We start from the raw sequence: 233,460 nt of genomic DNA, 5'->3' as shown, positions 1-233,460 counted from the left end.
CAAGGGAAGCGAGAAAAAATGAAATACCTCAAGTTGAGGCGCACGACATAACTGCATAACTGCAAAGTTTATATCAGCAAGACCAACACAAGGCGTTTGTATATGTAAAACAGGAATTGTTCACATCACATTGTATGCCCAGAAATATCTGCATATCTGAACAGAATTTCCCACCCGACAAATTATTGTTTGCACTGCACCTTGTTCACCGTTTCCGGGTATATACCTCCATTATATATTGGATTTGCGCTCCATTTCGTGTCATATTGTTTGTTTGAGAGCTAACAACCATGTATATAGAGTCGTGTGTATTATTTTATTAACAATAAATATTCTTTTTAAGGCATTTTTGGCATTATTTGAGCGGTACTAAATACGCGAACTTAGTTCTTTGCAGGTTTCTAATATTGGAAACCAAATTTCCCTTAACGCTCTCATATTATCCTGAGTTTTGACCATTGGTGCCTACTGTTCTGCCTTTCATTGCAAAATTAAATAAACTTGAAATAATCATGGTTCGCTCGAGCGGCCCGTTTCAACTGAGGCGCGCACTTCAACGAGGCGCGCACCAACCAGTAGACGATTAGGACAAGCGCCATGTAGCTCAAGGCACTAACAAAGTCACGCCAGACATAACTGCATACGGCACCCCATAATAGTCCCTTAACATGTTCAAGCGGCATTGGCAAACTGCAAACAACCGCCTACTGCGGAAGCTTTCTGTTTGGTGCAATTATGAGTTTCAGAAGTGTTGCACTGAGCGCGAAGCTAAAGCGCGGCGATAAAATGACCAAAATTTAGTGCATAGTACGGTAAGCCAGCTGCAGTGATAAAGTCGCCTAGCCTTTAAAATGATTTTCCGATGCGCGTATTGCGCCCTAAGAAGCCGCGGAGCGAGAAAGCACTTCACAGCGGAACCAAATAACCGCAGCGGACCTTAGCCAGCGTACGGGAGGCATCTCGGAGCCGACAGCAGCGCCGCCGCATCGTCCTGAAAAAATGCTGCCTCTCCGGCGCTCCGATGCTGACACCTCCCCCTCTAGCCACCATAGCAAAGCTTTTGGGGCCGCTATTTGGGCTCCCGCTAAATCGGCGAAATAGCGTTCCTAAAGCAAAACCCAAACGCAGCTTGCGTCTCGCGCATGCGCACTGGCTTCGACGCTATTTCTTTGCCAATATTTGAGAGATTTAGAATAGGGGCCCCAATAGTTCGGGGCCCCAAATATCTTTGCGGGTGTTATCGTTGGGGAACGCAGGAGTGAAGATTTTTAGAACAGGGTTTTACGTTTGCAGATAGCGTCTCGCGCTGACAACGCCACTACGGCGTCAAAGAAAAGCTATTAGAAATAATGAAATAAAATATACCATTTTATTATAGCAATAGTAATTTTCACTTGCGTGTATTCGCGTTTAATTACAATTTAGAGTTTATTCTGTAAGCAGCAAACAATTAGTTGCGCTTAGTTTTGAGCAAACCATCTTTACGTGCCTTCACCAGCCAAGCTTAGCCGTATTAGGCCTACGAGCCATAATATCCACATTCGAATTCGGAATCAGCGGCGTCTAATGAATCAATCTTCATAATTAACACACGCTAGTTGAGAGAAAGCGATAACCACAGTCACTTCTCCTAGCTTGCGAACTTCACGCGTTACCACGAATCGAACCCAGTTTAGCGCTAGGTTAGAGCCGTCGCTTCGATGGGTGCCGCCATGTCTCCTGACGCAAAGCTTTTGGGGACGCTATTTGGGCTCCCGCTAAATCGCTGAAATAGCGTTCCCAACGCAAAACCCAAACGCAGTTTGCGTCTCGCGCATGCGCAGTGGCTTCGACGCTATTTCTTTGGGGCCCCAAAACGTTTGGGGCCCCTATTCTAAAACTCTCTAATAGCGTCACAGGGCGCATATATACCCTCAGAACGAATACTCTGCTTGTGTTATTTTGTGATGTTTCTGGGCTTTCATTCTCAAAATTCCGAGTAACAACTTTGTCAAAAATGTAAGACAAAGTATGAGCAACTTTAGCGATAATATGGTGTGACAATATAACCCGTATATACCGCATGCCATACGTCAAAGCGTGGCATATACATAAATATATACGGAAATTTTCGCTCACGGAAAACTCCGCCGTCGCCGACACTGGATTTTCTGTCACACGGGGCCCTTAACGCTATAATGTTATTATTGGCCTCGAGCTCCACCACTGGAAAAGCTGGCGCCACCGTCGGCGTGACGTGCTAGGAGGGATCACGTGGACATAGCGGCCGCATCGGCTGCTTCGGGAGCGCCGAAGCGAGCTGAAAACGAGTTTGAATTCCCTCGTACGCTGCGGTCCTCATTTAGTGACGAAAATTTCCCGCTTCGAGTGTCTCCTTTACAACGCTTGAAAGCACTACAATAGGTAGTAGCTGCCTTTGAAGGCGCGCAACATGGTAGGCTACTGCTCGGTGCCGCAGGGCCGGACGCACGTAACGGAGGCCGGTGTCAGCCTTATTCACACGTAACCGCAGGACAAGAAGCTGCGTGAAGCTTGGCTCGCGAAACATAAAACCGGTAAACAGTCATCGGCTACAACTTGGGTATGCAGCAAGCACAGACGCGAGGAAGATTTCTGCTACGGCGCCCGGGCTGCGATGTTCTGAAAACGCGCAACGAGACGCTCGCCCGAGTCTGCTGCACGACTAATGTTATGACGGTTTGGTCCATCAACTTGTCGATGCTATAGGTACTGGCAAGTTCAGTGGAGTGGAAAGGCAGCGGTAAGAAGCACATTTAAAAAAAGCATGGCATATGGCCATGTTTGTGTTATGAATTAATGCACTGGATTACAAAAAAGGAGCAGCGGGAAATCGCGCGCTGAGAACACCGATAAACATACAGTGCGACGCAACTCGAAAAATAATATTGAAAAGTCAAATAATTTAGAAGAAAAAAAAGATTGAATCTTCGCGACGGCACATCATAGTCCCTGTAGGCGTCGAAGTCTCTACAATGAAGTTATTTTTGAACAGCTCTGATAGCTCCCACGCAACAATGGTTGCTTGTATACTGTCAAATGCTCATATTCTGCGGCCTAAAGCTCATGGCACGGTGCAAGAACGCGCGCGCGGAGAAAGCGAAACAGTGCGCCGACAAGCATGCAGACGCGCAGTCGGTCGCTGCGAATCTGCGCGATCGCTGCATTGAGGCTTCTTTCTATTACGCTCCATTTAGTCATACAAACACTATAAGAACATATTTCACATAGTTTGCTCTCAGCGTTTACCTACCTTTCACGGAAGAAGCCGGTTCGGGAGACTCCATCGCGGCGACCGCGCGCAGTGGCGTTCACTGTACGTATTCGGTAAAGAGATAGCGTCTGTAAACGATTGTGTACTTTCAGTTTGCCCAAGATTATTATTTAGACAGTAAACAACTTCTCTCGTTTCGAAAGTACTTACAGAAATGTCAGGGAGAGCTCGCGCGTGGTGTTTTCAGTGAGCGCGGACAGCAAAACCTATGACGAGCGCGCCGCGTGATCCCTCATACTACGCCAGCGAGGCGCTTTCGATAGATGGAGAACCCGTAACTCCTCGCCGCCAATAGGCACTGTGGGGAGCTGGATAGTTTAATGTGATTAGGATGCTTTGCCTACTGCCCTTACATAGCAAGGTCTCGAATCTGGCAGCACTGCTGTTTTCAGGTTAGCATGTGTGGGTTTATTAACCAGTTGCCTTCACCCAAAAAGATCACGTACACGTGACGCCTGCGAAAAAAAAAAGATGTTCCACTACGCCGTCAAGGCCACGAGGCGTGGCGCTGACTAACACTCACAGGTTCAGTTCTAGTAGATAAACATAAATACCCCAGAAAGTGCATGTGAAAACGGCACCGCGATAGCTCAGTTGGTAGAGCATCGCGCGCGTAATGCGAAGATATGCGCTCGTGCCCCACCTGCGGCCAGTTTTTCATCCACTTTCATTTCCGTTACTTTATCATTTAATTCAGTTAAAAAATAAATGTAATTTCCCCTATGCTGTCCTTGGTGTTTTTGTTTGTTGGCTTATGACATGACTAGATAGGCATTTAGAGCCTGCCTGCCTGCCTATCTATCTATCTATCTATCTATCTATCTATCTATCTATCTATCTATCTATCTATCTATCTATCTATCTATCTATCTATCTATCTATCTATCTATCTATCTATCTATCCTCTTAGGCTGAAACAGTGGCCAAAGTTGTCTACCAGCTTGGGCCACTAGGTATGTGCTCGTGGTCGTGTTGCCGTCATGCTCATTTCGTCATCGTCGTTCCAGCTTCATCATCTGACTATCGTCATGCCGTCGTCGTCACGCACTTCACGCCACCCCTGTGAACCAAGTTGTCTAATAGTTGGACCACTACGTAGGTGCTCGTAGTTGGGATGCCATCGTGGTCGTGAGTGAGTGAAATAACTTTATTGGAGGTCCAGCGAGGGCCCTGGAACTCGTAGCGCACTCGGCTAGTCCCACGTCGGGACCGGCACGTCCAGCCCACTGGCCCGGTCGCGGGCACGCCGGACAGCCAGGATTTGCTTGTCTAGAGCGGGGCTATACAGAAGAGAGTCCCACTCCTCCTTGTGAACTTGGGGTATCTCGACCCGCACTCCCAGAGCATGTGTGCTAGAGTGGAGGTCTGCCCGCAGGATGGGCAGGCGTCGTCGCGATATACGTCGAGTAAACTTCGTGTAGAACGGCCAAACAGGGATTTGTGGCGGTCTGTAAGAGTCTAAGAGAACTGACTTGCGCCCTATTCAACTTGGGGTGAGGGGTGGAAATACCCTTCTAGACATTTAGAAGAATTTAATAACCTCGTTGTGAGCAGAGGGAGCGTCCCTGAGGCCGTAGGGGGGAGGGGAGTCGGCGCTCCTTACAAAGGAAGCGCGGTCGGTGAGGTCGCGCGCATCCTGGTGACCAGACTCATTGAAGTTCGGGACTCACTGAAGCACCCTCGACCGTCCCTACGTGAGCGGGAAACCAGTGAATCCAACGATGCGTGAGAGCATACGCACTCGAGACGCTAAGAAGACGATCAGCTTGCTCGGCGATGCAACCCTCCTGAAAAGTTGCCGTTTTGGAATCGCTGTAGATCTCGGACCCAAGACCGCCTAGCAGGGCGAGGGCGATGGCAGCTTTCTCGGCGACTTCAGAGCCAATCGAGGCGCGCTGTTGGAAATCTTGCCGCTGGAGCCCACCACGACGACGGCAAAGGTCTTCCCATCGCTGTACTCCGCGGCGTCGACAAAGCTTGCTCTGATGGCTTGTTGCTTGATCTGTTTGAGGATCGCTGCTCCTCTGGCCTTGCGCGTCTGCCCTCGTTGTGGACGTGATCGATGTTTCGGGGCACGGGGGCCACTTCGAACTTGTCGCGAATGCACCTAGGGATCGGGGTACTGACCATCGGGAATCCCGCAGGGTGGTAACCAGTGGCGTGGCAACAGGGGGGGCCGGGGGGCCGTGGGCCCCGGGTGCAAGGGGCCAGTGAGGGGGTGGGGGGTGGTGTGTCATACATCTGAAGACACCTCTCTTTCCGCCGGCTACACCCGGGGAGTGGGGTGAGAGAAGGCCTATGGGCCCCGGGTGCCAGACGACCTAGCTACGCCACTGGTGGTAACCCAGCTCTTCGAGGATGCGTTTACCAATAGCGCTTTCAAACTTTAGAAAACCAATAGCGTTTTCAAACTTTGGAACGCGTTCTCTTTGTCATTATCCCAGTGTACGCTACTCGGTGCTCTCTTTCGGAGGGCGTCCGTTAATGGACTCGCCATTAGCGAGTAATTCGGAATGTACCGTTGATAGTACCCCACAAGTCCCAAAAATGAACGAAGGCCTGTTTTCGTGCGCGGCTGAGAAAATTGTCCAATCGTAGCTATTTTCAGCTCGGCCGGCCGTCTCGTGCCCTGGCCGACAACATGACCCAGATAAGTAACCTGCGAACACCCAAATGTACACTTTTCCGCTTTCATCGTTAAGCCGGCTTCCCTCAACCGTGAGAACACCTGTTTGAGGTACGATACGTGTTAGCTGTCCGAAAAAATTGCTACATCATGAAGATATGGCAAGGCGAACTCCTGCAAGTCTTTTAGGACAGTATCCATTAATTTAGAGAAGCTAAACGGCGCGTTCTTCAGCCCGAAGCTGAGTGCGAGAGGGCGAAAAGTGCCTACAGGTGAGATGAATGCGGCATAGCGGCTGGCACTTTCTCAAAGGGGAACTTGCCAGTACCCCCGCGCGAGATCTATAGTTGAAATGTATTTAGCAGCGCTAACTCTTTCAATTCGTTCCTCAATGTTGGGTATCGGGTACAGCTGATCCCTAGTGATGGCATTTAACTTCCTGTAGTCAACACACGGACGAGGGTCCTTGTTAGGGGTTTCTGCCAGTATTAGCGGTGACGTGTAGTCACTCTCAGCGGGCTCAATAACTCCCAACTCTAGCATGCGCTGTATCTCTGCCTCCATAATCTCTCTCCGTCTTGGAGACACCCTGTAAGGCTTTGATCTTATGGGTTCGGTTGATGTCAGCTCTATTTCATGCGTTATTAGTTCGGTTCTACCCGGCCGATCGCTGAATCTGTCGAGATATTCCCCTAACACCTCTTTTAGCTCATCTAGCTGCTCGGGTCTTAGAGCGTGCGAGCTTACCGAATGTTTTACTACTTCTTCTAGGCCGATTTCAGAATTGGAGGTCGCATTATACTCCTTAAACTTGGTACTACTGCCATCCTGCTCTTTGATGGCATAATTAACGACTCCGCTCCGCTCTACATACGGCTTCATCAAATTGCAGTGATATATCCTCACCTCCTTCCTGCGACCGGGCATTTTTAGAGCATAGTTAGCATATGAAAGTTTGTGCAACACCTTAACGGGCCCGTCCCAGTGAACTTCAAGCTTGTTCTTTCTTGAAGGTTTGAGGATCATTACCTGGTCTCCGGCGTTAAACGTACGAAGCCTCGCATTCTTGTAATAGAATTTGGCGCTCTTTTGCGCCACTCCCATGTTCTTTTCGACTAGTCCTTGGGTTGCGCTTAGCCGTTCCAGCAGATTTAGAACGTATTCAACCACTGTTGGACTCTCTACTCTTTCCTCTCACATCTCTCTTAACACTCTCAGTGGAGAACAGAGTGTCCTCCCATACACTAGTTCTGCTGGCGAGAACCCTGTAGCCTCATGTGGAACTGTTCGCAAAGCAAACAAAGTTGCCGGCAGACAGTTCTCCCAGTCCTCCTTGTGCTCGTAACAGAGCGCACGAAAAACTCGCTTAAGCACTGAATGCCACCTCTCTACACTGTTTGACTGAGGGTGATAGACGGAACTGTGTATCAACTTTACCCTGCACTTTTGCAAGAATGTGGAAGTCAGCGCGCTGGTGAATACTGACCCTTGATCCGCCTGAATTTCGGCTGAAAACCCAACTCGTGCGAACACTGTCAAAAGCGCGTATACTACTTCGGTGGAGCTGAGCTCTTTCAGAGGGATTGCTTCTGGAAACTTTGTAGCCGGACACAGCATGGTAAAGTACCTGTAACCCGATTTCGTTTTTGGTAGAGGCCCTACCGTGTCTATCACAAGTCGTCTGAAAGGTTCTGTTATTAAGGGCACTACCTTTAGTGGAGCTTGTCGTGTCTCTCCTGGTTTACCCGAGCGCTGGCAGGCGTCGCATGATCTTACTAAGTTTTCTACGTCTTTGAAACAGCCAGGTCAGTAGTATTCCATATACAATCTTTCCTTTGATTTGTTTATGCCTACGTAGCCGGACCACCCATTTCCATGACAGAGACTCAAAATTAAGGTCCTCCCTGTACTTAGCAGGTACGACTAACTGATCTAAAATCCTACCCTTTCGATCTCTCTAGTGCCGATACAACAATCCTCCTCTCATGTAACTTGCAGGTCGTGAAGATGTGGGCTTAAAAGTTCCATATTCTCGTCTTTTTCATCTACGCAGGAAAAAACTACGCTAAGCTTTCCGCAGTTCACAGCGATATGTCCCAGTTTGTGGCACTTATAGCAGCGGATCGGTCTAAAAGATTCGAATTTTCTTTTCTGCTCTTTTTGTACGGTTTCCCCGTTAGGTTTCTCCTCGCTCTTTTCTGCGGGCTTTTCCTCCACGTCTACAGGCTCCGATCGTCTAGTCTGAGAACCCCTTTTGAACAGAAATGGTTTCCGCGGTCCATTTCGACCGTCCCAGTTACCGTCCTCGGCGTTCAGCTTTCTACGCGTGGCGTATACTCTTCGGCTAATTCCGCCGCCCGTTCCACAGTGTTTACATCTCCTCTGTCTTGCACCCACAGCTTCACAGATGGTGGGCTGCTTTTGTAAAACTGCTCTAGACACATGCATTCAATGATCCTGTCTCTGCTCTCGTACGCCTCCACGCTTTTCAGCCACTCGACTAGGTTTGCCTTTAAGCTATATGCAAACTCCGGATACCCCTCGCTATCTTTCTTGCCCGTGCTTCTAAACCTTTGCCGAAAAGCTTCGGCTGAAAGGCGGTACTTCTTCAAAATACTAGCCTTGACCTTCGCATATTCATACGCCTTTACCGCACTGAGTCTGGCGATTACTTCTGCAGCCTCACACGGCAACATAGACAGCAACTGCTGTGGCCATGTACTCGGACCGAAGTTCATCTTCTCGCAAGTCCTTTCAACATTGCTTAGGAATAAGCCTATGTCGGTCCTGACCTCAAATGGCTTTAATAGCCTGTCCATGCGGTATGATTCTGCCTCACTTGATCGTTCCAGAGCCCCGGGCCTTCACTTCCTTGTGACAACTCCAAACGTTTGCTTTCAAGTTGAAGTTGCATTTTTCTTAACTCGCGATCTTTATCGAGTTCCTCTCTCTCTCTGTCCCGTTCTTCTCTCTCTCTATCTTTCCCGTTTCTCTCTTTGCGTTAGAAGTTCCAATCCCATTTCAATTTCTTCCTCACTGGCCTGTTCGGAAATTATCTCCAATAATTCCGATTTTAGCATTTCCTTGCGTACACCTAGGCCCAGTTCCTCACCAACAATCAACAATTCGTCTCTCAGCAGTCTCCTTAACTCCATGATTGCTGCTTTACTGCCTTGGTCCTGCTCGCTAAATCTACGTAGGAAAACACAACCTAGCTGACAATCAACAATCTAGCTTCCCTACAGTTCTAAACAGAACAACCACAAAATGAAGCCTAGAGAGTCAAAGCAAGAACCAAGCACTCACCGCAGACACAACACCACGTCGGAAAGTCCGTCTCACCGCTGTCAGCCAGTTGTGAGGATTGGGAGGTCAATCCCACCGTTCGTAACCAGTTGTCAAGATTGGAGTCGGGCATGAATTAGATGGTAGCTGGCCCATGCCGTCGTCCAACTTATCCACGCTGAGGACGTTGTTGAAGCGAAGGACTGCTTCTCATCGAGAACGAGGAATATGGGTTTATTTACAGTATCTACATAAGGACGTTGCAGTTCATCAGTCTAGCATGACTGCGAAAGAAAGTACATTGAGCAGCCGCACAACAGCGGTTTATAAACACTCGGTCCTCCCTCGATCCCTAGGTGAGGGAAACGTTCTACCAGTAGACTAGCCGCCTCTCTGCAGGAGGGATTACACACACACTTCCGCACAGGTTCACGGTCCCCACCGACGTCAGACGGTCTTCGCAGAGCTCCGAGCTTACGTCAGGAAAGGCGCATCTTATTACCCGCGCTACCCCCCGCAGCGCGGCCGCTGGTTCTCCATTGTCTTGCCTCTTGAAAGGCGCGTGGGAAGGGGCCTCCTACTACGTTCCCTCGGGCACTCCCTTGCGGGTCGGCGGTGGCGGTTTCCGTCACAAAGCCTGGTTTGTCAAACTCATCTCGGCAATTCCGCGACGCAGAGTGGCGGACGTGGCGCATTGTCCTGCGGACACAGTAGACTTAGTGACGCCGTTTGGCTAGAGGATGATGGTGGCTTTCCAGGAAAAGTTGACGCCGCTGTCGCAACTGGCTGGCAAAACTTGCACCTCAGCCGGCCGTTCTTAACAATAGGCTAGCCACAGTTCAGTTGTAATTACGCGCCGTGGTTGCTCAGTGGCAATGGTGTTGGGCTGCTGAGCACGAGGTCGCGGGATCAAATCCCGGCCACGGCGGCCGCATTTCGATGGGGGCGAAAGCCGTGTACTTAGATTTAGGTGCACGTTAAAGAACCCCAGGTGGTCGAAATTTCCGGAGTCCTCCACTACGGCGTGCTTCATAATCAGAAAGTGGTTTTGGCACGTAAAACCCCATAATTTAAAAAGTTCAGTTGTAACTTTTGGAAGCACCAGAAATCACTTTCGCGTGTGTCGTGACAATGGTATGGTTTTTGCAGCCATGATTTAGGCAAAATAAGGCTCTTAAAGCATTGGTTAGTGGAAAAATATATTCAAGAGAGTATTGTGAATGCGCCTTCGCTGCCTTTTAAAGGGAAGCTGTAACGGTTTTCAATTTCAATGAATTGCTGGGATTGGGAAGAACAGACCTAATAATTTACTGTTCCGAATTTTTTTTCTTCGTTTTGTTAAAATAATGGGCGGAAATCGCTTTCTAAATCATCCCCGCGGACACGCCCCCATCGCTTCCCGGAGCGCCGGGTGAGGTGGTTGCCAGAGGAGAGAACCGGCGAGAGTGACGTCATTCGCGGGGACCGAGCTGCCGGACCGGCGTGCTGGCATGCCTCTTTCCGTCCTGCGCTTTACTGAACGACGCTACGAGAGCTTTGCCGCCGCCGCCGCCGCTCACGTTTGTTTTCTTTTGCGATTTTCGTAAACTGTTCTTTCCTTCTGTGCTGCGTGAGTGCCCACAGCCAAGGGCGCCCAACATGCCCTCGTTCTGTGCAGCATTCGGCTGCGCGAACACAGGCAGGCGAGACGATGTGGTGTTTCACAGGTTCCCGAAGGACAAGAAGCTTGCAGCGCAGTGGATCCATGCGGTGAGGAGAGATAAGTTCGTGCCGACGAAATCAACTGTGCTGTGCTCGGACAATTTCCGCGATAGCCGGATAGCCTTACGACAAATGCGGAAACGCGTTATTGCTAGCGTTGCTACACTCCGTTTCATACATCAGGTGCAACGCTGTGGAAGCTTGAGATACTTCTTGCAGTGGCTGCGTTCGCACTTAAAAAAAGTTCGGTGTTTCTTGACCCGATTTTTTAGAAAATGTTCCATATATAAGCTCAGTTCTGAATGAAAAGAAAGAATTTACCCATAGAAACAATCAATGTACTTATACGGCTGCTAACACGCTCTTTTAAATCAATTTTCTCTTCGGCATTGTTTAATTGCAGCCCGTCGCGGCAGCTTCACGTGCATGCTCGCGCGAGCAAACGCCACTGGCACGCTGCGAAGCATAGACGGAAACGCGCGCAGTAATAAATTTTGGTGACCGGACTTCGTGCGTAGCTTCCACAGCGTTGCACCTGAGGTATGAAATGGAGTATAGGCTTGCCTAGTGACATTCGACGTACGGTTGCAGTTATCGTGTTTACCACACGGCGGTGCTAAAACTTCCCAATATCTTTATGTCAACACTAGCATGGAGCACACATACGGATTCTTGATCGAGCCACAATCGCAAAGTCGTCGAACCATAGTATGAATATTGCACATATAATACCTCTGGCCATCTCTGGATGTGTATGATAAGCAACTTCCATTACTGTACCTCGCAGCACTGCATGTGCGCGCTTTGAAACGCGGCACTGATGTTCGCGATCGTGTATCAACACTCAAAAAACCACGGGACTTTAGACAAGCAGCGGCAAGGTGCTTGACATCGCGGAATTGTACCCGTGTTTACAATCTAATAAGAAGTTAGTGCTTCGGCATCCTTCCAGCAGCAAGTTCCCAGTGACACTTAAGCGCATTTTTTCTCCCGTCATTGGAACGAGCAGCTACATGAAAAAAAAAACATACGTACCAGCTAAGATTTCCAACGCGCGAGAAGGTGCACACATCGCTCTCGCTGTTGGCATACGCAACATCGTCGTTGCCGCCGTTGCCGCCATCGTTTTCCGTATCGGCTGTCGGTTCGAACACGTACGGCGAAAATACAAGCTGTCCGAGACAACGAGAACGTTCCATAATGCTTACAACTCGCCTACGAAGCCAGAACAGAACAGCATGCTACACTGAAACGGCGGCGCCGACCGGCGACTGCCGCGAATGACGTCACAGCAGCCCCGACCAATCACGGGCAACAGCGGCGTTCGCGCGATGCCCTGAGGCGCTGGTGCGCGTTTTCTTAAAGAAACAGCCGCTTGCGTTTGTTTCCGCACTTTTTGAACCAGATATTCGTCTCCAGGGGACTCAAAACTGTAGAATGCCGCAGGGAACTCATTTTTTTCGAAAAGTGTTTCAGCTTCCCTTTAAGCTTACAATTCCGTCCAATTCTTAGCCTGTTTTTGTTTGTTTGCGTTATTTGAAAATGAAGTGTGCTACATTTATAAACGCCCTCAAAAAAGCTAATTGGCCCCTGCATGCATTTCATAATAATATTAATTACCACCTTAAGGAATTCTATTTTTTGTTGCATTGATAATTAAGATTTCTAAGTTCTCTGTGAAGAAGTTGCATTTACTAAGGACCCACTGTAATATATTCATGACAACCATACTGAATCACATTTGTATTTATGAAATAAACTCAATTTTTTACTGCTCCCTTAAGCATCTATGAGCCATTATGGAATGTTGTGTCCGTGTAGCGACATGAAACAGCCTTTCTGCATGTTTTTTGTCTTGCTTATTCTTGCTTAACATGCAATATCCGCACACTTGCACTCAGTTCTGCTGTCATTATAGTACTGTATGCAAACGTCGAGAGAGCAGTTTACTTGAGGCAATAGTGGTATTTATTGGCTGTATTCGGTCATGGAAATGGCATATGTGGCTTTTGTGTAAGTCAAGTGGCATATAAGATGCACATGCAGTGCAATCTACTCATGGCCTGAGGAACAAGGGAAATTGAACCATAAATTTGTTGCAATAGTTCAGACAGACATGCTTATTAAGTGTCGTGCTGCAGCCAGCATGCATGATATAGTATGCTAATACTGATACACTAGTATCACAAAACAATGGTCCTTTCAGACTCTGAATATGTAGGACAATTTAAAGGCATGGTGCTCGAACGTTGAGAACGGCTGAACAAAATGAATGAACTGCAATGCATTATCTGCGCTCAATGTGTGCTTAGGCTGAACTGCTACACTTGTTTAAGCTATATCTTAAGTTCTTAAAACTAAAGGGGCATGATGAAAAGTCACTTTTTCTGCCACATATGCATAGTGGCACATGTCATACTTTGTATGAAAACTTCCAATAATGTTTCATTACCAACTTTGGTACACATTAAAGTTAGTTAGTGCTGATGCCATTTGATCACTAGATATGATTATACATGCATGGAGCTTAGGCAAAAACTGTTGTCTTGCAGTTTAAAAGGAAGGTAGGGGAGAAAAATATTTACAGCACAAATACATTTCCTTGCGAAGGTTGGGATAACTTTTCTAGGTATACTTTGTGGCGCAAAATACATTTCTTGAAAAGGGACAGAAGAAAGGAAGACAGTGAAGCGCCAAACTACCAACTGTTTAATGATAGTTGGCTGTCATTAAACAATTGGCAGTTTGGCACTTCACTGTCTTCCTTTCCTCTGTCCCTTTCAAAAAATGTATTTTGCGCCACAAAGTATACCTACGAAATCTAAGCACCAACTTGCCAAAGAAGAAGTCCTTTTGGTTGGGATAACTATATCAGTGCTGGTGCTATGTATTTACAAAAAGTATTTTGTTGTACTGTATTTATTACTTCTTCAAATGATTATCAATTTGATATTTGTGCAATATTGCAGTGTCATGAAATCAAGGGCTTGAGGACAGTTTGTCTGGCTAGGAGTTAACTTGGCACAAGAGAGACACTGACCACAGTCAAAGTGAAAACTTTACTGTGGTTGTTGCCTTTCATGTGCTATTGTAGCGACATGGGAAATAAGAATTCAACCTTCTAGGATAATAAACATGGTAAGTAGAGCTAACTATAACACCTGCGAAGCTGAAACAAGGCTGGACATTGAACGTCTACACCGCAGCTACAGAATGCTTTCCAAGGTGGCTACTAGCCGTAAGTGGAGGAAGCGTTAGCTGAACAACCAGCTGGCTTGTAGAGGTCAAGTCTAGAGTACAGCTTACAAAAGATGGTTACTAGATGTGGCCTTAGCTAGATCAAGCTGGAAGCTAGACGTTTACTATACTCCGTTCCATACATAGCAGTCAATGCTGTGGAGGCTAGAGAGACTTCTTGCAGTGGCTTCATTTGCACTCGGGTATAGTTTGATGTATTTGACCGCAATTGTGCGCAAGTATTTTTTATATCTGATCAGTATTGAATGAAACAAGTTTTAATCCTTATAAACAAACACAATTTGGTATACGACTGCTAATGCGTTCTTTTAAATAATTTATTTTTTGTTGTTCTTTTCGAGTTTTTTATCTCCAACCCATCGCGAGGAGCATGACGTGCATGCTCAGATGAGCGAACGCTGTTGGCACGCAGCGAAGCACAGACGGAAGGCGCAGAGTGATAACTTTTCTTGACCGATTTTTGCATAGCTTGCACAGCATTGACTGCTATGTATGGAACAGAGTGTAGCTAGCTGCAGGCTCCCTGGGTTATGGGGCTGTACATAATTCAAATAATTATTATAATTGTATGTATACATTGTATACATACATTCACGGTCTGCACCACGTTTTGCTGCGTAGCGACGACACTCCTGTTCTGCGCGACGCTTCTTTCAGGCGTGGGTGTCCTTGACACTGAGCGCATGCTTTGGAGCCACTTTGCTGGTGCATGTATACATGCTCCTTCTAAAAGCATATGTGGCCAGCACATTGATGAGATGTCAGCTCCAAGTGCACTCTTCAGGCTATAGACATTTGTAATGTTTACACTATCACAGCCCAGCACCTGCATTTTTGTTGCATAGGAAAGCAAACACAGCATGTGCCATATTCAGAAACTATGAAACACTGCCGCGGCGGTGCCAGCAGGGATGCGCGGAGGCAAGCAACATCTGGTGGTGTTGCAAGAAATCCAGAGGCATGCACGAGCAAGTCCACATCACAGAGCGCCTGGAAAGTCGGGAGAAGAGGCAAAGAAAGCTTCGCTTTAATATAATGGTCAACTTCACCCCTAGCTTTTGCGTCGTAGTAGTTCTTTCAGCATACACCTGTCCTCATCACTCTTCCCTCGACAAACATCACCTTCATCCTTATGACATCACTGCGACGTCTCATTTGCATGAACTGCTGTTTGCATTTTGTGAATGTTGTATATAGTGCACAAACATAAACACTGCATAAGATTACACGTTGCATAGACAATAAAGAATTGTGCACATCACGAAAGCTTCGCTTCAGACAAGTCTCAACATGTGCATTGGTTCTGCATATACATATATCATTGTAGATAACATAACGCATTATCTGACTTCATTTTCAGCATTGTCGTTTATGGTGAAATGTCTTGAATTACTATTAAAGACCAATTGCAACGATATCATGAACCGCGTAAAAAGCCCTGTTTTAGATAATCTAGACATACAGTAGCCCCTGTTGAAAATTTAACGCTTGAAATGCGAGTGGGCGCTTCACAAAACGGTCCCCGAAATCGATGTTTTTCATACCAAAACTGAGAAAGATGCCGCCATTACCAGTCACCGGAAGTGACGTGCTATGGTGACTTGAGAACCAGCGCCTGGGTCGTCTGCTTCGTGTATCAGCAAACCGCATGTCTGCTAGCCACTGAGCTCATATACTTTGCTAGCTCCTTTGTGCGCTGAGCCAACTTCGTTGCGAGCCCACGATGTTCTTTTAATGCAAAGTATTCTAGTTCAGCCGCATTATGGTTGTCTACATTCAACAGCAGCGCCTCGATGCGTTCTGCTTCCGCTCGATGAGTGCATTGGGGTGACGAGATGTTCATTTGAGGGATAGCCAGCCGTTCGTGCGCAGGCTTGAGTAAGCGCGGGCATGAGAGAGAAAATCAGGGGCTTTTGCTCCTTAAATATGACTCTGCTTAGGCACTACTGGCACTACGGAGGAGGTTTCTTAGCACGGGTTGTATTCCTTTGTCCCCTAGACATGAGGGCATTGCGGAGTGCGGTCGAGTGTTTACGCTCCGCCGTTGGCTGCCCGCGCGGTGAGGCAGTGGGCACGGACGCCCCATTTGGTGATCGCTGTCTCTGAGGAAGCAAGTTTCTGACTTGTGTTGTACAAGTCGCGGGTCGCTTTTTTCGTCGCTACGATAGATTGGTTAAATGATATTGCGCAACAAGAAAACGACACGGAGGTGAGAGAAGACACACCAAGTAGTGTGGTGTGACGACACACCACTTGGTGTGCCGTCTTCTCTCTCACCTCCGTGTCGTTTTTTTTTTTTTGTCGCGCAATATCATTTAATGGATTACCAACTTGCCCGGAATGCTGCTCTCACAATAGATTGGATTTTTTAAAAGCACTGCTCCAGGAGGGCACATGTAACCGGCAAACGGAGGCCTCGAAAGCACCTGAGGTTATAATAAAGCAGGCGGCGCAGGATCACCAGGACACCCAAGGCGTCAAAGCTGGAAGCAGGGCGGCCTATTGGGATGGTGCCGCGGAGGCCGAAGCGTGTCAGGGGGTGTTCGCATAAAAAATGTGTCCGCTCTCGCGGACAGCCGATCTTATTTATACACTCCTGGCATGCGCAGGCCTCGGCGAGCCCCAACCCACGGATTAGTCCGGGTACTAGCTTTGGTGCCCTGTTGCCGGTTAGGCGCCGCCAATAATGTGAAATAATGATACGTTGTTACAATTAGTAAAAAAAAAAAACGATTGAATCAATATAATTACGTACAGCCGCCAACTTGTGACCCCAAGCTCAGCAATACCGCGGCCCGCGACTTCTGCAACACCAATCAGAACTTTGCCCTCCGTAGTGCCTAGGCAGTCATATATTCAAGGCCCCCAGATTTTCTCTCTCATGCCCGCTCTTACTCGCGCCTGCACACAGATGGCTGGCGATCGATTTCTCAAATGAACGTCTCGTCATTGAGGTGGACAAGCTAAAGGCAGCTGGAACATGGAGCATCGCACGCTAGCTTGGCTGACCAGCAGCGTGCTGGCTCATAAACAGTTCGGGTTGCCTTCGACAAACCAAGAAGCGCTCGCACGCCGCGCACTTGTGCGATTGCGCGGCTGCGAGTACGTAAACTTGAACATTAGCCACCAGCCGATGCACTTATCCCGAAGTGGTTCAGGTCACAGGTCCCTCGTAAAAAGTGTGACAACACTGCTGAACAACGGATTTAATTTTTGTCGTAATTTAAAGGTTTTTTTCTTGGCATACATGTGCTGACACATGACATCTCAAATGGTTTTCTAGCTCTGTCAAGTGGTGCCAGGCTTGTTCTCCTGCGCGACGCTTGAGCTTGGGGCAGCTTCCCGCGCCTTACGCATTTGTTCCAGTTGTTCGGCTTCCCTTTTTTTGAAGAAAGCTTCTTCTTTGGCAGCACCCTTTATGCCGAACGCGCCACCGGCCTCGCGAATGCTTCCACCCGCTCCTCCGCCTTTTCCAGCACCACAGCCCAGCTGTCCGCCTTGACTCATAGCAGTATGGTTACTTGTCGACTGCAGGGGACATAGACCTTAGTTTAGTTCAGAGCTCACGGGGCCACTCCGTAGCGAATGCGCGCCGATGAGAGCCGCCTTGGGGCTGCGTCGCTAGACTAAAGTTGCGTATACCTCTGGGGCGACCGGACCAAGTGCACGCTGGACGGTCGAACCACTGGAGACACAACACTTATATGCGCAGTAAGCCCATTATAACTGAATCTACGCCGAACCACAACGCAAAGATGACACGCTGCACCCGCAAGCACCGCAAGCCCGTAACATGCCCGCGGTGCATGCTCCGGATCCGGAAGCGGTGTGACACGTGACAGAAACTGTTTTGCTGCTGTTTTCCGTGTCCGCGTCGTCGCGTGCCTCATCGGGACCCTCAATTCGATAGCCGGGTATGTCGTGCGTATTGTTTTGATCGCTGATGTTCATTTGTGGGTGCGCCTGTCGCAATTATGCGTAGCCGTAACCATGACTAATGCTGTCATGACGCCACTGACACGCGATAACACGTCTTCTTTCGTTGCCATACCATAGGCCGTACTGTTTGTTTTGATCTTCCCGTTGCACTGCTGGGTACGCCCTGACGCATGCTGTTCTTGACGTTATCAAAGTGATTGCGCTTTGCGAACACATTAAGGATTGTACGGAAAAAAATATCTACAGAATGAGCGGTGTTACCGTAGCTACTGTCTGCTGTATATTTCTTTAGCTCGAGGCGTTGGGCATAGGCAGCGTATTTTCGAAAGTGACAAGTATTTGCTCCTCTACAGATGCTGACACTTGAGTTGAAGACTGGATAGAAATATGGCGAAACCTACAGAGGAGGACAAACTAGTCATCGGATGCTGGGCAGAAGGAAAAGTCCTGGACCGGGGCACCTTTGGGTGCATAACGCTATGGCATAACACGGCAAGTTCCAAGTTCTCCGCAACGCTTACCCAAATTTGTAGTGTAAAGTATCAGAAATAACTTTTGTCAGGTCGTGCTGTATACTCTATTTCCTTTTAACTTACAGTGCTATCATCCTGTTTTTGCGTGTCATTTAGATTATGTGGTAGTGAAATTGGTTCCAAAAATCTAAGGGACTATTATTGCTGCCCGCACATTTACTCCCTCTCTTTCGCTTTTGAAAACTAGCCGGAATGCTTCTAAAATGTTTGTCATCAAAATTGATGTGAGAGCATCAGGCCCAACCACACTGCCAAAAACAGTGTAAAATTCTGAATTATGCTGTTGTTCTGTACACTCAGAGATAAACGCACGCACGCACGCACACGCACACACACACACACACACACACACACACACACACACACACACACACACATATATATATATATATATATATATATATATATATATATATATATATATATATATATATATATATATATATATATATATATATATATAAAGGAAAGTAGTTTTTGTTTTAATGTTGCAGGGCTGAGGTTGACGTGATTCAGCCACAGCTTAAGCAAGAATAGCTTTGTGTGGTAATATATCAGTGCCCATTGGATGTCCGTGACTCCAATGAGCTGCCACCACACAAGTGAAAATGGATGCTTGTGTGTTATTATTTGGAGAGCCAGAACAAAAATTTTCAACAATCTGCTTCATTGCCACATTCACTGAAAAAAATGTTAATTGTGCTACCCAGTTTTTCAGCAACACTCAGAACTTTTGAAAGTGTCACAAATTAAATTAGGTTTAGGTTGATAAACTTGTTTTAATGCTCTACATTGTACATATTCAAATTCCTTTAACCTAACTGTAGCTATTCTAGAACAAACAATCTGTATGTATTGCCACCATACACTGTATTTGTCTATAGTCACGATAGTGTGAAGATTTGGGAGGTTTTTATGCACAAATATTATTTCATGGTGGAACAAGCCACTGAAAACAGTTATGAAGTGCTGTTTTGATGAAACTTTTCGAGCTTTTTTGTCATGGCTGGGCAGCTGCTCAATATGTCTCAACATGGTGATTTTCTTGTTCTCTCTCTGATCATTCTGTGTATCTGGTAGTGTTTGAATTGAATACTTGCTTGAATTCTTTTCACTAAATATGTCACATTCAACTTGGTGTTCAATGAGGGAAGCTGTCTTCTTATTCTTCTGTAGTAAATAACTTATGTCTCTCAGCTAAATGCTTCATTTGAGAAACTCATGGGCTTTATACAACCACTCGTGTTTGCAGTTTTTATGTTGACATTATTTTGCATGTAGGGGCTTTGTTATAACTACATTGTGAGTATAATTGCTCACTTCAGAAACACCAGGACATTGCATCAGTTTTGCCCCCCCCCCCTCCTTTCTTTTGCAATGAATTTCCTAGTCTATGTATTCTCAGTGCATCTGGGTGGGCTTCAAGGTGTGAGGCCATGTTGTACAAAATCCTGCTGCATCAGGAGTTAGTGTAAGCTTCGTGCAACAATATATGTCACATCTGCATACAAGCTATGCATAACCTCTGCATCATGCTTAGTGATTTGAAATGATTGCTACAGAGAGGCACATTTGGATAGCAAGCTGAAACTTTGCACAGGTATGGTGTGCACCATGTATCACTGATGGTGCTTTCAGAAATGCACTGCATTGGGATGGGCATGAATAATAATATAACAGTCATAGGCAATCGTCCTGAGGGAGGAATGTCATATATTCAAGAATACTGATGATCTGTACTAATCTTGCTACTTTCACAGAATCTAATGCCAGATGATTGACCAGGCAACTTGCATAGCAGCAGCAAAGGGCGTAGTGTAAAAGATGAAGATAAAGCGCAGCTTTAATGATCCTTGGGCTTGCGGATGCGAGCGATGACTTCTGGTATGGGAAATTTTAGGCAATAAATAAAAATGCTGTAGTGCTTTAATTATTAGAAGCGTAATTTATTAAACAAAACTGGATCACGTGCATTAGTGATGCCTCTGTTTCAATGTATGATTCTGAAGTGCGATACTATCATGGTACATTACTGTGTTGACATACATGTATGTGCTTAGCAGATGTCTGAAAGACAAAAAAATGAAAAGTAGACATGTTATGCCTTCACAATGGTTGCTGTATGTTAAGGATCTGCATTGTGAAAAAAGAAAAGCCATGGTTGTCAGTGTTTGCTCCGGGCTAAGCTTGACGTAAAAGCATCGGGTAACATCAGTATCCGAAGGCACCAGAAGCAACCATCGCTTGATTCTTTCCACCTCATTGTAATGTAACTTAAAAAAGTTGTATATCACATATTGTACATATACATTTTGTAACTGTCAGGATCATATATAATAAATTAAACTATAAATGCAACTAATTTTATTAACATTACCAGTTGCTTTCTATTGCTACAATCTGTTAGTCTCAGTTTCACAAAGATTCACTGCCAACATGAAAATATTCTGTAGCTTTTGAGTAGAATAAAATAGACGCATAGTTCTGTCTTCAACACATTTGTGAATGTCTATGGATGTAGAACTATTAAAAAAGAAAGGAACTAGAATTTCATGGCCTTATATCATGCCTGCCCATGTCATCACATAAAAGCCAAACTGTCAGACCATTTAAAGGGTGCTGCACATTCAGTGAACACGACCCAGGCTATTAAAATTTTTTTAAGACCTGTTTGCCACCTTTTGTTTTTGTGATTAGAAAACTCAAGAGACCATAGCACTCAAGAAGTGTCTGCGAGGTGTGGCTGAAATGACAGACAAGCTGCAGGAACGCTGGGTTCAAGAAGTCGAAATCCTCAAGAAGTTGGACCACCCCAATGTTGTCAAAGGACTTCCCGTGCCAGAACCACTGCTAGTGCTTGCTTCAAGCCTGCCATTTCTTGCAATGGAGTACTGCAGTGGCGGGAACCTTCGAAAGGTGAACATTCTGTTGGGTGTTAAATTATTATTGTGCTGCATACATAAAGGGAACAGCATGTATGTGTGCAATCAATGCTGTATGTTCTGCACTGTGTCATTTAGTACTGTACAGAGATAGACTGTTATGTAATTGTGCATGTTTTCTTGTGTGATTTGCATCTAATTTCACATTGCTCTGTCAAGGTGATGTGTCGGTTGGTTGGGTGCAAAAATATGGTGCTTGGGTCCAGTGGCTAAAGTTGGCTTTTAATTTTAATCATAGATGTTAGTGAGATTTTATCGTGGAGCTATGCTTGGGCTTTGGAGGGCGGTGTTATGGAAAGCTGTGGATTAATCTGAATGACCTGAATTTCTTCAGTATGCACCAAAATCTCAGTGCTGTGGCATAGTATTGGCATTTTGTCCCGTTGGAGGCTGCTAGGGGCTGCTATTGCTAGGGGCTGCTACTGGCTGCAACACTGTAGTCACCAGCACGCTACTATAGCCACTAAGCCACCACTAATTGTGCCCGCACTTTCAGTTCGAAAAGGACCACAATGGCAGAAATTGGGCCTAAACTGATAGAGCACAGTTGAACCCACTTATACTGTTCCTGCAACATTTGGTCAGGTAAAGACCAAATTTGAGTTACTGTACAAATTTGAGTTACGCTACACTAAGCCCAAATATAATGGAGCATCGATATTACAACCATTTTTCAAGGTGCTATCACATTCGTTATAACTAGGTTTGACTGTATATCAAGAGTGATAGAGATACTGCTGGCAACAGGGCTTTGGGAATTCAGCAATGTTTACTTCAAGTAACCCTCTTGGCCTATCATCCACACTCCTTTACTATGGTGGATAACGTGAATGCCTCAGAGCAGGGGAATTTGTTGAAGCTTGTAAATTGTAATCTATAAAGCTCTACACACTGGGCAACAAGGAGTCTTGTATGTTCTAGCATTTATGGAATTGATAATGCAAAAATATAACACAAAGCATGCGAGCAGTGGCATAGCCAGAAATTTCGTCCCAGAGAAGGGGAGGGCGGCTTATGTTGCAGCTCGGCCTTCTCCTTATAGAATTTGTCGAGGGATCAAATACATGAATAATAACTGCATTGCCATTGCCAAAGATGCTACAAATGATTTCTTGAATGCTATGCGCTATCAAGACAAATTAAATGTGTATTTTTTCAAAAAAGAATATATTCGTATGTCCCGAAAATTGTGGCAAAAATAACTTATATCAATGCTTCTATTTTTTTGTCTATCTAATAAGTAAAGATAATATCATACAAGCTTTAGAACTATATCAGTTCGAAACCAGCCAAGCAGTGCATGCTGCCGATATGAAAAATGTAAAGGCATGAAATGAACAAGTTGAGGACAAATATTTTAATGATACTGTGTCATTCTAGAACCTTGTTTACATTTTTGTACATATGCAGTGGCCAGGGAAAAATCTCAATGACACCGTCATTGATTCTAATCTATTGCGCAGGAGCAGCTGTCACCGGTCATGTATTTTGAGTAACTGCACTGAATTATAGTCGCAACAGAGAGCACATATAAAAAGTAGGACTTCTGCAAAATACACATCCGAAATGCAAAGATACAATGGAATATACAAATACAAAGGCATAACTTGATAAAGGGCAGAAAAGTGTCACTGGAAACAAAGTTTACTGCAAACCTCGCAGCAAGATATTTAAATATACATATAACTCTCCAATAAATCTACGTATCTAAGCAAAGGGCACTGTATATATAATGCATCAAACCAGGCAGATAAACATGTTACGCAATCACAGATCACAGAATCCTAAGGCCTGCCCCCCCCCCCCCCCTCACTGCATCGCACCCGAAGGAAGGCGATGCGCGTCCTCCCCGCTTTTCTCCCTGGCTAACACAAGACTGAGCCACCATCATCAGCTTACGCTGTCACTTGCACATACAGTATGCGGCGCACGGTGACGTTGTTGTCGCCCTTGGGCTTTATACGAAACATGACGCCGACGGCAGGAATGCGCCTGGACTGTCCATATAATTGCTTTTGCAATAATATAATAAGTATCCGGCAGCTGAAGAGTCCCGTGGCCCATTACTTTCCGCAAAGGAAGTAACAAAATCGAACTTTCATCATGCGACAATTCGCTGCGCCACAACTATGTCTTTTTATTTTTTTATTTTTTTTTTTGTGGGGCATCGAAATGAAGAAACACAAAGGAAAGCATGTTGGCCACAATCACCTAATGTGGCTGCCGAAGGAATATTGTAGAAAACGTGAGACACTTGGTTCACTGAGAACAATACGCAATACGGTATCCTACACCGTCGAAACAAAAAACTTTCCAAAGAGGTTGCGATAACATCGAAGTAAAAGTGATGCCCTCAAGCGAACGCATTGCAATCTGTCGAGTCCCCACAGTGATGGCAGCGAGCAACCATTGTTTATTTTTCTTGTCTGCTAGCCAGAAAGCGTCCAAAACTTTGCCGGGCCAAAATCCACTCGGCCAGAGAAAAATGAACATGCACCAAAGTGTGCCGCGCGGCGGTTGGGGAAACATGAGAAAAACATGTGCTCTGGCTGGCTCTAGCAGCCCGCGGGTAGCGAGAACAAGAAAATTGACGAGGCTGAATGTGCCCTCACGAATAAAAGTCAAGGTAGAAAAATAAATAAGAACATAGTTGCCTTTGCTGGCTTTAGTGTCTTGACATGGATGCTTTGGCACAGATGAAAAAAATTTTCATGTTCTTTTCTGTAACATGACGGCACAAATGAACCACCACAATGCTTCGTCTTATCAGACCTTGCTGTGGGCTGTGTCAACTTAATAGTGTGTTGATTTGGCTTGTCTCGTTGTATGGTCCAATGTACGACTTCAGAAAATTCAATGCACCTTTGGCATCAAATGTTTATAAGAACATTAAACCCGCAAAGTTCCTGAATTGAAAAATTAAAGCACGACATCAGAAATGTCATGCACCTTTTGCATCAAAAGTTCATGAAAACTTTATTCCCATAAAGCTTCAGAATTGAGATCCATGCGCTTCGTAGGTTCAGCAGCCTCCACGAGATGCCACGACGAGCCCGCTCACCGTCAAAACGCCCTTAAAGCTTTGTGCTCAGGTGGAGCCCCTTGCATTATGTGACTCCCGGTGCATGGGCGTTGCCACAAAATCCAGCCCGAGTTTGTAATGATCGCGCCCAAATGTCTTTCCGAGCATGAGAACGACATTCCGACAAAGTCCAGAATGATTTCCGGTGCCAAGGGTTGTTTTGGTCGGCAGTGAATGACAGCACGATGCAGCGATGGTGTAGAGGTAGAGCATCTGCCTCACGTGCAAAACGACCGTGGTTCAAATCCTAGTGCCACGCAATTTTCCACTAGATAAAAAAAAAAGAAAGAAAATCCGCCTGCTGATAAAATTGCATAAACAGACCTGGAGTGCTGCCTGATCCCGGTGACCGGAACCGGTAATGCACTCCCTCACCAGAGCAGGATTGGCCACCCTGGTGCAGTACTTGGCCACAACCTCCTATATGAATATAACAATCAAACCCCGGCCCTCAGTCCCCAGCAGCTGTGAAGCAACTGACCACGGTGGCAGTCAGACCTGTGATGCAGCAGAGGGTGCTACAAATCTCTGGATCCGGACAGGCTGCCATTGGAATCTAAACCTGGCAATGTTTAACGCTAGACCATTATCTAGTGAGGCGAGTCTAACAGTGCTATTGGAGGAATTAGCGGGCATTAAATGGGATATAATAGGGCTCAGTGAGGTTAGGAGGACCAATCAAGCATATACAGTGCTAAAAAGTGGGCACGTCCTGTGCTACCGGGGTTTAGCGGAGAGACAAGAACTAGGAGTTGGTTTCCCGATTAATATGGATATAGCTGGTAACATACAGGAATTCTATAGCATTAACGAGAGGGTGGCAGATCTTGTTGTGAAACTTAATAAGAGGTACAAATTGAAGGTCGTTCAGGCCTACACGCCTACATCCAGTCATGATGACCAGCAAGTCGAAAGCTTCTATGAAGACGTGGAATCGGCAATGGGTAAAGTCGAAACAAAATGCACTATATTGACGGGCGACTTCAATGCCAGGGCAGGCAAGAAGCAGCCTGGAGACAAGTCAGTGGGGGAATATGGCATAGGTTATAGGAATAGCAGGGGAGAGTTATTAGTAGAGTTTGCAGAATGGAATAATATGCGGATAATGAATACCTTCTTCCGTAAGTGGGATAATCGAAAGTGGACGAGGAGGAGCCTGAATGGTGAGACTAGAAATGAAATAGACCTCATACTCTGCGCTAACTAACCCTGGCATCATACAAGATGTGGACGTGCTCGGCAAGGTGCGCTGCAGTGACCATAGGATGGTAAGATCTCGAATTAGCCTTGTCTTGAGGAGGGAACGGAAGAAACTGGTACATAAGAAGCCGATCAACGAGTTAGCAGTAAGAGGGAAAATAGAGGAATTCCGGATCAAGCTACAGAACAGGTATTTGGCTTTACCTCAAGAAGAGTACTTTAGTGTCGATGCAATGAACAACAATTTTATGGGCATCCTTAAGGAGTGTGCAATAGAAGTCGGCGGTAACTTCGTTAGACAGGATACCGGCAAGCTATCGCAGGAGACGAAAGATCTGATTAAGAAACGCCAATGTACGAAAGTCCCTAACCCTACAGCTAGAATAGAACTGGCAGAACTTTCCAAGTTAATCAACAAGCGTAAGATAGCTGACATAAGGATGTATAATATGGATAGAATTGAGCATGCTCTCAGGAACGGAGGAAGCCTAAAAGCAGTGAAGAAGAAACTAGGAATAGGCAAGAATCAGATGTATACATTAAGAGACAAAGCCGGCAATATCATTACTAATATGGATAAGATAATTCAAGTGGCTGAGCACTTCTATAGAGATTTATACAGTGCCAGTGGCAGCCACAACGATAATAGAAGAGGGAATATTCTAGAGGAATTTGACATCCCATAAATAACGCCGGAAGAAGTAAAGAAAGCCTTGGGGAGCTGTGCAAAGGAGGAAGGCAGCTGGGGAGGATCAGGTAGCAGCAGATTTCTTGAAGGATGGTGGGCAGATTGTTCTAGAAAAACGGGCCACCCTGTACACCCAATGCCTCATGACCTCGAGCGTACTGGAATCTTGGAAGAACGATAACATAATCCTAATCCATAAGAGAGAGGACGCCAAAGACTTGAAAAATTATAGACCAATCAGCTTACTGTCAGTCGCCTACAAACTATTTACTAAGGTAATCGCAAATATAATGAGGAACACCTTAGACTTCTGTCAAGCAAAGGACCAGGCAGGATTCTGTAAAGGCTACTCAACAATAGACCATATTCACACTATCAATCAGGTGATAGAGAAATGTGCGGAATATAACCAACCCTTATATATAGCTTTCATTGATTACGAGAAAGAATTTGATTCTGTCGAAACCTCAGCAGTCATGGAGGCATTACGGAATCAGGGTGTAGACGAGCCGTATGTAAAAATACTGAAAGATATCTATAGCGGCTCCACAGCCACCGTAGTCCTCCATAAAGAAAGCAACAAAATCCCAATAAAGAAGGGCGTCGGGCAGCGAGATACAATCTCTCCAATGCTATTCACAGCGTGTTTAGAGGAGGTAGTCAGAGACCTGGATTGGGAAGAATTCAGGGTAAGAGTTAATGGAGAATACCTTAGTAACTTGCGATTCGCTGATGATATTGCCTTGCTTAATAACTCAGGGGACCAATCACAATGCATGATCACTGACCTGGACAGGCAAAGCAGAAGAGTGGGTCTAAAAATTAATCTGCAGAAACAGTCTCGGAAGAGAACAGTAGTTTACGATAGGTAGCGAGGCACTGGTAGTGGTAATGGAATACATCTATTTAGGGCAGGTAGTGACCGCACATCTGAATCATGAGAGTGAAATAATCAGAAGAATAAGAATGGGCTCGGGTGCATTTGGCAGGCATTCTCAGATCATGAACAGCAGGTTGCCATTATCCCTCAAGAGAAAAGTGCATAACAGCTGTGTCTTACCAGTACTCACCTACGGGGCAAAAACCTGGAGGCTTACGAAAAGGGTTCTACTTAAATTGAGGACGATGCAACGAGCTATGGAAAGGAGAATGATGGGTGTAACATTAAAGGGGATAGGAAGAGAGCAGATTGGGTGAGGGAACAAATGCGAGTTAATGACATCTGAGTTGAAATCAAGAAAAAGGAATGGGGGGGGGACAGGGCATGTAATGAGGAGGGAAGATAACCAATGGTCATTAAGGGTTACGGACTGAATTCCAAGAGAAGGGAAGCTTAGCAGGGGGTGGCAGAAAGTTAGTTAGTTGCCGAGAGATTCTCCATTCACCCTCACTCCTAATTTTCCCCAGTCTAATAGCTTGAATACTTCATCTAAGCATGCAGTCAATAACATTGGATAAATTGTGTCTCCTTGCCTGACCCCTTTCTTTATCGTCATTTTTCCGCTTTCCTTGTGGAGAATTAAGTTAGCCGTGGAGTCTTTATGAATATTTGCTAAGATATTCATGTATGCTTCCTGTACTCCTTGATTACACAATGACTCTATGACTACTGGTGTCTCTACTGAATCAAATGCCTTTTTGCATTCTGTGAAAGCCATGTAGAAAGGTTGGTTGTACTCCACGGATCTCTCGATTACCTGATTGATGACATGGATGGGGTCCATGGTAGAATAACCCTTCCTGAAGCCAGCCTGTTCTCTTGGTTGATTGAAGCAAAGTTTTGCTTTGATTCTGTTGGAAATTACCTTGGAGAATGTTTATGCAGTACCGAAAGCAAGCTAATGCCAGCTATAGTTCTTTAACGTCTCTCTTCTCATGGATCAGTATAATATTGTCATTCTTCCAACTCGCCAGTACACAAAGTCGAAAGGCATTGCATAAAAGGGCTGCAAGCTTTTCAAGTATGATATCTCCTCATCTTTCATCAAATTTGTTTAGAATTTTTCTTCAACTGCGAGGCTTTTCTTTCGATGAACCCATATGGGTTTCCTTTGTAGTGGTTGCTGCAATTGGGCAGTTGTCTCATCTTTCCTTTATTAATTACTTCTCTCCACCTTCCCCGCAGGGGCGTCTGCGTCAGCAGGCGTTTGGTGGGTTGCGACACCACGGACCCGAGCACATGAGGGTCGGACCCTCTCGCGTGTAGCCGTGCGCGGCTTAGCCGTGTCTGGGTAAAGGGGGATCGTGGGGGTTGAGCTGATGCTGGGTGTTTGGACCTTTAAGGCCCCCCGGCGGAGGCAACACACCCCTTTGGCCTCTGCTTCACATAGACGGCACCCCCGGACTGACCCACCCGGGGGAAATCGGTAGTTGCCTTTTCCTGTCTCTCTCTCCCTCCAGCCTTCGTCTTTCTCTGACTTTTCATCTTTCCTGTCTCCTTCTCATTTCTTTATTACTTCCGATCTTCCTGGCAGCAAGGGTTAACCTTGTGTGAGTAGCCAACCTGGGTTACGTCATATTTGGTTATAGTGGTAGCGTACAGCTGGCGTTTGTAGGCCCTGTTTTACAGGCCCTGCAGCGTCCCCTTGTTGGGCTCCATGGTGGGTGGCTGGCGCTACTACCGAAAAATACACTCCCACTTATGGCTAGTTCTTTCCCTCCACTATCTGATCGCTCCCTGAAAAGGGGGCGCACCGAAGAAATCTTCGAATTTTTTGGATGCCAAAAAGAAACTTTCCCGCGATTTCATGTAATCCATTCTGAAAAACAAGGGAAACAAGCACGAACAATCTCACCTTTTGTTGTTTCGTAAACCCTAACTCAGGCATTTGGACCAGGTTATAAAGCATCGAAGATGGCTAGCGGTGATCTCCTTTTGGAGCTCCACGACAAAAAACAACACGAGAAACTGCCTAACCTTCTATCATTTGGAGATGTCCCAGTCACAGTTACCCGACACCGCACGATGAACACCACCCGTGGTGTAGTTTCGGATGATGACCTGATGGAGCTTACGGACGTTGAACTATTAGAAGGCTGGAGCGATCAAAACGTAATCAATGTTAAGAGAATTCTGCTAAGGCGCGATGGAAAAGAGATCAAAACAAAACATCTAATTCTTACGTTTGGTTCAAGTGTGCTCCCTGAGAGTATTGAGACAGGATATGTGAAGCTCCGCGTCAGACCGTATGTCCCAAACCCTCTGAGATGTTTTAAATGCCAGCGATTTGGCCACAGCTCATCGAACTGCCGCGGCCGCCAAACCTGTGCAAAATGCAGTGCTCATGAGCACTCCGCTGAAACGTGTGAAAACACTCTCCACTGTGTGAACTGTGATGGGGAGCACGCCGCGTACTCATGGTCGTGCCCATCTTGGAAAAAAGAGAAAGAGATTGTAACGATCAAAGTAAAGGAAAATATAAGTTTTAAGGAAGCACGCAGGCGGGTGTCCTTCCTGCCAAAGAACACCTTTGCCGAAGTGGCGCGTCAGGGGACAGCGCCACAACGGTCTCCGGCGGCTGTCCGACCCACAGGCAGTGAGTCGGCAGTTACGCCATCTGCCCCCACGGTGGTTGCAGCTAGCGCTGCTCCGCCTACTCAGCAAATGGAGCCATCGACCCCGAAGGTGGGCGCAGCCGAGGCTGCCCCAACCTCCCCGGCCCCTTCCAGCGCTGGCAACAGCCGGCGCAGCCAAATCTCGTAGGGTGCCCCATCGACCTCCGGGCTGGTGGGCGCAGGGTCTTGCCCTCGAAAGTAGGACTCTCCCTTGTAACTTCTCGCTCGCAAGAACATGTGTCCGGCGCCTCACAAGAGGCAATGGACACTACACCTGTCCTCAAGGCGCACCAAACGCCTAAGGAGCGTCGAGGCTCCCTCGAACGCTCCAGAAAGGGCAGAACCTCCGTTACAGGGCCTCGAAAGAGCTCTGTAACCTAAGGCATCACTTCCCTTTCCATACACACAGCACTTATTTCCTTCCAATATGGCTACACAAATAATTCAATGGAATGTCAGAGGTCTTCTTAGGAACCTTGATGACGTACAAGAGCTTATCCAAAAACACAATCCAAAAGTGCTGTGTCTACAGGAAACACACTTAAAACCACAACACACAAACTTTCTCCGACCGTATGTCAAGTTCCGCAAAGATCGCGATGATGCTGTCGTATCATCAGGCGGTGTTGCCATTTTAATTCATAAAAGTATCTCCTGTCAGCGTTTACAGCTATGTACAAACGCCCCTCGAAGCAGTGGCGGTTCGAGCTGTTCTTCTAAATAAACTCATCACCATTTGCCCCCTTTACGTACCCCCAAACTACAAATTAACAAAACATGAATTCCAATCCTTTATAGATCAATTGGCAGAACCTGATGTTGTTCTTGGCGATTTCAATGCGCACAGCTCCCTCTGGGCCGACTCTCGTATAGATGCGCGAGGTTGTCTTGTTGAACAGTTCCTTTTTTCTTCTGGTGCGTGCCTTCTGAATAAGAAGAGACTCACATATTACTGTCTTGCAAACAATACCTTTTCTTCAATTGATCTGAGCATAGTTTCCCCGTCCATACTGCCTGAACTCTAATGGGAAGTTACGAACAATCCTTACGGAAGCGACCATTTCCCCATACTATTAAGAACACTTAAAGAAGACGAATATCCACCACAGGCTCCTAGGTAGAAGATTGAGACAGCAGACTGGGAGAAATTCCGAAACTTAACTAGTATATCATGGGATGACATGTCCTCGTTAGGAATTGATGCTGCTGTGGAATATTTTACAGCCTTCATAATAGATGCCGCAACTAAATGTATATCACAAGTAAATGGATTGGCATGCAAACGGCGTGTCCCGTAGTGGAACGACGATTGTAGGATCGCTCGTAAGAAACAAAACAAAGCGGGGGGGTTGCTACGCGCCTCCCCCACTGCGGAGAATCTTATCAATTTTAAACAAGTAAAATCCCAAGGCAGGCGAACCCGCCGACAGGCCAGAAGAGAGAGTTGGCAGAAGTTTTTATCTGGTATCAACTCCTATACAGATGAGGCCAAAGTCTGGAACAGGGTTAATAGGATAAAAGGGCGACAAACATATTCACTTCCTTTGGTGAACACACAAGGTGAAACACTGAAAGATCAGGCAGACTCACTTGGAGAACACTTTGAGAGCGTGTCAAGTTCAAACCATTATTCGCAATCCTTTTTGAAATACAAACAAATAGAAGAATGTAAGCCAATAATATGAAAATCCAGACAGAATGAACCTTATAACCGGCCGTTCAGTATTGCTGAGTTGAGAGCTGCCTTGACCACATGCAAAAGCTCTGCACCAGGACCTGATAGAGTCATGTACGAAATGATCAGAAACTTACACACTGACACCAAACTTACACTACTCGCGCTTTTCAACGCTATTTGGGCTACGGGATACCTCCCATCCACATGGAAAGAAGTGATTGTGGTCCCTGTTCTTAAGCAGGGTAAAGACCCTTCCTTGGCGGCAAGTTACCGTCCTATAGCTCTTACAAATTGTCTTTGTAAGCTTTTTGAAAAAATGGTTAACCGCAGACTTGTACATTTCCTTGAACTCAACAATATCCTCGATCCCTTTCAGTGTGGCTTCAGAAAAGGGCAATCCACAACCGATCACCTTGTGCGCATTGAGGGAAACATTCGCGACGCCTTTCTACATAAACAATATTTCCTATCCGTATTCCTCGATATGGAGAAGGCATACGACACTACGTGGCGCTATAGAATCTTGAGAGACTTGTCGGGAATTGGCATCCGTGGCAATATGCTCGTCCTAATAGAAAGCTATCTGTCCAACCGTACATTCCGCAGGAAAGTCGGCAATGTGTTGTCGCGACCTTTTATACAGGAAACTGGTGTACCTCAAGGAGGTGTACTCAGCTGCACGCTCTTCATCGTGAAAATGAACACCCTTCGTGCTTCATTACCGCCAGCCATTTTTTATTCTGTTTACGTAGACGACATACAGATAGGTTTCAAATCCTGCAACCTTACAGTATGTGAGAGGCAAGTTCAACAGGGCTTGAACAAAGTGTCCAAATGGGCAGAAGAAAACGGATTTAAAGTTAACCCCAACAAAAGTTCTTGTGTGCTTTTCACAAGAAAGAGAGGCCTCATTGCAGAACCCAGTATCGAAATGTATGGTCAACGAATTCCTGTGAACAAAGAACACAAGTTCTTAGGCATCATACTTGAATCGAAATTAACTTTTATTCCACACATGAAGTACCTCAAGGTCAAATGCTTAAAAACAATGAACTTACTTAAAGTGTTATCCCACACAACATGGGGCAGCGACAAGAAATGCTTAATGAATCTTTACAAGAGCCTCATCCGATCACGGTTGGACTACGGTGCCGTGATCTATCATTCTGCAGCCCCGAGCGCGCTAAAGATGCTAGGTCCGGTCCACCATCTAGGAATCTGACTGCCCACTGGAGCTTTCAGAACAAGTCCTATTGAAAGCTTATATGCAGAATCAAATGAGTGGTCACTTCATCTGCAGAGAACATACATCAGCCAAACATATTTTTTGAAAGTCCACTTTAATCCTCAACATCCGTGTTTTAATACCATTAACGATACGACATATGCTACACTCTTTCATAATCGTCCCTCCGTAAGACAGCCTTTCTCGCTGCGTGTGAGGGAGCTTAGTGATGAAATGCGTGTCCCAGTCCTCGAGCTTCGCCCAATGCATCCAGCCAAGCTGCTACCTCCTTGGGAGTGGCAGCTGATACAATGCGATATATCCTTCATGCAAGTTACAAAACACGCTCCAGAGATTGAAATCCAAATGCATTTCCGGGAACTCCAGTACAAATACTCCTGCACGGAGTTCTACACAGATGCATCGAAGTCACACGACGGGGTGTCCTACGCAGCCGTCGGTCCATCCTTCTCGGAATCCGATGTACTGCATCCGGAAACTAGTATCTTTACGGCTGAGGCTTACGCACTGCTGTCAGTCGTAAAGCATATAAATAAATCAAAACACCAGAAATCAGTTATATATACAGACTCCCTTAGTGTTGTGAAGGCCTTGATGACTTTCTGTAGCCACAAAAATCCGGTAATTAATGAACTCTACTCCGTACTGTGTAAAGCATATATATCTAACCAACATGTGATTATATGCTGGATGCCTGGACATAGGGGCATTGAGGGAAACATACTAGCGGACCAGATGGCCACATCCATTTCATTGCATGCAGTTAGTCCTACTGCTTCAGTCCCTGTCACAGACCTGAAGCCTTCCTTAAGAAGAAAACTGCGAAACTACTGGCAACACTTGTGGGACCTGGAAACAAATAATAAGCTGCATGTAATAAAACCACAATTAGGTTTCTGGCCTCCTGTAACAAAATTACGCCGGACAGATGTCCTATTCTGTCGTCTAAGAATAGGACACACATTTGGCACACATAACTTTTTACTCACAGGACACGAGCCTCCAACCTGTGGTAGATGCGGGGAGAGGCTGACCGTCCTCCACGTCCTACTGGAGTGTCGGGAAGCCGAAGCTGAAAGAAAGAAACATTTTCTCTTAGCATACCGGCAGCACATCCCCCTCCATCCTGTTATGTTACTTGGTCCAGAACCACTCTTTGACACCAACGCAGTACTAGGTTTTTTTAAAGATGTTGTGTTGCATGTTATTAGCCCCACATGTTCGTAGCGCCTCCTCTCTTCAGAGGATGCCGCTATGATAATTATTTTGAATAGCACATGCCTCTTGTGGTTCAAGGGCTCTGGCGAGGCAGTAGTGCTGTAAGCAATTTAACTTCTCGCATATTTTAAATAATGCATCATTCTTCAACGATGGATTTTAATGTTCATAGTATTCTTCATTTAGTCATCGCCATAATTTTATAGCACATAGATTTTACGCACTTTACAGCCACTATTTTTAGGCCCCTTTACAGCCAAGTCACATCTTCACAGAACTCATTATCATCACCGCGAAATCACTAACACTGTCTTGGCGCTCTTTGGCCATATCTGGCCCTTGCGCCACTAAACCACACACATTCAATTCAATTCTCTCCACCTTGTGGGTTTCCGCAGAACTATTATGTCAGACTCTTGCCTTCGCTTCAAGTTGTTGATAAGTTCGACTTCGCCCTGCCATCTGCTAGCCACCTGGCTAGCTGAGATGGTAGAGCAGCTGCCCCATAAAGGCCGTGGTCCCGGGTCTAAGTCCCGGACAAGGACGAATTTTCTTCAACTGCGAGGCTTTTCTTTCAAGGGACCTGTATGGGTTTTCTTTGTAGCAACTGCTACGATTGGGTGGACATGTCACTTTTCTTTTATTAATTATTTCTCTGCACCTTGCGGGTTTCTGCAGAACTATTATGTCACACTGTTGCCTTTGCTTCAGACTCTTGCCTTTGCGTCGGGTTGTTGGTTAGTTCAACGTCGCCCTGCCATCGGCTAGCTGCGTGGTTAGCTCAGATGTTAGAGCGGCTGCTTGGGAAAGGCAGTGGTCCCGGGTTTGAGTCCTGGACCAGGAAGAATATTTCTTCAACTGCGAGGCTTTTCTTTCGAGGAACCCGTATGAGGTTCCTTTGCAGCAGTTGCTACGATTGGGTGGATGTCTCATTTTTTTTCCTTTATTACTTCTCTCGCCTTGCAGGCTTCTGCAGAACTGTTACGTCAGACTCTCTTGCCTTTGCTTCAAGTTGTTCATAAGTTCTACTATTATATTGTATTGCTATTATATTGATAATTTGAAAATATGCGATATTTTCGAATATTATCGAATATTAATTAATATTCGCATTTGATTCGGAAGCTACTTATTTGAAATTTTTGAATATCCGGTCGGATACAAATACTGGAAACAGATCAACCGTATTGCTGGCTTTGTGGGATCAAACGCAGTTCTTAGCATTTTTTTTCTATCTAATCTAAGCATATGTGTCTGGTTTTGTGCCGAGTTTTGTGATAATTTAGCGACTGCTTGCAAAATTTTACCTTTAAAGCACGCTCAGCCATTGAACATATAAGCTGTGCCGAAAAGCCAGGTTCTCAGTAGCAAGGTGCACGGGTTTGCGGACAGCGCTGGTGTACTTAAGCGCGACGAAAGAAGATGGGGGCGGCTGCGCGAAAGAATCCAACTGCAATAAGAATGTTCTTTCCGAGAGTATAGGTCCAATGGGCCGTTCCTCAGCAGCAATGCCCGTCCACGCAGCCTCACTGTGCAAATATGCCATCTCCCCGCAGCATGCTCACGTTGCATATCCGTGCAGCGTATCGAATGCCTGTTACAACATTTTAGGATAGAACAATGGCCGATCCACTACCGCAGTATGCGCCCTAGCGAAACCCGGGACTTGTAGTACAGTTCTCGCAGATGATGGGCGTTCCGTGATGGGCTTTACCACAATGCCTAAACGCATTACGGCATGCTAAAAGCCGTTATTTTAAACGAGTGTGGATGCATTACACATGTTTACTTGGCGTTATAATCAAAACATTTGTTTCATGCAATCGAAGGTTCCTTCTTCCTGTAGTAGAAAGTAGCATACCTCGCATTATATTGGTGGTTGCATTATATTCTTGCAAATGCAGTACCGTGACAACAATGAGTGGGTCATATGTCTCACACTGAAGGAAAATAACAGAAGGGGCTTGCTACACAAGCTGTGCTGCAGAAGTCTTACTTGCATATGGCATTAAACAAAGGTGAAAGAAAAGACAATGTTCTTGCAGTTTATTTCTAAGCAGTGGTCATAGCAAACAGTGCAGCACCACTTTGTTTTTGTTCGGTCGAAGTGCAGCTTTTGCCTTGCTCATTTGTTACTTTTGCAGCGCCACCCCCAATCCTGAGCTTATTGCTTGACAGCAAATGCTATGAGTAATAAGGCACAAGTTGGCCAAAGCAGACAGCTAGTGGGAATTGCTCAATTTTCCAAATTAACGTGAGATAAATACATAGTCGTTTAGTATAACGGCTTACTAGTCTCATTTTTTACCATTAACAATGTAATTTCGATGTTCCATCATGGTAAAATAATGAAACTTGTTAATAAATGCAGGGGCGTATCATTATTTGATATTAGAAGCTGAGTATTCGTATTCAATTCGTATTCAGACATTTTGATATACACACACCCCTACTAGTTATACATGGACCTTCTGTATCCTGTTTGTAACTACTTCCAATGAAGGTGCCCTATAACGTAAAAGTATTCCAATATGTTTTTATTCCAATCTCCTCGCATCAAATTTGCATAACCGCTGACGCAAGCATCGGGCAGTGACTCGCAGCGTTGTTTGAACAGCCCAATCAAACGCTCTCCTCATTTAAAGGAGGTCACTTTTGTTCGCTTGAAAAATGAATAATATTGCCCACACTGAGCGGCTTGTCTTATCTAATTGGGTAACAAAAGGCGAGGAGCACATTCAAGTGGAGAGGGATTCGATGGGGCCGAGCCAGTGCACTGAAAATTGATAACCGGATGAAGAAGGTGGTGCTGGCATTGCAATTGGTTTGCTTTCCCTTAGCTTGCGGTGGCTGGTTGAAAATCGCGGCGCCATGCAACAGAAGCTTAAGAATGATGCTAAAACGGATCCTCAGCAAAGAAGAGTTGGCAGAACGAGGTCATAAACATGCCAAAAGTGCTCGAAAATGTTACATGGCCACGCAGAAAGTTTTATTATACGCAAATAAACGCTCTCTGGCAGGCGTGAGTAGCCAGTGCCTGAGAGATCAGCGGCAGCCATCTTTTATTCCTTTCGGAATGGTGCAGCCTGTGGCTATTCAGAAGAAAATTCAGTGACGCGTGCACGTCACTTTGACGCAGTGAGTTTTCACAGTTTTGTGACGTCGCGTGACATGCAGGTGAAGTGGGTGCAGCCTGAAAACTTTGGATCAATAGCCATGGGGTAGCGGCGAAAAGGTGTCGAATCAGAAATAACTATTTTTCTTTTGTTCGGTCAAATCATGCACAGTCAGTGCTACACGTCATACCAGATGGGGAGCTGTCGCGTTTTTCGTGATGTCGCGTGACAGACAGGCGAAGCTGGGGTGGTACAAAAAGTTTTTTGACCAATCGTGGAGAGCTGATTGCAGAATTGGAATAGAAAAGTTTGGAATAGCTTCACGTTGTAGCACCCAAGGTTGCCTGGATGCTCTGGGTACTGTACAGTTCAGTATATAAGTCCTCTACTGCCTTTACTATATTATTGAATTTTCTTTAATGAGCAGCTTAGTAATAAGTTCCCAGAAAGAGATGTGGTGCACCAGAAGAGCACAACATATTGGGTTAGCATAGAGATGAAATAATGAAATGAGCAATTCGTAATGAAAATGTCTTGCATTGTATGTTGACCATAAACCCTTCAGTCACAATTTAAAAATAGAGTGTAAAAGCTTTTGTGTCTCTTTTATGCACCAAGAACAGGGTTCGTACACCTCCTTAAGATCCCTAAAAACCCTTGAATTTGGAAAAAGAAATTTGAGGGCCCTTAAAACACCTTTAAGATAACTGTGAACCTTGAATCCCTTGAAAACTAAGGTTGGGGGTGACTTTTTAGCATTCAAAGTAACAAACTCAACATAAGGACTATGCCATGGATGCTGTCTATCAGGAAACAATCCCAGATATTTTCTTTTGAGAGTGTCGCTAAACAAGTAAAATGCGCCACATCCACAGCCACCAACAACAAGCTTGTTTAAATTTCCATTGCTGTCATGGAGCTAGACCAAACCAGATCAAGCGACCAAGTAATGCCACTATTTTGTTGTTTTGCTAATTGATTCACACATCATGGCTCCATTTTCGAACCTTAGGCCCTAGAAATGCCTAGTGGAAAGTAAGTTTCAGACATTGGCTTTAACACGAAGAGTATTTTTGGCTGAAGCTGGATGCTATTAACTATTGTGCCAGAAGGCGATTGACATCATTACAATGGGAGATCAACTTTGAAGAGCCATGTGAAGAGCTTGGGATGTGTGTCCAACTCGGCAGCTGCTTAGCTACAAGAAATTGCAGATAAAAAGAAAGGTATTTCACTATTTTACAGTGTGTGTGTAAGAATAAGGTTTGTTTCCCCCTCCTTGAATTTAGTCAAATGTTCTTTACAAACCCTGAAAAAAGCTTCAAAGATGTAGTTAATTGCTTAAAAAAGGCTTCTTTTTTTCTTTATATTGTGTTTTTAAGATGCATTTGGCATGCCATGATTGCTACTTCATTTACAGATGCTGCAACGACCTGAAAACTCTTGTGGTCTTCATGAGAAGGATGTACGCTGTGTTCTCAGTGATGTCACAGCAGGGCTACAGTACCTGCATAGTAACCACGTCATCCACAGGGACCTGAAGCCTGAAAATATAGTTCTCAAGAATGTTGAGGAAAAGGTAAGTTCTTGTTCACAGTAAAACCACTGTTAGACTGCACCACCCTGTGACATAAACCACATCTGTGACATGCATCAAGTTGTTGATCCAAAGGTTGCAGTAAACTCTGTCTCGGGGAGATATGGCTGTCCTCTTCAGCAAATTCAAGCCACCAGGCATTGCCAAGATTCCCTGAATTTAGTGAGGCATTGTCCTAATAACACACAGCACTGAGTGCCCAAAGTGGCACCTGCTTGCCACAAAGGTGTCAAATCAGACGGGCAGAGAGCCAGAGTTCTGCAAGGCATTCACAAAGATGCCCAAATTACTTGTCTCATTCTGCAAACAAAAACCAAGCCGGTGAGGCTTGGTCCTTGTTTGCAGAATGAGACAAGGTTCATCTTGACAGTTTTTCATAAAAATGCGCTAAAGACGAAGACAAATGAGCGCCATTCCTGTCGTCTGTGCTCCTTTCGTCTTCATCTTTAGCGCATTTTTATGAAAAACTGTGTTGTGTTGATGGGATGGGTATTATGTGGCACTACTTGGCTCCGAAGTAGGCCCTACTCATCCATTTGTAGCCTAAGGTGGGATTTAATTAGCGTTACTACCCTCTTTCTTTGCATCAATTTGTCTCATTCTTGCTGTTTTTTTTTTTTTAATCTAAAGTGGGGGCTGTTGTAGCTTGGTATCCTGAGCCTGTCCTCCAGAATGAGGTTGCAACTATTGTTCCTTTTCAAAGAATCCCCACCACACATGGTCTTCAAGGCAGCCATCGACAATTTGTGCTCAAAGCATGGAAATGGCCACATTGCTTTCCTCTGTTGCTTTTGATCATGGATACATAGGTTTTCTGTAGACCAGAGCTCCTGGTGGTGACTGTAGAGCTTTGCAGGACAGCTGACTTGCAGAACTATAAGCAAGGTCAATTGTTCATCACTTTTTAGCTTCCTTTTTTAGATGTGACTTTTGTTATAAATTTTCTATTTAAAGTAATGATTTGACTTTCTTTTCTCCTTAGACTGTCTACAAGATCATTGACCTTGGTTATGCAAAGGAGTTTGACCAGAGCAGCTTATGCAATTCATTTGTGGGAACATTGCAATATCTTGTGAGTACATCTTTGGTGTTATATTACACTTATCGTTGGCCTAAAATTTTGCAAATCCTGCATTATCGCTATGTTGTGTTTTTTTCATTTGAGCTGCAGCTAAGTTGAGCTAGCATCTGAAATAGCCATGAGAGCACAAAATAATACAACTGCCATATTTTGGCACATTTTGTTTAAAGCATGAGTAAACAAGGGATAGCCAACAAGGTTTAATGCATGAAATTACTGTTTATAGCATTTTAATTGGAATGCGTGTGTAAATTACTGCCCTATAGTTGCCACCAGTAAAAAGAAACTGCTACCATTTGTGCAAGTAAACATTAAAGTGCAGTTAAAGGAGCATCATCATGACATTTCTTATTTGTCATATTTTTCTTTAAATGAAGGTCCAAGTCCTCTAAGCCCTAGCAAAATTAATAGTGAGCTTTGGAGCACCCTAATTACTGCAATACTTGTTTCTATGAACTAGTTTCAGTTTCAGCACCCAGTAGGTGGGTGCGTCATGATGTCAGATACATTGGGTATCGCTCTGTTCCTGCAATCGCTGTAGCTGCTTCGCATGAGGGCAGCCAGAAGAAATGCGTGCAGTACTCATGTTAATTTTTTTATCAGCAACATCATCATACCTAGCCTTATTGCTACTTGTCAGAAAAATTTTGCTCTTAGTTACGATGTTGCGATAATGTCGAGGGCACCATGTATGACATTTCAAAACCAACTTTAGTATCAAATTAACATATCCTATTATTTATTTATTTATTCAATATACCTTTCAGGCCCGAAGAATGGGCATTAGGTAAGGGAAGCTTAAAAAATTTTGCATAGTATAAAGAGCATACAATTATACAGAACATAAAGCAAAGCTTTATTAATAATAATACAAGGAAGAATCAAGTTTACACAAACTCTAAAATCCTCAGATCAGAAAAAAAAAGCATACAAGAAGCAACGCAGACAAGAAGTTCTTTAAAGTAAGAAATGAATGTTTATGTTGTGACGGAATTTTTCTTTGTTAGCTTCAGTTACCAGGATATCGGAAAGGTCGTTCCACAAGCGGATGACACGTAGAAGCGCAGATGAGTTAAAAGCGTCTGTTTTACCATAGATGTGCGTGAAAGAAAGATGATTATGCAATCTTCGTGAGGTGAATGGAGAAACTTGCAGAGCTATTGGTGATGGCCTTGGTCTGTGAACCTACTTGTGAAACAGCACTAAAAGTGCTACATCATGACGAGTGTTCAAAGAAGGAATTGATAAATTGTTTTTAATTTGCATTATACTTTTGTTTCAGTTGTAATTTTGTGAGATGAGCCGAGCGGCTCTATTCTGAACTGATTCTAGCATAGTGGGGAAATAAATGTAATGAGGGGACTATATTGAAGCAACAAATTCAAATTTAGAGCGAGCAAATGTAAGATAAGCTAATTTGCACACATTAGTCGGCGTCTTACGGAGGTTCCAGCGTAAGTATCCAAAGGATCAGGAGGCATTTCCGCAGATGTTGTTATGTGTAGTCCAGGAAAGGTTTGATGCCAGGGTTACGCCTAGATATTTGAAATAAGTAACTACAGACACAGGATTGTTAGTAATATGGTATGAAAAGTTGGAAAGGAAATGTTTGTGAGTGAGACATCACTTTACGTTTATCTGGATTAAGCGACATTAGCCAGATGCTACACCAACTGATAATAAGGTGAAGATCAGTTTTACATGGTCATCAGTACTAGCAATTACTCGGTAAATTATACAATCGTCAACAAAAATCTGCACATGAGAAGATATGTTATTCAGTAAATCGTTAATATATGTCGGGAAAAGGAGTGACCGAGGACACTGCCCTGTGGCACACCAGAGGAAACGTAAGAGAGCGGGGAGGAAAAATTGTTAACCACGGTGAACAGCTGCCGATTGGTAAGAAACTTCCGAATCAAAGATAGTGTTAGTGAATCCAAAGACAAAGAAGACAGCTTAAAAATTAGTCGGCAGTAAACTATGCAATCAAAGGCTTTTGAAAAATCTAAAAACATGCAGTCAGTGTGCAGGTTTTTGACCAGATTAAAATCTAATTCAGTCGGGAACTAAAATAGTTGCGTGTCACACGATAAACTCTTCCTAAATCCATGTTGGTTCACGAAGAAAAAGTTGTTATTCTCTAAATGATTGTAAATATGGGAGGTGCTTATATGCTCTAGCATCTTACAGCAGATGGAAGTAAATGATGTGGGTCTGTAGTTCAGTGGTGAATTTCTATTGCCACATTTAAAGATGGGAATGACCTTCACGATTTTCCAGTCTTGGGGAAGCTTTCCTGTCAATAGCGATTGCTGGAATATATGAGATAATATTTTGCTCGAGGCTGATGTGTTTTTTAGTATCATTAAGTTTATGTCGTCAACGCCTGCTGATGTGGACACTTTCAGATTATTTACAATGGATGCGATGCCGTTGACAGTAATGTCGATGGGCTGTAAAAAAGGGTAGTCAAGGTCAGCTATCTCAGGCATGTTTGAATCGTCTTCTATGGTGTATACTGATGAAAAAAATGAATTGAATGCGTTTGGACAGTCATGGTCTGGAATTGGGATGTGGTCGTTATCATGCAAGATGATGTTGCTGTCCTGTCGCTCTGGACACACTGATTCCCAAATTTTTTTTGTGTTAGTTGTGAGCAGGGTTGGCGAATCGTGCTAAAAGTACTTATTTTGGGCAGCGCGTACTCTAGAGCAGTAGCTTTTCAAGAAGTCGCTGTATTTTTTCGAAGATATTGGAGTGCACGTGCGTTCTGCGGCCACGTACAATTGCTTTACAATTTCTCAGTTTGTTAAGTGACTTAGCGAACCACGGGTTACGTTTACCATTTGTTATTTTAATTAACAGAGCATGCTGACTAACCAGTGTTGTTAACTTGTTTTTGAACAAAGCCCAGTTATTTTGAACTGTTCGGTTACTGAAACAAGGAGGTAATACACTAACAAGAAATGTTTCAAGTTCAGCATTAATAACACTGTAATTTCCTCTGTTATAGTCCTGAATTATTCTAGTTGTGGTGCCAGAAAAACGGGACAGGACTTTAAGGTTTACTTCCATTAATTTATGGTCACTGAAACCATCTAAATATGTTATTTTTTCAACAGTATTAGGGACCATTGTCAATGCTAGATCCAGTATATTGGAATCATGAGTGGGCTGACTGATGATCTGTGACAGGTTGAAATCCAATGTTAAGGCAATGAAGTCTGAAGAAAGGCGGCAGGTTGATGACAACTGCTTGCAGTTTATGGAGGGAAGATTAAAGTTGCCGAAGAGAAAAATACTTTCAGCCCGACAAGCCCTAACGGTGTGAGTTATGCTGTTTCGCAGGTCGCTAACAAACAACACACTTGAGTCAGGAGGACGATAACAGCAACCTAGCAATAATTTTTCAAAACAAGTTATACACGTAACCCAGACAATTTCTAGGTTAGTGTCAGAATCAATTAAATAAGACGTTACCGTCTTCCTAATGCCTATAAGTACGCCTCCGCCTCATTTACTAGTGCGATCACATCGGTAAATATTGTACGGGGTATGTATGGGACTTATTTCATTGTCTGAAATGTCAGGATGGAGCCATGTTTCCTTGAAGATGATAATGTCAGAACTTGTATCATCTAGGAAAGGAGAGACTTCATTGAGCTTGCCCACAAGGCTTCGAATATTAGTAAATGATATTGATAGTGACGGTATGATTCATGGTTCTGGTGCCTGCTGGCAGTCATAGGTCTGAGTGCTATGCTTCAGCTATCTGCTCAGCACTACTGTGCTAGTGACGGCGTCATACACGTAGGTTATGTCATCTATGTGCATTCTGTCGATACTGAGCTTGAAATACTTTTTTCTCGCTTTTGCGAATTCGATCAGTTTTCTTCGTGCTTCTCATGTAGCTGGGGAGAAGTCTTCTCGTATCGAAAACCCAGAGCCCTTAAGCTTTCATGCAGCTGACAACATGCATTCTTTATCCTTATAAAAGGTCAACTTCGCTATGATGGGTCTCTTTTTGTTATCGGCATGCTTGCCTAATCTATGCACCTTTTCGAAGTACATGCCTGATAGTCTTAGGTCAAGTTTTTCAGCACAGAAATTAACAATTTTCTGCTCGGACGCAGCCTACTCTTCTTTTTCGTCGTCCGCTATGTTAAAAAAGCTGCTCTTTTTTGAGCAGGTTTGAGTGTCACATTCTATTCTCAATGTCATCGCATCGTGAAGAAATTGTGGCCAATCGATCAGATACACCACGAAGGATATCAGCACCTGCTGATGTAACAGCCGAGCTTCCGGATGCGGGAGTATCTTCCAGCATGGCAATCTTGGCGTTGAGCAGCTTGATTTCACCTTCAGTGGCCTCCTGTTTTCGTTTCGAAATTTTTAGTTCAGCGAGTAGTGTTACCTGCTTGTTTTCTAGTTTTAGAAACTTGTTTATAGCTGCCGTATTACTGGCCTTGACACTAGTTAGTTGAGAAAGCAAGTGTGAGTGTGCTTCTTCTAATTTCTTAATAGCCTCTAGTGCAGCAGCGAAAGTTTCTTCTTGAGCCGTAGTCATGGGTACAGGATTTGTTTCAACGTCTCCCAACAGCATCAGTGTTATTGCAGACAACGCATAGCACATTTCACGTGCAAGAGCCAAAAACTGTTTCAACACATCATTCAGGTCTCGTGGGCATGACACCACCAACAAGCAATAATTACTGGATTTAACGCAAGCAGCACCTTTCAGGTCACTAACCTGAAAAGGCAATGGACGTAAGCCTGCCATTCTGGAAGTGGTGCCCTGCCCAAGTGAAGCGGTTGCTAGCTGATGATTATGAAGGGAGCCGGTTGCGTCCACCGTAGTCGTGCTGGATGCATTTTGCCAGATGAGCTGGCTGGCTGTATCCAAGCTTAGTGCCCTGCGCAACCATGGTGGTCGTGCTGGAAGCGAATCCTCTGCAGCAACATGGCACAAATCGAGCAGTCCAGCATACACGACCCAGGTGAACGTGACCTGAAAAGGCAACGGACATAAGCCTGCCATTCTGGAAGTGGTGCCGTGCCCAGATTCAACAGCATTTCGACCTTCATACTTGCTAAATGTCCGACCGCGCCGCCCGCGCCCCTCCCTACCCTCCCTCCGGAGCCTTGCGCGTGACGGAGACAGCTCCCTTCTTCTTTTTCGTGTTTATGGGCAAGAAGCATGTGGTAGAGTTTCTGCAGCTCAAAAAATATGTGTCAGTACTATTTAATCCACTTTGAAATTATCCTCACTTAAGCTTTATTTAAGCTCTTGTGTAGCGCACTCTGTATAGGCCTTAGCAGGGGTATAAGTAAGATTTAAATGTAGAACACCTCTATATATTATTCATGGTACTACAGAAAAAACAAAATAGTAAATGGGATCAATGTCTGAAGGGATTGTGATGCATTATGATATGTGGATTGAGGCGGAACCTTTAGAGACATTTTTTTGGCCAGCAAAATGCATGACTGAAACACATGTAGGTGAGATTCTACTGAATGTTTTGCCGTAATTAACAATAGCAGCAACACACCTCAGCTTGATATTTTTAGAGCATTGAACTTGAGAGCATTGAAGTCCATTAATTCATAGCCATTGCAAAGTTCCTGTGGCTTGAGTGTTACAGCTAAAAACCAATGCTTGTATCATTTGCTATGTCACACCTCATGACCTATTATAGAAAAGGTAGCACAGTTAGCAGCTTGTAACAATATAGTCTGTAGGTTAGTGTACAGGGTCCATTATGAAAGTATGCGCTTGGTTTTATTATGATGCAACTATCTGTGGCAGCGCAGTACAACCAGTCGGGAAATGTGGCGAGGGTTCTGCCCTGCCAATGCAGCCGGTCGCCACTTTACTGCGAGCAGTGCGAGCGGATAACACAGCGCGATGGAGCGTTCGCTTGAACAGCGATGCGCGATAAAGTTTTGCGTGAAGCTTGGAAAGAATGCAACCGAAACATTCCAGATGCTTCAAGAGGCCTTCAAGAGGCCTTCAAGGACGACTGCATTTCAAGGTCACAGTACGGGAGGTGCCGCCTCCCGGACTGGTTCAAGGAGGGCCGGAAGGAGGTCATCGACGAACCCCGTTCTGGACGCCCAACAACGATCAGAACCGATGAAAACGTAGATCGTGTGCACGAAGTTTTGCGTTCCGACCATCAATTGAGCATCCAGCAAATTGCTGACACCCTACAAATGTCCACATTTGGGGTACACGGGATAGTGACCGAGGATCTGCAAATGCGCAAAGTCTGCACAAAGCTTGGGTCGAAAGTGTTGACGGAAGATCAGAAAGAACTTTGAGTCTTGCACTGTAAAGAATTGTTCGATTTAATTCAAAATTAGCATTGCTTTCTTAACTCTGTCATAACCGGAGCCGAATCCTGGATGTTCGAGTTCGACCCAGAATCGAAAAGGCAGAGCAGCGAGTGGCACACAAAATCATCCCCCCGCCCCAATAAAGCGTGAATGAGCAAGTCTCGCATCAAAACAATGCTCATTGTCTTCTTTGACACCCGAGGAATCGTCCATTTTGAGCTTTTACTGCAGGGAGAAACTGTTAACTCAGTCTTTTACCTAGAGTAGCTCAAGAGATTGAAATGCCGGGTCGCACTCGTGAGGGCTGACATCAAAGACACGGTCAAGCTCCACCATGACAATGCCCCCAGCCACACATCCTTCATCATTATCAACTTCCTGGCCCGGAGCAACACCCTGGTGGTCCCCCATCCCCCTTACAGTCCCAACTTGGCTCCGTGCGACTTTTTTTTGTTTCCCCGACTGAAAACAGCGCTGCAAGGAAAGCATCGGGAGACCGTGGATAACATCCAAAAGCATGTTACAGCGTTCCTGAGAGACATTCCCGTCTAGGACTTTCAGGGTGCCTTCCGGGTGGGGCAGACGTGTCTTCGCAAGTGTATTGATGCAGAGGGAGAGTATTTTGAAGAATGTCAACCATTTGAACAGGTCTGGTCAATAAATATTTTTTTCCCAAAAAATGCACATTACTTTCATAATGGACCCTGTATGAAACTCTAAAATGGAAATTCTGGCTAGTTGTTCTTGCATGACAGATGTTTCCCAGTGCATTAGACAAGGAATGACCATAGAAATAAGACTTGTGTAGTTATTTCTGCAGTTGTCCTTTGTCTAATGCCTTATGATTCACCTGTATTGAACTCATTACAATTCTGGTGTTATAATGCACTTTCTAATTCTTTTTTTTTCTTTGGTTGAGAAGGTTCCTTAGCCATGTTAAACTGACAAAGGATCTCCACTTAGGTGTTAACTATACAGAGCAGTGAATTGGCTGCTAATTACATTGTGTGGTGTACCAAGCTCCTTTAGGCAGGGCCAGACCAGCTCCTGGACGTATGCTTTTTATTTGGTACTAAATGCAGTTATTTACAGAAAATTTCGTGCTTTTAACAAATCTGATGTAGACAGTTCCAAAACAGGATGGAGAGCCATGTTGATTTCAGACACTATCAGCATTCTGGTTGGCCTGCTGTTGCTTTTTATGTGCTTTCAGAACTTTGGGCTATTGTTTCTACCTTATCTATTGGTAGGCTTGTGTAATTGTGTAATGAGTTTTTAATCTTGATTTCGCACGTCGTATCCAAGCACAGGCTCATTGCATTGTGGAAATTATGGCTTTTGTAGGACCCTGTATAGTAGATTATTGTGAATTCAACCCTGACGTAGCAGCACAAATTGGTAAAGAAAGGTAAAATTTTGCTCAAACATTCTGTCACTTGCCAAAATCATCACTGCTGCCATTATGCTTAAATAAAGATGCTTGAAATAGCGTCATGTAAAGCATGTCATTGTCTTGCAACATCTCTTCAGCCTTCAGCCATATCTGAGGCAGTTGTCGAGTCTAGGTTGCCCTGTGCTCAGATGCACCTGCATGGCAGAATGCTTGCGGCTCTTGCTGTTTTTTGCTGCTGATTGCACAGGAATGCCACTTACCTAACAGGTGAGAGGTGCATTCCTTTAGCAGAAATCAGCATCTCTTCAATGGCATTGGCATCCCGCAATGGCCTTCCAGTTCTCCTTCTTCGCAGTTGATTTATTTATTTTGTTTTATTTATTTATTTAAGGGAGGACTTAGAGAACCCTAACAGCCTGCCACTGTATATAAAAAGAAAGAAAAAGACATTGTGGCAGTTCATTTCTGGTTCACTGTGCATTTCAGGTTACATGCAGGGGTATTGCTTCATTTTTCCTGCATGGAAATGCAATGAGTCTAGTTTTATACAAGTATGGCAAGTTTTCCAAGCTGGGAACTGCATTTTGACAAGCAAACAATGTTAAGGTGGATGTTGTTGCAAGGAAGATGAGCACTAACTTTAAATTGTGAAAACCTCAAAATTTGTTTTTCACTGTATGTGCACATCATGGGACACAGTCAACTTTTGTTGCAACAAAATGTATTAATGCTAACAAATAACAAAGCGATCATAATTCTCCTTAACATGCTTATAGAATCCCATGCATTCAAAATTACATTTGGCAAAATTAAAGATTCCTAGAAATGCATATAAGGAGCTTCTTTGAATTCAGAATGAAAGCCTAGTGACTCTTTCATGCTGGTTAGGCCTAAATCTGGTGGTGCACGGTACTGCTAGCAACTCGCCAAATAAGGCACTTCAGAACTGCTGAGTTGGCGATTTATATTATGTGCCCATGGTGTGCTACAGTCGAGCCCACTTATAACAGTGTCCAAGTGCCAAAAAAATTCCATTGTTATAATCAATATAATTGTTATAACCAGGTTGCAGGAAGAAAAGCAGAAGGGACAAGCATTCAAATATTTTAATTAGAAACAAGTGCAGTCGAACCCACTTGTGGCATTACTGGTTTTAACTATAATACCCAGATGTAACAATGACCAGCTGTGGCATTGTGAACTTTTGTGTGTTCTATGGTGAAATTAACTGCTTACTACAATGTTCCCATGCGGTATTATTGGCTATAACAATTAAATCTGGCTACTGGGTTCCTGCGCCGAAAATAAAGGGAACATGAAATCCAGGGGGGGTGGGGGGGGGAGAATGCAAGCCGCTTCGCCACACTTGCCTTTGTGCCACACACCCCACACACCATGCCTTCGTCATCCCTCTTCCATCTCCCTTCCACTCCTCCAACGTTGGCGCGAGGGTGGAACAACGTCGGCGCGAGGGTGTAAGCGAGAAAGGATAGGGGCGCGCTGCGCTGCATGCACAAAGGCATGCTCTGCGATGTGCGCTACATAGATGCGGATGTGACGAAAAGGCTTTCGTTTTTTTTTTTTTTTTCGGGATGTGCAGCACAAAGGCAGGTATGGTAAAGTGGCTTGGATTTTTTTTTTCTCTCTCTTTCTTTTTCTGTTGTTGCAAAGATTTTGCTTTCTCTTTTCTTTCAATGTACCAGCACACACCCAGTAGCCAGATTTAATTGTTATAATGGATAATGTGGCATGGCAACATTGTAGTAAGCGGTTTGTTTTATAGAACACGTACAAAATAGACGGTGCATTGGCTGCTCACTGTTATATCCGATATATTGTTAAATATAGTATCGTTATAAATAAGTAGGTTCGACTGTAGTGCCATCGCGACTCCTGTCATTCATCTAATCCAATTTGCAGGTTGTGCATAGTTTAGGAGGAAGTTCTGTCGCACCTAGTTATGTGTGCTCGGCCCATTCTGGATCATTGGTGTCTTCTTGTGCTAGTTATTTTTTTTATTTTATGATTTTGTTCGATATAGTAGCTTTTACTGCTTCGAAAGGGAACGCATAATACCCTTTTTGAGGCCTTCATACTGAATTAATTCTGGTATTTTATGTACCAGAACTACAATATGATTGTGAGTCATGCCATAGGAGAGGACTCCGGATTAATTTGGCCAATTTGGGTTCTTTAATGTGCACCTTAAATGTAAGTACACAAGTATTTTTGCATTTTGCTCTGATCAGAAAGCGGCCGTGGTGGATGGAAACTGAACCCGCGACCTCTTGCTTAGCAGCACAATGCCATAGCGGCTAAGCCACTGCAATGGGCAGCCGTGGCATAGCAGAAGTAATAGTACATGCAAGTAAGTTTTTGTGTTTTATTGCATTGGCAATTATATAGACATTCCAGGTGAACTTTTGCCATCGGTATCGCCATAACGTTCCGTGTAAAGTTCAAGTATGATAAGGTCCTATCGTACACCATGCCATATGCTGTGGGTACTAGGGAAAGGCATCTGAGGGTGAGGCAAGAAGAATGGCGGCTTGATGCATGCCCAATCTTGGAGGTCATGTGATAAAGTGCACAAAATGTAGGGGAGGTGGAGGTGAGCACACAGTACTGTAAATAAGTGCACGCTAAGGGAGCAGGTGAGCTTGCATCTCCTCCGCTAGCCCTGCTATGGCTGTGTATCGCTGTCCACCCAGCTGAGCGCTCACACCACCCGCATCCTAGCTTAGAGGTCATCTCCGGCGGGTGCAAAGACTGGGCAAGCCAAAATGGTTGGTGGCTGCATGTACGCTACCTTCCCAGGCACCTAGTGCTGGAGGTTGCGTAATCTCATGTTGGAGACTCCTTGAAGCAATTGGCAGCAGAAGCATTCGCTCCCCACTGTGCGCTCTTCATCACTCCAGCATTGTGACTGCAAGTGTTCACTGTCATCAAGTGAGAATAGTTCGTAATTTGCCTGCGTATGTGACACCATGCTTGTTAATTTAATTAGTAAACAAATGTTTGCTGCAATTTATATGGCCGATAAATTTGTGAACCTTATTTCATGTAGTTGTCAAATGCTTTTCTATTGCTATTAGTGTTTCACCTTTCTGGTGAAACTTGGCTTATGTGCTATACAGCATTAGTTATGTTGTGGATTTCGGGTTCCCATGAAAGATGCATCTGTTTTTATGACAGCGAAGTACTGTGCGCTGTAATCTTAAATGGTCTTTTGTGCTGTGAAATTATAACTTATCTGCTACTGACTGAAACCCATATATTTAAGTCCTGTCAGCATGGCAGAGATTTACGAATCAGTTTGTTTCATGTCTTCTGCATTGTGTTGTTTTGGTGTCTGATTGTATGTTGCTCATCAAGAAGTGCTTTAGTGCACTCCTGTTGTCATTTTAGCACAGCTCTAATGCCAACCTAGCATTTATTCATTCTATACTCCATCTCAGTAGTTCCTTGCAGCACTGAGGAAGCTGCGAGACTCAGCCAATAAGAAGTCCGAATGCTCCTTCTGCAAGATGTGTTCTTCCACACCGCGTCGTCGGCTTGGCATCTGCCTTGCCATCCTGTTGATACATGCTCTACGGTTAGGGAATTGATAGAACAAATATTTAGGCATTTGTAACCATAAACTGTGTTTACACGAATGTGGCAACAGGGCTTCACTTCATCTGTACACTTTCTCAGCAGTTCTTTGCTGCCTCCTTAGCCAGTAGTAAGGGTGAGCACCCTTATAATAGTTCACCCATGCCACATCGTCTGCTCGACATCTATCTGACATTTGCTCACCACCATCATCCCGTAGCACACCAGAGTGGCATAGTAAACTAATGATGCAGTGAACAATTGGGTCTTTATAACGTTTTGCATCATCAAAGCATCACCAAGATTAATGATGTGACACCATCTGCTAAAACTAAAAATCAAACCATTCTTACAGCCCAGTTTGCCTCTGGAGACCTAGCAGAGTCAGACCAAACGGGTGGTCTCAATAATAACGACAAAACATACTTAATGTTTACCCTTACCATGAGAAGAGACTAAGAGGACATATTTCACCATTTATTCCTTGCTGTCAGGGCGGAGAGCTAGTATTACAAGTGCAAATCCAGATTGAAGTGGGTGGTCTTGGCTGTACGGGCTATGTGATGTGTGATGTGAAGGTGGCTGTTACAGTTACCAACGGTAACTGCCACTGTAATTCGTGGTATACGATCCGAGCAAAAATAAAACTTTCCAATCCTGCCAATAATGAGACATTTATGCCCGGAGCTATATTTTACTGCACAAGGAGATTTCCTGCATACGCCTCGCATCTCAGCAGTGCTGCAGGTTACTTGTGAGATGCAGTATAGTCAATATTTAAATTTGTGTTATATCTGTAATAAATGCAATAAACACAGCTTTTGTCCTCTGTTTTCTTGTTTTGGGAGCCTGCTACAAATCATCATTTTACCTGCTACAAAATCTGCTACAAAATACACTTGGTCATTCCCATAACTGCAAAGGCTTGCAGTGATCTGTCAGCATGCTAACAGAATGCTGAGAAACCAAACCATAGCTAAGAACACAAGGGTGGTAACTCAACCTATTAACTTGGACTGCACATGTGCAACTGTTCATCACAGCCACGGTCACATGATGCAGCATGTAGTGCAAGCAGCGAAAATGAACTGTTTATTTCATGTGCTTTTTTTTTTTTCCTTCAGATGTGCTTGGCAGACTTTTGTATCTGCTTCAGCACACCTGGTGGTGGCTCTCCCCACTTCCATCTAGGTGGGCAGTGTTGCCCTTGAAAGTGTACAATGGTTATAACAAAGTAATTTTTCTCCTTCCACTCTGGTTCTGTAAGCTTTTACTGTTGTATAGATTATTCGTGCTTTCTTGAAATAAACTTGTTTTACTAGTGGTAATCTTGTCATCATGTTCCATGCATCCATGCCTGTCTTTATGTGGTTTGCTTGTAAAGCATACGTTGAATCAGTTCCACAATCTTGTGCCAAGGTAGCTAATGTCATAAGTGACATTTAAAATGAAGACGTTCACCAGTGAACGCTTTCTCTCTCTCTCTCTTTTTAATCAGGCACCTGAGCTCTTTGAGAAGAAACCCTACACCAGGGCAGTGGATCTTTGGAGTCTGGGCATCCTTGCGTATGAAGTCATCGTAGGACAGCGGCCATTTTCTCCAACAGCTTCCCCTGCACAGTGGTAGGTGCACTTGGATGGTGGAAGTGCCTGCAGCAATTGCCATGTGCACATTTTTGTTGGTATTGTGTAGCTTCTGTTCCAATACATAAATGTGGATCTGTCTTTCCTATTGGTGGTAACTGCTGTGGGTTGGGGCTAACGTGGTGTACATCTGCTTCCTGTAATGACTGCACCGCCACAGTGTATTTGCTTTACTTCTTGCGTCAATTCCTTGTCCCAGGATTCCTTTAGTGCATAATAAGAAGAGTGGCGATATTCGAGGAGACATAGCACCTAATGGAGAGCGTTGTTATTGGAAGACCCTTCCTGTTGAAACTTGCTTGACCAGGTGAGTGGTTCTTTATTGACAGCTACGGTGCCTAGAAAATCCGCTGGATATGTTAATAGAAACAAATACTTTGGGTTAAAGCGGCTACCAGTAATATGTGGAAGTGTGTCATAAGCACTCGTAGTAAAATTCTGCTGCAGTGAAAACTGCACAATAGGATTTACTGATTGCAGATGGTTTGTGGTGGAGAGTCCACTAGCTCTGTTGCTTAGCGTGGTTGCCATTACAACACCTGCAAAATATAAGAGTTGCCTAGGCAGTACTTTGGGGTTCATGCTGCTTTTCAGCAAAACATGTTTTATTAGTTACTGTACTGCAATCACAGACATCTACATAGCAGTTTATTACACAGCATAACAAACATTGTTTAAGAACATGATCTGTGAAGCAGTGGTATTTGGGATATTTTACTTGCTCACGCTCAGTCTGCAAATCTCGTTCTGTACAAATTCTTTATTGTTAAATCTTCTTTTCTTTATTTTTTAACCATTGATACATCACCACATTTGGCTATATAAGTGGTGCATAACAGAACATGCATGGCTGCAGTTCTTAGTAATTGTGCACAGTCAACTACCCTTAATTCCACCCTGACAGGACCGATGAAATCGACCAAGTTATCTGGCTAGACAAACTAAAGAAGAGCAGAAAAAATTCATAAAGAAACTACCACTCCATTTTGCAGTATTTTCCTGATTCTAACACAATCCCACATCTAGTGTGCACCCCCTTTTTCAAGGGTTCAGAGAGCAAAATTTCAGGTAAAAATGACATTATAGCTCCTAAACAAAATAGAAATGCAATGTTACCCCATTTTTTACCAAGAAAAATTTTGCATACCTCTGATTCTGGTAATCAGAAAAAGATGAAACCATTGAAGTTTACCTTCACAGAATAGAAATATATTTGTACTTTTATTGTCCATCTTCATCGCTTATAGGTGGCACTTTATCGCTGCCTGCAGACCACTAGTCCTCCATATGCATCTGATATTCTCTATTTATCAAACAGCTCTGTAATGAGGGCAAACGGAATGGTGGCCCACTCCTGGACTAACCACTTAACTAGTTTGTCCTCCAATGCATCGAATTCTCCGGAATGCCAAAAACATGTAATGCAACTTGTTGCTGCTAGCTTAGCACGTAAAATAACTTTTAATGAGCTTCTGTAATCGTGTACTTAAAGCAGCACGTCATTGTCGCCATCCTACATGATAACTTGTTCTGTCTCCATCCTGCGATGGCAATGAGATGAGACTGGCTCCGACAGTAGTGTTTTGAACATGCTGCAGACACACTTTTGGTTTCATATCCGATTTCACCATGCAAACAATTTTCTGACCAATTTTTTAAAAAAGAGGCATGCTTTAGAATTGGGTAAGTATGGTAATCACTCAATTGTAAGCTGCTATTTTCACTTGAACGTTTACTGAGTGCAAGCTCAAAATGCCATATTCAGCGATAGATAATGTTTCTTCGATGCATTCACTCTCCCTTAGCATTACGAATACAGATGTTGTAGCCATTGGGTTTGCAATTAGGGCCCTATTGTGGTCAGGCACGGTTGTGGTAACCAGTCAAGCTCGAATTCAGGGTTGAAATAACGAAAGTCTTATGTAGTATTCATCTGGAAGCAGTAATGCCATAAACTAAAAAATCTACTCGTTTCAGACTGATCATTTTCTAATTTTGAGGCTACTGTGTTGTCTGCTCCGAGAAACAGGCAATTTCCAAGCTGTCATGTGGCTATGATTGTAACACAAAGGTGATTCCATACTGCTATTGGCAGTACAGAGTCAGCTTTGTGGATCTTTGCTTTCTTCACTTACTGTATATATTTTCTTTGTTGCTTTCTGTGGTACTTATCATACTCATGGGACTGATATGTCGTAGCACTTTCCAAACATTAGAATTTGTGTCAAATTGGTGGTCTTGTGGCTCATTTGTGTTCTATTTCTTTACTGGCACAGTGTTTTCAAGAAGGATATTGAGAAGTGGCTTCAAGTTTTACTTGAGACAAAGCCAGATCAGAGGAGTCGCCATCATGGTTTAACAGTATTTGAAATTCTCGGGAAGCTGCTTGCACAACCAGTACGTTTTTTGCTTATTTAATCATTTTTTCTCGTCTTGTTTGCACTATGTTATCTTTGCCCTTTCAAACGTACACGGAAAAAAACAATGGCACATACTGTAAGATTCGGGGGTCGTGGCCTCTGAGTCTGGCATCAACTGAGGGCCGCTCTCTAGCCTATGCTGCCGGTGCACCTTGTAACAGGTAGCTAGCCTACACTACCGGGGTTGCACATAGAGGCTTTGCGGGCCCACGCCGTCGTCCGAGCTTTCTTGGCAAGGGTTGCTTCTTTAATGAAGAGTAGTACAAGGTCGAGAGGTTGGGGAAATGGAACAGGCTGTTTATTTACATAGAAGAGACAAACTTATTTACAGAACAAGGGATACTCATACTGGCCAGAGCATGGAGTGCAGTACGTCGTTCTCGTAGCATGAGCGACAGGTCAGAGCAGACTACACTAGAATCTCGATAAACGGAAATTGCTTAAACGAAACTGCCTCTTAAATGAAACACCATCCTCATGGTTGGTTGGTTTAGTATCCATGCAATTGTATTCAGCTTTGTCTCTCAGTAAATGGAACTCCTGATAAACTGCAACAGTTTCCCCGGACCCTTGAGGTTCCATTTAAGCATAAAGGGAGCACGTATGAGCCATGATGACTCAATGGCTGCCATGTCTGATCACCTTAAAGAGAGTCCACTGTAGATCTTTTCGGAGAGCACATCAGGACATGCCAGGACACACACTGCATCATAAGTGACCGCTTTCAAAACGGTCATCTTCGCTAGGTGGCTAGACTGGGGAGTCTGATTGCTGTGTCTCAGCCAATCGTAATCGTTGAATTGTTCACATAATCGCTCCCATGACATCGCACCATTCCGCCGTACTCCACCGCCAATGTTGCACAATTGCCCCTGCATTAGGCGCAACCACATGGCAATCGGGGAACCTGATGTCGATGCTATTCCCATGGAAGATGTTGGACCCTTGCATCAAATAGTGGTCTCTGCGAAAGCAGGGGATGCTCGAAGGTCACTGCTCCCATTAGCCGATTGTAACAATACCAATGGTACAGCTTTACAAGTGCCATAGTAGAGTTGAACCAGGATATGTAGAACTTGAAGGGGATCGCGAAATAGCGATAGATATATCAATAATTCGATATATAAAATAAAAATTTTATCCAAACACATTAAGGGGATTTTACAGCTGTTTGTCATAGACAATAATTCTATATATCTGGGTCCGACTGTGTGTGCACCAAGTTCAAAATACCAATACAGTAATGCTTCTGTATTATGCAAATGAATGACATATAGAAAGTTATTCAATTTTAATTTGTTTTCTTATATCGGTGCTGTAGTTAACTGTCACGCTGGTGACTACTCAAAATACAGGCAGCTCTTACCCTCATTTGACTTGGTAAATTGGCTTTATTTGTACAAAGCTCAATATCTTAATACGTTTATCAAACCTATGTTACTTAATTCATGCTTGGACTTGAACACATAGGGTTTAATAAAAGCTACGAATGAGAATAACAAGTATTTTTATCTTTTTTAATAAATCATATCTGATACAAGAATTACTGTTCTTGCTTACTATGGGTAAAGAGCATCCTTTATTGGAAAGATGGTGGCAGCCAAGCATAGAAAAAAATTTGCCTACGGAAAGGTGTTCTGCAGGAACCTCCAAGAGGAACATTCAAAATGAATATTTGCGTCCATCTGAAAACATGAAGCTACATAAGAAACACACAGGTTTCTCTAAAAAAATTATGCGCATCCAGTGCACATTTTGGAATCTATTTGAAGTGAAGATTTCATGAAGTGGTTAATATAATGATGTAAATTTGCCCATTTCATTCCTGCGTCTTTGGCGTAAAGGAAACTGGCATGATATGTGCTCTTGCACATCCTTGCTATGCAGTGTGACAACTCTTATATTGATTTGTACTTCTCCGTTTCATCTTATTCATTTTAAATGTACTGCCTTCTTAGCCTATCCCCCGTTGTTGGTATGTGCCATAATATGGAAATCATCAGGATCAACACCAACACATGGCAATCTTCTCAAAGAGGTAGTTGGCGTTTGCACGATAAAAGTATACAGTCCACTCTCGTTACTACGAACCCCGATAAGCTGACAAAAAACGTTCATCTTATCCGAAGTCCATAATATCCGAAGTGCCTCACTCCCGAAACTTTCGTCACGATGTCTAACAGCTTTATTGCAAAGAGTGAGTGATGAACGTCCAAAGTAAAAAACAAAACAAAATAGTCGCAGTTTCACCTGAAAGGCAAAGCATTGATTGCAATAACAAATTAAGCAAGATAAGCGTGGCAGCAGCAGCAAGCGAATTGGCCTTCGTGCTCTCTTGCTTCAATATGAGCTAAACATCTAAAGTACAGTGCATATGAAGCTACCGACACTGGGCTCACTTTGTTCACATCGCAGATTGCTTTGAAAATGAGGCCCGCATGGGTGCACGCTTTGTTCACATCGCAGATTGCTTTTCAAGATATAGCGCAAGTGCAGGCGAGCACTGCGTCCCCATCGCAGATCGCTTTCAAGATATGGTGCCTGTGCAGGCAAGCACTTCGTCCACATCGCAGATCACTTTCAAGAAACGGTAGCAGCCGCCGGAGTAGATCCCTCTCTCTATCCTACACCCCCCCCCGTGCCTTGCCCACGAAAGAAAACCGCATTTCCTCCCTGCCTTCTTCCCTTGCATGCACGATATTGAGCCATGATCGTCGGCTGGCCCTCGCAAGTCAGTTGTCAGCCCGTGTCGACACAGCAAAAGTATGTTTTATACACCTGATTTTGAAAAAAATTGCCGCTAATTTCGTCGGCTGTAGCCGATAGTCCATTGTACCATGGTCCATTAAAAGCAAACTTCATTGCATTAGTGAAACAGGTAGAACAAACTAAAGCTGAAGTATGGTCTGTTATATCTGAAAGTCTGTTGTACGCGGGTCCATTGTAACGAGCGTAGACAGTATGTGTAATTGTGGCCTAATTGTTATGGAAGCAAGCATAGAAATGTTAGAAATGTTTGCTTCATTAAAGGAATTGTGTTCTTGATGATGTATGTTTGTTGCGGTTAGGATATTTATGTATCATTTTTTAACACTGAGCCGCTCGGAAAACAAGCACACTTCGTCGTCCTCTTCCATCCTTGCTCTCACTCTAGCCTAACACTCCTCCCTTCGCAGACGAAGCCCGTTGTGCAAGTAACTGTTATGTGCCCTCAGAGTCGAGGGCATGGCAGCGCTCAGGCGAGCGACATGAACAAGCTGCGTCTTTTCAGAACGGTAGCTATTAGGCACAAGATGAGCAGTCGAATAGGCCACATCACTTAGGTGCTTGGTGATGACAGAAGGCCTGGTATAACGAGCCAGAAACGTCTGGCACAGGCCGTGCTTGTGAAGTGGTGTCCGAAGCCATACCGTGTCTCCTTTGTCGCACAACACATTTTTATGTTGTGAATCATAGCTGATCTTGGAGCGGTCCTGGGATGCCAATTTACAGAGCTGAAATATGCAACGTGCTTCCTCAGCGCGGCAGGGACTCTAGGTGGTAGAACAGTCCACAAGAGGAATAAAAGGCAAAATGGTGTCAAGGAAACTGTGGGGTGGTCTAACATACAGAACATAGAAGGAGCTGTAGCCGGTAGTTCCATGCTTTGCAGTGTTGTAGCCGTATGTGATAAAAGGCAAGATTTCATCCCAATTCTTGTGCCTAGAATTGACGTACTACATCGAAAGCATGTTGGTCAAAGTTCTGTTGGTTTGCTTGATGAGACCATTTGTCTGTGGGTGATACGGGGTTATGTGGCTTAACTGGCAAGCACAGAGATGCAACAGCTCTTCAACTACATCGGCCATAAACTGGGGACCACGATCACTCACAATAATACGAGGGGGTCCATGACGCAGTACAATGGAGGACAGAAGGAAGCACGAAACATCGATAGCTGTTACCGTTGACATTGCTACGCTTTCAGCATAATGCATCAGATGGTCGACACAGATTATAATCCAACAGTTGTCGTCTGTTGAGCACGGGAATGGGCCGAGAAGATCCACTCTAAGCATTTTTAAAGGAGATGATGGTGGTACCACAGGGTGAAGAAGTCCGACCGGAGCAGTATTAGCGTGCTTGAATTGTTGGCACTTGTCACAACTGGCCACATACTTTTCTATTTTCTGTCGCATACTAGGCTAGTAGAATCAGCCCTGAATGCGGGGGTATGTTCTGGTGAAACCCATATGCCCAGCGGAAGTGTCATCGTGCATAGCACAGGGCACGTGAGTTCTCAAATTCTTAGGGACCGCTAAGAGGAAGCGGGCACTATCAGTCATGTAATACTTTTTGTAGAGCAGGCAATCCTGGATAACAAAGCTGAGGTGAAGGGGGCATCCAGGCTGCAGTCATTGCACTGCTCTTCCTTGAAGGTGGCCACGTCGGGAAAAAGAATGTTGTTGATGGTGGTCAGAAACTCATCGAAATTGTCGGTGTCACATGCAGTTGTTGGTAGAGGGAGCCTCAAAAGACAACTGGTGCCCACATGATGGTGTCTACTCTTGTAATGGACTGCGAAGTCAAATTCCTGCAAACGTAGTGCCCGTTGAGCAAGACAGCCAGATGGATCACAAGGACCAGAGCGACAAAAAGGGAAGGAAAGACCAGGAAGTTAGCCAATGTAAATACCGGCTGGCTACCCTGTACTAACCAACATAGCCAATGGTGATCACTAACGATCATAAAGCAGTGCCTGTAGAGATATAGATGAAACTTCTGGACGGCAAAAACGACAGCAAGGCACTCTTGCTCAGTAACTGTGTAATTCTGTTTGGACTTGCTCAATGAACGGCTGGCACAGGCAATTGCATGCTCAGCACCACCGAAACGCTGTATGAGGATGGCACCAAGGCTGATTCCACTCGTGTTGGTGTGCAGTTCTGTTGTAGGAAAGGCGTCACAATGACAAAGTATGTGTCTGAAAGAGAGCAGGAACTTCATTTGACAAAACAAGAAATCGCAATCTGCTGTCCAGGTGAAAGGCTTATCCATGCGCAGCCATGAAGTCAGGGGCTGGGCAGTATCAGTAAAGTTGGATACGAAACGTCAAAAGTACAAGCAAAGACCCAAGAAACTTCTCAGGTCGTATTGTGATTGCGGTTGTTTAAAGTTGCTAACTACAGTGACCTCCTGTGGGTCTGGTTGCACACCGTGGCTTGTCCACTATATGTCCAAGTACTAACATCTCTCATTGGCCAAGGTGGCATTTCTTTGAATTGAAAAAGAATTGAAAAATTATAGGCCCATTAGCTTACTTCCTGTATTGCATAAATTATTCACCAAGATAATTTCCAATAGAATAAGGGCAACACTTCAGTCAACCAAAAGAACAGGCTGGCTTCAGGAAGGGATACTGTACAATGGATCACATCCATGCAATCAATCAGGTAATTGAGAAATCTGTAGAGTACAATCAGCCTCTCTACATGGCTTTCATAGATTACAAAAAGGCATTTGATTCAGTGGAGATATGAGCCGTCATAGAGGCGTTACGTAATCAAGGAGTACAGGAGGCTTACGTAAATATCTTGGAAAATATTTACAAAGCTTCCACAGCTACCCTAATTTTCCACAAGAAAAGTAGGAAGATACCTATAAAGAAAGGGTTCAGACAAGAAGACACAATTTCTCCAGTGCTATTCAATGCGTGCTTGGAAGAAGTATTCAAGCTATTTAACTGGGACAGCTTAGGAGTAAGGATCAACGGCGAATATCTCAGCAGCCTTCAGTTTGCTGATGACATTGTTCTATTCAGCAACACTGCAGACCAGTTACAACAAATGATTGAGGACCTTAACAGAGAGAGTGTAAGAGTGGGGTTGAAGATTAATATCCAGAAGACAAAGATAATGATGAATAGCCAGGCTAGGGAACAAGAGTTCAGGATCACCAGTGAGCCTCTAGAGTCTGCAAAGGAATACGTTTGTAGGTTAATTACTCGCAGGGGACCCTGATAATGAGAAGGAAAGGAAGGACAGTTTTTACTTCGGGACCTCCGATTGTGCAATTATACTTCACCTGTTTGTACTACTGTTTGTATGTACTGATGAAAATAAATTCAACTTCAACTTCAAAAACAAAAAATTTACAGAAGAATAAAATTGGGTTGGAGTGCATACGACAGACTTACTCAGATCCCTACTGGAAGCTTACCATTATCACTAAAAAGAAAAGTGTACAATCAGTGCATTCTAGCAGTGCTGACATATGGGGCAGAAACTTGGAGACTGACAAAGAAGCTCGAAAACAAGTTAAAAAACCACACAAAGAGCGATGGAACGAAGAATGATAGGCGTAACGTTGAGACAGAAAGAGAGGAGTGGGGATCAGAGAGAAAATGGGCATAGCCGATATTCTAATTGACATTAAGAGAAAGAAATGGACCTGGGCAGGTCATGTAATGCGTAGGTTAGATAACCGGTGGACCATTAGGTTTACAGAATGGGTTCCAAGAGAAGGGAAACGCAGTCGAGGACAGCAAAAAACTAGGTGAGGTGATGAAATTAAGAAATTTGCAGCCACAAGTTGGAATTGGTTGGCGCAGCACAGGGGTAATTAGAGATTGGAGGGAGAGGCCTTTGTCCTGCAGTGGACTTAAAATAAGTAAGGATGAGGATGAGGGTAAGGGCAGCATGTTCAAGGCATGTCAAAACAGTGTCAAGTCGGTGATTGTGCTCTGTAAAAGTATGGCCAAAAATATTGATCTTGTCAAGGTAACATAAGGTAATCTCCCATTTCAGGACGTGCAGCATAAGAGTTTGGGTCGGGTGTGTCAAAAGGGGTAGGGGCTGGCCCATGCCATCGTCCGACTCATCCACGTGAAGGACGTTGTTGAAGGGAGGAACGTGTTCTCATCAAGAAAGAGGACTGGGTTTATCTACAGTATCTACATGAGCAGTGGAGAACGTTACGTCTCATCAGTCTAACAGGACTCAATTGAAACACACTGAGGAGCTGAAAAGGTCTGCTTAAATCCCCTCTGTCCACCCTAGATCTCTAGGCCAGGGAAATCTGCCGCCCCTCCCCACTCTTCGTCCAATAGGAGTGTCCAAAGTTGCCAAAGAATGCGCGTTTAAGGGCAAGGGTGCACACAATCACTTTGGCACCTTTCTTAACTGAACACACAGAAAGGAGGGGAGCTTCGTAGACAGGAATTGTCACAGTTCACTCAACCTGGCGCGTCTTGATTCCTGGGATGACCCAGCAGCTAGCTGAAGCATCTGTCAAATGACCTTGGCGGTTACCGGAGTCCGTGAAGAAACGCCTAGAACACCCTTTTCAGGAATAACTTGCTCCCATCTTCCATGATGGCGACAGTGAACCAACAAACAACACTCAATCCACCAGATGTGTCTCGCCTTGCTGACGCCGTAGGTTTGTCCAAAGGGACGCATTGATAGCTTCGCGAAGCGATTCGTCACAGTGGTGCAGGAGATGCTAGAAGGTTACTACCCCCGCTGGCTGATTGCAACAGCAGTACCATGTCCATAAACTTCTCGAATGTCGCAGGCGCATTGCACAAACCGAGCAGCATGGTGTTGAATTCAAACAAGCCATCTGGTGTCACAAAAGTGGTTTTCGCTTTGTCATCTGAATGCATGGGCATTTGCCAGTAGCCCGACCGGAAGTCCGAAGATGAAAAGTAGGATGCTGAATGAAAACAGTTGATAATGTCAATGATACGAGGAAGTGGATACACATCCTTTTTCGTCACAGACTTGAGACACCGGTAGTCGATGCAAAACCTCCAAGACCCATCTTTCTTTTTCATGAGGATGACCGGCACAGCCCAAGGGCTAGAGGAATCTTAGATAACACCCTTGGCTAACATGTCGTCGATCTGTTGAGCAATGATCTTGCGCTTTGATGCAGACATGCGGTGCGAACTCTTTGTCGATCCTGTGGTGAGCCCGCGTAGTTGGAGCACAAACTTTATTAGTGTTCTGGGTGAAATCAAACAATGAATCATGCTTGCTAATGACGCTGACTAGGGCTTGAAGCTTCTCTGAAGACAGTGACTTGTGGATCATTTTTAGAAACAGCAACAAGTCTTCAGGGACACTGTGGCCAGACTCACGCGCTCGGGCTTGATGCGACGTGCCATCAGTTATAGTATCTATGATGAGACTATTATCCGCTTCAAAAGTCCAGTTCACATACAGCTGGGTAGCACAACAGACTGGGAGGATAAATTTGACACCCACAGTGCAGTTGTACTGCAGACCACGGAGAGGACGCATCGAGGTACGAACACATTTCTCGCAACGATCGAACGCACAGGCTCAACAATAGCATCAAATGTATCGGGGTCAGCACCACAAACAGCAACTCGAACTCTGGATAAGGAATGTGCCAGTAAGAAGGCATCTTTAACCCTTTGAGGGTTGATTTTTTGCGCCATGTGCGACCGCCCGGGGTCGATTTTTTTTTATTGCAGATTCCAATTCTTCCTAGGGAATTGTTTCGAAAAAAATTTTCCGTAATTTTTCTAGGGTTACCGTAAAGGGAGAAAAAAATATTTTGCATTGGTATATGTGTACTCTTCATTCGTGAATAACAATAAAAAAGGAAATAAACTTATCAGAATTAAAAATTTGATGCATTTCTATGCACATAGTTCAAGGCTTTGAAAATTCGCACAGGAGAATATTTCGCAAGTCTCAAATGTTCCTGCTCTTACACTAATATGTACGTCCATAGCGTAATCGAACTGCATAGGTGCGTGCACTCAAGAAAACTGTTTGGTTGTGGGCCCGTCAAAGCAAAACATGTGACAAACTTACGCTAATCTTCATCTGATCGCCAACCAGCTAGGGCAATTAGCTTTCGCGAGTCTCCAAAAAAAAGTAAGGAAACGGAAATGCATGCATGGCAGCATCCTTCCTATGCGCACTGCTGTGAGCACTAAACGAGCGAGAAACAAGTGGTCACCCTTTGAGCGACTAATATTGAGATCACCATCAGTTTTGCAAGTGCAAAAAGCCGAAACCGCCCGCGGCACAAAACCCAACGTGCTGCCCGCACACGGACGCGCCAATACACGAGTGGTAGTATATAGATGCGCTGGAGCAAACTAGCGCTAAAACAAACCATGCAACAAAAATCGAGACAGGGAGGCGTGTGAAAAAAATTCTATGTGTTCCCACATAGTGGCAGCACATGACAGAAAAGAAAAAGTTAGGAAATTGGCTTGCTTTTTAAACGTACAGACGGCGCCATAAATGTACTGCATCGACCATTTTGGACGTGTTCGCGGCGCCGTATATTTACGTCATTGACCCTCAAAGGCTTAATGACGGCAAGTGTGTGTGAACAGGTAGCAGGTCAGTAAGAGGAGAGAGGAAAAGCTTTCCGGCACCGCACTCAACAGGGGCACTGCACTGTTGTAGGCAATCAAGGCCAAGAATTATGTTGTGAATGGATTTAGCAAGCACTGCAAACTTGTATTGATACATGTTATCAGAAAAATAAACGTTCACGGTGCACACACCAATAGGTCGGAGCAACTCTCCACACACATCACGAAATATATTAGTGTTACCTCAGTAAAACATCACTTTACAACCTTGTCAGGTTTTGAAATCCAGGCTGATAACGGAGACTCTCGCTCCTGTGTCCACTAAGACCAACGTAGTAACATTGTCCACTAAAACACGAACCTTATTATGACATATGGTGACTGGCTGAGGCATAGGGGCTGGTAGCTGAAGATAACTGGAAACCTCACCTCCATTAGTCGCACCGCGTGGTTTCCCGACGGTAGTGACATGAGACATCGTCACGGAGATGGAGATATGCACTGAAGTGAATGCGGTGGCGTCACGCTCAGCACAGAAGCTGGTGAATCGCTACAGTAATTTGCCTGGTCGTTCGTACTGTACTGCTATCAGAGTCGGAGGGCCAGCGTGTCCTGTCACCGGGCCGGTTGCTATGCCGATAAAAAGTATGCGGTTGCTTATAGGATGGTGCCGACGTGCAATGGCAATGAGGACAAAATCGGGTGACATGGCCGTGAATGCCGCATTGGAAGCAGATGGGGCACTCACAGGACATGCTGAAATTGTCAGCAGAAGTAATAACTAGCACAGCCGTCACACTCTAAAAAAACTTCAGGCAGTCTGCGTGAGTAGCTGTCATGGAACTGGTAACTGGGATGCGCATTCAAGTAGGGTTCGGCACTCTTGGACAAGGCGCGAAGTTGTAGGCGTTCTACAGAGGCAGAGGTGATGTACGTCTCGCCAAAGTTGCATGAAGAAAAAGGCTCTCGAACCCTAGCAGTCTGAGAGGGAAATTGCCTCACATCAGTCAGTCTCTTCACGCACCACTTGCTGAATAACTGACTTGAGGTTGGATGGAGCTGGGACCATGTCAACAATGGTGATGTTAGTTATGGTGGCCAGGCGGCCGAACTTCGGTGTGATACGCCGAACTTTCACGGCTTCAAATCTGCGGCAGTGCTGAATGACGTCACTTACGAACTCCAGACCGTCTTTTTTGATTAGGAACTGGTACACGTACTTGGCAATGCCTTTTAGAAGATGAACAACTTTGTCCTATTCTGTCATCTCAGGATGCAGGGCCTTGCACACCTTGAGCACTTCCTCGATGTACGTTGTGCAGGTTTCACTGGGAACTTGAGCTCGCTGCATTAGTGTTTGCTCTGCATGCTTCTTTTTAGCTGGCAGATCTCTGGAGCATTTCTTGATTTCGGCTACAAACTTCTCCCACATTGTCAAGCTTAATTCGTGGTTTTCAAGCCACACAGACATGGTTCCCTTGAGGAAAAAGGCAACATTGTTAAGCTGGGTTTTGGCATTCCAGCCATTGAACTGACTCACTCATTTGGTAGAAACTGAGCCATCCACGTCTTCCGCAGTTTTTCTGAAGAAGGTTTATGGCTTGATGTAGAGCTGCCATGGGACGCTGGAAGAAGGTGTGGCAGGTTGCTCTTGTAAGGTATCTCTGGTGGCAGACCGGCAATTCGGTGACTTTGGTGAAGCTCCATGGATTGCGCCTCTGCAGTCGGTTCGTTGTCGTTCTTAGGTGGTTCCATTGTTTTACCCAGCACCTCCACTAAAACTGTTACGATGGGGTGCGTTTATTTAAAAATGAATTGATGAAAAGGGGAAAAGGGTTGCCGCGCTGACACCGAGCCGCTCCAAAGAAACCCATTTCGTGCTCCTTTTCTTCCATCCTTGTGCTCTCTTCCATCCTTGTGCTCTAGCTTAACAATATTGTGGTTTTGTCACGTAAAACCACAGAATTTAATAATTAGTGCTGTCCTGCATGCAAGCTGTTTTGGCAAGACATTAGCAGCACCCAGCCAGCAGCCGCGGTCAGGAAAGTCTAGGAGGGTTTGCAAAGAAAGCTTTGTTTTAAAAGTCTTGCAGTTGACGAAAGAAAAATTTGACTTGGTGCGAGGAACGAGTCTGGCACCATTACCTTTCCAGGGCATTCATTCTACTGACGCAGTCACTCTACTGACTTAGCAAACGACGAGCCAGCAGATGGTAGGGCAAGATTGAATTAATTGAAATCACAGGAATGCGATATACGTTTTCTTTTGCTGCATATTCTTCTGGGCTACCCATGATGTTCTGTGGAGTGACGTTTGGCGCATATGAGTCGCAGATTCCTCTTATTCAGTGGAAATGGGCAAGGTGAAGGAAGATTTATGAAAGGGAAAGGGGACATTCGCCTAAAAGTTGTGCAGACTTGCAAAGGGAACTCATGCAGATTGCAGAACTCATGTGGATATTGGGGGGTCAGTGTGAAGCCAGACCTGGCCTTATGTATTAGAGCCTGACAAGCTCTGGGAAGGTTTTCTGGTAGAGGAGGTCGAGGAGTTGTGATCACCTTCTTCAGCCTCTTCTTGCTCTGGATCTTTTCTTTTCAAATGCTCCTTGGGGTCTAGGCATGAAGGGGGGTTTAGATGGAAGAACAAGGATCCCTCTTCGCTGGCTGCAACCTCTCTTAATTTAATAAGCCAATTTTTGCTGACTTTATTTGGGAGCCTTACTTGCACTTCATTGGGATGGTGGCCCTTGCATGCTGTGGAACATGGATGAATGTAGTAGTGTCTCAACTGACAGTCCTAGCTGTGTGTGTGGTATGTGTGTGTGAGTGAGAGAGAAAATCGCAGTACCCTATACCCAAAGAGCTTTAAGCAGCATTCAGTCAGCGATGCTGCGATGGTGTAGAGGTAGACCATCCGCCTCGTGTGCAAGAGGACTGTGGTTCAAGTCCCGGCACCGTGCAATTTTCCACTGGTATAAAAAAAAGCACCCACTTGTTGATAAAATTGCATAAACAGGCCTGGAGTGCGACCTGATCCCGGTGACCAGAACTGGTAACACACTCCCTCACCAGAGCAGCTTTGGCCACCCTGGTGCAGTACTTGGCCACAACCTCCTATCTGAATACAACAATCAAACCCTGGCCCTCAGTCCCCAGCAGCTGCGAAGCAACTGACCACGGCGGCAGTCAGACCTGTGATGCAGCAGAGGGTGCTACAAATCTCTGGGTCTAGACAGGCAACCATTGGAATCTGAACCTGGCAACGTTAAACGCTAGAACGTTATGTAGTCAGGCGAGTCTAGCAGTGCTATTGGAGGAATTAACAGGCAGTAAATGGGATATAATAGGGCTTAGTGAGGTTACGAGGACAAAAGAAGCATATACAGTGATAAAAAGTGGGCACGTCCTGTGCTACCGAGGTTCAGCGGAGAGACGAGAACTAGTAGTCGGATTCCTGATTAATAAGGATATAGCTGGTAACATACAGGAATTCTATAGCATTAACGAGAGGGTGGCAGGTCTTGTTGTGAAACTTAATAAGAGGAACAAATTGAAGGTCGTACAGGTCTACGCCCCTACATCCAGTCATGATGACCACGAAGTCAAAAGCTTCTATGAAGACGTGGAATGGGCGATGGGTAAAGTCAAAACAAAATACACTATACTGATAGGCTATACTTCTGATACACTATACTATACTGGTACGGCTATACGGCTATACTATACTGATACACTATACTTCAATGCCAGGGCAGGCAAGAAGCAGGCTGGAGACAAGTCAGTGGGGCAATATGGCATAGGTTATAGGAATAGCAGGGGAGAGTTATTAATAGAGTTTGCAGAACGGAATAATATGCGGATAATGAATACCTTCTTCTGCAAGTGGGATAACCAAAAGTGGACGTGGAGGAGCCCGAATGGCGAGACTAGAAATGAAATAGACTTCATACTCTGCGCTAACCCTGGCATCCTACAAGATGTGGACGTGCTCGGCAAGGTGCACTGCAGTGACCATAGGATGGTAAGACCTCGAATTAGCCTAGACTTGAGGAATGAAAGGAAGAAACTAGTACATAAGAAGCCGATCAATGAGTTAGCAGTAAGAGGGAAAATGGAGGAATTCCGGATCAAGCTACAGAACAGGTATTCAGCTTTAACTCAGGAAGAGGACCTTAGTGTTGAAGCAATGAATGACAATCTTATGGCCATCATTAAAGAGTCTGCAATAGAAGTCGGTGGTAACTTTGTTAGACAGGATACCAGTAAGCTATCGCAGGCGACGAAAGATCTGATTAAGAAACGCCAATGTATGAAAGCCTCTAACCCTACAGCTAGAATAGAACTGGCAGAACTTTCCAAGTTAATCAACAAGCGTAAAATAGCTGACATAAGGAAGTATAATATGGATAGAATTGAACATGCTCTCAGGAACGGAGGAAACCTAAAAGCAGTGAAGAAGAAACTAGGAATTGGCAAGAATCAGATGTATGCGTTAAGAGACAAAGCCGGCAATATCATTACTAATATGGATGAGATAGTTCAAGTGGCTGAGGAGTTCTATATAGATTTATGCAGTACCAGTGGCACCCACGACGATAATGGAAGAGAAATAGCCTAGAGGAATTTGGCATCCCACAAGTAACGCCGGTAGGAGTAAAGAAAGCTTTGGGAGCTATGCAGAGGGGGAAGGCAGCTGGGGAGGATCAGGTAACAGCAGATTTGTTGAAGGATGGTGGGCACATTGTTCTAGAAAAACTGGCCATCCTGTATGCGCAATGCCTCATGACCTCGAGCGTACCGGAATCTTGGAAGAATGCCAACATAATCTTAATCCATAAGAAATGGGACACCAAAGACTTGGAAAATTATAGGCCGATCAGCTTACTGTCCGTTGTCTACAAGGTATTTACTAAGGTAATCGCAAATAGAATCAGGAACACCTTAGACTTCTGTCAACCAAAGGACCAGGGAGGATTTTGTAAAGGCTACTCAACAATAGACCATATTCACACTATCAATTAGGTGATAGAGAAATGTGTGGAATATAACCAACCCTTATATATAGCTTTCATTGATTACGAGAAAGCATTTGATTCAGTCGAAACCTCAGCAGTCATGCAGGCATTACAAAATCAGGGTGTAGACAAGCCTTATGTAAAGATACTGAAAGATATCTATAGCTGCTCCACAGCCACCGTGGTCCTCCATAAAGAAAGCAACAAAATCTCAATAAAGAAGGGCATCAGGCAGGGAGATACAATCTCTTCAATGCTATTCACAGCTTATTACAAGAGGTGTTCAGAGACCTTTGGGAAGAATTGGGGGTAAGAGTTAATGGAGAATACATTAGTTACTTGCGATTCGCTGATGATATTGCCTTGCTTAGTAACTCAGGGAACCAATCGCAATGCATGATCACTGACCTGGACAGGCAAAGCAGAAGGGTGGGTCTAAAAATTAATCTGCAGAAACAGTCTCGGAAGAGAACAGTAGTTTACGATAGGTAGCGAGGCACTGGTAGTGGTAAGGGAATACATCTACTTAGGGCAGGTAGTGACCGCGCATCCGAATCATGCGACTGAAATAATCAGAAGAATAAGAATGGGCTGGGGTGCATTTGGCAGGCGTTCTCAGATCATGACCAGCAGGTTGCCATTATCCCTCTAGAGAAAAGTGTGTAACAGCAGTACTCACCTACGAGGCAGAAACCTGGAGGCTTACGAAAAGGGTTCTACTTAAATTGAGGACGACACAACGAGCTATGGAAAGAAAAATGATGGGTGTAAAGTTAAGGGGGATAAGAAGAGAGCAGATTGGGTGAGGGGAACAAATGCGAGTTAATGACATCTTAGTTGAAATCAAGAAAAAGAAAGGGGGGGGGGCATGGCATGTAATGAGGAGGGAAGATAACCGGTGGTCATTAAGGGTTACGGACTGGATTCCAAGAGAATGGAAGCGTAGCAGGGGCAGCAGAAAGTTAGGTGGACAGATGAATTAAGGAGTTTTCAGGGACAATATGGCCACAATTAGCACATGACCGGGATAGTTGGAGAAGTATGGGAGTGGCTTTTGGCCCTGCAGTGGGTATAGCCAGGCTGATGATGATGATTATGATGAGTCGAAAAAGTTGGTTTTGCCGGAAGGGCAAAGCATCGATTGTGATAGCAAATTAGCAGACAGCTGTACGAAGCAAGTATAGTACTTTTATCAGCCGTATCAACTTGTAAACCTTCGCTTGCTAGCTGAATTAACAAGCATGGTGTCAGTGCACGCAGTAAGCATGTGCATATCACACTTGATGACCATGGACGCTCGCTGTCTAAACGCTGTTGTGAGGAAATGTGGCTGGAACAGCAGTGAACGAAGTGACCTTCATGCTATCACTTCAGCGCAAACTGAGCGCCAAGAACGCACAGCATGCACAAAGCTACAAGCCGCCGACTAACCTGGACTCTGCCCCCAGTGCAGATCACTCTCAAGATTCAGCCATGCAACTGCACGCAGCCGCTATATGCACAGTTGCAGTCAGAGCATAATGCCACTGCCCCCCCCCCTTCCTCCCCTCCCCTTGGTGCCTCGCATGTTGGGTGCCTCATGCGCAGCGGAAGACGGCCTGCTTCCTCCTCACTTTCCTCCCTTTTAAAGTGAGGGCAAGATTGAGCCGCAAGCGTCGGCTCCCTTCGCACGCTTTCAGTCGCACATACAGCGCAGGACACATGGCGACAGTGTTATCACCCTTGAACTTTATACGGAACATCATGGCGACATCAGAAATTTTCCTAGAGTGTCCATGTAATTGCTATCGCAATAAAACATTGCTCTCAAGTGACACCTGTGAGTCACTGCCTGAGGAACAATTTCCCACAATAATTTTCAAAAGCCGTGATGAAATATAACTATGCATGTTTGAAGTATGGTAAACAAGTTGATCCACAATCACTTGCATACTTCCTTTTGTACTTATGCACACACTGGCATGTGCTTAGCCTCTGTGGGCCTTCTGGGAGATGTGAGTGCTGCGGTGCCCAACTTTTCGTCAGTGGCTTTCATTGTTTTAATTTTTCTCAGCAAGTCTACACTCTTAACCAATATGGTTGCGCATGTTTTATTTGTCAGCATCACCAGCTTCTGTAAAGTTGGCAAAGTTCCGCTACAGGTTTTGCACCATTCACAACATGAGCAGGCTGTAATGGGAAAGGTTTGTTCTTTTGCTGCATAGTCTTCTGGGCTACCCATGATGTTCTGTGCAGTGACGTTTTGTGCATGTAAGCCACTGATTAAATGTCCTATTACAACATTTGTTGAATCAAGATGTCCAAGCCCAAGGCTTTACTGAAAGCTGTATGTAAGCTTGTTCAAAAATTGTTTCTTTCCAGACAGTGCACGTGTTCTGCATTGCTAAAATGTCAGTGGTATCAGTTGCATTGAAGAGTGAAGATTCCATCATGGACTGCTTGTCACAAGCCTTGAAGAATGACACGGGAGTAGAGGCTGCCGACCAGCTGTTACTCACTGAAAGTGGAAGAGTCGCAGACATCAAGTACATTAAGGACAACTGCAAGCGATTCCAGGTTTGGGAAAAAAATCCTTAGTCTTATCTCCTTACTCATGGGGCAAAGGTGTCAAATAACTGCACTGGCGTATTCGCAACTCAGCCTGTATATCAAACCTGAGTGTTTCAAACTGTTGTCTCTGTTTAACTGTAGTATCTGTTTAAACCTATGTGTAATAATATGGACACACTGTATGTCACTCTGAAAGCGAACACTCGCTTAATACTTCAATATGAGTATACTTGTTACAAAGTGTCTGAAGTTTACTTTTTATGCATAGATGTGTGCCTAACATGTCATTGGAAACACAACTTTTCTCACTCTCTAGGATGAACTTAAAAAACATATTTTATATTGACTTTATTACTAGTTAAGTGTTCCCCTTAAGATTGTACCATACTGAGCTCTTGCACATTTGGTATAGTAAAAATTGCACTGTGCTGCATACTAATAGGGCATGCCTCACCATGACCACTTCTGCTGTGAACTTCCTTCTTGAAAGGTTTTCTGTGGCAGAGCCTCATCAGCTTAGTGTTGCAATGAGCAGTACATATTTTATTTTTAGAGCATGAACATTAACTAGTGATAACATTGTTAAGGGATGGCCATTTTTATTGGCAAACATTGAGAACAAGTTACCAGAAGAATTATTTCATGGTATACTATATATTCTCGTATAAGGGCAGCAGTTCTTTTTTGCCCCCCGTGAGTTTGAGGCGAGCTTTTGTGGGTTTGTGGGTAGAAAAGTATCATGCCTGCTGCCATGTGCAACAACCTTGGGAGGCCTTTATTTTAGCTTCATTTGCCACCCCATTTGTTGTCAGTGGCATGTAACTGCGGAGCTAGACCAGCTGGAGTCTCATCCACTTCAAAAATGTGTTTTCAAGAAAAAACCACGGGCTCAAATGCAAGTTTGCACAATGAAAAAAAAAAAAGGGAGTTTTCACTTAAAACAATAATGCCCTCGCATGTTTCAGCCAGCATGGGAGCAATAAAAGCTCACTGCACAAGCGCATACAGTGCAAAGCCTGTGGGCAACACAACATACATACGTTGCACGAACACATACATGCAGTGCTACAGGACAAACTGTGGGGCGCTGGGATACGAATTTTGCCAATGCTTAGAGTTGATATTTGCAGAAACAACCAAACAGGAGACCGACGCGCCTCTGTTTCGTGCGGATATGGTGCTGTTAAAAGGTGAAGCCTTTCTCAGTTGCAGTCTTGGATGCCGCATTACGCGTAAGGTTGCTTGATGAAAATTTGCTCAGGTAATTATGCGAAACATTTATGGGATGCTTCAGTTTAACATCTTCATACACAAAAAGCACAAAAAGCCTCATATGCATACATGACAATGCACAGCTGTGTTAGAGTGAATGAATGATTTTTGTACATGTCTGATAACTCATTTCAATATATAACATCACACAAAAGACTAGGATGGATTGGAATCATGGCACACACCACTAGTGCTGGTGGTGTATGCCGTTCTTGCTATCTGTCCTGGTTTTTGTGTGCTATATATTGAAATGACAAATTACCGACTCGCCCAAATCACAGTTTTACTGATAATTCGGATCCCTTCGCAGCACAGTCACATGCCCCTGTTACTGTATAAGGATGTCTGAAATTTCAGATGCTGAAGCCCCTTGATGACGGATTTTTCAAACTATTTTGCTGTGGCGATTCATAATGGCACTGATCAAGACCACCACCACCGCCATTTTTATTATCTCACAGCCTGAAACCAGCACTCTCACTCACCGATCTGCTGGCAACTGTAGACAACCATAACCACCGTGGCCATTGTGTGCTTTACAATGCTAGGCTTAGCTGCTTCGATGTTTGCTACCAAGCTTCCAGCTGTTCGGTGCCCTGTTTTAAAGCGCAGCTCTTAGTCACTCATTCCTATGGCATAGGCAGCGGTGTAACCGAGCGAACGAGCACAGCAAAAGATGAAAGACGTGAGGAGGAAAGTGGATAGGAGGGTGCAGAGGAACCATGAGGCGGAAAGTGGAGGAGTGTATGGCGAACGCATGACAAGAAAAGCATAGTGCGGCGACGATGGTTACAAGATGGCGCCAGAGTAGCACGCGTCGTCTGGGAGGTTTGGCGGCAGCGGCTACTGTGAATTGTGCCCATGCGTCACCCACACACTGGATCTCGCGATCGAGGCAATTACAGCACACCTAGCTCCCTTTGCAGCGTGCCGCACGAGACAGATCGTCTGCGCCAGCCAATATATCGCGAAATTAAAACACGTGTAGAACTGTGCTCAAATTTCGCTTTAGGGGGTATCGTAATCATCGGTGAATTTTTTCATTGAAAGGATTTGCCCCTGTCAGCTATGGTGGCGACTGTGCCTTCATCACCCTCACCGGTGACTTCGAAGGGCCGAAAGCATGTCAACGGTCCAAGAAGCATTGCGAAGTACTGGTACCTAAAGTCAGCGTCGCCACAATACAGCAATGTTACGCGGTCAAGCATATGCAAATTATGGTGGTGAAGCATGCCATGAGTGGAAAGGGGCCACTGTCATAAAACATAGTATGTGTTCCTTAATCGTACGCACGCACCCACTGTCTCCTGTCACAGTATGAGTACTGAGACACTTAACAAGCATACTGGCAGGCCTTTAGAGCTATGTTGGAGGTGGCTGTAGTGATTTCAGCCCTTGAGGACTAAAAGGCATGCATTTGTTTTTTCAAACGTATTTGCGATTGCTAGGGAGTCCAAAAAATCCGATGTTGTTTGTAGAATGGCTGCATGGCGAGAAAGTGTGACTGCACACACCGTGGGGTGCTAGGAAAAAAATTTTGTGATGACACCGACAGTTAAGCCTATGAGCTTTCCACCAAAAGATTATCAACTTCAGTTACAACCAAAGAGGACACCTACACGCTTCTATGTACTGCATCAATAACCCAAAGTCATACCGCTACACATCCACACTAGGCAAGGTGCACTATTATGAAAAAGGGAGTGCGGCTGACGCAGAAATTTTTTTTTCCTGAAATATTTAGGCCTGAATTTAGTGGTGCGGCTCTTACACAAAAATATATGCGTCATTCTCTGTTATAATTTGTGCCAACAGCAGCTGTATGGATATTATGAGGCTGGGGACCTAGAGACCAAAAAAAAATTATTTTACAGCACTGCATTGCCACAATATGAGAAAATGATACACAGTCGCATGCTTTAATTTAGAAGGACACCAAAGGCAAATATTAAGTCAATGTGGACTGCTAAAATAAGATTCAAAAAACCTTGCAGCACTTCCTTCATGCCAAGAATAGACGTGGATCCAGATAAAATCTCAGTGGAAAGGGCCTGCATTACTCTAGCGCAATTCAAATCACCCGTCTCGAGCAAGGCAGTGTGACACTGCATACATCATCACCCTCCTCTATGGTCATCAGTGAGTGAAACAGCACCCAAGATCTGGCACTACGGTTTCTTGCATAAAATGTGAAAGTGCAACCAGAAACTGAGCAAGGTCATCACGTGGATGCTGCATTTACTGCTGCTTGCAGTTAGTATGACCTTTGCAAACCAGCAAAGGTGGTGCAGCACTATGCAATGCCGAAGCTACCACAACATGAGTACAGGCAGTGCAGGGTCGAGCAAGAACCAAGCCTTTTGACCACCTTTGTCGCAGTAAAGGGTAACGTCAATGAGTTTATATATAATATAAAGAAACAAATAGAAATCGATAAGCACCATTTTCCTTGTTCTTATAATACGATGAAAGGATCTTGTTATTGTTAGTGGTTAAGTACTAGTGAAAGACCTATAGTGAGGCGTAACATCAGTGGGCTAGTACTGGTATTTTCTGGTAGTCTCAAATCTTGTTTTGCATTTACCGCAATTGTTTACTAAAGTTCTGTTCTCAGTAATAGTGATGCCTTAGACCTTTTCAAGCATTAATTTGTCAATATAGCTCAACTTAATATTTCGCATCAGTGTCCCTTTAGTCTCCCCTTGAACTACTAAGTCACCCAATAAATGTGTTATGCAATTGAAATAGACAATGCAGTACATTCTTGTGGAGTTCCTTGTAACAAAGCACATATCAGGTGCATTAAGTTGAAATGATGGTGATTCTCTTGTCCCTCTGCATGTTTTTTTCTGTGTCATGTGTTCACATGTATAACAAATTGTTTGAGCACTCGTATTCAGAGTGAGCAAGGCTTTTGGAACTCAGTTGTTTTTATACCTCATAGTTGGTTCTATACTTTTCTGTTACATTCCATCAACCTGGCCAGACAGCATTCTGTCAGATCTTGAGATTGCAAATTGGTTCTATGTCATAGGATTCTAAAATATTATGAGAGGCCTTCAAACTTGTGCAATCTAGTGGCATTGAGGTTAAGCTAAGATGTTGCTCATCATTTAATTGGGTGCTCTAGGATTCAGAACTGAAGACATCTAATGCACTACATTTATCAAATTTGCAGGATGCTAATTTCCTAAAACAGCTTTCTCTCTCTTGCTTATTAAACTGTAAATTTTTTGTTATGGCCATTCCCAGCTTTTTCATTATTCCCACCCCTCACTTTAATTTTTCCTTTCTTTCTTCCTTTTTTTTTGCATTTTTTACTCTGTGCAGGAAGCTGGAGAGGTGATGCTTTACCTTATTGACACTTCTGGCCATACCGACAAGGATGAAGAGTCACTTTGGCTTCAACAGTTACAAGAGTGCACAACTCGGCTCTCAGACAGTCGCACCTACTTGAAGAGTATTGAGATCAGGCGGGAGTGGGCTTTAGCAACTTACACTGTGCGCCAGTCAGTGCACACATTTCAGAATGTTCCACGTGCCTTCCGCAGCTTCCAGTGAGCATTATTCTTTCTTATTTTTCCCCTGCCTTCCAGGTACTGTACAAGAACCACATGCTTGAGCAACTGTGGAATAATGTAACAGTTGCTAAGGGTTTGAATTTAAACTCAAGTACAACTTCATTAGAAGAAATTGCAGTGGATTTTGAAGAATTGTAAACCCGCATTTAATAATGGTAACACATTTAAAGGCTTGGCTGGCATATTGCTTTAAATATGAAATGCTGCCTTCCCCCATTTAGGCTAGTTTGAAGGTGAAAATCTGTAGCCCATTTAATGTAATTTAGAATTTAAAAATGTAATTTAGAAAAGTGAATGTAATCTATTGGAAGCCAACACCATTGACTTTTACCAATCATCTGAGTAAGAGAAAGCTGCTTGGTGAAAACACAGAGGGTGCGTGGTAAGCCTGCACCACAGCACAGCACAGCACACAGGTCTGACCTGTTTGCCATGCCACCTAAGACAATTTTGAATGTAAATTGTCTTGAATAAAGAGGGATGAAGAACCTGACAGCTTTGTATGCTCACCAGTTAGGTGCAGCCCAAATGCATACAGTAGCATATTTTCCATAGTGATGTCACATATACCGAAGCAGTCTTGAAAAGCCATGTCATGCGTTCATGTGTCTGGGAGACAACTGCAAGTACTAGTAAGACTTTGTAGATATAGGCAGTGTTGGTAGCATTTGGAGCATGTTAAAATAGTGTTTTTGTGTAAATGACAAAGGAGAATAGAGACCAAATTTAAATTAAAAAACTTCAGTCTAATACTTGTGTTCCACAGGTGCTCGTGAACTCCCTTCAACTTTAGAGCGAGCGAGAGTTTGACAACAAGGGAGTTGTAGTCATGTCACTAGCGAGTTTTTCACAAAAGCTGCCAGAGACACTTTAGGCACTGTTCGTTTTATGTACGCACACAAAAATTTCAGGTCTAATTGTTCCTAACACTATTTTACTGAAACTTGTTTCAATAAAAATTTCTTTTAAAAATTTTTAGCGGAAAGTAAAATGCACTCAATAAGCATAGCAACCCCTACAGTGATGCTAGCAACCATATGCTTACCTGGGTATTTTTGTATACTGTGGCACAGCCACTGATCTTTGCTGTTCTTGCTGTAATAGTGTGGCCTGACCACAACATTATGTTCCCAGTCATATTGTGCATACTTGCAAAGCACAACGGGACATGCTCAACCTAAGCAAGGGAAGGATGGATCTGTTTGTACAATTGATGGGCACTCTGGATCAATAGTATAGGGAAGCAGTAAGCATAAATGTGATCAAGCATTGCTTGAACTGTTCTGTAATGGAGCCAGAATCGTTGCACTTGCAAGCAAGAGTGAATTACAGACAAATTAAAATTAGCATTTCACTTATATGTCGAGCACTGTGGGAATAAGACTACTCACTTCAGCCTCCGAGGGATATTGCCGAAGTCCCTTCACCAGTAGCTCCATTAAACTTTCTTAGCAGGAGGGTGACACTAAGTGCATGTACCTCGAAATAAAGGTGAGAGTTAAAACAAGTTCAAGGGTGCTCATTTGAAATGGACATAACACTTATATGGCAGTGAGCATAAGCACAATATTGGTTCCTTTGTTGAACATCATTAGTTTACATTTTCTAGGTCTTGTACTATGTGAGAATTTATATGCAGCGTGTCCCAGCTAACTTTCCCAAGGTTTCTAAAATATGCTGAAGAACCTGAGAAGGGCGTGACAAAATGCATGTTCTTGGCTGTTGTATGGAGCAAGTTACAGTATTTCTTGTATTCTACTGAATTGCACAAACACTTGAGAATAATTAACCAACTACACAAGTATTAACTAAAGGGCAAAACTTGCAATGAGAAAGTTGTAAAGCATTCTAAGAAACATTTGATTCTATAGCTTCCACCTTCCAACCTGTTAAATAATAATTTTTCTGCATCGTAAAGAAATCCCGTAAAATATTAAAGAAAGGTGCATGACATGCCCACTTGTGTGCCACGATTGCAGTGCTCTCAAACGTGTCATGTATGAACAAACAGTGCATTTAACCTGGTGTGCTGCCTGATCTGCTTATCGCTATCATGAACCACCACAAAGAAAGCATATCACTGGCGTAAATCGCGCAGTCAACACCTCCATCTCTGCCCTGTCACTTTTCTAAGCAGCAGCATGCACTATTCGTTCATACGTAACACATTTGAGAGTATTGCAATGGCAGTGCGCAAGTGGACATGTCACATGCTTTTTTTATATATATTTCACTGGCTTTCTTTAGGATGCAGAAAAAGTTATTACGTAACAAGTAAGAAGTTCGAAGCTTCTTAATTAGATGCTTCCTAGAGCAGTCTACAACTTTCTTATTGGAAGTTTTGCGTTAAATTCAATTGTTGCAAAGTTATATTTCATCTTCGAATGAGTATATTTTGTCCAGGGCCCTTTTTATTGGAGGGGTGAAGTCCTTATGGTCATCAATTTCATGGAGTTTCTTTTGCTCTGTATACGTTTATGTGCAATTGGGGCTGTGTCATGTGGCCTCACTGTCTGCGAGTGACACCTTCAGTTTGGTCAGTGCAGAGTGTCAAAGTGGGCTAATGAGAGTGGTTTTAGGCTGAATCTTCAGAAAAACTGCACCCCTTTTACAAAGAAGACGGGCATGGTACCGGAGCCCAGTGGAAAGCTGCATGGACAGTGCATATGTCAGAGCGCGGAGCGCAAGTTTTTAGGCATCATAGTTGGCTCAAAACTGTCCTTCATACCCCACATCGGGTGTCTTGGGAACAGGTGCCTAAAAACAGTGGAACATTCTTAGGATTCTGTCATGTATTGCATGGGGTGGTGACACGAAGTGGCTCACTAATGTGTGCAAGAGCCTCCTACATGCACGCTTGGACTGCGGTGCCATAGTTCACCAGTTTGCTACTCCGAATGCCTTGAAGATGCTGGATCCTGTTCGCCATTTGGGCATCTGCCTGGCCACAGGCGCCTTTCAAGTCCAATACGAAGTCTATATCTATAATTGAATAAATGTTCACTCCATCTGCAAAGAACATACGTCAGCTTCACATATTTTCTCAAAGTACATGCCAGCCATGAACATCCTTGTTACGTTACTATTAACAATTGGATGTGCACTGTGCTTTTGTATAACAAACCCACAGTGAGACAGCCTTTTTCACAACGTGCTTGTGGATGCTTCGCGAAGAAATAGATGTATCACTTATCGAACACCACCCAATGTCTCCAGTGAAGCTGCTACCACCGTGGCCATGCCAGTATAATGTGGCACATCATTAGTCAATGTCACAAAAAATGTTCCAGAGGCACACATTCGAATGTATATTTTAGAACTTCAGTTGAAGTACTCTTGCCCTGAATTTTACACCGACATTTCCAAGTCACATGCCGGCATGTCTTTTGCAGCTTTCAGTCCATCCTTCTCGGAATCTGACGTAATGTACCCCCAAACAAATATCTTTACTTCTAAGGCCTATGCAGTACTGTCAGTGGCAAAACACATTAACAGATTGAAACTACAAAAAAACAGTATTTACAGAATCCTTAAAGGGCCCCTCACCAGGTCTGGCCATTTTGAGCTGACAAGCGCAGAGCATACAGTGCGCGCTAACGATCGTGTTTGCAAAGAATTGCATCGCTACGCGCCGCGGAAAGGTCTGAAATTTCAATCCGAACTCTGTATTCTCTTTCCCTCGTGGCGGCCACGCTCCAAGCCGGGCGGTGACATGCTCGTGTCTTTGCGCTTACATACTCGTGTTCACAGAGTGACATTGCTCGTGGTGACACGTGACTTCGAGAATTATTCAAGGCAACATCTGTTATTTATGTGATCTGTTGCTTGAATTGACGAATCGAAGTTTAGAGAAATAATAAAACACACAAACGTAATGTCTGTGTGTTTTTTGTTTTACTTCACACCGAAGCAAGAGAGATGTACTTCCGCTTCATCTGCTTGTCATGGTCGTGCAGTCATGTGCGCAGGTACCAAAACTGTGCCATTTTCTACCGTGTTCCAGTGTGTGATCATGCTCTGCAATCCGCTTGTATCCTCAGTATTCATGTAGCAATGAATTATACTGTCATGTGTCCTTATGCACAGTGTGCAAAGGGCACATGACACAGGACACAAGGACATGACGTTTCGTGCGCTGCATGAAACGAGACATCACAACAGCTTGTGCGCAACGCCGTCAGCTAGCGTGTGCAGTGCCGGGGAAAAAAAGAGAAAAACAAGGAGACGAGAAAAAAAAAAAGACGTGACGGCCATGACGTATGCGTCATGGGCCGTCATGCAATCCTCGAGGTCTGGTATGGGAGAACGCAGGGAAGGAATTTCGCTTGCGGAGGCTAGGCAAGTCTAGTGGAGAGATTGTTTCGCTATGCATTGGAGCTCGCCTTCTGAAATCAAGGGTTCACGGCACTGAAATATTTCTATCTCGGCTATTAATGAGCCAGTTTGAAAAAAAATTTTGCGGCAGAACGTTCCCTAGAGGACACATAACAACTTCCAGCATTTGTCAAAAATTTGCTATGGGGCCTGGTGAGGGGCCCTTTAAGTGTTGTGAAAGCTTTGAAGTCTTCAGCAGCACAAAAATCCTGTAATTACTAACGTTCTGAAGGCAAGCAGAATGCAAGAACTTCAAGGTGCTTAGATTGCAAGAATGCCAGGTGTTTAAAATTCAGTACAATCCTACTGCGTTCCCTTGTAGCTCAGATGCAGCTTTGTGACGTAGGATTCAGGCAATCAGCTAGAACAATTTCGTAGAATATGTTGTCAAATTCAGATTTGACTGCAGGTCCTTGTGCCATGTCTCAGCAGTGACTGCTAGTAGCAAAGGACTTCTTTACATTAGAGAGGTACTGAATATATAACATGCTTTTTCAACAGGGCGCACTTGAGCTCAGAGATTCCTGCACTGCAGAAGGCATTGTCAAGCATTCATGTCGACGTGAACAAGCTCACAGCAATGATGAAAGTTGTGCATGAAAGGCAAGTCACTTTGTCCTTGGTGGCGTTGCTTCTCACCTGAATGCTGAGAAGCAACAAGTAAATATGATAAGGGAAAGAAGTGAAAACTCGGGAGAGAAAATTGTCAAAAAAAAGTGTGACATTTCTTGAAACATGTCTTTAACAGATTGCTGCCTGTTCGTCATTGTTCATGGTTGGCTGTCATTTACAGCTTAAGCAACTTTTCAATTTGCAGGGATTTGGTTCTCAGCCTGCTCCTTTTTTTTCATTGTAATAAATTAACTACCACCTGGCACTTCATTTGTGTATGCCTGTACCAGTTGTTCATTTCTGTGTTCGTGCCTATGGCCAAGACCAGACCTTAGTAAAACTTGAATCTAAAAGCTGATGATCACACTGTCTAATGAAGTGCAGGTTCACTATTATACTCTTAAGTGCACTGAAATTATTTTTCAATTAATTTTCAGTTTCTTTTTTTTTTACTTGAACTTATTTGTGATAGCCTTGTGTTGTATGAGTGTGCTGTTGCTGCCTTTTTACTATACTTGCATTCATGCTCTCATACTTTGCTTATTTAGAAAACAGCACTCTTGTACCAATGGCATCTCTCATGGCCTAGATGTTGCCTTGGGCCTATTATTGCGATAGCAATTATGTGAACACTCTGGGTGCACATCTGCCATAGTCATCGCTGTCGCCATTGCCTTGATGTTCCGTATAAAGACCAAGGGTGATAACATCGTCCCCGCGTGCCACATGCGGTATGTGCGAGAAAGCTTACAAGGGCGAGCCAACGATGGCGGCTGTTGCATATGGCACAGCGACCATACTTGAAAGCTATCTGTGATGGGGACGGAGTCTGTGTGTAGGTGCACTGACGGCCTAGCTTCGTGTGCGCTGTGTTCTCACCGCTTAGTTCATGTAGGGGCAAGAGGTAGCATGAAGACGTAAATTCGCTCCCTTCTGCTGCCGCGTTTCCTCACCCCAGCATTGTGACAGTGAGCTTCTGTGTTCATCAAGTGAGATGTGTTCATGTTTACTTGTGCGTGCATGACATCATGCTTGTTAATTTAGTTAGTGAGCAAATGTTTACAAGTTTACATGGCCAATAAAACTAGTATCCTTACTTTGTATAGCTGTCTACTAATTTGCTATCGCAATCGATGCTTTGATTTTGGGTGAAACTACGACTTTTTCAATCAGTCAATCAATGCCCAAGCCTTTAAGACACTCTTTTGATTATCATTCAGTGTAGTGTCTGCATGCATGTGCACTCACATAAGCATGCTGGAGAGAGGTCAGGCTTTTCTTACTGTACCAGCTACATGCTTAATACACCCGATAGTGCTTCATCCCTGTGCTGCATTATTCTTGAGCTATGCCAATCTTAAGGATGACATCAGTGCTTAGATTCAGTTGTCCGGTACCCTGAATGCGGAACAAAATATAGGAATGCATATCATTAGTGCAAAGTTGACCTTACATGCTTGAACTAATAAAACAGGCATCATTCAAATGGTAGGAAGTTGTATCTTCAAGTCTCTCTCTCTCTCTCTCTCTCTCTCTCTCTCTCTCTCCATATATATATATATATATATATATATATATATATATATATATATATATATCCTTTTTATTACCACTCCCCCCTCCTCCCTAACCAATATCATTTTTACACTGCCTTGACATGCGACTTTCTAGTTTGCTTATATTTACATATGAATGTTGCTAACAGCCTAAAGTCTTTTTTTCACCAAGCCTAAAAACCATGCAAAATTTAAATCACTCTTCTGTCATTCTTTTTTAGCTATACTACAGATGTGGAATGCCTACAGGATTGGAAGAAAAGCAAAGGTCAGTCAAAGCCATGGAGGTTTTACTTCAGGTTAAGAGAGTCTGTTAGTCAAACTATAAATCATTCCCATCCTGAAAGTTATTATGCATCTTTTCAGGTGAGTTGTACAGCTGTCAATTATATGAATGATCATTGAACCCAATTCTCACAAGCAGACTCATTAAGAAATTGGTTTTGGACATAGTAAATAAACCCCTTGGTTTGCTAGCTCACATTTATCTCCAACATATGAGCCAAATTGTACACCTTTGTGATGTAGCATACCACCCTCAATTTCACTCAAATGGCTGCTTTGCCCATCCTTGCATACTTAAATACCTGCCATATTTTATGTACTGTTCTGGCATTGTGCACAGCATGGCAGCTTATTGGCCAGTTATGCCACGTTCCTTTGCACATATTGACCAGTAATTTCCAGCTGACAAACAGGGAGCAAGGTGGCATAGTGTGGCACAGAAAGCATAGAAAGTGCATGCAAGAGAACAAAAAGGCAAACCATAGCAACACACCCTGCCATGAAATGTGTGTGTAATTCTGAATGATACCAAGATAATCAGACATTCAGCCCAGTAGGACAAGTATTGACAAGCTTTGTTGGCAGGTAACTACATAATTATAAATGCCAATAGCATTCTTCAAAGTGCTCTGATGTTACTCTGCATATTTAGAGGCACCATTTTAATCTCGTGAGAAGTGAACAAGGTCATGGATTTCTGCATCGGCTTCTCTGCTGCAGTGGGAGCTCTCTGTCTTCTTTTATTGCAGCAAGCTTTAGCTTTCACTATGCCACACAGTTATAGTGTGAAAGGAACGGCGAGAGGGAGAAGCAAAATCAACATCCACATGCAAGCCAGTGCTGGCAGAGTGGCAGAGATAACTTGAACAAGCACCATCAAATTGTAGGTCATGCGAGAAGTTAAAAGGAAAGTCTAGCAAGAGTGACACAACAATGGGTGCATTTTATGAAGAATGAAGAGAGAAGAAAAGCTTTGAGGATCATATTTTATTCATCATAGCTCTGTTGAGGCAAATAAATCTTGGGAGATTCTTTTAGGAGCAGATTTTCGTAGTCATGTATGCCCGTTCATGCCAAAGCCATTTTTCAACTTCATTTAAAGGTATTTCAGGACCAAGTTACAGTGATTTTTAACTCTGCTGTATTGTTATTCTGCACAGCTGCTGATAGTCAGAAGGAATGCATTCTGTGGATAGCTGCAGAGTTTTACTGAGCCGTGGTTCTGATAGCATTCCAGGCTCCACCTAGTGGCTACCCTAGCCAATCCAAATTAATAGTCAATGTCTGTTCCTGGTTTGGCACATATCAATGGCTCAGTTTTCATCATAGTGCTCATTGCTTAGCTGCTTTGTGTACAAATTGACCTAGCATTTTCAGTTGCCATTCCACTTTACCTTTTTTTTTTTACCACTAGAGCTAAAGACCAACCAGAACAAATTAGTTTGCTTTGACACTACGGACTGTTCATTCCTCAGAATTTGGACCATTGCAATTTATTTTAGGCACCTGTTATTTGATCTTTCCGTTGAGTGTGGGAGTTGGCCAACGTTGAGGTGCACTTTGAGAATGGATGGTTTATTTACATTACGTACAAGACTTGGAAACAAGTAAAATAACTGTAAAAAGTCATTGGCGGCCGGCAGCAAATCGTACGCTGCGGCCAGTGGCAAGAAGAATGTCTCTCCCTTTCTGATGATTCTCTGGCTTATAACCCCTTCAGTCTTTCGGGGTCATGTCATTTTCAGCCAATCATTGAGCCCGTGCAGGTGTCGTCATTTTCATCCAATCGTAGGGCCCGTGCAAGTGGCGTCATGTTCGGCCAATGGGGCAATGGGCTCTACCCTCCAATGGCCGCATCCGTCCGGCATTGCCTCCCCACCTGGTCATCCTTGAACGACCTTCCAGTGCTGGAAAGCAGCTTTTCTCGGGACTAAGGTCAACTACCTCGAAAGTGCCGACCTCCATGTACACTTTCAGGAAGCGTCACACACGGGGGGGAGGCAAAATCTCCAAGTTCGACCAATGCCTCCTTTACTAGACGCCTGCCGCGTGAGCCGAGAAGCTGGTTTATGCCCCTCTCCTCTTTACTCTTCCCCACCCAGGTCGGCTGCGAGCGCTAGCTGCGGTGGCCGCTGCATACCTAAATCACGCAGCCCTGCCTCCGAGATTTTAACGCCGTCTTTTGCGATCCCGCGGTCTCTCGTCAAGCCATTGGTCGAGCGCGCGCCAGCCTAGTAATCGTCACTTCCTCTGCAACAGGAAGTGTGCCGGCTGCGAGCGCCATCTCTCCGCGACTACCCTGAACTGCGGGAACCTCCGCTCCAATGGGAAGACTAGCGATGCGGCAGGCATCTAGTAAAGGAGGCATTGGTTCGACACACGAGGATGGGATAGCCAGCCTGTCTGGCGTGTGCGCTAGCATAGTTGATGCACGCTGGCGCACCATAATTGGTATGCGTCGGCGAGTGGTTGCACTTGGAGAACTTGACCGATGCTGATTAATGGTCCGTATCTAGCACTGTGTTCTCTTTCTTTTGCTAGTGCTATTATAAACAGCTCTGGTTCCACCACCACAGTGTCTGTGATAAGTGACTAAATAATTCTCTATTGTTTATATTGCTTGTGCAATTGACACTGCACAATGAATATTATATATCCGACTGTGGCACTTTTAGACATATTATAAATCGCTTCAGTGCTCCATATCAAGTTTAGTGTGCTTTTCTGATGTTTCTACAGGTGGATCTTCGACTGATACAGGCAGCTTGCTTAAACAATGGTGTGTTTGTGATGAGCTGCTCAGTGATGTTTACAACCAGGTATGTCGGTTTGATTTTAAATTAAACAGACTTGAAGCAGAGCATGCCTTTGCCCCATATTCAGAGAGAAGAGCTTGAAAGGATACTGCCTTAAGTATCCAGTAAGTCTATAGTACATTATAATTATCACATGGTACTATTTCTGTAAGTTATATAGTTTTAAAATTAATTATGAGAGGTATTATTTGGCCCACATCTTCAATATTAATGTGTTAATTACTATTCATACTTCTTGTTTGTGTAACTTCCTTCCAAGCTTTCACGTATTCTGGGGGGAAAACAAGCGTGGATGCTGATTTGTACCAGTAATTACAGGGTTTGTGTGCTCTTCTAGATACATTGCTTCTTATTTACCTGGTGTCTTAGATGTAAAAAGTCCAGTTTATGGGAAAATGATTGCTTATCTACTGTATGTGCTGTGAAAAATTTTTGTGGAGAGCTTGTCATCCTCCTCCCGAACGTAATGAAAGTTTGATTAATATTTAATTTCTAACATTGTTGCTTATAAAAGTGAAATCCAAGATATTGTTAGACATCAGTGTTACCTATGGCGTCTCATGCATTGTTTTAGAGGGGGTTCACTTGCAGAAAGGCAGAAAGATTAGCCCGTGCCAGCTTACCCTGACCTGCTGCTCTGCTTTTGGAAAGAGGGACTTGGAAGGAAAAGAGTGATATATTCCCTATGCTGAGAGCTATGTCAAGCAGCACCTCTGTGTTGGCTGTGTAAGAGTTGCCTGTCCACAGTCAAGTGCATTCCACACTCACAACTCACAACCCGCTGTGGTTGCTCAGTGGCTATGGTGTTTGGCTGCTGAGCACGAGGTCCCGGGACCGAATCCCGGCCACGGCGGCCGCATTTCGATGGGGGCGAAATGCGAAAACACCCGTGTACTTAGATTTAGGTGCACGTTAAATAGCACCAGGTGGTAGAAATTTCCGGAGTCCTCCACTACGGCGTGCCTCATAATCAGAAAGTGGTTTTGGCACGTAAAAGCTCATAATTTATTTTTATACACTTTACTCACAGAGTTAAAAATCCAAGTCTGATTTTTTTTTTAATCATGAAGATGCTATGACATATAATTAGTTAAGAATCCCAGCACATCTATGCTGGCATGCTAGGGCAAGACCACATTTTAGGGAGTGGTATAGTGGGGTAGTACTCCAGAATAAATGCCTTCAGATCGTCAACTTCCTTTGACTTGCTTTAGGTATCTGTGTTAATGACGATAAATGTTCGCAACATTTTATATTGTCTTAGTTGTTCCTTAAATCGCTCTGGTTTTTATCGCGGGAACCTTGGCATTCTTTTCACATTTCCAAGCACATTTTTGACTGATCTTGCCATGACTAGTGTAACCTTTTCATGATTTTTGCAGTTATGCCTGTAGTTTTCCCCAAGTTTATTGTGTGCATTGAAGGTTCTTACAGAAACATCTGATTTTGTGTTTGTAAAATTTTTTTTACTTCAGTTTTATGTCCTTAATGTTAAAATTGTACTTGTCTTGGTGCCTCTTTTTGTTCTTATATAATTTAGTCTTTAAAAAATTGATAAAATAATACCATGCATGCCTTTAATGGTTGATGAGACATTGCTCTTTGCACACTACAAAATTCATCCCGAGGAACAGGTTCATTTGTGCTATAAACAGTTTGATCAAACTGCCTACCTTTGTTCTTGAGGTAATCCATTTTGTCTGCAAGATTTATTTTACTGCAACCAAGTTTACTGAGATGGTCTTTAAAACTTTTTGTTCTAACATTCAGCTGCATTAGGGTGTCTATCTTGGCATTCAGTAACCACCGGTGGCCCGTTAATTTTCTTGTTATTCTTCCTAGCACTCATGCCGACTGCCATTTTAATGCAAAAAAGGGGTAAGGTGTGCAGACATGGACATAAGAGAAGAGAAGTGGACAACATGAACGCCTTTATTGCATTATGAATCCTTACCAACTAGCTCAGCTTTCTGTCATTCTAAAAATGCCATTTTAACAAGCCTTCTTCCATTTTATGACCAAGATTTATTGGCGACCAAACACTGGCAACCAAGAAGAGACTTTTCCAAAATGAAAGTGTAATCAAAAACAGATGTCCATGTTTGTCACAGCACTGCTATGAACACATTGTCACTACTGTTACATTTGCCATTGTGTATCCCCACCTGTATCAAGAAGGAGATATGAATCTTGAGCGACACACTCAAAATTGCAAAACTCTGTTCAATGACGAAGTTCATTGTGGTGTCAGTTTGAAAGTTTCTTGCTGCCAGTGATGTTGCAAGTGCTGGAGTGTTTATACTTTGGGAAAGGTGAAGAGGGTGGCCACAGGCTTTCTGTGTAGACCAGTAGCTGGTCTTCCATGCAAGTGATGACTTCTCTTTTGTCTCCCCCTTTAAACATATGCTTGAGGTGCCATCTGCATTCAAGAAACAAACACTGAAGTGACGGTCATTGTGGACAGTATGGTGGCTGACTGAAAGTATTCCAACCAAGGCCTCTAGCAGGAATATAAAAGGATTTGTAAGCAGCGTGCTTGATCGCTGTATCACCATCACGTGACCAGAGCACAGAATTGTTCAGTTTATTTATGTGTTAAATTGTGGCCAAGTTCCTAGCAGAAGTGCTTTGATTTTTTACAACGGTCAGCTTGTACTGGGGCATTGTTGTTAAAGTCTGACCTTTCTTTTTCAAGCGTAAAAAAGTCGAGTACTGCTTCAACAAGTTCAACAAGCTGTGCACCATCCTTGAAGAGAGCCAGAGGACCCCGTATGGCCAGAGCACACCATTGGAAATTCTTGATGACATGTGAGCTTGCATTTATGAGAAGCATTCTCGTTTCTTCTGCTTTTTGTGTTTCTTTGTTCAGGAAAGAAAAATTGTTTTTTTTTTCTTTCACCAGAATGGCTCGAATGTTGCAACTTTACGAGAAAGGCAAACAGAAAAGAGGTATGTTGTATAAATCACTTCTTATGTATGAATAGAAAAAAAAAGGAATGCACACATTACTTTTCGAAGAGAAAGGTGGTTAACCGAGGGGCCCAATTTTTATTACCCATATCATGAGAAGCCAACAAAGACACCAAGGACAACACAGGGGAAAATATTTGTACTTAATAACTGAAATAAATGATAAATTAAGGGAAATGAAAGTGGATGAAAAAGCAACTTGCTGCAGGTGGAGAATGATCCCATGTCTTGGCATTACACGCCAACAAACAGACACCAAGGACAACACAGGGGAAATTACTTGTACTTACTAATTAAAGAAATGATCAATTAATGGAAATGAAAGTAGATGAAAAAACAACTTGCCGCAGTTGGGGAACGATCCCACATCTTCGCATTATGCTCGTAATGTGAAGACGTGGGATCGTTACGAAGACGTGGAATCGTTTCCCACCTGCGGCAAGTTGTTTTTTCATCCAATTTCATTTTCATTAATTTATCATTTCTTTAATTAGTAAGTACAAGTAATTTCCCCTGTGTTGTCCTTGGTGTCTGTTTGTTGGTGTGTAATACAAAGACGTGGGATCGTTCCCCACATGCGACAAGTTGTGCTTTCATCCACTTTCATTCCATTAATTTATCATATCTTTAATTCAATTAGTAAGTACAAGTAATTTCCCCTGTATTGTCCTTGGTGTCTTTGTTTGTTGGCTTCACATTACTTTTCATGGCTTAGTTTTAATGCTAAATTTAGTTGTTGTTTTTAAAGGTTCCTTATAAAAACTTTTTTTTTTATTTTGTCGCTACTGGAAGGATTAAAATGAAATTGGCATCTTTAACATTACCATTGTGAAAAAGGCATGCATGTGTGTATATGAATGTGTTAATGCAGTTTTTGATCTCAATTATGATAGAAGACCTTGTTGTGCTTATTGCAAATTACACTTCTTTTCTGCCTTCAGTAATGGTTGCCTGTAAAGCTTGTGCAGTTGCTGAATTATGAAGTTCATCTGTGACATCAAGCAAACTGTGCAGCACAAGCTAGTGCTCATATGGCCTTTACTGTCATTGCAGATTATGACAGTGTGTCCAACACCTGCACGAATATGTGCGAAGCTATTCGGGAACTTGACCAAGAACAGGAGCGTGTACTGAAGCATGTCAGCCCTTATATGAGGTTTGTCACTTGAGAACACAGTATCTTTCCCTTCCTTTTCTATTGTTTTAAAGGGACAGTAAATGTAAATATCAAGCCATGCTAAAGTTAATAGTGCCTCCGAGGTGTTGAAGGCATTACTTTTACCAAGAAATGAACTCCCGTAAATATAAAACAGGATTGGCACCACCACTGTGAAAAATGTCAGGGACCAGCTTCATTGACTTGACTTGGTAAATTATAGTCAACCACTAATAATACAAAATTATGCTTTTTCATTAACCATAAAAAAGAAAAAGCACTTTGGCTAGTTTCATTGGAATTTTTCTATAGAAGAATTTACTGATAACACCTCTTCATACCACTCTGCTTGTTGTACTCGTAAAAATGTGGTGTCAAGTCAGCATAGGCATCCGACTCAAAGGCAGGCAGCAGCACCCAGCAGAATAACCTCTGGAATCACTGGTGCCCCATTAAGAAACTCTATTCGTACATATGTCTCAAGCAGTTTGAATTGCAGCACGAGATCATGGGTTCGATTTCCGGCCACGGTGGCCGCATTTCAATGGAGGTTGAAATGCATAAAACCCTTATGTACCATGCATTGAGTACACGAGATTCCAGGTGATCAAAAGTAATGTGGAGTCTCGCTACAGCTCACCTCTTAGTCATATGCTGGTTTTGTCACATAAAATCGCAGAATTTATTTTATTTTTTAGTTTGAATGGCAAAGGAAATGTGCAGCCCTTTCAGTCGCTATTTCCTTGGCAAGCAAATCATGTCTTGGCATAAGAAAGCAAACACTACGAGTTTTCAAGGAGGGTAGTCTAACAGTAGAGATTGATTTAGCATTTGCCTTCAATGTCTCATTAAAGGTCCCTCTAAAATTGTGTTACATAAAGGAAGGCACAATGTTTAAAAAAGATAAAATGTACACTAGGGGTAGTTGAGTGAAGATCCTGAGAAGATAGACAGGCAGGTTATGAAAGTTACTTTGTTGGAAAGGCCGTTACATTCTGAAGCTGCATGGAAAAGCAGGGACTTGGTGATGTGTGCGAGCACCTAGTGCAGCAACTTGTAGAGTATGCCTACAGCCTGATTCAACCAGATATATTGTTACAGAACAGTTTCATTGACCAAGAGCAGACCTATCATGATTGAAAAAAACGAGGAGGATGACATTATAACCTTGCAGAGGCTGTTCGTTCTAGGCAGTGCTACATGCTTCATTATCATCATCAGCTTATATTTAAGTCCACTGCAGGACGAAGGCTTCTCCCTGCAATCTCCAATTACCCCTGTCCTGCGCTAGCTGATTCCAAATTGCACCTGCAAATTTACTAATTTTTCACCCCACCTAGTTTTTCTGCTGTCTCAACTGTACTTCCCTTCCCTTGGTACCCATTCTTTAACACTAATGCTCCACTGGTTATCCACCCTATGCCATTACATGGCCTGCCCAGTTCCATTTTTTCCTTTTAATGTCAACTATAATATTGGCTATCCCCATTTGCTATCTGATCCACACCACTCTCTTCCTGTCTCTTACCGTTACCCCTAAAATTTTCCGTTCCAGTGCTCTTTACGCGGTCCTTAACTTGTTCTCGAGACATGTTTTTTGCTGCAAGTTAGAACATACACAAAAGGAAGACACATAGAATACAGCATGGGAGGCTATGCGGCTTCTATGTGTCTTCCTTTTGTGTGTGTTTTTACTTGCGGCAAAAAGCATATCTTTTAGCAAGCACCAACTAGGCCAACGAGCAGTTCTGTTGTTCTCGAGCTTCTTTGTTAACCTCCAAGTTCCTGCCCCCTATTTTAGCACTGGTAGAGTGCAATGATTGTACACTTTTCTTTTTAACGACAGTGGTAAGCTCCCAGTCAGGATTTGGTAATGCCTGCCGTATGTGCTGCAACCATTTTTATTCTTCTCATTCTTCTGTAAACTTCCTTCTCATCGATCAGGGTCTCCTCAGAGTAATTGACCTAGATAAACATACTCCTGTACAGCCTTAGAAGCTGACTAGCGATCCTGAATGCTTGTTCCTTGCCAGGCTATTGAACATTATTGAACATTGTGTATATTAATCTTCAACCTCACTCTTACACTTTCTTGGCTGAGGTCCTAATCATTTGTTGTAATTCGTCCCCACTGTTGCTGAACTGGACAATGTCATCTGAAAACCGAAGGTTGCTGAGATATTCGCCGTAGATACTCACTCCTTAGCCTTCCCAGTCTAATAGCTTGAATACTTCTTCTAAGCATGCAGTGAATAGCATTGGAAAGATTGCATCTCCTTGCCTTACCCCTTTATTGATAGGTAACGTTCTACTTTTCTGGTGGAGAACCGAGGTAGCTGTGGAATCTTTGCAGATATTTGCCAAGATATTCATATATTCCTCCTGTACTCCTTGATTGTGCAATGCTTCTATGACTGTTGGTATCTCTACTGAATCAAATACCTTTTCATAATCTATAAAAGCCATATAGAGAGGTTGATCATACTCCACAGATTTCTCAATTACCTGATTGATTGCATGGATGTGATCTAATGTAGAATATCCCTTCCTGAAGCCAGCTTATTCTCTGGTTGATTGAAGTCAAATGTTGCCCTGATTTTATTGGAAATTATCTTGATGAATATTTTATACAATACTGAAAGCAAGCTACTGGGCCATAATTGTTCAATTGTTTAACGTCTCCCTTCTTATGGATTACTATAATGTTGACATTGGTATTGCGGGTGCGTATTGTGTTCTCAGCACCGGAAAAGCTGGGACGAATGTGTCGCCTAGTAAACGAATCCCAGAAGAAGCCAGCTTGCAAAATAAAGCACACCAAAGCCCTCGTTGAATGTGACGTCGGCGTTGTGTACAGTATTCCCCTCGCCTGTGGGAAATGCTATATTGGCCAAACCGGGCACTGTCTGAATGAACGCTTGCTAGAGCATCACAGGAATGCTACATCACTAAGTGGTGCTGGTCATTTAGCCGACCACATTCGCCGTTGCTCGCACAAGCCAGCATGCAAGGCGTTTTTCAAACGAACACGCGTGTTGCGCAAATATAGCAATCAGAAACACTGGGAAATACTTGAAGCGTTTTGTATCTACAATGAAAAAGATTACTGTGTCAGTGCTTCTTCTGTTGCACTCGGGACAAAAGAAATTGATTATCTCAGGGCAAACGGGTGTGTCGAATCGGCTAGGTAGGCGGGAGATGAACAAGATTGTACTGAGTGATGTAAAAAAGAGAGGGAAAAGTTTTTCTTTTTATTTTTGTTTTGACACCTCTGATGACCTTTGCCTAGACCAAGGAAACATTTTTGAGTGGTCCTGCGCACTAGCAGTCTCCCACCCCCTCCCCCTGTGTACATAAAAGCCCTGTTTTCCATGAATAAAATTCAGCTGAAGTCTGGCATTCGTGTTGTCTTTCTCTCCTCGTCTGTGTCCAAATGTGTGCTGGAACTATGTTTCATAATGCTCCACAACCAACGCTCCTTTGAGGTTTTCGCCATGTCCTCGGGTGGATCAACCTTGACCACACCATCCGCCCTGCTTACCGCAACTTTCATCACACTTTGCACCCCCAAAGATCCTGGCATCTTTTCAGGCCTCGATGGTACAGACGTCGATGACTGGTTGAACCTCTACAAATGCACCAGCACCAACAACAGATGGGACCCTACTATCATGCCTGCGCACATTATCTTTTAGCTCAGCGGAATGCCTCGAGTATGGTTTCCAACCTATGAACACGAACTCACAAGCTGGGACAGCTTCAAGCAGGAGATCCACGACTTATTTTGGGATCCCTTTGGTTGACAGCTCGCTGCCAAGAAAGAATTATCCACTCGCATGCAGATGTTAACAAAGCCATATGTCACTTATGTACAAGACGTCGTACAAGCCAACGAAAGCATGGCTGAGGCAGACAAAGTTGCACACATCCTTAACGGTATTGCCAACGATGGCTTCAATTTGCTGTTGTTTACCAACATTTCAACTGTTGATGCTGTCATTAAAGAATGCCGCCACTTGGTGATGTGCGAAGCTAACGCATCGCACATCAGTTCCAGCGCCTGCCAAATACCACACCGACATCATCATATAATGATCTTTTTCACCCAGCCAGCACCTGCGACAATGTTGGGCGTATTGTCTGGCGTGAACTTGAAGTAGCCGCTCCAACTACCCTGGAACCTAAGTCCTTCAGCCTACCTTCAGTTCCGATACCCCTTGTCCAAGCCGTCATCTGACAGGAGATCACTAACTTGGGTATCTGCTCTGCTTTCTGAGCTCCTTCCTCTGATGTCCAGCCACATTTTGCGACTTCACCTTGACCCACAACCGTCCGCAGGTTAACTCCCTGTGACAAGCCCATATGTTTTTTGTGTCACCGCTTCAGTCACATCTCTCACCACTGCTGAAGTCAGTGGAGTTTGCATCACAGAAATTTTTCCCAGTTAGTTTGATGGCATCTGGCCGCTATAGTTTGTATGTGCCTAGCCTGACTACATTGCCCTTCAAGAACATGTGGCTGAGCCCCGCTACACCCGCTTGCCTTCAGCCCAACGCTGCCAGTCTTGCTCCCTCTAGCCCCGCCAACCATCCTCCCCAGCCTTTCTACGACTCTCCCAGACTGCAAACTAACCAATTCAGCTCCTAGAGGTGGCACTGCATTGCTTCAACCGGCCGAGAATCCTTTATGGATGATCCTTACCAAATGGAATCTCTTGAATTGTACAGATCGACGATGTACAAGTCACTGCACTTGTGGACACTGGGGTGCACCTTTCCATCATGAGTGCTTATTTTCGCCGCAACATCAAGAAAATTTTGACACCTGCAATGACTCAGGTTGTCCGTGTCACCAATGGCAGAACAGCTACTGTCGTAATGTTCACCGCTCATGTTTGCATCACCAATCACCATACATTTGTTCTATTCACCTTCCTTGACCGATTCCCGCATGACGTGATCCTAGGCCTCAGCTTCCTCGCCGCACACTCTGCTTTTATTGACTGTTTGGCCAGTGCTCTCTGTCTTGATTTCCCCTTCTGGACCCTGCTGACCTACCTCTGAGTTACCTCTGTTCCGCCGAGTATGCTCGCTTGCCATCGCAGGCATCAACTTGCGTCGATTTCATCGATTTCACATTGTCGCCATCAGGAACTGGAGGCGGCTATGTTTTTACGCCCATTGCTGACATCTTCCTCACTTACGGTATCACAGTACCCCATACCATTCTGTCTATAGTGGTGAACTGCACCTGCCTTCCTGTTGTTAATTTGAGCTTGACACCGCAAGTGCTGCCACGAGGCGTCTCAGTAGCCCTGCTTTGCACCTTCAATGAACATGAAGTGAAAGCTTTCATGGGGGCCACTTCCCCCTGTTCATCGGCTCATAAGCAGTTCATCAGCTTGCCCGAGAAGCGCTATTAAGTCGATGATCACATCTGGCTTAACACCTCAGCAGACTGAAGATGCCCACCACATTCTGCTTTCCTAACTCAACATTTTCTATATCAGCAGCCGTCTCTAGGGCCAAGCTACTGGGGCGAGATCGCACAAGCATCTCGCCTTCTGAACGTTCGTTTGGGCTCTCGTGATTCGCCGGCGTCAATTGAGCACTGCCTACTCAGTGACGTAGGAGGCAAAGCAAATGTTCAGAAAGTGAGATGTTTGCACAATTGCACCCCTCGTGTGACTCCTCTCATAAATACTGGCGATGCACTTCCTATTCATCAGCGCCAATATCGGGTGTCTGCGACCGAGTGTCAAATTATTCAAAGTGAAGTTGACTAGATGCTCACCAAGAACGTGATCAAGCCACCTTGCAGTCCCTGGGCATCACCTGTCATGCTAGTCAGAAAGAAGGACGACACATGCTGATTTTGTATGGGTTATCAGCGCCTTAACAAAATTACAGAAAAGGACGTATACCCTCTGCCACACATTGATGATGCCCTTAATTACCTACATGGTGCCCATTATTTCTCCTTCATCAACTTAGATATGGAGTAATGGCAGGTTTCTATGGACGATATGGACCTTGAAAAGACTGCATTTGTAACACCCGACGGCCTTTACCAATTCAAGGTTATGCCATTGAGAATTTGTAACGCTCTGGCCACCTTTGAGCGCATCATGGACTCTCTGCTCAAAGCTTTTAAATGGTCTACATGTTTGGATGACATAGTTTTTTTCCCCAACTTTTAAAACTCACATAGAGCATTTCTCTGCTGGCCTCGACATTTTTCGTTGGGCCGTACTGCAGCTTAACTCATCTAAGTGTCACTTTGGCCACGACCAAATCACAGTGCTTGGCCACATTATGGATGCTAATGGTGTGCAGCCAAACCCAGGAAAAATCTGCGCAGTCAAGAACTTTCTAGAGCTATGCTCATACTTCCACTGCTTCATGAAGAATTTTGCAGACATAGCGAGGTCACTTACTGAGCTTATGAGGCAAGACGTTCCTTTTTCATGGGGCCCGCAAGAGGCTTCCTCATTCTTGCACCTCATCAGCCTGCTCATGACTCCTCCGATCCTTGCCCACTTTGACCTGGCTGTACCTACCAAGGTCCCTACAAATGCAACTGGCCATGGAGTCAGTGCAGTACTAGCCCAACGCCAACGTAACCATGTAATCGCCTAAGCTAGCTGACTTCTATCAGCCACTGAGCGCAATTATTCCTTTGCAGAGCGCAAGCGTTTGGCCCTCGTTTAGGCAGTTGCAAAATTCAGACCATACTTAAAACAGTTGACCTTCCTCTGTAGTTACCGACCACCACACACTGTGCTGGCTGTCCTCTCTCAAAAATCCTTTCAAACAGCTTGGTCACTGGGCCCTATGCCTACAAGAATTTTCATATTTGGTCGTCTACAAATCTGGTCACCTGCACCAAGGTGCAGATTGCTTGTCCCTGTATCTGGTCTACAACCCCGAGAACGCTGATGAGGACACCAGCCACTTTATTTTTTCCGTGTCAGACCTGCTTCACATTAGTGAAGAACAAAACCGTGACTTTTTTTTTGCGAGAAATCATCGGTCACCTGGAATCATTGCATAATGGACACCTCTGTCCATATATTTGTACTTCAGGAGGGTGTCCTATACCGTCGCAATTTTCAACTTGACAGACCTCACCTCCTTATTGTCATGCCTAGACCCTTACGACTGAGTGTCCTCACCGAACTTCATAATGAGCCTACTGCCAGATATCATCTCGAACCTACGAGCATGTCTGGCATCGTTTCTTTTGGCCAGGCCTTGTACGCTCAGTCCGACATTACGTGGCCACTTGCAAATCATGCCAACATAGCAACCCTCCCCCCCACTACTGTATGCTGGTCACTTTCAATCAATCCACATACCCATAGAACCCTTCTTTCGCATTTCACTAAACCACCTTGGCCCTTTTCAAATGGATAGCCGTGGCTACTGATTATGCTGCAGGCTACATAATTACCCGAGCTCTGCTGACCAGTTGTGCCGACCAATTGTGCAACTGATGTTGCAGACTTTTTGTATGTGACATTTTATTGCTTCACAATGCACCAAGACAATTGCTCACTAACTGTAGCTGTAACTTTCTCTCTCAAGTCGTTGCTGACATCCTGCGTTCCTGTTCTCAACACACTGACCATCTGTAGACCAAATGGCACATGGAATGCTTGAACCATGCTCTTACAGACATGCTCGCTATGCATCTAGCGCCGGACCACCATGATTAGGACCTTGCTTTTCCCTACGTAACTTTTGCGTATAACTCATCTCGTCATGATAAAGCTAGATTTTCACCTTTCTACCTATTGTACGGATGAGAGGCGACATTACCTCTGGACACTACACTCCCACGATCTGCCACCTCCACTAGCAAGCATGCCCCGCAGGGGCGTCTGCGGCAGCAGGTGTTTGGTGTGTTGCAACTCCATGTACCCGAGCACACGAGGGTGGGACCCTCCCGCGTGTAGCCGTGCGTGGCTTAGCCGTGTCTGGGGAAAGGGGGATACTGGGGGTTGAGCCGATGCTGGGTGTTTGGACCTTTAACGCCCCCAGGGGAGGCAACACACCTCTTCGGCCTCAGCTTCACATAGACGGCACCTCCAGACTGACCCACCTGGAGGAAACCGGCAGTCGCCTTTTCCTGTCCTCCTCTCCAATCTTCGTCTTCCTCTGCCACTTTTCCATCTTTCCTGTCTTCTCTTCACTTCTTATTACTTCCGTATTTCCTGGCGGCAAGGGTTAACCGTGTGTAATATATCCAGTCTTGGGTATATATATATATTAGGTTATAGCGGCGATGCTTAGCTGGCTTCTGCAGGTATCATTCCCAACCTAGTAGTGCCCCTTAGTTGGGCTCAATGGTGGGTGGCTACCATCGCCGCCGAATTTTCCAATGTTTAATGGCAAACGCTTCCCCCCCCCCCCTCCAAGATCGTCCTCAAAAACGAGGGCGCACCAAAGCAACATTTCAGTTCGAATTGAAACCAAACCATGACACCTTCCCAAGTTTCATGTCCTCCATAGTGAAGGCAACACAACCATTAGAAAACTATCGCCTTTCTTAGTATCCAAGTGCCTATCAAACACAATTGGATCAGGCTACAAAGCATCAAAGATGGCAAGCGGAGACCTCCTCCTCGAACTAACAAAGAAAGAACAAATCGAAAAAAAACAGTGAACTGACAAGTATTGGTGACATTAATGTCACAATTTTCCCACATCACTCGCTCAACACCAGCAGAGGAGTAACATCAGAAGAAGATTTCTTGAACCTCAGTGACAAAGAGCTCCTTGAGGGATTCCAGGAACAAAATGTAATCAAGGTACAAAGGATAACACTTCAACGAAAAAACCAACAGATGCCCACAAGACTCGTAGTACTCACATTTGGTTCCAGTACTGTGCCAAGCTCACTCGACGCAGGCTACCTGAAAATCAATGTCCGACCATACATACCGAACCCGAGGCGGTGCTTCAAGTGCCAGAGGTTCAGCCATGCATCACAATCATGCAGAGGAAAGGAAACATGCACAAAGTGTAGTGCCAACGACCATCCATCTGACAACTGCAATGCTCCCGTACAATGTGTCAATTGCAAGGGCGATCATCCAGCTTACTTGCGGAGCTGCCCTTGCTGGAAAAGAGAAAAAGAAATAATTGCAATAACTGTAAAGGAAAAGATTTCATTCTATGAAGTGAGGAAAAGGCTAGCGCACTTACCTCAAGTAAGCTATGCCAGTGTGACGCGGCAGGGGGCAGCGCCACACCGGTCTCAGGAATCTACAGGGTCCACGTCCGGTACTCCTGTAGAAACCCCAACCACCCCCTTGGTGGCTGCAGCCAGTGCTGCTCCATCAACAACGAAGACGGGCCCGCAGACAACCGTGCCGCAGGGACGGAAGTTGAAGCATACCCCACGGCCCAAGATGCGCGTCTCGGCGCCTGGCTCTCGATCATCCAGTGCCTCGGAAAAAGCGATGGAGGTCGATCCTAAAACCCCGGCGTCATTGACGCCAAAACACCCGCGCTCCTTGGAGCGCTCACAGAAGGAGAAGCATATTATACCTTCGCTGAAAAAGGGAAAGGTAACCTGAACGCTTACCGCCCTTCATAAGAGTAATCAGCTTTTAAATACATGTCACCTACAATTTGTAAGCTCACACACATAAGTAATCTTTTGTTGTTTTTTTTTTCAATTCCAATAAGATGGCTTTCATCATTTATTGGAATTGCAGAGGACTAATTCACAATCTAGGTGACATCAAAGACATCATAAATAAGTTCTCACCAGTTGCATTCTGCTTTCAAGAAACGAACTTGGGACCCAAACATGCACATTTTCTTAAAGGTTTTACTGTCCTAAGAAAGGACTGTGAGCACTCCAGCCGTCTATCAGGAGGTGTCGCTATTGTCGTCCAAGGCGGCATCCCTACACGGAACGTTTTATTAAATACTGCGTTTGAGGCAGTAGCTGTCACTGTTTTATCTTTAAAGACTGTCACCATATGTTCGTTGTACATCCCTCCCCATACCTATTTCACGATTCGAGACATGGAAAATTTAATTGGCCAGCTGCCAGAGCCTTTTGTTTTAGTCGGAGACTTTAATGCCCACTGCACTCTTTGGGGCAGCGATAAGAATGACCAAAGAGGACATCTTCTCGAAAGTTTTATTTTGACAAATAACAGGTGCGCCAACTCATTTTTCACCGAATTCACATACTTTCAGCTGCATTGGTTTAGCATTTTGCTCTCCCGACATTTTTACCGATTTTAAATGGGATGTACTGGAGACTTCATATGGCAGTGATCATCTACCTGCTATAATCAACCTCACCTCAACGCTACCCATTATATCTCAGAAACCACGCCATTGGAAACTACAAATGGCAGACTGGTCTGTTTTCATAGAAAGTGCCAGGCTGGAGGAGCTTACTTTAACAGACTTAGGCATTGACGTAATTAATGAAAAATTTTGTAACTTTATTATTTCTGCAGCTGAAAAGGCCATTCCACAATCTTCTGGCACTGTTCGGAAAAAGCTGAATCCTTGGTGGACGCACGAATGCACCGTAGCAAAAAAGCTGCAAAATAAGGCCTGGGGAATCTTGTGTAGATACCCAACACATAACAACTTTCTAAATTTCAAACAAGCCAAAGCAAAAGCTCGATACATTCGAAGACAGGTGGAAAAATTGTCTTGGCAGAAATATATATCTACAATTAATAGCACCGTCATATCCAAAAGGATGTGGGAACAGGTCAGGAAGTTTAAGGGGGACTACTCATCATACACGATACCCATACTTACACCTTCAGGCACTCAGACAACACTACAAGAACAAGCGAATATACTTGGGGAACATTTTTATAACATCTCTAGCTCGGCTAATTATTCAAACACGTTTTTAAAATACAAACTGTCAGCAGAAAAGGAGAAGCTACCAACTGCTTGTATGTCAAGGGATGAATACAACGCTCCATTCACGGTACAAGAACTTAACAGGGTCCTCTGTGCTGGCAAAAAAACTGCAGTAGGTCCTGACCGGATCCATTATTCCATGCTTGCATACCTGTCCCAAGCATCTGTAGATGCTCTCCTTAAATTTTTTAACAAAGTATTTGAATCTGGAAGCATGCCAAAGAGTTGGAAAAACGCAATAGTTGTGCCTTCTTTAAAAACAGGCAAATCGCCCACATCCTCAAGCAGCTTTCGACCCATTGCCCTGACAAGCTGTTTGGCAAAATCATACGAAAGTGTCGAAAATGTGAGATTAACTTTCACGCTTGCTACACGGAACTCCATTGATTTTCACCAGTGCGGCTATAAAAATGGTGTTCAACGACAGATCACCTCATCCGACTTGAACACAAAATACGTGACGCATTCTTACGCAAACAGCACTGCCTTGCAGTGTTCTTCGATTTAGAAAAAGCGTATGACACCATGTGGAGGTTTGGAATCTTACATGACCTCGCCACGTTAGGAATCCGTGGCAAAATGCTAAACTGTCTCTCTGATTTTATGTCCAACAGAACATTCCAAATCCGTCTAGGCACTGTGCTCTCGCGCACATTTATACAAGAAAACGGCGTGCCACAAGGTTGCGTACTTAGCACAACACTCTTTATAGTAAAAATGAACTCTGTCAACAAAGTCATTCCCACCTCTGTTATGCACTCCACATACGTCGATGATCTCCAAATAGCGTGCCGCGCCTCAAACTTATGAACATGTGAAAGGCAGCTCCAGATAGCAATAAATAAACTAATGGAGTGGGCTGAGAAAAATGGCTTCCGCTTCTCTACTCAGAAAACGATATTACAGTGCTTTTTTCGCAAAAATGAGGGTTGTACTTAGACCCGAATGTAAAATTGAATGATGTCACGCTGCCGGTAAAACAAGAATATATTCTTGGGAGTAATCTTTGACAAAAAACTAAACTTCCTAGCCCACATTAAAACACTAAGGATTAAGGCAAATAAAGCATTGAATATCCTGAAAGTTTTATCTCATAAGCACTGGGGTTCTGACTGAACGTGTCTTTTACGTATTTACCGGTCTCTTGTTCGTAGCCTTTTAGACTACTGCTCCATCGTTTACGGCTCAGCCAGACAGTCCTACATCCAACGACTTGATCCAGTACATAACCTTGGACTGCGATTGGCAAGTGGTGCCTACAGAACCTCCCCTATTCAAAGTTTATACGTCTAGTGTAATGAACCCTCCTTACAGCAGTGCAGAGCGTTACCCACTTTTTCCTACGTACTCAGAATTCAGTCATCACCGCAACACATATGCTACAACATCCTCACACAATGCAACTCACGCCTACACTATACAAATAAACCGAACATGCTTAAACCGCTTGTCCTGCGATATGAGGAATATGTTTGGGATTATGACATTCCTTGCGAAGTCCTCCAGGTTGCCAGAAAGCCACAGCGTTTGCCCCCGTGGTACGATTTTGAACCGTTATGTGACTGGACATTGACACATTTAAAGAAGAAAGACACCCCACGCGAACACATTACACAAGAATTTCGTGCTCTTCAGGACAAATATCAAAATCACATAGAATTCTACGCTGATGGCTCTAAAACGAGAGAACACATGGGTGTGGGGATCGTAACGGAAAATTGGGAAAAAAGTATTCGATTGCCACAACACGCCTCTGTTTTCACGGCTGAAGTTTTCGCCATATGGGTTGTCGTTCAAGAGATTATTGCTGATAAACACAAAAATGCAGTCATATACACTGATTCTTTAAGCACACTGAAGGCTCTACATCTGAAAGCTGAGTGTGAACCCCTGATTGGAGACATTTTAAACATAGTGGCTTTTAATGAATACGGGAGGTCAGTTCGTTTCTGCTGGGTCCCAAGCCATATTGGGATACCGGGTAACGAAGCTGCTGATAGATATGCATTGATGGCCCAGCGCACAAAGACATTACAAACACAACACTCCCATATAAAGATAGCATCCGTGCAATTAGAAAAGCCTTAACTGTAAAATGGCAACGCGAATGGGACCGTTGTGCCGACAACACTTACATCATGAGTGGAAGTCATGCTATCATCAGGAGCGGTTCATCGAAGTAGTTTTATGCGGACTGCGCATTGGGCACACACACCTCACACACAATTACTTACTTACGAAAGAATGTATGAAATAACAAAAGAATAATGAAAATTACGAAAGAATGTATGAATGTAAGAAAGAAATGTCAACAGACACTAACAGTTATGCACATATTACTCACATGTACGCAGATTGAAAAACACAGGCGAACACTTTTGCACAAATTATATCAACTACACATACCTTTACACCCTGCTCTAATTTTAGGTGATGATCCGCTAGTCCCATTATGTGACCTCCGTAAATTTCTAGAGAACACTGGATTTTTACATAATATACAGATTATTAACACAGCCTTTTCCTTCATAAACTGGATTTTAAAACACCTCGTGTTTGACGCAGCATAGCCTTAGCCGCTTTTGTGCCATTAAACCCCCATTTAACTAACTAACTAGCAAGTATGCATGTGATTCCATCGCTCGGCTGAACACGTCTCTCAGCTTGTCCGAGCTCGGCTTATGGTTCGTAAAGCAACCAGCAATGTCGCTGCAATGTTTTGCACGGCGACGCAACTTTCTGTCCTGGTGCTTAGTGCTCCTCTGGTCCCCTTCCCGCTTTGTAGGCCTCTCCGAAAACCTTCTTTCCTGGTACACAGGACCATACTATGTGCTGCAGCAGGTGGCACTTGTTCTATGAGATTGCCCCCTGTCACTTCCACGTCATCATCTCTCCTTCTGTCTAGTGACTTCTTTCATGTTTCAAGGCTCAAGATCTATTGTGCTTCCGATGACTCCCTTTAGAGCTCCGGGACTGTGCTTCTGCCGCCAGGGGTAACGCTATGGAGCATTTATTTCATTGACCAAGAGCAGGCCTGTCATGCTTGAAAAGACTATGAGGATGACAACATTATAACCTTGTACAGGCTGTTTGTTCTGGGCAGTGCTACAGGCTTATGCTCTTACAAATGTGCCTGTGTATATAGTTGTTCCCATGCCTCTTTATACATAACAATATGAACCCTGGGTGCAACGTATCTTGTGCATTCAAAAGAACCATTAAAGAACTTGTGAAACAGGGTTAGAGCATTAATGTGACTGTTGAAAGACAATTGACGGCCTGGATTCTGCTTTAGAGATAAGGCACTGATTTTGTATAAGAATGAATTGATCTGGCTGCGCAGCTCCATCCTGATTCAAGGGCCTCTGCTGTACAATATACTATTTCATGTGGCTTCTAGACTGATGGCACATGCTGAACTCTTGGTCTGACTAATGATGTGAATGCAAGCGTTGTTAAAATTTGAAGTGCATTACAAAGGCAGCGTTCTAGGCACCCCAGAGTTTATAAATTGCAGATGATGGTGAAATCGTGAGATAGGGTGGTTCATTAGTGATGCTTTAATACCAGTGTATATCGTGCAATTTTAGAGGACGGGTATCTCAGAAATTGTGCTAGTCTCGGAACTCCTAGTAAATGTATAAGCTTAGAGCACTGGCTGGTTTCACTTCTATAATTCAACATGTGACAAAGTAAATATAGAAATTTCTACAACTAAGACTATAAAATAGAGTATTTTATGTTAAATAGTTTAAGGTTGTGAGTTAGCTAACTGCAAGTTAATAATTTATCATGCAAGTAATATCCACCTTTTCATGTAACCCAGCTGAAGTGGTGGAATTGCACTATCCACAATAGGTGCCTTCTTTTAATCTGTGGACAGAAACATAGAAAAACAGGGTGTATAGACAGATGCATACGCACAAGTAAATTAATATTAGGTGTCTCTGCAGGGGTACTCTTAACAATAACGAGACCCAATTTCGTTCTTTAGGGAAGAAAAAAAAATGATGGTGTATTTGTTTAATAAACTTCTGTCTCCTACCGCTACTACTGTGTGCCTGTAATACTACTAAGTATCAATTATCTGAATTTTAAATTTGTTTTTAAGTGTATTCTTTTTCATTCAAGGGCTCTGAAGGCTTTCAACACATCCTTTCTGTTACCTTCTTTTTTCAAAGTACATGCAAAATCTTGTCAGAAAGAAGTTGAGTTGAATGTAAATGTTGTTAAGCAGCACAGGTTCAGGTGAAGTGCTGTGGTCTTCATGCAGTGGAACCTAAGTCATTTTACTCTAAAAGCAGTTCTACTGCAATCATGGCGGAACTGCCAAGACAATGCCATTAGGTGCCTGTGGACTCATCACACCGTAATTACTTGCTTCTCTTGTTGTGCGTACCAACATTTGCTGCTTGTTTGTAATGCTTACATGCATAGCATAGTGTAGCTATGTAACTGACTTTCCTAGATCACCTTGCCAAGCACATTTGTAAGTGTCTTGTCTATTCTTATTTTGCAGAAGCATGCTAGGAGTCTTTCACGAGCTTGGTAACTTGCATCATTGTGTCTGCAAGTTGTCTGACCGTATAGTATCTATTAGCCAAGCCCTGTCTACTGAGCAGCAGCAGCGCCAGCAGTCTATCTGGAACCTGCTTCGATCAGAAACTGTAAGCACACAATTACATCTGCAAAGCTACATTTTTTTAGGTGTATGTTAGAGGTTTCACTGGTGTTGTCAGAAGCTTGCATTGTTTCATAAAAGTTTTTGTTTCTAGAAGATGTCACTACATCAATTACACACTTTCATAGTTATCTATAAACAGCTGTAAACAAATTGTTGACTCATTTTGTATATGATTGCAAGCATTTAGATATATCATGCTTGCTCATAGTATCAAAAAAAAAGATGAGCATGCGTTTTTTGCTACCTTTCTTCTGTGGATGCATACAAGCTTGTGAATACAGTACATTTGGACCCCTGGCTTATAATCCTTTCGATAACTGCCGTAAACTGTGTGGCAACGAAGCTGAGGAATTATCCCCTTTTCTGATTACTTTTTGATGGCTTGTATGTGGTGCTGTTAATCACTGCGCACAACACACCTTCGACACTGTAGGAGAGGGAAGCAAAGGTATGTTCCTTGACATTCTGCACACACAACATATGGAATAACTCGAGCCCTACAGGGAAGAGTGCATATCATACATGGTAAGCTTAAGCAGGGCCAAAAGGCGATTTCCCTAGTACTCACTTGTGGAATTAGCCCTAGCCGTCTTAATGTGCACACAAAGGTCACTTCAAAGGTAAGTGAAAACGTAAAAGAACACTACAACAGCAAGTCAGAAAGTGTTTTCACTGCTGCCTGCACTCCTTTACTGTGCCACACATCATGCTGGTTACAAACTCTAGCTTTTTTCTTTTAACTACAGGTTGTTGTTTTTCTGCCCTTTCCTAAATAATAATTGTGTGCATAACTCATTTTGTAAGTTGATTTAGGTTCATGTTGCTGAACCCCTGATCACCAAATATAAACTGGAGCCTGTGCACTATGGTCTATTTCGTAGCCCCAATGTAGCTTGGGATTTCAAATTGCATGAATCAGTTCGCCACTCCTTCAATAATGGGATGAATTCCCTCACATTCCTTAAAAATCTAGTTAGACAATAGCAAAAATACTGTTTAGAATTTATTAGATGTGTTGCCAGCACTTTGAGGCCAATGCTCACTTTGACGTTCCACAACATTAAACTTGTATTAAGGTTAAATGTGTACAACAGTTACGATGTCCTTTCATAAATAGTAGCATATTGTAATGAGATGGAAATACAAATGTTCAGGGCAGATGTTCGAAATATACCATACTCCATCTCACTATCTCCGTGCAGCGCAGCGAAGGCTAGAGCTCATATCAATCAATCAAAAACCAGAGCCAGCTATGGGTTCTTGAAGAGGGAGGAGTAGTTCAGTGATGCTTCCATCTAATTGGTGTCACGCAGAAGGCCATCAGGGGGAGCCTTTCTCCTGGTTCTCTGTTTTGGTTGTCTGACACAACCCTTAGTTTTCACTGCACTGTACAGAGTTGGTAAAGTGCAGTATAGGTCAGTGCATCTGGTACTCATTCCATTCAATGACCAGCTTATGGCACTTTCTAGTAGTTGAGCAGCCGTACTTAAAGATACAGTTGACCGATTCTTTAACAGTACCACGCGAGCATCGACTGTCCAGCGGCTCGGTGCCTTCTAACAGTGCAAAACGACAGCATCAGCAAGAGTAGCGCATGCACACCAAATTTACTTGAAGCACTAGTTTCGTCTGCTAAGCTCTTCCCACCAGCACGACAAAGCCCCTGGCATGATTAACTCAGTAGAAGCTTACCCGTTTATCGGAGATAGCAAGTGCACGTGAACCTGGACGCACCTTTTTTAACATATACCGCTCTAGTCGACATGCACTTAAGATAAAGAACAAAATGCACAAAAAATGATAAATTCTTGATGCAGCATATTTGTCTGAGTTTAGTGCTTCTATTTTTGTAATTCTAGCAAATTCCTTGGTGCACTTGTTTCAAAACACATTGTTGCAGCCGTGTCTTGTGGCTTAGTAGACTATGGTGTTGATTCTTCAAACTTTTATGTTTGCTAACTTGCACTAGCATACAGAAAAAATATCATGGCTTGTAAAAAAAAAGCGCATTTAGTAATGCTGTAAATATCCCTCCAACTGAACAACAGCAGCCATACGCTTCAGTAGGCATCGTATTTTAGGGTCCCGCAGTGCGCCTGCACAGCTTCCCAGAGTAGATCGGGTGTCACTTTGTGCAGACCCATCCTTGAAAGATTTCTCTTCATTATGCCCCAGACATTTTCTATAATGTTACACAGCTCCCCGCAGTTGCCATGGCAGTGTAATAACCACTATTTTCTTAAGATGGGCCTTCACAGTGTGGGCAGTATGGACCTTTAAAAGGCCCTGCTGGAGGTAAAATTAGCCATCCATAAAGTGATCATCGAGCATGTGTGGCAGAAGCTGGTGGTCAGTGATGTCAGTGTAGGTGTAGGAGCAGAATCAACCTGGAATTCGGCAGATGCGTCCACTTTGTGACCACACCCCAGACGTTGATGCTGTGACAACCACTTGTCTTCAAGTCCTGGGTGTAGCGAGGTCTTATATACAAAAGGGAAAATTGAGAGCTTGTATGTTGTAAGGTTCAGCCCCTTCCCCTACAAATTCTGAATAGCGAACAACATACCTCGCAAGAGTAGACTTTCTGCTTCGATTCTGTGCAGAAAGTTGTTTCATCTGTAAATGCTACTCTGCTCCACTGTAGGTGATCCTCTGCCACTGTCCACTGTAGATGATCCTCTGCAAACTGCAGCCTTTTCGCCTTGCTGCCTGCCATGAGCAATGAATTTTGGGCCGCAGTTCTTTTCTTCAATCCTATTTCACGGAGTCATTGTAACACAAGATTGTCACTAATGTCCTATCCGTCAATATCCTTCACTTGTCCCGCAGTGAGGAAAGGGTACCACCGTGGCTACAGCAACAATGGTCATATTCTGCTCCTCTGTTGTTTTTCAGTTCAAACATTGAGTTGTGTCACCAATGCAGCCTTTGTCACGAAACGCCTGTATTATTCTATTAACTATTGCACATCTTATGCTGACTATTTCAGTTATTTTTCTCTGCAAACTACCGGCCTCCAACAATTCTACTACACGGAGTCTCTATTATTTCGATATGCGAGGTGGCATTCTTCTTACTGCCAGGCAACTACTAAAGAATGCTGTGGCCTGGTGAAAGTAATATATACATGGCAATATGGGCGTTATCACATTTGGCATATAGGCAACACATCTTAGAGCGGGTCGAAAGCTTGTGCCATGCTTGAAACCAGTTAGAAAAGTTGGTCACCCATTCTTGTGCTACTCTTTCTTGTCCCTATGATACAGTTGCATTGCAGCTCTGCACATTTTGTTCATTATATTGCAGTGCATGCTAAAAACGAGAAAAAAAATGACGCAAGCCAGGGGCACACGCTCTTGCTATCTCCGATAAGCCGGGAAGCTTGCACTGAGTTAATCGTGCCAGGGGCTTTGTCATGCTAGCGGGAAGAGCCTGGCAGACGAAAGTTGCACTTCAAATGTACTTGGTGCACATGCACTACTCTTGCTGATCTCGTCACTTCACGCCGTTACAGGGCGCTGACCTATCGGCCAGTCGATGCTCGTGCAGTATATTTAAGGAATTGGTCAACTGTACATAAGAAAATTTAAATTTTAGATATATGTCGTAGGTCACATTCTTTAAGTCGCAAGTGTACCACTCTGCCAGTGTCCGGTGCCCTAATTTATTTATAAAATGCAAAAAAAAAGAATGATATCTAGTTGTGCTTAAACCAATGCACAACTACAGTTTGTTTTATTATTTAGAGTAATATTAAGCAAAATCTAGCATTGCACACAAAATTACACCTCTGTACACACTGCACCAATATCGAAGGGAACACTTAAAGGGACCCTGAAACAATTTTGACGATTTTGTACAACGTACCGAGTCGTTAGGGTAGGTCCTTCTTATTGTTAATTGATGCATCTAAGTGCTCCGCATAAAGCCTGTAATTTATTATAAGGTTTTAAAAACATACATCGCTACCAATTGTAGCACATAACTCAGCTGAATTTTAGCCTCCCCTGACCATTTGACGCAAGTTGCCCTAATGACGCCAGTAGGGCGAGCTATTCGATTGGCTGCCCAGGGCACGTCATCAATAATTTTTCTAGCTTTATGGTGAACAAATGTTGTTCGTAATAGGTGCAATGTTAGTTAATTTGTTTCTGTAAGACGAAAGTAAAAGAAAGAGAATGCACAATGACAATTCCTCATTTTCTCACTACACTTAAAGGGAAGCTGAAGAGTGTCGAATTCAATAAGACACTCACATACGGATGTGGGAACCTTATAAAGCACGCAGGCAAAATTCTGGGTGGTATTTTTCGCTTAGGAGCGACGTAATCGTCGGTTAAAATTGCGCTGTCACTCTGCCCCCCGTCGAGCGCCGCACACTGCTGCTGACGCTGACGATGCGAGCGGAGACCAGAAACCGCGGAGTAGTGACATCAGCACTGGTGTTCCGTTCCTTTGCAGTCTCCGTGACCGTGCCTGACCATGCTTGCTTCTGCATGCGTGCTGTCATAATCTGCTTCGCTTGAGCCCTGCATTCCTTTGTTTTTGTGTATGTAGAGTGGTAGTTGACGTGCACAGTATCAATTGAAGTGCTGGGCCGATCATGCCGGCGTTCTGTGCCGCCCACAGTTGCACAAACAACAGCAGCCGCGACGATGTTCCGATGTTCCATTACTTCCCGCAAGCTTTCAGCTAAATTGAAGGCTACTGTGAATCGAAAGAATTTCAGGCGCTCAAGAAGAACAGTGCTGTGCTCTAACCACTTCCGTGATGGCGATTACTACCAGAGTTTATCAATAATGCGTGAATGAGCGAGAATATGACTAGCTGCTAGCAGGCTTTCTAAGCGCAAAGTAAAAATATCGGGGCAACGAACACAGGCCGCCATTGGAATATGAACCTGGCAACGTTTAACGCTAGAACGTTATCTAGTGAGGCGACTCTAGCAGTGCTATCGGAGGAATTAGAGGGCCGTAAATGGGATATAATAGGGCTCAGTGAAGTTAGGAGGCCAAAAGAAGCATATACAGTGCTAAAAGCGGCCACGTCCTGTGTTACCGGGGCTTAGCGGAGAGACGCGAACTAGGAGTCGGATTCCTGATTAATAAGAATATAGCTGGTAACATACAGGAATTCTATAGCATTAATGAGAGGGTGGCAGGTCTTGTTGTGAAACTTAATAAGAGGTACAAAATGAAGGTTGTACAGGTCTACGCCCCTACATCCAGTCATGATGACCAGGAAGTCGAAAGCTTCGATGAAGATGTGGAATCGGCAATGGGTAGAGTGAAAACAAAATACACTATACTAATGGGCGACTTTAATGCCAAGGTAGGCAAGAAGCAGGCTGGAGACAAGGCAGTGGGGGAATATGGCATAGGCACTAGGAATAGCAGGGGAGAGTTATTAGTAGAGTTTGCGGAACAGAATAATATGATGATAATGAATACCTTCTTCCGCAAGCGGGATAGCTGAAAGTGGACGTGGAGGCGCCCGAACGGCGAGACTAGAAATGAAATAGACTTCATACTCTGCGCTAACCCTGGCATCATACAAGATGTGGACATGCTCGGCAAGCTGCGTTGCAGTGACCACAGGATGGTAAGAACTCGAATTAGCCTAGACCTGAGGAGGGAACGGAAGAAACTGGTACATAAGAAGCGGATCAATGAGTTAGCGGTAAGAGGGAAAATAGAGGAATTCCAGATCAAGCTACAGAACAGGTATTCGGCTTTAACTCAGGAAGAGGACCTGAGTGTTGAAGCAATGAACGACAATCTTGTGGGCATCATTAAGGAGTGTGCAGTAGAAGTCGGTGGTAACCCCGTTAGACAGGATACCAGTAAGCTACCGCAGGAGACAATAGATTTGATCAAGAAACGCCAATGTATGAAAGCCTCTAACCCTACAGCTAGAATAGAACTGGCAGAACTTTCCAAGTTAATCAACAAACATAAGACAGCTGACATAAGGAAGTATAATATGGAGAGAATTGAACATGCTCTCAGGAACGGAGAAAACCTAAAAGCAGTGAAGAAGAAACTAGGAATTGGCAAGAATCAGATGTATGCATTAAGAGACAAAGTTGGCAATATCATTACTAATATGGATGAGATAGTTCAAGTGGCTGAGGAGTTCTATATAGATTTATGCAGTACCAGTGGCACCCACGACGATAATGGCAGAGAAAATAGTCTAGAGGAATTTCACATCCCACAAGTAACGCCGGTAGAAGTAAAGAAAGCTTTGAGGAGCTATGCAAAGGGGGAAGGCAGCTGGGGAGGATCAGGTAACAGCAGATTTGTTGAAGGATGTGGGGCACATTGTTCTAGAGAAACTGGCCACCCTGTATACGCAATGCCTCATGACCTCGAGCATACCGGAATCTTGGAAGAACGCTAACATAATTCTAATCCATAAGAAAGGGGACGCCAAAGACTTGAAAAATTATAGACCGATCTGCTTACTGTCAGTTGCCTACAAACTATTTACTAAGGTAGTCGCAAATAGAATCAGGAACACCTTAGACTTCTGTCAAGCAAAGGACCAGGCAGGATTCCGTAAAGGCTACTCAACAATAGACCATATTCACACTATCAATCAGGTGATAGAGAAATGTGCGGACCCGCCGTGGTTGCTCAGTGGCTATGGTGTTGGGCTGCTGAGCACGAGGTCGCGGGATCGAATCCCGGCCACGGCGGCCTCATTTCAATGGGGGCGAAATGCGAAAACACCCGTGTGCTTAGATTTAGGTGCACGTTAAAGAACCCCAGGTGGTCGAAATTTCCGGAGTCCTCCACTACGGCGTGCCTCATAATCAGAAAGTGGTTTTGGCACGTAAAACCCCAAATTATTAGAAATGTGCGGAATATAACCAACCCTTATATATATCCTTCATTGATTACGAGAAAGCGATTCTGTCGAAACCTCAGCAGTCATGGAGGCATTACGGAACAAGGGTGTAGACGAGCCGTATGTAAAAATACTGAAAGATATCTATAGAGGCTCCACAGCGACCGTAGTCCTCCATAAAGAAAGCAACAAAATCCCTATAAAGAAGGGCGTCGGGCAGGGAGATACAATCTCTCCAATGCTGTTCACAGTGTGTTTAGAGGAGGTAGTCAGAGACCTGGATTGGGAAGAATTCGGGGTAAGAGTTAATGGAGAATACCTTAGTAACTTGCGATTCGCTGATGATATTGCCTTGCTTAGTAACTCAGGGGACCAATTGCAATGCTTGCTCACTGACCTGGAGAGGCAAAGCAGAAGAGTGGGTCTAAAAATTAATCTGCAGAAAACTAAAGTAATGCTTAACAGTCTCGAAAGAGAACAGCAATTTACAATAGGCAGCGAGGCACTGGAAGTGGTAAGGCAATACATCTACTTAGGGCAGGTAGTGACGGCAGATCCGGATCATGAGACGGAAATAATCAGAAGAATAAGAATGGGCTGGGGGTGCGTTTGGCAGGCATTCTCAGATCATGAACAGCAGGTTGCCATTATCCCTCAAGAGAAAAGTGTATAGTAGCTGTGTCTTACCAGTACTCACCTACGGGGCAGAAACCTGGAGGTTTACGAAAAGGGTTCTACTCAAATTGAGGACGACGCAACGAGCTATGGAAAGAAGAATGATAGAGTAACGTTAAGGGATAAGAAAAGAGCAGATTGGGTGAGGAAACAAACGCGAGTTAATGACATCTTAGTTGAAATCAAGAAAAAGAAATGGGGGGGGGGGGGGGCATGGGCAGGACATGTAATGAGGAGGGAAGATAACCGATGGTCATTAAGGGTTACGGACTGGATTCCAAGGGAAGGGAAGCGTAGCAGGGGGCGGCAGAAAGTTAGGTGGGCGGATGAGATTAAGAAGTTTGTAGGGGCGACATGGCCACAATTAGTACATGACCGGGGTTGTTGGAGAAGTATGGGAGAGGCCTTTGCCCTGCAGTGGGCGGAACCAGGCTGATGATGATGATGATGATAAACGAACACACAAAGACGGGACGGGTGCAGGCAGACGGATGGTAACTTGTATTGGAAGACCTCATGAATACACGAACTCGTCCAAACCTGGCTTTTGATTTACTGCTAGCTCCTTCGTGTTAGCATGCTGAACAGAAGGTGCATGTTTATCTCCCACCCTTGACGCAGGTTTCGTCGCAAACTACCGTTAATTTTCTATTCGCACGTGTGTTGTGAAACAGCCTACATGCAACTACCATAATGCAGCGCAAGTGTGAAGTTTGCATGTGTTTGAAAGCCGGCGCACACCAGGACGCTGCGCTCCCCTTCTCTCGCACACAGAGGGAAACCAGCTGTCTCACATAGCTGACAGAATTCGCCACCTTTACGGCTCCGGTTACGAGTAGCATGCAGATGGTGCACTGATGAAGGTCACTACACGTGCTATATGAGCCGGAAAACTTTTCCCGCATGTAAAACGTCTGTGTAGATTGCTGACAACTTTGGCGCAGCGCACAAATGCCGACGATCGCATCCCCGCGTACGTTCCACGAGGAGGCATGCGGGAACATAACAGTACAGTTGTTTGGCCTGAAACGAACTCACTGGATCGCAACATAACAGTACAGTTGTTTGGCCTGAAACGAACTCACTTTATCGCTGAATGCATCTTTGCAAAAACATAATCACCAAAGAACATTTCTAACACGATGAGATGCTAACACTTCGCTTTCGTTCGCGTCGAAAGCACTGCTTGCTACCAGCATCTTTTGCTTCTTCAAGAGGCCGGCTCCTCGCAATCAGCTCGTACATGTGAAAGCAACGTCGAACTCCTCAGACAAATGCAAGCTCTCGAAATTTACCATTACCATCTCAGCAAAACAACAGTGCCAAATCACCTTGCACCGTGCTTCATGTGTAGCCGCAGCGATCAGTCCGGACAAACACCATTGTTGACGTCACGAGATGCCTGACCAATCACAGACGGAAACGAGGTATGCGAGCTGCCCGAGTCTGCTGCTGCACTTTTCGTCGAAATAAAATCTATTTACGCTTTCTTTCGCTCAATTTTGATGCGATATTCGAATTCAGAGGGTTGAAAACCATTACCTACAGCTCTTCACTCATTTTTTCTGGAAAACCGTTCAGCTTCGCATTAAGCACTTCCTGCACAAAGCAAGTGTCATCTGCTTGTGTTACAACATGCTCAGTGTTGACGAGAGCTCAGCGGTCAGTGTTGATCTCGATCTTTATTTTCGCAAGAACCATGGTTCACCCTTGTTGCATTGTGGGCCGCAAACGTAGCAACTGGCTATACGTCAAGCTGCAACATTGTGTCCCTCTGCAAGGCAGCAAACGAACGGGGTGGCTGCAGCGCATCGGACTGTCGCTATCCGAATGGTGGCAGGATTTCTGTGTTTGCGGCAGTAACTTTACGCCGGAGGATTACTACCACAATAGTGTTTTGCGTATCCGGTATTCAGGTAACCGCAAGCGCAAGCGGTCTGGGCTGGCCGTTTGACCGTGCCATTCTACGGGATGAGGAGAGGTGCAAACATGAAAGGTCTGCACGGTGCAGCCATCTAGTGGCAAGAGCTCAACCAAACACAGTAGCTGTAACGAAGTGTATCTGCTTTGCTGCTGGTGCAAATTTTCCTCGGAAGCGTAATCGTGAACACATTGTTTTTATAAATGTTTAAAACGTTTTACACTTGATTAGAGCTATATTAGATCTTTGTTTGGCTGGTTAAGCTCTACACCACCAAGTGGCTGGACCATGCAGACCAATCAGGCCGCTCACGCACGTCTACGCTAAATTTTCTTCATCAGCTTGAGTTTATGCCTCCACCCATCCGTCAAAATGCCCATCTCGCCTGTGGTTACCAGAACACCGGACACGCTCGGCTCTGCGACAGAATGCTCACAACGTTTCGCTGCCCGCTGCTTCGATAGCTCTCGCTTGGGGTCAACTGCCAAGGGGCTGGCGGAGAGGTTGGAGAGGCTTCGCGCGCTTGCTCCTAGACAACCGGAAGTAGACGACACAACCTGCCATCAAGATGCAGAGCCAGTGAAGGCAATTTGTTCGCCGATCGCTCAGTGAACGAGTTTAGGAGAAAATACATGGCTATGGAGGAGAGTAACTTGTAATCTTCCGTAGCCCTCTTAATATAAGATGCTTCACACAAATTGTGGTGCGAATGATTAACTGTAGCTGTACTCTATGCATCTATAAAATTTGTCCGACCTGTTTAATGGCTCTTTAATCGGTGTTCGAAAGAGATTAGTTTAAACATACAAGTCTGAACCTCATCCACTACTATTTTCTATGTAGCTCTCATATTGAATCCCCTCGTGGAACTTTCTTGCTTCAGCACAGTAAAAAGAAAAATTACTGGCTTTAAACAGAAATTCTGTGTTTCCTTTTCATATTGATGCACTGTATACATATTGTCATTTCTACATAGTATCTATATAGCATGTATGTGAATTCAGCAAAGGTGGTGGCTTGGTATAAAACTGGTACTATCAAACAGAAGCACAAGACAATTTAAAGCCTATTGCAAAAATGGGACGTAAAGTCAGTCATTGCCAGCAACGGACAGCTGACCTTCACTTTTTTGAGATAAGCTGTGCCTGCAAAAGTAAATGTTGGCTGATGCCAAGATTCAGGTGTCCCTAATATAAACCAAAATAAACTCTTTAAAGCAGTGAAGCGCAACACTAAGGTGTCGTGCACAGGCTGAGAGTATGTCAGGACAGTTGAGGTTACCAGCTGGTAAGAGAGAATCACTCTTGTAACCAAGATCAGGTCTCAGATCAATGAACTTGCTATCATTTCATAGAAATAGCTCATCTTCGAAAATGTTTGCTTGTGGATCGATCCCCTTTTTATTCGTATTTGGGTATGTTCGACAGTGGGTTTTACCATTTTTTTTTTCAAATATATTTTTTTTTTGCTGTGCATTTTACTAACCCCTCCCTTCTGTTTCTTTTTAATTAAAATAAACACTACTCCTTAGTATTCAAACTGGATTAAGTAGTTTTTTTATTTTTTAACATACTTACTAGAGAGTGGCACCACCGGAAGACATGGTGTCAGCCTGTCTTGACATAAAACAAAGTTCTCTGGCACTCAGACAATATTGCAAAGGCACTCTGGGAAAACCTGGAAAACTCAGGGAATTTAGAAATGTCAACTTGGTAGACACCCTGATGCACCTCCGCACCAGGTGCACACCACTTGTGCAGTAGCAGCGCCTCTAGCATGTGAAAAGGGCAGAGCCTTGGACTTAGCTATGGGTGATGTGGCCTTCGGGCCCAGAGGACCCAGGAGCCACAAATGATTGTATGGTCACGCGACTCATCTTAAGTGAACCCTTACTACATAGATAATACGTATTAGGTATTTTTGAACTCCTAAGTTAGCTTATTTCTTTTATTTTTTATTTATACAATACTGCGGATCTTGCACAGGTCCAAGCAGGGTGTGTACCAAAGCATTTGAATAGACACAACAAAAAAGCGGCACATGTCAATCAATTGTAGGTAAAATTGGGGATGGCATCAAGTTCCAATCATTAATAGTTTCTGGAAAAAACGAATAATTGACGACCTCAGTACGTGCAAAATGTGGGGTTAAAGTGTGAGGGTGGTCCCGGGTGTGTCTATTTGTTAAAGGTTTAATATATATTGATGGTTCAATAATTACCTTGTTATTGGGGCTGGGCCAACTTTAAATTTTGGGGTGGTCCAATGTCCATTTGAATGCTTCTGAGCGGGCTTCTAGTTATGAACATCTCGTGGGCAAGCCAGCAACTTATTACTAATAAGTGCTGAAAGAAAGTCAATGTGCAATTTCTTTCTTTGTAAAGCTAGTAATTGTATACCATTTGTTACCATAAGTTTCGTGGGAAAATCACACTGCGAAAATTTAGGGAAAATAAATTGAATGGATTTTCTCTGTAATACATGCATACTCAAATATTGGCCGACTGAAGGATGTGTAGTAAAGAAGTTTTACACTAGCCAGAGCGTTTCTTAATTTGTGTCAGAGTAGACAGAGTTTAGAAAAGGCTGATGCACATATGTTGTCAATATGAATGTTCCTTGATAGATTGTTAGTAATGGTGACTCCCATGTATATGTAGTTAGTCACCTCTTGTAAATCTGACGAACCTAGCTTATAAATGTGCATTATGGGTTTCCTTTCCTTTGTGTAATTCATTATATAACACTTTTTTTCCGTATTTAGAAGCATTCCCCACATGTCGCACCACTCTGAAATGTGGTTTAAAGGGAGCCTGAAACGATTTTGACGGTTTTCTACAAACGTACTGAGTCGTTAATCCTTCTGATCATTAATTGACGAATCTAAGTGCTCTGCATAAATCGTGTAATTTATTATAAGGTTTTAATAATGCACATCGCTGCCAATCGCAGCACACTGCTCGGCGGAATTTGAAGCCGCCCCTACCCATACGACGCAAATCACCCATATGACGTCAGTGGGCCGAGCTATACGATTGGCTGACCAGGGCATGTGATGATAATTTTTCCAACTTTATGGTAAACAAATGATGTTCGTAAAAGTTGAAATGTTAGTTAATTTGTTTTTATAAAAAGAAAGTAACATAAAGGGAATGCACAAGAACAATTTTTCAGTGCACATAAGCACTTCCGGCACACAGCAAGCGTCGTCTGCTTGTGTTACAGCATGCTCCGTCTTTGACGAGAGCTCCGCCGTCAGTGTCGGTCTGTCTTTTCGTGAGCGCCATGATTCGACTTTGTTGCGTTGTGGACTGCAAACGTAGCGACTGGCAATATGTCAAGCTGCGACATCATGTCCCTCTGCAAGCCAGTAGACGAGCGGACTGGCTGCAGCACATCGGACTGCCGCTATCCGATCGGCGCCAGGATTTGGGCGATTGCGGCCGTCAATTTACACCGGAAAATTGCTAACGCAATAGCGTTTCGCGAGTCCGGTATTAGGATAAATGCAAGCGCAAAGGGGACAGGGCCTGGCCGTGTCCCCTTGCATGTCGTTTCATGGGATGAACAGAAGCGCAAATGTGAATGGTCTGTGCGGTGCAGCCACCTGGTGGCATAGAGCTCAACCAGACACAGTAGCAGTAACAAAATGTATTCTTCTTTGCTGCTGGTGTAAATTTTTCGCAGGAGTGTGATCGTTAACACATTGTTTTTGTAAATGTTTAAAATATTTTATACTTGGTTAGAGCAATATTAGCTCTTTCTTTGGCTGGTTAAGCTCTGCGCCAACGGGTGGCTGGAGCGTGGAGACCGATCAGGCAGCTCACGTACGTCTACGCTAAAGTTCCTTTACCAGCTTGAGTTTATGCTTCCACCGTTCAGTCGAAACGTTCCGCTAGTGTGTGGTTAACGGAATACCAGACACGTTCGGCGCTGCGACAGAATGCTCGCAACGCACGCTGCTTCGATAGCTTTCGCGCGTGCGGGGGTGGGCTCCAAAACAACCGGAAGTGGACGATGTGACGTCGCACCATGACGCAGAACCAGTGAAGGCGGAGCTTAGCCCTGTGGCTCGGGGAACGAGTTGAGGAGGAAAAGCATGGCTAGATAGGAGGGTAACTTGTAATCGCTTGTAGCTCCATTAATACGTAACACTTCACTTAAGTTGTGGTGCGAATGTTCTACTTAAAGGGACACTAAAATGAAAAATAATTTCTACTGCATCAGTACATTACCGTTCTACAACAGCAAGAACACCATTCTTACAATGATAAGACGTTTGGTAAGCCAGAAAAAGCACAAGAACGAAATACGGGTGGCGACGCCTACTTAAGTTCCCGCACCTGGGGGCTGTGACGTCGTGGATTTGATGGCATCTTCTAGGGCCTGCTAATTATATATAGCGGTACAGATTGACTACACTGTGTTCTAAAGGAACCAAATATTAAACATGGCAAGTTTCGGGAACCTTTATTCAGCCAACGCGGCCCAAATAAGAAAACATACTTTGGAGTCCCTGACGTCATGCTGACGTACCGGCGCAGGGGTTTCGGCGCGAAATTCAGATACTGATACTTGGACCTTCATTTTCTCGTCTAATAATCAAACTATTTTTTTTAAATGACTGCCTGCAGGGTTCTCAAACAATGCTTCCATTAGTCTAAACTGATTTATGGTTTCGCTTTAGTACCTTACGTGTCTACAAAATTTGACTGAACCGTTTCAGGGGCCCTTTAAGTTTACTTATGGGAAGTTATATCTTTGTACAAAACACAATCATCGGCAAATAGTTTGATGTTCATGTTTGAGTCAACTGCATTTTCAAGATCATTAATGTACAAAAGGAAAAGTAATGGTCAGAGTATGCTACCTTGCGGTACTCCCGATGTCACCGGTAGACAGTCCGACTGTCGCCCGTCAATCACAACATACTGTTTACGATCGCTAAAGTAATCAGTAATCCAATGTATAATAATATGCGGAAACATGGAATTTTTTAATTTTGTTATGAGTGGATCATGAGGTACACGGTCAAATGCTATGCTAAAATCTAGAAAATCATGTCAATGTCAAGAGAAGAGGCTAGTGAGTGAATTAGCATGATTAGCTGGCTTACCATTGAGCATCCTTTTCTGAAACCATGGTGGTGACGTGTTAAAGTTGAGTGTTTCTTGAGAAACTGATTAATTTGTTTAGTGATGAAATGTTCAATTAATTTACAAGACGATATTATAGAAATAGGGTGATAATTTGTACAAGACGGTCTCCGTTGTTAAATACAGAAACGATTCGGGCTGTCTTGCAGTCATCTGGTAATTTGCCAGTTGCTCACGACGTACGGAATAATAGAACAAGAAATTTCACGACAGTTTCTGCATATCGCTTGAGAAAAGTGTTAGGAATATTATCATAACCAGAAGGCATTTTGACATTCTGATTTAGCAAAAGCGATAGTGGACCTGGAAAGGATATACATGATACACCATATTGACACATGAACTTGTTTATCTTTTACGGGTGAGCGCTTTTCACTGTCTACGAAATGTCATCGCTCAGTGCGGGACACGCCCGCATGTATCACAAGTTTCTCGAATCTTATCGATGGTTCTGTTGTCATCGAAGCTTGTGTAATCTGATTGCATGTGTGACGCGAATTGTGTAGAACTTTCTGGAAGGCACCCGAGTACCACCAATTACTCTGGAACCTTTGATGACTTATGTATGAAAGCTAACTTGCCTGACCGGCAGATAAGATTTTCGGCGATTGCCGACTGTATTCTCCGCTATCGTTGTGCTTTGAGTGTAGCCTGTTTTTGAAAGCACAGGTTCGCGCAATAAAACACTAGTTTCGCCATTCAGTTTTACTGCTTCCTTCACTGTCACTACCGCGTGACACTATGTTGAAGCAGAAGCCATGGATGGACACATGATAGCTCGTGAGAACACGCTATAAACATATGTGTTAAAATGTTGCGCAATTTCTCTTGAATCTGAAATCATGTGACCATGAAATCGAAGCTGTGTGACAGGTTTCTTTTGTACACTTGAGCTTACCACTTCACACTCCTCACAAAACCAAGAAATTGAGTTATTTTAAATTTCATTAGCTACTGCATATATCCTCATGATGTTTTAGTATTATGGTCATTATTAGGTATAGTTTAAGGCTGTAACATTGTTTTGCTAGATTTGTGAGCTTAAAATAGATTTTTTAGTGGAACCAAATATATTGAAAATGACTTTGCATGACCTTGCCACGAGCTTCCTATATGTATAATGCTTCGCATTAAAATATGGTGCCTCAAATGTAAAATGAGAAAGCACTCCATTTTATGAGAAACTTGTCCATGGCCTGTCTGAATTGAAAAGCTAAAACTCTCATCATCATCAAGGGTGGATGGCATCAACCCTAAACTGTTAAAAAATACTAAGCACATATGCACAGCTTACTTCAGATTAATCTTCTCTCAGTCTTTATCCTCCTGTAGCGTCCCCGTCGCCTGGAAGAAAGGACAGGTCGTTCCAATCTACAAATCGGGTAATAAAAACTCGCCTCTTAACTACCGACCGATTTCCATAATTAGCTTACCCTGCAAGGTAATGAAGCACGTCATTTGCACCCAAATCATGCGCTTTCGTTACACTAACAAGTTCTTTCACCCATCCCAACATGGCTTCCGTAAGGGTCTGTCATGTGAAACACAACTTGCTATGTTCATCCATGACTTGCATGTTAACCTCGATGCTAACACCCAAATAAGTGCTATTTTTCTGGATTATGCTAAAGAATTTGACAAGTTACCCCGCCAATGCCTATTACTTAAGCTCTCCCAGCTGAACCTGCACCCCGATATCTTAAATTTGATTACTGAATTTCTCACTAACCAATCACAGCCAGTGCATGTCAATAATTACACTTCCGCACCCCTCCCTGTAACATCTGGCGTACCACAAGGTAGCGTTCTAGGCCCCCTACTTTTTTTTATTTATATTAACGACCTTCCCTTCATCTTTCCTCTCAAATCCGTATATTTGCTGATGATTGTGTCATCTACCACATAATTACTAACAACTCTGACCACAGTATTTACAAAATGACGTTAACAAAGTGCAAGACTGGTGCAACGACTGATTAATGACCCTTAACCCCAATGAATGTAAAGTAATGTGCTTCACTCGCCACCATCAGCCCTTATACTCACTGTCTAGTATCACTAATACTACCTTAGAAAAAGTGGACACATTTAAATACCTCGGCGTCACCCTTTCATGTGACTTAAACTAGTCTGCTCATGTAACGCGCATTACCGCCTCCGCTAACCAAACATTAAGATTCCTAAAACGTCATCTGCGTCAAGCACCGCATCATGTTAAACTACTAGCATTCAAGACACTCGTACATCCCAAGCATAAATATGTATCATGTCAAACTTCCCTTATCAATTCACTCAAAAAAATTCAGAATATGGCAGCAAGATTCATTCGTTCATTGTGTTCTTATAACACCAGCGTATCATTACTAAAAGCACAGTCTGCCTTAAACATGCTATCATCCCAGCGTCACATTGATTCGTTAATACACAAACACAGCTTTCTCCCCATGGTTGCTGGAGGAAATATCTTGAACTTGCCAGAGAAAAGCCAAAACTTGTTGGTGTTTACAGAATGTTTTGGTTTGTTTGGTAGTTTGTTTGTTTGCCTGCATGCATGCAAGTGTGCTTTAGTAGAACATCCAAATAATTAAGTGTTTTTAATTAATTGATGCTACACAAGAAGCTGGAAAAATCAAAAGAACTTTAAAATGGCCTTATTGGCATTTTCAAAATGACACCCTCTTACCTTTTGTGATACAGATTCTGAAATTTCATACTATTGATTTTCAGACACGTGTACAGCCAGTTGTGCCTTCTGTTCGGGACCAAATCACACCTTCTGCTGGTGACTGTGCTTCCTGGAATGCTTTATGTCAGCAGATGGATGAACAGTTAAGAGAGACCAGAGCACAGTGCATTGAAGCTGAGACTGTGTTCGAATTGTAAGTCATCTCAACATTTTTCTTTACAACTGAACGGTATAAAAGCAGTGAGAATTTGCTCCAGCAAGGTCCTCTTTGTTCTGAGGGCATAAGTAAAGGAGCAATCTGTATTGATGTGTTGCTACTAGAATATACTAGTGTGTTAATAATAGTGTATACTAGTGTATCCATATGAAGACCACAGACAATGGAGGCTTCATATGGTTGTTACTAAATATGAAGCTTCTTATTTCCCTTGATTCTCCTCACTCAAGCATACTATATGTCACATTGTTGAAGGCCAGCTGTTTCGACTATTAAATTAGCCCTCGCCAGATAATTCAAGCTTGACTGGTCAGCACGCATGCACCTGACCCCAATGGTGACTCCAATGGTGACATAATACAATTAAAACTCTATTAACGAAACCCAATTTTACGAAGTTCCCGATCTAATGAAGAAATTTCCATTGCCCGGCAAGTACCTGTGAGGTTCAATGTTCTCATCAACCTGAATTAACGAAACTAGCTTGCATTAAACTCAATTTAATGAAGTTTTTCCAGAAATAAATGAGTCAAAATAAAGCTGTGATTTCATTCTAATTTTGACCCAGACGGGTTTCTCTTTGAGCATGCACTCTAACGCTATCAAGTTAAGACATCTAGGCACCCTAGTCATGGCCCTGGCTTTATTTTGACGAGGCTGCACGCCATTCCCATGCATGGAACAACGGGTTCGGCAGTCGCTAGCATTCTTACGTACCAGATGATGCTAGGGGCAGCGGTAGCTGGGCCGTCCTCGCAGACGTTTTACATGTAAAGGCATGGGTTAGCGGCAAATACAATGCAGCGGTATCTTTTGGGTGTCGCTGCATTACAATTTCGGATATCGAAGGACAGAAATATTCCTTACTCGATTTTCCTAACTTCCCAATTTACCGAAATAACTTGAGCATGGGTCATCACATCGTTAAATAGAGTTTCAACTTGTGGGGATGCGCGACACTCTCATGTCCCCTAATATGTTTTTCCCGCATAGCTCCCTTTTCCTGCAATCCGGCTTCGCCGCGTGGCTTGCGTGATGCCCGCGGCAGTCGGTCTGGTTGAGGCGCAGTACGAGAGATGGCGCGGGTGTTGCGCTGCTAACGCCGCCTCCGGCGGGGTTACTTGGGAGCACGGAGCAAGAAACATTTCTCCGTGCTTGGGAGCGAAAAGGAGAAAGCTATCTCTCTTTCCCGGCGGATCGGCGAACAGCGCGGACGTCCAGCGCGCGCACCGATCCATGCTTCTGCGAGACCGTCTCGCGTGGCCTCCTTCGAACGCGCCACCGTTCGCGTGACCGTACGCGCGAACAACCAGGCGTTGGGATCCAGCATGGGGCGAACATATTCGCTCGTTATCCGGTCGCGGTGAGTCGGACTTCTAGATTTGTCGCGCACCCACCGGCATGTTTTGTGGATAGCAACTCGGCTAGCAGGCATTGATCTATGAAAGGTGCAATAAATGCCCTTGTGATTGTTTGCACTGCTGTGTTGTCGTTCCTTTGTCCCAAGAGCATGGGTGTGAGAACCCCACATCTGGCTGCCCAACGTGGACATGTTGGGGCATCGGACGATAGATTTAACAGTTTTGCTTCGTTCGAGACCTTTGTTTGAACCAAAGCATAGGGCTAGCATGAATTTTGATCGCTAGCATTGGCGGCGTGCTTTCTTGAGCGAGGCGACAGTGGCTGTAGTGTGTTTGAACATGTCAACATGCTAAGCCTTTTTGCAAGTGTTTTTTTTAATGACATTCATCGGTACGAGAGCCACGTGGTCTGCATCCTGGGAGAGCGAGGCTTTGCGCCCGCGGAGCATTGGCTATCCTGAAGCGAGTGAGTACGGAAGCCTCGTGGGTGGTCCGAATTTCTTATGTAAATAGCTTCTTCTATTTCTTTGACTCTAATCAAGTCGCGGCTCTGGGACTCGGGTGGCCGCGGGCCACGGATGCCACTACGGGCTGACTGGTATTGCGGCCTGGCACCGGGTGCTCCGACACCGTCTGGGACGGTGGGCGCCGTCAACTCGGATGCTGTGTGCACCGAGCGGGGTAGGACCACCTAACAGAGCTGATGTCTCCTGGCGGCTGCCTGTTTTCCGCCCATTTTGGGTGGTGTTTTTTGGATGCCGATTGTTGTCAGGGTAGCGACGCTTTAAGCTTAAGGCTTTATGGAGCTGCCTGTCGCACGTGGAGGGACACAACCTGGTGGACCGTGGCGTTGAGGTGTTGCACTTTGCTTCCCTCATTCTAGTTAGCCTCGCACGAGTTGAAATTACTCTTTTGACTCAAGGAAGTGAGCTTCGTTCACATGAACTTAGCATCTGAGTAGCTGCCCGATCTTTTGCTAGCCGAGTTGAACATCGTACCACGTGGGCGATGCACATGCAGAATTCCTCTCCCTTGCACTACTTTAGTGTTTGTTGAGTGTACACAGCGTTTGCTGTGACATGCACATCATCTGCACTGCTGCCCCGGACTACGATCAAGCCACCGCGGGCAATGGTGATGCTGTGGCCGGTTCGGCGCAGCGACTTCGGCGGCCGTCTGTATCCAGCTCGCAACCCTCGGCGGCAGAGAAAAAAGCCGGCGGTCACCGACTGCTACTGCGGCTCTCGCCAGCAGAGCGCGAGCAACGCTTGCTCGTGCGGACTGCTGCATCGCCGTTTCCGGAGTCCTGGCCTAGAATCGTGCCGTCGAATCTGCGAAGATGCTGCTGTGACCAGTGGACGCCAGCGGTGTACCCCAAGGACAACGTCTGCTCGCATGTTATGGACAGCGTGTGGACATTTCCTCAGCGCAGCCACTGTTGCATGTACTACCTTGTTCGCGGAGCACACGTTGATGTTAGACCGTGTGACATGTTTCGCCAGAATATGTAGTGATTTAAGGTTGGGGGGATGTGGGGATGCGCGACACTCGCGCGTCCCCTGATATGTTTTTCCCGCATAGCTCCCTTTTCCTGCAATCCGGCTTCACTGCGTGGCCTGCGTGTTGCCCGCGGCAGTCGGTCTGGTTGAGGTGCAGTACGAGAAATGGCGCAAGTGTTGTGCTGCTAATGCCGCCTCCGGCGGGGTTACTTGGGAGCAAAAAGGAGAAAGCCATCTCTCTTTCCCGGTGGATCGGCGAACAGCACGGACGTCCCGCGTGCGCACCGATCCATGCTTCTGCGAGACCGTCTCGCGTGGCCTCCTTCGAACGCGCCACCGTTCGCGTGACCGTACGCGCGAACGACCAGGCGCTGGGATCCAGCATGGGGTGAACATATTCGCTCGTTATCCGGTGGCGGTAAGTCGGACTTCTAGATTTTTCGCGCGCCCACCGGCATGTTTTGTGGATAGCAACTCGGCTAGCAGGCATTGATCTATGAAAGGTGCAATAAATGCCCTTGTGATTGTTTGCACTGCTGTGTTGTTGTTCCTTTGTCCCAAGAGCATGGGTGTGAGAACCCTACAAACTGTATAGTATCTTGCGTTCGTGAATTAGGGCACCCCAGTTGTCACAAGAGATTTCGTGAAAAATACAACAGAACCCTAGTGTACTTTACCATGGTGCATGGTCAGCTATGCACATATTCTCTGCCGCTTAAGCATTGAGCAACAGTGTGCTTATGCTTCCAGTCACTTGTTCTCTCAACTGTCTTGGTGTGCTTCAGAGAGGAATGAAGACTACGCTTTCACTGTCAGGAGAGAGCCTCTCTTAGGTTCTAAACTTTCCAATGGCTGCAAGCACAAATGTAGAGCACAGCTTAAAATAGTCTACCTGCATCTGAGTTTGACTACTACAGTAAATGCTACTTTCTTGAGATGCAGTGCTGGGAATGAGGAGGGAGAGAGGGTGCTACTACAGGCATGCCAAGCAATGAATAAAGACTCTGTGCGCTGGTATAAAGTATTGGAGACTGCATTGTAAGCTTTTGGCAAGCTTTTCAGTTGGTCACTTTCGGGGCCGAAACAGGTGATTGTACTAGCTGTGGAGTCGCAATTATGCAGGTCTGCTAATGGAACAGAAAAGCTTCAGATTTGTTTTCTTTCCCCCTTCATTGTGTCTTTTTAGTTTACTCTATTGCAGTACTTCAATATGAACAGCGAACTTCCCATAAACACCTGATAGCATAAGTGTTTTCTCATCGTGCCACTCACCATACACAATTCTAAGTCCTTATAAACAACTGCTGATAGTAATTTAAAGGGATTGCTCGCGCTGCCTGGCTATCTCTCACGTAACTCCAGTAGTTAGTTTTCAGTATAGTTGACTTCATTTACGACTATGTTACACTGAATTGTTTGATAAACAATTTAGTGAACTTCTGATAAGGTAAATTGATTTCCAAGATCATTTTATGCTCATCTTGAAGGGAGCTTACTACATTGCTTTTAAGCCTTTGTGGTTTCCTCTTTATACAGGCAATTGCATGTAGGATTAAATTGAGTGTGTGAAAGCCAATGTTACTATCACACCCACTGTTATTTAATGAACGTTTCTATACATGGTGCAACATTGATTAGTTCAATTGTAGACATTTGTGCTGCAGGCTTTTCATTGTGGTACGAGTGCAAGGCTTTGGATAGCTCATTGTCTTTGCATGTACAATATGGAATTTATGAGCATCGCTACTGAAACAAGTAAGCTATGTTATCATGGCAGTTATTTAAGTGTAACTTTTGTCTCACAAGCTCACCACATGTGGCATTATCTGTATTAGTCAGTGTCACTCTATTCCTAGGCTGACTGCCAGATTTTTGTGTTCTTCTTTTTCTGGTCCTTCTTCACGTTATAACTGCTTTTCTTTTTATTTCATCTCCATATTGGATCTGAATGGAGTATAACACTATGTAATTGCATGTTAAATATCTCTAGAAGCTTGAACTATTTTATCTGACCAATAAAAGTACATTTAAGGGGGTACCTGGGCCTCGCGCAAAGCTTTTATGACAATTTTTTTATTATTATTATTTAGAAAGACCTCACAGGCCTACGAAGAAGCATAGCATGAGGGGGCATATGGCACAGTTTATCGCAAGCTACAATCGGTAAAAAGATATTGATGCATAAAGGTATTCAAATATTGGCACAAAATGATGAAATTTACATATGTACATAAGAAGAAAAAAGAATGAACAGATAAGCATTGTGTAAAAACAGCAAAAAGTATTGCATAAAAGCAGCAAGATACTTTACGTTGATACGTTATGCACTGCGTAATGTAAAAAAAAAAAGAAAGTTAGGTGGGTGGATGAGATTAAGAAGTTTGCAGGGACAACATGACCACAATTAGTACATGACCGGGGTAGTTGGAGAAGTATGGGAGAGGCCTTTGCCCTGCAGTGGGCGTAACCAGGTTGATGATGATGATGAATGTAAAAAAAAATGGAAACAAACACATGGCATAACGCTTGCCAGTGCATTGAAAACGTAAATGTAATGGGATTGATAAGTACCCGTGCACTAACTCAACCCTATGCACAGTGTGGAGAAAAATGTTTGACCAAATTACTGCAAGAGGCATCATGATTTCTGAGCAAAGCAATGCTATCTGGGAGGCTTGTGTCGTTCCATATATGCGGACATAGCTGAAATTATTGTGCAATCTGCGCAATTTGAAGACGTGGTGTTTTCAAGCATGGTAGGGATAATTCGTCAAAGTGAATGAATTTATGGAACAATGATAGCAATGCAATATCACGGCGAGTACTCAACGACTGCAACAATAGTTCGGCTTTGATCTGCATTATGCTAGACTGGGCACTGTAATTATGAGTGGTGAAACAACTTGCCCTATTCTGAATGATTTCCAACTCTTCAATTAGGTATTGCTGGTGTGGAGACCAAATGGGAGACGTGTACTCAAGCTGGGGTCGCACAAACGTTAAGCCATTTTACGCAAGACAGATGGAACACTGTGCAAGCTCCGGTGCAAAAAAACCTAATGATTTGGATGCATTGGCAGAGACACATGTAATGTACTCAGACCATGATAGGTTAGGTGTAAAGTGTGTGCCAAGATACTTATATTGTGCAGTTTGGGATATAATACTATTGTTAATGTGGTAGCTAAACTGCATATTAACAGATTTACGGGTGAAAGACATTGTTTTACATCTTGACAAGTTTAGTGTCATGAGCCATGTAGCACACCACTGATTCACTATCTCTAGATCTTGTTGGAGCGCTATAAGATCATCACTATTGGTTACTAGACAGTAGATGACACAATCATTGGCGAATATTCGTATGCAAGACGATATGTTGTTAGGCAGATCACTTATATAGATTAGAAACAACAGAGGCCCAAGGATGCCTCCCTCTGGCAGACCAGAAGTAATGTTAGATTTGGGGGAATTGAAGTCATTAACAGAGGTAAATTTCTCTCGATTAGATAGAAAGTTACGTAGCCATGACAATGTACAGGAGTCTAATTTTAACGCAAATAATTTTGATATGAGGCAGCAGTGTACAACACGATCAAATGCTTTGGAAAAGTCAAGGAATAAGCAGTCAGTCTATAAGTAGTGATTCAAGTTAAGGTGGGTATCTGATGTAAATTCGAGTAGCTGTGCGTAGCACGAAAAGCCTTTTCTGAAACAGTGTTGGTTACAGAAACTGTTAGATTCGAGATGGTTATAAATGTGCAAAGCGATGACATGTTCGAGCATTTTGCAGCAAATGCAGGTAAGCGAGATGGGCCTGTAATTTTCACTCAAGTTTTTACTTCCATTTTTGTAAATCGGTATAACTTTTGCTATCTTCCAGTCGGCATACCAGGCATTAAGGACTGCCTGAATATATGAACCAGGATGACACTTGAAGCAGAAGTGGTATTTTTTAATATCTTAGAATTTATACTGTCAATGCCACAAGACAACGACACTTTAAGGTTGTTTATTAGCAAAGTAATGCCCTTGACCGTGATGTTTATCAGTGCCATTCAACCGTAATCGAAATCAGGTACAAAGGGAACATTTGAGCTATCCTCACTTGTGATCACAGATGTGAAAAGCGAATTGAAAACCGTTGCACACTCACTCTCAGAAAGAGCGATTGTGTTATCATCTTGTAAAAGAATGCGGTTACTCTCTTCACTAGGGCTTGTTGTTTTCCAAAACTTTGATGGATTGTTTTTGAGTAATTGTGGATGGTCGTTAGAAAAGTAGTTACCCTTTGCTGCGCATAGGGCAATGCAATGTGACTTAAGGTAGGCTTTGTATTCACTCCACAATGAAGGCGTTCTTGAGCGCCCGGCGCACTTGTGCAGCCACTTTTTTTTATTCTTCGTGCACTTAAGAGTTTTTGTGCAATTGCTACTGGAAGACTGAAATTTACAGGTAATAGATAATTTAATGTGCTAGTTGTAAGTATGCAGCTAGCTTTTCTCTACATAATGAAGAAAATATATTATACAATTGTTTCTGTTCCAGATTTTTAAGGTGATTGGCAAAAAATGTTTTACAGTAAGCAAGTTAAAGTTTGCCTGAATATATGCCTGAATACTCAAGAAGTGCAATAAGCGTTGTTTCGTGTTTCTACATGTATTCAATCCAACCTTACAAAAGTTCGAAGTTGAAATTTGGTATATGAATTCTTTTTCTTTTATAATTTGTAAAAATTACACAATGTTTCAGGGCACAGTAACATGGCATTATAGGCTTATTCCACTGCTTGGAAACCTAGCTATCATATAGAAAAAGGTATTAAAATCGGATGATTAGGAGAGTAACTACACCTCTCGGAAAATTGCTGATGGCCAAAAATAGTTATTTTAAAAACTAAAAAAAAAACGTATCGCAATGTGAGAAAGGCATTTTATTCTCCTGAGTGCAAAAAATTTGGCAGAAAAGCAAGCTGGAAAAGGTGCTATTTCAAACAAGACCAATATGGTGTAGCTATGATAAATGATTTTAGAATGGTTAATGGCAAAATGGGTCATTTTCAGCACTTTCATGGGCAAAACTGAGCATCTCGTAAGATAAAAACTTTTTTTTCTTTTTTTCCTCCCCATCAACAACCTGCCATCTTAAGCTAGCTTGGGTTGGTTGTGGGTTTTTTCTTTTTTTGTTTTTACTCGGTGCATCATGATATGTAGATTACAAAAATAACCAATGCAAAATTAATTTTTTAGTATATTTTTGTCTCCAAGAACCAGGTACCCCCTTTAATGTTAAAGCATGCTTCAGCATTAAATGTACTTTTCATGCTAAATTCTTATGATCAGCATGGCTGAAAATGCATTTTGTAATTCTATTTTCACTGCAGGGTCGATGCAAACATTGCCAAGCTGGAGAAAGAGTGCAGTGAGCTGTTGAAGAAAATGACCACTAAATAAACTAGAAAAGCCCTCATCTGGTCATGTGTGCTTAGAATTCCATCTGCCTTGTCTTTGTTCCGCGTGGCTTCCCTTTGAAAGTACTGTTATCCAAAGTGTCACGATCTGCCAGACTACTTGTCACACTAATGAGCAGAGCACTTCCCTGGACCTGAGGCTGGCTTCCACTGTTTCAAGAGAAGCCGCCATCTCAATTCCTGCCATGCAGGGTACAGTTAAGAAAAAGAATAGCTTATTTCCTTACCATTCTCAGGTAGTCTGATGTTAATCCTAGATGGGCTTGATTTTGTCATTGTAGTAAGTGTTGTACGCACAACACATATGGGCACTGTATGTTATACCGCTTCTCCATAGCATTTTCATAGCTGCAATATCACTGCCTGACATCGAAGTGTATAGTCCATGAAATGGCTTGATGAGTACAAGAAACTCGGCTGATTTTGACGGTGTATTTTAGTATGAATTTAGTGTTGGGAGGTTGGGGGGCCAGACTTGCTTTTGTGAATGCCGGTCTAATCGAGCCAGTCTTTCGCTTTTACTTCACACTTGCATCATGCAGTTTATGCTCTGTTGCAGTTTGTTTACACTGCACTCAAGGGTCACGACTAGTTTTCAGGCATTACAAAAATAGATGGGTATCATATACCTATGTATGCCCTCTTAAGTCCTGTCTACCCTACTGCATGGACATCCCTGATGTAGTACTCTTACAAGCATTTGTGTTTAAGAGGGGGAGGGAGGTGGTCCATGCTTGATTGGCATTACGCATCAGTAGACAAGGCTTATGCATTCAACTTGGATGCCTGAAGGCTGCTTTGCTTGCTATGCAGTAAATCTTATTGTTGCTATGCATATCTTTAATGTTGAGTGTGCACACAAGTCAGGGAGTTTAGTTCCAAGTAAAGAAGCCAGGTTACGAGCTTTTCTTATGAGCAAGAAGGAGTGTCGATATTGTACCCGCTTTTAGGCATCTTTTGCAACACAATTATTGTTACATGTGTTATGTGCACTGGACATCATTTCATGCAGAACGGTATTTCAGTGCAATAACAAGTTCCAAGCATATGCAGTCAGAAGAATGTATATGGCTAGAATGCTAGTTCAAACTGTTCACCTAGTTTACAAGTCTTTTCATTGTGACTTTTGCCATCTGTCCAGATTTTTTTCCAATCCTGGAAGTTCCTCATTTTGTGTATAGTTGTTTTGCCATTATTACTTATTCTACAGATGCATTTTTTTAAATATGTAAACATTTTCTTTTGGAACATGTACAATAATGTTAATGGCTGAATCATTGCACAAAAAATGCCTTCACAATTTGCCTTCTTTGTATACACTCTGCTGTTGTTGCTATTCCGTGCTCTGTGCTGGACATTGTTGTGATGTATTGCACCAATAAAATGTGCTTGCCAACATAAGTGTTCATTTGGACTAACCTATCCAGGTGATGTTCTCACTCTTGCCATTAATACGTTTACAACTAGCATAACACTGGAGTAGAATCTCATGATGCCACACACGGTAAAACTTCACACTTATCTGCCACAGTGGCTGAGCAGCTGTTGCATTCTACTGTCGAGTGAAAGATTGCAGGCAGGGTCCCTGGCCACAGCAGTCACATTCCAGTGGGTTTAGAGTACTGGAATGCACCCCAGGTCGTCACAGCCCAGGTGTTGCTTTGAGGTGGAAAACTGCACCTGTCAGTGCAGTTTGCAGAGGACCAGTGCAGCCTTGCCCTGCCCTGCCCTGCTTTACCCCAAGGTAGCTAGCTAAGTCAGCGAACCAGCCAACCACTCTTCATTCATTCATTGAAAACCGCTGCTAGTGAAGGGAAACAACAGTCCTCTACAGTGGGAAACCAGAATACAATAAGAAACAAATCCAGAAAACTGGATTATGGACACCAGCTTTCTTGTTGGCCATGTTAAAGGAGCACTAAACACTTTTTCAATGTGGCAAGAAAACATTCCTGATCTGTCATTAATGCGTGCAGCAAGGGACTTAACAGTCTTGCGTAATATATTGCTTTCTCTCTCCCACAGCTTTTATAACCCCACCTTTCTTCCACCTTGCGCAATGCAAGTGGTGAAGTTGCATGAAGCCTGGTGACCCATAGACGGTGGCCATTGGACACATGCATGCACGCCCTTCCATATTTTCTAGGAAATGAAGAAGGGGTGATTGCTCGCATGTCCTTGTCTCTGCTCCTTTGTAGCCCTCTGGCACCTTTTGTCAGATGCCAGCATCAAGAAAATGTCGCAGTTTCACCCTAGAAATGAAACACTGATTTGATAGCAAATGATTAGACAGCTATATGAAGTAAGAATAGTAGTTTTATCGGCCGTATAAACCTGTAAACATTTGTTTACAAACCAAATTAACTAGCATGACATCACACATGCACAGGCAAATATGAACATATCTCGCTCAATGACCGTGTACACTTGCAGTCAAAACACTGGCGTGAGGAAGGAGGGCAGCAGCAGCGAGAAAGTTGCCCTTCATGCTGCCTCTCGCTTCAACGCAAACTAAATATTAGGAACACAGTGCATACGAAGCCATCAGTCCTTGGCACGCCAAGACTCTGTATCCAGTGCAGATGGCTTTCGAGATAGGGCTCGTTCGGCCACGCTCGGCCACGCCATACGCAGCCACTGACACCCCCTGGTGCTATGTGAATGATGGAAGACTGCACACTTCCTCCCAGCCTTCCTCCCTTGCACAAGAGAGATCGAGCCACTATCTTTCTTGGCTCACCCTCGCACGCTTTCACTCGCACCCACGGCACTTGGCACATGGCCGCCATAATATCGCACTTGGACTTTGTATGGAACATCACGGCTACGGCGACGACGGCGGCAAAAATGCGCCTGCAGTGTCCATATAATTGCTATCACAATAAATGATGGCACACTACAGAAAAAAGTAAAAGAAAGGAGCAATGGGTAGTACATTATTATTGGCGGTGCCCCACCTGAGAGGAGCCGATGAGATGAGTGGGAGTGGGAAAAGTTAAGATTGAACTTGTACCTCTATTCATATTAAGTCCTTTGTAAAAATTTCTTGGGGAGTATATTGCTTGGAAGGTATCGCATGCATTCCATTGCGTTGCTCAGTTCAAGAAACGTGACACCCCTTTAGTCATAAACCGGGCATGTTTGCCACTAATGCTTGTAAATCTACAATTGGCTGCCATCTCTAGCCTTTCCCAGTTTTTTTTTTTCAATTAAAAAGCATATTAATCATATTGGGTTACTAATGTTCTCACTGCATTTACACTAGCCTCAATGAAACTCCTATCAGTTGCTTAATACACCATATTGTGACGTCGTCGCTCTCCAATAAAAATGCACGCGCTTCGGCGGTCCTCTTTTTCACAGTGGAAAAAAAAGATTATGCGTGGCTCTGCTGTGGCAAACACCAGAGACTAGCGGAGCTCGGGGAAGACCAGCAAAAGTTAGACTAAGTGTGCCGTTTGGCACTACTTTACTGGCCTTCGCCCAGCCCTGCTGGTCTCTGGTGTTTGCGATAGCAGAGCCACATATAATTTTTGGTATTGCGGAAGGGTAATTGACTAACACAGCTCAAATCACTTTTCTCTTTAGTGCCCCTTTAAAGGTTGCTGTCAGAAGCTGTGGTATCTATAATCTACCTTAATGCATTTCATTACAAAATTTAGGTAGTACTAATGTGATGTCATAGCTTGGCACTTGTTACTAGAAAATTTGCTGTGTTGCAACAGATCAGCTCATTCCATGGTATTGCTGCAGTTAATTACACAATGTATTCCAGTGTTTGTCAGTGCTCTGCCTAAAGTACTGAGCTGTCCACGAAGTTGATTAGGCACACTACTAGCTGGCCAAATTCATGCATTGGCATTTTTCAACCTCCATGCAGTGGGTGTACATATGTGCAGACTTCAAACTTTGTAACGTGTGTAGCACATAACTATTCTTCCTGTTGTGTATTGATTTCGTTCTTTTTTATTTATTTTAAAATTTTTGTAGACCTATTCCATGGCTGCCATACTTCACGAGAAAAATGTTCAAATTATGGTAAAGAGTGTGGCGATGAGAGACAATCTCTTCACTCTTCTGTATTGCATGCTTGAAAGTGTGGGGAGCAAAATATTCAAAGCGCTAGACTGAGATGTAAACGGGTTAAAGACCAAAGGGACATCTCGACAACCTGCACATTTCAGATGGTGTTATCCAGTTTAGTAATGCTGGAGATGATGAAAACATGTCTTCGGCCTCGCTGGCCCTGTCGCAAAGGACGCTTTCCTACTGCTTTGGGTTGTGGGAGGCAAGAAGGGTACGGCAGAGGGGAGAGACTGGTGATGTCTTAACTGAATTTTAGTGGAGCAATTTATAATGTAATGAGATTTAATGGTGCTTAATCAGTTTTTTTCCAGTGTTTCTTTATCTGATATGTCACTGAATCAAGACCATGTGCAATTCTGAGTACATTTGATTCATGCCCATCCGTTAAGCCCTGTGATACGCCACTTGTCTTTTTTTCTTCACGTACTGTGTCACAGTGTATTGCACTGACAGCATTAAACCTATCAATGTAGCCCAGCTTTCCATCCTGTTCTACGCTGGGTTTGCAAGGGAGCAAGAGCTATGATTCGTAACCAGCCTTTTGAAACAGTGTACGAGTACTTTTGCCTAGGGTTTTAGACACAGGGACTCGGGTAATGAGAATTGAGTCTGCAATAAACACCACTTTGAGTCTATTTGGTAGACAATCCCACGTCATTAATATTAGCTTGCTTGCATCCACCAGAAGAAAAACATGTAAAACATTATTCTGTCGCTAATAACTCATTGTGCTGAAACTTCGACGATAAAAGAACTTAAAAGGAAGCTAATAAGGACTGCATAGCAGGTAATAGAAATCGTTTATAAGCATGAAAGACAAGAAAATAAATATGCTTGCCAAGTCTGGAACCTGCAATTTCCTACCCTGCTCTCATTACCGGAGCATTTCTGGATTGCACTGCCTGGTTTGTAACCCATGGCTATTCAATCAATTGCCTAGCGGGATTCCCCCACTACCTGTCTATCTACACTGCTGTCTAAACACTAGCAGAACAAGTTGTCCCAGTGAGTTGTTACTAGTAGGAAATAAGCACAGTTTCACAGGTTGTTATCCAAACTTGTATGAGTTAAAATTTACGAGATGTTCTGTCACTACTTCTGTTTTTACTTTGCGAGAAATATTTGTTGCTTTACATTATACCCAGCTGTATGGTCTTCACTGGCACAGTTGAATTTCCAAATAAGATTATATTCCAGTTAAAAGTAATAGGAAGAAATTTAGTTAGCTAGGTCATAGTATAACGAAGCAGATAGCTGGCTTGGTCTGTCGGGTAGTAGGATAGGCATCAGGGAAAGATAAGTACAGTAGGTGATATTAATGCAGAGGAATACAAATGTGCAAAGCATTTATTGCATGCTGCAGATGCACCAAGCATAGCCAACTTGAAGGTCAATGGAAGGAAGAGCAAACAGTTCGTGTTCTTTTCAAGCAGAGTCTTAGATGTCACAAAAAGTACCAAAGCCAGGTTTGTAAAGTTATTGAAAATTTTGCTTCTAAGCCTTGGATTCTTTGAGTTTTCCTTGCTTTCCCAGCACTTCCGAGGCCTTCATACCTTACTCAACAAGGACATCTCTGACAAAGAAACATGCTCCATTCGTATGGATAGAAGATTATGAGCAAAATCGTACAGAGCTTGACAAAGTCTTATCTTCCGTCTGTCTTGATAAGTGTTCCATTTGTGTAGAGTGAAGATTACGAGCAAACTTCTAAAGAGCTTGATTGACAAAGTCGTATCTTCTGACTGTCTTAATACCCCTGGCATTTAACGGCTCCTGAACCACCCCAGATAGTTATAGAAACAATAGAGTGCTCCTCTCCAGGCTTTTCTGCTCCCTTCTTCACATGTGATGCTAACAGGGTCATGAATGTGACTTCACCAGGATAAACGCTGTCACTTGGTGCATACACGAGAGCATCTTCTCATCTGTCAGTTGGCACACTAGCAACTGAGCGGCCATGTAGTCACATGCCCACTCTTCCTCATTGTCTCACTTGGTTGTCATGTGCAATTAACTGATTTCACCTCATGTAACTTGTTTTGCATTGTGCGTGCAGCATCATCAGTATGTAGCCAAAAAGCATGGAGTACTGATAAACAAAAGTTGATAGTATTTTCAAACAAGAGTGCCAACACTACACATGGTACTCGCCTAGTGTCCGTGTGGCTTTTAGAGAAGTGCACAGCAAGGAAGAAAAAGCACCTGTGGGAAGGGTAGCATAGGTGAAAGAGAAACTGTTCACCTTTGAGCTGAGTGGTCTTGTGGCTTAAGAAGCCTTTTGACTTCTGCATAGACACATCACTCTACATAAATGGGAGCAGTCCTTCACCTGCGTGACGACAGTCACTAGGGCACCAGTTCAAGGCTACAGGTTATTATTCAAGCACCCTTGCAGAACCATAAGAAAACTATGCTATAATAAATAGGAAACAGAATGTTCTCATGGCGGTGATGGCCATCAGGTATTTCAGAACATAACTTGAAGGTTGATAATTCAACATTTTTAGTGACCACCAGGCTTTCACTCAACTTATGAATCACTTGCAACTCAAAGGCAGAATTGCAAGGTGGATCAGAGAATTGTGGTAATTCACATTCAAGTGGCACATCGACCTGGCAACAAGCTCCCAAAGACTGTCAAGACACCTTTTATCAGCACCAGATAGCAAAAAACTGTGTGCCAACGATATCTGGGAAGGCATAGAGGAAATACAACCACACAGCAAGAAGTTCTACGTACCAGAGACATGCCAACCAAGAATTTTGTATCTCTACTATGACAGCCTCAAATCAGGTGGGCATGCTGAATTTTGGACGACGTTTAGAATGATAAACTAGCATTTTACATGGGAAGAAACAATACAAGTGTAAAAGTATGTCTGTACTTGCCACCCATGTCAAACGTCCAAAGCCACACTCAATGCCACACACTCAATGTAAAAGAAATTGTCATTCCTACATAAGGCAATACTTGAAGCGATCAACCTCAGCTTCACTTAAGTAAAAAGAAGGGGAAAGGAGTGCAAAAGACGTAGGTTTTTCTTATACTGAGGATAGTACTATAAGTATGGTAAAAACTAAAAGCAAAAAGATAGGATGCCAATTGGGATTGCCCCTCGTGGAACGAGATCTGTTAAAGAAAACAAATTTTGGTCTTTGATAAAAAACATGCATTACGCAGCAAAATATAGGCAGAACAAGAGGTATCAGACGTATTAAAATTTTTTGGACACCATACCACCCAGGAGCCGACACACTCGCAAAATGGTGGATTCTCGACCTAAAAATGTGTTGTATACTCTTATTTCTCTGGCAGGTCACTGGTGCAACCCAAGCCACAGTGACCTACAACACAAATGGCTTGGGTTGCAGTCCATACTCTGCACATGGAAGAGACCCTTGGCTCCCAGCAGGTCACTAGTGAGCAATCATCATGGTCGCATTACTCTTCAGATGACAGCCAAACAACAAAGTATATATATATATATATATATATATATATATATATATATATATATATGACAAAAGAGGAATTACAGAAAATGGGTGTTATTGTAGGTTGCCTGCAATTGAACCCATTAATTTAATCATCAAGAAAGGAAGTACTCAGTGGCTACAAGTGCCAATTTAAGGGTCCATACATGATCGCGAAGACAGCAAAGAATTCTCCAGTGAGTTTACTAAGATTCCTCGGAAGACAACTGAGCCTAGCTTCATTGGGAACATTGTCTTGTACCACTCAGTTTCGCAGTTTCGAGTTCGCAGTTTTCCAAGGATTAAAACCCCTGTTTATGGTGATATAAAATTTATTTTTGAATATAGACAGCAATTGAGAGTTTCATCAGCTAACTACATGCAAAAGATAGTATATATACAACCACTGAGAAATAAATGTTAGTCAACCTGAACTCAGAACAACCATCATTGTCAACCTGCGTTAGGTGTCTGTGTTCAAGCTGCAGTAGGTGGTGTGGTGTCGAGCAAAGTGAATTGAGACTTGCAGCTATTTTCATTAAATTCTGACACGGTCACTTTTTTAATATGACATATATTTACATTCACAGCACATAATGTGACCTTTACTGCATCAAAGCAGCAATTAATCTTCAGGATAAATCAGATCTCATAATTTCTGAATTTTCTCAGCAATTCATCAGCAGGTTCCTTGCTCCTCCAACTTGATAAAGCATCACTTGAATCATCCACACCTGCAGTACACAAAGAAGTACATGTTGCACAAGTATCAATAAAAGATGGAAAAAAATGTACTACTCTGACATGTTCTCTTTCTGATCTACACTTCTCTTATTTTTTATCAGTTAATGCACTGTCTAGGCCCCATGTTTCTCAAACCCAGTACCAGTAGTTGCTACTCAAGGCCTGTAGCATACATCAAAATAGAGAAACGAATGAACAAGTATAACCCATTCCATGCCACACTATTATCACAAATTTTTACAAAAAATGTCCAAATTGGCAAGTGACTATGCTACAAAACATTTAATTACAAAAGTGGCCAATTCACTCCATTACGGCATAATTTCTTATGATAAACATTGCAGACATCTTAAGTGTTTACTTAATGACAATCTCACCCATTATTGCAATACTGAAGCTTTAGAGCACTATACCATATACCATGTGGTAGGTACAAAAAGAGAACATGAAATTGATGTTCGCCTACAGAGTACACTTGGAAGTCCTACTCCACTGGGTCACCAGTATCCTCCACATGAAACATCTAAACTAGGGACGCCAAAAATTGGAAGTGAAGCGGGCATGCAGGGGCTTTGTTTACGTCGAATTTGCACTGCTGTCTTGTGACGTCAAAATTTCCAGAAGCACTGCTCTTGGAACACGAGCTTACTGCATCAAAGATCACTGTGTCTTCTTCACTCAAAGAGCAGTACACTTCATCTTTGAAATAGCTCAATTCATTGCTGAAGTCAGCTTTTCTTTTTCACAAAGAATCCAACAAAGCTTGAGCTTCCTATGGAACCATCTTTAAAAGCGCCAGTTGCCAGCTTCTTTTACTTTCTCTGCCAAGATAAACTCACTCCTGCTTGCGCTGCCCCACAAATTGTGTGCTACCATCCACCAGCACTAAGACGAAACCAGCTCGGCCATGGCATTGCCAGAAAGTGAAAAGTACCATCAACGAGCATAGCTCATCCTTCGAAGTTTTTACCAGAAACGCATGAACGAACCCAGCTCGTCCAAAACAGAGACAGGGTTAAAGATCTTCCACATACACAAGCACGGAGCACTATCTTGTGGCCGAAGGCACAATAAAATGTCTCCTTGGGTGTCCAGGCGCGCATCTTTCACTTCACATGCTGGCACTCGTGACAGAGACCGATAACTGAAATAGACTGTCAATAAATGTTAAAGCAAAAGTATGTTGCTACCTTTGCTCTAGCTGTTTTATATGATGCTGTTTAGAATCAGATCTAAACTACAGTTATGTATTTGGGAGATTTTTCTCATGTGCAACAGTCAAATAAGCAGCTCCAATATGGTGAGAAATTTTGTCAATACATTTGCAAATGTCGTACACAAAGCACTTGCTTTGTGAACGACAGGGCTTGAGTGCATGCTTGTGCTCATATGCTCGTCTGGACTATGCTATGTGGTGCAGACTGGCTTTGTCCTTCACCAGCTTGACCGATGAATAATAGCCACCTCCAACTTGCATGTGTTATCAATAAGTCTGCCAAGGCGTCTAAACAGGAGCAGCCAGGAGTTAGCGCACGCTGACAATCATGCATGTGGTGTGTGTGGTCTGGCCTTAAGTTTTGCGGGGTTCAAGCCTAGTTGAGCGTTCAAAACTAGTCAAAATTAGCAAAACTCGATGGCTACGACACTGATAAGCAGGGTAGCCAAAGCTTAATTGCTACACAGGCAGCCACGGCCAAGCATGAGCAGACGACACTGAGCTTCTTCAGGAAGTACGTAATTATTATTGAAATTCGAAAGCAGATTTTTGCTTACTTCAGCCTGTTTATTAAACTTCGTCAATAAATATACACAGTAACAGTAGGAAGAAGCACACTGATCAAGCACCCTTCTCGATTGATGTCAGCTGCTGGCCAATAGCAACCGCATATGGGAATCCACTACACTATGAAACAAAGCATCCAGAAAACAGTGAGGAGCAGGCTTCTGTTGAAAAGAAAGCATCTGAGAGAAAGGCGACTTTGCATTCCGCTAGCTAGCTCCATGCACTGCGTACGACTACAAAACTTTGCTGAGGTGTTCACATCAGCGTATGCTATCTGCAGGCTATGCCTTTTCACGAAGCCCGAAGGGGCGTTCAGGACCCTTTTAAAGCAGCATGTTATAAAATTCTCAATGAAGCATTAGAATGCCATCATCATGGGCTGTTAAGAGGCATTTCCTAACTACTATTCAATGGTAGTACGTATCATGGTTAACTAGTAACTATAGAAGTGATTGTACAAATATTTTTACCGGCTTAAAACTGCTGTTCTTGAGAGTAGTCCAGCAAAATTTAAGGAGTCTTTAACAGCACTTTTTGTTTGATCCTTAAAACAAAACATTTTGTTCAGACCTTGTATGTCTTGTGTTCAACTTTTGTTACTATACTGCTATTGACACGTACACTGACAAGTGAAGATAATTATAATTTTGTTCTTAATTGTACTTGCTTTGCACTTAATTTTGTCATTGACTGTCAATCTGCTAATTACTGTTAATCACTGTTCTCGTTTTTTTTTACATTTTTCTGTTTCCCTTTTTTCCTCCTCCCCCACTATGCAATGTCTGTTTCTGTCTGTTTTTCCCAATACTTGTTACAACTCACAATTTCATTGGTGAAAATGTTCTTTTTGGTTGTACTCACTTCATATTCTATATCTGAAAAATGGCTGCTGTTCTGCTGGTCATTACATTCATTTTATGACATGTCCTTTTCGTCATTGGTTCTCCCCCCCCCCCTCTTTATTTATTGCCCTATAAAGGGCCTTTAAGAGCAAAATAAATTATCATGATGATGATGTTAAAGGGAAACTAAAAAGACAAATATCTGAGCTGCATTAGTAACTTAGCCTTCTACAATACCAAATAAGCCACTCTTACCATGAGAGGAGTCTGAATAAGCCAGAAAAGACACAAAAATGAAATATGGATGATGCTAACAATTATATGGGCGAAGTTCCCACACAGCCAGACATGATTCATGAATTCTGACAGCGTCTGATCGAGCCCATAGTTAATTTCTGATCAGTACAGATGGACTACATAGTGGTCTAAAAGAGCCAAAGACTGAACTAGGCAACCTTCAAAAATGTTTACTAAGCCACAACCACCCAAATATGAGATGGTACTTTGAAATCTAAGACTTCACACAGACATAGTGGCACTGTAGTTTCAGCAGGAAATTCAATAAATGGAAGTTTAACATACACTTACTGTTCTACCTATTGCCGTGAAATTTATAAAAGTAAGGTTCTCAACTTCATCACTCATAATTTATTTTGTTTTTTCTTCAGTGTCCCTTTAAAGTGAGAATGTTCATATTACAGCTAAGCTGACAGTACCCATGATTAAATTAGTCCCTGCACCTTTTTGTATATTTCACGAGTACATGAAACCTCAACTAATGAAACAGTATTTGATGTTTCACTTAGTTTTACCATATGTGTAGATAAAAAACTATGCTCACGAGTCATTATGCACTGTATGGTAACAAAAGTGTTTAAAAGACTCCACAACGGTAAATTTGACAGGAAACAAGATGTGCCAGTATAAAAATGCCTTTAAAACGTGCCCATAAGCAATAAAACAAGCCGATTTTGCTCCCAAACAAAGTAGATTTCCAAAAAATTGTTTGTTGCAGTGCATTTTGCACAACTGCTGTGACATGGCAAAATGTTAAAGCTAGTATTACAGTACTGGGAAATGCATATCACCAAGATGAACTTGTCTGCACACATGGCAGACTGAGCACAACATGGCTGCAGTCAGTTTGGCAATATAAATCAGTAGTGCCACACAACACAATATATCAAATAATGCTACTTACAAACTTGCATAGGTGCCTGATGACAGCAATCCATCAGCATTGGCTCCTTAGTCTTTTTGGTAACCCAGTGTAGAGACTGACAAAAATATTCAAGCAAAACAGTAATTTTAAAGGGTGTAAAAGTATCACCTTAAGCATTGTAGCATTCATGCAATCAATGAAGCATAAAAGTTCAATAAGTATGCTCAACTGCATCTTTTCTTTTATACAATTTGTTCTAACAAATATGTACACCTATAGATTTGACTTTTTCTTTAATAGCGATATTTACACACACTTGTACCAGCATGTGTGGGCAAGTGACTATGCTACAAAACATTTAATCATAAAAGTGACCAATTCACTCCAACTTGAATAGATAGTAGCTTGTATGGTACACTGATGACTTCTGTAGGTTCCAACATAAATAGATTTAGAAGTTCCAGGTTAATTTCAACCACACAAAAAAATCCACAGAGCTTTATAGCATGCACACAGTAGAGGAGGTCAGCCATGTCTCTGTAGTGATGCATCAGAGTGAATTTAAGCTGTTAGTCATGTGAAGATATACCTAAATTAAGTCATGTTTTTACAATTTTTATCCATTTTCCAAAGAGGGAGGAAGCAAGGAGTGACATCCAGGTGACACTTGCACACAGTTTTTTCTGATATTACTGCTGTATACTCGCTTGCATGTTTCAGTAGATGCTCAGTTGTAGTCAGCACAAGCGCCCTGTCTTCCATCATTACTTTGTCTTTCATTCTATGTGCCTTTTACAAAAGGAACCAGCACCAACTCTCCTAGCTTGCCATTATTCTGTAGCCCTTCCTGAACACATTGGTGGAGACATTCTGACGGTAAGCCTACCGAATTGGGGGGGCTTATTGACTAAGGGAGAGCATGCAGTGCATGTGTAACATAACAGACCATAGTTGGAGGTCGGCACTTGAAAGAGATGGACATGCCAGAGAATCCAGTGGCGTTTCTGCAGCAACTTGGAGCATGGACCCCAGCCTCATTTTGTCAGTGTTTAGTCTAGGTTCATTTGAACTGCTAAAAAGGACCACTTTTGTTTCTGCTTTAACTAACCTATGGGCTCGCTATACTTGCTTGTTTACAACCCACAGTTTCCTACAAAAATCACTAGAGGGAACTCACGCACTGCAATCATTCAGCTACCACGGGAGTTATGGTTAGTTGATGGATTTGTCTAATACTTCATGCTTGTAGTTTCAATCATTCTTATGACATGATTTATTGCGCATTATTTTTCTAAATTTTCAAGTACTCATAGTTTTCTAAATGCAGCAAGGCAATTAGTCTCTGTGCACATGAATGATATGTGAGAATAGTTGCATTTATAATGCAATATGTTGTTCAAAACAATCAATTTATTGCAAAGCCACAAAGCCGTTTGAAGCCAGAAGCTGGGGGAAATTCATGTACTGGCCATCATTCCTATGTTGGCTGATCCGCCATACTTGCAGCTCCTGTAGGCATTGTAGGACTCTATAGCACCAGAGTTCCTTCCAGTGATTTTTGTAGGAAACTGTGCTGTAACCATGGTAAGAGTGCTACCAATTTTAATGAAAACAGGCTACCGTGTATGCATGTTTTCTCTACATGCATGCTGCGAGTGCTTGGTATTGGCTGCAATATTTCACACTGGTAGAGCGGCAAAATTAAAAATTAAATTGAGGGTTTTACATGCCAAAACCATGACATGACTATGAGGCATGCCATAGTGGGGTACTCCAGATTAATTTCGACCACCCGAGGTTCTTTAATGTGCACCCAATGCGTGGTACATGGGTGTTTTTGCGTTTCGTCCCCATCGATATGTGGTCGTGGCGGCCAGGACTTTATCCAGCGCCCTCAGGCTTAGCAGCACAATGCCATGGTCACTACACCACCACGGCAGATGACTGGTGAAATGGGTAAGGGTATACCAAAATTTCGAATCAGAGGAACTTTTAACTAACGTGTATGCTGAAAGTTTTCAACTGAATAACTACAGAGCGCACAACTCCTTTTACGTCTGTCATCACACAACATTAGAATCAGAATCAGAATTTATTGTTAGAAGTTGGGTCAAATTACAAGTGTTTAGTATGCAGGAGGAGGTCCCATAGTCAGAGACTGTATCAGGACCTCCTGTACAAGAATAGTTATGATAATTGACATCTCAAAGCAACAGTAGCATATAATAAGGTATTATACAAGCAACAGGAAATGAACGTTAACAAAGCAAAATACATAATTCATTACAAATAATAACAAGGTTTAGCTTATCTCACAGTAACATAAAGAAATGCATGTGAAGAAAATACCAGTAGTTTATTTACAAGAATAAAAACAAACAAAAAAGCAAGATAAGCAAAAAGAATGGACAAAAATACGGTTACAGTAAATTTTCTCATTAGTTTGTCAATAATAAATGCATTAAAACTGATCTGAATCATAATCAGCACCATCTAAAAAAAAATCAAAGAAACACTTGAGGAGAACTTTAAGTTCAATGATGAATGCATACAATGATTACTATGAGCCACATGTAACACCAAGAGCAGATCAACAAAACCTTGGTTTTACAAAGGCTTGTACACCTACTGTAATGAATTAGTCTTGGAACAGCAATCTGTAAAGTGGTATAAAAATCTTCCCACATATTTTTAGCACAGGCTGGTGCACCATCTCACCTCTTTCTCCTAACCTGACATGATACAACCTGTCCACCAAAAAGTAAGTAAAATTCTTTCATGAATAACGTGAGAAGAGGCAATTCATTCATCACGTTTCATTACTTTTTTTTTAATTAGCCTTACAGATTTAGAGCTTTGCAGCTATTGAAGGCAATTCACAGTGCAGCAATTTAATTTCTCAATTAACAAAAACATGGGATGAATGAACAAAATATATGTGCAAGTAATTGTCAGTTGAGCAGCATAACTAAGGGTTTTAATATACAGGTTGTCCCACATAACTTGAGCCAAAGTTTTAAAAATGAAAGGCACTCCAGACGCAAGTTGAACTGAATGCATAATGTTGGCACTGGCCTAGAGTTACTCGGGCTAATTTTTATTTTCCCCTTAACTAACTAACTTAACAAATTAGTTATACTTAATTAATCAACTGTTTAAGTATTGGCTACAGACCCAAAGTGTGATACGCAATGTTGTAGAGCACCTTGAGAAACCTCTCAATAAATTGTTTCCAACACGTTACATCTCACGTGGTTCTTTTTTCCGCATTCCAAAGAAAGCCCGCGAAATATTAAAAAATACCACGGTGACAGGGCACTTGCGCACTGTTACTGTGCGCAAGTGCCCTGTGACCCTCAAGCGTGCAATGCATGAACAAGGTCGGCTGCAGCGAGACTGGCCCGCGACAGGGTGTTATGACTGGTGTAGGTATTGGGGCATGCGGCTTTTATCGCATGATGGCGCAAATGCGTGCTGCTGGCCGAGCAGTGCCGAAGCGATAAGGCGTCTAAGGCGACGAAAGAGAACAAGAACATAGCTTTATTTTTTTTATGCTTGAAATGGGCAAGAGTTGGCAGCCTGACGACGGAATATAATGGGGTTGAGTGGGGAGGCGGCATTTGGGCCATAATTATTTTCCAGTGACCTTCAATCCAAAAAGTGCCCTTTGATTATAATGTGTGTTCAAAGAGGTCACCATCTGCTGCCATGCACATTTGGCATCTCATAGGCACATTTTCCGAGGCGTTCTTGATCATGGTATCACGGATGGAGTTGCAGACTTGTCTTATTTTTTCTTTTAGGTTCTCTGATACTGTGGTTGGTGTCCGGTATACTTGATCCTTGATGTAGCCCCAGAAAAAGAAATCGAGGGAAGTTAAATCTGGTGACTGTGTCGGCCAAACAATGGGCCCATGCCATCCAATCCACTGCTGCGGGAATACTTCATGCAGCCATTTGCAAGCTTTGCTGCTGCCGTGCACGGGAGCACCGTCATGCTGGTACCAAATATCCATGATCCTAGCCAATGGAACTTCGCAAAGAAAATCCTCAAGCGCTCCATCAAGGATGTCGATATATCTTGCACCTGTAAGCGTGCTATCAAAAAACACTGGGCCAATGATAGTGCCACCATAAATTCCACACCACACATTAACCAACCACTGATATTGGTGATGTATCTTCAAAACCCAGTGGGGCTTTTCGTCGCTCCAATAGTAAGAATTGTGGATGTTCACTTGGGCATTACGTGAGAAGGTAGCTTCATCGGTCCACAGTATTTTGTTGACAAAACCTAGGTCCTCTTTCTTCTTGATTATAATCCAGTTTGTAAAGTACTTTCGATTTTGGAAATCACGGGGCTCCAACATCTGGTGCAACTGCACGTGGTACAGATGAAGTTGCCTATTCTTAAAGGGCCCCTGAAACGGTTCAGACAAATTTTGTAGACATGTAGGGTACAGCTAAAGTTAGTCATTTGCACCACAATTTGCATGAAGTGTCTCATATTAAGAGAGCTACAGACGATTGCAAGTTACCCTCATCCATAGTCATGCATTTTCTCCTCAACTCGTTCGCCAAGTGATCAGGGCTAAGCTCCGCCTTCACTGGCACTGCGTCATGATGGCACGTCGCGTCGTCTACTTCCGGTTGTCTAGGAGCAAGCGCGCAAAGCCTCTTTAACCTCTCCACGAGCTGCTTGGCAGTCGACCCCAAGCAAGAGCTATCGAAGCATCGTGCGTTGCGAGTATTCTGTCGCAGCGCCGAACGTGTCTGGTATTCCGGTAACCGCAGGCGAGCTGGGCATTTCAACGAATGGGTGGAGGCATAAACTCAAGCCAATGAAGCAACTTTATTAGCATAGGTGTACGTCAGCGGCATGATCGATCTGCACAGTTCAGCCACCTCTTGGCACAGAGCTTAACCAGCCAAACAAAGAACTAATATTGTTCTAACTAAGTGTAAAACATTTTAAACATTTACAAAAATTGCATGTTAATGATTAGGCTCCTGCAAAAAATTTACACCAGTAGTGAAGAATACACTTCGTTACTGCTACTGTGTTTGGTTGAGCTCTGTGCCACCAGGTGACTGCATCATCCATATCATTCACATTTGCGCTTCTGCTCATCTTGTGAAATGGCACAGTGAAGCGGCCGGGCCCTGTCCCCTCGCTTGCGTTTACCCGAATACCGGACTCGCGAAACACTATTGTGGTAGTAATCCACCGGTGTAAAGTGGCAGCCGCAAACATGCAAATCCTGGCGCTGATCGGATACCGATAGTCAGATGCGCTGCAGCCACTCCGCTAGTCTGCTGCTTTGCCGAAGGACACGATGTCGCAGCTTGACATAATGCCAGTCGCTACATTTGCAGCCCACAATGCAACAAAAGCGATTCATGGTGCTCACGAAAAGACAGACCGACACTGACCACGGAGCTCTCGTCAAGACGGAGCACATTGTAACACAAGCAGACAACACTTGCTGTGTGCCGGAAGTGCTTAACTGTACTGAGAAATCGTTCTTGTGCCTTCTCTTTCTGTTACTTTCTTTTTATAGAAACAAATTAACTAACATTCCAACTATTACGAACAATATTTGTTTACCATAAAGTTGGAAAAATTATTGATGACGCGCCCTGGGCAGCCAATTGGATAGCTCGCCCTACTGATGTCATTAGGGCAATTTACGTCAAATGTGTAGGAGCGGCTGAAAATTCGGCTGAGCAGTCTGCTGCAATCGGCAGCGACGTAAATTTTTAAAACCTTATAATAAATTACACGCTTTATGCGGATCACCTAGATGCGTCAATTAATCATCAGAAGGACCTACTCTAACGACTCAGTACGTTTGCACAAAATCGTCAAAATTGTTTAATAGTCACTTTAAGTGCTCTTGCTGAAGACTTTGACACTCCAGCTTCAGCACCCACACTACGAACGCTTGCACGTGGGTCTGAAGAGAACTTTGACAGAATATCTGTCTCCACGTCCTCGCCCAGGATTGAAGATTTATGTTGTTTCTTCGTAAAAGTCCCAGTCTGTCTCAGCGTTTCATATGCATGCACAATCATCATTGAGCTCGGACGTGTACCTGGATGCCAGCATTGAAATAGCTCAACTGCGCGCCTTCTATGTCCACATAATGCACCTAGAGCCAAAACCATATCCGCTCTTTCCTCACTGGAGTAAGCCATATCTGCTGCTCAACGTTGGTCACAGCCAAATAGTGTTGCTGTGGAGAACATGCAGGGATACAAGCGCCTGAGGAGCACTGGATATATTGCAGTTCGCTGGGATTGGTTCAAACGAGGTGCATAAGGTATGATCTACATCCGATAAACTGGAACAACCTGCGGGCACACACTCTCAGGGACTGATGCGTCGGTCACGGTGCACAAGTGTGAAGCCAAGTGTAGGCCAGTGCGAAAAGAGTCATCGCCTAAGAGGACATGCGTAATCTTCTTTGAATATAGCCAAGGTTTTTATTACCATTAGTTTTGTTCCCGTGTGATTTATGCGCTGTTATTCGAGCCCTAAGGTTTAAAGTTGTAGCATCATCGTTCAATTCGAAAACTACTTAAAGGTCATTTGTGTATAAAGGCAAAATTGTAGCAACCATCATCGCCTTCCATCGTTCCCACGCACTTCGCCCTTTCCTTCTTTCAAGCAGAATCAAAATGCTGCTTTCATTTTTTCTTTTTCATGGCCTTAGATGCTTTATTGCTTCGGCAATGCTCAGCCAGCAGCATGAATTTGCACCGTCATGCGATACGAGCTGCATGCCCCGATACCTACACCAGTCATAACGCCCTGTGGCGGGCCAGTCTCGCTGCAGCCGACCTAGTTCATGCATCGCAAGCTTGAGAGCAGCACAGTAACGGTGCGCAAGCGCCCCGTCACGTGGTATTTTTTTCGTTTTGCGGGCTTTCTTTGGAGCACAGAAAAAAGAGCTATGTGAGATATATTGTGTTGGAAACAATTTATTGAGAAGTTTCTCAAGGTGCTCTACAAATTTGCGTACCACACTTCAAGTCTGCAGCCAATACTTAAACAATTGATTAATTAAACATAACTAATCCGTTAGTTAAGAGAAAAATAAAAAAATAGCCTGAGTAACTCTAGGCCAGTGCCAACATTATGCATTCAGTTCAAATCGCATCCGGAGTGCCTTTCATTTTTAAAACTTTGGCTCAAGTTATGTGGGACAACCTGTGTTTGTGTATATATATATATATATACAGTATAGTGAAACCTCGTTAAACTGTAGTTGGCCGGAGCTCGGAAAAAGTATGTACTAAGCGGTAGTACTGTTTAACCGAAATAGCATGAGATTGCACCCACTTACCAGTCAAAAACAGAACACAGAACTCAGAGAGAGTGCAATGAAAGAGGAAAAAACATGCAGTATTTATTCACTTCGCGTGACAAAAGTGTTATTTTCGTTTGATGCTGCCGCGGCCTATCAGCGACGACAGCGGCCTCAAACTTACTGAAGCTGCGTGCCAGTTTTTCAGCCAGCCCCCTCTTCTCGGCAAACACTCGCATGGCAGATTCCTCATTGGCGTTATGTATTCTCCGTGCACGCATGCGGTAAAGCTGCAGAAGTCGCGGGGCACCTTTTTCATTGCGGGGTGCTGTTCTCGTAGCAACGATTGCATTCATGAGGCTGACGTAACGTGCAGCTTCTGCCACTGTCGGGCCTGAATCGCCCGTGCTGTCGCTTTTCGTGTCATCCTCATCACTGTCGCTAGTCTACATTTCGGCAACGATGGTGAAAAGTTGAACCTCGTAGCCGATATCTCTTCGCGGTCGCAGCAGCGCTGCCGAGCAACTTCGTCGCGTTCCAAATGCCACACACCGTAGTCAACAGCAGATCCCTGTCGCGTGCCAGCGCCGACTTCTTCGTGTCACATTCAATAGCACGAATGATTTCTAATTTTTCTTCTATCCTGAACACCCGGCGTCTTTTTTATCCGACCTTCGGCATGACATGAGTCCCCGCTTGCACGACGCCACAATGCCCGGCCTGGGAAGCTCCCTGGCTTCGGTGGCAGATGTAATTGGTGCCATCTATGAGGAGGGCGGAGCAGAAAATCCGTTTCCCTTGCACTTTTGTTCATTTTTTGAACATGCATCACCACCACGTTATAAGAAAAATCTTTGTTTTCGGAAACGAAGTCAATAAAGTGAGACCAAAGATGTGTTGTATTGGAAGAAGAATTTTTTTTATGTCTCGGCACATGCTGGTATAATTATAATTATGGGCAAGACTGCGTGCGTGCCATCACATAGCCCACGGTGCACCATGAGCCAGCTCGCAAGCAATGCCAATGCACGCGCTGTGCCGCGCACAGGGATTGCTTGCGAGCTGGCTTGTGGTGCGTCGTAGCACGCACATGATAAGAAAAAAAAATAATACAGAACGCGCTGCGTACAGGCAAAAACAAAAGAAAAGTAAGTGGCGTGCGCGGCATGGGGGAAAGGGAGTGGAGCGGGTCGGCATAATAAAAACAAAAATAAAAAAAAACGTTAGGGGGAGGAGGCGCCACGCAGCTGCTGTTCCTGCTGCCATGACAACGTAAACAATCGTGCGCCGCCATTTTGCTAGAGCATCGCCCTCCTGTTAGGGCCATAACTGGAGGGGGCCTTGGCAATAGCGTCGAAAGAGCATCTGCTCGAAAACAGCCAATGGCAGCCATGCGGAGATTCACCCCTGGGACCACATGCCTGGGACAATGCTCTCTGGCACGGCGCCAAAATGATGTTGATGTTGATGTGGCTTTACGCGCAAATGCACAGGGCACTTGGAGGCTGTTGTTCCGATCTATGAGGCTTGTTGTTCTGCAGGGCCGCCCGATGAATACGACGCACCGCCGTGCTTGCACGACGAAAAGTGGAAACACTACATGTTAACCGACGTGTACGCGAAAAGCTGGTACGGTTTATGCGGATACCAAAAACACATTATGTTCAATGGCCGCTGAGTCCGGGATTTGACTTTACTACTTTTAAAACGAAACGACTGTTTAAGCGGGTACGGTTTAATGAGGTTTTACTGTATTTTAGTTCAACATTAACGAAATTTTTAAAGATTGCCTGTGGCATTTAGCACAAATCTTTACTGAGCTGGTAAACCAGAAGAGGTATAAGTTACTTACACTGGAAATCAGTACACATAACTGAATACTTAACAAAATTTCACTAATTGCATAAGTGCACATATTGCAAGACACAAATTGAACCCAGTAATTTCACAAGGCACATCTATTTGGAACAAATTCTGAAACTAGCACCAGCTTTGAGATAAGCACCGTCAAACTTGCTGTAAAAATGCACTGTTGCTCCACTTCCTTTTTCAACAAAATGCCCTTTTATGCACTGAAGCTGTACAGTTACTGGAACACCAATGATTTCGTTGCATACTTTGGGAATGTATACCTCGAAACTGGTGTCATCCTTAGAATTCATTCCTATATGAGTTAGGTCACTGGCTACAATTTGCAAATTGCAATATGTGGTGTGACGTAATTAGTTTAAAAGTTCATTAGCAAATATTTGTTAATTATTCAAATATCCCTTTATTTTTTTTGCAAATTATGTCTGTCTCTGAAAGCATTCTGGTTAATAAATTGAACTGCAGTGCATATCACAGTTGGGTTTTTAAAATTTTGTAATCGATAAACACACTGTATATACCGGGTGTTTCTAGGAATACTTTAAGTACTATATAAAAAAAAACATTTTGAAATGAAAAGATGGTTTCTTCGGTGACATGCCATCAGTGGTGGCCACCATGGAGTGATGGTTATGCATTGTAATTAGTTGCTAATTAACAAAAAACATTAATTAACTTTGAATCTTAATTTCAGTAGGCTTATCGTAACTGGGAAATTGTAGTGAGCTCTCCATACAAGCTGCATCAACTTTTGGATCTAGAAAAATGTGATTATCCACGGAATTGTGGAACAGCCAGTTTCAGCTATCACAGTGCGCGAAACCAAAACTGGGAGGCTGCAGTGAGCTCAAAGCCGCGCTCCTCGAGGCAACATTCAGCTTGCGTCACCCAGCAGTGGGCAGCCGGTGGGCTGCAACAGCTAGGAGCAAGGAGCCGCAGCGCACTGGCTGCCCGCTGCTGGGTGACATAAGCAGAACATCGCCTCAAGAGGATGGCTTTGCACTTGCTGCAGCGTCCCAGTTTCAGTTTCACATGCTCTGACAGCCAAAATTTGTCATAACACAGTTCCATGGGTAAGTGCAATTTTCCAGATACAAAAGTTAACACAGTGAACTCTCACTTGAGTGAACTTCAAGGGACCGAAGGAAATAATTCACTTAACTGAAAGTTCACTAAACTGAATATTCACTAGACCAACATAAGACATGGCATACAGAGTCAAAAGTATGAAGTGCAATTCATGGAGCAAAAGAAATGGCATCCATAGTGTTAGAAATGTGTGAAATGGAATTTGTACATATCAACAAGTACAAGGTTCATAACAGTTATAATGCTGCCTTTCTCACTTAGAAAAAAAATCTGTAATCTTCTTCTGCACTTGTACTTTTAAAGCACAGGAAGTAACAAAACTGTCCAAAGAGTCAATGTTTTTGTACACTTCTTCTGGCACAGCTTGCTGTTGAGACACGAAGTCTGTCAACTTTCCAATGTACCCTACAACCTCAGCTAGAGTTATAGGGCTTGAAACTGGCTCGACAATTGCCTCTTCTTCGTCTTCTTCGCCTCTTCTTCGAAAGAAAAAGACGACGACAATGACACGGCTAGCCAGTCAGAAAAAAAAACACACCACATGGTTTGTGATGTGACAGATCGCCGCTTTGCTCTGGTGGCGTTGTAAGCACCAGCGATGTTACTTTGTTTATGGCCTCCGAGATTACATGCTTGCTCGTTTTGTGCGGGCAATCTCGGAGGCCATGACTCATTTCCGTTCGTTTTCCGCGACGCCGCTTTGCCCCAGGGGCGCTGTAGCGCCAGCGACGTTACATTACCGCTAGAGCGGTGGTTTGATGAGGGCGGGCATCGGTTCTGATCGTAAAAATAAGCCTTGGTCCTCTGAACGAGTTCGTTAAACTGAAATATTGACTGTTTTGAAATTCGTTTAAGTGAAACATTTTTGCATAGAATCTATAGGAAAGCTGCCGGGGATTTTTAAAAAGTTTGTTATTCTGAAATATTCGATAAACCGACGTTCGTACAACTGAGAGTTTACTGTATCACTTGTATGGACAGCTTGCTTCAATTTCCCAATTACGATGAGCGCTACTGAAACTAAAGGTTTCAAACACAATTCATGGATTTTTTTTTTAATTTGCAGCTAACTACTATGTATCACTCATCACTCCGTGGTCGCCACCTCTGACGGAAATGCCCATTTATTTCAGAATGGCTAGTCTTAAATATTACTTAATGTCTTCGTAGAAACACCCCGAACATTCAAACAGCTTGCCCTGCAGCGTATGTAGGTATTTAAATCAAAGCCCTCTTCATGTAAATATTGTAGTTGGCTAATGTTTTCTCAATGTTGTACATCTTTTGATAAATGTGCAATGCAGCAAGGTTGCAAAAGGAACATGTGAACAGTGCTGATTATTTTGCAGTGGTTGCACAGCAAAAAGCACGAAAGAGCAGACCATGACTAATCTTGGTAATGACTGAACTACTTGGTTCCTTGATCTTATCAAGAAAAATTATTTCTAGTCATAAAATGTAGAGGTTACAATTTGAAATGTGTATGTTTAAAAGACACTCAATTGATAATTCAAGAAAATGGGGGTCACCCATTTTAGAGAAAACAGTCAAGGGCTGCACAGTCACTTTTGTCGGAACATTTCCTACAAAGCTTGTTAAACACAATTTTTTCCATACTTTGTGGCAAGTGGAAGCAGAAAGTAAACACAACATATCCAATTCAACATTCCAGCTATAGAGATAATCTAATTAGACCAATCAGGTAGTTACAACAATATAGACAACAGACAAAAACATACCGTAACATTAAGGTTGACATACTGCTGAAATGGCATGCTGAGGCCCGACTTTCTCCACTTGTCATATTTTTTTCGTTTTTCAGGGTCTAACAGGACATCACGTGCTTCTTGAATGTTCTGGAATTGCTGGGCTGGTTGCAAAGAGACAGAGGTGCACTTTCACTGAACCACCAGCTACAAATACAGTTGAACCTTAATTTTGTTTAGAAATTTATTTCTAAAAGTTTTTAAAAAATTCTATTAGCAGGCTTTCATACAAGACTGCACATCTTTTCACAGAAAGGTATAGCAAAGCAATTTTGTATTACAGTTTCATTCAAGAATGGGAAAAATTGTCATCCAAGAAGTTATAAAGAAACCTCACATGGGTTTCTCAGAAAGGTTCGCAGTTGAAGAAAAATTTGTCATGGTCTGGGATGTTTTCTATTTTTTTTTTCAACTGAAAAACTTTCTGAGAAACCTGTATGTTTTTTTTTTTTTTTTTTGTAGCTTCATGGTACAGTCAGGTGGACAACAATTTTCCCTTTCATGAACTAATTTCTCCACGTTGTGGGCTTCTGCAGAAATGATTTACTTGTTTCAGTTTCACAAAACCTTTGCGCACTGCAATTTTTCTTTTTTTTTTTTTAATTGAAAATTGCTTCTCCATGGTGTTAGTGTTGTTACTTTGCCCCTTTTGCTTGTTTTCGAGTTGATTGCTGTTTACTGTTTGTCATTCCGAAAATGCCCCTCCTGCTAGGGCCAAAGAATTGGCCTGCAGTATGGTTAAATAAATAAAAAAAATAAAAATTTGGCAGTATGCGCATGAAGGGCCGATTTGGAAGGAGCGAGTAAAACACTTAACCGTAGCATCTGCTAGTCTGGCACCTTCTCAGTACCTGCAGTCGGCACATTACATTCATTCTCATAAGCTCAAAAACAAGGACTGCACAAAGGGTGATGGAACGAGGAATGCTAGGCATAACGTTGAGAGACAGAAAGAAAGCGGCTTGGATCAGAGAGCAAATGGGTATAGCCAATATTCTAACCGACATTAGGAAAAAAATGGAGCTGGGCAAATCATGTAATACGCAGGTTAGATAACCGGTGGACCATTAGGGTTACAGAATGGGTGCCAAGAGAAGGAAAGCACAGTCGAGGACAGGAGAAGACCAGGTAGGGTGATGAAATTAAGAAATTCACATGTGCTAGTTGGAATCGGTTGGCGTAGGACAGGGGTAATTGAAGATTGCAGGAAGAGACCTTCGTTCTGCAGTGGGCATAAAATAGACTCATGATGATAGTGATGATGATGATTAATTGATAACAAGCAAAATATAATGTGAGCTTCTTTGAGAACAGTGATGTAGAGCCAAGTTTAGCCCAGCACGCCTATCTGATCAACTTTCATGGCCAATGAACTGTAATTAAGTTTAACCACAGTGTTCATGCAATTCATGTGCCTAGGCATCGGCATGGTGCCAACTTGCCAACTTCACCACATATCTGCAGAATACTACTAGTTTGCATTTTTCTCTTTTTCTGCGTACGTATGAGTGTAAAAAAAGGCAGAAGGGGGAAGGGGTTTATTAGCACAGCAGTGACAAGATCAACTGCTCTGAGTGCTCAGTGGGACTCACTGTGCTGGCTTGCTACTGCATGGCAAATTTCCACATGCAAAAATGCGTCAGTCTGGTATTATCATGGTTTACATCACCTAAAATTGTTGTCTTGAACATTAATTGTACCTAACCATCCCATAGTGAAGGCCTCATGCTCGTATGGCAGCAGCAGCAGTGCTGCTTTGATAGTTTTTGTGGCTGTCTATATTTCAGTTATGCAACTTCGTTAAGGTGTTTCACTATCTGTTAGATTATATATAATCATAAAAGCAATGCTTCATGTGACATGATGCACAAACTTACTCTGCTTGCCCAAACTAGACAGCAAAAGCTGCATAAGAATTGTATTTTCTAGCCACCTGAAATTTCAAAATGCAGTCGCTGCTTCCAACAAGCAACCACGCGTACAGTTCCATGTAATAGCACAAAACTAGACAGGAGAAGCAACTAGTACAAGTGATAACTTCCATGCGGCGTAGAGTTTATTGCTAAGGAGACATATATATACACAATAAAATAATAACAACAAAGCAAAAGGCTATAAAGCAAAAGAGGGCACCCTCACTATTGCCCAGCATGCATGCTCCTGCTCTTAAAAAAACATCATTTGTTCATAAAATACAACATGCAGCTTGCTGAAACTTTCAACGGTATAATGTGGCAATTCCTTTTGCTGAATTCTATTCCTTTCTTAATATCCACCACTCACAACTGGCCAAGCCTGGTGATAACGCGAGCAGAGCATTTGCTGGGCCTACGACAAAGCATGAAAAAGAAAAATATTTTACATTATCCCGGCCCTTCTTTGCAATTTTGTACTTGATTACTGTCACATCCCTCTCACAATGTGCTGTAACACAATACCAATGGGCCAAATTCTAACTAGCCAAGTCACTTTCAAAATATACTGTGATCACAGGTTGCAGTGTTTGATTTCAAGACTTGCTTGGAGATTCAGTCACAGAGCCACCAGCACACATGCTCTTATCAAGTGACAGCAAACGAAATGGAAATGTAATGAAAGCAAACTGTGGGGCACACTGTATTTCCGTGGCACTATACAAAATTTTACTAATCTATTCTGCAGGCATATCATTTGCCTCCAGATAATAAATGTGTACCTGCTTCAGGGTCGCCTGGGTTCTTGTCTGGGTGGAATTTAAGCGCTTTTACCTTGTACTCACAGAGGAGTTGTTCATCCTGCAATGAGGCGAAAATACTCTGAATTAGGCCAATTCCTGATCAATGTAAACAATTTTGCACACCCTCTACATTCAAGCAAAGCTATTACATTGTTTTACTTGTCATCTTACAAATTGTTTCTTTTATGGCTGTTGTGGATGCCTAAATTTACAAAGCATGACAAGTGTAGATATAGGAAAAGCTTTACCCTTAATTTACCACCAGCAAACTTAAATGTTTGACTGTTTTCACAAGATTACAAAAGCAAACAGGGGTGTACCTCATAAGTTGCCGTATGCATATATATATATATATATTTCTAACGTCTAGCCCTTCTTAAATATGCAGTTCCAGTTCGCTAGAACAAATTACTACATTCACAATTAATGCAGCAAACTGAACGTATACATATGACAGTCAATTGCATCCGGACGTTAATTGGTAGCTAGATGTACAGGTGCCCCCAGAATAATTCGGAACGCCGGACACGCAGCTGCTCGTCGGCGGAGCGCGCCGGCGGATAAATACAGGCAAGGTCTGCGCATGCGCAGTCTTCCTAGCGAGCAAGTTTCGCTCCCTAGTGTTTCTAGATTGGCGTTGTCTTGCTCCAAAAAGGTAGCGCTAGGTGCCCTTTAGCATTGTGCAGGGGGGGCTGGGCGAATAAATGTCTGTAGCGCAGCATGCACCATAATCTGTAAATAAAGGCTTGTGGACGCCGTGCAACGTATTCTCGCCATGGTCTGCATCCCGTGTGGGAGATAATAGCAATGCTTTACGTGATTACGTGCTAGTGAGGCGGCTTGGCTACAACGACCTCGCTTCCCTATTTTTTCAACCGTGTTAGCCTGTCCTGCGAAGTATTAGTTCTTATTAAATTATCTCCCACTCCGTGGTACTAATGGCTTCGTAAAACGAGGACAATTTCCACTTATACATGACCCCTCTTAAAGGGTGTGTCTGCGATAGTGGCAATAAAAGAGTTTACAAAATGAAATAACGCGGCACGTTCCTCAAGGCCAGTTTCATGCACAGGAGGCCACCTCATTCCTTTTCCTCGTGGGAGGCCGCTCTTCAGGCCACTTTCTCGCATGACCAGCTCTGGCTGGTGGACCGTGCTTGCCTAGAGATGTCCGCCAGGGGGCTCCCGGACGTCTAGGGGCCCAACCACATTTAAATAGATCCAGTAAAGTTTTATCCATCCATCCATCCATTCGAAGGGCACTTTAATGAACTCTTCACGACTCCAGTCATTTATTGGCGCACCACATTACGTGGTTCGCATATATTGTGCGCCAATCAATCGCGGAAACTGGATCATTGGAAGCGAGTATTCTTACGTATTGGTCGCGTGTCGGCGTTTGTTGGTGTAGATATTCATTTTCACACTCATTTTCTTTTGCTCAGAGGGGATATACAATGATAATTAAAGGTAGGCTGTGTGAGCTGAATGAAAAAAATATAGTAAGGAGAACATAGAAAATATAAATAACAGGAAGAACACTGGGTTCATTTTTTCCACAGAAAACAAAAAGAATCGAAACGTAACTTTGTTTCGTCTAAAGCGGTTGGCATGTTCTGCTTTCAACATCTCGCGATGTCCACGCGAAGCGCAGCTTGTAGGCAGCGTGGAATTGACTCTCAGAGCGCATCTACGAAGTCCCTCCTCTCACCAAAGCCCTTCCACTCGCGCGTTATGGCGAGCCAGAGCTCGTCGGCACTTGCCCCTCCAAGATTCAGCTTGGATAAACTTGCCTTCATCGTGCCCCACGCGTTCATAACATTGAAGTCTGCACCTTTCGGAGGCAAGTAAAGAACGCGAACACCACATTTTCAAGAAGTTTTTCCACGGCTCTGGCCATGTGCACCGGCTCAGGCCTTGTTGGAACAAGTAGCAGCCATCTTTAAATGGCCCGTCAAGAGCGTATGGCAATAAGTGGAAGTCCTGAATTTCGCTGTAAACTTCAGCTGTGAACAATGGGGACAGCCGGATTATCGGACCGAGGCCCTCTTTGCTAATTGCTCCCCAAACGTTGAGGGCAGAGTGGCCGCTGTTGTAGATCTCGGAAACATACTCAGGCTCATATCTACACGAAAAGGAGGCAATGGATAATGGTCTTTTCAGATGAAAGACCTCTTGCGCGTCCGAAAAATTTGTGCTTAAAAGATCAGAATGAAAAGGAAAATACCTGCAGTTGTATGGTCTCCATACCCGGCGCTCTTAATCCCATCTAGATGAAGATGTCGATTCATCTGACAGTATGACTTCCTTCCATTCTTCACAGTCGTCCAGCGCTCATATGCCCTGCCAAACTCAAGGCGCCGGCGTTTTTGGCACTCCGTAATGTGTGGCTTTTGTGCCGCGACAAATCCACGAAGACCAGCCTCTCGCATGCGCCTTCTAATTGTTTCCTCACTGGCTTGCAGGTTGAGGGCTGTCTTGATCTGGCGGGCGCTCTAAAAAGGATCGGCAACGGCTGCAGCAACAATCAGAAGGTCGGACTCTTGCAACATGCATCGGTGTCGTCCCGATCGTGCTGCATCTTTGAGACGGCCATCTTCATCCCTGTATGCTTGGATTATTCGGTTGACCGCACTTATAGACTTTCCTGTGAGGCGGCATATCTCACGTTGAGGTATATCTTGTGAACTGAGCTGAATTATATTTCTCCGCACATTCATCGGCACTTTTTTCGGCATGTTGCCTCGATTGTAATAGGGCGGAATTCGCGTAACTGTCATTGTTTAAATATGTTCGTATCTCTTTATCAATCGAGCCGCCGATATCATCACGTTTGCATCAGACGCAAACGCCGCCCTTTGCCAGCGCTAGTCACGGTCACCTACCATAAATATTTTGAGCAAATGATAAATACGGCCCACATGAAAAATGAAAAACAAAGGCGCCCAAGCACCCGACCATGCAGACACGAGCGCTTATGCTCCAACGCGAGTGCATGCGCAGACAGAGCTTGTCACGGACACCATCGGCCCAACCCCCTTGACAAAACGTTAAGGGGCACCTAGGGCTACCGTTTTGGAGCAACGCAACCCAAACTAGATGCACTAGGGAGCCAGCCTTGCTCGCTAGGGAGACCGCGCACGCGCAGACCATGGTACTACTTTATCGACGGGCGCGCTCCGTCGGCGAGCTGCCGCGTGTGTTGCGTTCCGAATTATTCTGAGAGCGCCTGTACCTTTATTTATGCACGCAGGCCAGAGAATCGTAAACACGTCTCCAACGTCCCTTTCACACCTTTTCGCTGTTCTAAGGCAACATACCCTGGCCGAAATGCGTACCGATTTTTCAAATATATGCTGGCACATTTCACGCATCGCTTTTCTGTTCATGAACTGTCTGTGTTCAAACGTCGACTGTGCACGTTCACATTTTGATTTTTTTTTTTTTTGCCATGTTCTTTACAGCCAGTCCACACAATAAAAACAAAAATTGTTATTAATTCGAGTTGGCGCGCATGCTGCCACCGCCTTCAAACGCAAGCATCAATTCGAGCAGACATATGAGCTAGATAAAGCGAAAGGAAAGAGGCTAAAGAAGTTCCTATCAGCCACTTGTTGATCTCTCGACGACCTTGCGCGGCTTATCGATTGAAAGCTGTTGACAGCCTTTACAGATGTATCAGTACTACGTAGCAGTAACGTGAACTCTAAGGTCGCTAAAGGTACTTAGTCACCACAGAATGATGGCACAATGGCGCAAATGTTTAGAGAAATGCTGCGAGACAACGTACCGAAGAGATTTCGTCGCACCCAAGTATCTCGTAGTAGTCGGGCTGCGCTTTGCAACGGCCCTTCATAACGTCTTCTAAAAGGGATTCCATAAGCACAAAATATATTTACTTTTTTTCTCCTGATCCGAGACAGGTAAACGCACAGAACTTGAGTAACCTGTACTTTTCACCACATACAAATCGCTGGGTTTCGCTAGTTTCGCTGCGCGGTTGTTGCGCAAACTACTTGCACTGCTTCTCTAGGGACCTAGGGACGGCACACGAAAGTATTTCCATTGGTATTTCCCTAGCGTTTCCCTCTTCAATTCTATCTCGCTCTCTCTTTAGCTTATCTGTCTTTTGGTGAAGTGGCGAAAATCACCGAGCAAACCGAGCTATCAGAAAAAAAAAAAAAAAATTAGGGTAACGCAAAGCAGCAGTGGCAACAGCTGCTCATGAAAAGCGTTACGCACAACCACGCCAACCACGCTGGCAAGTAGCGCTTGCTAGTCTCGACAGTTGACTGCTGCCTCTTTATTCTATGTGCTGCCGGCGAACTTCGGAGTGCTTGTGTACGCCCGCTGGTTTACGTCGCGGTTTGCAGTAAAAAGGAAGCGCCTCTGTATAGTTCGTGTTGGTGGGTGTCTTTCTTTTTTGCTTTTGCGTTCGCTAGAATATTTGGCCCCACCGAATCAATGTTTTCTTGCTGCATGCACTTAATGCCGTGTTCCGCCAACCAACAAGCGCCATCACTTTCGACAGATAGGTTCTTCGGTGCCGGAACCAGTCCATTGGCAGACGCACTTCTGTAGTCTACGCGGCGACATGGCAAGCAAGGTTCCCCTCGTGACTCTTTCATCGGGACACAAGATTCCTGCAATCGGCCTTGGAACTTGGAAGGTACAAAACATGTCTTGGAAGAAATGGCGCGCTTTTTAAATGGTATGCGAAGTGGCGGATAACCTTATTTTGCAATTGCCGAAACTGCCATATCAATTATCGCAGCATTGCTAACATACACACATGCCGTATTCTGTGTGTAAAACACCTGCTGATTGATATTACGAAATTGTCATACGTATATGCTGAACATGCATGACTGGCATCAATTTTTAAACCTCATGTCTTGATTGTATAACATTGTCGTACAACTTACAAGCATGGTAATATGAAGTGCTGATACGCGCTTGACTTTCTTAAACGTTTTAGTAGGTTCTTGCTAGTGCTGTCCAAGCGAGACTCTTTGTACCCTTTTGCCTCTTTAGTTTATTTTGGCTAGGTTAAACTTGTAAGGCAGTGAACGGTATAAGCTAATGGAAGTGGCCACATGGCATGTGTGCCTCTTCTTTAAAATGTATTTTTCTTAAGGGTGCCTCATATGCATCATATAGAGCATGTATTTCTCATCATGCTTTTGGAAATGTATACCTAGCAAGGTGAAATGCCAGAGACATTTTAATTAAATTTTGAATGCAGAAGGGGGCAGAGTTGTTCCATAAAAAAATGAATAACCAACTAAAATATATCACATTCGTTCACTGTGTTTACGTTACACTGCTATCAAGTTGGAAATCGTAATTCACTGCGTGCACTACAGTCGCTGCATTAGTTCCTTCAACTAGAAAAAAAAGCTGCAACCTTTCAGTTTATTTAGAGGTGACTTACACTCAACCTGCATGGCCTCCCGCATGCTTATAGGTGTGCAGAAAACTGCACATGTCACACACAGGTGATTTTCCACATCCATTGAGTGTGAGTCACCCCTTATACTACTACCTTCTCTTGAAAGATGTCATAACCCACTGTGATGGCTCATGTAGTGGCTTTGTCATTGTGCTGCTAAGCCCGAGGGTATGAGATCAGTCCCGGCCGCAGCGGCCTCATTTCGATGGGGGCAAAATGCAAAAATGCCTGTGTACTGTGCTTTGGGTAAAGAACCCCAGATGGTAAAAATTAGTCCAAAGTCCTCCCACTATGGCATGCCTCATAATCATATCATGGTTTTTGGCACATAAAACCTCTGAATTTGTTGTGGTACAGGGTTTTTTGTGCAATATGTGTGATCAATGGGCAGCTTTCTCTGACACACTTGCCACAAGCTGCACATACAAGCACTGCATGGAATTTCCACAACGAAGTTGGGCTTCTCTACCACCCTGCCTGAATTATGGCCATGCGGACATAGTTAAAATTTATGCATTTATGTCTGTTACACCACCACACTGTGGAATTCTTGTTGCTATATCTGTACATACCAATTGTTCAAACAGCATGCTCACTGCCCTTGTCTTCTTTGTGGATGTACGAGTATGGAAAAAGTATTTTAAGAAGCAGTGTTTCATGAGAGGTGCAGCATCTGTGGAACTACCTCACTTTAAAGGGAAGCAGAAGAGGTTTTAGAATCGGAAGATTTATGGGGGTTTGGAAGGCTGCCACTGTTTAATTCAACTCTTGAAGTTATTTTCTTGATTGTGCGAGTAGCAGCTCCGCAATCACTGTTTAAATTTTTGCGTGCCTGGTGTAGCGGAGAAAGACTGGGCGTGACGATGACGTCAACGCAGTATTCACGCAAGTGCTTTATTCTAATCATGTGCCTTGCCAATACCGAGGATGACGTCATGATTGTCTTCGCAAACAGATCCCCTTAACCGGCCTCTGGCGTTTCCCGCAGATGCTGCTGCTTGTTTTTGCTAAAATAAAGCAACTTGTGGCAACTTGCGGCCTGTTAAACTATGACTTTCATGTTCAGGGGGTGAAAAAGCTATATTAATTCACTGAAACCTCACTTTTTTTTCAGCTCAGCTTCCCTTTAAGTTTCCGCTTCTTTTCATATCGTAGATTTTCATAGCATTTAGTATACACTAGTAGTTGACTGCTAAGCAATAAAAAGAGGGGTACATTGATGGAACAGAAAATGATAGGCATAACATTAAAGAGACTAGAGGAGAGTAGCATGGATTAAAGAGTAAGCACAGGTAGTTGATATTCTAGTTGAGAATAAGAGGAAGTGTAGTTGGGTAGGTCATGTTTATGCATAGAGTAAGTACACTGGTGTTCTTTCCATTTAACAGAATGAGTGCCAAGAGAAGGGAAACGTAGCTGAGGGCAGCTGAACATTAGTTGGCATGATTAGGTTTGATAGTTTTCAGGCATAGATTGAAGTTGGCTGATGCGACATAGGGTAATTAAAGATTGCTGGGAGAAGCCTTTGTGCGGGAGTTCTGCTGTGGACATTAAATAGGCCCCTGCTGTTGACACTGTTCTGATGGTCTAAGCAGAAACTAAACCTGACAACTTTTGTGGACTTCACAAAAGGGGCCCAATATAGAAAAGTGCTGTGAAATTTGCAATGGCAGACCAACATTATTAATTACATGATTCAGGTTCAAAATTGAGAAGCTTTACCACTCTAATACTTTTCGTTAGCATTAAATAACTGTGGTTCGACCTTTCTTCTCTCCATTAATAACCTGCAGCTTTCCACCAAAGAAAATTAGTTTCCAAGGCATTATTTATCAGTCTAAATTGATATAGGTCTTTTCCTTACGTCCCTTTGAAAAAGGGCTAATGGGGATTAATGGATAATTATTAACGGTAAGAACACTAAGGCCCAATTAGAAGTACAAACAAAATTTACGTATAATAAATTTACAAAAAGGAGTGCAAAGGGATAAAACATGGCTATAATATTTATCTAGGTACGATATAAAATTGATGTGATCCAGAGTATTATTTCATTACAAGGTGGCACAGTTTTTGCTGTCATTATATGTGTTGCAGAAGGGGAGCATGAAGCTGGTGTTTATATGAAAGGCATCATGATGTGCATATTGGAGTTTGATATCATTCTCTACTTTTGCTTTTAAATAAAGCATATTTGTGCAGCAGATTTCAAGGAGATGGTTTAGCAAACTAGATACCACATTTAATCTTTTATTCTCAGCTGATCTAATGACCCCGTAAATCAAGGAGTGAGAAATGTAGTGTTGTGGAGACCATATATCTACATGCTACTCTCTATGGCGCAGGAAGTGGAGGTTGACATAAGAGGAGCGTGTCGCTGGGGGGGAGGGGGGTATATTGCCCACATTTGTTGAGACTCTTCCATATTTTTGTCATATGAACATGGAAAATTTCCTGCAGTGCCTTGTGCTGGAACTGTGCCACAGTTTATGATCCCATGCGCACACAACTGTTTGAAGTCTGCAGTGGAAATGTGGGACAGCAGCTGGCTTCAAGCAAACTTAGCTGTTCCACATTGAGAAGTTTCAGATTTGATACTGTTTATTAGCTCGTGAATGCATGCATATTACCAAGCTCGGAGAATTATAATTCACTCATTCAACTTGCTTACCCATCTGGAAACCATTCAGATTCTAAAAATTGTTGATTAATTTGCAAATGAATACCTTCACATTTGAATGGAACGAAAAGAATTAGTCAGCCATATACTGTGAATAAGTTTAGCCTTTCATGCAAGCAAGCAAACCATGATTTTGAACGCTGCAAAAGTGCCTCATTCCCACTCCTTCATTTACATAACTGTGTATGCAATCAGTGTTATGTTGTGCACATTTAAATAGTGCTCTTTCATTACTGAGCAATGAGCTAATTAGTGCAACATTGTCTTGTTTTGCTCTGCTGTTGCTGCAAATACATCGATGTCATGACAGCCCACACACTGTCAAAAAGAAACGTAAATTTGAGGTTGTTTGGAACATTTTGCTAAAGGTGAGTATGGCAGCCATGACATGACAATTACACAAAGGCCACCTCTAGCACGGTACATGTTCGTATGATCATTGTGGTGCCCCCCGGCAAGAGTAGCAAGCTACAGGAGTGTACGTCAGACTTGCTTCTCTGTTAAATTTATAGAGCTAATCTCTCTCGTGTCCTGCTGCTCTTTCTTGCAGTAAATCTAGAACCTGCCTGTAAGGCCATCAAGGTGACTAAATATTTTAATTTTCCTTTACTTTACTTTACCATGGCAAAAAGAAAAATGTAAAGGTCTCCCACAAGGTGATTAGTTTTATACCACACATTTTCCTATTGGCATGAACCATTGGGACTTGGAGTTGCAAGCGTTTTTTTTTAATGTGTAAATGCTCATGGGTGCAGCATGTATCCTGCTGAAGATAAGTAGAGACCACTGGACATAGTCTTGCTAGTCTTCTCTTGGGTGATGGTGAATGTGGTGCAGAGGTGGGACGGTGCATTTCAGATATATTTAGAAGACCTTGTAAACCAGTCAACATCTGTTTTGTTTAGAGCTCTGGTGTTATAGTGCTGGGCGCATTTGCTATTTTTCTAAACACCATATAGTACATATTGCCCTGCAACTAAACTGATCTGCTGTATTCTTTTCACTCAACAGTCTCAAGTAGGTCAGGTGTATGAGGCTGTCAAGATTGCCATTGATGCAGGGTACCGGCACATTGACTGCGCATTTGCATACCAGAATGAAGAAGAAGTTGGAAGAGCAATTGAAGACAAAATTAAGGATGGCACTGTGGAAAGGAAAGACCTTTGGATCACTGGGAAGGTACATGCTGCTTGAATATCTATACGAAATTTCATGGCTAGTGTGTGAATAATTTTTAAGTTCTTAATCTCTTTTAAAAAATTAGTCCATAATGGATGGTACTGCCATTTATTATGCATAGTAAAATTGAGAAGCAGTACTCTTTTATTTGTGAAAGCAAGTTTGTGAGAAGTAGTGATGAAAAAGTGCACAGTGTGTGCAGTTCTTAGTGTGGGGATGGGCACATCAGCACTATCACATAAGAAAATAAGAGTTTGAACAAGGATGAAAGAATATAAAAAATTATGCCATCATTGTGATTTAAATAAAAGTTATGTATCCTCTACTGCTAGACAATTCATAGACCCCCACCTGTGGTCTATGACTTGCAATGAGTTCTCAAAAACATTCATTGGGGTTTATGGCCATACGAGAACTGCTGTCACGGGTGCAGCAATATCAAATACTAAAAAGTACCAATACTGCGAAAAAGGTCAGCATTTAGTGAAGCCTGCCATATGCATTTTGAAAGAAGAAATTGAATTTTTCAATATGTAAGTGTTCTTCAGCATGCTGATGGGGTAATAAAACTATGCTGGGGTTGCAAGAGATGTCATAGTGAAGTGTTGTGGAATAATTTTGGCTATCTGGCCACCTGTGTGTTTGTAATTCTATGTAGTAGACAAGAATTTCTGTATTCACTGTGAACTGAGCCATCTCTCAGTGGGCACCTTAACACATAATGGATCAAATTGAATATTGCAGTTTTAATAGTTTCATGTTATTATTCCACAATGGCCCTATTCTTTAGTTGAATGAGATGGAATGTGAATGTAATAGAGTGGAATGACCAGAGTGAAACCAGAGCTGGCTTTCATTTGCCACCAGTCTTGCAAAATCAAATATACAGGGTGTCCCAACTATCACGCACCAAGATTTAAAAATATGCAAATGCCACATAGCTGGACATAACCAAGGTAATGTTGTTTGCCATCGTTTGGAGATACTAAGTATTTTTTGCATTCTGCTTAATTACATAATTAGTATTAATTAGTCAATCAACTTCTCAAATATAATTAGATGAAAAGTGTCTGTGACAAAACTGTAGAGTAACACGAAAAACTCTCGATACAGCTTTATGTTGCTCAATACATGCTACATAAGTTTTTCCGAGTGTGAAAGAAGCCCACAAATACACGCAAAATTGCCATGCGACTGGCCACTCGAGGCATTTTGCGTGTATTTGCAGGATTCTTTCACGCTCAGAACACACTTATATGTAGCATGTATTGAGCAGCAGAAAGCTGTATTAGGAGTTTTTCATTTTGCTCTACAATTTTCTCATTGACACTTTTCATCTAATTATAATATTTGAGAAGTTTATTAAGTCCATTTCAAGTGCAATTAGGCGGAATGCAAACAAACTCTTGCGTATCCCCAAGCAATGACAAACATTACCTTGGTTCTCTTCAGCTATGTGGCATTTGCATATTTTTAAATCTTGGTGCATGATAGTTAGGGCACACTGTATAAACAAAATATATCAGGCATGTAGGAATCACTGCTAGTATTGCTGACTTGTATAGCTGATCCCACTAAGCTTGCTCTCCTAGACACTCAATAAATGACTAGTTTATGGCTACTTTTGGCCACCGGCATTGCAACCTTTTATACTATCAACATTCTGTGAGAACCTGATGTAAATGGCCGGTAATAAAATTAAAATTCCCTCGAGATCCAAAAGTAAGTAATGGCTTATACATTTCCTGCACTCATTAAATACATGTTAGCATGATGTATAACGACCCCATTCATAACAAACATGTGGTCATGAAATTGGCAGTACTGCTGCTATACTGTGATCTGCGTGAGGGCAGTGGCACTGTCTCAGGTGTAACAAGCACATTCTTCACTCAAGAAGATTGACATTCTGTGTGATGCTCCAGCCTTAGTTCTCACTGCCCACCAGTTAGCACATGGCACATTAGTGCTCATGCTTTTCACTGGCATCCCTGCAGAAGCAATGAGAAAGTTAGCAGGCAAACTGCCACACAGTCAGCACATCCTGGCATTGCCTTCTGTGCATCATCTTATGATGTGGAGATAGCATCAGCTTCTAACCATGTGGTTGAGCCTTAGCACAAAGAAAACTATTAAGGCCCATGTTTAACACCTGTAGTTCCTTCAAGGACACTTGTTTTTGCTGAAATTCATGCGAATGGGCTTCAACTAGTCAAATAACTTAAGCTCTGTAGTTTCATACTCCAAGTGTGGCATAGTCTTTGCAAATTAGTAATAAATATTTGCTTTAAATTCAATAATTACTGGCTCTAAAGTCAATAATTATTACTTAATGTAAAGTAATAATTATAACATTGGCACTCTTAACAAACATCACCATTATAAAGATACAAAAGGAAATAATTTTTCTGGGAAGCATGGTTTGTTGAAATCGGCAATAGTATTGGCTATCAACTCTCAGAGATAAAAGCTCTTGTGCAACATGAATGCTGAACTGACAAGTAAATGCCTCAGAAAAGCAATTTATGGTATTTTATAAGAAGCACCTCTTGTGGAAGCCTTGCAACAACTTTTCATTTATAGTGGATTGGAGACTAATGGACACAGACATATTGACGGGACTGTAATGTAATGGATCTCTGCCCGTCTGTAAGTTGGCTTGCTCAGCTTTGATATCAGTGGATTGGTATTGTTTTACGCCAACAGTTGACTCTACTACCATATATGTGATTTATGTATCACATAAGAAAATGTTGCAGGACCCCTTTGAGTGGTTTTCTGAAGCTGTTCACTCACTAATTGTCCCCATGCAAATAAAGGCATTGATGCCTCAAAGCTACACGCACAGACATTGGTTTTCTTCAGGAAATTTAGGGATAGAGAAATCGGTAATGATAGAACAAAAATGTGAAGCTGGCTGTCACTGATTGTCAGCCTTTCTCTACAGTAAAGAACTTAAACACCGCGGTAATATAGTTAACACTGAAGTCCCTCTTTCTTTCTTCCAGAATAAATTTTTGACACATCCATTACCTTATTTTAGGAGGTACAATTTCAGCAAACACATGAATGTAACAAACAAAATTTGCATGACAACCAGGTGCGTTATAAGTGGGGCCAACTTAGTATTGTGTTTAGGTATCTTGCAGAAAGTTGAAAACAAACAAGGCTGTGTGTAGGATGGTATACAACAGTCATCATAAACTGATATATTTTCTTTAGTCATCACTTTAAACAACACACTGCAGGCTCTGTATGATCAAAGTAGTCACTGCACTAAATGAACAATGTTGCAACATTTCAGTGCTGGAACACTTACCACAGCAGGAGCAAAGTGTTTGAGTGCTGTGAGGTGTCGCTGAAAAAGCTGCGCCTGGAGTACTTTGACCTCTATCTCATGCACTGGCCAATGGGCTACCAGGTGAGAGTGAAAAAAGCCTCCTGTGGTTATAGGAATTTATGAGATAGTTTCTGCAAATTTTGTGTATGAAATGTTTGTTTTGTGATGAAGTCTTCTTTGTTGCTAGAATTACACATAGAACAAATCACAGCTTAGCACAATGCTATTGCTATTCAGCTCCTTGTATGGTCATTTCTCATGCATATCTATTTGAGAAAATAAGTGTATCCTTTATCTTGGAATATTTGAAAGCCCTTGCAGCACCCATCACGGCACAAAGAGTAGCATGTTCTTGCAGTGATGGGCTACAAGTTTAATCCCCACTCAAGGTGTTTTGCATCTATATAAAAGTTGCAACCTAAGTAAGCATTGACCCTTTTCTTTTTTTCTTTTCCTACCAATTTGCAAGGGTTGTTGCAAAGAATAGTAAATGGAGCGAATTTGACAGTGCAAACCCATTTCAGCCATATACTGTAAGAGAGACTTGAACTTATTGTCCATGAGATATCCGGCTTACCTTTTATGTTGGTCAGTACATAGTTGGACAGTTCCAAGTGTTTTTTCACCATTAGTTTCGATTCTGGGGCATGTCCACATCATATGGTGAGCATCCACTGTAGATGCATGAGCAGAACTTCAGGCGTGCCACATGATCTTTGCATGTGTTACACCATCTCTAAGTGATGGCAGACGTTAAGGCTGTCCTGGGCTAAACCCTCCATAGAGGGACTTCCTCCACTTGGTAACTGCTATAGAAAAGGAAACAACAGCAATATGGCATCGAGTCAATGGTTATTGTAATCGCTAACATTTTCGAAAGTAACTTCCAGCAATAATTACCTACTTCCCTGCAAGCAGTTTCCTGCTGGAACTGAACCTTCTATGGTCTTGGAACTCTTTTGCTTGTGCGATAGCTTGCAATGACATCAGCTATTTTCCTCAATTCCTTGCTTATTCTGTCAGAGGTCACATATTGCAAGGCTTCTAGATGGCTTAAGTATATTTGTGGCAGTGTTGTCTAAGGGAATATTTGTTGGTGACTGGTGCTACTGCTGTTCCGTGCAGGAAGGTGGTGATATGTTTCCTCGTAATGAAAATGGAGATTTCATCTTTAGTGATGTGGACTTCCTTGAAACTTGGGAGGTAAGTTTAGAAGCTCGATCATCGGAGCTGTTCGGCTCTACATAATGGTCCTTATTTACCTTTTTCTTTCTACTGTCATGTTTTTGTACAGGCCTTGGAAGAATGCGTGGAAAAAGGGCTAGCGAAGAGCATTGGTGTCTGCAACTTCAACAAAGACCAGCTCCTTCGTCTCCTAGAAGCAGCCAAGATAAAACCTGCAATCCTGCAGGTTCGTGCATTTAAAATGCATCATGGAAACATGCTCTAATTACAGAATTTAAACCAGCAAATGCTCAAGAAATGTCAATTTAGTAGGAATCCTTAGATTACAGCAGTTACTAATTTTCCAAAATTAAGATTTTTTTTTTTAATTTGACATTCATCTTCATACCTGTGACAAAAAATATGGGTGTTCCTTGTAGCTTCTTCTCTCGGTACATAAGGAAGGCTGTAGGCACCGTAGAAAGATGCTACGTATATGAAATGCAAGTGTATTTGGAACACTTTTGGGGTGCATATCTCGGAACTGAACCTCGTTTCAGCATTGCTATTAAATGGACATGCTTTGAGCGCCCATTGTCTTCCGTTCCACAATTACATATATGTGCTACGTTAATATAAAAGTTGGTTAACTTAAGCTATTTTAAAGAACTAGTTGCAGTTACTGCCTACTTTTTAACGTGTACAGCTACAAGTATTCTTTTGCCAAAAGAAATCTTTTTTTTCCTCTACTGTGCTTTTTTTTTCCTTGTTTTCCCTTCCTTTACTCCTTTTTTTTTTCTGCCTTTCATTGCATTTTGGCTTAAGATGGGTTATGAAAAGATTTGAGAATGTCTTCACTGAAACACCTGGTGCAGAGTTGTGCCTTCTACAGAGCTTCATGTCCGAGACAACACAGATACATTAATCGCACCTTATTGGATCCAATAATAAGTGGTTTTGATTAAGGCAATGATGGTCCAAATGCACCATTTACACCATTTTGCTACTATTAGACTTGCCTGCTCCTGCCTGCGCCCACTCAAGTACCATTTGTGCCAACTGGGCAGAAGTGCGGTATTTTCACATTTTCACGACAGTGTAATGTTTTCAGTAGGGATGCATCAACTATACGAATCGATTTGTGAACATTCAAAGTAATTCTATTCATGACTCCATTATCTACTACACTAGTTTTCATATGCAGTAGAGCCTCGTTCATACATTTTGGGAAAACGTACGATCCTAAGAAACTAAAAAATTTGAGACTCAACCAGTGTTGACACCTACGTAATGCCAAGCGTCGTGAGGATAGTTGCGGAACGAGACGCGTCTAAAGTCCCTCAATCGTTTAAAAGTACCGACAGGCTTTGATCCAGCCGACAACTCCTGCGATAGGCTGATCGGTGACATGTGACCTTGCTCCGCCCCTTTGCCGCCATGAAAGTTCCTGCGCGCCAGGCGAAGTGCGCGCGTTTCGCCTGTTGTGCTATGCACATCGCTGCGATAATTTCTTACCGGGAGGGCCGAAATGCCTCGTTGCTGTGCGGTTGGGTGCTGAAACCGGACGAAGGATGGCAAGAAGTTATTTTGCATCGCGCGCGGCAACCAGAACCTAACCAGACGAAAAGTATGGTTACACAGAATTGCACGGGCGGGCTTTGAATCGTCGGTAACAGCACGACTATGCGAGGCAAGTAACATACAACGATGCAAAGGTGCCATAGAAAGTATACACGTGCGTGTGTCGAGCAGTGATAGTATTTCACTCGCGTGCATGAATGTTGAGGGCCGAAGTTTGTGGAGATTATTTTATTTCGCTGTGAGCCCGCTGAATAGATCGGTACGACCTAGGATGCAAAGGACCGAAATGCCTTGTTGCTGTGCGGATGGGTGGTGAGATCAGACGGAGGACGACAAGAAGTTATTTTGCATCCCACGCAGCAAACAAAACCTAACCAGAACTTAATTCTGGTGGCATAGAAATGGACGGAAAGACTGAACCGTCGGTAACTGCACGACTATGCGAGGAAAGTAACGTAGAGCGATACGAAGGTGCGAAAGAAAGTATACACCTGTGTGTGCAGAGCTGCAGTATTATTTCATTCGCGCGCATGAATGTTGACGGCCGAAGTTTGTGGATATTACTGATTTTAATGCATTACGAGCCCGTCGACTTAGCAAGTGCAGTATGACCTAGCATGCAAGTAAATAGTCGGGCAGAAACACATGAACTCGCTGACAAATATCCGCATTGCGTTACGTGCGGTAAAAAATAAAATTAAGCAGCAAATTCTACTTTTACACTTTCCTGTGTTTGTGCGCGCGTTGTTAACTGCACTTTTCAACATGTTCAAAAAGTAATTTCCAATATCCTAATCGTATTATGTGCATTGCATATGTGAATAAATATATTGCTAAGTGCCTGCATTACTTTGTTTTTAAAGACGAATACTGCATAGCCACAGCTACTGGCCGTCAAATAATAAAGCGTAATACAGTATATCAAAGTACATTACATACAGCTGCGAGCTCGTTCCTTCCAAGTTTCCCTTACACTCGAAGATGTTTCAGTAATCGGCAATGCCATTTTACTGATGAAAAACACACAACTGCAAATGAACATAAGAAAAACGCCACAAGCGATACACGGATTGGCAGCAAAACACAGTGCAGTAATAGCTGGGCCAATCCGCGTGCGTTTCGTATAAGGGCCCTCTAATTATTACGGGGCTTTAGCGGTGCACAGAGGCGAAAAGGGATAAACACAACAATGCGCGTCATCATTCGAGTTTACGCGGCGACATCGCACGGTTCACGAGAACAGTCAACCGCATTCACACACGCGCACACACTATGCTTGATATTGGTGTGCCGCGAGATCAGATCACGCTGGCAGCCCGAACACAATCGAGGAAACACGCTGACACAATCCATACCGCCTCTTCATCATGTCACGACAGTTGCACTGGCTCGTAGCATTGAACCACAAGACACAGCAGTCGTCGTGTACTCGCTACACGACACACACTCAGCGGCAAGAAGATTGTTGGCGCACTCGTTTCCACACACGCACAGGATGTTGTTTAGTTGCCGTGAGGGTCGCGCGCTTTGAGAATAGCACGTTTGAGCGACGTTATGTCGAAAGTTTTTCGGTCCAAGTGACTGTCAGCCTTCATTTTTACACAACTTCTTCGTTCAGTGCAACCGCTATGTGTACGCGGCACACTTACATGCAAAAGATTTCACAGAGCATACGGGATTAAGCGCAAGCAATCACCAAGGCTCGCGCGGTGATTGAGCGCGAACGAACGAAATGTAAACATGTGGAATCGAGGCGATGAAGCCCTCATTACGCTCTCTTGAGCTATTTTCTTGGAGCGCTCATTTGAAATTAAAGGACTAAATTTAGCAGTTCGGGTCCTTCTTTCGTTTTTCACCACAGTCAGGCACCAGTAGGTTTTATTTCGGCGCGTATGCAGATATTTTTTCACCTCACGAATGCTGCGGCTTAGCGTGGGTGCCGTCTGCTACAGGAACTTCCTAGGTGGCGCGCGCAGCAGATGTCGCTACCTTGAAAATTATAGAGGGACCTTAGACGCGTCGAGCTGGTGGCGCTCCCAGTGGCTGGAGGCGTGTTTTGTTGTTTTCCTATTGTGTGGTGTTTTAAGAGGGTGACGGGAAGCCGAAATGAAATCGAGCTGCCGGGCTATGCTGGATGCCGCCAAAGCGAAACGAGATGCCCACATCACGCCGCCTGCAGCAGCAGAGAATGGTGCCGTGTTTGTATTATCGCATAAAAGTATGTGGTATGCTATCAATGGCACAACGCACTACGCGCTATAAATCGGGTAGGTGAAGACGCTTATCGCAGTAGGTTTGGCGGCGATAGCTGTGAACGCGGCGTGCGACAAGGCCGGAGATTTGCTGGTACCAAAATAAGAAACTGGGCACGTCATCGTTTTCACATGAGACGGGCGGCTATATACTGCTCTTGATCGCGCACACTTCGCCCCTTTTCTTGTTCACATGGGGTCTAGAGGCTGGAGAGCGTATATGATCGCAGTCTGCAGCAGGAATGGCGCCGCATTTCAGTTATCACCTATTAAAAGTGCACTACGCTTCCGACGGCACCACACGCTGTGAAACAGATAGGCGAAGATGTTTATCACAGTGGGATTGGTGGTGATAGCTGTGAATGCCGCATGCAACGATCCGGCTGGAAATTTGGTGGTACCGAAATGAGAAACTGAATTCGCGCCTGCGCTTTCACGTGAGACGGGCAGGCGAGTATTGCGTTGAAGCTGCCGTGGCGGGCAGCTATATATTGTTCTCGATCGCGTGCGCCTCGCGCATTTTCTTGTTTACATGGGGCCTAGCAGCCGGAAAATGTATCATACAATCGCAATTTGGCTACGTACTGAACGTTGATGCCGAAAAATTGTGTTCCGGGAACAGATGAACCGGTAAAAGATGAGCGCAACTCTATTGGGTCATTTTTTTGTGTTCTCGATTGCAAACATTGGCGCCGGGAAAATGTACGCAACGGGAATGTATCAACGAGGTTCTACTGTGTTTGGTGAAATACTCAGTGGAGATCGATACATTGCATGCAGCGTTACCCCGGTGCTCAGTTGGTTTATAGACAAAAGAAAATTTAATTCTGGAGTTCTTACCTCGTGCAACCACAACATCATTATGAGGCTGCCCTGTCTTGGTACAAGGGTCGTCTGGGTCATTAACTCCAATTGAAACAATTCCTATACCAGGCACTGACGAAGGAACGGTGACGAAAGTAGCATCAACTCATTAGCCACTGGAAGGCACGCAGATCGTATCGCATACGTGTGTTCATGCATGCAGATTCATGCGTTTGCACATGCGGTTTAGAACTTCCTGCCAATCTGTGAACTTCTATGCGCGATTGCAGTAGTTGCCGGTTTCTATGGTTGTCAAAAACGTGGATACATGATCTCGGAACTAATGGCCAGTTAGCCACTCATACAAACATACTAGCGGCAAGGTTTCCACAACGGCTTGTGGAAACCTTGCTGGTCACATCAGCCAAAAGCCAATTTTTCGCCATGGCACACTGCCTTAGCTGCTAGGCCTAATCGGTAGTGCTTTGAAAGGTCAGTCGGGTATCAGCAACAAAAGTTATGGTTTTGCACCGAATTGACTTGTATCTATTCGCAGAGGCCACGTGACGCGTGGGAAGCAGACAAACTGCCTCACAACAAAAGCAAGTGTACAGGCTGGCACGAACGTTGTTGCTCTCCACTGCCATCACTGTCTTTGCAAAACACCATACAGAGGCCTCTCATCTTGGCACTGTTCATAGACGCATAGTCCCCTGTCAAGCTTCTAGCATTGTTATTGGGTGTAACACATTTTGATGTGCTGTAATATGCTTTAGCATACTACAGCACATCTGTCATTTGGAATGCACATGAGACATTTGCCATCGCTTTTTGTTTTGTGCCTGACAGCGCAAATTGCTTTACAGTCAAACCTCGACATAATGAAGTTGTACTTGCAGCAAAAAAACTTCATTAAATCGTGAATTTCGTTAATTTTAGGTTTTCAAGTTTCAGCATTAAAATCAACTTCACAAAGTCCCAGAGCATTCTGGGTGTGTGGATAATATCTTGTTAGTAAGCACTTATAAACAAATTGCAAGAATGTCAGGGCGTCATAGCCCTGTTATGAGCACCAGCGCGTGCAGTGCAGATCGCATCGAGAGCAGTGCATTGACATGGCTCACAGCGTACGAGATTTGCGTGTGTGGTAGCACGTGGCCTCGTAAATCAGACGCCATAGCTGACCACGCTTAGTGCCTGCAGCTGGACCCCACAAATTAAAAACAAAAATGTAAAAAGATATGGATATTGGTCCTGAACCATAAAAAAAAAAAGCCGGTTTTGCCAGGAAAGGGGAGCATTGATGATGGTAGCAAAGGGACTATACAAAGTAAGGTTTGTAGTTTTATTAGTGTCACGCCGCTCAGGCAGACATTAACAGATTTCACTCGATGACCGCAAACTTGCAGTCGCAACGCTAATGAGCGCTTCGTACCATGTCTCAGAAATTGGCGATTGAGATTACATGACCGCCAACACTAGACTTGTGGCGGTCCTCCCCACCCCCTACCAACGCGTGCTTGATCACATTACCGCGCGTTCACTCCCTCCCCATCCCTTTTGCACAGAAGGAATCATCAGCTCTCATGTTTCTCCAAGTTATTTACCAACAGAATGAGTGGCGCAATGGTGTTTCCTGCCTACTGTGTCCCAGCACGCGTGCTTTGACAGCGGTTTTGCCGCTCAAACTTTTCATACAGAAGAACACTTGAAATAACTTTTGTTTTTTTGCTAGATTTACTAACCATGCAGGCTCCAAGTACATGATTGAAATGGTCAAAAACTTTGTTAAATCGAAACTGTGTCACGAAGCTACTTTGTTAAATTGTGAGAAATAAGTACACGGTTTTCAGTGCAACTAAGAACGGTAAATGAAAATAGTTCGTTAAATCAACATTCATTATATTGAGGTTTGACTGTTAGCACATTTGTAATTTTATGTCAGTCTTGCGCTCGGGCACATATTTTTGTTCTTGTTGGCCTACAAAATTTAATTGTTTACAGAATTAAGTTCCTTGCCTACCCAAATAAGAATGCTTGCAACATACCGTGCATGGTGTACCGTCCATATAGCTTAATTGGTCGCTGTTAGCTTTGTCTCGCTTCACTGTTGAGCAGCACTTACTAATTGCACAGTAATAACAAGCTTTGCCAAATGGTTACAGATTACTGTTGAACTACTCTAAGTGTTCCAAAAAGACAAATTTTTCTGCTCCGAAACTGCTCCAAAATGCTGGTGTGGCTGCACCTAAACTGCTCCAGAACGACATTTTTCCTGCTCCAAATATTGCTCAAAATCCTAAACAGGCTGGACCACCACTATTAATGTAATTGTTTCCACGTAGTGAGTGTCATCCAGACTTGTAGAATAGGCAAGTGAAGTGCCTACTCCTACAGAGTGAAACCTTCAAGCTCAGTACAGACCTAAACATGTTCACAAGTTTGCTTGCACCATCTACCATGAGCCACTGGTTGAGATAACTTACTTTGAGCATGTAGATAGGCTGGCCACTATTGCATGTGCTTTTTGTTCTGAAACTGGCCTTCATGGCTCTTTTTATTCATTACATCATCCTAGCCTGAATGGTTGCCAAGCTTTAAAGTGAAGTCATTCCTTGACACTTCACATAGATTCCAGCATAGATCAATGCTTGAATCTTTGCTGCACATCCCCATCAGCCTATTTTGTGTCCACTGCAGGGCGAAGGCCTCTCCCTGCGACCTCCAATTACCCCTGTCCTGCACCAACTGGGGGGGCCTACCATATTTTTTTTACAATACTGCCGCTCTCAGCCGAGAGCCTAGCAGACGGGCATGAACACTTTCTTTTCCGTACATAAATACACGTGCGAGCTACGCAAAGAATGAAAAAGCAACGATATTCAACAAAATACAAAAGATAAGGTAGATAAGGTATACGCTACAAATAGAACACTAAACAACGCAGAGTAAAATGAACAACTGGGGCACATCATAGACAAAGCAAAATCGTAAAATATTTGGGAACAAACAAGTGTATACAATTTTTTTTTCTAAGTACTGTCAGTTTAACATAATGAGAGTGGGGAACAAACATTAGAAGTCGTTAATAATCTCTTGTGATGAGCTCCAGCTGTGAAACGAACAGGGATAAAGAGTTTGTTGCTGTTAATGACGAGTTAAGTTCATTCCATTCTCTGATTGCGCGAGGAAAGAATGAGTACCTGAATGCATCATTAGAAAAGGAATACTCGGTTAGCGTATGCTCGTGTTGATGCCATGTTATTCTAGATTGCGAATATGAAATGTACTGGGTGATATCAATTTTATACTGACGATGCAGAATTTGAAACAGGAATTTTAGTTGACCTTGTTTTGCTCTCGTCGATAATGTGTTGAGGCCCGAGGAAGCTAAGAGACGTGAAGGTGAGTCAGTAGAACAATATTTGCTATGAATGAACCCTGCGACTTTTCTTTATACGGCTTCGAGTTTAGCTGTGTTAGTTGCTGTGTAAGGAAACCAAATTGTGTTAGCGTATTCTAAGATAGGTCTCGCAAATGTTTTGTAGGCCAGAAGCTTAATGTTCGTTGGAGCGATCTTTAGGCGTCTTTTTAGATAAAATAGCTTTCGCAGTGGAGTAGTTGTAATATTAGTTATGTGTGTTTCCCAATTGGAGGTTTGATGTCAGCGTTATTCCTAAATATTTCTGTTGCTCAGCCTTTGAAAGAGGCATGCCATTAACGATATAGGTGAAATGAGAGGGTTGCTTTTTTCTTTTTATTGTCATTGCCACTGATTTATTGACGTTAATAGACATTTGCCACTGGGAGCACCACTCGGCTAGTGTGTTAAGGGAATCGGAAAGATCAAGATGTTCGTTATGGCTGTTAATTTCTTTATATATCACACAATCATCCGCGAAGAGTTTGATTTTGCACGCTATATTATTGGTTATATCATTAATAAAGATCAGAAATAACAGTGGCCCGAGTACCGAGCCTTGTGGTACTCCAGATATGACAGGAACGACATCAGATGGCATGTGGTCAAACATAACAAATTGTGAGCGGTGTGTTAGAAAAGCTGTTATCCAAGCAGAAACTTCTCCCTTCCCAATAGCTTGCTCCACTTTTGCAATTAGCTTAGTGTGACTCACGCAATGAAAAGCTTTAGATAAGTAAAATCATGTCAATTTGAGAATGATTATTAATACTAAGAGCAAGGTCATGAACTACCTCTGTTAGTTGAGTGATGTTTGATAAGCCAGATCGAAAACCCTGCTGGTGAGGCGATAGGATATTTTAGCGCTCTAGAAACACTGTCATGTGTTTTAGAATGATGTGTTCTAGTATTTTGCATGAAGTGCTTGTGAGAGATATGGGTCTGAAATTAGCAACATTATTTTTGTCTCTTTTCTTGTGAATCGGTATTATTTTAGCCTTTTTCCAGTCGTGTGGTAAATTAGTAGTTGCTAGTGACTTGCGAAAAATATGTCCCAGATATCTACTGCACCACTCAGCATATTTTTTTAGGAATTCGTTTGGGATTTCATCAGGGCCGTTTGCTTTCTTAGGGTGAATGTTGAGAAGATTGTGGATTCCGGCGTCCGTTATTATTAAGGGATCAAGCACTGAGGTACAGGGTGGTGGAAGAGGGGGAAGTGTACCATTGTCTTCCATGAAGACTGACTTGAAGAAATCGATATATTTATTTGCCGTTGCACTTTTTTCCTCTTCAGTTAGTTTGGTTATTTGCTCGGTACTGCGCAGATGTTTCCAGAATCTTTGTGGGCTATTTTTTAGGAAGCTAGCAAGAGTGACACTGTAGCAGTATTGTTTCGAATCTTTCAGTTTCTGCTTGAAATGCATAACTGCAGATTTTAATTTCAAGGTTGTAGATGGTTTTGGGTTATTCTTGTTTGCCTTACGAAGCCGATTTGCACGCCGTTTAGCATGGGTGACTTCGCGTGTGATCCATGGATTCTTAAGGTGCTGTTTTTTTCTTTTGCATTGGAATATAATTAGTTATACAGTGCAGGGCCATGCTTTTAAAATGTAGCCACATCAGTAGATTCCTGAGATGCTTTTTCCAAAAGGGATCAAATTCACGCGACAGATAAATTAGTATGCTGGCGTCATCTGCTTTATGAAAGTTAAAAAACCTTTTTACTCTAGACAGGGTAGTAATACAATGATCAAGCTGGAACGTGCACATAGGTATACTGTGATCAGATATCTCTTCAATAATGTCCATTTGTACTTGACTTGTAGAAAAATGGTTGCTAAGAAATATGAGGTCGAGGATATTTTTCGTTGAGCCTTGAATGCGAGTAGGACGAGTGACAAGTTGATGTAGGTTAAAATTTATCATTAAGTCTATTAGCACTTCTGAGGCTTCTGATGTGTGGTGCATTGTGGGCTGGTCTATGTCAGCAAGGTTAAAGTCGCCTGCAAGATAATCCTCGATTGATGGATATGACGCTGCATATATTCTTGAATTGCTGAAAGGCATGCACTGTCAGAGGAAGGGCTCCGATAAAAGCAACCGGTTACAATTGACGTCCCGTCGCATAAAAGTTTACAGAAAATGGCTTCAGCATTGTCCACCTCGAGAAGAAGGACAACGTGGAGACAGTTTTTTATCAGTAAGGCCACTCCTCCACCCCGTGAAGGTCGGTCTTTTCGGATGATTGTGTAGTTTGGCGGAGCAATATCATGGTCGAATATAGCGGGTGATAGCCATGTTTCTGTGATGGCTACGATATCGAGCTCGTAGTCGACTAGAAGGCTTTCCAAGGCTTCTGTTTTATTTAGGACACTGTGGGCGTTTACATTTATCAATTTTAATCTTTTGATTGCGCGGCTTATGCCGCTGCACTCTCCCATATGCACTCCAACCCATTTTTATTCTTCTGTAAATTCCCTTCTCATGATCAGGATCCCCTGTGAGTAATTGATGTAGGTCAGTGTACTCCTTCACAGACTCTAGGTTGACTGGTGATCCTCAACTCTTGTTCCCCTGACAAGCTTTTATCTTTTTCTTATACATATTAATGTCCAACGCTACTCTTACACTTTCTTTGTTAAGGTCCTCAATCATTTGTTGCAGTTTGTCCCCAGTGTTGAACAGGACAATGTCTTCTACAAACCAAAGGCTGCTGAGATATTCACCGTTGATCCTCACTCCTATGCCTTCCCAGTTTAATAGCTTGAATACTTCTTCCAAGCATGCAATGAATAGCATTGGAGAGATTGTGTCTCCTTGCCTGACCCGTTTCTTTATAGGTATCTTTCTACTTGTGGAGAATCAAGGTAGCTGTGGAATCTATGAAGATATGTTAGAAGATATTCACATATGCCTCCTGTGCTCCTTGATTATGTAATGCCTCAATGACTGCTGGTATCCCTATTGAAACAAATGCATTTTCATAATCTATGAAAACCATATTGAGAGGTTGATTGTACTCTGCAGATTTCTCGATTACCTGATGATATGAATGTGGTCCGTTGTAGAGTATCCCTTCCTGAAGCCAGCCTGTTCTCTTGGTTGACTGAAGTCAAGTGCTGCCCTTATTCTATTAGAAATTATCTTGGTGAATATCTTGTACAGTACTTGAAGTAAACTAATGGGTCTATAATTTTTCAATTCTTTAACGTCTCCCTTTTTGTGGATTAGTATTATGTTGGCATTCTTCCAGTTCTCTAGGACTTTGGAGGTCGTGTGACATTTCGTATAAATTTAAGGGCCGCAAGCTTTTCAAGCATGATATCTCTTCCATCTTTGGTTAAATCGACTGTACACAGTACAACTAGCAGTGGCCTGCCAATCAGGCTCTTCTTGCTGATAATAAAAAATTCTCAACCCAGTGACCTGTGGTAAAGGGTGCAAATGCATTCTACAGCACACTGTTCCCCTGCTGTAGGCTAGAATGCAGGTGGCCAGAAGCCTTTGTCAGACTATACAGACCACTCTACGTGCACAGATCTGTTGTTGCTGGGCCCCATGAAGGTGCTTTGGCAGCACTCTTAGTTGTCTAAAGAAGCTCCAAAGAGTCTGCGTGATAGCGCCCCTCATAGTCAAAGCATTGGATCATCAGGGTTGCTCTAGAGGTGCTCTGGAGTCTGCTTCAGTCATGCACACTGCGACCTGTGCACATTTGGTAAAGGTACAGAGAAGACTAAATTAGTGCAACAAATTGAGTGGTTGTTTTCATTGATCTCCCCTGATGTAATCATGAGTGATTTAGCTTGACTTTTTTTTTTTTTTTTAAACCACAAGTCCTGACATAGTTATATGGTGCATTTATGCATGAATTTCAGGTACTTTGGACTTTGTGGATTGTTTAGCTTTCTACACCTCTTCTTTCACTTATTGTGATTATTCTTGTGCATTTCTAGATTGAGTGCCATCCCTACTTGAATCAGAGTGAACTGATTGAGTTCTGCAAAAAGCACAACATCGCTGTCACTGCCTACAGCCCCTTGGGTTCCCCTGATCGCCCATGGTAATCTGAATTGTGCAATTGTGTGAGGGATTGTTTTATTTGCACAAAGTTAGTGCTCAACAACAAACAAAAACAAGCACTATTGCTAGAGGAGATTTCACCACATTCAGTGCCTGCATTCAGTGAAGGAAAACATTTGTGCAACTTGTACTGTTCTGCTGTGCACTCGTGTATGCATTTCTGAGTACATTACCCAAGACAGTGCCAGCAATCAGGGTCATCTGTATTTCATCATGCTGGGGCTCTCTGCTCATATATACCACTAGTTTTTACTGTATATTTGATACATGAATTGTTGTTCGATGACGAAAGTGGATAGTACAGTTCGTTGCCAGTTAACAATTTTAATTTGCTTGATATATTTATGTGTTGTTGCCTTTATAAGTTCATTTGGCAAATCTGTTTACGAATGCATTTTGACAAATTGCCACAGTTAGATGTGCTGGCATAAGTCATGTTTCATTGTATTTAATGTATTATAATTTATGAAATGGTGCTGCCCAAACATTAAGGGGAGACACTGGTCATGAAAAACTTCTGATAAATGAAAAACAGATGTAAGGATGTAAGGCTTGCTTTGATGTTCTCCCTTGTTTTGTCTTTTTCGACAGCCTTTGACGGTTTAAAGCTGTATAAGCTGTACTATGTAGTAGTGTTGCTGGTCACTATTAGGTATATGCTAAATTGGGAGCTCCTTTACAGTCATAAAAATGCTTATCATATCTGTAAGAGAGCTACCGTACGAGTGGCCCTTTTCCATAAGAGTGGAAAAATACCTTCTAAAGGTATAGCATTTTCCAAGACAGGTGAATAGTGGTAGGCAATATAACACATTCTGCCTAGGAAACTACTTGTTTAGGGTCATGGTGAACCCAGAACTAGAGCTTGGCAATATAACTTGTTCTGCCTAGGAAACTATTTGTTTAGGGGTGGGGAAACCAAAACTAGATCAGCGACAAAAGACATGTAGTTGGAACAAGTTCCTGCAGAACTTCTACATTTTTGCTCATGCTCATGGCATAGGATCCCAGCAGTCTGTTGCCATCCCCTTCTTCAGACATATCACAATAGTGGGCACTGCATCTTTGTGACATCAGTGTGTAAACAAGGCCTGAAACATGTCGTGTTCCTTACGTGCCAAGGCATGCTATGAACAAATATAACTTAAACTGTAAACTCTTAATGTAGCATTTTATTTTAAGAAATGACTACTCGTAAAACTTTCTGCCATGTTTCTTGGCTGTTGTGCCTTCTACACTTTATGCTGATCATATACTATAATGCAGTGCACATGTAGCAGTGTTGAGTAAAGTAGAAAAAATGATGAGCCATTCCACTCTGTGAAGGTGGATGATCAGCGAAGCTGTGTAGCACACAACAAAGAGGTGGCACAGAATTTTGGACAAAGGTACAAACACATTTATTGTCTTGATCGGTGGTCATCGTGACGAAAGGTACGCACACACATTTATATTTATACATTCCACAATCATTCGTGCTATACATTTGTTATATGTCTTCGTGTTTTCATTTTGCAATATATTGAGGCAAAGAATTTGAGACCAAAACCACTGCACCGACTGGCAGTGGCCAGTGCGGTCCGTGCCTTCACAGAGGTAGGGTGTCAAAGATTGGGTTACGATTACTTGCACTCTCCGAAACGGAGGTGATGGGACGGCAACAAATCCACCCCGCGTGCATTTACGGATGGTTCGACAGCTGACCGGCGATAAGGTCCACGCCTGATCAACCATGGACCAGAGGCATGAGACGGGAGGTGGCATAAAAGCAAACTCAGTTTAATAAAATAAAATCAGGCCAGAGACACAATGAAAAAAATATAAGCAAACTGCAAGCAGATGATGCAAAGCTCCGCGGAAAGTGTGCAGGTCACACACAACACACTCTGACGTGACGCGCGACACAAAGCCCACCTTGTGAAAATTTACAACACTCGCGAAATAATAAAAAAAATATGTGGTGCAAATGAAAAATGCACACGACAATAAACACGGCAAACACTACACTAACAGAACATACAAAAATGAACACACTAATAAATAAATGAAAGATGAAACGTGATTAAAAAAGTCTGCTTGAAAGTTCTGAGAGCAGGTTGGATAACTAGGCTTATCTGTAGCGTGCTCGCCGAGATCCCGATCTGATGAAGTGTTAGGCTGCTGGTACCTCAATGCTGAAGATTTTGACGGACTTGCACCGTCTGTCGATCTATCGGCGAAGACTCCGGCCTGGGGGTTTCAGCCTGCCGACCACATCTTCAACTCTCTCGGTGCACGACCACACCGCTCCATCTTCCAAACTACTCTGCCCGCCTGCCGCGGCTAGCTCGTCCTTCATCAAGCTCTGGCGACCCACGTGACCAACCGGTCCCGCGAGCTCAGGGACAATAGGGAGCTTTCCTCCCTACCACCGTGTAAGTGGCACTGCGACTGTGGCGGCAATGGCAGCCATGTCGAGATGGACGCGGGCATGCACTTTGTGACAGAGGGGCAGTATGGGAATGCTAGCATGATGAGTGGCATCAGAGCCAGCTGTGGAAGAAGAAAACAACGACGAAGGCGCGAGCGATATATTGTGGCAAAGCATTTGAGACCGAAATCACCGCACCGACTGGCATTGGGCCAGTGCTGTCAGCGCCTTCGCAGAGGAAGGGGCAGTATGGGAACGCTGGCATGATGAGTTCTAACGTTGCCAGCTGTGGAAGAAGACTGCAACAAACGAGTGAGTAGTGGCACGAGTGTGTTGCTGTGGTTACATCGACGGGTGCCAACAAGCCAGCTGTGGTAGAAGACGACAAACATGCGAGCAGTGGCATGAGTCATTGCCGATATTTTTTTCTCACACAGATTTGTTGATAGACACAAAAATTGCACGGAACCCTAGCCACAAACAGCTTTGCTGTGAAATCCAACAATTCCAACATATATAGTTACCTATATCCGAGATAATTTTACATGGCTTTAGTATTCGGTGCAGTAGGCAAAGCTCATCATAATAAACAGTGTTATATTAAGAAGATTGCATTCTATGCAAGCTAGTTGTGAAACCTATAGGTACAGTGCTTACAGAATGAAACACATCAATTTAGGGCTAGGGAATGCTCATACTTTCATTTCTACCATCTGCTGTTTGTGTGACATCAACATAATTTTTGCTGACACACTTATATTAGCGTCCGCATCACCTTTACTGAACAGATTCATAGGCACATGACCTGGTAGTCTCAAGTAGTTGCATATATGGAGTGTTCTTCTTGAAGTTTTCCTGTCTCTTCTTATTCCTTGAGCATTGTACATGTGCGGAACTTCCAAAGCCCTTCTTGATCGCCAAAGCAATCTCGGTATATTCTAACAAATACCTATTCTAATTTTGTTAAATGTTTGATAGGCCCCAAAAATATGACAGAATATTTACTAAATTCTATTTCTTCACTACAGAAAATTTTGCTGATGAGTATTTTTATGGGCATTAACATTTCATGTGTGCATTTCATAGGGCAAAGCCAGGAGACCCACTTCTCATGGAAGAGCCTGCAATCAAGGCCATTGCTGAAGCCCATGGGAAAACTCCTGCTCAGGTATATAGGTATCCCTTTTGTGTTTGCAGCTATAGCACTCTCATATGAAACTATACACAGTTCAGCATTTTACACCCTTCTGCCTTTCTGGGTGAACTTGAGAGCACTCATAAACATCTGACTGCAAAGGTTGGTGAAGCCAGTCTTATATTTAAAATCATTTGAAATTTCTAGCTTATAAATTTCGAATTTCATCGATACTTTTTAATTTCACTATGCTCAGCCAGGTTGTTTAAACATTCCCATTTTTTACACATCTCCAATCACTTGAAGTTCCTAGATGCATATGCTGTGTTCATATCATCACTCGTTTTTAAAAGTGGAACGGCCACAAGCATTCGTGTGTTTTGAGAGTATCTAGAGGCCCTTCCTCAAATTGAGTATCTCGTACATGGATTGCACACGTCTAGTACTTATTGGAGCAGCCATTGTCCAAAATGTACATTGAAAATTTGAATGTACATGAACATGCATTGCAGACTGAAATCAAAGGTCTGTTTAGACATGCATGCAATGTAATTTTAAAGATGTACTATCACAGAGGCTTGTAGGTACTTCAGCATTTTTCTGTAAGCAGCTAGTCTCATTGCTTTTTAAGTAACCCTGGTATGGTTGTCTTCCCTGTCAAGAAATTAATTTTTTATGTGAATGAATGTGTTGCACTCTTATGCTAAAACTGCACACTTTTCTTTTGTGTTCATGCAAATTACTGAACAAACATTAATAGAAATGTACATTCAAACTCCTAGCATGTCTTTTGGAAACTGGCTGTTATTAAAATAAGTGAGCCCAGGATCAACCAAACAGTACTCAGGTGTCCACATGCTACACAAACTACATTCTGCTAGACAGCAGAACAACATGGTGTCGTGAGACAAAAGGCATCAGAGTTTGGTCTTAACTTTTTTTAATTATGGGTAGAACTTTGACACATCCTACAGTTTTTGTGGGTATCGGGCTGGCACAAGCTTGACTCTGTCAGTAGCATTGTTCATGGAACATGGTGATGTGATGGCCTCTGTAGCCTGTCTGAAGGCTGCACCATCAGAGGGCACCAGACCAGTAGACTAGCCTTAAGTCAAGGAATTCGGGCATGGGAGGCTCAACCAAGTGAGAAAATCGTGCTGATAGATCATTAGGCCACTGGGGAATGCAGTCAGTACCCGTAGAAACCACCAGAGCTGCACATGACATGGGTCCTCATGGTGCGCTCAGGAGGCAGTGCGAGAGATGGCCAGGGTGTTATTACAACCAGTAGACTGGACCAGGCTGGTCTCATAGATCAAACTCTTCAGAGCATTATTAAGGTCCCTGAAACAGACATTCAGTACAAAGTCAGCTGGTCTTGTGCCAGGGCTACTTAGAAAGCCACTGAATTTGCAGCACTCACATATCTCTTTTTGATGCGATTAGCATTTTAAAAAATTAGCATTAACTAGCTGTTCATTTGTCCATCTGATCACCATTTTCCTGCAAATTTTGGTCTCTGGGTAGTCGCATGGTCAAATGGGTAGTGTGTCGGGCTGCTGTGCTAAGGGAACTGGGTTTGAAACCAACCATCGGACAAACTTGGGTCATTTGGTGTGTAGCACTGTATGAACCACTCTTCCAAGAACCTCTCAAACACTGACATGGGTCACTGGGGATGTGGGACTGAGTATGTGGCGTGGGTATGTACTGCACTTCAATTAATCTTTTACACTGACTGGGAGCACTGTGTTATGTGCCAGTCGGTCTGTGCTGCTCTTCACTGAACTTCTTTGACACAAATTTGGGTCACTATGTGCCAGTAAGTGAATGTCGCTCTTCAAGCAGCATAACTAGGTAATTGCCGTGGGGAATGTGCTACTCTGTAATAACAAAAAACATCTTCATAATTTAACTTTAATTTTAATAGGTCCATTAGCTTGCTTTCAGTATTGTATAAAATATTCACCAAGATAATTTCCAATAGAATCAGGGCAAAACTTGACTTCAATCAACCAAGAGAACAGGCTGGCTTCAGTTAAGGATATTCTACAATGGATTGCAACGACGTCATCAATCAGGTAATTAAGAAATCTGTGGAGTACAGTCAACTTCTCTATTTTATTCTCTATATGCTATCATTTGATTCAAACATTTGATTCAGTAGATGCGAGACGTCACGGAGGCATTGCATAATCAAGGAGTCCAGGGGGCATATGTAAATATCTTGAGAAATATCTGCAGATTCCACAGTTACTTCAGTTCTTGGTAGCTAGCTGGGCAAGTCAGTACAACTTTACTATCTGCACGGACTCGCCCAGCTTTACTGTAAGTAAATATACTTTGGTTCTCCACAACAAAAGTAGAAAATTACCTATCAAGAAAGGGGTCGGACAAGGAGACATAACCTGTCTGATGCTATTCATTGCATGCTTAGAAGTATTAAAGCTATTAGACTGGAGAGGCTTAGGAGTGAAAATCACTGGTGAATATCTCGGCAGTCTTCGGTTTGAAAGGGAAAAAATTGTCATCCACCCGAATGTAGTGTGAAGCTACGCAAGGAAACCCATACAGGTTTCACAGAAAGCACGCTTCGCAGTTGAGGAAAAATTCGTCCTTGTACGGGACTCGAACCCAGGACCAAGGCCTTTCTGAGGCGGTTGCTCTACCATCTGAGCTAACCAGGAGGCTAGCAGATGGCAGCGCGAGAGCGCATTAATCGACAACTCGAAGCACAGGGACACAGAATAGAACAAATCGGTTCTGTGGAATCCCGTAAGGTGGAGGAAGTATCATGAAAGGGAAAAAAATTGTCATCCTGAATGTAGCATGAAGCTACATTCGGTTTGCAGATGACATTGTCCTGTCCAGCAACACTGGAGATGAACTGCAGCGAATGGGAATCTTGACCGAGAAAGTGCGAGAGCGGGGTTGAAGATTACTATGCAGAAGGCAAAGGTAATGTTCACTAGCTTGGCAAGGAAACAAGATTCACAATTGCCTGTCAGCTGCTGGAGTTTGTACAAGAGTACATTTATCTATGTCAGTTACTCACAGGGGACTCGGATCGTGAGAAGGAAATTTACAGAAGAATAAAAATGGTTTGGAGTGCATACAGAAGACTACCAAATACTGACTGGTAGCTTACCACTGTCGTTAAGAAAAGTGTACAAACATTACGTTCTACTGGTGCTAACATACAGAGCAGAATCTCGGAGGTTAACAAAGAAGCTCGAGAACAAGTCAAGGACCACGCAAAGAGTGATGGAACGAAAAATGTCAGGGGTAACGTTAAGAGGCCAGAAGATAGCAGTGTGGATGAGAGAGCAAATGGAGATAGCCAATATTCTAGTCAACATTAAGAGAAAAAAAATAGAGCTGGGCAGGTTGTGTAATGTGTAGGGTAGGTAACTGGTGGACCATTAGAATTACATAGTGGGTGCCAAGGGAAGGGGAGTGCAGTCGAAGACGGCATAAAATTAGGTGGGTTGATGAAATTAGGAAATTTGCAAAGAGCAAGTTGGAATCGGCTGGTGCAAGGCTGGGTAAACGGAGATTGTTAAAAGAGGCCTTCATCCTGCCTTGGACGTAAAAATAGGCTGATGAATCTCTCCGGTGCTCGGCAAACCCGCACCGAGTGCCGACTTTACAGTGGCACCGACATACGGTGCAGTGTGTGCAGTGGAAAGTAGCATGCAGAAGCAGCAATGCAGCGGGAGAGGAAGCCGGCTGCATTTTGACCAGTCGATGTTGCGATGGGCGATTTCGGCCTGCCGAATGTACTATTAAAAAGCCTTTGAAATATCTCCTGTGCTGGGCAGAATCAAACCCACTTCTCATGGGTTGCTGAAGGACAGCAGCCCAATAGTTTAGCAAGGTGCGCGACAAATACATGTCATTGAACGTCTTTCATGCCAACGCTTTAGCGTGCTGTGTCATGAATGCACTGGGTATATGCCGCTCTTCACATAACCTCGCTACAGCTTAGGTCACTGAGTACATGCCTTTCAGTGTGGTCAGAGAGGAAAAACTTGCAGCATTAAAACGCAACAGCACACCACACATCTTGTCTCGGAGACAATGCGCAGACTTCTCGATAGCACCACTAGAGGGTGCAGTGTGTCCAGAAAAAAAAAAAGAAAGCACAAGAGACGAGCTCAGCTGCCACATGATGTGTTTCTCGGTGCTTGCATCAGTACGCCATGCATTTCGGAGATATGTGCAGGTTCGTGGTGGCAGCGGCGCTAGATGGTGCAGAGTGTTCATAGGGAAGGTTGAGAGTGTAGTCTTGCTGCAGTACACGTCTTGTATGTAAGATGTTTCAATGGTGGCATTACTTTGTGTCACTATATTACTTCAATGCTAAGCACATTACCGTTGACAGTCATCATGAGATGGGTTCTGCCAAATTTTGTGTTTAATTTGGCTGGATATACAGTCACTGTGCCAACCAGAGTCGTCTTTATTCCGTCACGCCAACGCATATAGCCAGTATCATAACACTGGCATTAATTTACACTTTGTAACATGAGATTCATGAAAGTTTGAACTACTTTCTAGGCTTCTTCCCTCACAGCCAATGGTGTTGCTTTACGCATTGAAAATATGCAATTGTGTCCTGCTTGACATTGAGCCGTCATGTACTGTTATCAAAATAAGAATTTGCTGTTTTCCAGGAAGTATACAGCGTCAGCTTTTTGTGCTCTTTTTTCCCCAGGTTTTGATTCGCTATCAGATTGAAAGAGGAGTGATTGTCATACCAAAAAGTGTGACAAAAGAGAGGATCATCTCCAACTTGAATGTATGTATGCTTAATAATAACACACGTAAGGATGTAGCTGAAATTTTCATTTTGTCTGTGTGCATGTGACCTGGCAAGACGTTACACAAGCACTGCTTGTGTTGCTTTTTGGTGCTTGATAGTGTTGCACACACATTTGGTGACTGTTTTAGTGAACCAAGCCACTGTATATGACTTGCAGGCTATGTAATATTTGTACTTCGTATTAAGTGGTCCTCGTGTACAAACAAGCCTAAAATTGTGCATGTGCCATTGTTTTTTCTGGAGCTGTCGTTTATGTCCCTCAGAGATGCTCAAGAACTTTGCATTATATGCCGCAGCACAGCCATAACAAAAGTTCATGCTAGCCTGGAATACTGATTACTTCCTGACAAGACTGGTGCCCTTGTTTACATGAACAGCTCATGAGGTTAGGCCATTTGACACTAATTTTATTTATTTATACTGTCGATCCCATTAGGGATCATAACAGAAAGGGCATTTACATAGTTATCTTACAATTTAACAATAATAATTAGTGCAATATTAAGATTACACACAATAGATAGGCAATTAGCAAAGGCAAACAATATAGTAGGCAGAAAAATAATGTAATACATTGTAATAATGTTACGAAAAAGCAAGAGGTAATCAAAAAGGTAGAAAATTTACAAAGGGGTCCAAAATGGTAGGCATTAATTACACAATAATACATGGCTGTAAATTTAAGAGTAACAAGGGGTAATGAGATAGTCTATCAAATAGCAATGGTGGTAGGTAATAATTACAACAGGTAAAGAATGTGCATAAATAAACAATAGTACTCAGTAATGGCGAGTAATACAAGTTATAAAAGTTAGGTATACACAAGAGGTAGCAATCCATAAGGTACATTTCAGGTGTCGTTAAATGAATTGTGATTATGTACACAATGTAATGAAATAAAGTAAAATAAAATGGCACACAAATAAATGGTGACGCATGTACGTCATAATTGTAAAGCGTGCAATTCGTTTTCGGCTAATGTTAAAGAAAGTAGATAAGGTTGGGCTGTTTGTAATACTAGGGTCCAGCATATTCCATTCTCACGTCATTAAAGGAAAAACGAATGCTTATGACTTTCCATATGAAATGGGCGTTCGTTTAATCATAGTGAATGTTTGTCGGGTGAGTCGTGTTTGTTCTATATATAAGTATTTGTAACTGTCTATTTTTAATTCATTATGAATAAGTTGATACATAATTTTTAATTGTGCAAGCTTGGCTCTGTTTTGTAAGGTCAGTATACCGGCCTGTTTTAGCAATTCTGTGGGTGAGTCTGTTAACCTATATTTATTGTAAATATATCTTAGTGCCTACTTCTGAATTGCTTCTAGTTTGTTAACGAGTTCTTTGGTGAAAGGAAACCAAACAGCGTTAGCATATTCTAATACAGATCTGACAAATGTGTGACAGTCGAACTCATTTATAAGAATACTGGTTTTAACAATATATCAGTTATAACAATGAGAAGCTGCACTGTCAACTTTTCTGTTTTCCATGGTGAAATAGCCCACTTACTACAATGCCCTGATGCTGCATTATCATTTATAACAATGGAGTCTGGCTGCTGGGTGTCCAAGCTGAAAGGTAGTGAAATTCGAAGTCTTTGAAAAGAAAAAAAAAAGAAAACGAGAAATTCGAGCCGGTGCACGATGGGCCGCTGCTACATTCATTTTCCAGCCATCTCCGCATGCCTCTCTCCCATCACCCTTCCACCCCTCCGAACACGAATGGGCTGCGCCCGTAGCTCTACGCCGCCCCACCCTCCAAAACATGGACTGCGCCAACTGCGCTGCTCGCAGATTGCTCGCATGTTGCTCGCTGGCTTTTCATTCAGCGCAGTTCTGCTAACAGCTTATTCGCTCATGTTCGTCTGTATTGCTTGCGTTGAAATCGTTCCTGGCCACGCGGTTTCTTAGCGTCGTTTGACCAACAGTTGGTTTGACTCGCCGCCAAAATGGGAGATGGCTGATTTGCCCCACTGATCATCAGCAATGAACGACGTTGCCGGTGAAAAGAAAGTGCACAGCCATAGATTTGGAAACTGTGCTTCTAACCGGTGAGGCAATCGTCGCAAACATGCTTGCATCAGATAGGGACAGTGATGACGGCAGCGATGACGCGGTAGGGCAAGCTGCCTCAACGTTGTACTCACAGGAGGCCTGGCATGATTCAGTCCCTCCAGGGTTTCGTTTTCGTGAGGAACCTTCCGCTGCATTACGTGGAGCGCTGGGATGCCTTGGAGAAGGAGTTCAGCAAGCTTTGCATAAAGCATGTAAGGCAGACAGACATAGGGTTTGCTCGTGCAAGCCAGTGAGAAGTATATGGCGAGATGCTTGTACTGTAAGTTGTAGTGAGTCTTCATTTTCCTTGTCTATCTCTGGCACACCATACACAGTTAAATTTGATCGTCTGGAGCGATTTTCAAGGTCGTCTAGTCTTAGTTCTAGCGTTGAAATGACTTTCTATAGATTAGCGACCTTTACCGCACAAGACGAAATCTTTTTGTCTAGGGTTTTAAGTTGCTCGAGTTTCTTGTCTATTGCGGTTAAGTGCTGTTCCTTTATTTCTTTTAAATCCTTCAGGATTTGTTGTAGTTGCCGTGAAGTTTCAGGAGTATCAGGACCCGGGTTCGTGTCTATATCTCCAGCTAATAGTAATAACTTGACAACTTCCACAACGTCAAAAATTAGTTCACACAGCAGCCCAGGGCACAGCAACAAAATTAAACAAAGCTCGTTCGAATGCATGCAATCTTTAAAGCGCTTTCTCACCTGCACGATGAACACAAACAGGTTATCCATCTGCCCTTGCGGCCAGCTGCCATGCCCCATGGCCCATAGAACCGTGTCGCCCCTTTTTATGGCACAAAGCGCTTGATGCGCCACCAACATCAAGTTGAAGCCCGAACTGGCACTCGGAGTGGTCGATGAAGTGTGCCGATAGAATGGGCTGTTGCTGTGCAATTCAAGCAGGACTGGTTCGGGGGTGTAGCGGTCTTGAAACGAATGCGCACCATGCGCGTTTTCCATCTGTAGGCTTCGTGTCTCACCGGGGCCATGGCCTGCGGCTATCCGCGCGATGAACACAAACGGGTTATCCATGTGCCCTTGTGGCCAGCTGCCGTGCCCTATGACACAGCATGATGTGCAGTTAACTGTATAATGCTCTTGAATGCACTCCACAGCCATCGTAAGTTTACTTTGTGTCAAGTTACTGAAAAAACCAATAAATGGAAGAACTATGGGAACATGGAGAATTTATAGCATTTATGTGAATAGTGCAGAAAGAGATGCATGAAGCAAACATACTTATGGAGATTCCATGGAATGAACCACTGGTGAAGCTTATGAAAAGGCAGACTACACTACGCTGTGCTTTGAGTTGAGCTTGATGCAGTTCTTGATAGTATTGAGTTACTTGGCTATCTTGCAACAAAAAGGGTAATCAAAGTAGAAACTTGCTGCACAACCTTATCAACACACTGGACATCAGCAATCCCTGTTACACATTCCAATTCCAGTTTTGGACATGCTTGTTATAATAGGCAAGACGGAACAGGCTGTGAAGGTTGAATGAAAAGCCTTGCAAGCGATATCTATGTGCAGAACATTTGCCTGCTGCATGTATTATCTTCCAATAGCACAATAAATAGCCTGTTGTTGCTACATGCGGGCGTCCACACGTGACACAGCACATGCACAGGTGGTCCCTTGCGGGAACAAATTGGTGGAGTGAATTGCACATCATGCTGTGCTGAAATGTTCAATTTTAAGCTTGTGGCTATGTCACACTACTCATCTTTACGTCGCAATGTGATACGCTTTTTTTAAATTGTCATTTATTACATTGTTAAGGAGCCCGCATTGCATAATATTGGTGGTTGCTTGATACTTTAGCAAATTCAGTATATGGCCTCAGTATGACTACTCACCCTTTCATGTAAGAATACAGTAATGATGTTATGGTATTGTCATCACTGCTCTTTACCATGTACCAACTATTCCCTTCTATATAAGCTGCCTCCTCTTTAATGTGCTATATTAGTGAGACTACAGTAGACTCCGCACAAAACTCAAAGGGACAGAAAATGTTTGTTTATCAGAAGTTTTGTTTATGCGAATGACCCAAAAAAAGTACGAAAATTGTTTCATTTCAAAGTTGGGGAGTTCTTTGATTTCATTGCAGTGAAAAAGAAAAGTCTTTATTGTACTGCACTTGAAGTATCAAAGCTTCTTTCACACAAGGTATTTGTCGATGTGCTCTTGGTTTTTGACTGTCGCCATCACGATCAAAGATATGCGAAAACTAGGCAATGTGAATGTTGCAGAGCAGCCACTGATGCCACGACAGCACAAATGACTGATATATTGAGTTTTCTTGGTTATTTGGCATGACCATTTGAAATTCTCAGGGTGTCTATGAACCGGGAAAACTGAGAGTTATCAGGGATTCTCTGTAGGTCTGGAAAACTCTGGGAATTGTCAGGGAAATTACAAAAAATCCGTCCAAATCGGGGAAAGTGGCTGGTGAGATTGACAAAGCTATGAACACGATCTGCGGCACAATCTTGGAGGCCGTGTGCAGCAGCGTCGTTGTGGCACACAGCGTCCGAGACCGACACGAATATTATGACGACCTCAGAGGCTGTGTACAACTACGGCGCTGCTACATGCGACCTCTGAGATTATGCCGTAGATACCCGCTGTGCATCATAGCTCTCTCTGCAGTTTAAGTGGCGCCAATAACCAGCCAGCTGCAAACGGTCTAACAGGCAACTGTCAACATCATCCTCATCATCAAACGAGTATGGCCCCATATCTCCATTCTGTGGTAATCTGCAGCATGCCCGTGGGTGTGCTTGTGTACGTTGTGCTTTGTTCATGCTTAGGTCATTTTTATCGTTTTGTTTTGTGGTGAACTTAGCTGCTTTTGAAGATACTTGAAATCGTCACAGTCACAAACGTGACAGTCAACAAAGTGCTCATTTAGTTCTGACTGGACCAACGCCAACGTACCCGATTTCGCAAGCTAGATTAAGCCTGTGCCCAACAATGCATATAGCGCACAATGCACAGTGTGCCACAAGACATTTCGCTTCAGCAACGTGAGAAAAAATCGCAGTATCTAACCACGCTGCAAGTATAAAGCATAAGAATGTTGTGAAAGCACTGGAAAGTGGCTCCCAGACACGTGTACTCTCGTTCTTTAAGCCAAGCAGTGCAACCTTGTCAACTGCGATGACTGTCAACGAAGAGGCAAAGAGAACAGGCCCCTCATCAATGCCTCCTGCTACATCACATAGCTGTACACATCTCGATACATGGCTTTCTATTGAAAGACAATGTTACAAAGGCTGAGATCATATGGTGCATGAATTCTGTAATGACTCGTGCATCCCTCTGTTCCGTGGCATCATCAGCAGTACTCTTTCCATTGATGTTCCAGTCTTGTGAAATTGCCACGAAAGTGTGATTGGGAAAAAACAGTCGGATATACTATCTGTCATGGCATTGCGCCATCCTTCAGAAAGAAGCTTCTATCAGCTCTTGCTGAAGCACCATACATAGCTGTAGCACTTGATTAATCACTGAACAAAGTAGCGCAGAAAGAACAAATGGATGTGCTGGTCAGATACTGGGATTCAACTGGCACTGTGGTAAAAATTCGATGCCTGACTTCTGGTTCTGAAGACCTCACATTTGCCTTCAAGAAAGCCACAGAGGACAAAGCTCAAGGTATTGCAAGTGTCAGTGGATGAACCAAATGTGAACTTCAGTTTCTTAGATCCCTTAAGGAAGAACTTGGTTGTCATAACAGTCGACAAATCCTGGACATTGGAAGCTGTGGCCTGCATGTGGTCCGTGGTGCCTTCAAAATGGGCCATGCAGCAACTGGCTGGAATTTGTTAGTCTTTCTGCATAGCATTTATGACCTTTTCAAGTATGTTCCGACGCACCGTGCTGATTACATTCGCATCACAGCAAGCACATTGTTTCCTCTAAAATTCTGTGCGGTTCGATGGCTTCAAAAAAGAAATTTCAAGAGCTCTTCAGGTATTTGTACTACCAAACTTGATAAAGTATGTGGAGTTCAGCTAAAGCCAAGGGCAAGCCGACGTGCACCAGCTACACCACAATTGAGACGCTAGTAGCTGACACGGTGCTGCCAGTAAAACCGACTTTCATGCTACCATTGGCTGAGAAATTGAAGCCATTTCAAGCCGAAAATTCAAACTGACAATCCAATGGTCCCCTTCCTTCCTGCAGCATTGGAGGCTATCTTACAATCACTGTTAAGATAAATCATTAAGCAAGAAATCTTGCACATTGCTGACATGCCCTTCAAGTTGATTAGAATAGATTTGGAGAAGCCCAAGAACATTGTTTCTGTCAATGCTTCTGATATTAGTTTTGCTGCCAAGAATGAACTTCGAAAAGCTGCAAAACCATCTCAACTTGCACTGCTTAATTTCAAGAAGGAATGCATTTCTTCTTTGAAGGTGTGCTCACAGAACATTATGAAAAGGTTGCCTCTGAAATACTGGCTAACAACAGGAGTGACTTGCTTGGATCCAACTTGCTCCTTATCAGTGGAGGTTGGCGAAAAACTACTAGCAATTGCGCTGGAAATACTCGGAGCACCGGTGGCTGACCGGCTTGGAAGTGGAACGGGCGCACCAATCCTACGTGCAAGTCTGTTCGCTGAGCTCTGCACAGCTGAAGAACATTTATAGGACGGCACAGATACTGGACAACTTGTGATTTGAGCTGTGCTCACGAAACCATAAGGAGTTTATCTTTGTCAAGATTATCCTCACCATGTCCTATGGCAATACTGCCATCGAAAAAGGTTTTTTTTGTAAATAAAGAGTACCTCATAGAAAACCTGAAAGAAGAATCTCTGATTATATAGAGAATAGTGTATGATGGAGTTTCAGCAACAGGTGGTGTAGCCCGTGTTGACATTACAGAAAGTATGGTGGAAAGAGTGCATGGCACAAATATTCGGTGGAAGGAGGACCTCAAGAAAAAGAAGCAAGAAAGGCTGGATGCATCTGAGGCTGAACAAAACAGAAGAAGGGTGGCTACCTGCATCAAGGAGCTCCAACAAAAGAAGCAAAGGCTTGTCAATGAAGCACAGAATGAGGCTTCTCTACTTTGCAAGGAAGTTGACGCTTTAAATCGGTGTATAAATGTGCTCATAATCTCATTTTCGGGCTGCAGTAAACTTTTTTGTGTGTAGAATCATCTATGTGAATTGTGCCTCTGTTTGACTCTGACCTTTTTTTTTTATGTTCACGGAATTGTTATTGACATATCAGGGAAAACCTGGAAAATTCAGGGAATTTATATTAAGTATTTAGTAGACACCTGTAATTCTTGTCAACCTAATCCTGTTTCATATTAAGTGTCGCAGCTGACGATGTAAGTGCAGTTCCAGTTCCATTTAATCAGTTTGCTAACATAGTTCCTATGGGTGGCCCACCAGAGTTGGTACTTTCGTCCCGTTTATCTGGCATTTTTGTATAATAGAGTTTCGTTTATCCATAGTTCACTGTATATGGTACCATAATTTTCTTTAAGACATAAGTACCACTTTGGTTTGCTAGTTATCTGTGAAACTGTTGAGCAAGAACAGACATTGTAACTAATACTGTTAGATGGGCTAGTTGCTTTCTAGAAATGTGAAACATGCTACGAGCTTTATTAGACTTGACCCAAGGAACGAGTAGAAACAGAAAAATAGAAACTGTTGTTTTGTTTATTCCTTGTGTTCCATTTAATCGTGTTAACCCTAGAAAGCCCAAATGCCCTTCCACATTAAGGAAAATCTTTACTTGATCACCTTTATTTCTTGCTGTGAGAGTACCTTCGTACGAAATAAAGAATGAAATGTTATTCGAGTTAGAAATGAAGTAGTATACCAGTTAATTGGTTGGTTTGCTGAGATATCTACAGTGAAAACTTCACTCCAGTGTGTCAAAACTGCTACTGCGAGCTTTCTGTTAAGTTTCAAAACTCATTTAAATCATAATTTTTGATACACTCATTTTGGTATATCAAAATGCTATGTTCGAATTTGTGAAGTTAAATAACATGTTTCTGTGAACAAACAGGCTTTGTTTGCATCCCAAAACCACACCTGTTGGCTTTGTTTTAGCCTGTATATGAGTGCAGTCATCAAAAGGAGACCAAAAGAAGAGGTGACGAGATGTAGTATCACTGTTTGCACCAGGCTCCTCTTTTCTCTGTGCCATGTTCGGTGGTGGCTGCATTCTGTATTTATAAAATGGCAACACCAACAGCAAGACATTGTTATTGTTGCATTTTAGAGCAGACGTGTTTTTACTTATCCATACACGCAAGAGCACAAACGTGTGGCTGAGTGGCAGTGCTATGCTGCAATACCCTGAAAAAGTGACTCTCAAGCTGTTTAGCATCACGGACCTCTTTAACCACTCACTGTCATTCAGGGCCGCCCTCAAGCATTTCCTAAAGAATAATGTATGTACAGCAAACCAGAAATGTTTCAATCCAAGCCTTTTGTACCTGCATGAGCAGCACTTGCATTTTCCACTGAGCATTTCTTTTCTTTGATGGTTGCATCATTCCCCAAGGTTTTTGACTTCAAGCTCACCCCAAAAGAAATGGAGACTATCAACAGTTTTAATAAAGACCACAGATTCCTTGTTCTTTCATGGTGAGTCCACTGTACCGTTATTGTTGATTATGCAATTGCATATCGACACAATCTTGGTTTATCAACTAGTTTCTGTATTCTGTAAATCTTTCTGGCTATAAGTTAGGCTGCACATAGTGAACAAGCTTTTAAGGCATATTTTAAGAATTTACAATGGTTAAATATTAAAATAATCTCGTACTGTAATACGTAAAACAATCCTGTTTAAAGGGACACTAAAACGAAACAATAAATCAGTTTAAACTAATAGAGCATTATTTGAGAACCCTGCAGGCAGTCATTTCAAAGTAATAGTTTGATTATTAGATGAGAAAATGAAGGTCGAAGTATCAGCATTTGAATTTCTCGCGGAAACCCCGACGCCGCTACGTCAGTGTCACGTCAGGGATACCAAAGTATGTTTTCGCATTTGGGCCGCGTTGGCTGAGTAAAGGTTCCCGAAACTTGCTATGTTTAATATTGGTTCCTTTAGAACACAATGTAGTCAATCTGTACCGCTATGTAAGGTAGTAGGCCCTGGTAGATGCGATCAAAATCCATGATGTCACAGCGACCAGGTGCGGGAACTTCAAGGAGGCATCGCCACCCGTCTTTCGTTTTTGCGCTTTTTCTTGCTTGTGAAGCGTCTTATTGAGGTATGAGTGGTGTTTTTAGTGTCGTAGAAAGTTAATTTACTCATGCACAAGCAATCATTTTTCTCTTTAGTGTCCCTTTAACTATTTTAGAGAATGTGTGCAGAGACAGACCTTAGAGTGGGTGTCGTGTAATAATTTTTTATACTTACCTACATTCTGCTGCAATGCCAGGTCGATGCTGCATGTTTAAACAAGTGCATTCTACAGGCTGTTTACTTAAAATCGTGGATTTCAGTTGTACAGTGCTTTATCAGCTGCACGGAAAGTTTTTCTTTGTTCTATGCATTGCTCAGCTCGCCCTTCTACAAGTTGCACAACACTTGTCATTTCTGTATATCTTTTGGGTCAAGCTGTCAGTTGCAATGTCCTCTCTTTTTCTTTCTCCCATTTTGCCCTAGGCAGCACTGGGTAGCTGACAGCAAACTCAGTCCAACTTGTCTGCCTTTGTGGAAGTAAACTCTGTCGTTGACTGTTTCCTTTTGTTACGAGGCATTCTTATGAATGGCTTTATAGATCTGCCCTGATCCTACAAATTGAAGGGCACCGCAGTAAAAGGCTGGTAGCAGTTTTACCGATCCTGTATTCTACACATTTTCCACGTGTGTTGGATTATTGCCACATTTACTAGATGCCTGCCACATGAGTGAAAAACCAGTTGCCAAACCCGTTCTCTTTCCTACTTTCGTCTTGTGTCAGTTGCGAGCACCACATGTGCCTAGCGGAACCACTGGGCACTACCTTGCGTGGCTTCTGAAATCGCCATCACGCGTGCACTCCGATCTCGAAGGCCATTAGCCTCAATCATAGCTCAGCGTATGTTTGCAGGCATTACAGGCGAAAGCTATTCTAGAGTTAGACAACCAACCTTTAAAAAGCGCACCCAAAGGATTGTGCCAACCGTGGTTTTGCCGTGGTACCGACCGCGTAAGCACAGTGCACTAGGTCACCAGCCGTTGGCACTGCCTGCAGCCCATGATGAAGATGGATGGATGTTATGAGCGTCCCCTTTGGAACGGGGTGGTAGGTTGCGCCACCAAGCTCTTGCTATTATACTGCCTAATGCCCTACCTAGGTAAAAAAAAGAAAATGAAAAAAAAATCCCCACGATGAATTCCCGTAACGAAGTTTTCTGACCTCCTATTGTAAACATTGATTTTGTACGTGTCTCCATTTTTTTTTTGTCGTTTCCCTACTTCTACCAATCCTTTCAACCCCTCTTACTAATCTCTTTTGCGGACATGTTTACTTTTCCCTTGCTATCGCTGAACCCAGGCACTTCAAGGAGGCCAGTAGTGCCTAAATCGACCGCTGGGCAGATGTCTTCGCATTCTGATAAAACATGCTCCATAGTTTCCCTAGCTTTACCGCAGAAAGCACATGCTTCTTCCTTCTTATATCTCGCTTTTTAGATGTGTGTTCTAAGGCACCCTTTTCTTCGAAAAGTAATGAGCTTCCCTTTGAGTTATCATAAATTGTTTCTTTCCTGATTGTCGGTCGCGAACGCCACCTCGCGACACTTGTTCACAACTGAGGGCAGGCCTATTGTGCTGGGAGCTCGAGCCATTCCACTGGCATCTAGTAAAGGGGGCAGTGATTAGGCTGGTCATCTATTATTTCTTAATCCGAATAATTTTTACAGCGAAGCTGTATATGTCTAGCCGATTTGTCCATCCGTCTGTCGCCTGTACGCTGAAAACTCCGGCGCAACCCCATACGCAAGCACGAAAAGAAGACGCGATTGGCTGCGCCAGTAGTGACGTCGTTGCTCTCCGGTTCCGAAATGGGTAGGCCGCGCGCCATAGGTACTCCTGAGGAGCAGGCAGCTTTAAATCAACAACGCCGAGAGCATAATCAGGAACGAGCTAGTTACGCCGTGCCGATGCTGCAGCCCAAGCACAAGAATAGGCTTGTGCAGCCGAGCGCAAGCAGCAACTGTGTACCGGGGATCCGGCAGCCTACCAAGCCGTTGTTTAAAGAACCGCCGTGATTAACCCAGTGATAAACACCGGGCCGCACGTTTCAGCTTCGCTAGTTAACCATCTGTACGGAGTGCTTGGGCAGTGATTTTTTGTCTTCACTGTGCCACGGTGCTTCCTGTGTTCATACATATACTACTACCATACTGAGTCAGTGCAGCAGATAAGACCCATGCACACATGTGATGTAAATCTGTCGATACAAAGGAACAGCACATGCATTTCACTGTGAAGCCCACTGTCCTCTTGTATTTTTCATATGATAGCAGTCTAACATAGGAGGCCCCGTGGAGCACTATTTCTTTAGCACTGCAGTACACTTCCGTTCATTCGATTTTTCGGTTCATTCAATCCCAACCGAAGTTCCCGGCCGGCGCCGGTATGTTTCTGTGGGCCCAAACTTCCATTATTTCCATCAAAATTGGCCTTCGCCGAAAAATTCTGACTGGGCATCTTCGCCGCAATACATCCATTCTGTGCGGTGAAACAGCAATAATGGAAAGGGGCCACTGTCACGGGACGTATTATGCATTTGTTATTTAGACATGTGCGCACGCGCCGTCTCTGGTCTCAATACGAGCATCTAGACGCCTAAAAAGCACTTCAGAGCTGCTTGTGACGTTGCTGTGGCGATTTGAGCCTTCGTTTCGCCCGCCATGCATGTCTCGTATATGAGACCGTTAACGGGGCCTAGTACGCGTTCCTTAATGCGCACGCGCCGTGCACCGAGAAGCGAAACCATCTGTGTTTTGGGAAAGCTAGTGAGAAAAAAGGCAGTAAGATTCAAGAACTCTGTCGAGGGGACGTTTAACGCAGAACCGTTTAGCGCGAGAACAAACGCCAGAAACGGCCGCCGAGCGTATACCTGCCATGCAAGAGGAAGCGCTTAAACTCAACAAAAGAACAGGGTTACATCTAAACTCTGAGGGCCTGCCAGTAAACTTATTAGCCATCTCGGTGCTCGTACTGTGACCAGAGCGAGCTAGTTTACGAGTATAAATTGAGCAACACGTGCGATGCCCCGCAATAGTAATACCTTTCCCCGCTTGGTATGCTTCGCCGCGTAATGTATGGTATGGCGGCGAAGCTAACTTTAAAGGCAAATACTGCCAATTTACCAGCGTGTTTCGGCGTTATTTCTGCCTTTTGTTTAATTCAACACGTCGGATAATTCGACCGGCTTCGTCGGTCCCATCTGGATCGAATTAACGGAAGTCGACTGTATACTAGTATGTACTACCTGTTGCAATTTTGCCTGCATTTATGGGGATGCGAGCTGCTGCCGCAGCGACGCAAGTATAAACTTGTCTCCGCCTGCCATCAGCTGCAGAAAGCAGCGTTTCAAGAAGGTAAGTCGCCTAGAGTGGGCAACACGCGGCAGCCCTCCCGGAAATGCTTTCTGCAGCTGATGTCAGGCGGAGACACAAGTTTACGCTTGCGCTGTCGCGGAAGCAGCTCGCATCCCCATAAGCGCCGGCAAATTTGCACTTTTTTCGTAAAAACCAGACACTTAACTGTGCCAAGTGTTACACTATGCGACGTAGACAGACTCCAAAATGCGATGTTTCCGCATAATTTCAGCAAGAACAGCGCAGCGGTGAGCACAAAACCTATTTTCGAACACGCGCAGCGAAATATTCAGGATCCTGTGCACCTGCACCATGTACCATCTCCTTTTGACTTTGCTCTTCTTGATTTTCTCTTCGTACACGCCACATGTTGCCATGTGATTTCCATCTTGCTACACATGGTACACATTTATTGTCTACTGCTTACAATTAGCTTTAGAGACAGCTTGTGGCATACACCAAGTTCTGTAAAAGCTGTGAATTTAAAACAAGTATCAATCAACCTCATTGCAGCTGCCTCCCTCCCTTCTTTGTTGTCACAAAGCTGATAATGCTGACCTGTGCGATATTGAACTTGCAGCAAACAAGTAGGCAAGTCCATATAATTTGCTCCTCTGATTATATATTTTTTTTCATATTCTTTTTCGTGCAGGATCAGCAGCCACAAGTACTACCCATTCAAGGTTTGAGCATGAGACAGCACCTGTATTAAGCTTACCCGTTGGCAATTTTGATATCAGAATTTCGAATGGCTGCATTTAACACTGAATAAAACAAGTTAGAAAATACTGGTGTGGCTTATGCCTTGGTAATTGTTATCAGTTAAACTGCTTATATACGCAGTCTATAGTCTCGATACAGTTAAACCTCAATATGACTAACTTCAATATAACGGAATTCTCGATATAACAAAGTATTTAACATAACTTTCCCGTAGAACGCCATGTATTTAGAACCTCAATAAAGCGAAGTGTTTATACGCAATTTCAACATAACGAAATTTCACTGCTGCCGCGAAAGAATAACGGGACATTGGAAACTTCCGCGGACGCAGATGGTGAAATGGTCGAATTGCAAGTGGCTCCTTGCGAACGCACCTCAAATCTTGACCAAGCCGCGTGAACAAGAGCGACAGCCGAAGCGGAGCAACGTCATGTTCAGTATAAAGTTGGGATACAATAGGATCTTATCGCGCCCGAGCGCTTGCATGCTTTGGGTGTGAGTGAAAGCGTACGAGAGCTAGTGAGCGAAGAAGGCTATGGTGGGGCTTGATGAGCGCAGTCTTCCCGCGCTCAATTGAAAGCAGCGCTGCCGTGGCTCGGTGACTATGGCGTCGCGTGGCTGAGCACGAGATCTTGGGTTCTATTCCAGCCGCGGCGGCCGCATTCCGGTGGGGACCGAATGCTAATTAAAGCGCTCGTGTACCGCATGCATTGAGTGCACGTTGAAAAACCCCAGAAAGTAAAAATAATCCAGAGGCCTACACTACGGCGTCCCTCATAACTCGTGTGCAGTGTTGGGATACCCTGCATTTTTCTTTTTAATTGAAAGCAGTATTCTTCCAACGTCAAGTCTGAAGGCCCACCTAACTGATGTCACGCGAGTGCTGCTCGCAGTGGCGCCATCGACCTCCTCGGGGTAGAGGCTCCTTTTAGGGAGCAGTGGGAGCCTATGCAGTAACTCTACCTCGGAGCATATGCCGGAAGGATGCAGCTCTTGTGGTGCAGCAGTGCAGCTCCTTCGCAGCAAGCATCACGTCCAACGCTCCCACCAAGAAGCGGAAGCGAGAGGGACGCGAAGGAGGAGGAGCCTCCCTCTCGTTTGTGTGTGCGACGCGAGAGGAGTGGGCTTTTCTGAATTCGCTAGCGTTGGTGCGCTCGAAAATCCAAAATGTTTGCTCACTTTTAGCGTAGATTCAGAGAGGCACCTTCTATGAATGCCCGTGCAGATCATCGTGTGTTGCCATTTTGGTCGGCGAATGAAAGCACGTGCTGCGACGAGGTCGCTTAGTTCATGCGGAGGTTCGGCGGGGTATGCGTCGCCCCGAAGATGACCCATGCTGTGAAAGACACACATACCCATTATCAGCGACACGGTCTCTTAATGAAACGTAAGCTTCACGCATACCTTTCAATTTCGCATACAGTTCGTGCGAATTTTTCGAGCAACAGTTGTGAAAGGTGCGAGGGCCGCAACAGGTGCGGGCTGTTCGATACCGGCCGCCGCAACCTATCCCAGCGGGATAGGGCAGCGTTCTGCCCTTCCGCTGCTGGCATATGAGCGTTCCTGCTGAGCTGCTTACGTAAAGCTCACGTTTCAATATTTCGCCTGGCGCTGACAAATTTCGGCGGTTTCCCGTCGGTCTCATCTCGTACAACATCGAGGTGCGACCCCTGCAACGCTACTGGCGACGTTCCTCTTCACGCCAGAGTTGTGAGATGCCCGGTAGCTGTCGGGGCGCTGTTCCTTTTATACTCAGCTGAAGTCTTGCGGGCTGCGTTGTGCCAACATGTCACATCTGCGTAGAGTTAGAACTGTATATAGAACTGTTCACCCCACCCCCCCTTCCTGAGGGTCGTGGGAGTGAACATATAGTAGAGCAATGAAGGGGGCTAGTTGGTGAACGTTCATGGTTATATTGCGCTCAGTTTTACAAACACGATATTAAGGAAGGACAGGACGTGGGCGGACGTAGCGCAATACGTAGCGCTACGTCCGTCCACGTCCTGTCCTTCCTTAATATCGTGTTTGTAAAACTGAGCGCAATATAACCATGAGTGAACATATGATTATAGGGCGGGGGGAATACGTGTGCGGTGTGTCAACCCCTCCCCCTGGCTACGCCCCTGGCGCCCAGTGACTAGACTGGAACCTACGCTGCATTGGAACCGAGCACAATCATATGGCTCACATGAAAGATGGGCGCGTCGATCTAATGTAGCTTTACGGAAAGGTTACATTTCACTTATGATTCGACTCATTTGGTGCTGCATAATTGAAGCAATTCTTGTGCGATAAAATTTCATTTCGCTAGCTCTGTTAGTCTCGAAAAGTAGTCGCAACGCACTTTATCATGTTTTTCCTGCAATGAAGTGTCATGATCGCTTTTCGCAAAAATGAATGTTAAATTGGGTTAAGTATAATGTAACTATATCTGTTGAATGCATTTTTAGAAAACACTATACCAGTCGAAAAACATCACTTTACCAGCGTATAAACAAAATATTAAATATAATACGCACAAAAACATGTTATTAAAGCCAACATTGGTGCATATAACTACATAACAAAATTTGGCGGACGCTTAAGGTGCAACTCCGGCGATTTTTTGACCATGTCAAGGTAATGGAATATTTAGGTTCCCGAGACCCTCTGTCACGCGTCTGATAGCAAAATTGTTACGCAAATTCGCAAATTTTTTTACATAAACAAAAAAGCGCAAAAGCGAAACCGAAATTTGACTAAGCAGCCCAGCGAACCTCATTGTGTGACGTCACTAAAACCGCTTAAACTTCGTAAAGTAGTGACACGCTTTGAAGAATGCCGCCTCCTCCTCGCACGCTCTGGCCGACACCGCGTCGCTATTGGCGTAATAGCATCACGTGGGCCCTCGCGCCGTGCATCAGCGCCATTTTTGCTCGAGAAGAGTCTACGGAGTGGCGAGGAGCCACGGAGGAAGGAAACTCAAGAGAGGCCCTGACGTCACTCTTTGTGAAGCGAAAGTGAAGTCGGAAGTTGGTGTTGCTCATGGCGTTGCTCCGCCTATCGGGCCAGCTCTCCTCTCTTGTTTATATTTCTCGCGAAACAACGCCGCGCTGCGCGCACCTTTGCTGCTCGGACCCGCGCGCTCCGCAGCAATACTAAACAATCTTTAGCACGTTAGCATGATTCCGCCAAAGAGGGCAAAATTTCCCGCGGATATTCCTTCGTCCGTTGCCATTGCCGTGGCGCGGTACATTGCGTACAGTATTGCATGCGCGTTCATTTTACGAACTTTAGTTCCTCCTGTCCCACCTGGCCACAGCAACATCCGGTAGAGCACAGTCCAGATAACGCAGCGCAACAAAACACGGAGACCACCGCAAACCTGCCCGCACGGCGCCTTTGCCACGGTATGAAACCTACGGAGCAACATGTGTGAGCGCACAGAACCATAACAAAGCCGCCATTGTTGCCCGAAAGGCGTGGCCGCTGCAGCAAAGAAATAAAAAAAACAGCACAAAAGAGAAGAACCTACTACGTCATTTCCTCCACACTTTTCTCATAGCGCGCGGAGGGGGTAGGGCATATCCTCAGTTTTCTTCCTCCATGCAAGGAGCGCACGTTGGCGCCGTTGCTACGCTCGAGCTGTGTAGGCGGCGCCACGGTCGGTGAGGGAGCGTGAAAGAGGAGAAACGAGGAGGAGTGATAGCGGAGGAGGAGAGTGTCACTACTTTACGAAGTTTAAGGGGTTTTAGACGTCACAAGTGCCCCCAACAACAACGCGACCAGGACGCGTATTTCCAACTGCTCATAGGTACAGCGGGGCGTGGAACTTGTGGAGACGACGGACGTTTGCGCGCATACGCGACTGAGAGCGGGTGGGAGAGAGGAAATGTGGGGAGTTCTGCTCCATGAAAATACGACTCTGCCTAGGTACTACGGAGGAGTTTCTTGGCGCGCGCGGTGTATGCGCTTGTCCCTAGGCGTGCCGGCAGAAGTCGCGGGGCGCTGTTGTGCTGAACTGAGCATCGCAAGTTGGCGGTTTGACGCATATTTAATCGATCATGTTTTTACGAATGTAAACACCGTGTCATTATTTCGCATTATTGGCGGCGCCTCCAGGACACCAAAGCGGCAACGGGGATATCAAAGCTAGAAGCCGGACTGGTCCGTGGGTTGGGGCTCGCAGAGGCCCCAACCCACGGGCCGCCCTGCTTCCAGCTTTGATCCCCCCGCTACCGCTTGGGTGCCCCGGAGATCCTGCGCCGCCTGCTTTAATATAACCTCAGGTGCTCTCCTGAGGCCTCCGTTTGCCGGTTACATGTGCCCTCCTGGAGCAGTGCTTGTAAAAAATCCGATCTATCGTCGCGACGAAAAAAGCGACCCGCGACTTATAAAACACCAGTCAGAACATTGTCCCTTCAGACCCAGCGATCACCAAGCGGCGTCCGCGCCCACTGCCTCACCGCGCGGGCAGCCAGTGGCGGAGCGTATAAACCAACTCGACCGAACTCCGCAATGCCGGCATGTCTAGGGCATGTCTCCGTATTCAAGGAGCAACAGCCCCCAGATTTTCTCTCTCGCGCCCGCTCTTACTCGCGCCTGCGCAGAAACGTCGAGCTCCGTCAAAAGTGGCACGCCCCGCTGTATCTACGAGCAATTCTAAATACGCGACCCGACCGGCTTACCAGCAAGACTCCGTAACCTGGATGACGAGTCAACCTCCCGACTGTTGGAATCGCACCGCTGGCACGAGTTGTTGGGAACTCGGCGCTGACGCCCGTTGTTGCACCTGGGTCGCAAGCCCCAAGGGTAGCGTTGGCCTGGCGGCCTGGGGCACAACTGGAAGCATCCGAAGGTCCCGGCAAAGCATGAGTCGACAGGTAACAACAAAACAACTTGTTTATTCTAACATCGCAAAGAGTTGGCGGTCAGGTCGACCGAAGTAGAGAGACGGGAGTGCACGTTACTCAACAGAAGAAATCGGAGCCTCTTCTTGGCGTCCGGGGGCAGCTGCTTTTATACTCTCGCAGTTGAGGGCAAGAAGGAACCCCTCTATAGACGAGCACGTGACTGTGCCGCTCGGGCACAGTGGGATAAGGTGGCGCAGCCGTCGTGCCGGCGCCGCGGGGGCACAATGGGAAGAGAAGGTGGCTCATACGTCGTGTCGGCGCCGGTCAGACCCCCTCGCTTCACAGTTGGGGGGAGCTCCTCTCCCCGGCTGCCGCGCTTCGACAAGCGTGGGCACCAACATGCACATACACACACACACGCACATGAAGACACGTGGCATTGGAACATGCCTGGACGCGCTTGGCAGGGAGGCGTAGCGGCGGCGCCGAACGGGCCAAAATGTCTGCCGCTTTGAACGAAGCCCCGGCGTCCGCTGCATCCGCGCCGGCTTTACCGCGCGTCGTAGGCGAAACGTAACAGACCGCCCCGCCGGGGGAAGGAGATCCCGATGGACAGGGGACTGCATCCGCTGTCCGGAGGGATGTCGCTCGATGATGCTCATAACCGAAGTCGGGCGTCCCTCGACGTTTCTTGAGCGCAGCGCACAGAGAAGGCCTCGTTCTCTCGTTCAGGTTCGCACGGGACACTGCAAAGTGACTTCGGGAGAGTTCACATTTTTGTTCTCGTTCCCGGCAAGCGTTAGAACTACGCTGAAACTCAACCGCTTAGTCAGCAAGCACGGCACAACCCTCACTAAGCCCTGCCAGGCTCTTCCCCCTTTTTATACCACTGCCTAGTTCCTTACAGTAGTCTAGCATCACTCAGAACGCGTCCACAAATTGAAAAATTGCACTAGAAAGCATATCATCACTTTGAAACACTAAACAAAAGCAATATGTTAAAAAAAAAATCCTGCCTCAGGAAGAAAAACATCAGTAACAAACAATTTTGAGGCTGATTCCTACGTTAGGGGCTTCGACTTAAGCCATCGGCGTTACCGTTGAGACTCCCCTTTTTGTAACGCACCTCAAAGGAATATTGTTGCAAAGCGAGGCTCCAGCGCAGGAGGCGGCCATTTTTGGGAGAGATGGTCTGCAGCCATTGGAGAGGGCAGTGATCCGTCTCAATGATAAACCTTGAGCCGGCTAGATAGCATGACAATTTCTGAACGGCCCACACGAGACACGCACACTCTTTCTCGGTGGCGCTGTACGCCTGCTCACGACTGGTCAGCTTACGACTAGCATACAGGACGGGGTGTTCTACTTCTCCATTTTCCCGTTGGCACAGTACAACGCCCATGCCTCGCTCACTAGCATCGCACTGAACAACGAACCCTTTTGTATAGTCTGGTGATCGTAGCACAGGCTGGCTTGTTAGGGCACTCTTTAGGGCGCTAAAAGCTCTTTCCTTTGTCTCGTCCCATACGACTGTTTGGGGCTCTGTTTTTCTTAGAGCATCCGTCAGGGGAGCCGCGATATCAGAGTACCTGGGGATGTACCTCTGATAGTAGCCGGCGACACCTAAGAACGACCGAATATCGGTCTTCGTGCGCGGTTGCGGGAAGTCTCGCACAGCGGCCACCTTTATTTCAGAGGGGCGGCGACGACCCTGACCAATCACGTGACCGAGGTAGACAACCTCGGCCTGTGCTAACTGGCACTTAGGAGCCTTGACTGTCAAGCCCGCTTCGCGCAGGCGGGTTAGCACTGCCCGCAAGTGTGCCATATGCTCAGACCAGGATGCGGAGAATATCGCTACGTCGTCTAGATACGGTAAAGCGAATTCTTGCTGTCCCCGCAACACTTTATCCATGAGGCTTGAAAAACAGTATGGCGCGTTCTTCAAACCAAAACTCAACACTTTAGGACGGAATGTTCCCATTGGTGAAATGAACGCCGCATACCTACTAGCCTCTTCTGTAAGTGGAACCTGCCAATAACCCCTGACAAGATCTAGGGTGGAAATAAACTGAGCGCTACTAACTTTCTCAAGGCGCTCCTCGATGTTAGGGATCGGATAAATTTGATCCTTAGTGATGGAATTAAGCCTGCGGTAGTCGACGCAAGGACGAGGTTCCTTGCCCGGTACCTCAACTAAAATCAAAGGGGAGGTATAATCACTCTCACCTGCCTCAATAACACCGAGCTGTAGCATTTTCTTTACCTCAGCCTCCATAATATCGCTCTGGCGGGGTGACACCCGATACGCCTTGGATCGTACTGGCTCTGGGGAGGTAAGTTCTATATCATGAGTAAGGACAGAAGTCCTACCAGGCCTCTCAGAGAACAGACCTTGAAACTCTTGTAAGAGCTGGTGTAGTTCGGTTTTCTGCTCAGGCGACAGCGATGCTCCACTGACTAAGTCACTAATGACCTGATCGGTGTCTTTCCTGTTCGTCACTGAGCCTAGTCCCGGAAGCTCGACCGGAAGCTCTTCAGGAACGTTTACCATCATGCACACCACTGCTTCCCTTTGTCTATAAGGTTTGAGCAGATTACAGTGGTAAACTTGCTGTGCTTTCCGCTTTCCTGGCAGACTCACCACGTAGTTAACGTCCGACAGTTTCTGAACAATTCGTGCTGGGCCCTCCCACTGCACGTCTAGTTTGTTGTTTAGCGATGTGCGCAATATCATGACCTCATAGCCCACCTCAAAACGACGGGCCCTGGCGGTCCGATCATAATAAACCTTGGCCCTCTGCTGGGCCTTTGCCATTGCTTCACCTGACAACTCCTGTGCCATTCTTAAGCGTTCGAGGAGCTTAAGCACGTACTCCACCACGACTGGGTCGTCGCCCCTGCCTTCCCACGATTCTCGAAGCATGCGAAGCGGAGATCGCAGCGAGCGACCGTACACCAGCTCAGCTGGCGAAAACCCCGTAGCCGCATGCGGCGCGGTCCTTAATGCAAACATCACCCCAGGCAGACACAGCTCCCAGTCAGTTTGATGTTCAAAACACAATGCTCTCAACACGCGCTTCATGACGGAGTGGAGCTTCTCAACGGAATTCGACTGTGGGTGGTACACTGAGCTGTGTAACAGCTTTACCCCACACCTTTCGAGAAAAGTTGTCGTCAAAGCGCTAGTAAACACTGTGCCCTGATCTGATTGGATTTCCGCAGGAAAACCAACTCGCGCAAATATGGACAGTAGTGCATTGACTATCTCAACTGAGCTGAGTTCTTTAAGCGGCACTGCTTCAGGGAACTTTGTCGCTGGGCAGATCACAGTCAAAATGTGTCTGTACCCCGTGGCTGTTACCGGCAGAGGTCCCACTGTATCAATAACGAGCCGTCTAAAAGGCTCCGTAATGATAGGTACCAATCTCAACGGCGCCCTCGATTTGTCCCCTGGTTTGCCCACCCGCTGACAGGTGTCACATGTCCTCACGAAATGGCCTGCGTCCCGAAAACACCCTGGCCAATAGTACTCTTGCAAGAGACGGTCCTTAGTTTTCTTAACTCCTAGGTGTCCGGACCATGAACCCCCGTGCGACAAGCGCAACAGATCCTCACGATAGCATTGAGGCACGATCAGCTGATCGAACTCCACTCCCCTGCGGTCTAGATACTTCCGGTACAGGACTCCACCTCTTTCCACAAAACGCGCATTTTTCCTGGCGATACCTTCCTTGACATTGCAGCGTATGTTTTCTAGGCTGCCATCCTTCTTTTGCTCGGCTATCAAAGCCGACCGGCTGACTTTTAGCAACCTATCAAGTCCGTCTGACGTAGGCGCGAAGAGCAAATCTGCAGATAGCTCTTCTAACTTTCCCGCATCGGGACTTTCCTCTCCAGTACCTGGTGCCTTTAACGCTACAGGCTCAATTTTATTCAGTTCAGGCGTGCTCTGAATATCAGCTTGCTGCGCCTCTGACCCTTTTTCATTGTTTGATAACGTCGGCCCCGCAACTACCGCCTTTGCAGCGAGCTCCCGAACCTTCGATCTGGTTAAGGCCTGAACGCTAGCCTCACCAAACAAAAGCCCCTTCTCGCGCAGGAGGTGATCGGACCTGTTCGAAAATAGGTACGGGTACTGGGGGGGCAGCATAGATGACACTGCCGCCTCCGTCTCAAGCGCTCCGAAAGGTCCTTCAACAAGCACTTTTGCTACCGGCAGACACACGCTATGAGCTTCCACGGCTTGCTTGATCCATGCGCACTCGCCCGTGAACATATGGGGTTCTACGTAAGAGGGGTGAACTACATCCATTGTAGCTGCGGAATCGCGAAGCACTCGGCACTCTTTCCCGTTCACGAGGAGGTCTCGCATGTAAGGCTCGAGAAGCTTCATGTTCTCGTCAGTGCTGCATAATGACAAAAACACAACTTTTGGTGTTGTTTCCGGACACTGCGCCGAAAAGTGACCCGGCTTCTGGCACGTATAACAAACGCGCGCTTGCCTCGTCTCGAACCGCTTTCTGCGTTCGGCTTCGGCTGCCGCCGTCTCCTTAGGTTCGGTCGCACTGCTTTCACTCGCATCCGCACTACGTGTGTTCCCCTTTGCTCTCATGGGTGTGAACTTTGGCCTCTCAAACTTGGAGCCAAATTCACCCTTTTGACCGTCCTTAGCTCCGCGAGCCCGACGCGTCACAAACTCCTCGGCTAGCTCGGCGGCTTTAGCCACCGTACAAACGTCTGGCCTATCCAAGACCCAGTACCGCACGTTCTCAGGTAACCGACTATAAAACTGTTCCAGCCCGAAGCACTGCAGAACTTTATCGTGGTCACCAAACGCTTTCTCTTCTTTGAGCCACTCCTGCATGTTTGACATAAGCCTGTACGCAAACTCTGTGTATGACTCACTTCTGCCTTTCTCATTTTCCCGAAACTTCCGACGGAACGCCTCCGCTGACAGCCTGTACTTCTTTAGCAGACTCGATTTCACTTTGTCGAAATCCTCTGCCTCCTCTCTATTCAAGCGAGCGACTACGTCGGCCGCCTCGCCGGGTAACAAAGTGAGCAAGCGCTGTGGCCACGTTTCCCGAGAGAACCCCTGCTTCTCGCACGTTCGCTCGAAGTTAACCAGGAACAAACCAATGTCCTCTCCAAGCTTAAACGGCCGCATCAGGTCAGTCATTTTGAACAATACTCGTTCTCCTGCACCGTGTGCCTGACTTCCATTACGAGCGCGTTCCATCTCTATCTCGAGACGCTTCATTTCCAAAGCGTAGTCGCGCTCTTCTTTTTCTTTCTCTTTTTGCTCTTTAAGTTCGCGCTCCTGTCTTTTTGCAGTCTCCCTCTCCTCAATGGTCTCAAGGCATTCCGACAGCTCGTCATCCTCAGCTTCTAACTCAAGAATAGCCCTTAGCAGTTCTGGTTTTCTGAGTTTGTCCGAGACATCCAGACCCAACTCTCTTGCAAGCTCGAACAATTTCAGTTTGCGCAACGACTTCAAATCCATGGCTGCTCTGAATGCTGCTTTCTCTACTGCCTATTACTGTCTTGCCGCAAACTAACCCGGCAGCAACGACAACCACAACTACCAGCTCTGTTTCTGACACTAACAAAAGCCTGGCAAAGCTCAGAAGAAGAAAGTCCCGCACTCACCAAACCTCGCAGCCAAGAATTCAGCGCAGTTGTTCTGCTGCAGGCAACCAGTCATCACACAGGGCTCGTTGCACTGCTCCCGGATGGTCGTTGAGCTGCTCAGCATACAGTCAACTGCATATCTTCGCTGCTGGCCTCCGTTGTCGCGATCTCACCGCTGGCAGACAGTTGTTGGAATCGCACCGCTGGCACGAGTTGTTGGGAACTCGGCGCTGACGCCCGTTGTTGCACCTGGGTCGCAAGCCCCAAGGGTAGCGTTGGCCTGGCGGCCTGGGGCACAACTGGAAGCATCCGAAGGTCCCGGCAAAGCATGAGTCGACAGGTAACAACAAAACAACTTGTTTATTCTAACATCGCAAAGAGTTGGCGGTCAGGTCGACCGAAGTAGAGAGACGGGAGTGCACGTTACTCAACAGAAGAAATCGGAGCCTCTTCTTGGCGTCCGGGGGCAGCTGCTTTTATACTCTCGCAGTTGAGGGCAAGAAGGAACCCCTCTATAGACGAGCACGTGACTGTGCCGCTCGGGCACAATGGGATAAGGTGGCGCAGCCGTCGTGCCGGCGCCGCGGGGGCACAATGGGAAGAGAAGGTGGCTCATACGTCGTGTCGGCGCCGGTCAGACCCCCTCGCTTCACAGTTGGGGGGAGCTCCTCTCCCCGGCTGCCGCGCTTCGACAAGCGTGGGCACCAACATGCACATACACACACACACGCACATGAAGACACGTGGCATTGGAACATGCCTGGACGCGCTTGGCAGGGAGGCGTAGCGGCGGCGCCGAACGGGCCAAAATGTCTGCCGCTTTGAACGAAGCTCCGGCGTCCGCTGCATCCGCGCCGGCTTTACCGCGCGTCGTAGGCGAAACGTAACACGACTCGCGACCTACGTCAGCGAGTGCTGGCGGGGGGGCTCCCTTCCCGAAGCCAGAGGGTGTTGCCGAAGCGTGGGAACGGGCCCGCGTTATGATTCCAAAACCAGGCAAGCAAGTTGCGCTCGATAATCTAAGACCATTCACACAAGACGTACTACTTCAGCTTAAACACCTGATTGTAGACGACACTGCCCGCTCCACTAAGGCAATTCTCGGCCTCGATATAAGGCCCTTGACAACGTTTAACACGAAGCGATCTTCAAAACAGTAAGAGAGAGTAAAACATATTTATTAATAATATTTGAATGGCGAGAGCAGTGTGGGAGGAACCCTCAGTCCAGGGCCCCTAAGATGATTCCGGCGATGTTACGTAGAATTACGTTGGAGATTTTCTTGCGGGAAGGCGCGCACGCGTCGTCGTCGGCGACGAGGAATCGCCGGAATTTGAGACGGGTCCGTCCGGTCGGCACGCCGCGAGGCTCCGTCATATCACCATTACACTTTAATTTATTTCTACTCGGCCTACCACCTCGTCGAGCAAGGACACGACATCGCGTTACAGTGGATTCCAAGCCACAGTGCCTTGAAATTAACATAAGTAGAAGGATTGCATCGCAGTCTCTACGCGGATGACATCACCCTCTGTGTTCCCGGGGGAGGATGTGACGGTCACGTCGAGCGAACGCTACAGGCGGAAGTGTATGCGGTGCAGGATTACTTGCGAGGAACGAGCCTCCAGTGCTCGGCGGCCTAGTCCGAACTCTTAATCTACAAACCCACAGGCAGAGGTCGTAAAACCCTGCGCGACGAGGAGCGGGATTACTCCAAAATACGCATATCAGCAGACGGTACTCCCATACCGCACATAGACAAAATTAGAATCAATGGGTTACACCTGCAGGCAAATGGCCATAACGGAGAGACGGTGCGCAGACTTCGTCGTTCGGTAAAAAAAAAAAAAGAATTATGGGGTTTTACGTGCCAAAACCACTTTCCCATTGTCGTAGTGGAGTACTCCGGAAATTTGGACCACCTGGGGTTCTTTGAAGTACACCTAATCTAAGTACCACGGGTGTTTTCGCATTTCGCCCCCATCGAAATGCGGCCGCCGTGGCCGGGATTCGATCCCGCGACCACGCGTGTTTAGCAGCACAGCACCATAGCCATTAAGCAACCACGGCGGTTTTCCGTCGTTCGGTAGACGACACGCTCCGACTCTTGTGTCGCATATCACGAATAGACGCAATGGTATGCGCGAACACTGCGCGATCCGCCTCGTGCAGGCGTACGCGATAAGCCGCATAACGTTGCCCCCTACCTGAAGTGGATAGGGTCGGAAAAAAAACATGGTCGAGTGCACGATACGAAAGGCTTTCACGAGGGTGGTCGGCGTTCCACTCAACGCGAGCACCGACAAGTTTCTAGAGCTCGGACTTCACAACTCACTTGACGAGTTAATCGAGGCGCAGAACGTGGCGCAATACGAACGATTATGTAAGTCAAAGACAGGTCGGCGCATCCTCGAGTCGCTCAGCATTACGTACCACACTCAGCATGGAGAAAAGATGGCGGTTCCGGTCACGGTACGCGACCGCCTGATCACCCCGCCGCTTGCCAAGAACATGCACCCGACGCAGCACGTTGGGAGACGCAACAAACGAGCAGGCGACCTTCAAAAGAAGTTTGGCAACACCAGCGAGGCGGCGTACGTAGACGCCGCGCGGTATGGAGAAGGGAGAAGCGCACACGCGATCGCGCTTGTAGACCGCACGGGTAAGTGCCTCGCGAGCGCCACGGTGACCACGGGACACACGGAGGCGGCCGAAGAAGCCGCGATAGCCCTAGCTATAGTGTACTAGAATAATGTCTATTCTAGTACACTATAGCCCTAGCACTCGCCGCGGTGCCGAACGCTGCGATCGTGATCAGCGACTCGCAGGCGGCAATCCGCGGCATCGCGCGCGGCCGCGTCTCGCGGGACTCCAAATTTACTCCAAATTTATGACGACGGCGACTCAACATCGCCCTCGCAACCCCAAAATTCTACGGTCTTGCTCCTCTAAACCCCGGCACACATGCACCGACGTCCCACTCGCGGGCAACGAGGCGGCCCACGCCACTGCTCGAGGTCTCGCGCGCCGAGCCGCCGCAGATTATGTGGCTGTTGCCTCCGGCCCCGAGAGCGGGGCATCGGATCTGCCGGATCGGGACACAACGACAGAAACACAATGGGCGTGGGCCGATCGCCTGGCCACGTTCAGAGACCTCGCCCAACACTACAGACTCGAAAGACGCACATTCCCGCCACAGCACGATAAATTAAACAGGAACGAGGCCGTAACCTTACGCTTACTCCAAACGCACACCTACCCTATCCCGGCCGTCTTACACCACAAGATTATACCCGACTGATGCGCGTAAAGCGTGCGGACAGAGAGCAACGCTGCGACACATGCTGCAGGAATGTGCCGGCAACAACGGCACTAAAACTGCCGCCGTTCGCAACGCGTCCATAGCCGCGGCCGTTACCAGCGTACAGGAAGACTCGAGCTCGCTTTTTCCCGAAGCCGCCCCATCTGCGGGGGGCGTCGAGGACCTTCTGCGTCGGCGGCGCCGCCGCTGGGGTGGCGGCTCTCAAAAGTTCGGAGCTGGAAGACCAGCTCTGGGCCGTCCGGCAAGCCGAAAATCCGCCCGAGTCCAAGGACTTCGAGCCGCCATCTGAGCCCACCACAACAAGAACTGCGGTACCATTCTTTTTAATAAAGCTTATTTTCTTCTTCTCTTAATCGGAAGGAAGGACTCAACCTCTACAAGTTTTTTTTTTCTTTTTGCAACACCAATCTTGTGTGAAGAAGCCATTTTCCGTACACGTGACATGTGCCAGACGTCCAGAGTTCTCTTTTACGTGTTAAACAGCGTAGCAGTCGCGGGTTACTTGTTTGCTTGCTGTTGCGAATGTTTGTCGCTCAGAATCGAGCAGCTTCAAATAGCGCCAATTCTGCTATCGATGTTTGCGCGAACGAAGGTGGAAATGAAGTGAGGGAAGTCCCGCAATATGACGGTTGCGGAGAAAAAAAAAAATAACGCTATTCTTCGGCTGTCGAAGCACCTTCCGACATCAGATAAAAATTGACAGAGGATGCAGATTTTGTACACGCATTAAACGTGATTTCGACTATCTGTAGCACGGGGTAAGACATTTAGGAGGTTAAACTCCCGTCAGCGCGAGCGAGCGCGGGCGACCAGATAAGGTCACAATTGTTGTATGCGCCGACGGGGCCGTATACAGTGGCGGCGCCATGCGGCGCGTCGTAGAAGCCGCAGCGAAAAAAAAAAAAAATGCTGCGCCTGGACCGGCGGCTCCGGCGCGCTCTCAACGGCGGTAATTTCTTTCCAGGCTGCCAGCCCGATAACGGCTCCGCGGGCTTGTGACCTTTTCTGGTCGCCGCAAACAGCGGAGTTTCCACTCCTAAATGTTTCTTGCTCCGTGATCTGTAGCGACAGAACGACGACGGTCGAAGTATACAGACTGACCAGGATGCAAGCAGGAATATGTGCGTGCAGCAACGCGTTTGGAAACCACTTTTTTTTCTTCTGTTCTTTTAAGTCACTTAAGTTCTGGCGAATCCGTTACTTTGTACTTCCATTTATTTGCATGGACTTACAGGTGGTCCCTGCAGAGTCCGAATCATCGGTTGGCGACTATACTGGTTGAAGAATAAAGTTTTGAGCGCCAGGCACCTTATCATCATGTTTTTTTTTTTCTTTTACAGCGAAAGCTGTATGTGACTAACCTTCCGCAGTTTTTTCGGCGTCCGGCAATAGAAACGGACTTAGCAATTTCTAACAAACCCATACGAGTGCAGTGCGGCGGCGCATATATAAGCATCCAGCTCTGGCACCTCCTGCGCTGGGCCTGTATTCTGCAGCAGACGTCCACACGTCTGTACTCGTCTGAAGATCCGGGGCAGGGGTGTCTGGTAGGGCAGAGCAGTGAGTGGTGGCCGCCTGAGCGCAATCTGCGATGCCGGTCAGGAAGTCACAGCCATCGACCATCTCACTGCAGCGCTTCCTCAACAGGGGCCAGTCTGTGACGTGGCGTGTTCTAGTCCCTGGCGCCCTCCTCGACACAGGGGTGATCACAATAGGGAAGGGGTCATATCCCCGTGTGTCTGATGTTGTGGCCTAGTAATAGGTACACTGCTCTGTAGTGAGGGACAGGTCGATGGCTGTGCTTACCGCTCGTCGGACGAAGGTGGGTGCCCCATTGTTCATGATCACCAGTCCAGCTCGGCTGATGGCGTCGAGGAGGCCTTTGCCTCGGCTGGTGCAGCTGCGGCTTCCCTAGGCCATGTGGTGTGCGTTAAAGTCACCGCACAGCACTGCATTCCCACCGAGGCAAACAGCCAGCTGGTCGAGGCGGGAGGTATCCCACGGCTTTCCTGGACAGATGTAGATGGTCACTACAGCCGTGCCCTGGCTTCCAAGCGCACCGGGACGGCGAACGACTCCAAGGGGCCACCCACGATGTCAGCAACCAGAACAGCATGCGCCAGGCTGCTGCGGACGTAGATTGCCATGCGTGGCTTCCCTGGCTTGTGGGCTCCATCCAGGCAGGGTGCCGCAGTGCAACTGCATGTGGCACAGGTGGTGGCGCCCGAGTAGCCAGGGAGCCGTAGCTTCTCGGCCACGGCCTATACCTCCTGCAGTGGCAGTACGTTGAAGTCGCATTGCAGGGGGTATTCACACAGCTCTCCGTGCCGCCGCCGCAACGAGTTCACATTCCACTGTAGCACCCTCGGGCGGCAGGACCTCGATGGGTTGCTAGCTATGCTGGTGCTGGGCAGATGGCACGCCTCCCGCCTGGAGGCCGAGAGCTCGGAGTAGGCTATCAGCAAGCAGCATCTCTCCGATGGCCTTCAGTGTCAGCTGCAGGCTCGCGATCAGCTGGTCGCGGGGGTCTGGATAGGCCTGTGCTGGTGTGGCGGGGAAGGAAGAGAAGGGACGCAAATAGTTCCCTCTCCTCCGAGCAGGAGCGCATTGAGGCACCATACCTGTTAGGGTGCACGCTTTTCGGTTATGTTCAGCTCCGGAGCGAAAATAATAACAGTTCCAACCGGTTTAAATAAACGTTCGCGTGCCACATGGTTTCCCGGAAAACGCGTGGTGTTCTTGAAGAAACACACGAGTTAGAACTACGTCGGGCACCTTTTTTAACTGGAGAAAAGAATAATAAAATTGAGACTCCATGCACTGTTGCGCTTAGGCATGCCATAATTTGTACATTCAAGAGTTTTGTGGAGCCCTGTGCGGCTATCCAATGCGTTACCGAACCCTCTCCCTCCCCGAAATATTCTCGTTGATCGAATCCTAACGATTATTAAAATGGAAAGTTGGGCGTGTTGGTATACATTCGTAATGGTAACAGCGCGAACAAAACGACGACGGAGTGAAATTATATAATAATAAAAGTATATAATACGGTATGTTTCTTGTACATCGGGCCGTGTATTTTGTAAAAAAAAAAAAAAAACAGCGCTCGTCCTATGTCCTTTCACTCTGTCGTCGTTTTGCTCGCACTGTTACGATTAAAATCCTAACGAGTACTGGCACAAAATGGTTATTTCTCTCAGGTTGTTACCGCCCCCATAATCACGATATGAGATCTAAGTTCCTCGAACATGTCACATAAACATGAAATATACCATCTTTTATGTGACACATTCAAAGCGCGCGCCAAATGGATTGCGGCTTCATAGCGCAGGGTGTTACGTCTCAATATGACAATGAACACTCCTTGGACGTTCCCCACGAGGCCGTCCTTTCATCAGCGCGCTCCCAGACGGCGACGAGACCCGGCATAGACTGTGACGCGCAAACAAAGGAGCTCACTTCGAGGCGACAATTGCCATCCTCCGTGGAAGCTGTAATTACCGCGAAGAGCCCTCTACCTGACCCTGACAGGCTGAACTAATTGATGAAAGGGACCAGCGTCGAGGACTATACCGTGAGAATAGCGTCGACTTTGAGTTTCCCAGATTGTGAGGTGGCTGCCTCGTATGCGGGGGCAAGGGTGCAGTATAGCAGGCGGAATCCTGCGGAATGGTGCGACAATATGGAATAGATATTGCGAGCGGTTCGACGATTATTACTGGCCGAGATACAGTCATCAGGTTCCCTAGCCTAGTCTCCTAGAGAAGACGGCTGTTTTAAAAGCGGAGACTTTTGGTGCAGTGGAAGTGGTGCTGACGGGTCCTGATGTGAACTCAGGCGTTTAATATGCTCCGACATGGAGGGGGCTTCCGTATCTGGAGCCAGTGTAAATAATGTAAAATAAACCTTTTTTTCCTTCATTCCTGCAGGGGCGTCTGCGTTAGCAGGCGTTTGGTGTGTTGCGACACAACGTACCCGAGCACACGAGGGTTGGACCCTCCCGCGTCTAACCGTGCGTGGCTTAGCCGTGTCCGGAGAAAAGGGGATCCTGGGGGTTGAGCCAATTCCGGGTGTTTGGACCTTTGCGGCCCCCTCGGCGGCGGCAACACACCTCTTTGGCCTCTGCTTAACGTAGACGGCACCCCGGGACTGACCCACCCGGGGGAAATCGGTAGTTGCCTTTTCCTATCCTTCTCTCTAATCTTCGTCTTTCTCTTGCTTTCAGTCTTTCCTGTCTTCTCTTGGCTTCTTTTTACTTCCACTCTTTCCAGACAGCAAGGGTTAACCTTGTGTGAGATATCCAACCTTGGTTATAACAGATTTGGTTATAGTAGTGTCGTACAGCTGGCGCGTGCAAGACGTGTCTTTTCACGGTCCTGCAGCGTCCCCTTGTTGGGCTTCATGGTGGGTGGCTGGCGGTGCTACCGAATTGCCGCATATATCTATGGCAAGTTCTTTTCCACCACTTGTTGATCGCCCTCATAAACGAGGGCGCACCGAAGAAGTATTTAGGTTCTATGGCCGTCATATATAGTGAAAACTTTCCCAAATTTCATGTCATTCACTTCGAGAAAACCGCAAAGTCAGCGAGAATGATCTCTCTTTTTCCAGTGTCAAAATCAATAACCAGTGTTCTTGTCCAAGGCTTTAAAGTTTCCAAACTTGCAAGTGGAGATCTCCTTTTCGAACTCCGAGATAAATATCAGTATGAAAGGCTTCCGAATCTTGTCTCTTCTTTTCGGGACGTTCTAGTGAATGTGACACTGCATCGCACCATGAGCACCAGCCGTGGTGTTGTATCTGATAGTGACCTGATTGATCTGACAGAGGCTGAACTACTTGAAGGCTGGAGTGACTAGAATGTGATCAGTGTAAAACGAATCAAAATGAGGCGCGATGGTAAAGAAATACATCTTATTCTCACATTCGGTTCAACTGTTCTGCCCGAAACAATCGAGGCAGGCTATGTGAAGATTAGGGCCAGGCCGTATATCCCAAATCCCCTCCGATGCTTTAAATGTCAACGGTTCGGCCACAGTTCCCAGAACTGCCGTGGCCGACTAACCTGTGCCAAATGTAGCGACCATGAACATCCGTCCGAGTCATGCGAGAACACTCACACTGTGTGAATTGTGAAGGGGAGCACCCCGCTACTCGCGGTCCTGCCCATCTTGGAAAACAGAAAAGGAAATATTGGCAATCAAAATCAAAGAAAATATTTTGTTTAAGGAGGCACGCAGGCGCGTATCGTTCTTACCAAAGAATAGCTTTGCCGAAGTGGCGCGTCAGGGGGCAGTGCCACAAGGGCCTCCGGCGGCTGTCCGGCCCACACATAGTGAGCCGACAGTGACGACACTTGCCCCCTCGGCGGTTGCGGCTGGCGCTGCTCCGTCGTCCGAGAAGAAGCCATCGGCCTCAGGGCTGGTGGCCTCAAAGGCCTCATCCCTTGACAAGAAGCCTTCTCAACAAACAAATCGCTCACAAGAGCGGGTATCCAGCGCTTCGCAGGAGGTGATGGACACGACACCCAGTCAAACGGCACCACTAGCGCCTAAGGAGCAACGAGAATCTCTCAGCCGCGCCAAAAATAAAGAGAAACATCGCATTACACGACCGGCAAAGGGCCCTGTAACCTAACTTTTCTTGTGGGACACACAACACTAACCTCGTTCCCATTATGGATACCCAAATATTACAATGGAACGTGAGAGGACTTCTTGACAATCTTGACAATGTTAAAGAACTCCTTCACAAGTTCACTCCAATGGTGCTGCGTGTCCAAGAAATACACCTAAAATTAACAACGACCAACTTTCTAAGGCAATATGCCACTTTCCGCAAATACCGTGATGATGCACTCACCTCCTCGGGGAGTGTAGCCGTAATAGCCGATAAGGGCGTTGCATGTCAGCAAATAAAACTCCGAATTAAAACTCCGCCATACATAGTCGTTGGTGATCTAAACGCACATAGCCCCCTGTGGGGCGACTCGCGTTCCGATGCGCGTGGGCTCCTGATAGAAAATTTTATATTTTCTTAGGGTGCATGTTTATTGAACAAAAAAGAACCAAGGTACAACAATGTTACACATAACACATACTCGTCCATAGACTTGAGCATAGTTTCGAGTTCACTATTTTCGTACCTGAAGTGGTCTGTATGTACTCAAGAACCCCCTATGGGAGCGACCACATCCCAATTACATTAAAGCTAACAAAACCAGATGCATGCTCGCCGCATTTCCCTCGATGGAACCTCGAATCAGCGAACTGGGAACTGTTTCGAGAACTCACATATTTAGGCGGGGAAATTTCTGATTTTAATGTGGACGATGCTATGGCATACCTAACTTGTTTTATTATTGACGCTGCAACTAAATGTATTAAACAAACTAACGGACTGGCAAATAACCGTCGCATCGCATGGTTGAATAACGAATGTCGAAAAGCACGCAAAAATCAAAACAAAGCTTGGGGATTGCTTCGCAATTATCCAACAGCTGAAAACCTTATTAATTTCAACAGGTCAAATCTCAAGGTAGGAGAACACGTCGACGTGCAAAGAGATAGAGCTGGGAGCGGTACATATCTGGGATAAATACTTACAAAGACGAGGCAAAAGTGTGGAATGGAGTGTATACACTAAAGGCCGGAGAGACGAAACCCCTGCCCTTAGTAAGTACCCAAGGATATGGCCTGGAAGACCAGGCAGACTGTCTGGGTGAACACTTTGCGTATATCTCCAGTGCATCTCTATACACAGAATCATTCCTGAAGTTCAAAAAACGCGCAGAGCGACCGCCCCTTGATCGTAAATGTGCCCAAAATGAAGATTACAACTGCCCGTTCAGTTTAGCTGAGCTTAAAACTTCTCTTGCTTGTTGTAACAGCTCACCACCATGTGGTGACCGTATCATATATGAAATGATCAAGTACCTCCACCCTGAAACACAGAAGACACTCTCACTTTTTAATGTCATGTGGGCGCCTGGATATATTCCATCTCTTGGAAAGAAGCTATAATAATACCCATATTCAAACAAGGTAAGGACCCGTGCCTGCCTAGTAATTACAGACCTATCACTTTGACAAGCTGTCTCTTCAAGCTCTTTGAAAAGATGATAAACCAGCGCCTAGTATATCTCCTTGAGAGCAACGGACTACTCCAGTGTAGTTTCAGAGAAGGCAGGTCGACCGCAGACCACCTTGTCCGCATTGAGGCAAATATAAGGGATGCCTTCATACACAAACAGTTTTTTCTCTCCGTATTTCTTGATTTGGAGAAAGCATATTACACCACATGGCGCTTCGGTATTATCCGAGACCTTTTCGTTATGGGTATCCACGGCAGTATGCTGAGCATCATCGAAAGTTACTTTTCTAACCGCACATTTCGTGTAAGGGTGGGCCATGCCTTGTCGAGGTCTTTCACCTAGGAAAATGGTGTTCCACAAAGTGGTGTGCTAAGCTGCACACTGTTTACTGTGACAATGAATTCTTTGGGCATGCCTATCCCACGAACGATGTTATACTCCGTATATGTAGATGATGTGCAGCTTGGATTTAAATAATAATAATATTTGGGGTTTTACGTGCCAAAACCACTTTCTGATTATGAGGCACGCCGTAGTGGAGGACTACGGAAATTTCGACCACCTGGGGTTCTTTAACGTGCACCTAAATCTAAGCACACGGGTGTTTTCGCATTTCGCCCCCATCGAAATGCGGCCGCCGTGGCCGGGATTCGATCCCGCGACCTCGTGCTCAGCAGCCCAACACCATAGCCACTGAGCAACCACGGCGGGTGATTTAAATAATGCAACTTGGCTATCTGCTTACGATATGTCCAGCATGCCTTAAATAAAGTGGCAAAACGGGCTGAAGAAAGTGGTTTCAGGTTGAGGCCACAGAAAAGTACATGCGTTCTTTTCACGAATAAGAGATGAATAGTATCATGTCCTGCTATTGAGCTCTCTGGTAGCAGATTACCTGTAAGTGCCGAACACAAGTTTTTCGGCATCATATTGGACTCGAAACTCACATTTATCCCGCAAAAAGAATACTTGAAGGCTAAGTGCCTCAAAACAATGAACGTATTGAAACTTCTATCAAGTACAACATGGGGCAGTGATAGGAAATGTCTTTTGAACTTGTACAGGTGTCTTGTCGGCTCACGTCTTGACTACGTCGCCATGGTATATCAGTCCTCTACACCAAGTGCTTTAAAGATGTTGCATCCTGTCCATCATTTAGGAATCCGCCTCGCGACCGGAGCCTTCCGGACAAGCCCCGTACAAAGCCTTTATGCAGCAGCAAATGTATGGTCACTCCATCTCCAGAGATCATATAGCAGTTTTACATATTTCCTTAAAGTAAATTCAAACCGCGAACATCCCTCTTATTCATCCAACTCGCCCAACTATCAGTTCTGATGCATAAACGATATGACCGCTGCCACACTCTTCAATAAACGACCTGCAGCCAGAAGGCCGTTCTCTTTGCATGCTAGGAACCTTAGTGAGGAAATGGGTGTTCCAGTGCTTGAACGTTGTACTATGACTCAAGCGAAACTGTTACCGCAATGGCAGTGGCAGCTCATAGACTGTGATATTTCGTTTGTAGATGTTACGAAACATGCGCCAGAGGCACATATTAAAATGCATGTTCTAAAACTCCAGTATAACTACTCTTGCACTGAGTTTTACACAGCCGCTTCCAAGTCACATGCAGGGGTTTCTTACGCAGCCATCGGCCCATCTTTCTGGGAATGCGGCGCATTGTAACCGGAAACTATAGTATATTTACGGCCGAAGCCCATGCACTATTGTCAGCAGTGAAGCATATAATGTGATCAAAACTTCGAAAAACAGTCATATTTACAGACTTCCTTAGCGTCGTAAATGCCCTGAAGTCACTGTAAACACAAAAACCCTGTTCTTATTGAGCTGTACTCCGTTCTGTGTAGAGCGTACATATCTAACCAGCATATCATTATATGCTGATTACCTGGCCATAGAGGCATCGAGGGTAATGTACTAGCTGACCAAATGGCCACATCACTCACATCGCAAGCTATATTATTCCTACGGCTGCTGTCCCTGTCACAGATCTGAAGCCTCTTACGAAAGAAACTGAGAAGCCACTGGCAACGCTTGTGGGACGTGGAAAGAAAGAATAAGCTTCACTTGATTAAGCCACAGTTAGGTTTCTGGCCCTCGAAAACTAAAACACGAAGAACCGATGTCCTATTCTGTCGACTCAGGATAGGACACACCTATGCCACTCGCAATTTTTTACTGACTGGAAATGAGCCTCCAACCTGTGGTAGATGTGGTCCTCCGCGTCCTCCTGGAGTGTCGAGAAGCCGAAGCTGAGAAAAAGAAACATTTTCGTCTTGTATATCGCCAGCACACCTCTCTCCATCCTGCAATGTTTCTTGGTGCAGAACCGTTCTTTGACACCAAAGCAATTCTAGGTTTTTTGAACGATGTCGACTTGCAAGTTTTTAGCGCCATAAATTCATAGCACATCCTCTTTACAGAGGGTGCCGCTGTGATGGTAGTTTGTATAGCGCATGCCTCCAGGCCCTTGCATCTCAAGGGCTCTGTTAAGGCAGTAGTGCTTCTTGCAAATGTTTATCTATGAGATATTTCACTATATCAAGATTATTTCACAATGTATCTTTTTTGTCCATTGTACAGCTCAATGACCATTGACATAATTTTATCTCATATAGGTTTTATGCACTTTACAGCGACTGTTTTTTTAGGCCCCTTTATAGCCACGTAACATCTACCTTTCGTCATTCATAGCTCCAGTGCGAACACTTTAACACAGGCCTGGCGCTCTTTGGCCACATTGGGCCCTTGCGTCACAAAACACCACATTCATCGTTTCTTCATTCCTACTACTGGACGTACTCATCACTGCGCCTGGAGAATTCTTGGCCTACACGCTACCCCGAGCGGCAACAAGGGTTTGATGCAAGGACTCCGCTAAACGTCACGAAAACCGGAGTGTCATGGTTAAGTGGTATCAGTGATGTGCGGATTGGTGCAGTGGTCTAGGCCGCATGATGATAGTCTTGGCGGAAGCTTTTGACGTGAAAATAATAGGGGAGTGGTGAGAACGTGTCGGCGTGTTCTGATAGAAGCAAGTTCAGATGACTAAGCTTATCCCGTGTCAAATGCGGGAAGGGCCGAGTCAAAGATTGGCCTCTACGCATTCAGCTGCGCGGTCATTGTGCGGCTTGCAACCGCTAGAAATTAAGCACTGCACCAGGCTGACTTATGCATACGTCAGCGTTTTCTGATAAGAACGTAACCACTGCCTGCAATTCTCGTGATGATTATAGAGTCCTTGTAAACTAACTCTATTTCAACAAGCCGCGCTCCATTTGACGCGAGTTCTGAAGTGGTCACAATAAAAGAGGATATAAGAATAAAAGAATATAAGTAGTGCGGCCGCCAGCTAAGTAAGAAAGCAAAAAAAAGGCGGAACACAATTCTGTACTTATAATGTTGCTAATACTTCACTACCGTGTGTTATCTGTTCACTTTTGCAAAAATGAAAGGCGCAGAACTGAACAGTTGGAATTAACACAACATTACAAACACTCCCTACATTTTGGTGAACTCATGGATTTATAACTGAAATATTTAGAGGAGTCAAATAAATGACGTAGAGAAAGCACTGAACAAATGTAAAACATGCGCAGTCGTTGCCAAAATGCAAAAATAAAAAAAATGTGTAAAGCACTGATTCACACCTCGTAATGTGGACTAAAAAAATATGTAGTGCGAATACTCTGAGCGGAGCTCGCATTATACATGTCCCATCCTGACTTTCTCCAGAGCGCGCGCACGCTTCCTCACAAAAAAGGAATACCGCCACCTAAAAGATACCGTACAACAGAGCCTATATACACTAAAACGCCGTCCAAAACCGCGCGCTTTGTTTTGCACAGTCCGATCAAGGAAGCTTGCCCTCCTTTCTCCTCTAATCGCCGGATGGATTCCAGACCGAGTTTTGCCGCCGCTGCCGCATGAATCCCTCGCCGCAGGCTAATGAGAATGCCAGACCGCAAATGAGTCATCGCTCGCAGCATTCTGCGAATGGCAATATATTGCTCTGTGCCATGGTGCTCTGTGCGAATGGCTCCGACCGCGTTCGAGCTCGGCATCTCGCAGTCGTCTCCATTTAAGGCTGTGTCGACTGTCGCGACAGCGGAGATGTTAATAAAGCCTATGAAAAAGTACGTGGTTCTACTGCACGACAAGCGCCATGCTAATTGCGACAAGTATTATGCTGAGAAGGACGAAATGACACTTAAAGGGACACTAAAGTGAAAAATGATTTCTTCTGCATCAGTAAATTACCGTTCTACAACACCAAAAACACCACTCTTACAACGATAAGACGTTTGGTAAGGCAGAAAAAGCGCAAGAACGTAATACGGGTGGCGACGCCTACCTAAGTTCCCGCATCTGGGGGCTGTGACGTCTTGGATTTTGATGGCATCTTCTAGGGCCTACTAATTATATATAGCGGTACAGATTGACTACATAAATTGGGTTCTAAAGGAACCAAATATTAAACATGGCAAGTTTCGGGAATCTTTACTCAGCCAACGCGGCCAAATGCAAAAACATACTTTGGAATCCCTGACGTCACGCTGACGTACCGGCGCTGGGGTTTCGGCGCGAAATTCAAATACTGATACTTGGACCTTCATTTTCTCATCTAATAATCAAACTATTTTTTTGAAATGGCTGCCTGCAGGGTTCTCAAACAATGCTTCATTAGTCTAAGCTGATTTATTGTTTCGCTTTAGTGTCCATTTAAACGCACGCAAACTTGACGCGAGCTGCGAAAACAAACAAAAAAAAAGATAGTTGCGATTCGGGAATGTAAACTGCGCGCAGGCTTTGCGCCATTAGTAAAATATCGCGCGCGCTTGTCTTCGCGCTATTTCAAGAGCTGGCAGCAGCTCCGGCGATGCAAAGAGCGAGCAATGTGAACGACGCGGCATTTACGCGGATAGAGATTCCGCGCCGCTACAGATGCAGAAAACTAAAGTAATGTTTAACAGTCTCGGAAGAGAACAGCAGTTTACGATAGGTAGCGAGGCACTGGAAGTGGTAAGGGAATACATCTACTTAGGGCTGGTAGTGACCACGGTTCAGGATCATGAGACTGAAATAATCACAAGAATAAGAATAGGCTGGGGTGCGTTTGGCAGGCATTCTCAAATCATGAGCAGCAGGTTGCCACTATCCCTCAAGAGAAAAGTATATAACAGGTGTGTCTTACCAGTACTCACGTATGGGGCAAAAACCTGGAGGCTTACGAAAAGGGTTCTGCTTAAATTGAGGACGACGCAACGAGCTATGGAAAGAAGAATGATAGGTGTAACGTTAAGGGGTAAGAAAAGAGCAGATTGGGTGAGGGAACAAACGCGAGTTAATGACATCTTAGTTGAAATGAAGAAAAAGAAATGGGGCATGGGCAGGACATGTAATGAGGAGGGAAGATAACCGATGGTCATTAAGGGTTACGGACTGGATTCCAAGGGAAGGGAAGCGTAGCAGGGGGCGGCAGAAAGTTAGGTGGGCGGAAGAGATTAAGTAGTTTGCAGGGACAACATGGCCACAATTAGTACATGACAGGGGTAGTTGGAGAAGTGTGGGAGAGGCCTTTTCCCTGCAGTGGGCGTAACCAGGCTGATGATGATGA

General features: G+C 44.2%; 4 protein-coding genes and 1 pseudogene across 12 annotated transcripts; 3 read left to right on the top strand and 2 right to left on the bottom strand.

Moving 5' to 3' along the window:
* The first annotated feature begins 17,946 nt into the window (after window positions 1-17,946).
* On the top strand, window positions 17,947-132,388 carry LOC142583757 (inhibitor of nuclear factor kappa-B kinase subunit alpha-like). 2 transcript variants are annotated; one of them, XM_075694237.1, is made up of 19 exons: window positions 17,947-18,076; window positions 18,455-18,593; window positions 21,332-21,550; window positions 38,780-38,938; window positions 39,939-40,028; window positions 52,865-52,989; window positions 53,210-53,317; window positions 55,287-55,407; window positions 72,149-72,343; window positions 76,940-77,166; window positions 82,066-82,167; window positions 83,954-84,000; window positions 86,757-86,836; window positions 89,529-89,641; window positions 89,736-89,782; window positions 90,857-90,959; window positions 106,389-106,536; window positions 123,884-124,035; window positions 132,303-132,388. In XM_075694237.1, exons 2-19 carry the CDS (start codon window positions 18,489-18,491, stop codon window positions 132,370-132,372), a joined length of 2,211 nt encoding a protein of 736 aa, XP_075550352.1. In that variant the 5' UTR covers window positions 17,947-18,076; window positions 18,455-18,488; the 3' UTR covers window positions 132,373-132,388. The 2 variants fall into 2 exon arrangements, with proteins under 2 accessions (XP_075550352.1, XP_075550353.1); XM_075694238.1 differs by lacking the exon at window positions 17,947-18,076 and adding an exon at window positions 18,106-18,257.
* Window positions 132,389-140,481: 8,093 nt separating this feature from the next.
* LOC142583728 (dnaJ homolog subfamily C member 12-like) lies at window positions 140,482-163,269 on the bottom strand. 2 transcript variants are annotated; one of them, XM_075694216.1, is made up of 5 exons: window positions 163,020-163,269; window positions 159,210-159,288; window positions 156,488-156,618; window positions 144,520-144,595; window positions 140,482-140,683 (listed from the first exon to the last, which is right to left on the bottom strand). In XM_075694216.1, the coding sequence occupies exons 1-5, from the start codon at window positions 163,107-163,109 to the stop codon at window positions 140,592-140,594; spliced, it is 468 nt and encodes a 155-aa protein (XP_075550331.1). In that variant the 5' UTR covers window positions 163,110-163,269; the 3' UTR covers window positions 140,482-140,591. The 2 variants fall into 2 exon arrangements, with proteins under 2 accessions (XP_075550331.1, XP_075550333.1); XM_075694218.1 differs by having other exon boundaries at window positions 144,524-144,595.
* An 88-nt stretch (window positions 163,270-163,357) lies between these two features.
* On the top strand, window positions 163,358-207,003 carry LOC142583703 (aldo-keto reductase 1B-like). Of its 5 annotated transcripts, none has more exons than XM_075694193.1 (11): window positions 163,358-163,490; window positions 163,765-163,898; window positions 168,373-168,540; window positions 171,845-171,961; window positions 173,006-173,083; window positions 173,175-173,291; window positions 185,059-185,165; window positions 188,682-188,763; window positions 193,448-193,531; window positions 202,173-202,255; window positions 206,868-207,003. In XM_075694193.1, the coding sequence occupies exons 1-11, from the start codon at window positions 163,454-163,456 to the stop codon at window positions 206,902-206,904; spliced, it is 1,044 nt and encodes a 347-aa protein (XP_075550308.1). In that variant the 5' UTR covers window positions 163,358-163,453; the 3' UTR covers window positions 206,905-207,003. The 5 variants fall into 5 exon arrangements, with proteins under 5 accessions (XP_075550308.1, XP_075550318.1, XP_075550324.1 ...); XM_075694203.1 differs by having other exon boundaries at window positions 163,402-163,490; window positions 163,761-163,898; XM_075694209.1 differs by having other exon boundaries at window positions 163,427-163,635.
* LOC142583738 (uncharacterized) lies at window positions 189,938-208,475 on the bottom strand. Of its 3 annotated transcripts, XM_075694227.1 has the most exons (5): window positions 208,343-208,475; window positions 208,118-208,274; window positions 201,698-201,831; window positions 196,327-196,622; window positions 189,938-190,074 (listed from the first exon to the last, which is right to left on the bottom strand). In XM_075694227.1, the coding sequence occupies exons 3-5, from the start codon at window positions 201,828-201,830 to the stop codon at window positions 190,066-190,068; spliced, it is 438 nt and encodes a 145-aa protein (XP_075550342.1). In that variant the 5' UTR covers window position 201,831; window positions 208,118-208,274; window positions 208,343-208,475; the 3' UTR covers window positions 189,938-190,065. The 3 variants fall into 3 exon arrangements, 1 of the variants encoding a protein (XP_075550342.1); XR_012828644.1 differs by lacking the exon at window positions 201,698-201,831; XR_012828645.1 differs by lacking the exons at window positions 196,327-196,622; window positions 201,698-201,831 and having other exon boundaries at window positions 189,943-190,074.
* On the top strand, window positions 198,800-202,166 carry LOC142583747 (uncharacterized; annotated as a pseudogene).
* Window positions 208,476-233,460: the final 24,985 nt, after the last annotated feature.

The sequence above is a fragment of the Dermacentor variabilis genome, chromosome 1 (assembly GCF_050947875.1).
Source record: "Dermacentor variabilis isolate Ectoservices chromosome 1, ASM5094787v1, whole genome shotgun sequence".
NCBI classification, from domain to species: Eukaryota; Metazoa; Arthropoda; class Arachnida; order Ixodida; family Ixodidae; genus Dermacentor; species Dermacentor variabilis.
The sequence above is the reverse complement of the archived record's forward strand: the minus strand, read 5'-3'. Positions and strand labels throughout refer to the sequence as shown.

Coding starts and splice junctions, on each gene's coding strand:
- LOC142583738 (XM_075694227.1), bottom strand. CDS start 201,830: ATGCAGCCACCACCGAACATGGCACAGAGAAAAGAGGAGCCTGGTGCA. Junction 196,623..201,697: donor GGCTAAAACAAAGCCAACAG/GTGTGGTTTTGG, acceptor TCGCGCGGATAG/CCGCAGGCCATGGCCCCGGT.
- LOC142583728 (XM_075694216.1), bottom strand. CDS start 163,109: ATGGAATCCCTTTTAGAAGACGTTATGAAGGGCCGTTGCAAAGCGCAG. Junction 144,596..156,487: donor ATGTCAACCTTAATGTTACG/GTATGTTTTTGT, acceptor TATTTTTGTCAG/TCTCTACACTGGGTTACCAA. Junction 140,684..144,519: donor TCAGGCACCTATGCAAGTTT/GTAAGTAGCATT, acceptor TGTGTACTGCAG/GTGTGGATGATTCAAGTGAT.
- LOC142583757 (XM_075694237.1), top strand. CDS start 18,489: ATGGCGAAACCTACAGAGGAGGACAAACTAGTCATCGGATGCTGGGCA. Junction 55,408..72,148: donor GGAAGCTGCTTGCACAACCA/GTACGTTTTTTG, acceptor GTTTCTTTCCAG/ACAGTGCACGTGTTCTGCAT. Junction 82,168..83,953: donor ATGAAAGTTGTGCATGAAAG/GCAAGTCACTTT, acceptor ATTCTTTTTTAG/CTATACTACAGATGTGGAAT.
- LOC142583703 (XM_075694193.1), top strand. CDS start 163,454: ATGAAAAGCGTTACGCACAACCACGCCAACCACGCTG. Junction 163,491..163,764: donor CAACCACGCCAACCACGCTG/GCAAGTAGCGCT, acceptor TTCGACAGATAG/GTTCTTCGGTGCCGGAACCA. Junction 168,541..171,844: donor ACCTTTGGATCACTGGGAAG/GTACATGCTGCT, acceptor GCAACATTTCAG/TGCTGGAACACTTACCACAG.